This window comes from Pteronotus mesoamericanus, unplaced genomic scaffold (assembly GCF_021234165.1).
Source record: "Pteronotus mesoamericanus isolate MK-2021 breed Mesoamerican mustached bat unplaced genomic scaffold, CSHL_Meso_final contig_130, whole genome shotgun sequence".
In the NCBI taxonomy this organism is placed as follows: domain Eukaryota; kingdom Metazoa; phylum Chordata; class Mammalia; order Chiroptera; family Mormoopidae; genus Pteronotus; species Pteronotus mesoamericanus.
The window spans coordinates 24635934-24843895 of record NW_026555060.1 but is presented as its reverse complement, the minus strand read 5'-3'; the positions used below and the strand labels follow the sequence as shown (position 1 = coordinate 24843895).

The following is a 207962-nucleotide window of genomic DNA, read 5'->3' as shown; positions in this document are numbered from 1 at the left end:
CAGTCAGTCACAGCACCTTCTCCATATACTGCACAAATATTTTTTGCACTTCAGTTGCGTTTTTACCTTTCTTGAAATAATAAAGCATAGCATGCCCAAAATGTGTATTTTCTTCCATCTTCAATAGTAAAGTGGCTACACAAAAATTCACCAATTTTGATAAGTTTTTTTTAAAAATACACACTGATATGATAGCTGTCACAATACAATGTAACAAAATTGTTTCAAATGAACTAAGCGCTACCAGAGCCATTGTACAGAAAAAAACTTTTTAGCCAACCCATTATAAACTAAACACCAGAAATAAGTAGGAATTAGTAGGAAATAGCTACTAGTTTGGACAAGGTGGACTAGACGTTTGAAGACAAACAAACAAACAAACAAACTTTTTAGCCATCCCATTATAAACTAAACACCAGAAATAAGTAGGAATTAGTAGGGAATTAGCTACTAGTTTGGACAAGGTGGACTAGACATTTGAAGATAAACAAACAAACAAACTTTTTGGCCAACCCATTATAAACTAAACACCAGAAATAAGTAGGAATTAGTAGGGAATTAGCTACTAGATTGGACAAGGTGGACTAGACGTTTGAAGAGAGATGAGCGTCAAAAGCACAGCGGCTGCTGTGGTCCAGGAGGACCTCAGGAGCAGGACTCGTTCATGGACACTTGCATGAGTCCTAATGTTTTTTTTGTTTTGTTTTCATTTTTTTATCCTCAGCCAAGGACATTATTTTCATTGTTTTTAGAGGGAGAGAAAGGGAGAGAAACATCAATTGGTGGTCTCCCATAGGTACCTGGACAAGCGATCGTGTGCACCCGGACCAGGGATGGAAAACGCAACCGAGGTATGTGCCCTGATCTGGAATCGAACCCACAACTTTTTAATTCTGGGTTAATGCTCCAACCAGCTGAGCCACACCAGCCAGGATGAGGCCTAATGTTAGAATAGTTGTTGTAAACTCTAGTGGTACTTTAGACTTACCTGAGGGAGCCTTTAAAAATACTGAAGCCCCAGAAATTCCAACTTAATTGTACTAGCTGGGTCCTTTCCCATGGAAAAGAAGGAAGGGAGGTAGAGAGGGAGGAACAAAGGACCCTTTCCAGGTGATGAGAATGTGTAACCAGGGTTAAGAAGCACTGGTCTAAATGGATGAAAGAAAGGAGGGCATTCCAGATGAGGAGGAGAAAGACATGAGTAGGGGCATGAAAGCAAGAAAAACATTTTGAAGGATGGTGAGATGACTGACCTGCCTGGAGCCATGTTTATGTTTTACGAGCAGTGGAAAATAAGTGCAGCAAATCAAAATGAAATTCCTGTGAGGCTTCTGGAACCTGTACACGGGAGGAAGGGAGAAACCAAGTTAGGAAGCTCAGCTAGTGGTTATTACAGAAAAGTAGGTGTAAGTCAATGAGAGCTTCAACACGTGGGGGCACTGGTACCTAAATGCAGAAACAGGTGTAAGGATTTGAAAGAAAGGATTGGCAGGATTCACTAAGTGGATACATTGATAAGTGATATAAATATGGGAGATTAAGAAGAAGGTTGAGTTATAAATGATTCTAAGGTTTTGAGGCTGATGGTCTGGAAATATACTATTGAGAAAACATTAGTGAGTAAATTGTTGGTGTGGAGTAAAGTGCATGAATTTGGCTAGGTCATGAGCTTCTCTATGAGATTTTAACCTTCCTAAATCAGGAATAACATTTATTCACACTTAGAATGATGTATGATATAACAACCGCTAAATGCACCTCGGCTGACTAAAGTTAAATGAGGTAAAATTGGAACACCTTCATAGATATCCATGACAGAAAAGAGAAATTATTGCCAAAGAGATAAGTAAGAGTTGAGGCCTTGAGCACAGTAGAACCCTCTGAGTGAGGTCCTAGATATCTAATACAGATAAAATAATAATGGGAAAGACTCTCTGCAGAACGTCTCTATTCAGCATCCTCTTTCTCTTCTCCATTGCCCACTCATGTGTAATGACATTGTTTTTGTCAACCTTTGCCATTTCCTCAATTTTCCTTCGGGGAACTTCCCTCTCCCAGTGCGTGCTGTCTTGTTTGGACTGGAGATCAAAGTGCCAACCCCACTCTGGCTGGGGTTGCAAGCCACTATTTCAACTTTAGGTCTTGTGCATGACATTAAACCTGTCCTCTTCCCTGAGGGTTTGCCTGGCCACTGTGGCTTCCACGCCATGCCTTTGAATTTCTAGAGAATTGCGACTCCTGTTGTTCAAACCAGCAGTGTTTGCCCCTTGACGGAAGCCGGGCCAGTCAGGCCCAGTCTCCGGAGATCCGAGTCTTGAGCGGAGCGGCGGCAGTACAGCAACAAGCATCCCTCAGTTAGTCCGGTCCCGGGGTCACTCACTCCGCACTAGCTCTCGGAAACTGCTTGGGCCCCTGCCCCCTCCCTAGCCTATTTACTCAGCTTTGCTGTTAATCCTCCGAGGTGCCGCATATCCTCCCAATACATCCCCTTAATCAGAGTTCCTGAGGGTTCCTACTAAAGTTTAACGGATTAACTACATTTCTTCCTGTTATTCAAATTTGCCACAGCTTTATTTTTCATTCAAAATCTGCAAGTGAGTATACAACATCCAGAGATCTTCATTTTCCTTTCCTAAAGCTCATCTCGAGGGATTCTCATTCTGATTTCAAAATAGGCAACTTCACAACCACTACGGAGATGGGAAGCAGCCACCTGACACCCTGGCACCTTCCCTTTCTCATGCTTATCCATGTATGAAAAGAGGTACCTGAGACCCTTCAGCACTGGGCTATGTTTTAAGTTGTCTAAAATGTGGTATCTCTTCCTACTCCATTTATTTATCCAGTTCTAAATTCCGTTGCCCACAATGTCATACGCCTTGAAGAGTATTTGAGGATATGCCCATCCATCCCTTATTCCTTGTCGCTACCCATTGTCTTGTTTCTTTTCTAAAAGAACTAACAGTTACAATGCTCTCAGTATCACCGGTATGAACACAGGGGGCTCTGCTTTTATTGTACGTGAGAGAAACAGATAGAAATTCCAGCTGCGGAAGTCTGAGCTTCCATTGGGCCTAAAGAGAAATGCCTTTCATCAAACTAGAAACAGAGACACCTCTAAAAGAGATAATGTTACTTGGCATTTATTCAAAGCTTTTCATCTGCAAAGCAATTTGTAGGCATTAAAGAATGAACTGTCAGATCTTTCCACGAGAATAAATGTGTAATGCTGAATACAATCCTGTCTCATTCCGCAGACCTAAACAATGGGCGCTGCATGTAAACTGACTGAACAAGATGACTTCTTAGGAAAAAGTCAGGGGAGAGGGGTGAAAAGATTCAGAAGGAGGAGGAAAGACCTACTATTTATCTAATAACTATTAAGTGTCTGAGAGGACAGCCTGCAGGAAACCCCCCGGGTTCTGGCCCGCTCCGCTTCTCTTTACCCTCCCACCGACACACCAAGAAGTTCCCGCAGAGCTCAGCTCAGTCCCAGGCACCACTCACGCTGAGGAACTGCATCTTTTGGACGATTCTTCCTCTGTGTTACTGGCCCACTTCCTTAAGTGAAATTCAGGTATTGCCTGGCATACCAAAGCAAACCAATTTTAAGTGAACATTTGTAAGTGTCTATGAACATGTACACAGGCATACATAACATCTGGACGCGTTCTCGCCCTGGGCCAGGGGTGGGGAGGGAGGTAAATAATGAACCATGCCTATTAGCCCAGTGTTGTGCAATGATGGGACTGGAAAGAACTCAGTGAGATTAAGGACTAAGGACGGGCTTACTCCTTCTGAAGAAATCATTCCATCAAAAGGAAGGCAAGCCTCCATCTGCTCAGAGAAATTGCTGGCTGAACTTCTTAGCAGTTAGACACCCTGTGAACTGCAAATAAAGGCAGAACTACAAATAAAGGCAGGGCATGAAGGCAGGAGCCAAGTCTTTCAACTGGCTTTGTATATGTTGTTTTCCTTAAAGACCCCTGTATTCCAGGGTTTACTTACCCATCAGGTATTGTTTGTGCCCTGATTCTCCCAATCACAACAAATGATCGTTGACATCCAACTCAGGGAAATCCACTACAGACCGTACCATCCCTTCAACAAGCTCCCTTCTCTCAGTTCTCAAATGTCACAATAGTATAGATGGAATTGTGTGGCCTTGAAGAAAACAGGCCACAAATCTATTTAGGACTGATCACTTGATGGATGGGTACACAATTGGAGGATTTGTTTTTGTTTTTGTTTTTGTACTATGGAGTCCTATTCTTATAAGCTCAATAAATTATATTAAACTAACTTTAAAATAAAATCCTCACTAGAGGATATGTTTACTGATTTTTACAGAGAGAAAGGGGGAAAAGAGAGAGAGAGAGAGAAACATCAATCAGTTGCCTCTGGTATATGCCCCAACTAGGGATTGAACCTGCAACCTAGGTAAGTGCCTCACTGGAAATCAAGCCACAACCTTTTGGCATATGGTACAATGTTCCAACTAATCAAGCTACCCGGCCAGGGCTTAAACCAACTTTTAATTTACAATATCTCACTTTTTGCACCTTATAAAACCAACTATGTATCAAGGCACATCTTCATTTACTACTCTTTGGCCATTAACATATATGTACCCACATATCTTTTCCTAGTCACTCTATATGTTTTGTGTGGCCCTGTTTCACTATTGAATCGCACATCTCCAGAAGGTCAGGGACTATTGCCCCTTAGCAGTCCAGGGCTTTCAAAAACCCAAACCAAAGGCATCGAAGAACCAGAGAAAGAGGAAATAAGATAAAAGAAATACAGCCACTTAGAACTCAAAAACAAGCGAGAATTCCATATGGTGCTGCTCCTGATGCAGCCCTGCACACAGATGCATTATGGTCATGCTCTAGAGTGGGGAGTGTACCTACCTAGTACAATTGTTCAGTTTTTCAGGTGTTTTTTTTCTCCCCGGTTTCCAATTGGTTTCCTCAATGTAATGAGAGTCAAGTGATCTATTCCATTAGAATCTACTTAGATCAAGAACACAAGGGCGCAGAGCCCCATTTACGGCTTCATTATTGCTTTAGTAGAAGGGACCCCACTATGCCAAAGCTTAATTGAGGGCACATGATTAAAGTACATAAGTGGAGCCACAAGCATTGTCACTGAGCTGCTGATCCGAGGCAAAGCGGCAGTGTGCACGCGCTGTCTGGCAGGGCTGTCTCCTTGGCCCCAGGGAGGAACGGCTGGCCTCTCGGAACACGCTCTGCAGACTAACGTGATCCAACCTGACTGATTGATGTGGGCAGCAACTTGAATGGCAAAAAAATCATTAACTCTTGAAAGAACACAGTGAAATTAGTCTATTCTAAAAGGAGAGAGGAGATTACAAGTCTTATTTTGTATGCTTCCAAATTTGTTTCTATGTTTGATACCTAGTTCATTAAAGTAGGAACCACTTGTATCGATGGTGTCCACTAGAATTTTTTGAGAACAATGTATACATTTTACTTGTAGGAAAAACTTAATAGGGCCACAATTAAAAGATCAAATACAGTGTGCATAAACCCGCACAGACTTCAGCTTATTCTTGTGGTTTTTGAAGTAGCACAATACAGAGTAGAGAGTGTAGTCTTTGGACTTAGATTCATCTTCTATCAAATGGAAGGAAATTGCTCAATTCACATTGCTAAAGAACTAAAAATTGGGTACGGTACATGAAGCATTTGGCATTCTCTATCCTAGAAATTTTTTTTTATTACCAAATTGGTTATTTCTTGTGTCTCCTGAATGGGCACATTGTTTTTCAGTTCCCAATCTACTTAATACAACAGCATTTGAAGCATTCCTGATAATATGTATTTCAACTAAACTTTCACCCCAACACTGCTCCCTCTTCATCCCAGGTCAAGTGGAGTGGCTCTGGACATGCACACTGTTTCTCTCAAAGAGGAAGTGAGTCTTGGGAAGTTGGATGGATATTGGTTCCACTAGGCAATTCTATGGTAGAAAAAGGTCCAGGTATGCAGGTAGACTGGAGAAAATAAATACAGAGCAATCTGCCACTAGAACCCTTCCCCCAAACAGAGAGGAAGGCAGAAGGCATAAAGTGTTATTGATTGAAATATAGAAGTAGTGGGGATTGCCTTGGGGGGAGGCTGGGGAGAGATGGGCAAAGGGGGGGAAAGTGGGGACAACTACATAACATACCATAAACAATAAAATTTAATACAAAATAAAATAAATAAAACATAGAGGTAGCTCATTGAAATCACACGATGATAAAGAGCAGTAAGAGCTCCTATTTACTGAGCATATACTACAAAGCCAGAAACTGTCCTTCCTCGACTTCTGGCAACAAGCCAGGGAGGGAGGTGCTATTGCCATCTCTATTTTATACACCAGAAACAAAGGGCACAAGAGGTTCAATACTTCACCCAGGGTCGAGCTGCAAGCAGGCGGCAGAGCCAATTCTAACCCAGGCAGTCTGGTCTCGAATCCACTTGAGTCATCCTTGGGCTGTGCTGACAGGCAACCACAACCTGAAAACCTACTTTTCTACTTAAACACAAATCAAGCAGAACACAAACAGAACTACCCCTATGATTTTTCAGTGTACGGGAGGCACGGCTCCCCAAGCAGTGATGGCGGTTTGTCTGCGCATGGCTCCTGTTGAGCTGAGGCTCATTAGTGCTGGGGCCTGGGGACCAGGAGGGAGGCAGAATGTCTGAAAAGATGAGCGAAAAGCGGCCAGAGAGCGTGCCGAAGTTCTGTAGTGGTGTTCTATTTTGCTGTTGTTTGCTTTTAAGGAACTAGTAAGGGGAAGTAATTACTCACTTGGAATTTAGGCACGGTTTAGGGGCTAGTACAAGTTCGATCTTGAATGCAGTGAGATGGGATCTCAGCAATAGGTTTCTGATGATCTGGTTCATTAGACAAGACACTAATGAATAATATGGGGTAGTGATTCCATACTGTGACTTAAAAAGACAGATTAACATATATGACTGAGTGTTGCACTATTCAACTTGTTAACCTCAGGAGTGATGCATTAGTTTTGGTGAGCCTCCCATTGTGGAAGGTGTTCTGGGGACTCGTTCTGAAGCACCTGCAAGTCAGAACACCTCCAATGATGTAACATCACATTCCATGTGGCCAAGATGGAGCACAGAGCAAGCACCGCGAGGAAACAAAGCAAGGATGCCCTTCTCACCCTCTCCACGTTAACAGGTGGTGTTATTTAATTAGGACACCTACATCCCACATCACTGGGCAGGGTTCTAGTTGTAAAAGAAATAGTAATATCAAGGTTCTGTGAGAATCCTGGCACAAAAAACTTCCTTGGGATAGCTTTGTGAGGAGCATGCCACATGAGCCAGGCCTTGAAGGCTGGCTTTTAATAAGCAGAAGATTGGGCTGGGGGGTTGGCGGGTTGGTGAGGCACAGCAGAATAGGTGAGAAAGATGAAGGTGTCCTCAGCTGACTCAGGTCATCTAGGTTGGCTGGAGAACAGTATGGGCTGGTGAGAACGAAAGTGAATCATAAAGACAGGTCGGGCAATGTTGCACAGGGCGTTGAATAGACCGACCACCTGAGAAGTCGGTACTTTAATTTATAAGAAGTGGGAAACCTCTGAGAGGCTGTAAGCACTCAAATGGCTGGAATTGTGATTCAGAAAAATTAATGTCCTAGTAGGACATAAAATTAAAGTTTTTGAAGTGGACCTCTAAACTTTGGGAAAATTCTGAACCAAGTCTGATGAATAGGAAAGAAGTGTGATATGGAACTGTGTATCACTTTGGTCAAAAAAAAAAGGTATTGAATAAAATATTAAATTTTCTACTGTGGCTTATAAATGGATCACAAGAAACTTCCAAAAAGATTCAAAAAACAGTTTTGGAGTAACAGCAGCATCACAAAAATAAGTGTATAGTCTTCTCTAAAACACTTTCTTTCAATAATAAACCATTCCAGTGAACAATCAATTTGCTCCTTACAAAACAAACAAACAAACAAACCATAATTAGCCCAGCATCTGGGGACACTCACAGCTCTCAGCACCCAGCCCAGCTTGTTTCAAAATATCTACTGTCCAAAAAATTCTGTGCACACTCAGCATGGAGTTGATCACTCTACACCCCAAGTGTGAACAGGTCAGTCAAAGCCTACACCAACTTTGATGCTGACTGAGATGCTTTTAACATTGAAATGACCATCAAGACAGAAAGTGTAGATGAGGCCAGCATCGTCAACATTTTGACCAACCACAGCAATGAACACGGACAGGATATCCCCTTGCCTACCAGAAAAGGACCAAAAAGGAACTTGCAACAGCACTGAAGTCAGCCTTGTGTGGCCACCTGGAGGGGGTGATTATTCGGGGCCTATTGAAAACACCTGCTCAGTATGATGCGTCCAGGCTGAAGGCCTTCAGGGAGGGGCTAGAAACTGACGAAAGCTCTCACTGAGATCATCTGCTCAAGGACCAACCAGGAGTTGCAGGAAATTAAGAGTGTAAGTAAATGTGCAAGGCTGACCTGGAGGACATTATTTCTGACACACCTTGTGACTTCTGCAAGCTGATGGTTGCCCTCGCAAGGGGTAGAAGAGCAGAAGATGGCTCTGTCATTGATTATGAACTGATTGACCAAGATGCCTGGATCTCCCTGAGGCTAGAGTGAAGAGGAAAGGGACTGATTGATGTTCCCAAGTGGATCAGCATCATGACTGAGAGGAGCATGTGTCACGGCCAGAAAGTATGTGAAAGGTACAAGAATTATAGCCTTTATGCATGTTGGAAAGCATCAAGAGAAAAGTCATGGAAGACCTGGGAAATGCCTTCCTGAACCTGGTCCAGTGTACCCAGAACAAGCCCCTGTATTTTGCTGACCAACTGTACAACTCCACGAAGGGCAACGGGACTTGTGATTAAGGTCCTGCTCAGAATCCTAGTCACCTGCAGTGAAGTGGACATGTTGAAATTAGTGGACAGGTCTGACTTCAAGGGAAACTACAGCAAGTTCCTGTACTACTACATCCAGCAAGGCACGAAGGATGACCACGAGAAAGGGCTGCTGCACCCGTGTGGTGGGGACGACTGAGGCCTGCGAGGGCTCTAGCATCCAGCTAACAATTCTAGATCAGCTGGCAACTAATAGTCCTCTCGTGCCCATCCCTGTGAGGATAATGTTAGCATAGCTCCTGCCCATCCTTATTTCAGTTTCCTACGCACTGCCTGGCTTTCCCGTCTAGTCTCTCCTTTTAGCCAATGAAATGCACGTTCCAAGGAGCTGGAAGTGAAACCTATGATGTGAAACACTTTGCCTCTTCTGTACTGTATCATAAATAAATGAACTGAATTTTTACTTTAGAATAAAAACATTAAATCTCTTAATTATTACTTACATCACACAGTATACTCTTGAAATATTGGTCAAAAAGTCCATTTAGTATTTTCCATAAAATAAAAGATATATTTTTCATGTTCATCAATAACTTTATTGATTTGGCTATTTTGAGTATGTCGGCTATCTCCTGTGTGGTATTACATTGATTGTTCTCAATTAATGTCTTGATTTGGTCGCTATCAACTTCCACTTGTGTGTGCAACCACGGAGCAGCGTCCAGTGAGAAATCTCCAGCACAAAACTTTGCAAACTACTGTTTACAGGTTTGATCGTCACAACATCGTCCCCATACACTGCTCAAAACATTTTTTTGTATTTCAGTTGAGTTTTTACCTTTCTTAAAATAACAAAGCATATGCCAAAAATGTGGCATATTTATTCCATCTTCAAGAGTAAAATGGCTACACAAAAATTCACCAATTTTGATTGTTTTTTTTAAATGTGCACTGATATGGCAGCTGTCACAATATAATCTAACAAAATTGTTTTGAATTAAGTTAAAAACAACTAAGTGCTATCAGAGCCATCTTATGGAAAAATCCAAACAAACTTTTTGGCCACCCCAATAAATCTATGGCAATCCATCACAACTAGCTTCTGTGATGGCTCTCCACCTGTCAACTTGTGGCTACAGTCCCCAGGAGTTCACTCCCACTCATCTAGGTCCTGCTGAGAAGGGATTTTTGCAGATGTAATTAAAGTCCCTATCAATTAACTTTAAGGGAGATTATCCTGGTGGCCAGGCTTTTCAGCTGGAGGGCTTTGAAAGCAGGCCTGAGGCTTTCCTGAGATGAAATTATACCTGTGGAAAAGAACTCCAGGCACAAGCCCATGGAGTTCTAACCCGCCCTACAGACTTTGGATTTGCATAGCCAGCCCCTCTCAGTTACATATAGCAATCCCTGTTTATACACCCACACATATAAATATACTGATATATAGTGTATATGTGTATATAAATGCACACACAGTAAGATTATTTTATATATACACATTGATGTATGTACATATATATCCCATACTGATTCTGTTGCTCTGGTTGAATTCTAATACAGAGTTTACTTTCTTTATGAGAGCTAACAGATTCTATGAGGGGGTGTACTATAAATGAATTAACTATATAAACACCATTGTTAGAAATTGTATTTAAGTTTAAATGAAGCTGTGTGCTTTACTTCTCTGATGTGCACTATAAAGCAGCTCCATTCTTACAGTTGCAATTCTAGATCAGCTTGCAACTAATAGTCCTCTCGTGCCCATCCCTGTAAGGATAATGTTAGCATCGCTCTAATCACATCTCACATGGCTTTAACCTGGGCAAGGGGGGAGTTCTTAATCTAGGGTCTACAACTCCCTGAAATTGTGTGTAAAAATTTTTCTCAGAGCCCTTAGCTTTCACCAGATCCTCAAATTAAGATTCGTTGTAGCTTATTTTGAAGGTTATTGTGTTATTTATACTCTGGTTCCCAGTGATGGATTGTATATGTGCTATGAATGGATAGTTGACTCCCGAACTGCTCACCCTGTTCCAAAATTATTGCTGATGTTATACAGATTTATTTTTTCAAGAGGAGGGTCAGGCCACTTGTAATTAGTAGGAGAAATTCAGCTTAAATTTTCACTTGATTGAAAGTCATAAATGCACGGAGAGATTATCAACCTAAGAACTCTACACATTAAACATGAGTCCCGAATAGTCATGAAAACCAGTGATGCACAACATACAGTTGAAGTCATCTTTAACAAAATTAAATAATGATCAATTAGCAAATCTCAAAACAGTTATATTGCTAAGTATTATTAACTGTTGTGTGAAGAGAGATTTGTACTTATTTTACAAATGACTATCAGTAAGAACAGCCACTCTAAATTCATATTAAACACCCATACTATATCTTTTAACAAATTAAAAGATTACTACATAAAATATGTAAGAACAATTTTTTGTTACCTTAATCAACTTCTTAGCAGTATCCCACACGGTTGAACGTAAAGCCATCTTTTGGTTTTCTTTCCTGGTGCGCCACGCCTTCCAGTCTAGTCCTACCATTCTTCAGAGGTTCTAACTGCCTTGGGCCTTTCTAAGCCATCTCATTCATTCCAACGGCTTTAAATGCTAAAACATGCCAACTCCCTCAATTTTCATTTCTAGTCCAAAGTACCTTTTGAACTCTATCCAGTATCTCCTCACATCTTTATTGGGATAAATCACTGGAATCTTCATGTCCAAGACTGAAATCTTGATTTTTCTCCAAAACGGGTCCCTTTTGGTCTTTCCCATTCTTAGCAAAACAGAATCACCTTCTACCCAGTAGGTCAAATCACAAACTTCGGAGAGTATTATGCAAAGATACATAGGACTGACAGCTGCCAGAGGGGAGGGAGATTGAGGGGCTGGGTAAAAATGTGAAGGAATTAAGCACAGAAACTAACCTCACAGGCACATTCAACAGTATGGTAGTTACCGGAGGAAGAAGCGTAGGGGAAGGTAGGAGAGAATAAAGGCGGGAGGATAAATGGTGACGGAAGGAGGCTTGACTTGGGGTGGTGAACACACAATATACAGACGATGGATTGTAGAATTGCACACCTGAAACCTATGTAATTTTATTAACCAATGTTACCCCAATAAATGAAAAATAAAAGAAGAAACCTCAGCATCAGTCCCGATTCCTTCTTTTGCGCCATGCCCTACATCCTGCTATTGCTTCCGCTCAACTGTATCGTCCCTGTAGTGAGAGCCACCGGGACCATTCCTGGGCACTGCATTCCAGCTGATCTGCATTCCACACAGAAACCAGAATTACATGTCAAAGCCCTCAGGTATACTGTATCTCCTTGCTTAAACCTCTCACTGGCTTCCCACCTCACTTGAGAGTGAAAACTCACTATCTTATCTTGGGCAAAAGGCCCTAGCAGGACCCAGGCCCCGGCCATTTCTCCCCTCCCCCACATTGGTCCTGGAGTCGCTGCAACGCTGCCTCGGGCCCTTCCCACCGCGGGCCCAGCTCGCCTGCCGCTCGCGTCCGAACACTCGCGCCCCCTCCCCCCCGCCCCGCCCCGCCCCGGTCACACGGTTAGTTTCTTCGAGTCATCAGGTCCCAGCTGTCACTTCCTCAGACAATCCTTTTCTTATCACAGTAGATGTCTCTGTCATACTCCGTTATTCTTTTTTTAATCCTCACCCAAAGATATGTTTATTGATTTTAAAGGAAGAGAGAAAAGGAAATCGAACCTGCAAACTTTCGGTGTGCGGGATGACACTCCAGCCAACCGAGCCCCCCGGCCAGGGCTCCATTACTGTTCACAGTGCCCTGCGCATCCCCGTTCCTCTCTCTGTTTACCCCGGTGCACTCTGTAGCTGGGCTGGGAAGGCAGGCATAGTCAGCACTGGATCCAGCAAATCCGGCCCAGTGAGCCATTGCAGCAGCACTCTTACCTTAATGTCCCCCCGTTAGTTTTCCTGTCTATGCGTATTTACAATTGTTTTATTTTGGTTTTCCTTGACTTAAAAAAAAAAAAAGACACATTCGAATATATTCTCTCTTCAGGTAATTAATGTCAGACTCACTTCCCAACCCCCTAACAAGGGCGTTTTAGCTATTTCATCAACTACTGAGTGGTTACTAAGTCCTATATTCCTATTCCCTCAGGCCTCTTCTTGATATGCATACATAATATATTTAAACTGTCTGTGAGTGGGAAGTTAATCATTATTTTCTTAGCATACTTAGTGAAACTTTTCTATGAACCAAGACAACGTGTGACTAAAACAATAACATTATTAAATAGGAAATCTGTCTTTAAAATGACTAAAAATGGGCTCATTCAGTGCAGACCTGGTACCTCTTTAGTGAAGCACCAGTGAGGAGACTGGCACTTGCCATGGCCAATGCAAAGCCCAAGGAAGGAGTCAGCACAGAACCACCATGAATGATCTGAAGGTGGTGGGGCAGGAAGGCTCTGTAGTGCAGCTTAAGGTTAAGTAGCATCGCCATTTAGTAAACTAATGAAAGGAGTGGTGAATGACAGGTTCTGTTGATGAGGCAGACCAGATTCCAATTTGAGGAGCCGTCAGTCAATGAAAAAGACACACCCACGAGTTGGAAATCAAGGATGACGACACAATGGATGTGTTCCAGCAGCAGGCAGCAGGCAGCAGGGGTCCACTAAAAAGGAACCTGCTACTTTACTTCAGAGCTCTGTTCCTCCACAGCAAGAAGACATCCTCAAATAAAAAAATGAAATCTGGTTGCACCACATCCTGATGACTATAGTTTTCTCTTTCATTTTCCCCTTCCCATTCCTTTATTGTACACAAAGTAGCTGATGTATCTGCACAAGCATTTGCATTTTTTTAACCAAATGTTTTTGAACAGCAAAAGGAGATGCGCTGGGGAAAACTGCTGGTTCTGTGAAAATAAATATCGTTTCTTCATTAGAGGAAGCTCATTCAGCTCTTATTTTATATTTCACTATGTTACTCTGCTCTCACTGTTCAACAAAAAAAGAGCATAAAAATCCTTACCTACCTTGTTTGATTGGAGAATTTTAATCTTTTTCATTTGTCATTGTGAAACCAAGGATAATTTCATAACTTTTTTGTCTGTAGTTGTTACATGCAAGGCAACCTGTCTTTAAGCAGGGATAAATTACTCTAAAAGAAATTAATCTTAGTTTTCTTTTCAAATCAAGTGCCTTGTTTTATTTTTAAAAAGATTTTATTTATTTTTAGAGAGGGAGGAGAGGAAGGAGAAATAGAGTGAGAGAAACATCCATCAGTTCCTCCTCACAAGCCCCCCAGTTGGGGACCTGGCTCACAACCCAGGCATGTGCCTGACTGGGAATCAAACCCATGACCTTTTTGGTTCACAGGCCAGCACTCAGTTACTGAGCCACACCAGCCAGGGCCATGAATTTATACTTGTATTTAAAAATTCTTTTTCAAAAATTGTATTATTAAAATAATAATTTACCCTGGTTGAAACATAGCTGTAAAAAATATTAGGCTAAAAAACCCTTAGAGAAAATCATTAGACTAAAAGTTCTTTTGTGGTTCTGATTCTGATCCATGTTTTGGACAAGTCTTAACTTTTCTTGTCAACAGTTTTCTCCTGTGTTAAAAAAAAAGAAAAAGAAGGAGAAAGGAAAGAAGAGGGGGAGGGAGGGAGATAAGAATGGAGAGAGAAAGAAAAAGGCACTGGCCTGAATGATCTCTCAAGTCCCTTTCCACTAAAAATTTTCTTGATTCTAAGGAGACCTTGCCTTTAATAATTACACAGAGGTCTGTAGAGCAAAATGGTAACAATAGCTACCACTGTTGAGGGCTCCTTTTGTGTGATGCACTATATTAAAAGATTTACATGGTTTTCTCATTTAATAGATGCAGGTACTAATGATTATCATTGTCTCATTTTACAGGTAAGAAAAGAAACTGAACCTCAAAAAACAGTCATAAGGTTTCTGTTTGTTTTTTTGGACACAATCCTCAATTACCAAGAGGAGAAATAGCTGAGTGGACAGAAAGCGCACATGGAAGTGAAACTCTCTAAAGCAAAATTTTTGGGCAAAGTCCGCTGTACCAGAGGCCCATGTTACACGTGACTTCCTGCAGGACAAAGTAAACATGTTTATTCCAACATGTCAAATCATCAGGTGTAATGTCTCTTCCAAAGACAGGATTTCAGGAACAGGCAAAGGAATAACACAGGTATTCACTTTCAAAATACAGCACAAACCTGATGCGCTTCAAAGAAAGAATACATAATGCCAATAAAACAAAAGGATAATTCAAAACTAATCTTCAGATGGTCATAAGTGGTATTTGAATTTAGGAGTGTATTTTCTGTATGTTATCCTATATTTAATATTAACATCAGAATAGTCAACTAAAATTAAATACAGTAGAGGAAACAATATGCAAAAATCACATTTTTAAATGTAAAGTATGTAGTGAACTCAATAATTTCCCTAAGAAAATTATTGCAAAAATTTAATTAGTTTTACACCATGAATTGTACTGTTTATGAAATATCTGCCAAATTTTGCTTGATTCTTTTTATTATCTATAGCTTGAATTTTTTTCAGCTAGTATCAATACATTTACTTTTTTTTTGACTGGTAAAATACCACCTTGGCAAAGCCAGTTTCCAGAGTTAAGCTTAAATCCATTCATAGCAAAAGAAAAACAAAATCCCTCCACTATGAACTAACAGACACCAGGGAGCGGTTGAAAAAAAACACGACGGAAGAACTTGATCTTTGTATTTTGTATTCAAAACACTAACATCAAGTGATTGCAACTGAGACACCATACAGAAAGCTAGAGTTTTGAGATAGTCAAAAAAGAAACACTTCATCATTATACGCAATCTGACTTCACTGTACAAAAAAGGCAAGTCTGCCTCACTTCTCTCCATATCTTCCTTGGGCAGCATATTTGTTTCCTGTGCTAAGAAACCTCTCTCCAACTAGTAACATATTCTTTGATACCATGCTAAATAGATAACCTGGGCAACTATTATATGTTTCTTCAAATTGCTTTGTGATGTAAAACAAGTAAAGAGCACTTAGCAGAGTGTCTTGCATATAGTCAGTGCTGAGTTAGTAAGGTATCAGCAGTACCATCATCATCATCATCATCATCATCATCATCATCATCAATTAGGCCACTGATGAACAATTACTAAAAGAGTGGCCTAAGAAAGTGAATCTGCCTCCCAACAATTCCATTATTTTTCTAAAAGATTTTTTAAAAATTATTTTGAGAGAGAGGGGAAGGGAGGGAGAAAAAGAGGGAGAGAAACATAGATGTGCAAGAGCGACAACTGGTTGCCTCTTGCACACCCCACAGCCAGGGAGCTGGCCGGCACCCCAGGCATGTCCCCTGACCGGGAATTGAGCCGGCGACCTTTCAGGATGACGCCCAATGTGCTGAGCCACACCAGTCAGGGCCCAGTATTTTTTAAAAAGGCCAAATTCTAATTAAATCTGTGATCATTTTAGTAATATAGAGGATTGGGCAAAAGTAGGTTTACAGTTGTTCATATGGAAAAATAATACAATAATAAATAAATAATGCAAAAAACCAACTGGGTTTTGCATACTCACAACTGTAAATCTACTTTTGCCCTACCCTGCATATTAAGGTGGTTGTAATATATTGAAATTTTCAAAGTTATTTCACTTTGAGAAGTCTGTATTCTTTTAGCTATACCCAAACTGAAGCTAAACTGATAGAAAGATTATATGAAAATCCTCCAAGTAGGAAAAACATTTTCTATAGTAATATGAAGTTCTATTTTTTTCAATGGAAAAGGAGTGATTAGGAAAGAATCCACTTCTGTATAACAAATATAAATTTGCCCATCTACCTGATAGGTATAAAAATAGTACAGGTAAACATAGATATATCTAAATAGACTGAGCCAAAAGAGAAAGGTATTTTTCATAGAAAGTATTTTACCATCAGAACAGTATGGTTTCCTATGTTTAAGATCTATTTATTATGTTATTTTTACAAGTAGCAAAGTCCCTTGTTTTTTCCCATCTTAAGATACATGAATATAAAAAGCTGTTGATTTCCACATTGCCCACCCCACCCCCATCCGACTGGGTTAACAGAAGTTCTGAACCACGAACAGTTTCCTGAAGGAGCAGTGGTTTCTTCCTTAACTCAGCCTTGAACTCTAGCACTCCCTTCAGTCGTCCTCTTGCTGATTTCTTTTCTGTCAAAGGAAACCAAGACCACATTAAAACAGCACATTCTAACTGGCATGTTTGTTCAGCCAAGATCACTTGTTCTGTCAGCAAGTATCATTTTCTAGAGGCCTTGGCAAAAGATGTGGGTGAAAATTATCATGGAAAGACATGCCAGAATTTATTTACTCAACTAGTTTATCACTTTAATTCCAGGATATGTTATCCTTAGGTATTTGACTATGGTCTGCTCTCTCTTCCGCATGTACAACCATTCCACACATACACACAAATACAAATATTCACTTTCTCCCTGAGTGATCACAGGACAACTCTGATCTTCGCTTAGCCTGTAACAGTATACACACCTTCTTTAAAATTAGAAGTACTGAAAATTATTCAAAAAGCATGCATATCATAAAAACATTTTTGCTATTCTAATTATTAAATAGGTTATTCCTTAAGCTCACATTACATACTTCATTATAAAATGACCTAACTCAGTAATTCTGCTCCTTTAGTGTAAGACTGAAATAAAATATTAAATAGACAATTTGAAAACAAAGATGACCGGCATACTAAGTATACACAGACTTTACCAGTTTAAGGAAATCGATGAGTTTATGAGCATCTTCCCCAGTAGAGAGGTCTACAAAGTCCTTGGGCAGCCGATAACTCAGGTAGGGACTGGGCTGGACTGTAACTTCACTGTTTGTACAGCGGAAAGCTGGAGAATCCTTTAAAAAAACACGAAAGGAAAGTCTGTGAGAAATTTTAAGTCACTTCTCCAAAATGAAAAAGATTCTACCATAACAGTTTCAACTCCAGGTTCTCTCATCTACTAGTTAAGGAAGAAAAAAGATTCTAAAGTAAAAGAAAGCACAAAGACTGTAAAATATTCCTGCTAGTTACTACAGCATAAACATAAGGTATCTGAAAAGTACCCTCCTGGAGATCTAGGCTGCTCCCTAAATGCTCCCTGTGTGCAGCCCCTGTGGGCTACCAGTGCGGTATGTATCTCTTTAGTCCCAGAGTGGGTCAGAGGCTTCAGGCTGGTTATCTCTGGCCTCGAGCAATCTCATACAGGCCAGAATGCTTTATAAATATTATCATTTTCTTCAGGTGCACAGTTAGGAAACCCTCCCTTACCAAATAAAGTTAATAGTGAGGACAAGTGAGTGTTTCGAATTCCTAACACTTTTGTACTTCTTTTACATCATTTAACTTACTCATTTGTGTATCTGTCTTATCACCTATGTGAAACTGCAAATTCGAGTTATCATACTGAACAAGTCTGCACATTCTTTGATGCACAGCTGATCCTCGACAACAGGGGGCTTAGAAAATCCCCTCTAACTGGAGTTGCTTTCACCACATGCAGATCCCAACCGCAGAGCTTGGGCAATGTGGATTTTAACTGCATGGATCAACTGGAAAAATATCCAAGAATAAGTAGATGCATGCAGTTCAAACCCATGTTGTTCAAGAGTCAACTGTACTTGTTTAGAGCCTGCATATAATATTTATGTGCTGCCTTGTGACAAAAAGGATTTCAGAGACAGAAGGCCTTGGGTCTGGACTTCAAGGGTGGCAGCTATCTAGCTAACGGACAGAAGTGTCCATCTGCCTTTCTCTAGGTATGAGAGATAGTAAACTGACAAACAAGACAAGTAGACAGCCAATAAGCAAGCAAAGTAACAAGATTATTTCAGATAGTAACAAGTGTTATAAAAAACAGAATCAGGCTGCTATCATAAGAGAACCAGGTAGGCAACTTTAGAGGGGCGGTCAGGGAAGACCTTGCTAAAGAAGAGATGTCTGGACTGAAAGCTGTAGTTTGATAAAAGCTGCCCCGTGAGGTCCGGCAGCAGAACACAGCTTTGAAGGCAGTGAGGCAACCTGTGCAGAGATGCGAAGGCAGGGCCGGGCTCTGAGCTTCAAGAAACAGAAGGACGGCCAGGTTTTGGTGGCGTGGAAACAGGCAAGAGGTGACACTGGGGAAAAGGTGAGAGCCAGTTCCTGTTTCCCTTTGTCAGCCCCCAACTTCCAATAGAATGTTGTTTAAATTAAGAGGAAAAAAGAAAGAAGGAACAAAAGAGAAAGAGAAGGAAAAAAAGGAAAGATCTGATCATATTATTTGGATCATAGATTGAATCTTATACCAACTGTTTCTACTGAGTAACGGTGTCCCTCATATTTACATTCTTCTCCTTGACACTCAGATTTAAAGGCCCACAACTGTAAGATGCCAACAGGGATGAAATTCCTTCTCTCACTAAGGTGATACACATTAGTCGTGCCTGGCAGGAGAACAAGAGACACTACTCCTGTGCTCAGCAGTGTGCAGGCTAAAGCACGACATGCAAGTCAGCCAGCGGGCACCACACTGTGGGCAAGGACCCCAAGAGGGAAAACATCGAGTTGAGTCATCAGATCTAAAGAAACAGAGCCAAAAATGGCCCAAGACAGAGGAATGATGAAAAAAAATATTTCAGAGATGGACAAAAGGAAAGATGGTCACACTGAAGGCCAGGTAGCAGCCAGCAGGGCAGGAAGAAGCCCAGGAGAGGAGCATATGCTACAGAAGCCAGGGGAAAAGGTGTTCTAAGAACAAGAAGGTAACATGTTCAAATGGTGCCAGGTGGTTGGGTGAGAGAAGGGCGTATTGTTCACTGGAATTAGCAACAAGTCAGGAGAGCCCTTGCTAAGAGCAGTTTATGTGGGACTGATGTTAAGAGGGCTGAAGAGTGACTGGTGAGACAGGTGGGAAGCAGCAGGCAGTACGGACAGACAGCCGTGTGATGGTATACAACTACTAAGCAGTTATAAAAAGCAAGCTACATAACAGCATGAGAGAAATTAGCATGATCCCACTTATGTGAAAATGTGTGATGTATCCACATACACAAAAAAGTGTCTGGACACTTCTCCAGGAAGGACATGCAGAGGGCTCAGCATATGAAACATACAAAAGGATGCTCAGCATCACTAGCCATCAGAGAGATGCAAATAAAAACCACAATGAGATACCACTTCACACTGGTCAGAATGGCCATCATAAACAAATCAACAAACAACAAGTGCTGGTGAGGTTGTGGAGAAAAGGGAACCCTAATGCACTGTTGGTTGGGAATGCAGACTGGTGTAGCCACTGTGGAAAACAGTTCGGAATTTCCTCAAAAAGCTAAAATTAAACTGTCTTTTGACCCAGCAATTCCACTGGGAATCCCGAAACACCAATTCAAAAGAACCTATGCACCCCAATGTTCATAGCAGCACAGTTTACAATAGCCAAGCGCTGGAAGCAACCTAAGTGCCCATCAGTAAATGAGTGAATCAAAAAACTATGGTACATTTACACAATGGAATACTACACAGCAGAAAGAAAGAAAGAGCTCCTACCCGTCACAACAGCATGGATGGATCTGGAGAGCATTATGCTAAGCGAAATAAACCAGGGGGCGAAAGACAAATGCCATATGATCTCACTTATAAGTGGGACCTAATCAACAAAACAAACAAGCACGGAATATATAACCAGCAACATTGAAAGAAAAAAGAAACCAACAGAAACGAGAGGGAAGGAACGAGGGGGTTAATGGGGAAAGAAAGGGGAAGGGGAAAGGTACAATCAAGGAACATGTATGAAGGACACATAGACAAAGCCAAAGTGGGGAAGGATTGAGGGAGAGAGGTGGGGGAGCAGGGGGAAGTGGTGGCGGGTAAATGGAGACAAATGTATTTAAACAATAAAAAGAAAAAAAATGTCTAGAAAAAATATAAACTTAAGTGGTAAGGATGGCTATTTCTAGGTTGTAGGATTTCCAGTCTTGCCTCTTTCTAATTCTCTTTTTTAAATGACCACGTTTAAAAACAAAACAAAAAAGAAAACCTTATTTTAAAAACGATGTAAAACATTCACAAGATATTATTAAATGAAAAATGTGGAATGTATAAGTTCATACATAGTATAATCTCATTCATTTAAACAAGTTTATTTGTAATGTGGAAAGGCAAGTTACTATTAAAATATAAGCAGTGGCTCTCAAGGCAGTAAGATTATGGGCAATTTTAGAATTTTCTTTAAAAATGAGCTTATAGTGTTTTTGTGGGCAGAAGGAAGCTTTACAAAGTTGATGCTGAAAGTCTGGCTGTGAACATGAGGAGAAAGGAGAGAGTAGCTGGGTGAAGATATGGGCTTAAAGATTTTGTCTTTTTAAGATGGGAGATACCTGAACATGGTTAACTACTGAGAGGTTGGAGCTGGCAGAGAGGAAGAGACCAGAAAAAAAGCAAAACAGGAAAGAAGATAAATGATAGCACAAGGTATACAGAGAGATGGGAAGGCATGGTTTGCTGGGCGGGTGGAAGTGAGACTTGGGACAGCTGCAGACAAGTTTGGAAGTTTGATGACAATGAAACAGTAAATTCTCACCAGCAGATTATCTTTTCCTTTGAGGAAGAATGCGAAATCTCTGCTGAGAAGAAAAGGGACAGAGCGGGTCGGAGGAGCGTGGAAAGGCATGAAATGGCCACACTGATGAGAGAGACAAGACACTGTAATGAGGGCCAGACTGAAGCGGGGGCCATGACTGCGGGGAGCCCCTGGTGTGAGCATCTGGGTTATTTGCCCTCTCACTGCCAGCAGCCCTGGGGCCAGGGTCAGAATAAGCCAAGGCGTGAGCTGACCCACCCACGCCGAGTTTCTTCCAGGTGGGCAGAAGACAAGGAGCCAAGAAAAAGGAAAAATTAACAGAAAAAATATATCAGATGGCCATTATTTTTTTATATGAAGTTAAATGAATGAATCACCATGCATACCCCTTTTTACTCACTTGCACAGGCAAGAATCTATTAGCAAGTTTGTTATACTCTATGCTTCCCAAGGGTACAAGTCAATGCCCAGCCAAGCACCTAGAAAACCAGCAATCATTGAGGGGATAGAAAGGTTTCCTTTATGTCTTTTTTTTTTTTTTTTTTTTTTAGCCATCTTACCTGCTCCAGAGCATCTCCTTCACTAAAATCACCTTTTAAGTTTCGTTCAGATATCAGTTCTTCCCAAGTAAACAGCAGTGAATCTGTGACTTCACCAAATGGATTAAAATCGATTAGCCACACCTTCCCCTGCAGGACAGAGCAAAATATTAAGAGGCACAGAATAAACACACTGAAACTCTATAATCTGTCTTATAAGGAAGATCATTTTCATATTATTTTACCCAAAAAGACAATCTTTAGAAATCTTGTAACATTTCAAAAGATAGTTAATTCCTCCAGATCCCACTGGAGAAAGCCCTCCAGGTTCCATCAAAAAAGGGCCACTTGTGTAAATCGAGTGGCACAGCATTATCTAAAGACCAGAACACCTGTAAATGGAAAAAGGCAGAGAAGAGACCTAGAAAAGAGAAGGCTGATGGACACATATTTCAACTCCTGCCTCGGATCACATAAGAATTTTAAGTCAAGCCCTGGCTGGTGTGGCTCAGTGGATTGAGAGCCAGCCTGCAAACCAAAGGGTCACCAGTTTGATTTCTAGTCAGGGCACATGCCGTAGACCAGGTCCCCAGTTGGAGGTGTGACCTTTGTTTCTCTTGCGCATTGATGTTTCTCTCCCTCTCTTTCATTTTCCCTTCCCCTCTCTCTAAACAAATACAATCTAATAAATAAATAAATAAATAAATAAACCTTAAAAAAAAAAAAAAAAAGAATTTTAAGTCAAAAATCCAACCAGGAAAAAGGAAAATCTCACAAAAGGTTAAATGGCTGAAATGCTTTGGCAGGGAGGGAAGGGTCTTTGCTTATCTATCATGATTATCTTTGCCCCACAAAGGCAGGAAAGAGCCAGAAGTTCTGGAGAGCACCACTGCTTACGCCTGAGAGGCTGCGACTGCAAAGGGGGTGCATTTCTCTTTTTTGAAGCATATAGAAAGAAGAATGGAAATCCTCTGTTTTCTTTCATTTTAAAGTAATATTTGTTTATCTATACATTAGAGCTTAATAAATAGTACATAAAGGGGAGAGCTGAACAATATATCAGCCTTTAAAAGAAATTTCGGCATTCTCCTCCTCTGAGAGCAGAGGTGGGCAATGATAGATCGTTCCTTCTGAGCTGGTCGGACTGAGTTAAGTGAGAGTCAGAGGCATCTTAGGATACAGCGGCAGTGCACTGGCGTTGGGGCGGGAATCTGAAATCCTCAAGAGAGTAAAGCCAACAGAACACCTCAGAGATACATGACATTTAATAGATACATGTTTCCTTCAACTTTCATCTTCATTCCTCTTGATTTTTATCATTGATGCATATCATTGTACCATTTTGTTGTTGATAATTAGGTTTTTCTGTAAATGTGTCTTAACCACATCTTGATCACACATGAATGTGTAAAATTACAAATGACTAAGGAACTAGATTGCCAAGTCACCATTACCAATGTCTAGCACTGTTTCTTCGTTTGGGTTAAAGAAAAATTTTAAGAAATACCTTATTAGGACTTACTTCCAACATCAGACACATCTGGTAAGAGGCAAAGAAGCATTACAGGAAGTTTGCACCACACACCATTTGGGTAAGTTTCTTATTTTATACAATCTGCAGGAGAAATCTTATAACTCTTTTCATGCCACCTATTTCCTCACATCAGTTTGGCACCCACTTGTAGAGGCTTTGACTATATGAAATAATGTCAGCCACCAACTTCTTGGTATGACACCAGCTTTGTTTTTGCTTTTGGGGCAATTACTAGGATGTCTTTGATATGTTATACATTGTTTTAACAAAATGGGTATTTCCTAACCTCCAAACCCTTTCTATCTGAGTTTTTATAACCAGTAAAACCATCTCAGTATAAAGATAAAACACTATCGGGCTTGCGAGTATAGGAATTTACATTTACAAACTAAAAATATGGCATATTGTTAAAAAAAATATATATATATATATAACTACTTTTAGAACTAGTAACCTGCAGAGTTTGTTTGTTAGTTCAGAAGCCATCCTCTAATTAAAAGAAAAGTAAAACCAGCTGTAATCAGAAATAAAACTATCAAGATGAGGATTTTATAGCTAGAACATGGTTTTCATGTGACATCTCAGGCAGGAGGCACCCTGAAAAGTTCTGTTTTTAGGCAATCCATCAGATAAGACCCACCCGCTAGCTTTCCTGAAGCCTACCAGCCCACCAGCCCCGCCAGCCCAAATTTCTATGCACCAGACACTGTGCCAAGCACGCATGTGCATGCACGCACACAAATCAAAAACGAGGAACAAAAACCACCCAACGTCCAGAGTACATGGGGGAAATTGTTCCGTAAAGATAAGAACAGGATATTATGAGACTCTAATACAATAGAAGGAGAACCTACCTAAATCTACATGATGAAAGTGGAAAAGCTCCTACTCACAGTAACTTAGAATTTGAAGATGACAGTGAAGGTCTGGGAGGACGGTGGGTGGCTGGGTGGCGGGAGGGGAAGCAGCCCATCTCAGCGGGAAACAACAACAGTAACAATAAAAACGACGGCTGCAGGCCATGAGAAGACAGCCCACTCGGGGGAGAATCTGGAGCATGCAGTACAAATATGGTGGGTTATGGGAACTTTGAGGGCCTCCGGTCCCAAATCAGATGAAATTCAGGTTAAAACAATCCCTTTAAATGCGTAAATGAGATTACAAGAAAGGGGATTCCAGGAGACAGAAATGAGGAGGAACCTCAAAAACAGAAATTAGCAGACAAAGACGAGTTTTCCTCCCAGGAACCTCAGAGCAGGGTTTAATCTGGACACCGGACCAGGAGACTGGCCACGAGAAGAGATGCAAAGTCACGCAGTGAACTTCGGAGGGCTGCCTCCTCAGTAAGGGCGGTAAAAGATAAAACTCCTATGACTTGAAAAGGACACAGTGAAGCTTGGCTTTCTCCTACTGGAATTTGGGGAGGAAGAAGCAAATGAAAAATCTGAAACTTAGAATCTCTGGGATTCTCACAGATAAAAACAGAAGAAAACAAAACAAGCTCAACGAAGATGAACTCACAGTAAAATAAATAGACAGATTTACAAAACCAAAAGGAAATAATCAACATGAATGAATATATGCAAATTGGACAGCCAGGGGTTAAAGCACCAAGAGCTGAGGAAAATCATTATCAAACTGAAGGATTATATAAAGTAGATACTGGTGTTAGGACAACTGAGTAAAAATCCAGGAAAGGACAATGTTGGATCCATGTTACATACCAGGACAAATGTCACATAGATCAAAGATTTAAATGTATAAGCAATAAGTCATAAAAGAACTAGAAAAAAATGGGGAGGTATTTTTAAAAATTATGATTCAAATTCAGAAGTCATAAAAGAAATAACATATTTGATCTTCATGGCAAACGACTAAAAAAGTGGGATAATCCCAAGGCCTAATCTCTATTTTCCTATACTTTGAAGGAAAATAAGACAATAGGAAAAAATGGAAAAGACATAAAAGCAAGAGATCACAGAAATTACCCTTATATATATGAAAAGATAAAATGCATTCTCACTCATAATAAAAATAGAAAATTAAATTATACTGAAACATCACTCTTCATCTACCAAAACAACAACAAAAACCCTGGAAAGTTTGACCATACCCTCTGTTGGCAAGCTTTGAGGAAATATCCAGGTGTATTACCCGTTAGGATCACGTGGTGTAGCTCTCACAGAGGGTGAACTGCAATACTTATCAAAATTAAAATGCATTTAGCCTTTTGAGCTAGCAATCCCACTTCTAGGAATTCATCCTGTAGATACACTTGCACATGTATGTAACAACACGTATATGGGATGTTCACCACAGTACAACTTGCGAAAGACCAGAAACAACTTGTGCTTGTCCATGGGAAGCAACTAAACAAACTATACAGTGTATTCACAGAACACTGTACCATTGTAAGACTCTGGAAAGCTCTCCAAGATGCATTGTTAAAAAAAAAAAAAAGTTAAAAAAGACAAGGTGCAGAATGTGTATCATATACTAACTCTATGTAAGAAAAATGGACAAAATAAGCATATTGCTTATTTTTTGCATCAACAAATACGGGAATGATATGTAAGAAACTAATAAAAGTGAACCTGCAGGAGAGGAGAGGGTCAGGGGTTTCTATGTATATTTTCACACTGATTTAGTTTTTAAGCAATGGGAATGTATTACCAATTACAAACTTAAAAAAATAACTCAGCAGGTTTACAGAGCAGTGCTTGCCAGGGGCTAGCGCAGGGAAGGTCATGAGAAAATTAAGGAATGAATTAGCTCTATGTCATCATTGTAATAGTGGTTATATAACTAGATGTGTTTTTCAAACTCATAGAACTATACACTTAAAAAAGGATAAATTCAACTCTTTGTAAATTATATCTCAAAAAATCTAAGCAAAAGAAATCAGTAGTTTTAAGAGATTGAAAATATAAAAGAAATCAAAACCCTAAAACACAAGATACTATTAAAAAAGTAGATTTGAAAAGTAACCAAATAGAACCTACAGAAATTAAAAATATAGCTGACACAATTTAAAACGTAGTGATAAGTTAAACATTTCAGATCAGACTTATCTGAAAGAGAACCAGTAAACTGGAAATATATCTGAGAAAATTACACAACACAGTAGAGAGAGAGGAAGAAGTGGAAAAGGAGAAGTTAAGAGACATGATGATAAAGTGTGAAGCTCTAACAAACCTACCTGTAAATAGAGTTCCAAAGGCCGAAAGATAGAAGAGGAAGAGGGAATACTTGAAAAGATGGCTGAGAATTCTCCACAATTGACAAAGGAAATGAATTCTTAGACCTAGAAAGCATGATTCCCCCTCCCCCCAAAAAGAAAAGAAGCCAAGCAACAACGGAACAGCATTTTCAAAGGGCTGAGGCAACAGACTGGGTACTGAAAATTCTATACCCAGCTAAAGCTGTCATCACGCATTAAGGTAAACAAAAGATTTCCAGCCAAGGGCTGAGAGAATTTACTATGAAAGAATATGCTATTAGGAAGAACTGGATCCAGAAAGCAGTGAGAGGCAAGAAGCAGTGGTGAGCGAAGAAAATGAACAGCAACAATCATGACTAATTTAAGAGTATAAACACAAAGTAAAACTAAAAATCAGAAATTATATATAAGACAAAGGTAGATGTTGGGGCCCTGGCTGGATGGCTCAGTTGGTTTGAGTGTAATCCCAGACACCAAAAGGTTGTGGGTTTGATCCCTGGGCAGGGCACATACCTAAGTTGCAGGTTTGAGCCTCAGTTAGGGTGTGTACAGGAGGCAACCAACCAATGTTTTTCTCTCACAGTGCTGTCTCTATCTTGCTTTCTAAAGTCAATTTAAAAAAAAACATATCCTTAGGTAAGGATTAAAAAGAAGGTGGATGCTGGGAATTAGTATACAAAAGTTCTTGCATCATGAGGATGACAGGAAGTAAAATTAACTTCAGAGCTTATTAAATATCCATACTAAGATTTAATGGTAACTACCCAAATTAACAGAAATAAAAAACAAAACTTCAAAATTACTAGGGTGGGGGAAGGAGGAAGAATAAAGAAAAACCAGTAATATAAGTTAAAAGAAGAAAAAAGGCACAGTAAAGCAAAGCAAATTGAAAACTCAAGATAAGATGGTGGAAAACATTCAAATATCAGATATAATAAATGCAAACAACACTCACCAGTTAAAACCAGAAATCGTCATTGATTAAAAACACAAAAGTGGCATTATGCTAATACTTATAAGACACACGCTCACACCTAAAACCTAACAGCTAAAAAGAAAAGGACTGAAAAAAAAATTCTCAGACCTAAAGAAATCTGTAATAACACAATGAATATCAGAGCAAAACATACTTTAATGTCAAAAGCACCAGAGCATTATTAGGGAGAGAGCCACCGCCTGACGATAACTCATTGGGAAAACAAAATCATTGTGAACTAGCATTTGTGGAGGAATATAAACTCAAAGTTTGCAACACAAAAACTGACAGAATTAGAAAGCAGGGATGTTAACATAGCCCTGCCCAGTAATTGGCAGATTAAGTAGAGTAAAAATTAAGATATAGATTTTTTTCATGGTTTTAAAGTTTAAAAAAAATGTTATATATATCAAAGGTTAAACACATACAAAAGTAGACAAAACAGTATACAGAACCTAAAGTGTCTAACACTCAGCTTCCACAGAGATCTTGTTGACCCCATGGCCAATCTTGTCTTATCTATATCCCGCCCATTCCCCCCAAATCTCTGTTATTTTGAAGGTATCTTCAGACATCATTTCACTCAAAAGATACAGAATATCTAACAACATTATTAAGCTTAATCAAACAAACAACTGCAGAATACATGACATGTTAGAAATTGTATTTTCTTTTTAAATTACACACAGAACAGTTATTTTAAAAAGTGACCAAGTTACAAAGCCAATCTCAACAACATTAAAGATGCAAGATCAGACATAGTAACAAAACAGTAACATAAGGGACCAGAATAATTTTTCAAGTATCTTAGGCAGTTATTCCAAATGCTAGTGGTGCACTAGCATCACTCCAGAAGCATATTACAATACACATTCCAGACCTCATCCCAGACCGACTGAATGGGGGGGCCACTGCTTTGCATATATAACATGAGAATCTATCAACACTGAGTCAACTTGTCAGCAGCAGTAAGAAAGTAGACACATCAAAATATTGCCAAGCCCATGCACTTAAGTTATATTTCATATAAGAAACCACATAAGAGTTAGTTTTCTACAAGAGTCATAAATTTATTTATTCAAGAAAGTGCCTAACAAACGGTGATACAAGTGTCTCTGACTAAATGCAAATGAGGTTTACATCGTGGTTTAAATCTCTTCTCAGAAACCATCAAGGTGTTTATACCGGCATGTTTCTCACTTTAAAAACACGACAACTTTCAGTTGTGTATGATCACAGCTTTAATTACTTATGTACATATCCAAGTTCAAATAAGACATTTGCAGACCCAAGCATTGGCCAGGGAAATACTGAGAGACTGGAAAATTCCAAATTTTCAAATTAATATAACTGCATTAACACATAATTCCTTCAGTTTTAATATCTGTAGAATGGGAGCAAAAACATACCTCAGAGGGGTATATGAATTAAGTGAGATACTGAATTAAATGAGAATAAAGCTCTTCTGAGCTGCACATTCAGGGCAAAAAGCTGAGTTTACCCATTGATTTGACCCAGCTTGTCACCACACCAATTCCCTGGGTTTCAAGTCCTGAAGATTAAGCTTGAGGTCAGGAGATCATCTTGTTAGAAGCTTCTTGTTAGAAGTATGGCATCTAACACATCACAGGCTCTTGATAGACATTGGCTACCTGAATGCTTGGACATGGCCAGTATCTATCTATTCATTAGAAGTAGAGTGGGGACTACAGCCCTGGGCTTCTGTCTATCAGCTCAGGTTTCTATCCTTTCTGTCACACCGGCTTCTCATCCTTTCTCTAAGGTTTGCTTCCAATGAAGTTGAAACTTTGTCAAGAAACATTTCTCTTGTTTACCAAATCTCAATTTATAATGCCTCTTTCTGATCCTTAATAGGTATATCACCCTTGAAGGCAGAAAGGTGAAAATAGTAAGTGATATCTTTTGGCTTAACAAAGGTAAGTAAATAATTAAGTTATTTGGAGATATGACCTATTAAATTAAGTTAATAATTTAATAGCTATTATTAAATTAATAATACCTAAAATGCAAATTAAAACCTCAAAGAGATACCACCTCACATCTGTCAGAATGGCTACCATGAATAAATCAACAAACATGTGCTCTCAAGGATGTGGAGAAAAGGAAGGCCTAGTGCACTGTTGATGGGATTGTAAATTGGTGCAGCCTCTATGGAAAACAGTATGGAGGGTCCTCAAAAGATTAAAAATGGAACTGCCTTATGACCCAGCAATTCTACTTCTGGGTATTTATCTGAAACCCAACACTAATTTGAAAAGACATGTGCATCACTATGTTCACTGCAGCATTATTCATAACAGCCCAGACATGGAAGCAACCTAAGTTTCCATCAATAGATAATCGGATAAAGAAGATGTGCTACATATATACAATGGAGTATTACTTGGCCATAAAGAAAAAAAAATGAAATCTTACTATTTGCAACAAAATGGATAGACCTGAAGGGTATTATGTTAAGTGAAATAAGTCAGGCAGAGAAAGGCAAGTACTATATCATTTCACTTAAATAAAATAATGAACAAATAGAACAAAAACAAACTCATAGATACAGAGAACAAATTGATGGTTGCCAGGTAGAGGTATGTTGGGTATATAGGTGAAAAGGCAAAAGGACTTAAGATGTGTAAATTGTCAGACTTAAAAACAGTCATGGAGATGTAAAGTATAGCACAGGGAATATAGTCAATAATATTGTGATAACCCTGTATGGTGTCAGATGGGTACTATGTCTAATCACTTCGTTACACACCTAAAAGTAACATAATATTGTATGTCAACTCTAATAAATTTTTAAAAATTAAACCTGTGGTACAAATTAGTGAAGATACTACATCTAATGTTAAGTATATTTTAAAGGGAGATTCCTGGCCACTGTGAATTGCGAACATCTTAGTTAGAGAAAATATTCTTTGAGCAGTGGGCCCTTTACATACATAGTGGCTATGTAGTCCGTTTCTAAGGTCAGCCCTGCTTTTAAAGCATAATCAAACATAGTTTTACTTACCCTACTGTCTCTGTATATATCAAATACAACTGTAAAAAAGAAACAACTCAAAGTTAATAACAAACTAGTATTTTCATGATCCAAGCCTCCTTTTGAAAATTAAAATGCCTTTATAATTAGTTACTCCAACAGCAGAATATAATTGACTTGGAGGACTTCATATTTCTCAGTCTCAAAACTTCAAACATGAAAAGAAATGCTGCAATATTTTATTTATATCATTTCACTTTCCCTTTCTCTACCCTCAGCCATAATCCCTTATACTTAAAAACTCAAACCAAACATAGAAATCATCTCAACTAGTTCACTATTATAAACGGATTCTATGTACTAGTAAAAGCAGTACCAATCACTGGGAATAGGGAATAAAATGAGTAAAATTTGTAGTAGGAAAGCATAAAATCTAGTTATGCTTATGGCATGACTAATCTTTTCTTAAAATCAAATCTGCCACAGAACCAGGCCTGGCAAGCAGCAAAAAGGTAAATCATAGCAGATATAATTTTAGTGTATAAACGCTCTCTCATACACAATATACTTTCAATTCATAAAAACAACTCACAAATGTTTATACTATATAACTGTTGCTACCTGATCATTCAAATAAAAAAATCTAGAAAGGATGATCAGTCATCTAGCTAATTTAGTCGTAATAACAGAAGCATTTTGTCCTCTGTATATAGAGACCTTTTGAAATGTCTAATAAAATTCTGAGAAAGAACTCGCTCAGTATTAAAAAGGGACTCTAATTAAATAAGATAAAATTAATATGCAAATTATCAGCAATACCAAATAATAATAATAATAATATAGTAAAATGCTTAATATAGTATCTCACATCCTGTTTTAAAATATGTGGCATTGTGAAATAAGGTTCATTAACATTATGTATTTCATTTCATTTACTTTTGTTTCACTGAGTCAATAAAAAATACTCACAGTCTTCATCTAAGAATTTATATTGTATGTGTTTCTTGAAGAAGTCTTGTATGCATCTGCAAATCTCTTCCTTTTGTTTAGAAATATGATCATAGTATTGTGTGTAGTCCCTCTGAGAAATAGCTGACAAGAAAATATTTTATATTCCGTTATTAGATAATATTTTCAAAAACATCAAAATATGATTTAAAAACTCTTCTTGAGAACCACTGAAGTTCATCAGAAGGCCAATAAGAATGTTAGTTGCAAAGGTTCATATGGATAGATGAATCCTGAAGTTCCATATTGCCATGCATTCTTACTTTAGAAATAATGGTTATTTTTATTCAATATAATGGAAAAAATTTAAAGTCATAAAACATGCCTATTATGTAAAAAAAAAATGAAAGGACCAATTTTAAACCTGCATACATAATCATTGTTTTTCTTTGATTTTTCCAATGAACTCTAAATAAATGGACATTCTTTTGCACTTTCTTTGGGAAAATATAAAATACTCCTTACCATACGTCTCCAATATTCATATTGTGTTTCATAGAAGCAGTCTAGTTTTCTTGTACATACATGCTACCTTGCCTTTACAAGCCTGATGTTTCAAACCATGGAAAAGTGAACACTCCTTTCTTCAGAGTGACTTGATGATATCATTCTAAATAAACTAAAGAAACTATTGTAGGAACTCTCTCAGTTTGCTCTAGACCTAGGAAAAAGTTCTTTGTTCTGAAAAAAGGGCTTCCACCCAATTTCTTAATCACATACAAATATGTTCCCTTCTTTAGCTGTAATTAAAGTGCAGCTTTTTCAGGAATATCTAACAACACGATAAATTTAAACACCCCAAGTTTCTTTTAGGTAAGCTAATAAATGTCAACATCACACTCAATAAATAAGTAGTGTTGATTTGATTCTATTCGATCACAGTTTTCTTGGTTTAAGATAAATTTTGGTTGATGGACAATGTGCAGACACAAAAAAAGAGCAAATTATCTTCAATACCTAATACTAATATTTAATAACTTGCTTCAATCATAGTAAACAAAATAACCTGAGAAAAAAGAAAATGAGTGGCTTTTAAAGTAATGTATTTATTTGTCCACATATTTTTCTCTTGCTAAAATAATAAAGTGTTCCAATAATAGAAAATAAAGGTTTAAAAACTTGGCTTTTTATGATGCTTAAAATAAACAGTGTATAGTTAGCAATACTTAGGAAAGTCCTAAAGACAAAGCAGGTACTATCAGCCATATTCAAAACTGGGTAGCATAAAGACCCTCAATTTCTTCTCCTGAATCCAGACAGGCATGATGAATCGACAATACCATGTTCTATGGAAACTGAAAATGGCCTCAGGATCCTTGTCAATATAGCATTTCAGAAAGTCAGTACCAACTGGTTAGAGGACGAATCTGAGATAAATAGTGATTGTTACCCCTGCCCTAATTACTAGAAATTTCTTTCCATCAAAAGCTTGTCTTCTTTCAACAATAACTTTCAAAGGTAAAAGAACTCACCAATAAGCTTGTTTTCCTTAACAAAACATCGGAATTCAGCGCCCGGAATTAGTTCACACCATTTTCGAAGAACAAGCTGTAGAAAGAGAAAAAAAAGGTACACAACTATGTAACAAGAGGATGTTTACTAGTCTAATAGACCATTTTATGCCCAGACTATGTCTTAACAATTGCCATTATTAAACGTGTTTTTTTTTTTTAAAGGAGGCATTAGAAAACATTAATGTGAGACGTAAGGAATACAGTTGTGAATCGATTAGTCTAATAAATAAAGGGAAACTGTGTTAAACTCTTTATGACAAAATGCACCTTTGTCATTTCTTTATCATTTTGAGAGGTCTCACATAATACAGAACCCCAAGGATGACGAGGTTAAATCTTATCACCGCTGGGCCACTTGTTGCCCTGTAATTCAGTTCTTCACTCAAGAATATAAAAAATACAATAATTTCAAGTTAACTACCTTATGCACCATTCTGTAATATGTACTCTGATAAAATTGTTATGGCCTATTACAAAGAATCATTATAACCCTTACATGATGTTGGCATTATTTTAAAATAAACCAATTCTATCCGTGGCCCAAGTATAGTATACTAAGTAATTAATTTCAGTAAGAAGACCCATTTATGACTTGGGCCCATAAAGAAGACCCAAGTCATAAATGGGTCTTCTTACTGAAATTAATTACTTAGTATACTATTCATATATTACTGAATTGCCTGCAATTTTATAAATAGAATAGCTGGCAAATGTATGCTTCTAAGTCTGTTTTTAAATTGGTCTTTTGAAGTGTTAACTGTAATAAATGGCTATTGTCTCCAGCCTCTTAAATCCTGGCATATCACCTTTTGCCCTTCAAACTTGTGAGATGGAACTTGAATTACTCTAGGTACCATTCCAAATGCCCCTGTGGGCTCCCTGCACATATCCTGTGCTTCCCATAGTTTCCTGTGCATGACGTTCTATAGCAAGCACACATATATCATGTGTGCTATGATAATTTGATATAAGTCTCTCATCCCTACTAAGCAGTAACTTCCCTAAGAGCAAGAAACTAATTCATCTCTGCGTTCCAACACAATTATGTAATACATGAAAGGTGTTTAAGAAATATTCGTCAAATAAAACAGTAAATATATAAAATAAGTAGGCACTAAAATTATGTATAAAATAATGTTTAATGAACTGGGGAAGTGCTCATACTATAAGTGGGGGAAAAAAACAGTATGCAAACAGCTTTATGAAGAGTGCACGAACATACACACACCCCCCTCATGAAAAGGGAGTTAAAGATCCAAAGGCTAACACTGAGGACATATCTGGGTAGTAGTTTCACATTTTCTTGTATTTTACATTTTTGATAATCTGTTTTTTAAATAAACTGTATGGTTAAAATATGTCTTAGAAATTTAAAATGTACTGATTTCTATTTTCATCATTGTGTATTCTTGGTCAAGCCTTGCATGTGTCAAATTTTTAAAAAGAACTTAATTATTATATAAAAAACCCCAAGCTAAAATATTAAACCGACATTATCTATTAAAAGCTGATACTGGCATATATTTATTTTTATGGCCATAGTTATTTTTATTTAAGCAAGAAAGAAATGAGCAATTGTTGCAGACTAATATTACATTTGTAGAAAATCTGCATAATCTTCATCAAAATAATGTTTTGGACAGGTACTGTACACATTTGTGGTTGACTAAAAAAATACAGAAGGATAAAAAGTGAATATTTCCAATCTATTCCCTTTGTCCTCCTCCTCAGAAGCAAGCGGTGCTCTCAATTTCTCATGTATCTTTCCAGAAGCTTTCTATAAATACGTGAGCATATGGTATATACATATATCTTTTTAAATACACACAGACAGGAGCACACAATACACATAATTCAGCTTGCAACTTTTTTTCATTTTAATTACTCTAAAAATATCACTTTCCTAGGCTTTTTGTATCCTTAGGAGTCCTGGAACGTCCCTCACAGATACTAAGAAACAGCTACACACACACACACACGCACGCACGCACGCACGCACGCACGCACACACGCACTGTGTACTATATAGTATATACATTTTTTCTCTATATATTCTATATGAAGAATATGTATTTTTCATTTGTATATTTCATAAATTTAAAAATTCAATGATCCTAAGTTCCCAGAGAAATTAATCAAAAAAATTTCATTCATTTCACTTAAGGATAGCAGTTCTCAACACTTCTTCATCTAGGTTTATCAACTTCATTGAGATTAAAAAAAAAAATTTTTTTTTAAAGTCTCTTACCTCATATTCCATACAAGGATCTGGGGAATCATCAGTACAATGGATAAATCTTTGAGGGGGGAAAAAAGGAAACTGAATCATTTTTTAATGGTGTCAGTTTATATACAAACATTACTTATATTTAACATGAGATCAGTTTTTACTAGAAGTATCCAGAAACAGACTACTTTGAATTCAATGAACATGTAGACTACTTGATGTTAGGCATTAGTCTAGGCACGCTGAAGTGTTGTTTCATTAGTTCTCAAAACAACAATATGAGCTACTATAATCTCCATTTTTCTGTCAAAAGACTAAAGAAAATAAGACCCAGGAAAGACCAAATTAGTGACCAAGCGAGGGCTATAATACAAACTGTCCTAACTTCAGGATTCCAAATGATGGCAGGGTGGCACTGCCGTTTTTCAGTTCTCACTGTGTTCTTTATGGAGGAATCAGAAGTGTCTATAGGAATTAACTCTGCCATCTAAAGTCACAAAGTTAATCTAACCCTCCTCCCATATACAATTTAAAAAATAGTTGATAGAACAAGTCACTACTCCGTTAAGTATATTGCTTCCTCCTCCAAGCTTCAGTCTCATGACCAATTTTTCATACTGTTTATTAAATGTCTATGCCAATCTATGCCAATGCCTGGCTAGGCACTGGGAATCCTAAAATGTAAGAGATCCTTGTCCTAGAGGTAGAGAAAGCTTAACAAGTAGATGAAGAATTTCAAAACACTGAAAATAATAAAAATACTCTGATAGCACAAAGGAAGGACTAATTAGCTCTTGTGATGGAGGAGGGGAAAGAGTAGTCAAGAAGGTATTCCATCACACAATGGAATACTATGCAGCAGAAAGAAAAGAGGAACTCCTACCTTTTGCTACAGCATGGATGGAACTGGAGACTCTTATGCTATTATGAAATAAGCCAGGTGTTGAAAGACAAATACCATTTGATCTCACTTATAAGAGGAATCAAATGAACAAAATAAACTAATGAGCAAAACAGAACCAGACACATGGAAACAGGGAACAGACTGACAGCTGCGAGAAGAAAGCAGGGGGAGGAGGGGAATGGTTGAAAGGAGGGGAAGGAACCAGTCAAAGAACACACGTGAATGACTCATGAACATGGACAACAGGTGTGAGGATGGACTGTGGGAGCGAGGGGTGGGCTGGACAGAGGAGAGCAAAGGGGGAAAAAATTGGGACAACTAATAAACAAGAATAAAAAAGTAAAAAAAAGAACTCTGAAATTGACAACAGAAAAAAGTAAAGGAAATTTTAAAAAATGAAGGCTTCATTCAACAGGAAGAGGAAGGTCTGCATTTAAGACAAAGGGAAGTGGTGCTAAGGCAGGGAAGGAAGTGAGAACAATCACACAGTATCACAAAACTACTGAAGGTCAGTACTGATGGAGTATAGAATGCAAGGGAAGAATTACCAAAAAATGAGGTTGGAGAGAAATTCTGGACAGTGAGTCATCTCCAGATGGTGATGGGTCTTGTTGGCCTACTGAGGGAGGTTGTACTTTATTATACCAACAATGGGGAGCTAGAAGAAATTTCTAAACATGGCACAAAGATCATTCCATTTAGGCTTTAGGAATATCACTATGGCAATGGTACTGGATAGCTTAGGGGAAAGGGTGGCACACTGGGAGGCAGACAGACCAGTTGGAAGCTTGTTAAAATAGTCCTGTGGAGAAATGAGATTTTTATTAAGGCAGTGGGAATGGAAAGAAAGAGGAGAAATAGTACATAGAGTATTTCAGAGGCAGAGTCAACATTACTTCGTGACTAACTTGAAAGTGAGAGGTGAGGGAAAAAGAGGCCTAGATGACTCTGGGTGCCTGGCTCTGATGACTAATGGCTTGAGAATGCCATTCAATAAGGCAGAGGAAAAGCAGGTGCCATGGGGTGAAGAAAAGATGGGATATAATTGTATTTGCATGTGTAAAGTTGGAGACATCCTGGGAGAACCCCATAGAGATGTCTAGTAAGCAACTGGAAACACAAAAAAGGGAGGAGCTGAAGTAATCATCACATGGGTAGAAGGAAGAACTAAAGTCAAGAAGGCAGGCAGTTTCTTAAAAAAAAAAAAAAAAGACAAAAAAGAAAGCAGAAGTGGTCACTTCAGGCAGATGGCAGAACCCTGGGGGATGCCAATTCAGAGTAAAACTTGAGTTAAGAGGCATTTTTATAAAAACAGTACACAAACAAAACAAAAATACCTTTACAGCTGTCTTAGGCAATTCACAAGTAAAACTGAGTTTTAAAAGATTTTAAATTTCCCTGAATGTCTGATTAGGCTGGAACTCTGTGTGATCACTTATCATTTAGACTACAAACAACAGCAATTCTAATTTATTTGGTTGGCCAAAATCCTCAGGAATAAGAATTTTTATTCTAATAATGGGGCACCGACTGATATAATCTGAATTGCAAAGAAAGGTACATGGAGGGTGCTTTGTTAAAGTGGGTTCTCTCTGTGTTCATGAATAGGCACCATATGAAGCATCTTGCATTTGCTACCTCATTGAATCCTTGCTATAATCTGATGAGAAATTGCTATTATTATTATCCACATTTATCACATTAGGATACCAAGGTGAGAAATCAAGTGAACGCACTAAACCACATGCTGCACCACTTCCCTCAAGTATGAAGGTCCTAGAGCCGCTAATAAAGCTCTCAGGTTTTCAATTAAAAAAAAAAAAATCCACAAACAGCAGCAGGCATTTAGGCTCAAGCAGCCCCACTATTAAAAAAGAAAAAAAAAGATATACCATTAACCAAATCTTATTTCTATAATATAACATGGCTTTTCCAAAAGAACAATTTGTGAAACTTCTGTTTTTATGGACTCAGCATACACTGGTGCTATTTTAAAACCTCATTTTTCTCTCTGGAAAGTAAAAATTGCTTGCTTCAAATCAAACTAATTTAAAGATATGTTACCCTGAGAAGTTATCATCTAACACCAAAAAACTAGTTTTACTTCACTTAAAATTTTTAAAACTAAAATTAATCTCATACATTGTTTCATGTTAATCAAAATTAAGGTTATAAACTGAGAGGTTAATAGTTATTTTTATTGATAAAAATAATTATCTGTTAAGTATTTTCTACCATTTAAGAAAACTATGTTTAGATACATGGCCTGTATAGAGGCAAGTGAAATATCCTGAATTTCTATATAAAGGAGAAGAGGAAAATGTTCTAATGAATACAAAAAACAACAGTAGAAGTTTAAAACATCAAAATCTGGATCCTGAGCTCTGTACTAGCATCATACGATCTTGGAAAAGTCAATGAACTTCTCTGGTTGGATCTTACTTGCCTCAGCAGTAAACAGGTGGATAGCCTCGGGTTATTTCTCCAGTTCTCTCTACAAATTTGTAGACAGTGTGCCACGCCTCCTTTTTCTCCCTTTCTGTCTTTATTTTTCAGGTAACCATCTGACCTGAATATTGAACCTTAAGATATGTCAGAATGCAAGACTGAAAATGAGTGCATATTTGAATGATCTGGGTTTGTTTTTTCAGAATACATTCCAAGAGATTCTACCCAATCCCATGGGTCCAAGATGGACACCAGACACATACATCTTGGGAAAGGTGATTTGGAGGAGTATCCGGTTCTTGGGAAAATGAATGAGATATCCATTGGCCAGTTAGGACTCTTGAGGATCTGCACCATTCTCGGGGAAACAAAGAAGCAAGGAAATGAGAGGAAGTATCAAGTCTGAATGGACAGGAGCCCAAGCATGGCCTTTAAATCAATGGCTTCAGCTAGAAACAGTCAGCCAGGTGTGCCTAAAATCCACTACAGTCACCACAGGATTTAGCAATTTTGTAGCTGCTATAAAGCAACCACTGCACAAAACCACAATGTCTGTGGCTAAATAAGGATCCAAAGTCCTGGATTATTTCAAAAGATTCTCTCACCTTTTCCTCCCTATTTTAATAGCCTAAACATTTTAATTAGTAAAAATGCTAATTACTTTGTAAATCTTATTATAAAAATTCATTTTATCCTTAAAACATTTTTCTTCAACCTCTTTTAAAATTCTGAGTGAAAAGATGAAAAATGTTTTAAAAATCTATATAGTATTATGAGGGATAAAATATGGAGCAGTGAAAGATTTTTCATGAGAGAAAAATGCTCACAATACAGTATACTTTTAAAACAAAAGGTCACAAAATTATACACAGTACAATTTCATTTTTTAAAACGTACATGGGAAAACAACACCATGATAATTATCAAAATGTTAACAGTGGTTCTTTTCCAGGAGTCACTGTTAATTTCTTCTGCAGCTTATCTGTACTATTTCCAACACTGTATTTATCAAACTGAACATATATTACTTTTATTTTGCCTTTGCCTTTTAAATTTAAGAAATTTAAAATACAAAAAAGTACAAAGTACATATGTGTTGCTTTTATAATAAGAAGCCAATTCAAGTTCACTTTAAAAGTTTAGCCCTGGCTGGAATGGTTCAGTGGACTGTGCGCTGGCCTGTGAACAAAAGGTCGCTGGTTCAATTCCCAGTCAGGGCACATGCCTGGGTGGTGGGCCAGGTCCCTGGCTAGGGGTGAGAGAGGGGCAACCGATTGATATAACTCCTGTATATTGATGTTTCTCTCCCTCTTTTTCTCCCTCCCTTCCCCTCTCTCTAAAAATAAATAAAGTAATAAAAGTTAATATTTTAGTCCTTCCCAGGTAGCTCAGTTGGTTACAGCACTGTCGCATAAACCAAAAGGTTGTGGGTTCGACCGTAGGTCAGAGCACGTACAGAGAGGCCACCAATTGATGTTTCTCTCTCTCAAATCAATAAACATATCCTTGGGTGAGGATTTTTTTTTAAAAAGTTAGTATTTTAGCTTCCAATCAACCAATAGTTCATAATCATGATAAAATTGATTGCCTATCTTTTAATGTATTTAAATGTATCTAAAGTAAGTGAGAGAAATGACAAAGGAATGCAAATAAACAATAATATTAATGTGGTAACAAAACTACTACCATTTTCATTTCTGAAATGTGATTTTAAACAGGGGGAACTATATTTTTGTAAATCTGATAATACAGGATAGTTCTTCTTATTATAATATAGTATTCTATAAAAAACAAGGTAAATTAAGGTTCTCTGTCTACCTATTTTAAAAATACTAGAGGAAGACCAAAAGGAATGATTCCAAAACATAGGTCTTTGTTATCAATTTTGTTTTTAATTTTTATATGCATTTATTTGAATGAAACTGAGGATAATATTGGGAATCAAAATATCAAATGCTCCATTATCTAATTTTTTGTTTCTATATTCCTACAAATTATGATTTCAACCTGTCGACTCTCTTACTATAACTTTAAAATAGATATACATTTCAATACATATTTGCCTTTATTATCACATAACATTACTTAGGTGTTGATTGGTTTAACATTTAATTTTATTTTAAAAACTTGACTAGTTTCAAGGTTGAAGTAGGAACATTAGGTGGCATGTGAGGTTATTGTCCAAGGCTTTTTCTTACTAAGATGACAACAAGATAGCCAAGTTATCATTCCTGAAAGGACAGGAAAGTGGAGAGCCATATAGTTAAAACTGACTGTAAAGGTCAACAATAATTTTGGGAGCTCAGCCAAAATACTGAAAGAATGTTGTGAGTTGCTATTTAGATTCCATTTACATTCTGGAAAAGGTAGGTTTGAAAAGCAAAAATGAGTGAGACAGAGCAGTAACAACACTTGAACTTTTATAATCCTTATATAAAAACATTTAACAGATCTAAAATTCCAGATTAAACCAAACCCCCCCGCCCCCAAAAACCCAAACCTTTTATTGAGTGATTGATTTTAGAGAGAAAGAGAGGAGGGAGGGTAAGAGAGAGAACTATCAATTTGTTGTTCCACTTAATCATGCATTCATTGGTTGATTCTTGCATGTGCTCTGACTCGGACTGAACCTGCAGCCTTGTTGTACAGGGATGATGCTCTAACCAACTGAGCTGCCTGGCCAGGGCAGAAAAAAGAAATCTTTAAATCAAGGCTCCTTACTATATTGAAAATACTAGTAGAAACAAAATTAGCAGAAAATATGAGTATCCTAATGAAAACAAAAAAAACTCTTCAGTCATATTTTAAAACATTTGTATTATATATTACCAGAACACAGATGAACCAAAACTTTGCCTCTGAAATGGAAGAAAAAAAGTGATTCTCTCATTCCCAAAAGTAAGTTTCATAATGGCCAGTACCACTTGAAAAATTTGTTTAAATTCTAAAATAATTAATCTAGGTCTTAGATTTATAAACTTCCTATATAAATGAGAAAAATATGTACATCAGCTCTACATCCGCCTCTACCATCCAATGCTGGAGGCCCCTCCCAGCAGAGGCAGAGCTCCATGAAGCACTATTTCAGTTGAAAAATCTGCTGATAGTCCTTTTGTTGTTTCCTTGTACATAACTTGCCTTTTCTTTCTGGATTGCGTAATAATTCTTGTCTCTGGTGACCTGCAGTGACACTGTAATACATTTCTTACTGAGACACTATTTCTTAAATATGAATATTTGTAGCTTTTGTTCATACCTGAACATTCTCAACTGCTTTCTCTTTTAATATGCCTCTCCATTCCTCATTTTCTCTGGGTTTTTTTTCCTTTTTGAACTCCTATTACACAAATCTTAAAACATTCTCACTCTATTCAATATGTCTCTTGATTCCAGAATTGCCAATTCACTATCATTCTGTACTGCACTTTGGAAAATTTTCTCATATCTCATATTCAAATAATTAATTACCTTCTTCAACTATGTATTATTTGCACAGATAACTGAATTTTTAATTTTAATAACCACATTTTTCACTTATAGAACTTCTGTTTGCCTCTTTTTCCTAGTAACTTCTACCTTAATAGAAGTTTCTCATTTTTTTAGTTTCTCACTTTTTTATAAGATTATACTTTTTAAAAAAAAAGATTTTATTTGTTTATTTTGAAAGAGGGGAAAAGAGGTAGAAAAGGGGAGAGGAACATCAATGCGTGGTTGCATTTCGTGCGTGCGCCCCCTGCTGGGGACCTGGCCCACAACCCAGGCACGTGCCCTACACTGGGAATCATACTGACAACCCTTTGGTTCCCAGGCCAGTGCTCAATCCATTGAGCCACACCAGCTAGGGCAGTTTTTAATTTTCTTAATGAATTTGCTCAATTAAGACATTTTCATTATCTTTTAGACTTCTATTATTACAAACTCCAACAGCCCTATTCTTTGTCTGCTGTCTGACCCTCAAACACATGAACGGTTTCCTCATGTTTTTGCTGCTTGTATCATGATCTGCGATTTAGTGGGGCTCTTTTTCTGTGAGGGTCCCATGAGGCCTGGGTTATGCAAGTGTTTCCAGAGTACTTTGTATTTGCATCTTCCAGCTGCCTCAAAGGTAAAACAAATCTAGTATTGATTTTTAAATTAACTTCTTACTTAGTTTGGGAGGTCTCCAACCATGCAGATGGTTTAAATTTTGTACTCCAAGTTCAATGTGCAACAAAAAGCCTAAGGTTCAACTGAGAAAAAAAAAAAAAAAAGGCCCAGGCAGTTTTAGTTTTGTTTCCTTATCTCTGTCAATGGATGAAAGTTTGCCTTTTTCATCCTTTACTAAAGTTGCATAGGGGTCTCTTTTCTAATTCCTAACTTCATTTTGGCTTAAGGCTTGGGCTCCTATCCCTCTGAGGGTATTAAAACCTATGTTCCTTATCAGTTCTGATAACCACCCCAAAAGGTTTTTATCTACACCTAACCTCTGGTTCTCAATACTCTACATTTCTGGCACCTGGGATTGCCTTTTGTCTTCAGCTATGCATTTAAATTTGTTATATTTTCTATTTTAGCCAGCATTTCTAGATTTTGTTAACAAGTATTTCAAGTTATTTTAGCTTGCCATTTAGCTAAAACCAGAAATCACATAAGCATTTAAAAGCAATAAATCCACTTCTAAAATTTTTTCCTGGGTTATTAATTATTTTATATTAATTTGGAAGATGTCTCTGAAGTTTCCAACAATGTAGCAACAAAAGGCAGTAAATCAAAGTTCACAATTTATAATCTACATCAAAAGGAAGCTCCTGTGTTGAATTATAAACTCCTAATTCTGGGCAGAATAATTACAGTTTCTCTAGGTAGCTGCGTAAACTCCAAAATATACACAAATGTTATTAAACAATGAATGCTACAAAATCCACTGGGTGAATTAAAAACTAAAAAGAAAAATTCTCAAATACAATAAAAAGATTTTATTTTGGGAAAAAAACACCAAAGGTTTACTATGGTGAAAGCTACTACGGAATTATGCTAGTATATTTTTTATCCATTTTTAAATTAGCCAGGGATTTTAGAAAGCAATGTTCTAGATCCAAATTTTTAAAAAGGAAAGAAGGAAAAGGAAATAATATTAGCCCAAATCTTCAAGAATGTTGCTTAGCTAGCACTGATAACTGTATCACCTTTTTTTTTTATTTCTACATGAGCTACTCCCAAAAACCATTCTTTCAACTTAAAACAAGGTTGTGTTTCCTGCCAGCTGAATAGTCTTATTCATTATGCCCTAAATATAATCTTAAGATCAACACACTTATTTTCTGTGAACTTCATAAATGTGATCAACACACAGTTTTTATCATGCTGTCCCAAATATTTCTCACCCATCAAAAGAACAAATGTAATAGGTTCAATGTTTAGGAGGCATGTGTGTGGAACTGGGGAGCATCCAAAAAATATGAAGAACACAGATTCAGGTAAGGTGAGATGCGTCCTATGCTTTATTACCAGGAAAGAAGGAACAGAATGAAAAAGGATACACTGTGATGAGCTGTGCTACAATCAGGAAATATGTTATACAAGAAAAACCTGGATGGAGGTGGAAATTAGAGAGGACTCTAGTGGAAAATGTTTAAGTTGAAGATGAATACCATTTGTTGGGAGTAAGGTGTAGTATTTGAGCACTGGTTTGCAATATAAACTACTCAAATGGCTTAAGCTCTAGCTCTACTACAAGCCAATGCAACAGGAACGGGGCGGGGGAGGGGGGGAATCTACAGTACTGGTATGTGCTGAGAGTATCATTGATGTGAATTCACTCTAGAAAACTTAGGAATTACCCAAATCCATTGACTGAGATAAGTTTTGTCATTTTTATAAGTAATGAGAAAACATCCTCATTAAAGCTTTATAAAGTGGCAGAAGACAAAACCATGAATGCTCTAAAGCGGTAGACCACGCTAGGTATCTACTAGGGCACGGTCCTCACTGCTAAGTTTTTCTTAAAAAGTTGTAAGGTTACAGCATTGTACCTCACAGTAAGTAACTCCTATGTATAAGAAGAAAAATTATATCTTGAACAGAAAAATAAAATACAGGGGGGAAATTCACATCAAAATTCTGGTGGTGTAGCTTTTATTGTTCACCAGGAACCAAAATAAGAGTTCTGGTACACAGATTCTATTTCATCAGATTTCACTGGTGGCAGAAAAGGAAAGGTAAAAGTAAAATGACAGTGAATTAAGGATAATTAGGCGTGTTCATACTAATTTGCATAGAATTTTTCTTCAGAAACAACCTAAAGCAGAAAAATTGTTATCTAAACAAATGGGCCTTAAAAATCACGAGGTAAAGTTTCTGTTAAGTCCAGCTTATGCACAAAATTTTACTCCTGAAACTAATTCTTTGTTGCTGAATTTTAGGATTAATAATCAGTTTTGTGATAATCTTGAGGAAAAAATATATAAGAATTATTTTTAAATAGCTGAGTATAAATTATAAACACAAGTGAAATTTCCTGACCTCTAATTAAATCTCCTTAGTCACAAACCCCTCAAGAAAAAAATATTAATGGATTAATTTTTTACTCATTCAGCCCTTTCTTTTAACTGCCAAGTGAATGTCAGATATTTTTTCTTGCCTTCGCCTACTGAAGTGAGATTTAATCAATAAAACAATGAATGAAAAAAGCCTTATGGCCCTGGTCAGTGTGGCTCGTTGGTTGGGCATCATCCTGCAATGCTGATTCCCAGTCAGGGCACAGGCCTGGGTTGTGGGTTCAGTCCCAGCCGGGGCATGTATGAGAGGTGACTGATCGATGTTTCTCACATAAATGTTTCTCTCCCTCTCTTCCTCCCTCTCTTTCCCTCTCTCAAAAAATAAAATAAATAAAAACCTTTTAAAAATAAATAAAAATCTTAAGAATAAGTTTTATAATTCAAGAGGTCTAATCATATAGAATGTTTATATTGGGGTAAATAACACTCAGCAAGTATAATGCAGACAGATGATGTTAAATGTGTCCTATTTCAACTTCCACATTTTAAAGATTCTTAGATACAAAAACTATTGGAGGAACGGGAAAAATAAGAGTACTTAATATTCTATGTAAAATTACAAAGGTGGTAGACAACATTGGAGGTCAGTCTTCTAGCTATTCCCAACATTCATCCTTGCTAATAGAATTGTGACTGTTCCTATCAGGAAGCTTTTGCGTCCGTCGTCCCCTCCAGGATGCCAGGGACATACATACGTACAGACTAATCTAAGTAATCCTCAAGGAAAGAGCCCGGCCCAGCACCAGCAAGATCACCTGGGGGACATGTTGGAAATTATACTCTCGGGTACCATTCCCAGCCTACTGAACCAGAAACTGTTGGGATGGGGAGCAGCAATCAGTGTTTTATCAGAATCCCCAGATGGTTCTGATGCGGCCAAAGACTAAGAGCCCCTAGTCTAAACCAATCACAACATTTCTGTTCCTTCTGCCAAGTACTGGATTAGGCTGGGTAACTGTGTAAAGAATGAGCCTGACAGGAATTCTCCCGGGAAACTTCCAGAGTGCTTTACTTGCTCATGTACAAAGAATGAAAAGAACATACCCTATTTTTGATTCACATATAGTCATGTCTTTATGTGATACCTGGAACTATAGCAGCAATCTTGCCGTTAGGTGATAAACCCAAATACCACGCCAACAGCCAAGGATGGCAGCAGGGATAGACTGAAGGAGCCTGGGCCCCCCGGTCACTGTGCCAAGCTGCTGACTAACCCTAGACATACCCAATCTCCAGACTCCTTGTTAAATATCTTTTTTAAAGCCCTGTATGTGTAAACTAGTTCTATTTGGTCTTCTGTTAACTTGCAATGTTGACTATAACATTTTTGTTTCTTTTTTTGAGGCAAGTCCACAAATGGTCTAAAAAACATAATCTCACTTTCATGTTACATAATTTTATAAATATCTATATAATTATTATTATATTTTATTCTATTCTGTAGTATTTTAATGCAAAGCATTTGAAAAGGAGAAATTTATAACTTTATCAAGTGAAAATACAGAGAGAACTCTTAGAACGACGTTACTGAAATTATATTCTGATTTTGTTTCTATTAATTAGTTTGTGCGAACAAATTACTGACCAGATTCACGCCTCAATTTTCTAACCAATAGAAAGAATGAATCTAATATCACCCTATCCAATTTAAAGAATTGTATTTTTTATTTTTAATTTATTGATCTTAGAGAGAGAAGCATCGATCCGTTGTTCCACCCATTTATGCATTCATTGGTTGATTCCTGGGGAAATTCTGACTGGGGAAAAGCCCTAAACCTTGGTGTGTCAGGATGACACCCTAACCAACTGAGCTACTCGGCCAGGCAAGAATTATACTCTTAATTTAACCTTCACGAGGTCCTGAAAGGACTACGTGACAAAAATTCACCTTTCATTACAGGTACTATCAATAAGGACTTTTATGCTATGATAAGACATTAATTGTCCTGCAACAAAATACTGACAAACATTTCCAAAAAAGGATGACATAAAAGTCCTGCCTGGCTGAAAGCTGAGTGCTTGGCATTGGGTTCTGCCAACTCCCAATTATTTATATGAAGAGAAGGATGGTATTCTGTGGGTAAACACTCTTAATTCAAGGCTTCAATTCACTTGCTGATTTAACTTCCTCCCCATGCAGAAGTCAAAGGTACAAAATGCAAACAACTGACTCATACTTCTACCTTCCACTGGAATCACAGTTAAATTCATGTAAAACAAAAAGGGAGAGATGCGCTAATAGGAGGCAGAAGATCACTAAACTGGGAAGATGTTTTAGAAAACCAACAGCCACAGAGAATTAAAAGTGATTCACAATTATTTTTGGAAAGAAAAAGATTTCCTCATGCTTTCACTGCAACTAACATTAAAGGTACACAAAAATCCGTATCTGACAAATTAATAGGCACAGAATATTTTTAATATAATATATTTCAAGGCCTTTTTACCTAAAATATTAGATGTTAAAAGGCTTTATAATGGAAAAAAAAAAGGTAATCACGACTTCCTCTAATCAGAGGGTATCTCCTAGAGTGAAATGCTACTGCACTCTTACAAAAACAAGGGCACCACACACCTAACACCAATAAGCTAAAATTCCTTGGTAATAAACTTCCAATACAATCATGCACACTTAGTATTACTTAATCTTATTTTATTTAAAGAACATAATGCAAAGGATATGCTCAATCTGCAGAATTCAGATGCAAAAGTACTGATGCACAACTCACATGCAGTGAATTTATTTTTTCCTGCCAGGCTCCTCTTCAAAAAAGGATTTGAAGCTAAAATGAATGAATGGGCAGGGCAAACTAAGTGGATGAATGGGGCCCTGGCCACGTAGCTCAGTTGGTTAGAGCATTGTCCCAATATCAATATGCCAATGTTGTGGGTTCGATCCCTGGTCAGTGCACACATAAGAATCAACCAATGAATTCATAGAAGGGTGGAACAACAGATCAATGTTTCTCTCTCTTCCTTCTCTCTCTAAAATCAATAAATAAAAAAATAAAATATAAACTGGATGGATTGAGAAGAAATAACATGCACATACAATATTTTCACCTGCTTACTATCTAGATTTTGTGATGTTTTATTTTAGATGTCAGTTTGAAGATGAGTTGAGGTAACTGGTTTGTTTAAGATGAGGTAAGATGAGAAATCTAGAAGAATTACTGCTACTTGATGACAGAATAAAAGAAGCATAAAGAGATCACCCACAGCTCAACAATGCAGTTGGACTGGCTGTCAAGTTCTTTAGCAACAGAGTAACTCGCAAAGGAAGGAAAACAGCAATTTCACTTCTGGGCAGTTACTCTAAAGAAAAATTAGGAAAGTGCACAAGGATTTAGATATTCACTACAGAACTGTATATAAGAACAGAAAGATCGTCAAACAAATTATGCTATTGCTAGCCAGTGGGATATTATTAAGGTAATTTAAAATAATGGTGAATTTATGTATTTAATAACATAAAAACATTTGCTATATACTGATAAGTGCGAAACTATCCTACTAGGCGTATGAATTACATGATCTCATTTGTGTTTTAAAAAATTATAACATAGTTAAGAGACAGGTATATCTATATTATACCTATAATAGATAAAATTCTGGAAGTATATAAAACTGTGATGAGATCATGGGTGCTTTTACATTTCCTATTTTTGTTTAGCTACAGTTCCTAATTTTGTGTTTCTATGATAAGTATATGTTCGGGGGTGTTTTTTATCCTTTATTTTTTTAAATTTTTAATTTAATTTTTCAATTACAATTGACATTCAGTATTATTTTATATTAGTTTCAGATGTACAGCAAAGCTTAAAACATTTATGCACTGGTTTTATAAGTACCAAAACAACTAATGGGCAGAGATATAGAAAACCCATTTAAAGATATTCATTATACAGCAATTTCTATATAAGGAAAAGAAAGGTTTGCTTTAATAGGCCACTTGAGAATATGAAAAACACTAGTTACATGCAACTGTTGTTTATGGTAGTTTTTGAACTAATGGAATTTCATCTGTAGAAAAACTCTCACAAGTACAGAAACTACTGACATGGGAGAGTAAGAGATATACTTACGGCTGAGTGAAGTCACGAGTGATGAAATCAGAACTCTTGAACAGTAGAAAGATGTCGCTGAGGGTGTTACATTTCAGAGAACTATTCATTGCTATCCAGTATGCATCCTAAATAATAGAACACATGTTACTTAGTATATATTCCAAGTTAGTTGCTATGAACAAAGCTCAGGTCTATATACCAAATCAATAATGCTTATTTCTTCAAGGGTTCAAAGAAAAAAAGTCAAGTAAGAATTTTAGCTATACTGTCAAATGTCAGTTAAACTTCTAAACAATGAATAGCATCACCATAGCACGCTGACACTCAGTTACGAACACAAATGTTAAAACCCCCACCTTTCGGCTCAGGCCCAAGCACTTCCCTAGGTTTTTTTCTTGCTAACAAGAAAAGAAGGGGATAAAAAGGTATCAGAGATGCTGCCACTTCAGCAAGGAGGTCTAGGTGTAAATAAATAGCCTGACCAGCTACTCTCTAACAAAAGAGGATCCTTTCCTTTCTTTCTCTTTCTGGGAGTGAGAACTGAAATAGCGTAAGTTTCACTAGAGCACTTAAGACCCATGTATATCAAATCTGGGAGAGAGAAGGTAAGATATTCTGAACCATCCCAATTTTAAATAGTGAATCATATATATGAATAACAACAACAAAAAGATAAGAATATAGGCACAACAGACACAAAGCACTGTGAAACATGCCTAAAAAGGATAAAATAATTCTTTAAAAAATATATCTGCCCTGGCCAGTGTGGCTGAGTTGGTTGGGCATCGTTCCACAAAGCAAAAGTCCACGGGTTCATTTCCTGGTCAGGGCACATGCCTGGGTTGTGGGTTTAGTCCTGATCAGGGCACATACAAAGGGGAACCAACTAATGCTTCTCTCTCTCACATCAATGTTTCTCTCCCTCTCTCTCCCCTTCCTTTTCCCTCTCTCTAAAACTAAATAAATAAAATCTAAAAAAAATATTTTTTTAAAAACATACTTCTCCCATAAATAGATTAGACACAGGACAATAATATAACTTTAAGAAAACTAATGATAGTTTTTAAAAAAAACTATCCAATTATTTACAATATAGAAAGCACTGGCACATAGAAGACACTCAAATAATTTACCTATCTTAAGTGGAAAGCCTCAACCCAGTTCAGCAGTAATGAATGATTCAAATTACTGTTCATATATAAAGTAAAAATGAGTTTTAGTAACTTCTTTCTAATTCTCCCAATAAAAAGATGATGAACTTCTGATTATAGATGTATATTGAACACAGAGATTTAACTCCACTAAAACAACAGTATATATGCATATAAACCATGCAACTGAATAAACAAGACAATTACTAAGTCCAAGGAAAACAAAATTTTGAATAAGAAAACATAAGTAACCATAGTATAGTATATATTAGATGTGTACAGTGTTTGCAAAATCATATTAGAAACACTGAATACTAATCTAATGAAGAGTATGGTAGTACTATAATAAAAAGAATACTAGAATAGAATTCTAAGTAGAAAGTAGTGAAAAAGCCTGGACTTTCAGTCAAGATGGAGGTGTAGGTAAACACGGTTTACCTCCTTGCACAACCATATGAAAATCACAACTAAACTACAGAACAACCATCACTTAGAACCATCAGAAATTGAGTTGAATGAAAGTCCCACAACTATGGAACTGAAGAAACCACATCATCCAGACTGGTAGGCAGGGCAGAGAAATGGAACAAGTTGGTCCCACATACACGTATGATGGATAAAAATTCAGGAGGGATATTCTGGGAGCCATGAGTCCCAGCCCCACGCCAGGTCCCCTCAGACCAGGGTTCCATTGCCAGGACGGTGAGTCCCATAACTTCTGGATGCAAAAACCAGCAGAGATTGAGTCATTGGAAGAAACTTCGAGAGTCCCAAGGAGCTGCTTTTAAAGAACCCACACATAGACTTACTCAGATTCACTCCCTCTGAGCTCCAATACCAGGATAGCAGCTTGAAAGTCACCAGAGGTGCACAGGGAAGAACTGAAGTGTCTGGCATCACGGTGAGAGATGGGGGACAGCTTTTCCCCAGACAGAAAGGTGGGCAGAGGCCATTGTCCTTTTTCTAAACCCTCCCCCCACAGAGCCATAGACCCAGCAGGTGGACACTGTACTGAGACCCTATCAACCTGGCTAACACTGTTTGCCCCACAGTGGAGCTCCCCTAAGGCTCTGTCGCACACAACTTACTGGCCCACCCAAACTGTTAACAGTGGCTTTTCCATATGAATGGCTGGTCTTGGCTCAGGCTTCACAACTTCCTAAATCCTCTCAAATAAGCAACTGCCTCACTGAGCAGATGGCCTCAGTACCTCTTGCAAAGTGGTCCCAGGCCCAGCACCAGCAGCAGCCAGATTTGGGTCATAGTTTGGCTTCTCCTGGGAGTCTCCAAGCCTAGCACGAGTAGCAGCCACCTCAGATTGTTTTATAGCTCAGGAAGGGTGGTCCCAGGCAGAAAACAGGTGGGGGCCGACCTTGGCCTGCACTACCCAGGAAACCCCAGAGCCTGCAAACCCAGTGGACAGCTACAGACCGCATCAGAGCACCACCACCCTGCCCCTACAGAGCTGAAACTCAATGGAGGCTGGAGGTTGGTGGTCAGTGGTCACAGCCCACCCTTGCCTGGGTAAATCCCTCCTAATGACCTGTCAACAGCAACCACAGCTCAACTACAAGAGGAGGGTGTACTCAGCACACACAAAGGTTGCACTGCGAGTACCCAGCTTGGGTGATAGTGGAGACTATACTACTGAACCCTACAGGACACCTACCTCATTAGGCCACACTACCAAGAAGGGAGTTATAGTAGCTCTACCTAATACAAATACAGGGAGGCAGCCACAATGAGGAGACAAAGAAATGTGGCCGAAATGAAGAACAGATCAAAACTCCAGAAACAGAGCTAAATGAAATGGAGATAAAGAATCTATCAGATGCGGAGTTCAAAACACTGGCTATTAAGGTGTTCAAGGAACTTAGTGAGGACCTCAGCAACATAAAAAAGATCCATTCAGAAAAGGCTACACTAATTGAAATAAAGAACAATTTACATGAAAACAACAGTAGAGTAGATGAAGCTGAGAATCAAATCAATCATTTGGAACATACGGAAGCAAAAAACAACCACACAGAACAAGAAGAAAAAAGAATCCAAAAAATATGAGGATAGCGTAAGGACCCTCTGGGATAACTTCAAGGTTTCTAACATTTGCATCATTGGGGTGTCAGAAGAAGAGGGAGAGCAAGAAATTTGAAGTCTATTGAAAAAGTAATGAAAGACAACTTCCTTAATTTGGTGAAGGAAATAGACATCCAAGTCCAGGAAGCACAGAGAGTTCCACACAAGATGGATGGAAAGAGGCCCACTCCAAGACACATCATAATTAAAATGCCAAAGGTTCAAGATAAAGAGAGAATCTTAAAAGCAGGGAGAAAAAGCAGTTAGTAACATCCAGGGGATTCCCATAAGACTGTCAGCTGATTTCGGAAAAAGAAACTTTGCAGGCTAGAAGGGATTGACAAGTAATATTCAAAGTCACGAAAAGCAGGGAGCTACAGCCAAAGATTACCCAGTAAAGATACTATTTAGAATGAAGGACAGATAAAAGAACTTCCCAGCCAAGAAAAAACTAAAGGAGTTCAACATCACCAAACCATTATTACATGAAATGTTAAAAGGCACTTATTTAAGAAGAAGACCAAATCTATGAACAATAAAATGGCAATAAATACATATCTATCTACAATTAAATCTAAAAAACAAACTATGCAACCAAGAACAGAGACAGAATCATGAATACAGAGTCTCTATGATTGTCAGATAGGAAGGGGGTGTTGGTAAATGAAGAGGTGAGGGGATTAAGAAGTACGAATAGGTACTTACAGAATAGCCATGGGGATGTACAGTACAGTATAAGAAAGGGAATGGCCAAAGAACTTATACACAGGACTCATGGACATGAACGATGCTGTGGGGACCGCCTGAGGGAGTGTGGGGTGCTGAGTTGAGGGGGGCAAAAGGGGAAAAGTTGAGACAACTGTAACATAATCAATAAAATATAATTTTTAAAAAAGAACAGGAGATAAAAGCTGAATCTTTCTGTTCTAGAGTAGGAAGTCAATAATAAATACCTAAAATTGAAGAATAAAGAAGTAGAGGAAAATAACAAAGAATGTACTAAAATATTTGAAAGTCTCTGAGGAGTAGAAAATGGTGAAGCAAAGTATGTCAAGACTTGCTGATTTTTGTAGGAAGCAACCGGAGCTTTTGAAAATTTAAACTATGTATATGTGTAATTAATTTTAATGAATAAAAATAAAAATTAGATTAAGTAAAGTTTGTCATTCATTTTAGAATCAAAAAGATACGCATGAGATGATGCTTGAAACGCAAATAAGTTTTTGATTCTTTAAATGAACTTAGATGACATAAAATTGTTTTCTATTGAATTAGAAAAAACAATAAATTTTTCCACAGACCTTAACTTAGGAAAAAATCTTGTCAGTGTAATATTAAAATAATAAAACATAAGAAGGTATCAGCTGATTTCTTAAACTGATCAATTTCTAGATCCTGAGACATTTACATTTTATTAATTTTCAATAGAGAAAAATTTCTGTTAAATTGAAAAGCTGAAGTTTTGCAAAGGAACCAGCATATGTTTCGCCAGATCTGCTGCATGATTGGCACCACAGAAGCTGAAACTGTCTTTTGACAAAATTTACAGTACTTTATAGTGCAAGGAAAATATTATGCAAAATCAGGAAAATAAAGTAACAGGGGAAAAGAAAAATAAATTCCACAGTATTTTCCCTAGACTTAGGGATATTATTAGACCCTCTGTGGGGCCATAAAATGAAAAGAACAGCAAAGCAAAGACTATTCAAACAATGAGAGATTTACTGATGTGGCCTACCCGTGGGGCACTCCAGTTAAGCTTAGGAAATACACTGCCCCCCAGGGAATTGATAGCTTCTTGGACTGTAGTGGTGAACTCAGGAAATTCTGGTGCCTACAGAGAGAAAGAAGAAATTATTTGGGCATGTCAATATCATCACAGTAAATATAGAATACAAGGTCAAATTTCAAGGTTAAACTATTTAGGGTGTTGAAAATAATTCAGAATATAAATCACTATCAGAATTCTGAATTCAGCTAAATAAAAACAACATTTACCAGAAAGGGGGAAAGTGCCCAAATGTCATTTTCTAAAATAATTAAAACCCATATAGCTAAAGAGACAGATGTCACAAGGCATCCGGGGATGTGAGGAAGGAAATGAATGGTTCTCTTAACACCTATATAAAACCAGTATTTATTTATTATGGGAAAAGAGACAGATGGAGTATCACTTGTACGTATAGACCCATGCTCAGAAATAACACCTGACGTTTAAAGGCCCAGAAGCCTTTCCATTTGCAGGAACAGATGCTTGGACAAATCCCCAAAAGGCTTTATGAGAATGAGAAATAAATTATATGGTAAACTGTATTTAAACACTGCTATTTCCAGACAAGTTTTAATATAAATAAAACTAAAAATAGGACCTTTGTGAAGTTAAAATGTTCTTTCTTTATTGACTGATTTTAAAATGCATATTTTATATAAGCAAGTAACCAAAACATTCTAATGTCATTTCAACTAAGAAGTAAAAAGAAATACTTGCGAAGGAACTTAAATGCAGTTGCTGTTATGCTCTGCCTCAAGCCTATGTCAGTGTGAAAGGGGCTCACGGACATAAAGTACAGAAAAGGAGAGTAAGAGGCATGAAGCGGAGCCTGCAGGGGAGCCAACACAAAAATAGTAACAGATACTCTACAAAGTCACATTATCCCTTTATGTTTGCTGCCCTCTACTGGGCAACTGCAAATTCTGAAAAAGTCCAGTAGTGACAAGCTCTTTAATACAGGGGGAGAAAAGTTACCATAGGTCTAGCATGAGCTAAACTACACCCTACAAAATAAATCAAATGGTTTATGCCAGCAATTTTCAACCAGTGTGCCATAGGACACCACAAGAGGCACACTGGTGTGCTACAAGAATTTTTAAAACATATAATACCTGACTATTTAGTGAAGGGCACTGACTTCTTTTCCCTTAGACTGTCAAATAAAAAGTAACAACAGCCAACACAAAACTAGCCATCCGGTGTGAATCAAAATTATACCTGATTTTTTTGTCCTATCGGCAAAAAGTATTGACATATTTTTTGGTGTGCTGCAGAATTTTACTAATTGGTTTGTTTATATGTGCCATGAGGCACATGAGTGAAAATCACTGGCTTTTGCTTATCTCCAAATTCTAACCCAGCTACGACAGAGGAAAAAACTGTGATAAGAGTCTGAGAACGCAGACCAAAAAAGTAGGTTTAAAAAAATGGAAATATATCACTGTAACTAGAAAGCAACCTCAAGCACTAGTGAGAAACAATTGAGATAAAGAGCAGGTCAGGTGAATTTTTTTTTTTTTTTTTTTTTTTTTTTGCTGCAGATGTATACAACCTCTACAGTAGTTAGCATCTTTTAGTTATTTGACAGTCTGCTAACTGTAACTTTTACTTGACTTTTTCAGCTTATATACATAAAATTAAACTCTGGTGAGAAGGTTTCAAAATGAGTAACAGCCTTGAGTCCTTCATTTTCCATTTGTTTTTCCTCCTCAAAAGAAATCACACTATCCATGCTATGCCAATAATTTCCTAAAAATTCCCTGAAGTTGTTGATTTGGCTCCCCAGGAGCTCTAGCCACAAAAACTCTTATCTTAGATATTCATTAGCAATAATTTTGACAACTGGCATAGTTACACAAAATTTACAACATGAAGGGATTCAATCTTCAAAGGTTAAAAAAGTTAATTTCCCTATCCTATAAAACTTCCCATATAAGGATTGCTTTAAATTTATATATTACATTTTAAAATATGTGATTGATTTCCTCAAATGTTCAAATTACTCAACTTTAAGAAATCCTGCTATAAGAATCCTAATACCAATTTAAATTAAAAAAAGTTTATGCATTGAAGAGAAAAATTTGTGCTACAGTGGAAGATTATGTATTGTCTACAAGCACTCCCTTGTGGGTTATCTGATTCTTGCTGAGTCTTTTAGCTATTCTACAAGGAGGTAAATTGTAGGTACGCAATAACAATGAAAAGTATTTCCATGGATGCAAAAATTCTATCCTGACTGATAGCAATCTAGTTGTCTTCCCTCCCACCTTTGTGGGAGGAAAAACTTGTCTACCTTATTTGCATATTTACTTCCATAGTCCTAATCTATAAATGTGTCTTTCATTTGGGTTGTCTTTGAACCAATTATGTAACAACGGCCTGACTCCCTCATAAGTTAAATAAAACCATCAATATGTGTTAAAGAGTTTTAAATCTATAGAGGAGTCATGGTTCTATCTGTTTCTGAAAATTCTACTTCAAAAGGCTTAATAGTAATCTTTTAAACTCATAACTCAATGAATCAATTTTAAATGTGCATAACACCTCAGTTGTCTTGGAAAGGGTTCCCTTCTAAGGGGGATAAAATCCACACTTTAATCGTATCCATCATTTTTCTGTGATCTGAGTTTACCTTTCTTTCCAAATGTCCACCACCACACCCCTGAACCAGATACGGTATTTCTTTTTTAACATTTTTCAGACCCATTCAAAAAGGGTATTGAATTTTTTTAATTTTTTAAAATTTAAAAAAAAATGATAAAATGGTTAAAATTTACTATATATATATATAGTATATAGTATATATATATATATATATATATATATACACACCCATGTCCTTGGATACAAATACTGAATAATCTGGCAAATATTCAACAATTTGATACACACCTTTGAATTTCTTAACAGGGGGAAAAACAGTACAATACAAATGAAGCTCTTTACCTCCTTGTTCTCCTCCCTAAGTCTTCCCTCTTCCCCAAAGGCAACCATCGTTACAAAATTAGGCATATTCATCTATAGTCATGATTTTATACTAGTGATACATGAGCCTGTCTATAAAATATACCATTTAAAAATTTCAACAGAGCTGTCACTTGTTACTAAACTTTTAGTAACCTACTCTTTGAAATTCACTATTGTGTTTTTTAGATTTATCCATCTTTAGGGCTTTTTTTTTTTCTTTTTTCTTTTTTAACTCAGTGTTTTTGTATGTGCACTAATGGACAACTACCATTCATTCACTTTGTGTTCTCCCAACCTCAAGTCTTGGCTCACATTCCCCTAAGTGTTCTGCCATAACTGTCCTCCTGCCCAACATTTAGTTCCATCCAGTGAAACACAATCACTTTTTTCAATTAACTTTTTTATTTTAAAACAATTTCAGACTTTCACAAGAATTAAAAGAGTAACAAAATTTCCATTACTTTTCACTCAGGTATTTTACCACATTTGCTTTATCATTCTCCCTTCTCTCCTCTCTCAATATATAACTATGTAGGTGTTGTGTATTTATATTTACACATATAAAACATACTACATTCTTTTAAAGTAAGTTGAAGTCATGATGCCCATTTACTCCTAAATACTTCAGTGCATAGTCCCTAGAAAGTTAGTAACACTCTTTTATATAACCTAGCAAAATTATCAAAATCAGAGAGCTAACACTGATAAATACCATTATTTTATTGACATCTCATTAAAAATGTGTCCACTGTCCTAAAAAGTGTCTTTTATAGCAAAAGAAAGTATTTTTTTCTGACCCAGGATCCACTCAAGACTCATGCATTACATTTAGTCATAAAGTCTGTTTAATCTCCTCTAATCTATAATAGTTCCTTTCTCCGTTCTCCTTCATCTTTCATGACTCTGACATTTTTGAAGCTTACAGGGCAGTTATTCTATGTAATTTCCGAAACGATGAGTTTGTGGATGTTTCCTCATGATTAGATTCCGGTTATGACATTTTGGCAGCTGATATGCATCTTTATCAGAAAGTCCACAATGTAGGTCTGTCCATCCTGACAAGGTGAACTTTGATCACTTGGCTGCCAGGTCTTTCCATTGTAAAGTTACTGTTTTTCCCTTTGAAACTAGTAAGTAATTTTGATGGAGATACTTTGAGAATATGCAAGTAGCCTCTTTCTCATCAAATATTCACTCAACGAGTTTTAACACCTATCCCATCGATTATTACTATGATGTCTGCCATATGGTGACTTCTAATTCTATTGTTTCTTCTAATGTATCACATTTCTTCTACATCTGTGCCTTTTCTACTATAAAGAAGGGCTTTCCCCTCCGCTTCATTTATTTAATTTAATCATTTATGTCAGTGTGAGATCATGGATTCTAGTTTTCGTCGATGACTACACTCCATTACTTTCATTGTTTGTTAGGATGCTCAAATATTTGGCCAGTGGGAGCCCACTGAAGCTGGCTTCTGGTTCCTTTTTGTCACGTCCCCATCATTCTTTGAGCACTTCCTTACTTTCTGATAACAAATTGTTACATGCTTATCTTTACTTTCCTACCCCCAACTCTTGAGTTTCTCCAAAGAGCTTTGGTGCCATTTCATGGAGAATGGTGATTAGAAACCAAAGTCAGGGCATTAGAGAATGCTCGTTGCTGATGTGATGTCATATATCATTACTTCTAGATCTTAGTGAACAGTTTATTAAATAGACACACACACGCGCATATTATTAATTTCTGTAGCTATCTATCTTTAAACATGAGTTGATATTGATAATCCTTACCACTTTTAGGATCCAGATCAAATGTCACTTCTCCCTTTAAGTGTACGTAGATCCCCTCAGTTCTAACTGTTCTCTTTGTTCAGATAGCATTTTGTCATCTTCCCCCAAACTGGGGCATCTTTCCCTAGTGGTTTATAACTTCCATGATGGTAGGAATTAAATTATATTCATAGTTTTTAACTTCATAGAACCCAGTATAGTGCCCTGTACTATACACTGTGCTGAATAGAATTTTCATAAAAAGAGAATGATTAACCTGTATGACATCCAAAGTGAAATAAAACATGCAATCTTTCCCTTTCTGAACATGTTGACATGCTCTTTATACCTGAGGAAATATATCAGTTTAGGTACTTCTTTTTTTCTTGTACTCTGGAAACCATATCTCTTTCATTAAACAGAAGTATCTTATTTAGAATTATGCTAGAACATACCCTCTCTGCTAAAACTAGTCTCCTTTAATGTACCTTCACATTTATTTGTAGGAAATTTTATAAAAACCTTTATTATCTCAAGGTATGAGGAGTTTCATTTGCCTGCTATATTTTTAGAAATACATTTTTTACTTTATTCATTCCTGTAAATATATTTTTATTAAAAAGTATTTTAAATTAAATTAGACAACAGCAATAGCACTCTTATACTGAAAGACTGTAATATGCTCAATCAACTTTTACATTTTTATACAAGCTCCTGGTTAAAATCATGAACTTCTCTACACTCACTTAAAAGAAATTCTGTTTTATGACATGTAAATATACTTGAGTAAGTGAATACAGATTTTCACTTTAATTTAGGTTCCACAGATCCAGACCTGATTCCTTCTTTCAGAGCTTAAGAGAAACAAGTCAAAGCATCAATCATACACTTAAAATAATTTCCTTTGTAGTCAAAGGGAAAAAAAGAGCAGGGTATGTTTGCCTATAAACAATGATTTGAATTATTTTTCAAAAAAATAGGTAATAGTCAACACAGAAAATGCAATTTGAAATGGTAGTAAATGGGAATTTAGAGACCTGCACCGAAACCCCGCGGCGGCTGCGTGGCAGTGTGAGGTGTCGCCCTGCCGGGGCTCCGCCCTTACCGTGAGCGTGGCTGTGTTCTCATCATCCGACCACTGCATGGGTAAAAGGACAGAGAAAAAACACTTAAATGTAAATACTGTACTGGGCTTTCAAAAAGCAGCATTCCAGATAAAAACAATCCATAGACAGGTGGCAGCTTCCTGAACACAAAGTATATGTAATAAAAGTATTATAAAAGTGAGAGTTTCATGTAATTTCTCTCTTTAATGAATATACGCTAAGACCTAAAATGTCAGAACTATTTCAGAGATCGTTGAAATGAGAAAAGTCTACAGGACAGAGTATTTTATTTTGAACCAACCTGTATTTCTTCTGCCTCATCATCACTGTCTGGCTGAGAACGTGTTGGAGGATCTTCCCTAAAAGAACATAAAGCAAAAATTAAGCAAGAAAATGCTGTGGCACCAAGTAGACATAATCTCAGGTGTACTGAGTATAGAAAAAGCCTTTCAATTGGAGGGGAACAGTAGGAAAAGTCTACTTTTTGAGACAGAAAGTAATAAAAACCAATATGATATTAATGAGTAGAGACAGCAGAATACAAATTTTCTGCCCTTTCTCAGAAATCACTTAGAAACAAGGGAAAGAAAACTCAAAGTCCACTTCCCCTGACACTAAGAATCATCCACAACTCTGAATCTAATGAATGAGAAAGTGCTGCCAAAACAAGGAAGGTTGAATGGAATGAAGGAAGATGCCAGAGGAGGCATCTGAAAAGCAGTCCTGCACAGCTGATGGATCACCCCGAGGGGCAAGAACAGTTTGTTTATACAGTGTAAACTGAGTATGTGAGCTGGTGTCCAGAATTACCTGAGCCTGGACTGGCAACAGAGAGAGGAGGTATGGGGGGAGAGAGAGAAAAACTTAGACATACTCTATTTTTTTTTTTTTAGAGGGGAGCAGAGAAGGAAGGAGAAACATCTCAGAAAAACATTCCATTGGTTGACTCTTGTATCCACAGAGATTGAACCTGCAACTCTGGAGTATTGGGATGATGTTCTCACCAACTGAGCCAGGGAAGACACACTCTCTTTGAAGAAGCAGGTGTTGGATGGGTCTACCTAGCAGCCAATCTCATTGCCTGGGGGATGCAAATGCTGAAAGAATTCAGAACGGATAGTAGAGTCTTGGTCCTTCAGAAGGGATAATAGAGTACTGGCCCCTCCTCAATACTCAGCTATAAACAACCGGGCTAGGAAGAACTCACAGAAGTGAAACAAACAATAATCATAGTAACAGGCAGCGCATGACCTATACCACGACACTACAAGAACAAGGGAAATGGGGTCTCTGGTTAACCTTGGGCATTTATCTATCCTTCTGTTCCACTGTGAAACTCCACTAAAATTACAGGAAAGATTCCAAAGGAGATGGCAACTAAAGTGTGGAAAACAGAAAGCCAAAGGGGGTAACCCACTGAGCAACAGCTAGAACCTGGAGGCCTCTGGATGATGACACTGAAGCTCTGGGCTATGAACAGGGTGACTTGTGTGAGGTCTGTAAAAAGGGCAGCAAGACTCACCCAGGCCCCCTCAACTTGCACACCCAAGCAACTAATCCTCCTTCACCCCCATGGGTAAGCAGATTCATTCTCTGGGAAAAAAGTGAACTAAAGAGGCTCAGGTCTATAACAGCCCACAGGCATATGGGAGAGAAATGCTAGAAGAGGAGGAGGAGCTGTGTGAAATTCATGAACAGTGAGACCCCTGGTTCCCATCCTCCCATTCTGCTATCAGAATAGAGACGATTAGAGAATTCTTCTCTGGGGAAACAGGACAACCCCAGAGGAAAGACCTATGGATAATTTCATCTGGAAATCTTTCATCAATACCTGCTGCTGGCTGGCAGTCTAGAGTAGGCAAGCTCCATTCAAGTCCACAGTTTCCAAATGTGGGTGTGTGTGTATCCCTCATTCTTAAATATGAATAAATGCCTAAAATGATCAGGAAACTAAAGGGCTCCTAGAGAGAAAAGGTACATAGAAGAAATAAAAGCAATAAAATGAGCTAATGAAAAATATTTTTAAACATCATTAATATCCTTAGAGATAAAAGAAGATAGCCCTGACTGGTGTGGCTCAATGGGCTGGGCATCATCCCATAAAGCGAGAGGTCAACGGTTCAAGTCCCGGTCAGGGCACATGCCTGGGTGGTAGGCCATGTCCCTGGCTAGGGGTGTGTAGGTGGCAGCCAATCTATGCTTCTCTCACACATCAGTTTCTCTCCCTCTCTCTCTCCCCCTCTTTCTCTCATCCCCTCTGTCTAAAAATAAATTTAAAAAAAATTTTTTTTATTTATTTAAAACCTATGGGACACAGCGAAGGCAGTCCTCAGAGGGAAGTTCATAGCAATACAGACCTACCTAAAAAAGATAGGAACATTTCAAATAAACAACCTAACCCTACATCCTCAATAACTGGAGAAACAACAAACAAAGCCCAGAGCAAGTAGAAGGAAGGAAATAATCAGGATCAGAGCAGAATTGAATGACATAGAGACTAAAAGAACAATTCAAGGATCAATAAATCCAGAAGCTAGTCTTTGAAAAGATAAACAAAATTGACAAGGCTTTAAGTAGACTCATCAAGAAAAAAAGGGAGAGGACCCAAATAAATATCAGAAATGAAAGAGGAGAAATTACAACTGAGACCACAGAAATACAAAGGACTGTAAGAAATTACTATGAACAATTATATGCCAAGAAATTTGAAAACCTGGGTGAAATGTACGAATTTCTAAAAAAATATAACCTTCTAACACTGAATGAAGAAGAAGCAGAAAGCCTGAATAGAAGGATAACAGCTGGGGAAATTGAAGCAGTAATCAAAAAACTTCCAGCACACAAAAGCCCTGGATTAGGTTTCACAGGAGAATTTTACAAAATATTTAAGGAAGAGCTAACCCCTGTCCTTCTCAGACTGCTCCAGAAAATCCAAGAAGAGGGAAGAATCCCAAATTCTTTTGATGAGGTCTGTATCATCCTAATCCCAAAACCAGAAAAAGACACAACAAAGAAAGAAAACTACAGACCAATATAACTGATGAACAAAGACGATAAAATCCTCAACAAAATACTGGCAAATCGCATCCAGCAATACATAAAAATACCATCCACCATGATCAAGTGGGATTCATCCCAGGGTTGCAAGGATGATACAATATTCACAAATCAATAAATGTAATACCTCACATAAACAAAAAGACAAAAATCATATGATCATATCAATAGATGCAGAAAAATCATTTGATAAGGTACAGCATCCATTTATGATAAAAATACTTAGCAAAGTGAGAGTAAGGGGGCATACCTCAACACGATAAAAGCCATATATGAAAAACCTACAGTTAACATCATACTCAACAGGCAAAAAACTAAAAGCTTTCCCACTAAGACTGGGAACAAGACAAGGTTATCTGCTTTCACCACTTCTATTCAACATAGTATTGGAAGTCCTAGCCACAGTGATCAGACAAGAAAAAAAAATAAAAGGCATCTGAATTGGAAAGGAGGAAGTAAGACTGTCATTGTTTGCAGATGACATGACAATAGAAAACCCTATAGACTACACCAAAAAAAAAAAACACTTGACCTAATAAGTGAATTTGGCAAAAAAGTGGGATACAAAGTCAATATTCAGAAATCGGCTCCCCCCCACCGTACACACATGCTCTCACACGCTTTCACTCTTTCACTCTCAATAATGTGCGCACACCATTTGTTTATACATTCTCTCTCCACAGCAGCCAAGTGGCCCTCATAGCTGCCTGGGGTCTGGCAGCCATACGTGGACTCCAAGCACAGGCCTGGGCACAATGCCAGCTGAGCACAGCCGGGAGCACAGGCTAAGCTAGCTGGGTGAGGATAGCGACTAAACTGGACTGACTAATGGTCCAGAATTTATGGACAGTGGCTTTCTCCTGGGCTTGTTGAAAACAAGGCTGGACCTCTTTGACAGCAGGACAGGTAACTGAAACCACGGAAAGCGAAACCATGGTTAAGGAGGGACTACTGTAGTTCACAATGTGAATAAGCCCTACTGCAGATCTGAAGAGACTTTCAGAAGTACACATTGCATTTGCTCTCTGCAAATGGGATAATGCTCAGTTGACTCTTCGCAGGCACCCCAACCAGGAACTGTCTGCAGGGTTTGGGAACCACAGTTCGGAAAAGGAGTTATAGAAGTATCACATTTTCCCATGGCCTTGCCATAGCAACCTACGGAAAGAGCTGCGCCCGGCCAATGTGTATCCCTCCATCATATGCTGACCTTGGCAAAGCTGCCAGAGATATTTTCAACAAAGGATTTTGTTTTTGGTTGGTGAAACTGGACGTGTAAACAAAGTTGTGTAATGGTATGGAATTCTCAACATCTGGTTCATCTAATACAGACATTGGTAAAGTTACTGGGACCTTGGAGACCAAATATAAATGGTATCAGTATGGTCTGACTTTCACAGAGAAATGGAACACTGAGAAATCGCAGTTGAAGACCAGATATGTCAAGGTTTGAAACTGACATGTGATACCACCTTTTCACCAAACACAGTAAAGAAAAGTGGTAAAATCAAATCTTGGTTGCAATGTTGACTTGGATTTTGCTGGACCTGCAATCCATAGTTCAGCTGTCTTTGGTTACGAGGGCTGGCTTGCTGGATACCAGGTGACCTTTGACAGTGCCAAATCAAAGCTGACAAGGAATAACTTTGTAGTGGGCTACAGGACTGGGGACTTCCAGCTATAAAATAATGTCAACGATGGGACAGAATTTGGAGGCTCAATTTATCAGAAAGTGTGTGAAGATCTTGACACTTCAGTAAACCTTGTTTGGACATCAGGTACCAACTGCACTCGCTTTGGCATTGCAGCTAAATATCAGCTGGATCCCACTGCATTCATTTCTGCAAAAGTTAACAACTCTAGTTTAACTGGAATGGGATATACTCAGACTCTGAGGCCTGGTGTGAAGCTTACACTGTCTGCTTTAGTAGATGGGAAGAGCATTAATGCTGGAGGCCAAAAATTTTGGCTTGCCCTTGAGTTGGAGGCTTAATCCAGCTGAAAGAAACCTCAGGGAATGGGTAACAGAAGATTTAGCCTCAATATATTTCCAGTGTGACCAGCAGGATTTTTCCCTCCAAGAAGGTGATCAAAACAAAGGATAACCTAACAAGAGCTGTGTTTTAAATATTTAGATAGTTATCAGTTAGCTGGTTTCTAGTTGAATTGGTTGTCTGTCTAGTTACCAGTGCTGCAGTTGTGCAGTTACCTATACATTATTTAACTGTATTTAACTGCTAAACGAGTTACCCACCAATAATGAAATAGACCCTTATGAAAACTGCAATTGTGTGCAAGTTTGCTTTAATGTTTCTTTTAACATTGAATATTGCCTTTGAATGAAATGGATCTGTAAATTTAAGATGAGGTTAAAATTTTTTTGTTAAATAGCAACCATTAGAATCACTTTTGGTATCCTAAAACATGACAAATTATGAATAAAACAAGGATACATAAAAAAAGAAATTTCCATTTTTGTACATCAACAATGAAATATCAGAATCAGAAGTCAAGGAAAAAAAAAACCCATTTGCTATAGCAACAAGAAAAATAAAGTACCTATGAATATACCTAACCAAGGAGGTAAAAGACCTGCACTCAGAAAATTACACAACACTGAAGAAAGAAATTAAGGAAGACACAAATAAATGGAAGCATATACCGTGTTCATGGATTGGAATAATTAACATCATCAAAATGTCCATACTACCCAAAGCAATTTATAGATTCAACGCAATCTCTATTAAAATAGCAATGACGTAGAACAAATATTCAAAAAATGTATATGGAACCATAAACGACTCTGAATAACTGCAGCAATGTTGAGAAAGAAGAACAAAGTAGGAGGGATCACAATACCTGATGTCAAACTATATTACAAGGCCACTGTTATCAAAACAGTCTAGTATTGGCATAAGAACAGACACATAGATCAAAAGAACAGAATAGAGAACCCAGAAATAAACCCATGTCTATATGGGCTATTAATATTCAACAAAGGGGGCAGAAGCATAAAATGGAGTAAAAATAGCCTCTTCAACAAATGGTGTTGGGAGATCTGGACAGCTACATGAAAAAAAGTGAAATTTGACCACCAACTTACACCATACACAAAAAATAAATTCAAGATAGATAAAAGACTTAAATATAAGTCACGACACCATAAAAATCCTAGAGGAGAATATAGGCAGGAAACTCTCAAATATTCCATGCAGCAGTATTTTCACTGATATGTCCCCTAGACATAAAGGGACATAAAGGAAAGAATAAACAAATGGGACTTCATCAAAATAAGAAGCTTCTGCACGGCTAATAAAAACATCAGCAAAATGAAATGGGAACCAATCACATGGGAAAATATATTTGCTAATGATACCTCGCACAAGGGTCTGACCTCCAAAATATATAAACAACTCACACAACTCCACTTCAGGAAGACAAACAATCCAATTAAAAAATGGGCAAAGGACCCGAACAGACACTTCTCCAAGGAGGACATACAGAGGGCCCGGAGACATATGAAAGGATGCTCAGCATCACTAGCCATCAGAGAGATGTAAATTAAAACCACAATGAGATACCACTTCACACCAGTCAGAATGGCCATCATAAACAAATCAATGAATAACAAGTGCTGGCGAGGTTGTAGAGAAAAGGGAACCTTAGTACACTGTTGGTGGGAATGCAGACTGGTGCAGCCACTGTGGAAAACAGCTTGGAATTTCCTCAAAAAGCTAAAAATGAAACTGCCTTTTGACCCAGCAATTCCACTGCTGGGATTATACCCCAAGAATCTCAAAACACCAATTCAAAGGAACCTATACAGCCCAATGTTCATAGCAGCACAATTTACAATAGCCAAATGCTGGAAGCAACCTAAGTGCCCATCAATAAATGAGTGGATCAAAAAACTATGGTACATTTACAGAATGGAATACTACGCAGCAGAAAGAGCGAGCTACTACCCTTTGCAAATAGCATGGACGGAACTGGAAAGCATTATGCTAAATGAAATAAGCCAGGGGGTGAAAGACAAATACCATATGATCAACTCTAAGTAGAACCTAATCAACAAAACAAACAAGCAAGTAAAATATTATCAGCAACATTGAAAGAAAAAACAAACTGATAGTAAGGAGAGGGGAGGAGCAAGGAGGATAACGGGTAAAAGAAGGGGAAGAGTAAAATCAAGGAACATGTATAAAGGACCCATGGACAAAGCCAAAGTGCGAGGGTGGGAAGTAGGGGTGGGTGGGGCAGAGGAAAATGGTGACAGGAAAATGGAGACAAATGTATTTGAACAATAAAAAAAAAAATTTAAAAGATAAAAGAAGATAATGTATCCATGAAAAAAAAAACAGGAGGCTATAACAAAGGAACAAAAGGGAAGACTGAACTTGCAGAAACTGAAAACAGGTGAAATTTGAAAATTCAAAATTAATGGCAAATCAAGGAAATTACCTAGCAAGTAAAACTAAAACAACAAAGAAACAGACAATAGAGAAGAAATAATAAAATACAGAGAATTAATCCAGCAGATCCAACGTCTAAGTAACAGTGGAGTTCCAGAAACCGAAGCAAGAAAATAAGAGGAAATTATCAAAGACATATTTTTAAATGTTCCCAAACTGAAAAATATATGTAAGTCTCCAGAATGCAAGGTCCCACAAGGACGTAGCACAGTGAACGGGAGAAAGGGAAAAAAAACCTTAGATAATGTGCAAAGATAGCTACAGTAATTCTTCCCATCACATTAGATAAACCGTTTTGAAGGGTGAGTTCGCTAGTCTTTCCATGAAGAAATAGCATTTATTTTCCCATCCCTTTCATTTAGACTGATTTTAAGACTCACTGTGACCAACAAAAGGCAGGAGAAGTGATCACTTGTGATTCTGAGCCTAGGCGTCAAAAAGGTCATTTCAGCTTCCATTCTCACTTTTTAGGAACACAACCACCACTATGTAAAGAAGCTAAGATTAGTCTTTTTGAGGATGAGACCACATGGAAAGAGAGGTCCAGCTGACAGTCACCATCAGCCACCAGACCTGTGAATGAGGCCATCTTAAAACCATCCCATTTGGTCAAGCCACCATATCATTACAGCTGCATAAGTGACCTTGGCAAGACCAACAGAGGATCTGCCCAGTGCCAAGAATTATAGAGCCTCGGAAACTTTACCCCATGCACAAGCTAACACGTGAGCCCATCTGGTTCATATTTTTGTGCATCTAGAAACTTAATTCTATAGAATTAAAAAAAGGTTGATTAAAATTGAGAAAACTGATATATATTAACAAAAATCTCAACAGACTGACTAACTGATTAAACCAATGTGTCAAGTTCTTGATTTACAGAGGAGGAACAGTGTTTCCGATAATTGCTAACAGAACACTCAATACATAATACACCCTTAACAAATTTGAGTGGAACCATTTCTTAACAGTATAGTTACACTATTATTTGTTAATATCATCTCCAGAGGTTATTTCCTGGCAGAGTTGTGATGGTTCAAAACACGAAAATATCTAACATGTATTTTATAATTGGCATCTATTTTTTTTCTGCCTTAAGACAAACAGATCAGGAAAGAAAGAAATTGCGGCCAAAAAGGGACGGTGAGGATTAGTAACTTGGAAGCACTGAGAGTCAGACCATCTGAGACACACTCAATTTGTGGGCCTGGTTTAAGTGATCATCTCTACTATAAAAGAGCTAAAATACTCACATAGTATAGTAACAGATGCAGCTATGAAGTTCCATAAATAATTAGTTTAAACACACATACTCATTCACAAACTTATTATCTGAACTCAGGCAGACAGAAAGGTTAGTATAGCAAGGAATGTGCTGAGAGGGATACATACCTGAGTCCACACACAAAACACAAATACTGAGCTTCAAAAAGACATGTGTGAAGAAAGTTACTCCATGATGAAACCCAACACAGATTAATCTCAAAAGCATTAAGCATTATATTGAATTAAAGAAGCCCAACACAGAAACATACATACTATATGATCCCACTTACATGAAGTTCTAGAACTGACAAAACTAAGCTATGGAGATAGAAATGAGACCCGTATTTGCCTGGATGGGAAGGGGTACGTACAAGGACCAAAAAGGGACATGAGGGACTTTCTGGGAAATGGAAATGGTCAATGTTTTCTAGGGAGTGGTGGTGAAATAGGTGTACATATTTATCAAAACTTATCAAATTGTACCTTCAAAATCCGTGTTTTATTGTAAATGTATCTCATTTAAATTATAGCCATAATTTTCAAAAAGAAATGAGAGTAATTCTTGCCACTTCCTTCTCCATGACCAAGTTCCGAAGGCATAAACTCCATTCACTTTTCCCACTCTAGTATCACGATCTCAGTTCAAGCCACGATCCGTTCTCACTTGGTCCAACGTAATCTCTCTAACTGGTCTGCAAGTCCCATACAATAACCAGTCACTGTTCACAAACTGAAATCTGCTGAAGCCTCTCTCTTGCTCAGAGTCCTTCAATACCTTCCTATTGAACTCACAATAAATTCGAGAATCTTTAACATGACTCCCTCACACATACCTCAACCTGAACCCTAACCACCTCACTCATTTCAACAACTGAGTCTCGTACCACTCAACCCTACCATGCTCCAACCACAGGACCCTCTCTTACTGCATGTTTCTTGTATGTGAAGATCTGTAACTCAGAGCTCTTCCTAAGCTGTTACCTCAGCCTGGAAGGTTCTTCCCTCCACCCTTAACTGACTACCTTCCACCCACACTTCATATCTTAGAGGCTCATAAGTTACTTCTTCAGAGTATTTTCTGACCCTCTCTGTGATCCTTTGCCCAACTACCACCCCCAGTAACTTAATATGTCAGTGCCCTCCCCATTTCCTTCATAGCATCATCACAATTTTTCACTTTTATTTTTACTGGTGTGTTTGTTTAATATGCAGACTGAAATTAATGATGATCTGAGAGCAGTTAGTATTTCTTAAGAGCGTACAACATCCTAGACATTGCGCTAAACATTTTACATATTCTGTTATTCCTGCCACAACTCTATGAGGTTAGCTCTATGATATCAGACAAGAAAACAGATAGGCACAGAGAGCTATCAGTTTTACAAGATGAAAAAAGCTCTGGAGATGGATGGTGGTGATGGTTGCACAATATTTAAATGTACTTAATACCAATAAATTATAAACTTTAAAACAGTTAATATTGGTAAACTTTATGTTATCTATATTTTACCACATAAAACAAATTTTTTAGAATTGCAAAAAAAGAGCGATGTACAATACCAGCAAGGGTTAGTATTAGGCTGATGATATATGAGCATTAAGGTAACATGACTTCTAAGCAGAGACCTGAATGAACACATAGGAACATCATTAAATTGTATATTGCTTAAACATTTTTAAGTTCACACTAGAAAGACTAAAGCATAGTAACTTCTTCCTTTTACAAATAGAGGAACTATATGAACAAAGAAGGTGGAGGTGGGGCCATGGTGAGTTAACCGTGGGGAACAAAATGCTAAGGACTTAAATGATACACCCTAGTAAACCTTTCTGTTTGCAAGGAACATGAATTTTTAATCTTAAAAACTGAAGAACCTCAAAGGGTGCTAACAGGCCCTCTTCCTCCTACCCCCAGCCCTCCCCATTTCCAGAAGGAATAGTTATCATTACATACATTTTCTAAAGGCAGAAAGGAATTGCCCAATTTCATAACTAGCAATTATTAGAGAAGGAAGTATTCAATTTTGAAAATCTTAGTAACTGAGCATTGACAAAAAATACAGGATAAAGATTAGCACATAATTTTAGATAGGAAAAAAAAGAGGGTGAGAGAAAGGTGCCAAAGCTAATATATTTATTTCACATGGCAATAGCTGAGATTTAATAAGTACAACATTCCTTTATGATAAAAGTATTAAAAATGTTTTTTTGATATACTTTACCTTCCTGAAACCACCAGGGTTCCATCATCAAGTAAATAATCCTTCACATTCTGAGGAAGTGGGAGAATAACACTAAAAAAGAAAAAAATAAAGAAAAAAAAAAGAAAAGAATATATCAAAAAAAAAAGGGCATCATTTTAAAAGACCAAGCATAAGCAGAGAGAAAAACATTCCAAACTCAGTTTTTTAATTACTTGTTCCCATTATTTTCCCATATATGAAGTGGGAAGTATTAATGATATACATTTGGTGTGAGCAAGCTAGGAATTAGAATAATATGAACAAATACTGCGATAAGCTAAATTAGGTCCATAAAATTACCACAACTGTCTTTGTGGTAAAGAAACACAAGTCAGCCAAATCCAAAGGAGCAGGTTGAAATCACAGTATGAAAGCAACAAACTCAAAAAAATTCTGAGTACAATGATTATGTGCCTTCAGAAATTAGAGAGCAGCAGACAATTGCAACAACACAGGAAATGCAACGAACAAACCAGAAGATGAATAGCACCTGATGACCTTCTAGGAGAGAGGGCAGAAGTTGACTTACAATTCTGAAAATCATTCTTTGGTTGGCAATGAGCACATAAGCCTGAGTGTGGATGTGTTTCAGTGGCTTCATACTTAACTGATCACCAGGGCAATAAAGCTCCTTAACTGGCCATGCTTTAGTTTAATTCCATCTCCAATATTAAAATGGCTGCACAAACATTCACCAATTTTGATAAGCTCTTTTAAAATGCACACTGATAGGACAGCTGTCACAATACAATCTAACAAAGTTGTTTCTAATGAAGTTGAAGACAACTAAGCACTACTAGAGCCATTGTACAGAAAAACTGTAATGGACTTTTTGACTAACCCAATACTTTTGGCCACGCCTGTATGTCAACTAATTACAAGTAAGGTATTTAACGCTCATGAAACGAGCAAATTAACCTTTAAGTATTACGAATTTAAGGTTCTTGCAAACATTCCAATATTATTTAAAATGTGAAAATTTTTCTTACAGTTTAACTGCCAAATCCAACACAGGATTTAGACTGTAGCACAGTCTAAACTAATTATACAATTTAAATTGGAACCACAAGGCTAATCTGTTTTTTATATATGCTAATTATCCTCAAAATGGCAAAATTTTTAAAGATATTAAATAAACTTAGAAAAAAAAGATAAAAACTATTAGGTTTGAATTAGTTCATCACCTCTGTATTTAATCTAGTTCTCCAGGGATTAAAGATACCTCCTAAAGTAATATCGTCCCAACAGAATTAGAGAAAACCTTTCCAAGAAAATGTGAAATTTACTTCTTCTCAGGGGCTTGAGACTGAGAAATGCTGGCAGGGACACCAGCTCCTACAAGTCTAGGGTGATTTTCTTGACCATGGTGAGAGCAGATAGAGCTTTCTTTTATGTTAATAAAGTCCCTCACTCCCCAAGTAGATTATTTCAGAGTCCATGTCATTTGTTTTTGAGTTCTACTAATTCTCAAGTCTGATCTGAATCTGGACTTTTCCTCCAGATTGTATCATCCCTTGATAAGATTCAACATATCTATTTACTGTTTGATTCCATTCTGAATTGTTTGCATACTCTTCCTATTTGACAGTCTACAACTCCTATAGATATTAGCTGACATCACATTGGATTCTAGTTCTTATGAGTCACTAAGTTCTACAGTCACAATTCTAAAGTCATCCTCATGACATTATCTTGCATTATGTTAAGTAAGTTAAGGAAAATACTAAGGTGGTTCCATTAAGAATGCAAAGCCTATGAGGGGGAAAAGAAAAAAAAATCACAGCAGAGTAGCTTAAGTGCTGTGCCAAGACATACCAAGTACTACCAAAACTTGGAGGAAAAAGGAAGAGTGCCTGAAAGACTGAAGCCATGAATAAGTCATTACCAGGCATGATTTATGAGAAAGGCTGTCAAAGAAGAGCTTAAATCGGTCACTGAAATACATTATGCAGGCAAGAATCCAATGAGGCTTAACTGGCAGATGTAAAAGAATTAAATGACAGAATACACCATCAGGTTGATACAGTTCTTTTTTTTACAGACAAGTTATCCTAATGAAATTTTAGAGGTAGAAGGGGCCTTTACAAGAGTAACATGACTTACATGTTTGAGAAAAGAAAGATTTAGAAAGATAAAGTGGATGGCCCAAAGTCTTCCAGCTAATTTTTTTGTAAGCTTGAATCAAAATTCTAGAACTTCTCAAAAAATTACTTCTATTCTTACCTGCATAATCATCTCTGAACCATAGTTAATACACACCAGATAATAATGCTGAGTCAAAAGCCAGAAGAGTCTCTCAGCATTAAAGCTGACAATGGCAATGACAAAGCTAATACAATTCCACCATATTGGCCGGGGCTGTGAGGGGTATCCTGCCATATTTTAGGTCCAGTGATACTACCACAGAGCTAACTAGACTGAAGAGTTTTAAACAGAGTTAAGAATGGTTTCAGGAAAAACACCTTAGTCATGGACAGTTCAGAAAATCCCACCTCTTGGTTTATTTTTCACTCTCACTCAGCTTAACAGGAATGTTACACATTTTAAGTGAACTAAAATTATTTTGCTTCAATGGCTCTTTGATTAAATTAAAAATGTAACAACATGCAGCATATTTTTACTACATGCCAAAAACAGTGGCAAGCATTTTAAATGCTTTATCTCATTTAATGCCCATGACAATCTTATTATGGTCTCAATTTTCCAGATGGCACTTAGAAAGATTAAGCTCTTTGCTGAAGATGCTGGTGGAACCAAAACTCAAAGCCAGGCAGATGGCCCTGACTCAGATTCCAATTCTTAACCATTGTACTTCACTGCTGAGGGCACCAGAGGTTACAAAAGAACTGCACAGAAAGCAAATGTCAGTTTTAAGTGAACTCAGTGCAAAAATGTCTTGACAGGTTCACAAACATACCTTATATAATACCAACCCAAAATAAATGACTCTATCACCACCTCAAACCCAAAGCCTAATTAAATTATGTCAGGTAACGAAGGATTGGCATATCATATAAGACTACTTCTATGATAGGAGGTAATGTCCACAGCTGCTACTCAAGCTATTTTTTTTTTTGCTTTGGTATGACTTTTACCATCTTCAAATGCAAAGCTTATCTTCCTTTGAGCTGCTCTAACCTGCATTACACCATGGGTAACAGGAAGCAGATTCTATGTATGAATAAGAGAATGGAAAAAAACAGTCTTGAATAATCTCCTTATGCTCTTTCAGTCCCTCTGGATTTCAAGACAGTTTTCCTCTGCCTTCACACTCTCTGCATTAAGAGGACAGAATGAAAAACAAGAGACAGTAAATATCTAAATAAGCAGCAATGTTGGCCTAAATTACAGAAAATCCTACCCATGCACATGCAGTTCTTTGATCTATCCCTCCTAGTGAATGAATGCCTACTCATGCATAATACTCCAGAGTTATGATTGCTTTTGAACATCTGGCGATATTCTGCTAGCTGCCTTGCCTACAAAATCTGAATCTCCTGGGTGAAGGATGAAACAGTTAATCCTATGCCTGCCCTGCAAAATAGGGATGGATTTCTCGTTGGTAGACTAGAGAACTAGAAAACAAATACTGTTCCACAACTTTTCCGGATAGCTTCCTCTCGCAGTATATGACCATCCTTGACAATATATAATTATACTTTACTAACGCCTTCCATATACACTGTCACACTGGAGCTTCACAATATAATTTGAGATGGGGTGTGTATCATTGTTCTTATTTTATCACACTGGAAGCAAGTAAGTCCCCCGGTGGATTTAGTAAGTGGCAAAGACGGGACTCCCCAGTTCTGATCACCTCCTCTCTCTGGTAATTCTAAAAACAATGATTAACTCCCAAGTCTAAACTGGCTTAAACTACTACTCAGCAGCCTCTCACCTTCTCTGAACCATGACATATCCTTTTACCCGCTCTAGCACAACCTGATAAGCAACAGAACTCACGGCAAATACAGATCGACTTCATTAATCTCCCCACCTGAAATACCACTATGAAGTCGAAATCTTGGCCCTGGTGCTCCTATCCAGTCGTTACAAGGCCTGCATTTTTTTTTTTTAATGGAATTAGAATTCGCCCAAAATGTCGTAGTTCCCTTTTGCCATGGCCCTGGCTTAGCCCCTCCCGTCTTACCTCTTGATGGTAAGGCTTCGGAACAATGGGTACCATGCAGAGAACTGACAGTGCAGCACATGCTCCTTCTTCATCCTCCAGCGGCCTCCGTCCTCTCTCTCTCCCCCTCCAACACCCTTCCGGAACCCACTTCTCCAGTTCCGGAAGTGCCTGCCGAGCTCTTTTGGCTCCCGGACTCTTCCGGTCCATAAAATAAGGAGGAAGTGCTAGGAAAGGGAGCAAAGAATTGTGGGGAGTACTTTTAGTGTATATACATACACACCACAGTTCGGGTTCTGGGAATGGAACTCCGAAGTACTGAGAAGGGGTCTTTAAGAACTGCACGCCTCCGCTTTCTCTCCTGGACGCGCACTGCCCCGGAAGGTAATCCTCTAAATGTGTCACCGGCTGGGGTTCTACGGGTGCCGGGAGAGGGAAGTCCTCTTATAAGTGCGAGGCGCGGCTGACTCAGTCAGTAGCGCCGGCATCTCTGGAGACTGCAGCGTTGGACTCGTGCTTTCTTCTACCATCCCCTTTCCCAAAGGAGTACCCTTTCCTTCACCCCACACCTTGGAGTAGGTAACTGAGCGCGGGCCAATCACGTACAAGATCTGTTTGGGGAAGAGGGCGGGAGCACTTGAGCGTCCGGGCAGCCACGCGCGCAGCTCCCTCGTTTGCACTGTGATCGCTTCCCGGGCAGTTAGGGGGCGGCCGCTGCAGAGGCGCGGAAAGGCGGGCCAACTTCTTGGGGAAACCGGGAACCGGATTAGAAGAGCTTGAGTTACTCGGGAGTTCAGAAATCAGAAAACATCACAGTTAAATATTAATTTGAGTGCAGTGATTGAGGCATCTGCAAAGAGGGGAATGACTCCGCTTCTTTCGTGGAGGAGTGTCATAAGAAATAGGGAAAGAATCCCATCTCTACGATTCTAGGGAGTGAGACTTTGGAAGTACAAGAGGCGAGGTACATTTGGGAGAATAGAAGGAAGAGGAGAGGTTTCTCCTTTGAGCATCAAGTTCATTTATACCAGCTCTGCAAAAGCAGTAGTCTGGAAAAGCCAGATTTTGTCAGTATCCATGCCATGCTGGAATCGTAAGACTGGCAAAATCCTACCTCGAACTCGAAATATCGTTGCTTTTCCGCCCTTTCCTTCCCTCCCTATCACCCTATCATCTATTTTCCTTTCTCCTTACAAACTGACCTGTCAGGTGGTAACCAGAAACTAGCATATTAAGGAAGTTCACTTGTTTCTTGAATTAAAGAGAAATAACTACCAGCTGAGAAACGCCTTTTAAACCCAGCGCTTGCCTCTTACAGTTCCATGCCTTGGGGTTATCCTTGGCACCTAAGCCTAAAGATGCACATTTTAGATGCCTACTTTATATTGCACAACTTACTGGTCCATCTAAACAGTTTTAAATTGGAAGGGTAGGAACCTGACTACAGGCCTCTTACGTATTCATTAGAGTAATTACTAGGTCCTCTGCCTGCCTGGGGTTAGAAATTCTTCCCCCTAAGAATGCATTGTTTCATGTTTTATTTTTCTCAAAAATGCTACTGGCTGAGTGGTTTAGTTGGGAGCATTACTTTTAAAGATACGTTCTCAAAGCAGAGGTAAATAGTGTTTGTTGAGGGAGAGGGCAACAGTAGTAATTCATAAGTACTTCTGAGGTCCAGGATTATGCAATCCTGCCTGTTTTGAGGGGAAGAAAGAAGCAGTATTCCATATACATTAGGAGAATATAGTGATCTCATGCCAGATGGGACAGTCACTCACATACTGTTTTGATTGACCTAGGAATAAACAAGGTACAGCGAAAGAAATGTTAGCACTGATCAGGGTGAATTTGGGTACAGTCTTTTTCTCTTGAAAATAAGAATTAGCAGATGTATTAGAGAAAGCAGAAACCAAAACAGTCATTTTGGGACCAGGAAACTTGAGTGTGGAGGTTGTTTAATGACTTTAGTATTACAGCTGATTCATATAACTTGTTACACATTTAACCAGCATCAAATAAATCGACATTACAACAGATACTCCAGTATTTTGAATGGATACAACAAAATTCACTTCCACTTTTTTAGTCACCATGTTTGTCTTCACTTAGCCATTAAATGTTTATATTCACAAAGTTTCTTCAATAAAACCTTTACAACAATGGAAATAGTTGCTTTTTCTCATGCATACCAGAAAATGTCGGCAGCCTAATGGTTGGGTGTTACTGTGCAGTTACAGATTAAATAATGAAAAACATTGTTTTCTTCTATGAATCCATAGCATGGCTAATCCTTCTAGGATATTTCCAATTATCTGCTGGTTTTCTCCAGCTGGAAATCTTGCCAACATCTCAAACTGAGGGAGCCCAAATTTGAACAGTGCACTACCCCACCACCCATTTCTCCTTCTGATGTCCCAGTGTCCTTTAAGATCATCTCCTTGGAATTAGCTTTGGAAACCCCCTCCCCAGAAACTGCTTTAGAAAACGTAATAAAGTCTTATCTACAAGGCATTAAATCTTTTTGCCACTGCTACCACCCTAGGCCAAACTACTGCCTGTGGGATGCCAAGAGGTTCTTCCCTGTAAGGGTTACAGTGTAACCCATTAAATTTCCCAAGGGTAATTAACAGTTCACTCTTGCTCAAGCAGACTAGAACTCAATGTAATGATTATAAATCACTAAGTAGCATAATTTATGTAAAATGTTAATTCCCACTCTGCCCACCCAACCCTCATACTTGCCAAAAAAAAAAAACAAAAAGCTTTCAGTGCCTTTCCATCATTAACGAATTTAGTACAGAAAGTCATTATCTGACAATTGTTATCAGCCAAGAAAAGCTTCCTTAAAGAGAATCCATTTGATGTGAATAGCTAAATCTTACCATAAATGGTACCAAAAAAAGGGCTGATTAAAATATTAGCTTAAGAAAACCTAAATTTTAAAGTTCTGATTGTAACCAAAATTATTAAATAGAACAATACTAATTGATTCTTCATTATAAATTGAGTGGTTTTCTAAATGATTATTCTGAAAGAATGTAGAGTGGCATCTTAGACATGTCCAAGCATTTGATGTTTGACTGTAACACACAGTGCACAAAGTCATAAAGTTATTTTTGCAAACCCTGATCTCCCACTTAATTTCTTTCAGAGTGCCTTGTTGATTTTTCTACCCAGTGATTAAACTGTTCCAACTGCCTGACCTTTAGTTTGTCAGATCTTTGCTTATGATTTGACCTCCTACATCTTTTATTTGGTTGAGAATAGATGGTATTTATAATACTCAACTTTCATCTGGGAGAGACTAGCCAACATATAATTTCATGTTGTGGTTGTGCTTCATTTTGCAGCCTTGGCAAACTGCACCTTGAAATTCAAGTATGGTGGTAATTTGAATAAAAGTAATGAGTCATCTGAGTGCAAACCCCACAGCCTGGCTTTGAGATTCTCAGTTTTTCTTGAATCTTAAATCCCACTGAATTTTAATCCAGCTGTTATTACTAATACTGAAATATCCCAAATTTGTGAAAAAAAATAATCACTTATCTTCCTTCAGCAGAAAATTGGAAGAGCTAACTCCAAGAGAGCTTCAATAACAAGTTTGTGGCATGCCAGTTTAGGGTTTGACAAGTTCTGAGATGTTCTGAATTAAAATAACAGCTCCAGAGGAGCAGAGAAGTTGACAGAACAGCCTGTTAATAGCTGTGAAACAGCTCTGACAAGACTGCTCACATTTCAGTATATCTGTTGGAATTTAGGATTAATTTCCAGGTGGTGATTATCCCCATTATCCAAAAGCCACAGGCGCCATGGAACCCCAGGAGCCCCCACTTATTTACATATGAATTTTCCTTCTGCTTCCCACAGCTAATCCAAAGGATCCTACACTTCCTTGTGGGCTCTGCTGCCCATCCTGGAAGTAGTCCCTCTTACCTTCCTTCATCCTCTTTCCATAGCTAATGCATTGATGGAGCCTTTCAGAATGGCTTACATCTCTTTCCCCCTACCTGATCTATAAAAATGCGAGCAAAATCCTGGGGGAAGGTGGACATACTGTTTCCTACCTAGCTATATGCTTCAGGTGGTTTAGATTCCATACCCCAAGACTAGTCTTTTTTTGCTAGCAGTGGCCTGATAAACTCTTTCTCTTAGAAAGACTTTTGAGTTGTGGAAGTTAAAAAATTTTTAACAGATTGGGTGATTTGCCTGCAAATTTGGGGGAAGGGGACGGCACCTAGCCAAATGAGCCTTTGGAGTTGTGCCTGCAAATAGTAACATTACCCATTATATGTGGGTTATTTTATTTTGCTTTGTTTTTTGAGGGGTTGGGGAGGGAAAGCTTGAGAACCACCAGGCTTGCAAACTGTCCTGTAACTTCGCAGCCCTTCCCCCATATAGTGTCTGCCTTGTTTGTGGTGGTGTCTTCTACTTGGAATGCTTTCCCTGCCTTCCTGGTCTGTAAAGCTCATGTTAATATCAAACTGCTTTTTAGTGGTAGCATTTTAAAAGTCTACAATTTTCCCCAACTCCCAAATGGATGTAATTTGTCCCTCATGTAAAGCACTCTGGTATTACATTATCTCTACAGCAGACATTTGCCCCTGTGGTTATTTGCAAAACAGTAAGATCCCCAAGGGCAGGAATAATGGTCAATTTGCACTTAGTATATATTCAAACATTTCAACTGTCCATGCTGTCAGAGTTAGAGACTCTACTGTACAGGCATTTTAAATCTTGTGTCCTGGAAAAAGTCATACATTTGACACACCATAGACTTTTCACTGTTCAAACCGAACAATTAAAATGGCTTATGTGAATTAAAACAGTAGAGCATTCAACATTATGTACATGGGTACTTCTTTTAACACACATCATAGATGACCTTAAATTCTGGCTAGTGATGTGGATAAGATTTAAATTAAACTTGACTTTTAAGCCTCTACATAGCATTGAGTAAGTTTAGGAAAGCTGCTGTTATCACAGCGATGGAGACAGAAGTATGAAGCATGGAATGGAAACCTCATTTGTTTCTGCGGGGTGTGGTAGTGACTGGCCCCCCCAAATGACACCATTTAGAATGATGCTAAAAATAATACTCTGTTTCTGTAGTATTTTTGAGATGCTTTTATAATCGAAGATTTTGGAAATCAGTATAGTTTTTTTCTTAATTTTTTCCATCACCATTTCAAACTACACTTTTGAAATCACTCTTTAATCACATTTTTATCATTCATACTGTCAATAGATTGCTACAGAATACTGTTTCTGGGGCTGATTGTATTAATTACCCTAGAGAAATCCAGCCCTTTTTGCTAATTTTTTGCCTTTTGTAATTTATGCCTGAAGTTTTTTTTTTTTTAGCTAACATTATATCAAATATTTTTTAATATTTGTCTGAAACAACTATGCATAGCTACATATGCTGACCCAGGCTTAATCTTTTGATTAAACACTGTTTTCTAGTTTGAGTTTAGCTAACCCAGGTAACCTTTGAAAATCTAAGGGACACTATGAAGATATAATCCTGTGGGATTTAGCAGGTAACTTAAATGCCTTAAGGTTTTATGTAAATCTGAAGAAACTTGTGGCCCCTTTGGCCCTAAAGAGACTCAGGGCTGAGGGAAGGACGTCTAAATTCTTCCAAATTAGGTAGTACTGACCACTTTGTCTATATTTTGTGGGATTTAAGATTTACAAACCCTTTTCGTAGAGAATATTATGGATTATCTAGCTCTTCCCTCAGAATCTTCTAGTGATACTTATACGTTTGAAGATTCCAATTTTCTGCTTTTAAGAAGTTGAGATATGTATAGAAAAGTTTTTAAAATGATATTTTATTGATTATGCTATTACAGTTGTTTGAATTTATCTTCCTTTGCCTCCCTTCAACTAACTCCTCCCTACACCCCTGTCTCTCTCTGGCAACCCCCACACCATCATTCATGCCCTTGGGTCATGAGTGTAAGTTCTTTGGCTACTCCATTTCCTATATTGTACATCCCCATGGCCATTCTGTAACTACCTGTTTGTATTTCTTAATCCCCTCACCTCTTTATCCATTCTCCAATGCCCCCTCCCAGCTAGGAATGATCAAAATGCTCTCCATATCCACGATTCTATCTCTGTTCTTGTTTGCATAGTTTATTAGATTCAGTTGTTGACAGGTATGTATTGCCATTTTATTGTTCATAGTTTTGATTTTCTTAAATAAGTCCCTTTAACATTTCATATAATAATGGTTTGGTGATGGTGAACTCCTCCTTTAATTGTTTTTTTAATCTGCCCTTCAATTCTAAATGATAGCTTTGCTGGGTAGAGCACTCTTGGCTGTTGTTCCCTGCTTTTCGTGACTTTGAATATGCCGGTCCCTTCTAGCCTGCAAAGTTTCTTTTGAGAAATCAGCTGACAGTTTTATGGGAACTCCCCTGTAGATAACTATCTGCTTTTCTCTTAAGTTTCTCTCTTTAACTTTTGGCATTTTAATTATAATGTGTCTTGGAATGGGCCACTTTGCATCCACCTTGTTTGGGACTCAGTGCATCCCGGATTTGCATGTCTATTACCTTTACCAAATTAGGGACGTTTTCTTTCATTATTTTTGCAAATAGATTTCCAATTTCTTGCTCTTTCTCTTCTCTTTCTGGCACTCCTATGATGCAAACATTGGACTTCTTTAAGTTGTCTTAGAGGCTACTTAAAGTATCCTCATTCTTTTGGATTCTTTTTTCTTCTTGTTCTGATTGGTGTTTTTTGTTTTTTGGTGTTTTGTTTTTTGGGTTTTTTTTTTTTTTTTTTTTTCTTTCTTATGTTCCAAGTCATTGATTTGATTCTTAGCTTCATCCATTGTACTTTTCTTCCCATAAATTGTTCTTTATTTCAATTAGTGAATCCTTCATTTCTGATTGGACCTTTTTTATGCTCTTGAGGTTCTCACTAATTTCCTTGAGCATCCTTACAAGCAGTGTTTTGAACTCTTCAACTGATAGATGGCTTGTCTCCATTTTATTTAGCTCTCTTTCTAGAGTTTTGATCTGTTCTTTCACTTCAGCCATGTTTGTCTCATTTTAGCAGCCTCCCTGTGTATGTTTCTATCTATTAGGTAGAGTTGCTATGACTCCCTGTCTTGGTAGTGTGGCCTAATATAGTATGTGCCCTGCAGGGTTCGGTGGCACAGCCTCCCCTATCACCCAACCTGAGTACTTGAGTTGTGCCCTTCGTGTGGGCTGAGTACACTCTCTTATAGTTAAGCCTTGGTTGCTGATGGCATGTCAGTGGGAGGGATTTACAGTTGCAAGGATTGGCTGTGACCACTGACAAACCTCTACCCTCCATGAAGGATCAGCTGTGCCAGGGCAGTGTGGTGGTGCCCTGACATGGTCTGTAGCTGTCCACTGGGTGCCCAGGCACTGGAGTTTTCCAGGTTGTGCAGGCCAACATCAGCCCCCACCAGTGTTTTGCCTGGGGCCACCCTGTCTGAGCTGAAGAGCAATGTGAGATGGCTGCTACTTGTGCTGGGATTGGAGATTCCCAGGTGAAGCCAAGCTGTGAGTCTAAGCTGGCTGCTGCTAGTACCTGCCTGGGTCACTTAGCAAAAGGTACATGGGCTGGGGGTTCACAGAGGTCAGTTGTTGTTTGAGAGGAGTTAGAAGGTTGTAAAGCATGAGCCAGGTTAGCCATTCCTGTGGAAAAGCTATTAACAGGTGTAAACTGGGTAGGATGGAGCCTGAGGGTTTCCTGGGGGAGGGAGGACAAACAGCGTTAGCCATGTCAGTGGCTCTTGGATATGGCACCCTGCCAGCACTGTGGCTCTGCCCATCTCTCTGGGAGAGAGCTGTCCCCCAGCTCTCACCTGGATGCAAGCCACTTCACTTTCTCCTTGTATGTCACTGGTGCCTTCAAACTGTTACCCCAGTGCTGGAATACAGAGGAAGTGAGTCTTGAGTCTGCATGTGGGTTCTTTAACAGGAACTGTTGTTGGGGCTCCAGAAGTTTCTTCCACCGACTCAATCCCGACAGGCCTTTGCAGCGAGAAGTTATGGGGACTTACCATCCTAGCACTGGTGACCTGGGCTGGGGAGCCTGGTGTGGAGCTGGTACTCCTCGTTCTGGAGAGATCCCTTCCAGATTTTTATCCACCACACGTGTACATGGGTCCAGCTTGTTCTTTGTCTCCATTCCTCCTACCAGACTGGATGGATGTAGTTTAATTCCATAGTTCTCAACTTCATTTAACCCAATTTCTGCTGGTTCTGAGTGATGGCTGTTCCATAATTTAGTTGTATTTGTGATGAGGTTGTGCAAGGAGGCGAGCCATGTTTACCTGTGCCACCATATTGACTGGAAGTCCCCAAAAAGTTATCTGGGGTCAGTGTTATTTTTTTTAAAGGTAAAAAAATTAATCCAAGCATTGCATACTGTTCTGGTAAATGGTGTTGCTTGGATATCCAAAAGTCATTTTCTCTTTAACTAGTAGAATTAAAAGGGGAGGAAATTTTCCTTCTCTAGCATCAATAGAAGGAAATGGAAATCTAGAAGGTAAAAATCTAGGTAGATTACAGTTCTTTTTCCCTGGAAGTGGAGCATCCAGGTAGACAAATACCTAGCATTTGGTTAGTTTTCATCTTGGTCAGCATTCTACTTTTACTGTAATAATGTAAACTGTCAATTGTAAACCAATGCCAGTTAATAGTTTACCTAGTAAATTATCTGGGATACTGCCAAAGGAATAACTGCCTGTTTTCTTATGCTATATGCATATAATCATTATGTTAAATGTCTGTCTCTAAATATCTGTCCACATAGCTTCTTTATTATTTTCAACCCTCTTTTCAAATATCATTTAAAAGGGGATTTTCCTTACCACTCTGTATAGACTAGGAACACTCCCCACCCAATCTTCTTTACTCTCCTTTTCCTTCTTAATCTTTCTCAATAAAACTTAGTCACCTGGCATAAGTTGTGTATACTGTCCCTCATTTTCCTCCCTTTCTCCCCATCAGAAAGTAAACTCCTGCAGGGCAGGGCTTTTGTTTTCCACCGCTGTATTCCTGACACTTAAGGATGTTCTCTCACTTTCAGTGGCTCTGTGTCCACAAGCTGCTTTAGCCAGATTACCTAAAGTACTCAATTGATACTTGGTTTTTACAAATAGTATTTTGTGCATACTTCTTCCCAGTTTAAATGAGTGTGAAAAGGTATAGACATGTCTTCCTCTCATCCTCATTAAGTGGTTTTAATTTAGCATAGTTATCTTTTCTTACTAAGGCCTCAAATTTTGCTTTTTTGCCAATATCCTTATTGGATATTTAATTTCTAGGTTTACCCATAGTGTACAAGCAACAAGGCTGATAACCTTTTAATACAATAGAAATTCTTCTAATTTCACAACAGAAATACATGTTGGGCACCAGGCAAAATATACACTCAAAGGACAGTGAAGTGATTGCCGGTACAGCGAAGCCACGTGTCACTAGCCTGAGTCCAAGGCACAACTCTTTGACCAGTCTCCCAGCTTTGTCAGTCTTTGGACCCAACATCACCTTCAGCAACCCACCTATCCTGAACATTTGCCTGTTGGAGCCTTTAAGAATGCAAAGTTAATGGTTGTTAATTGGTGTAATTCATACACCATAAAATTCACCTTAAACTGTAAAATTCAATGGTTTTTAGTATATACACTATTTAATCCCAGAACATTTTCATCAAAAAGAAATACTATACCCATAAGCAGTCACTTCCTATTCCCTCCCTCCCTTAGTCCCTTGGCAACCACTAATGTGCCTTCTGTATCTATGGCTTTGCCTGCTCTGGATATTTCATGTAAATGGAATCATACAATACAGGGTGCGGCGGGAGTTAACACCTGCTTGAGTATGGTTGGTAAGGTAGTAATATGGGTGTAATAATTTATAGTTTTAATTTGAGCATTTCACCTAAAATGTCATGTGGTGTGCTTGAGTGATGTTATGTTACAGAATTCCATGCTTACGATTTTGTAATAAAAGATTTTGCAATAAAAAAAGGGGGGCGTTATTTGTGCCGTACCCTCTATTTGGTCTTTTGTGCCTGGCTTTTCATTTAGCATAGATGTTTTCAAGGTTTACCCATGTTGTGTCAGGACTCTATTCCTTTTTATGTCTGAATAATAGTCCATTGTATGGAATGCCACATTTCATTTACACATTTATCAGTTGCTAAGACATTTAGGTTGTTTCCACTTCGGGGTTATTAGGAATAAGACTTCCATGAACATTTCTGTTAAGTTTTTGTGTGAACATGTTTCCTTTCTCTTGGTTATTTACCTAGGAGTGAAATTACTGGGTCATACAGGAACTCTAAGTAAACTGAGGAACTATTAGGCTGTTTTTCAAAAGTGTATACACTATTTTACATTCCTACCAGCAGTGCGTCTATGAAAGGACGAGGTTTTCCACATCCCTACTAACAGCTGTTACTGTCTTTTATTATCATTGTATAATGGGGGTGAAGTGGCATCTCATTGTGGTTTTGATTTGCCTTCCTCTGATGGCCAATGAATCTTAGATATTTTCATGTGTACATTGGCCATTTGTAGATCTTCTCTGGAGAAATGTCTGTTCAGATCCTTTGTCTACTTTCAAGTAGGTTGTCTTTTAATTATTTTAAGAGTTTTTTACATATTTCAGAAACAAGTCTCCTATCAAATTTGCAAACTATTGTTTTCATTCTGTGGGTTGTCTTTTTACTATCATGATGGTATCTTTCAAAGCACAAAAGTTGTTCATTTTGATGAAGTCCCAATTTATCTTCTCTTTGATAGCTTTGGGCTTTAGGTGTCATGTTTTAAAAGACTACTGCCTAATCCAAGATCATGAAGATTTACCCATATGTTTGCTTCTAGGTGTTTTATAGGCTTATCTTTTAGATTTAGGTCTTTGACCCATTCTGAGTTAATTTTTACTTATGGTATTGATAGAGGTTCATTGTCATTCTTATATGTAGTTCCAGAACAATTAGTTTTAAAGACTATTCCTTTCCCCACTGAATTGTCTTGGCATCCTTGCTGACAATCAAAAGACCATCAATCTATGGGTTTAATCCTGGACTCCCAGTTCTATTCCATGAATATAAATGCCTATCCTTAGGCCAGTACCCACACCATCTTGATTACTGTGGCTTTTACAGTAAGTTCTGAAATCAGGCAGTGTGAGTCATTTTAACTTTGTGCCAAGATAATTTTGAAATTGAGTTTAACTTAGTGAAATAAAGACAAGATGAGGACTTTTCTTCAGAACAAGTCTAAGCAGGCCCCACACTAACCTATTTCTTAAAACAGAATGGCTCTCTAGACTTACCCAGCCAGATTCGCTTTAGTCCTTCATTTATTCAGCAGTGATTTTAAGTTTTTATAGCAACATAACTGTGATCAGTGTTGACAGTTGGATAATGTAGAGGAACATCTAGTGTCTAGGAGATAGTTTTGAAAATCATTTCATCCTAAGTGGGAGTAGTGATGGTAGGGATGACACTCCCAAGAGATGTTAGAGGTAGAATTTTTAGGATTTGCAATGGGTAAGTTATGGTTGGTAAAAAAGAATAAGGGATTGCAGACACGTATATTTCTAGATAAGTAATGATGGGTAGATGTAGTTAGGGAAGTAGATTGTGATGGGCAGAGTAAAGATACTATCATCTGTTCTTTCAAGAGGAGAAAACAGTTATGAGAAGGTTGATTGTTTCTGTTTTGTCGGTTGTGTTTTAGGATGGGGGAAAACTTGCTGTCTGAGGTAAAAATTGAAGATGTGATGGGTAGTTTATCACTTTAGGTCCCAAAAGAAACATAGAACAAAGCCAATTTTTTCCTTCTAAGTCAGCAAGAGAATGGATGATTCTTGATGATTGATATTTTCCCTGGAGCTAAAGTTGGGAGGTGGGTTAGGGAACTATGGAACTTAAGTTTAGTGGAACTTAAGTTATGGAACTTAAGGGTAGTGAAGGGTTGGAATAGCCACTGAGAAATGTAGATAAAATAACAAGGAAACAAAAGTAGGAATGAAAAAGACATGACAGGGGATCAGTTCAGAAAGTCCAACAGCTAAATATCAGTTCCTGAAAGAGCAGTGAAAATGGGAGAAGGGGGTTTACTAGTGAAATAATTCAAGAAAAGTTCCCCCTCATGAAACACAGAAGTTTCCAGACTGAAAGTACCCAATACAGTACTTGAATCAATGTGAAGACATGAATAACTAAAAGTTTGCAGAGAAAAGAGAGCAGGTCACAAAGAAAAAGGATCATGAATCAGAGTGGCTTCAGGTTTTTCAACAGCAACATCAGAAGCAAGACAACTGAGCATCACCTCCCAATTCCTGGCAGGAAATTATTTTCAGCCCATAATTGTATATGTAGATAATCAACTTTGTAGGGGAAAAAAAAAGAGATGTTCAGGCATTCAGGGTACAAAAATGAAGGAATTTAGCCAAGACAGAGGAAAAAATAGTAGAAACAAATGGGATGGGACAGGACTACTCTTTTCATCAGAGATCTTGTGGTACTAGTTAACTGCAACTTTTACACGTTAACACTTTAAAAGTGACTAGGCCACCAAAAAAAGAAAAAGTAATAAAGTGAATGGGCCATAATAATGTGAATGTATTTAATGCCACTGCACTGTACATTTTAAAATTACTAACATGGGTCCTGGCAGGGTAACTAAGTTGGTTAGAGTGTTGTCCCGAAAGGCCAAGGTTGCAGGTTTGATCCCTGGTTAGGGCACATACAAGAATTAACCAGTGAAAAAATAAATGGAACAAATTGATGTCTGTCTCTCCCCCTGCCCATAAAAGCAATAAGTAAATTAAAATTATTAACACAGTATATCCATTTACTACAAGTTAAAAAAAATTTTTAAGTGAAAGCTAGAAATAGCCAGCCCACACAACTCTTATAAAGTTTAGCTGTATGGGGTTGATAAAGGACCACAGTTGAGGGGTGGAATGGGGAGCCATATAAAACCTCTGTACTATCCCCTTGGAAAGTCTACTAAATTTAGAGTCAGAAAATCTAAGAATGTTATCTAAGGTGTACTAGAACATGCACAGTAGGAATTTGGCTCCTATGGACTGGACCAAACTGGCATGGCTTAAAATTCTTCCTGGGATGCTTCTGGGGCCTTTGTGTTTACTTTCCCATCTACAGCAGTTCTCCCAGAACCTCGTATAAGAAAAACAGCTTTGATGATGGATTAGTTTTTCACCATTTAAGTACTTTGACCAGTAGCCTATGAATAAATGTTTAATTCAGAAAAATAAATGTAGCCTAAACATACCTCTTTCTCTTGCAGTGTGAACTTCTTGCCTAAGGACTGGAAAGACTAAGTAGTTTGAAAATGGAAAACCAAGAACCAGCGGATTCTTCTCGAAAAACCAAACAGTGTATTATTTCAGAGGAGGTATAAATTGTTTTTCACTCCCCTTTCCCCTTCCCACATAAAATTAAGTTTCAAAGAAATGTATTTGTTGTTTCAAATAATTAATTATTAAAGACAGTTTTTAAACATTGTTCCTACTGCCTTTTTAGGACTTGGGGACATGGTGAGCTTGTGTGGTAGCAGCAGTGTATGCCACTTTATTATATGTATTAGTGAAATTGAGACTTTTAAAAGCGGACTTTGGCTGATGACACAAAACTTCTCAATTTTTATGAAAAGTTTCCCTGGGTAGTTGAATAAATCATGTATGAGTTTTAGGGCTTAGACATTTCAGACTTAGGTGTCACATCTTAATTAGCTCTTTATCGTCTCATATGTGTAAGAACAAGAAAAACCTAGCTTTTTAGTTGTAGTCTAAATTCCAGGACACATGTGTGTCTTGTATGTTATTCAGCTTAGCTTTTAAAAAATCCCTTCCTGTAGGGACCATTGCAGTGGATAAATTTTAAATCCTTCATCTTGGAATTCTGATCTTGACATCTTTCTCCAATTCTTTTTTGATTTAAAAACCTCCATGTGGCCCAGTAAGGTCTGGGCTCTGCTGCAGCAACAGGGTGCCCTTCCAGGCTAGGCCAGGCAGAGTGGCAGTCAGTGCCCACAGGCCCTCAGGAGGCTGCAGTTAGGGCTGCGGAGGAGCCTGGCTGCCCCGGGCAGAGGTGGCTCTGTAAATGGGCAGGGGTTGGGGGAGGGTTGCCCAGTGGCCCAGGATGGCGTGCCTCCGGTCCACACTGTGGCTGGTCCAGGGCACTGCACAAAGGCAAAGGCTGCAGGTGTGAGGGACTGTGACTAAAGAAGATTGAAGGCCATGGATGAAAATGGATTTGAATTACAATCACAAGAACCGAACTCATTCTTTGATGCAACAGTTTTTCAGAACACTTTCGACACATTTCTCACTTATCACAACAGTCCTGTGTAGAGCTGGTGCTACACATGGATGATGACCAAATTGTTGTGGAAGTACAAGAAACAATTTTTGTTTCAGATGTTGTGGATTCAGACATAACTGTGTATAACTTTGTTCCTGATGACCCAGACTCAATTGTAATCCAAGATGTTATTGAGGATGTTATTATAGATGTTCAGTGCCCAGATAGGGAAGAAGCAGATGTAGCTGAAACAGTCGTCATTCCTGAGCAAGTGCTAGACTCCAATGTAACTGAAGAAGTTTCTTTAGAACATTATGCCACCCCAGATGTTTTAGCTTCTGATATTACTGCAGAATCAATGTCTGTATCAAAATACATATTGACAAGTGAATCTATACATGTGTCTGATGTTGGACACATTGAACATGTGGTTCATGATAGTGTAGTAAAGGCAGAAATCATCCTTGACCCTCTGACAGAAGATGTATTGATAGTTCCAGAATTAGTATTGGTAATAGATTGTGCCTCTGAAGCAGTCATAGATGCCATCGGGATCCCTGTGACCAGCAAGATGATGATAAAAGCAACTGTGAGAACTACCTTAATGATTTCCTTCAATGATGCTGGTAAAATAGAACATGACAGTTCCTCTGGAATGAACTTGGATGCAGAGTGAGAAATCAATACTTGTAAAGTGGATGACACTTGTCCTGAAGTCATCAAGGTGTACATTTTTAAAGCTGACAATGGAGAGAATGACTTAGGTGGCACTGCAGACATTGTGGAGAGTGAACCTTAGAATGATCATGGAGTTAACATGTGCCAAGGGAAAAGATGGTTTATGTGACAGTCAATGACTCTCAGGAAGAAGATAAACATTTAAATATAGCTGAAATTGCTGAAGTTTATATGGAAAAAAATGATTGTAGGAGAAGAGGATGCGGCTGCAGCAATGGGAGCAGCGGCCACACATGAACAGCAAATCAGTGACATGAAATTAAAACCTTTATGCTAACGGCGTGGGCAGCAGCTTACGGTAATAACTCGGACGGAGTTGGAAACTGGAATGGCACTACTAGTGCCCTCTTGCACATAGGTGAGTCGCTGAGCTCGAGATAAGACCTGATTCAAGGCAGTAGCAAACAACAATAATTGGCCCTGGTGGACATAGCTTGACTATGTATCCGTGCATGATTTGTATGAAAACTTTGTCAAGAGGTTTTTTTGAAAAGGCACATGAAAAACCATGCTGAATACCTTGCCAAGAAGAAGTACTGCTGTACTGACTGAATACACTACCAACAAGAAAATAAGTTTACACAACTGCCTAGGGAGCCACAGCTGACCAGCAAGACAAAAGGCCATCAAATGGGATGAATGTGGGAAGCATTTCTCTCACGTGGGGGCTTTATTTACTCACAAAATGATAAGGAAAAAGGAAGCAAGAAAATGCAGTTTACAGCAAGAACTTTCCTCAGTATTTGCGTGGAGTGTGGTAAAGGTTTCATCACCCATCCAAGCTCAAAAAAAACACTTGCAAATTCTGGGGAAAAGTCGTATCAATGCCAGTACTGCAAATACAGGTCTGCAGACTTGTCTAAATTGAAAACGCATGTAAAAACTAAGCATAGTAAAGAGCTCCCATTCAAGTGTGAAATTTGTCTTTATACTTTCTCAGATATCAAAGAGGTGAGTAGCATGCTCTTATTCACCAAGAAAGCAAAACACATCATAGTTAACACTGCAACCACAAGAGTTCGAACTCAAGTGATTTGAAACAACACAATTTCAGTTCACATGAAGTACTACCCCCATAGAGTGTGATGTGTGATAAAGGTTTTCATAGGCCTTCAGAACTCAAGAAACACATGGCTGCCCCCAAGGGTAAAAAACTGTACCAGTGTAGACATGGTAACTTTAAGATTACAGGTCATTTTGAAGTTGCCATATTCTCTTGGTTCACAAAGTTCTTCTGTTTAGGTTCAAGAGATGTAGAAAAGTATTTAAGCAACAAAATGAGCTTTAAAAAGCGTATGAAAACACGGTGGCAGGAAAGTGTATCAGTGTTAGTACTGTGTGAGTATAACACAACAGATGCCTCAGGCTTTAAATGGCACCTTATTTCCGCTCATACACAGCACTATCACAGCTGTGAGTACTGCAAGAAAGGGTTCCAAAAACTTTTAGGGAAAACGCCGGTATTTAATGCATCATAAAAAAGGGAGCCTGCCCTAACAATACTTCCATAGATGTTTGTGGAGATGTTGGCCTCGAAGCAAAGAATTCATTTTAGAGCCAATCAGTCTTGTCCACATACAGTACTGTATATTGACTTATGCTGTGTACAAGTAGACTGTTCCCTCTAATTGACATTTTTTTTTACATTTTGTTCAATAGTGTGTTCTGAATTCTATTCAACTTGTTTAATCAATGGGGAAAGGCAACAAGCAAATTGCTTTTAACGAAGTAATCCTTGCCTCTCCACTAAAATTTTCTTTTATTAGTTTTATATTTATTTATTTACCTTGCTTACCATGATAGTACTCTTTTAAGACCACTTAACCTAAAGCTAGGGTAACTTACGATTGCGTCAATATTACTTTCAGAGTAACCATCCCCTGCACCTTCCCCCAAGTAAACTTCTCACAATAAAATTGTCAGAAACATCTACTAACATAAGTGGGAGGCTTAACCTTCAGGTATAATTATACTAACACAGAAGTCATTTACTTTGTTTTGCTTATTAATCTTTTCAGACCGCATAACAATGAAAGTTTTCATTTGAGCTTTTGCATCCGTGGCATCGCTGAATAAAGAACAGTAGCTGGGTTTGTTTACTTTTTGTTTTCTTTTTTTAAGACTTTATTTTTAGAAAGAGGGAAGGGAGAAAGAGAGAGGTAGAGAAACACTGATGTACAAGAGGTATGTTGATTCTTGAATGCCCCCAACTGGGGACCTGGCCCGCAACCCAGGCATGTGCCCTGACTGGGAATCAAACTGGCGAACTTTCAGTTCACAGGCCAGCACTCAGTCCACTGAGCCACACCGGCCAGGGCTACTTTTCATTTTCTTTATCAGCGAGAATATACTTTTGGTGGCCTTTCTTTAAAGTATTTACATCTTATATCAGCAAACTTTTAGAAAACTATTGAAAAACTTTGCTTGATCCTGTTGTATTTTGATTACTCTTCCTGTGCTTTGTCTTGGAATGGTTGCGTGCTACAAATGAGGCTTACTGAGAACTGCATTTTGGAATCTCCTAGAGCAGGGGTCCCCAACTCCTGGGCCACAGACCAGTATCTGTCCGTTGCCTGTTACAAACTCCAGGACACACAGCAGGCGAGCAAGAAAGCCTCATCTGTATTTACAGCCATTAGCACTGGAGAGTGGCTGCAAATACCAATTATCATTAGCGGAGAGGTTTGACTGGATATAGAACATAATAAATCAATTGCTTGCAAACTCCTATCAAAACCCTATCAGTGGCAAGTGACAATTGAGCTGCATCTGGTAGTAGGCTATAAAACCATTCTCCACTCCCACCCCTACCCCACCGGTCCATGGAAAAACTGTCTTCCATGAAACCGCTCCCTGGTGCCAAAAAGGTTGGGGACCGCTGTCCTAGAGGATCTTTTGCAACTTTATATATGTAAATGTAGCCTGAATTATGTATGTTCATATATATAACATGTGTCTGTTTGTTGCTTATCTTACATATTTATACACACAACCCCAACTAGTAGTTTAACATCTATAATGAAAAGTATTAAGCCAGGGCAAGCATTTAGTATTTTAAAAACATAGTTCTGGCTCAAAGTTAAAAATTCATAAAATAAGCACAGTTAATTAGAATTTGATAATATGAAGATAAATTTTGGAGAACAGAAAACTATTTGGGGTCCTTAAATTAGCTATCAACACATTTGTGTACCTGCACCTCGTGGGAGATTTAGGACTTTTCTGCCCCCTTGATAGCTGCCTTGCCCTTCATTATGGCGCCCCATCCTCTTTGCACTTTTAGGTTTTTACCTTTCCTCTTTCTCCTTGCCGTTGATATCTGTATTCAAGAGATTACAGGGCTAGAAATCTAAACATTGGGTGTTTGGCAAGCCTTTGAAATGCTGGATTGATTTAGTCCAGTTCTAAATCAAGTGCTTTAAGTGGAAAAACTCCAACCTGAATGCCAGTCAGAACCAAGGCCTGGGCCCTTCCCAGAGGGAACCTTCTGTGCCCTGTTGGTCCACATGATGTGCTTTTTAAAAATGTAGCCTAAAATTGTGTGCTTCATTGCCCTGCAGTACTACTCCTGAAAGCTCTGTTTTTTCGTGAGAACCTTTAAAATCTTCATTTTTATTTTTCCCAGTGGTAATGTAAAACAAGTAAATGCAAGTGGAAATTTTTTAAGTTTTTAACATCCTATAAAACTAATACAGACCATATAAATAATTAGTCATCTATGTTTTTAAAAATAAACTGAAAGATAAACAACACAGAATTTTACACATTTTGTATGTGTCTTACATAGTTTGGCACCAAACAGTTCTTTTTAAAGCACAATATTGAAACTTTAAAAGGTACTGAAGGGTTTGGCCAAGTGAATATGATACAATGTATTTGTCTATATAAAGAGAAAATGAAATTCTAGTCTCTGTTATATACTGACATTAGTTACAACCTAGTGTTTATTCTTAAATTTGATTAGCAAAGCTAAAAAGATAGATGTTTAGATGTTCAGTTAAATGTTTTAAAGAGGTACAGATTTTTACAAGGACATAAGTTATTGCACTGTAGAAATAGCCTATTAAATATTGTATGTCCCTCCCTCTGTACACCTTGTAAAAAAAGTAAAATACATAAAAAGAATCATATAGGGATGTAAAGCATTACTGTAGTTGTGTACTTGAGAATAGCATGCAAAAATAAAAATCAGAGTATTTTCCTGTTAAAAAATAATTATAAATCTCTCCATGTTATCTGTGACTAGATCTGCTGGGAATTAGTCGGTTGTTTCTGTTGGATATTAGTAGGTGGTTTCTGGTAAGAAGTGAAAGACAGGATTGTGGGAAGCATCTACTGCTCTGTGTACACAGTGACACTTTCCTGTTAGTGCAGTGTAGTGCCATGGTAAGTTAGTCCTGGGAACCTGAAGTCCTCAACGTCTAGGCAGAATGATGCTGAAGGTTTACTCAGATTGGGTGGGAAACCCATGTGTCATTATTAGAAATCCAGTCATTGGACATGGTTTCCCTATAGTCAACTTTGTTGTGGAGACATTGAAAGTAAAATGCCACTGATGAGTTCCCATACTAAACATATACACCTATGTGACTAGCACCCAGATCAGAGGCCAGAATGAGAAGCATCCCAGAGAACCCATCACTCCTCTGTGCTCCCTTCTAGGCTTCCCTCCCCACTCCACCCCCAAAAGTTCTCGACTGTTACTTCTTTTCACCTCTCAGTACTTCCTCCAATACTCCAAATAAAAGCAGAACCACCCTTCAGAACAACTTTAAAAATTTTTTTTGTAAAGATTTTATTTACTTGTGGGAGAAGAGAAGGGAAGGAGAAAGAGAGGGAAAAAAATGTCAATGTAATGCCCTCAACTAGGGACCTGGTCCACAACCCAGGCATGTGCCCTGACTGGGAATCAAACTGACAACCTTTCGGTTTGCAGGCCGACGCTCAATCCACTGAGCCGCACCAGCCAGGGCAGAAAAACAACTTTTAATACTCTAACCTGAAAACTTGCACATGAATTATTGGAAGGAAAACATGATATCTGGGAGGGCCAGACAGAGAAAATGGGGGGGGGGGGCAGGGGGTGGACTAAGTAAAAACTCAATTTGAAAGTTCCCCAATGTATGTATTGTCTGATCTCCTTTTAGTTAATATCAGAAGGAAAATGGGTCAAGTTTGAAAAAACAACTTACATGGATCCTACTGGTAAAACAAGGTAAATATATGTTTTCTTTTGTAAAATACTTGGTATTGGGGGTTCTCACATTCTCTATTTAGTGTTTGGCATAAACTTTGATATTCCCCTCATTGTAAACTCTCTAACTTAAGAATTCAGTTTAGCTGTTTTTCCATTGTTAGAATGTTTGAATCACTTATAATCTCCGAATAAAATTTTGTTGTAAACTTCTTACAGTAACTAGTCAGGAAGCTCTTTCAACACCATTCTCCCCAAATTGATTAGTGTGAACCTAAAACTTGTTTGACAAGCCTAATTTAAGTTGATAAAGCAGCAAAATAATTAACAGTACAGGTTCCTTCCTTCTAATTTAACCAATTCTAATCTCTGTATTAGAATTAAAGATGAAGCATTTGAGGTAAAAGTTACATGCTTATACCTTGCTTGTGGATATGTAAATTGGGGGGGAAAAGTTATGTAAAGCATGTCACAAATATGTATCAACTGCTATGAAGATATGGCGTGGGGAGGGGATTAGGTAGCTGTTTGGGGCCAGGTCACCATGGGGTCTGAGGCTGTCCTAAGAGAACTATTTGAAATCAGATTTATGCCTGGGGAAAATGTTCATAAAAATTTTAAAAGGCAAAAATAAACTGAAAGCAACCTAAACATTCTAAAAAGAGAGAAATAATTGTTACAGTGTACTCATTTGATAAAATCTATGCACCCATCTACAAAGATTATGAAGACAACATAGAAATATGAGAAAAGTTAGTAAAAATTGATAACAAAGTGGGAAATTGTGTATATGGCTTTTTAAATTCTGACAAATGTGTAAGAAAAAGCTAGAAGGAAAACTAAAAAAATATTAATGGCAGCTGTGTGATTAACTTTTCTTATTCAGGTGTCTGTTCAGTAATTTTTTTATGAGTACCAAAAAATATATTAAAATAGATGAAGGATTTACTTAGTGAAATATGAAAAGGAATAAAACAGAATGAGAAAATATAAAAATGTAACTAAATTTAGTATCTAGAGTATATGATATAAATTCATTAATATAAAAACACCATTTAAGTAATCAAATAAGAATACAGAGTTTCTTTGTGAGGAAATACATCTCTCATCAGTGCCAAATTACATGGACTTACCAGTAATTGAAACAGTGTTTGATTATATCTATTAAACTAGCAAAAACATTAAGATGGCCCAATGTGGGAGAGCTGGGGGAAGCATTAAGATGTCTATAGCACTGTTAAATTTAAAACCCAAAAGAAAGCCAAGCACACTACGATCCAACAACACAGAGGAATAATATATTACCTATTTATTTAAAGTGAGTTTGATGTATAGAACTAAATACGAACTAAGTAAGGGATTCGGAAATGTGGCAAGGCCTAAACTGTAGGGAGCAAATATGTTCAAATGTACTTAATTATTTGTGAAACTATGGACAGAAATTAGAACCCAATTTAGTGATATCATTTGGTTCTCTTCCCTTATAAAGTTGTTTCAGTTTATAACACAAAATAAAGCCCTTAACACTAGTTAGTCTGAGGAGCATATGCTGGTTTGCTCATCTCTTCACCTCACTCTTCCTCCCCTCCAGCATTGTAACTGGGATGTGCATCACAATCTTTCAAGGATTATTTTCAAAGTACTCATTATTAGGTCCTGCCTTTTGGAAGCAGGCTCTAAAGTCTACCAAACTGCCATACTTACATGGCCTAATTACAGCATGTTCTCCTCCAGTCTTCCTTGCAGCCTCTAAAGAAGTCTTCCATGAAGCGCTGACATTTCATACAGAATATCTAGCTTGAAAGAATGAAAATCTGTACTTTACAGTAGGCTATGGTTTATAAATTTATAAAATGTTTCCTCTTTTACCTGATATAAAAGCATGTACATAAGGATAAATAAAATAGCAGCTAGAGAATGTTTTCACTGTCTTATTCATGGAACAGGCTATGGAATTAATTTCAAAAGTATGCCAGCATTATGCACCTTTATTGACCTTCAGGACAGAACTTCTGGCCCTTCCAACCTCGTGTGTGTGTTTGACTAGAGGGAAGAAAGCAAAATCAGCTTTCTTATAACAGAAGCTAAATAATGGAGTAACTTTAGAATCAGACTTTAAAGCTAAAAGAAGCTTGTGAAATAACATACTCTTAGCTCCCTAGTTTTACAAATGAAGAGTCTTGAGGAGGTTGTGTCTATGGAGTTAGCTCATAAGTAAGTGGAGACTAAGATTTTTCTCACCAATCCAATGTACCTCTCTCAGATTCTCTTTAAGATGACCAGAGCTCTCCTGGGGTGTTCTTATTCTAGTGTTTCCTGTAGACGCATTTATATTTTATTGCTCATAACTCATGGCTCATTACTGCTTATTTACCTCATCTTAACCACTATAATGATGCTATTCTTTTTGTTTCCCTTATTCCTAGTGTATTTGGGATGGGACCTTCAGTGCTTTCCCCAGCACTGTCTTCAGTCTTTAGGACTAACCTTAAGAGGCAGCAGAGAGAGCCATACCAAAAGGTGTTTTGTCTCTTGCAATATGTATTACTGACTTCTCAGAATTGCTTGTTGGTTGGCTTCTTGCTACTAACAGGAATGTTGGGCAGCTCTGAGTTTTTATAGTAACCTGTTTGATTTTCATAGGTTCATTTTGCAAGATTTGCCCTATAGAATTTGGGTTCAGTACTGAAAGATCTGCAGTTTACAGAAAGTTTATTTTTAACTAGATTTAATATCTGAATTTTTTTTAATAGAAATATGGCATGATCCAAACCTTAAGGACAACCAGATAAAAAGTGTTAAGAGTTCCTCCAAGTAGTATATCTTAAAATCACTGGTACTGTAGGGAGACAGATGTTGATGCCTTTCTTATACCATTCAGGTGTCTTCCCTTAGATCCAAAATTATTTCCTTCTTCACTCCCATCTCTTACAACTGCTGCTGCTTCTTTTTTTTCCCCTCCCATTTAAGGAATGAGAGTGGAGGGGGAATTTCTCTCATCTGCCCTCCCCCCTGCAAACATGTCACAGTAACTGGATTTTCAGTACAGTGCTCCCCTGAAACAAATAGCTAATCAAGGGTAAAGCCATAAATAGGAGCAGGAACCTGCTGTTGCCTCATTTTCCCCTTAGATAAAATGTCACACAAGCAAAGTAGAGCACTCTCCTGAATTTAAGAATTTCTCAGTTAATAAATAGGAAGGTCCTACTTTCTTAAATCGTATATTTTAGGTCACAGATTTTAAAATCTAAGTTGTATAAATGACTAATTCACTAGTTTTCATTAGGCAGAGTATCCCTTTTCAGGAGGGGCTTAGTGTGCATAAATTGCTTAACATCTTCAAAAGCTGTAGTCAACAGCTGTGCTGCTCCCCTGTAGATTTATGATCTGAAACTAAAGTATGTCAGGTAATTGATCTGAAGGGCAGCTCAAGTGACAGCACCAAGAGGGCTAAATGCTGGATGGCAGGTTTTCTTATTTTCAGCTGTTAACACAGAACAATGGGCTTTTTGTTTAAATACAGCTCCTTATTTATTGCCGTGGGGGGGTTTATTACTGATTTTGGAGTGAGAGAGAAACATCAATTTTTTTGTTTCACTTCTTTATGCATTCACTGGTTGCTTCTTGTAGTTGTCCTGACCAGGGATCGAACCCACAACCTTGGTGTTGCATATTGGGATGACGCTCTAACCAACTGAGCTACCCTGCCAGGATGTATTGCTGTGGTCCTGTTTGACCATTACCATTAGCACATTTGCATGCTTTGCATTTGTAAAGTTCTGGCTATACACACAAAACTTAAGAACATTCTCCTCCTGGGCACTAATTTTTATTTTTCCTTCTCTGCCTGAATAGAACTTGGGAAACTGTGAAACGTACAACGAGGAAAGGACAGTCGGCTGATGGTAATGAGTGCAAACCTATTAAAACTCTTCCTAAGAGAAGTTACCACACATTATTATAGTAGGCTAGGGGGCGGAGGGTTTTTCTTTTGTTTTTATTGTAACCAAGGTCTCAGGACAGTGTTATCTCAAACCATGATACTTTATCTTTAAATCTAGTATTTCTTTTTGCAATGCTGTATAACTAAATTAAGCTTTCTTTATAAGTAACTTGTGGCTCCTGTTACCTAAGTTCCGAACAGTGTTTTGAGGGGAAGGTGTACTAATATTTATAGCCAGGTACAATTCAGTAGAATTTGAGGTCACATACCATTGTCTAGATATGTTACAACTTAATAGAAATCCTTTGTACTCTTTTCAAAGGATCATAGGTGAGAGCCTTTAGTTTGGAAAACTTACTTGCACTACTTCATGCTCTCAACCATGTAGCCTGTGCATTGATGAGGAAGCGGAATTAGGAAACAACTATTCATTCAGTTCACTTTCATTTCCAGGCGTGAATGCTTTGACTGCAGAGGTCCCAGAAACAGTCCTGAAACTCACCTCTGGTCTAGGGGAAGTTGGGGAATACATCTTTGCTGTGTTTCCCTTTTATTTTTCCATTCTGCTCTTTTTTTGTTGGTTTTTTTTGTTGTTGTTGTTGTTGTTTTTAACTAAAAGCAAACCGAGTAGTTGGGCAGGGCTATTTTCCCTGCTGGAAGAGTGTGGGGGTGGGGGTGGCACTTCTCCTGGGAAGTTTGTGTTTTCTAGAATCCAGTGGGGGTTTGTTTGTTTAAGGCCAAGTAACTCAGAACTCACTTGATTCATAAACAATAGTTAGTGTGATTACCTTTTCTTTAATTACATTTTGAAGTGAGAATAAATTCCAAGTTAACTGCCAGTACTATAGCTTTTAATTTCCTGTTGCTGATGGCAACTATATGGTAGGCTTAAAATGCAGCATTTCCTAAAACATGGGGTTTTAGTTAGATTGCTGTAATAAGACTGCTGGCATGACTGACCGTCCATTAGAGACTCCTTTTTTATTTCCTGTGACAGGTGTAACAATTATCCCAGTGCTGCAAAGAACTCTTCATTATGAATGTATCGTTCTGGTGAAACAGTTCCGACCACCCATGGGAGGCTGCTGCCTAGAATTCCCTGCAGGTGAGTCGCTAACACAGGCAGTTGCTGCTTGGGACTGGTCTGAGCCAGGGCAAAGCCTAAGTACTGCAGAGTTTAGACATTTAACTCAGTTGTATCTGTCCATGGACTTCTAAGGTCAACAAAACGACTTCTGCGGTGAGGTGCATCCAGCCACACTCTTGTGATCTAGTCACCCATGGAGGCGGTGGAAGGCATAGTGTCACATCTCATCGTTCCACGCCACCTGCTCTTTCCCACATTCTTTCTAGCCTCTCTGAGTAATTGTTTTTCCCTAATTTGTTCATTTATTTCATCTTCTATCACTAGTGATCTACCTCTGACAAGAAATTTACAGTAATAACTAGGCCAGACTCCAAAAAACTATGAATGGAAAAGGTATCTTGACCTTCCCATGTGTATATAGGCCAAGGAAACTGTCTTAATTTCCACTAAAATATTTTTTCAGTTGCACAGTAAGTTAAGCTCTCTGTAACTTATGTAGTGTATTATTATAGGACTTAATTGGGTTGTTCCCATCAGAAGAGATTACATCTCATTTATCAGTAATGGTTTAAGTTTTGTATTTTTAAATACCATTCCATACAATAATGTATAATGAACTTTATTTTCTTTCTCATTTACTTGCCATTTCACTGAAGAAATTAATAACTTTAAAAGTAACTGAATAGCCTGTATTTCACCTCCCTTTTTACAATCTTCCGCTCCTTTCAGGAAAATGACTCAGAGCTGCTACTGTCCTCCTCCCACTTGGCCTCTCTCTCCTTACCCCTTATAGTGACCATGGTAGTTACCGAAAGTCCACCAGCCTGCAGCTGTCCTTTCTGCTCTTCTCCCTCAGAGGTGATCTTCGTCTCAGCATTTCACTACAGGGTCTCAATATTGTTCTGTGAGGGAGGAAGGCAAGATAGGTAACACTGTCTCTTACTTAAGAGGAAACAAAAAAATAGCAGGCTTCCTGGGCTGCGGTCACATCGCTAGGTCCGAAACCTGGACCGCTCCACCGCCCCCACGTCACTTGTCCTCACAGATGGGTACTGCCTATGCTGCATCTTAGTGCCAACACGTGAAAGCAGTCTAGGCCTAAGTAAGAGAACAGGTGTGAGAGCTGTCAGAACCAACTTAGTCGGCCCAGGGTTTCATTCTTTTGCCCTTTTCTTTCTTTCTGTGAAAGTTCCAAACCTCACTTTTATCTGCAAGACCACTTTTCACAAACCTGATTCTTCTCACATAGCTCAGCAGCAGCTATGTTAGGAGGAGAGGTTCAAAGAAAAGTGGATTTTCTCTCCCACCTCACAAATGACTTGGACTTCCAGGTCTCATAGATGATAACGAAAGCCCAGAAGCAGCTGCTCTGCGAGAGCTGGAGGAAGAAACTGGCTATAAAGGTGATGTTGCTGAATGTTCACCAGGTTTGTATTGCTTTCCAGGCATGCTCTTGGGGACAAACTTTTGAAAATTAGCCAAGAAGATTCTTCTGTGTTCAAGGATTGATTCTTTGGATGTTCTTTATGGTCAGAATTCAGATGGCTTTTATTTTGGCTAATTCACTGAAGAAAAATCAGTTAGATTTGGGCACCAGGTACATGTGAACTTCCCCTCCCCTCCAAATGAGAGCAAGTTTGAGCAGGAAAAACCTGAAGTTGGATAAGAAATTAGGAAATTGTGTTGCCTTCCAGAGTTTCTTACATTCTAAGCTTTATTACATACTTACCTCATCCACATGCCATGATCCTCTCTAAAAGATTTTTCTTAATGTGGTGGAATCCCTCAGGAAAAGTACTATTTATATGCTCTGTAGTCCTACAGCATATACCAAGTGACTGGAGAAAACTACTTTTCCTGCATAAATTCTATGTTAAAGGAATTATGAGCCGAGTCTTCTTCCAAAGACATTTAAGTCATGAAACTTGACTTCTGACTGGTGTCTGTAAAGATAACCTGCTGCTTCTCTCCCTAGCTGTCTGCATGGATCCAGGTGTGTCAAACTGTAGCACACACATCGTGACAGTAACTATTAATGGAGATGAGGCTGAAAATGTAAGACCTAAGCCAAAGCCAGGTACGTGAGCGTTGGCTATGTTTAATGTAGATGAATCACATTAAACATCTTTTAACTTCTCGTTACTAGTTTGATTTTTGATTGTAGATGCTTCATTAGTACTCTTGGCTCTTTCCATAATTTTGTGTATTTTAGCTTTTTTCTTTTACGATTAATTTGATTTTTATGGTTTTGTTATATAAAATGCTAAATTACACATTTCCTTATTTTTTTGCATGGAGTTTCTTCTCAGTAATATTAGCTATAAGACTAAATGTTAAAAAGTGAAGTCTTCAAAATCAGATTTGTCTTCATATTTATAAAGAATGGCATGCAAGTAATTGTTACAAGACAGTAGCTTATTAATTCTTCTCTACAGAGTTCCACATTTAGAAAAGCTTTTAGGAAAGTCTTTGCTCTGTATTTCCTAGCAAGTCAGTTCCATGTGCTTGCCCACCCCCTTAAAAGAGGTGTTGATGCACACACAAGAAATTGTGTGTGAGAGTGATAGTCTTCCATTTCTCATCCTCTAGTTGTTCCTAAATGTCTGGGTATCCCCTTGCAGCTGACTTTAAATGCTTGGGTTTTGGGGATTTCTTTCTTTCTTTCTTTTTTCTAAGGAGAGGAGAAGGGAAGGAAGGGAACAGGGGGAAGAGAAACACTGATTGGTTATCTTGTAAACATGCCCCATCTGGGGACTAAACCTGCAACCCACGCATGTGCCCTGACCAGGGATCGAACCAGCAACCTTTTCATTTGTGGGACCACGCCTAACCAACTGAGCCATACCAGCCAAAGCATTAAATGTTTGATTTTTAACTAGCAAATATACACATAATATGTTGTGGAAAGAGTCTGGGAGTTCCTGAGTTAAACATAGAATACCATGTGATCTGGCAATTACAGTCCTAGGTATATACCTAATTATACTCCTCAGAATCGAAAGCAGAGGGTCAAATACCTTGTACACTAGTGTGTATACAGTGTTACTCACAGTACCCAAAAGGTAGAAACAACCCAAATGCCCATTAAAAGATGAATGGATAACAAAATGTGGTATATTCATACCATGGAATCACATTCAGCCATGAAAGAATAAAATGTGTTGATACATGCTATAACTTGGATAAACCTTGAAAACGTTGTGCAAAGTGAAAGAAACCTCACAAGGGCAAATATTGTGTGGCTCTGTCAATATAAGATAAAGTCAGTGCATTAAGAGACAACAAGTAAGAGAGAGTCAACAGGGGTGGGGAAGTTAGTGTTTAATGGGTTTCAACTTTCCGTTTGGGATGATGAAAAAATTCCTGAAATGGATAGTGCTGATGATTGCACAACAATGTAAATCTACTTAATGCTACTGAATTATAACTTTTAAAATGGCTAAAATGGTAAATTTTGTGACCCGGGTTTCTGTTAAATTCTTATAGCCTTTTTTTAAAAGACCAGTAAGATCTGAGTTAGCACTCAGGCAGTTTGTGTAGATTGAGAAGTTAGGAAAAGAGGAAGATTCCTGGCCAAGGGAAGAAAGCAAAGGTGGAAGTGGGATAGCTGAGGTTTCCAGCACCGTAAGCAATCAGAAAATAGAAAATGTTCCCCTCCCTCCCTCTGAAGTTGACAGGCACCCACCCCACCTCCACCTTCCATTTTGTCCAGGGACCACTACTGTCAGATTTGGCCAGCAAGGAAGGCAGGAGCAGCCTGCCAGGGCAACAGGAGCACGCTTCTGCATTTCCGCCCCCCGGCCACTGGAGGGAGCCACAGCAACCACTGGCAGGCACTCAGCAGGAAAGACTTCATCCTGCTCCCTCTGTCCCTGATGCCCTTTTCAGTTTCCTCTCAGTCCCACTCCTCTAGCTCCCAGGCCAAACAGAAAGTACATGAGTTGGTGCTTCTGAGCACCTATGTAGCCTTTTTGATATGTCTCACACAAAAGTCGTCCAATGTTTTACCATTCCACGCCTTGCTAAAATGTGTTCCTTCTATTTGCAGGAGACGGAGGTATGTTACTCAACTCCCAGTGGCTGACCAGTATATGGCTTAATGTAGTGGTAATGGCTACAGGCATTTTGTGTTGTTCTGGTAGGCTCTCCCCCACTTCCTTAGCTTTGTTTTCACTTGCAGTTTGTTTGTTTAGAATTTGTGGAAGTAATTTCCTTACCAAAGAATGACCTGATGAAGAGACTTGAAGGTAAGCATTCTTGAATTATTGTCCAACTTTCTCTAGTTTTCCCTTCCCTGTCCCCAGCAGAGGGGAACTAAATATAATTTTTTTTTATTTTCTCCTTAAAAGTCAAATACCTAGAAACTTATTAAAACTGCCGTTGACCAATAATAATTTTCCTTTCTGGGTGGCATAGTTTGAAAAGGTGAGCAAAACATTCCATGGCAGGAATGCAATCAGCAGAGGCCTTTTCTCTCCTAAAGAACAGTCAAGATTATAACCCCACTGATTAGCCCAAATTGTGCATGATATAAGTTAGAAGGACTATTATTCAGTTCCCCTTTAAGTGCAAAGTGCTGATATAATGACCCATATTAACCATCTAGCAGTGTGACCCTTAGTAAATTACTGGTCATGTACATTGTGTAATTCTTGGCCAGCCCATCTCTTAGGGATTTTGTTTAAAAAAAAAAAAAAGAAAGAAAGAAAGTCAGTCAGGTTATGTGGACAGATATCCTTTGATATAACTACATTAGGATGTACTGAAAACATGACAGAGGTCTTTCGTGAAGCTGGGTAGATGCCTATTCACTAATTCAATTTTTATTTCAAAAATTTGAAGCACTGTTTGGCCCTACGTTTTGAGAGCAGTTCCTTTCTTGCCCCTTTCAGCACTAATGGCTTACAGTTTTATTTCTAATGTCTGTGCTGTTTGTTTGAAAAGTAAAGTGGATCTTTCAAAAACTGCTGTGATTTCAGATTCCCAAAGTTTCCCTTCCTAGTTTTTCCTACTTTGCTGTTTTAAAAACTAGACCTAGGTCTAGTTCTAAAAACCACCTCCAGAGTCGAAGTTTGAAATACTCATACTGAAAAGACTCAATAATTTATTAAAAATTTTTTACTCCTCACCCTAGGATATTTTTATTGAATTTAGAGAGACAGAAAGGGAGGGGGGAGAGAAATATCAATGTAAGAGAGAAATATCAGTCAGTTGCCTCCCATATAAGCCCCAACCAGGGATTGAACCTGCATCCTTTTGATATATGAGATGATGCTCCAACCAACTTAGCCATCCAGCCAGAACTCAATAATTTATTAGGTATTTATTCAGATGAAGCTGTGGCCATCAATTATAGGTAAGATTTAACTTTGAGCCAGACAGATGACTGGATTTGAGACTCAGCTGACCATGACTTATGACTTCAAACAAGTTTCATAGCCTTTCAAGTTTTTCGCATAGAACAGGAACAACAGCCCCTATGTTTGAGGAGGCATGAGTAAAAGTAAATGGGATAATGTTGACACACAATGCTTAAATGTTACATGCTCTTTTTATTATTTTTTTTATATTAGAAAATTATTTTTAAAATTCCTCCCTTTTCCCTTCTGGCCGTAGAAGAGGGGGAACGAGAGAGTGAGAAAGAGAAGGAAGGTAGAAAGTGTTATGTAGAGGGGAGGAGCAAAAGAGCCAATTTTCTTAGCTTTACTAGAATCGAAATACAGTAATCAAGTAATTTATGCAACAAATCACATTTGAGAAGTAGGATTTTTGAGTTCAGTTTGTTACAGGGAATGCACCTGCAGGCAGAATAGGACATACCCTGCCTCTGAGTATTAAAATATCTCAGCTTGTTCTAAACAAGTGGTTAGGAAAATGAGTGACAGGTTTGAAATCTGATAACCTCCATCTGAGTGAAACATAAGTTCTCATTAAAACCCTCTGTAATAAGATTCTGAGATCTCAGTCTCGATAGAATTCTAATCCTGTCCCGCATGCAGTTAATTTGCATGTGCAAAATATGTATCCCCTAGCAGTGGGGATGTCCTCAGTAAGCTACTTAGTGATCATCACTATAGAGCTTCCTAGTAGCCAAGTCTGATAGTGAGCTATAAATGAACACATGGATCTGTAATGCTTTGCTATTTTAACACATAAAATCATCATCTCTAATAATATGTGCTCTTCTGTCTTTATTCTTAATTTTTTGTTTTCTTGTCTCAAGCCATAAACCCTGATTTTTTATATCCTTTATTCTTCCACTACAGTAAGATCTTTGAAGGCAGAAAATGTCTTGTTCACCATTGTACCGCCAGCATCTAGCATGGGGACTGGCATAGGAAAGCTGCTCAGTAAATATTGACTGAATGATGAGGGGTATTATCTTCTATAAACTTAACTGTCTAATTTGTATCCTTTGCTTCCTGTAGCTCTGGTAACTGAAGAACACCTGACAGTGGATTCTAGGGTATATTCCTATGCTCTGGCGCTGAAACATGCAAACACAAAGCCATTTGAAGTGCCCTTCCTGAAATTTTAAGGCCAGAGGAGCATAGCCATGTTCTTGTAAATGAGGCCACAAGGCTTCCTTCACTAAGACTTTGTATTCACCTAAATTTAATGGAGATTTGAAAGTACCTTTTTCATAAAATAAAAATAACAGAATGCACGTGGTGGTATGGAATTGTAATTATAGGTAGGCTATAGCCTTCATTGAAATGCTAAATCCAGCTAATAATGGAGAAGAACATAAATGCAGATATGCTTATTCCATTTTTTTAAACCTCAGCTACTATCTACTCTAGTCCAGGAGATAGGGGTATTACTATAGAAAAGACCTGAATTGTAAATTAGCTCAATTATTCCCACCCTGGACCCCCAACATAAAATTCTGTAGCTGAGTATGCAAATAACGATTTACTGCATTAGTGTTTAAACAGTTTTAAAACAAACATACATACATATATTTTATATATATATATTATATATAACATATATATATAATATATATTTATTTATTTTCTTGGACCTTTCTAATTGAATTATGTTATATGGAATTAATCTGCATAGCAGAGGATGAGAGTAACATTCATGATAAGAAAATGCTTACATTTAGCTGTTGTCATTATACCCACCTAATACTGAAGGTAAACCAGCTCTTACATAATGAAAAATGTCTGATACCATTCACTGTAGCAAGGCTAAGAGGCTAATGAAAATATAGGACTCTTCCCTCTAAAGCATGTGGACATACTTTAGAATGTCAATTCCTAGCCTTACCTCAAAAAGTACTTAACAAATCAAATCCATGGCAGTAAGACTTACATGGTTTGGGGCATCACTGTCTTGGAGTTCAATCCTGAGTGTAGTCAGCAAGGTTGGCAAGTACCAGAAACACAGTCAGCACAAACTGCTTTAAAGGAAAAACTGTGATTATTTCTGGCTTATGCCATGCCTAAAGCCTGTCGCCCAAAACATCTACAAGGGTTACTGGGCCGTCATCTTACCTCTTAGCTGAGCTGGAATCTTGGGTTGACTTTTATGGCCTCCGACAACTCCAGGGTCATTACTTAGCCCCCATTCAGCTTAGTGCCCAGCAGAAGTCTCAGGATGATTGTCGTTGGCCAGCCCTATCATGATTCGAGCCCTCGACCCAGGGGTTGGCCAGACCCTCAGAACCAGAAACAGCCAGGATATTGATGCCAAAAACACTGCAACTCATTTCATTTGTCTACAGATTCGCTGACTTTTCCAGAGATATTTTTAAGCATAAATGTAAGATCTGTATAGTGCACTTCTTTAAGATGGAAAGAATTCTGGGAACCAGAGAACTATATAAATCAAGTCTACTCTGCTTATATATATTGTGAAAATTAAGCCCCAACTACTTGCTCTAATAGTAGCCTACCCTTGTGCCCGTAACCCCTTTTTAAAAATCCTCACTTTTAAACGTGGGCATCATAATTCTCCAGAGATCTTGATCCTGTTCCCTGAGCTCTCAAGGACCAAGTCTTCTAATTTCCCTTACTTACTACATCCCTCTTTCAAAATTAAGAAATAAGGCATATATAAAATACACAGACTCTAGCATAGACCTGCCTCTCCAAACAGACCAGCTCTTCCTAAGTCACTCCCTATGAGAACTGAAAAATGTACTCTCAACTGTTGACAGACGTTCGTAACACCTATCTGTCCTTTCTTAATCTTACTCCTCCTAAGAGTGCAAGGTAGAAGTGATAGCTAAATCCTAGCACATACTCTTAATGCCATTTATGTTACCTATAAACATCAAAGGCTATGCTTTGGAAATTAAGTCAATTTAAGAACTTGAAGTCTGGACGTTTTCATCAGCTGGCACTGTTAATTTCAGAATTTAAAAGTTAAAGGTTTCCTACAAAAGCCGTATTTTTTACCCTCTCTTGAAAAACAATCAGATATAATAACACTAAGTCTCTGTTTCTATGGTAACAATGTCTGCAGCTCTTTGGAGATGTTCACCAGTTGACCATCCCTGCTGTCTGACCTGCTTTTACTTCCTGTGCCTTGCCCCTGTAGTTGTTTGGCTTTGTGATCCTAAGCTAAATAAGATGTACTTCCTGCACTTACTGAGAAGGTAAACAATGATGGAAAACAAACTGCTGAAGAGGAGGTCTTTCAAAAATTAAGTCTGATCTCTTTTTGGACAATACAGCACATACTTTAAAAGTGAATTACTGATAAAGAACGGCTATTTCAAATGGGGGTGGGGGGCTGGGATATCATTTGAGATCACTGTTTTCCTGTTTCCAAATGTCAGTGACATAACTAACTGAGCAACCTTAAGTTGGTCACCATCCCTCAACATTTTAGGAGTAAATACTGAACTAATTACATTTAACTTCTTGCAACAGGCATCTCAGGATGGATTTTGTATGAATACAGTGAACCTATACAAAGCATTTAATATCAGACTTTTTTTATTTTTCCAACACAACTGAAACAGTTGTATTAAATAAAAGTTTATAGTCTACTGTTTACACTCATGTTGCTGCTATAAAGTACAACAACGTACACAGATTCCTAGCATGAATTACTCACTGTTCACCCCCACTGAACTACAAACATTGCTTGAGAATTAGATCTTTTAGGGATTTGGGGCGGGGGGGGGATCAAAAAAACAAAAAACTGGGGCATAGTATTTTGAAAGAGCATTCTCAAGTGACTTGGAATTCAAAGGCATAGCCAATACAGTAAAAACAGCACCAACTGTGCTGTCCTTGGGAACAAAGAGGAATGGAAAACAGGGACAATAATTATAAGCAGTTTTTCTAGTGACAGAAGCTTTAAGAAGCTTGATTTTGCCCATCTGGGCTAAGTGGCTTTTTGAGAAGGGACAAATAAAAGGGAGGGATGGAGAGGGAGGGTTGGAACAAGGATACTATGAATTTTAAAAGTATAAAAATTAATTATATCTAAAACATAGATTAGATATAAATGTTCCAGAATTCATTAAATAAGCCCAAAATACTGGAAAGTGGCGATCCGAACTACATTTATTTTTAAACAAGTGGGGGGACTACTGAGTGTTTTCAATGTTGTGTGCAAAACTGATCCATGTCACCTCACCGTCACAACTGAACACGGTAAGGCAGGTACATTGGTTTCCAGCATCACAGGCAACACTACATGTATATTTTCTAACGAATAATGTAAACTTCAGTGTTAAGGCAGCTGGTACTAATGCTGCACACAGGCTTAGCTTGGTGCCCATTTCAGAAATGGGACAGTTAGCACTTGAAAAAAAATGAGGGGGGAAAAAGGGGAGCCAGCATTATTTGACAAAAACGGTGTGTCAAAATGTTTTCCCTTCACACAAAAAAGTATTGAACATTTAGAAAAACAAAGCACCCATCCCACCTACTTCAGCCTGTTCCTTAACAAATATTTCAAAATACTGATAGATAATAGTGACTGCAAGCAGAATTCCAGTGCCAGAGCCAATGGCCCCTAGGAAGTCGGCCAACACTGACAGGGCGCCAATGCACAAACCGCCGAATGCAGCTGCGGTGGGGATATACCTAGAAGACAAAACCAAGTCAGGCAGCAGAGGGAAGTGAAAAAGGGCAACAAAAGCAGTAACATGTTGAAATGTAATTAATCTAATCCGACAGGGAACAGTCTGCAGTACTGGGTTATCCACAGTGGTTACATGTTGATGAAAACTGACTAAGGGAATGAATCCCTAATTATGAGACCCATATATAGTCAAGAAAGGCAATACATGATTTTGATAGCAAATTAGAATCTTCAATTAGATTTAAGTACTAAAAATGTTTAATATCATCTTAAAATGGGTGATTTAGCTCCTTTTTCTAGATAAACAGTACATTTCAAAGTGATTTCAAGAGGTGGATAATACTCTTCCAACAGTAACTCAGCCTTGGCTGCATGTTAGGATTACCCATTAAATAAAATGGAATTGTATTTAAAATACTCCAGGAAAAAAAGAAAAAAAGAAGGAGATGGTAAGTGAAACAAGAATGACAGAATAACTACTGAAGATGGATATACTTAGGTACATGCAGATTAATTATACTATTCTCTGAAATCTATGTGCTCAATTAATAAAGTTCAAATAAAAATACTAATGCCTTTTCAACAAATTATGGAACAGTTGGATATCCACATGCAAAAGAAGGACTCTAAACCCCTATCTTACACCAAACACAAAAATTAGCTCAAAGTGGATCACAGACTGAAGCATAAGAGCTGAGACTCCTAAGAGAAAAATGAATAAATCCTGTGGCCTCAGGTTAGGCAGTGGTTTCTTAGATACAACACCAAATGCAGCACAAAGCATCCAAAGACAAAACAGATATTGAACTTCACCAAAATCAAAAACTTGTACAGCAAAGGGCATCATCCAGAAGGTGAAAAGATAATCCAGAGAATGAGACAAAGTACTTGCAAATAACATACTTGACAAGAGACATCAAAATATTTTTTTAAACAATCTTACAACTCAATAACAAAGACAACCCAATTAAAAATGGGCAAATGATTTAAATAGACATTCCTCCAAAGACAATACACAAATAAATAGTGGACAAGGATATGAAAAGATGCTCAACATCATTACTCATCAAGGAAAAGCAAACCAAAACCACAATGAGGTATCACTTCATACCCACTAAGTGGCTACATAATAATCAAAAGCAAAAACTAGTTAGCGCTGGAGAGGACGTGTGGTAATTGGAACCTTCATACATGCAGAGCCACTGGAAGATAATTTGGCAGTAATTCAACATGTTAAACACATGACATGACCTGACAATTCCACTCCTAAAGAAATGAAAATATGTCCATATAAACTTTCAAGTATATTCATAACAACACTATTCATGATGGCCAAAAAGCAGAAACAACTCAAATTTCTATCAACTGATGAATGAATAAACAAAATGGTATTATCCTTACAATGGAGTATTATTCACAGATAATGGATGAACTCTGAAAACACTATGCTAAAAAAGCTATTCACAAAAGACCACATATTACATGATTCCATATGTATGAAATGTCCAGTATAGGCAAATCTATAGAGAAAGAAGGTAAAAAGTTGTTGCCTGGGGTTGTGGGGATGGAAGAGGGGTAGGAATGGAAAAGAATGCGTACAAGGTTTCTTTGTGAGTGGTGAAAATCTTTTTAAAATTAGAGAATAATGATTACACAGGGTATACTAAAAAAGAAACTCTAAATCGTGTAGTTCAAATGAGTGAATTACATAATATGTGAATTATACCAATAAAGCTGTTAATAAAAAGCATGCCTGGGACCCACCCCAGACCAAATAAATCACAATTCCTGGAAGTAAAATATTTGTAGTTTTTATAAGTTCCCATCTGATTTTATGTACAGCCAACCAACAACACGAACTTCCTATTTACATTTTAATACTTAGCTGGGCTAAGTGTGTGAAGGGGAACACAATTCCAATGTAAGTAATTTAGGTGTCAATTTGATGTGGAGAACAATTTTGCTCCTTTTTTGTGAAGTAGAAATGCTCCAAATATGAATTAAAGAATAACATTTGGCAAGAAATGAAAGACTGAAAAACTGAGTACATGTCTCTCCCCCGTGCCCCCCATTAGGGATGAAATTTAATGACCTTACCTATTAAGCTCATGAACCATAGAGGTATCTCTGTGGCCCCTCATTACCATTTGCTGTTCTTTAAGCTGTTTAGCTACCTGTTGAGAGAAAAGCAACTCTTAAAATCAAACTCTTATGTCTCACTATAACTATCTTCCAGGTTCTGTGTGAAGTGCTTTCCACACACAAGGAAGATACAATAACCCCGAAGTAGGCACTGTCATATCATTCCTATTACACCTGAGGAGACTGAGGCTACAATACTGCACAACCACGCTACCCAAACATTCATTAAACCAGTGTTTCGTTTTTTGGTTGGTTTTTTTTCACTATCACCTCCCTCCCTCAAGAAGAATTAATACTAAGAAATAAGATTGCCCTGGCTGGTGTGGCTCGGTGGACTGAGTGGTGACCTGAGAATCAAAGGGTTGCCAGTTCAATTCCCAGTCTGGGGCACATGCCTGTGTTGCAGGCCAGGTCCGCAGTGGGGGACGCGCTGGAGGCAACTACACATTGGTGTTTCTCTCCGTCTTCCTATCTTACCCCTCTCTAAAAATGGGTAAATAAATTCTTTAAAAAAATAAAATGAATTTAAAAAATTTTCAAAAAAAAAGATTTTGTCACGTAGGGTTGAGCTCCAGGGGGTCACAAACCATTATAAAATCTATAAATGTTTCACCTACCAAGAACCAATTTTTAACCCCCTGGGGATGACATTACCTCATTAAGAATGTATGAATTACAGTTTAAATTACAAAAGCAAATTAAGAGTATCAACTACCATTTTGACGCCTAAAGTTTAAAAATTATTTTTATTTTGAAACAAAACAAATACTTACATCTTTGGCTGAAGAACCAGACACCTCGATCCATGTCTTAGAAAAGAATGCACATGATCCCAGCATGAAGATGATATAAACAACCACATGGACAGGATCCTCAAATATGGCACCCATGGACTCAGGAGGAGAAAGATAATAACAAAGGCCTCCCACTGGGTAAGAGCGAGCTGGTCCTCCCCCACTGACATCCTACAGAACAAGGATGAAAAGAACAAATGGCCAACCTAACTTGTCAAACATACACTTTTACAACTTTTCAAACTCATAAAAAATTATGACAATCTTTTAACTTCAAAGCACCTACAGCTAATGGCTGTGGCTTTTGTATCTAGTATCTTCATTCCTTCAAAATTATATAGTAAGCAACTCTAAAGATGTGGATATAGCCCTGTGTGGTGTGGATCAGTGCATTGAGTGCGGGCCTGCGAACCAAAGGGTGGCCGGTTTGATTCCCAATTAGGGCACATGCCCGGGTCGTAGGCCAGGTCCTCAGTAAGGGGCACACGAGAGGCAACCACACACTGATGTTTCTCTCCCTCTCTTTCTCCCTCCCTTCCCCCTCTCTAAAAATAAATAAAATCCTTAAAAAAGAAATTCCTAGGTTTTTTTTTTTAAAAGATCTGGATATATTGTTAACAGAAGAGTAATTTTTAAAAAATTATAATATATCTATAAGAATCTTCCTTTCCTGAACACAGAAACATTCCACTTACAGTCAATCTCTGATTACATTTAGAATCTGAAATTTTCTGAACTAAGTAAGCATGCAACACATTAAGATCCTTACATATGATTCTTTTTTTCAAAGTATTCTATTAATAGTGCAAATGAAATACTGACAGAAGTCTAACAACTCACTGCCTAAACTTTATCTTGTTTGTATATACTAAATCTTTTAATACATACATAGAATGGGATTTTTATACATACAAATATTTTAGGAACTTTTATAGTAACAGAAATGCCAATAGCATGTATTTGCTCATATTAAATAAAAGTTTTGGGATACAGGGTATGGGGAAGCAATTTCTGGTTGCAATGATTAAAATAGCTGATTCCTGAATTTGTAAGTTCCAAATGATTCTATTACTGTGCCCCTACAATTACTATTCCCGAGTCTATAGCACTGTTTATAGATAATTCACAATAATTCTCTCATAAAAAGAAATTTTAGTCAAGATCACAACACTATACTATTCAATGCATTTATTACTTTGAAATTATAGTAATAATTATTGCTGGATTATCAGCTCAGACAGGGAGAAAAGCTCCCTCCCTTGATCACAGGTAATCCAATGTCTGTTAAATGAATGGAAAAGGAGTATTACAGATAAAAGGAACCCTATTTCCTTCCACTAACATTCAAGAGCCACTGTCTTATCCTGTTAAACTATTTTTTAAAAAATTATCTTCAGTAAAAGCATAAATGTATCAGTCACTGTAACTTATAATGCAAAAAAAAAAAATAGCATAGTAAGATAAATACGCAGAATAAGCCCCATATTTCAGTATAATGACTGTAAAAAAAATTCTTTAGTGGAATACAAATTCTAGATGGGGGAAAAAAATACTTGGTCAGGTGACAGAATTTAAACCAATCAAAAGTCAATCCTATAACACTTCAACAGTAACATGGCTGGACTGCTTTAGAAGAAGCTGTGATAAAAAGGTCATGTAAAAGGAAATCAAAATTTATTATTTCTATTCGCTGAGTAATTCTATGTCTAGCAACTCTGTTCTCTCTTGAGTCTAGTAATTACAAGCCTGTCTCTGACCCAGTTAATCACAAACTAGTTTATTGCCATTCAGGTCATGAAACACTGGAAAACAGGAAAGGATAATTTCTGTATACCATGCATTACCAACAAATAGCTTCTTGGCCCTGGCTGGTGTGGCCAAGTTGGTTGGAGTATTATCCTACAGACCAAAGGGTCATGGGTTTGATTCCCAGTTAGGGCACAAGCCCAGGTTGCAGGTTCAATTCCTGGTCAAGGCATGTATAAGATGGCAACCCGCTGACATTTCTCTCACATTGCTGTGTCTCTGTGCATGTGTCTCCCCCCGCCCCCCAACCCCCCTCTCTAAAGAGGAATGAAAAAAATGTCCTCTGGTGAGTATAAAACAATTTTTTTTTAAAAAAAAGAAAACAAGTAGCTTCCTGTTAAAAACCATTATTCTAGACAATAATGAAATAAGATTACAAAACAGAATTGTGAGAGCCACTGTGATTTCAGCCTAAAAGATCACTTAAATGAGATGTGAAAATGGTTTCTAGGTGACTCTAAAAATGTTACAGCAACCGCTTCAATTATGGCTCATCTATTCTAGTTAAAAATACAACCATGAAATGCAAATTAGAATAAATATTTAAACACAGAATAAATAACAAAATACTCACTGCCCACTGTCCTAGTAAATTTACTAAAAAGTTGCCACTGAATCGAACAGATAGCATCTGGGAAATAACATAGAGGTTTGACACTAAGGCCGACTGAAGAATAATGGGGATGTTCGAGGTGTAGAAAAGCTTGATGGGGTAGCTGCTGTACTGTCCTCGATACCGGGCCGACTTGATGGGCAAATCAACACGAAATCCCTAAAAAGTGAAAATTAAAAATGGAACTGTACATACCACATACAGAATATACAGAGTCAAAACAGTAACAGTAGGGAGCATGAAAAGATATTGCTAATAAAACTAAAGCCTTCTACATAGAGACATACAAACAAAAATACCTTTCTATTTCATTTTCATTCTATTTTTTACTTTACACCTCAAAGTCTTAAAAAAGGAATTATTTGCTTGACTAGATTTTGAAACACTGACATATTAGTTACTGAACATTTCAAATGGCATACTTCTCTTTAAAAGCAAAATAAGCCCTGGCTGGTGTAGCTCTCTGGACTGAGAGCTGGCTTGCATACGAAAAGGTTGATGATTCGATTCCCAGTCATGGCACATGCCTGGGTTGTGGGCCAGGTCCCCAGTAGGGGCTGCATGAGAGGCAACCACACATTGATGTTTCTCTCCCTCTGTTTCTCCCTCCCTTCCCCTCTGTCTAAAAATAAATAAATAAAATCTCTAAAAAAATTTTTTTTAAAAAGCAAAATAAAAACCCACATCCCACTTACTTCAGGAAAGAGACTATACTTACCTGAAAATATATAACAACAGCAAACACAAAAACAGTAGCAATGAGATTCATGAGATTGGGTAAGTTCTGACGGTAGAAAGCCTCCCTTAAAGCTCGGACTTTGTCGGTCCTGGTGGCCAGTAAATGAAAGAGAGCTATGACTGCACCCTCAAACTCAGTACCTGATAAACCAAGACAGAAAAGAACTTTAGACACACCATTCAAATTTGTCCCAAAGGTCAAAACAAATAACCTTGAAACTCCAGCACACAACAGAAAATATAAATCAAAATAATCCATGTGTTCATGATATAGCCATATGTACAGCTCCTAAAACTATTTAGATCATTAAGGCAAAAAGCATGTTTTTTTAGTATAAGTCTGAAGTTTTCTCAAGAGACTATTCTTGATTAAAACAGTCAAAGTAGAATAAACCAAAAATATATTTAGTTAATAATGCTTTGCTTCTCCTTTATTTTTACAGGAAAGGAAGAGAGTATTGGGGGGCAGGGGGAAGGTGGAAGGGCAGCAGCAGAAAAGCAAAGTAAAGAGATCAGAATCAAAAGATATATGTTACTCTATCAAACCTGCCTTTAAATTTATTTTACCAGGAACATTAATAAACCATTGTTGCTATTTTCTTCATGCAGGCATCAGTTTACATGTTACCCATTACAAATCTAGGATGGCATTTGAGAGAAGTAGACACGGGTAAGGGGAAAGACAGAATGGTATCTTTCCAAATTTAGGTGCTATTTTACCAAGCCAAGTAGAATAGCAGCAAAAGTATTAGTGCTCTCTGATGATACAAAGAATATCAGTTTTTTCAGCTGAAAAATCTTAATCTACTACTTTTTGATCCCCCCAGGAATGCTGAAATCAGTCAGACTGATGAGTTCTGCAATGGCTTAAGCAAATAAAAATTCTGAAATGTTTGCAACCACTAAAATTTTAAATGAGCAGAGGCTGAAATTTAGATATTCTTTTTGAAGTAATATTTCATACCCCACAAAATCTATGCTTATTAACTTTTGAACAATAAACATCAACTGTCCTCCAGAACAGCACACCCAGATGTCTACAGGCTTGTACTGCTCTGTTTCGAGTTACTTTTCAGCACCCATCCAGCAACACGCGTGCAGTCTGCAGTCGCAGTCACTATGCAATGTACCTCTGCCAGTGTTAATAGTAGTGGGACTAAAGGCCTTCCAGACAATCGTTTCACAGATGTTGGTGGCAATAAAGAGGGAAATACCAGACCCCAGGCCGTAACCTTTCTGTAGCAGCTCATCTAACAGCAGCACAATCAAACCAGCAACAAACAACTGTGGGGAAAGAAATGCAAGTAAGCGGAAGCAAGAAAAAACTCAAGAAAGGGGAAGACAAGCACCAATGACTACTTTCAAAGTATGAGCATGTCTAACATTCAAACCTAATGGTTGTAATATTACTATCATGACTCTCTGCATCTTTTATTAACTCACTTTATTTAGTCAGAAGCCAAATCTGAAAATCAAAGGATTGGAAATATTGCTACTTTATACAGCAGACATTTCAACTTTTAACATAGACATTACCATATGAACAGTTTCCTTTACAATAAGGGAAATAAGGCTTATTCCCTTAAAAAAAGTTTATTGGAAAGACCACTATAAAACAAAAATGTTCACAGTTGTAGAATTTTAGACTGCAAGAAACTGAACATATCCCAAATATCTCCAAGTAAGTGAAAGGCCAAATGAATTATGGTATAACAAGATCCAACTTCACAAAGCCATGAAACATATGTGAAATATGTTGATACATTTTTAAGTACTGTACATATTTATATGTATTATATATGTCTATAGAATAAGTCAAAAAGTAGAGCACAAATTAATATGTACACAGATTACGACAATGTAAAAATGCATTCTATACATATAGTGACAAAGACTGAATGTAAATTTGTAGACAGGGTTCACTAGGTTCTAAAGCTTTTTTTTTTTAAATGAAAGTATACTAACTTTAATTTATGTTAAATTGAAAATTCTTAATTTTCCTTTTGGAAAAGACACTTCTGTAAAAGCAAGCACCAATTAAAAATAAGTGTTAGTCTTGAAAGTGGCCTTGGTCATATGACTACTTGCCCACACTTCAGTAACCTAATCAAACATGGAGAAAATATGCTTCTACACGCCCAATCTCATGCCTGTCCCCACTATAAAGACACACTCCTACAGAAGTGAGGAAATGCTACTGCCATTCCTCCCAGCTCTGAAGCACCGCCTCCCCCCCTTTGTTCACTCAGTTCCCCTGATATAACCTTGTTAGAAGGGAGAACAAACTACAGTCACCATATTGAGCATGCTTAACTTACATAGGGTTTTCTTTTCCCCCTTAACTGCCACTTCAATAGTTGTACAAAGCCTAACTTGTCTACTGACAGTCTTTTAGTTTAACTTTGAATGGACTGTAAAAAGAGTAACATTCTCAAAACTTCTAGGTGAGCTCATAAATCCTTTACTGTTTGAAAATCAAGTTTGACATTTTAACAAAAAGAGAAGGTAGGACTTATTACTGAGATTTTACTTTGACCACAATTATGTAATAGATAAATACTCCCAATCATACAGAAACCCAAGCCCATGCAGGGAATAATAGCTATTAATAAACTATCAGCTAACCAAAAAGTATTATGGGTTTCTGACTAAATGACTGATTAAGTTACTAGTCCAGAATCATATGGACAGCTCTTAGTCAACTGTAATTCTCCGAACCACCTTTTCAGACCAATGTCCATCAGACGATAATCTGTGTATATTCTATAAAAATCAAACTCATTTTTCTAACTGAAAAAAGGAGTTATAGAGAAACCTAAATAAGAAATTTCTATAATTAAAGAAATAAAATAAAAGATAGTAAAACGCATACATGCCTATGAGAGGATTTAGAAACCAGGAAGTTGCAGCACCTCATTGACTAGAATGGTGATAAGAACTGAATACTTACTGCATGCTCTTGCAGAATGTATACTCTATATGAATCTCTAAGGCAGGTATAAAAACGACACTACATTTCAACCCTACAGAGGCATGCAAGCACAGACACACAACTTAGTTTGACAAAACAATACTTACCTTTACAACGTGCCATGCACACTGAGAGTTTCAATTCTTTTTTTATGTTAATCAAGACCCACTATCTAGATTTCAAAACTCACAGTGAAAGACACTGACCATGTGAATGAAAAGAATAATTAAAGTGAGAAATACCTTGCATAACAACATGTAATCAGTTTTTAAAACCTATGTTTCTAGGTAAAAACACACCAATCCAATGTATGCACGTATTTTCCAATACCAGCAATGCGTTAAAAAGATGCAAATGGGTCATTACCCACCCATGATTAAACATGCCATATTTCCTTATACATTAACATTAGAAGAATCTACCATAAAACAAGTATTTGTACACCAGAATTATGTAAATAAATTAATATATATTCACTTTACTTATTTCATTCCTGGAATATAACTATTCCTGTATTTGTAACACTGAATAAAAAAATTAAAATGGCTTAATTCCATTTTATATTAATTTAAATCTATAACTGACTCTTAAAGACGTCAACACTTTATCTAACTAACCCAGAACTGCTCAGCTGAGGTTCCCTAAAGGTCTAAGTCTAGTCTTAGTAAAATGCTTTAAAAATTTTACTAATGTATAATGTTAAGAGCTAGATGCCAATTCTGAGTATCTTAATTTTTAAAAAGATTTTATGTATTTATTTAGGGAGAAGGGAAGGGAGGGAGAAAGACAGGGAGAAAAACATCAGTCAGCTGCCTCTTGCACACACCCCAACCAGGGACCAAGCCAGCAACCCAGGCGTGTGCCCTGACCACGAATCAAACCAGTGACCTTTCACTTTGCAGTGTCACACCCAACAAACTGAGCCATGCCGGTCAGGGCAATTCTGAGTACCTTTTAAATTTCAGGGTTATTCTACACTAAGGTTGCATAAAGCAAATGCTAGTAAAACGTAAGGCAACACTCAGTATCCTCAACAATGCCAAAAGCAGATGAAGAAAACTTAAGCACTTGAAAGATATTAAATTCAGTTTTCAGACAATCTTCTCTTCCAACCGCTCCAACTTTTCTTCCTCTAATTCCCAAGGGCTATAAATTTGCCTACCAAGTGATTTTTAAGATAGAGAAATAATGACAGTGTTATTCCTTAAAGAAATGTACTTTATACCAAATGGGAACACACAGGGGCTTAGATAACTTCCTAAAGACTCAGATTATACATCAAAAATTAAAATTCCTCCTATTGTCAAAAGACAAAAACTTCCAACTCATTAGAAAAGATCACCCTATTGTTAATGATGCAATACCCAAACAATCTAACTCTGCTTGTTCTAAGTCACATTCACTAAATGATTCTTATGATCTGCTTCCTAAATAAGGTTTTTAAAAAATAAATAACTATGCCAGTCTGAGATGGTCATTTCTTTTTTTTTTTTCCTTTTTTTTTTTAGAGACAGGGAGAGTGACAAACATCAATTTGTTGTTCCACTTATGCATTCATCGGTTGTTTCTTGTATGTGCCCTAACCAGGAACTGAACCTGCAACTTTCACATACTGAGATAACGCTCTAACCAACTGAGCAACCACGCCACAGCCCATAATTCTTACTACATATATTAATAAATAGTACTTTGATTTTATTTACAACTATTTTTCTGACCTGGAACCTTCTGCCCATTAAAAAAAAAAATTTCCTGAATTAATCCTAATTTCATGGGGTGAGCAAGAAGAAGCATTTCCAATATAAGCAGGACTCCCGATGCCCAGTGTTTAATTTAAACTTTTTTCTTTTAAAAAAACACTGAATAACTATATAATTAAAGTACAATCCATTCTTGGGCAACTACTCTAAATGATTTTAAAAGATTGTACATTACACAAATATCTACTCAACTTTACACACTTTAAGATATTTGATAGAGGAAAAATGTTGGCCTTCAAAAATTCCATTCCATAAAATACATGTATGGGTACTTATATAGTATTTCACTGACTCAAATACTGTATGTTATTTCTAATGACACTATTTTGTGTGCCACTAAGAAAGAAATATAAACTGCCAATTAAACTATGACACAACTTACTACAAAAAAATTTTATTTTTTACTTACCAAAAAAGTTATTTTTAGATGTAATCTAGCTTGCTCTTTCTGTGCCTTTGTGTACATACAGTAACTTTTTATTTCAAAAACAAATCGCAGAAGAGTTTTGGAAGACATTCTAAAAAGTAATTAAGGTCAAATATATATCAACAACTAATGTGATAATATGAACAGCTATAATCAAGGTGATACACATACAGGAAAAAACAACTATCATGACTGTCTCTGGCTGATAACACTTACAAAACACTGTCAACTATAAGAAAAGCCCCTTGGCTCTAGCAGGTAGCTAAGCTGGTTAGAGCACTGCCGAATCAATAAATGCATAAATAAGTGGAACAACAAATCAATCTCTCTCTTTTTCTAAAATCAATAAATAAAAATATTTTTAAAAACATATCCTGATTTCAGACATCAAAATGTGAAAAACATGCATCTTAGATTTGATGTAATGCAGCTGATCCATAATTCATTATGTTACACAGTTTTGAGGCTATTACACTAAATTTTAAATTTTCACATTAACATAACTGATACATGTCACATCAATAATCAAAATATTATAATTAAATAATTCAAAGTAAGAAAATGAACATCTTACTCACCTAAAAAATTGTTAGGAAAAGAGGATGAAAAGGTTTTGTTATCTGCATATAAAACATAGGATTTCTTACCTGAATAATTATAAGAAGACAGATTCCAGCACCCATTTCAGCAGGATCCCCATACATGCCCGTCATGACATACACAATGGCTTGCCCAATGGTAATGATCATACCAAATACTGACAAAAATTGAGGGAAAAGAAGTACATGTTACAACCACAGACATAAAAAGACTGTAGAAAAACATCTTTACCACAAAAATCCCTAAATTTGAAAATGCTCTTTAATTGTATTAATGCTCACATTTCTGGGCTCCATTGAATAAAGCTCTATCTTTGGGTGTATCTCCAACTTCAATGATTTTGGCTCCAGCTAACAACTGCATAATTAAACCAGATGTTACAATTGGGGAAATACCCAATTCCATTAAAGTGCCTGTAAAGAAAGGGGAAAGAATTTATCTTCACTATATACAATACAGATTACCTTACAAGTGTCCCAGTCCTTAATTACATCTACAGAATAACATATTTAAATGTTAACAAGCAAATTTTCATTCCTTAAACATTAGATTACTAAAACACTCTACTAACACGAACTTGCAACAATTGCATTAAATAAAAATTACTACTAAAAAGACATAAATATCTATAAACGCTGACCTTAAAATGTTAAAGAAATCTTTTGAAAAAAATCTTCCAAGATTTCTGACCAAATCATTATTTTTAAAACTTACACTAAACATTTTATTTTAATGCAAATTTAAAATTACATACCAAGCCCAAAAATGACATTATCAAGCTAATAAAAAAAAGACACTAAAAAAGATTTGTGACTCTTGTAATGCAATATCTAAAATTACACAGAAAGTCATCTAAAACGATGTAGAATAGTTAATGGTATAAAAATGTTCTTAACATAGCGTGTAGCAAAAAAAACCAGAGAAAATAGAAAACAATGGAAAAAAAGAAAGTATGTAAAAAGGTTAAGAACCAAGGCTCTAGACAGTGCTAAGCATTCCATTCTCTGTGTACATCTATGTTCTGTACATATTTCTATAATTAGAATAAACACATGGTTCTATAATTATTTACATATTTGTCTCTTCTCCCAGGCAATAAGTTTCTTTTATCAAATCCCCCCATTCCTTGTGGACTCAAAAAATAGTTTCTACATTTTCAGATCTATTGTATGTCAGCTCTAGTACAGAGGCCAAAAAAAAAAAAAACAACAAGTACATACCTCTGTTGGATGCAAGAATAACTCTCATCCAGTAGAAAGGATCTGCAGAATCTGACGACATGATTCCAAAGAGTGGTATCTATGATATAACAAAAAACATTTTACAAAAATATTATCTAAATTAAGTTTGAACTTATTTTGTAATGCATTCATACAACGTTTGCAATATTAAAAAAAAACAAAAACAAACCCTTAACTCTCATATTCTTTAACAAAGCAAGTATACCTTAAAGGTAAAGTTTGGGGTTTTTTTCAGGGTTTTTTTTTAATTGATGTTCAAATACAGCTGTCTCCATTTTCTCCCTACCACTCTCCCCGGCCCCACCCATAAAGGTAAAGTTTTTTAATGAAAATAAAAACTATAGAAATCATTACTTACAGCATTCCACTAGTAAATACTGCTATCAGTATGAAGATTTGTTGCACACCAACATGAATATACTTAACACTACTGAACTGTACACTTACAAGTGGTCAAGATGGTAAATTTTGTGTTTACCACAATTTAAAAAAATACTATCACTAAACTACAGAATATGCCTACCTCGTCACAGAATAATTTTGTAAAACTAGGGGTACTAATGACAGCCAAGGTCATACTCCAAATTAAAACTCAAGATATATACAGTAGAAAATTTATGCAGCCACTAAAGATCGTAATTATGAAGCTCGTTACAGAATGAGGAAGTGCTTATGTTAAAATATTACATATAAAACAGCTGAAACCTGGGGCAATTGTGCTCCCCCACCCCCATCCCAAGGAATGTCCAGCAATATCTGAGGAACTTTTTGGCTGTCACAACTCAAGGGAAGAGACTACTGGTATCTAGCAGGCAGAGGCCAGGGGTGCTGACAAACATCCTACAACCCACAGGTCAGCCCTCCACAGCCAATACTCGCCTGGCCTAAAAGTTATTGCCATTGTTGAGAAACTCTCAACATTGTTGAGGAAAGGCACAAATTTTGTATATTTAAAGTAAAAGTTCAAGGGAAGGGGGGTCTAAGGGGACTAAATGGAAATAATAAAAATTTTAAATTAAAAAAAAAGTTCAACACTCTAAAAATATATATAGATGGTAACAAGTTATAAATATCTTTTATACACTAAACAATGATTATCCGTAGGCACTGAGATCATGGTTGACTTTTCCTTCTCTGTTCTTTTCTGTATTTATCAAAAATTTTCTAAAATAAGCATGTTTCCTATTATATGACTCATGTTCAGCACTGCCCCATACACCTCTTCCACCATGTGAGAAAAAGACACAAAGAAAAATACATTTCCAGTTTTCAAAAACCTTCTCTATATGAAGCTGATTTTTTTTTTTAATTGTAAAAGATGCTGCCAGAGATTTTAAACAACCTATCTGGTCAACCTAAACCCCTTTTAACATCTGAATTTATTAGCTGGGGTGCAAAACTAATAAAAACAAGGAGTTTAGATGTCTGAATTTATTAGCTGGGAGCAAAACTGATGAAGAAATAAGCACGGATATGCAGACATCCTTCAGCTAATATGAGGGATGGAGAGGAAGAAAGTTATTGCATAAAAACCAACTAACACTACCAGATAGTCCATATCAAAATATCCCCTAATTGGGAAATAGGTCAGTTAAATTACTTTCCTTAATTGCCCCTGGTAGAGACAGGCACTACACCTCCATGGTTAGACTCTGTGTGGGATATTGAAGAAGTCAGCCAACCTCCTCTAGTAAGGGTAGCTCCTCCTTTCCTGTAGTAAACAGGATTATTAAACTCAGTAATTGTAGCAATTACTCAGCATTGTACATGTACAAAATCATGCACACTACTCAGTGCTATACATGTACAGAATCATGTACAACAGCTGGATGACAACAGGTGCTGTTTCCTGTGACTCTGCCACAGTTGCACAGTTCGAGACTTTGCACTATATCACATACATAATCAGTTTCAATTTGACAAAATATGTGTAGTACTTTAGAGAAACAAGAATTTCATGATTTAATGGAAATCCTGAACCAACTAGATGTACAAATAAAAAGTTAGCACTAGGGATTTCCAAAGGTAGTGGGAACTGAAAATCAAGAAAGATTATTTCTGGGTTAAGATGGCAAGTTGCAATTAAATTACAGAATTTCCCTCCCTGACACAAGAAAACACATTATTTAACAGTAAGTAAAAGAGTAGAAGCTAAGATGGAGGTGTAGGTAGATACACTGTGCCTCTTCACATAACCAAAAGAAGAACAACAAATTTAAAAACAAAAAATAACCAAAACTGCCAGAAAACCAAACTGTATGGAAGTCTGACAACCAAGGAGTCAAAGAAACATTCATCCAGACCAGTAGAAGGGGCAGAGATGGGCAACCGGGGCGGAGAAGGCGAGCGGCAAGGCGGCAGCTGGAGGACCGGGTGGGCAAGGCACCGGCCAGGACACCAAGCGGTCCCACATTTGTATGAGGATAAACCAGAGGAACAGCTGGGGAGCCAGACAGACCGTGCCACTCCGGGTTCCAGTGTGGGAAAAGGAAACCTCAAAACTTCTGGAGTTAAAATCTGTGGGGGATGTGGCAGTGGGAGAAACCCCCAGCCACACAGGAGAGTTCATCTGAGAGACCCACAGGGTCCTAGAACGGTACACAAACCCACCCACCTGGGAATCAGCACTAGAAGAGACCAATTTGCATGTGGGTAGCGGGGGAAAAGACTGAAAGCTGGCCAAGAGCCAAGCAAGCAGTATTGTTCCCTCTCAGATCCCTCCCCCACACACAGCATCACAATATTGTAACCTGGGTTGCTGCGCCCTGGTGAATATCTAAGGCTCTGCCCCTTCCAAACTAACAGGAGTGCTGAGACAAAGAAATGTGTCCCAAATAAAAGAACAGATCAAAGCTCCAAAAATAGAACTAAGCAATGAACAGATAGCCAACCTATCAGATGCACAGTTCAAAACACCGGTAATCAAGATGCTCACAGAAATGGTTGAGTATGGTCGCAAAATGGAGGAAAAAGTGAAGGCTATGCAAAGTGAAATAAAGAATAAATATACAGGGAACCAACAGTGAATGGAAGGAAACACCAACTCAAATCAACAATTTGGAGCAGAAGGAAGAGAGAAACATTCAACCAGAACAGAATGATGAAACAAGAATTCAAAAAAATGAGGAGAGGCTTAGGAACCTCTGGCACAACTTTAAACGTTCCAAGATCCTCATCACAGGGGTTCCAGAAAGAGAAAAGGAAGAGCAAGAAACTGAAAACTTATTTGAAAAAATAATGGAGAACTTCCCCAATCTGGTGAAGGAAATAGATTTCCAGGAGATCTAGGAAGCTCAGAGAGTCCCAAAGAAGTTGGACTCAAGGAAGCACACACCAAGGCACACTGTAATTACATTACCGAAGATTAAAGATAAGGAGAGAATCTTAAAAGCAGCAAGAGAAAAGGAGAGTTACCTACAAAGGAGTTCCCGTAAGAGTATCAGCTGATTTCTCAAAAGAAACCTTGCAGGTAAAAAGGGGCTGGAAAGAAGTATTCGAAGTCATGAAAGGCAAAGACCTACATCCAAGATTACTCTATCCAGCAAAGCTATCATTTAGAATGGAAAGGCAGATAAAGTGCTTCCCAGACAAGGTGAAGTTAACGGAGTTCATCATCACCAAGCCCTTATTATATGAAATGTTAAAGGGACTTATCTAAGAAAAAGAAAATCAAATACTCTAAACAGCCCTGGCTGGTGTAGAGATGCTCAGCTGTTTCGAGCATCGTCCCATATACCTAAAGTTCATGGGATCAGTTGCTGTTCAGGACACATGACCAGGAAATAAATAAATAAATATAAATAAAAATAAAAGAGTAAAAGCTAACAAGAATTTTAAAAGCAAAGGAAAACAAAACAAAATCCACAAGGTGGCAAACAAGAAAAGGGGGAAGATAAACATGTGAAGCACTTAGTGATCACAGGGGAAGAAAACAGCATACAATGGAGGAGCGGAGAGACTCAGCACAAAGCTGCTCCAATCTCACAAAGGGACAGCAAGAGAACCCTCAGAATTCCCACTCCATTTCAAATCCATCCCAAACATGAGCAGGCTGCACAGATTCTTTTTCTTCTCCTTTGACTAGAAGGGGAATTGAAACAGCAGCTAAGAAGAAATGATGAGACAAGTGGGCCATGGGGCTCTCTCTCCCATGAGACTGACGACAACAGGCCTACAATGAATTGGGAACTGGGCAATGCTCTGAGGTTGGAACCAGAACAGAGCCCTGCTCAGTCAGGTGGAGAGAATCCTCACAAGACCCGAAACAAAAATTTAAGAAATAGAGGGCTGAGCCAGGCAGCATTTACTGCATTTATCTCAGCTTATCTCACCTTCCACTCTTCCCTAGAGTAAAGAAAACAGGGTAGAAGAGAAGACACCAAACCCTTAAATTGTGGCTGGAAGGCAAAATAAAGCTGTTTTGAGGTTCAGGGGATTAAGAGTCAAGAAATCACCCACACTAAGCAGAACTGCCTCAGCAGGAGAAAGTCAAAAAGATACAACTTGGCAATTATGTAAATATACTATGGAAAGAAAAAATAAAATATATAAATTTAATGCATGAAACAGTCATAAGAATGTCATACTTAAAATATTTACTATCTAACCTTTACAGGAAAATGTTTTGCTGACCCCCAGATTAGAAGATGCACTACTGTCAAGATCTATAAATTCAATGCAATACAAATCATAATCTCAGCAGTCTTTCTTATAAAAAAAGTGATAAGATGGTTCTAAAATTTATATGGACATATAGCCCTGGCTGGTGTGGCTCAGTGGATTAAGCGCCAGCCTGCAAACCAAAGGGTCACCAGTTTGATTCCCAGTCAGGGCACAAGCCTGGGTTGTGGGCCAGGTCTCCACTAGGGGGCGCATGAGAGACAACCACACACTGATGTTCCTCTCCCTCTCTCCCTCCCTTCCTCCCTCTCTAAAAATAAATAAATAAAATCGTTAAAATTTATATGGACATGTGAAGAACCTAGAATTTTGAAAAAGAACAGCAAAGTTGGAAGACTACTATGATCTGATTACAAGACTTAGCATAAAGCTACAGGAAACCAAATAGAGTGGTTTACCGTAAGCATGGACACAGATCAATGGAACAGAACAGAGAGTACAGAAATAGATCCATCCATGTAGGGTTAATTCATTTTCAACAAAGCTTTGGAGAAAGGATAGTTTTTTCAACAACTAGCTATCAATACAGAAAAAAAGTGAACCCCAACCTTACCTCATGCCATACACAAAAATTAACTTGAAATAGATCATAGACTAAAACATACAAGCTAAAACTATAAAATATTTAAATACACTGTATTTATTTATTTTTAATTTTACTTTTATTTATTTTTAGAGAGAGGAGAAGGGAAAGAGGAAGAAAGGGAGAGAAACAGCAATGTGCAAGAGAAACACTGATCAGTTGCCTCTCACAAGGCCCCAACTGGGGACCTGGCCCATAACCCAGGTATGTGTCCTGACCAGGAATCAAACTTGTGACCTTCAGTTTGCAGGCGGGCACTGAATCCACTGAGCCATATTAGCCAGGGCTATTTATTTATTTATTTATTTTAGAGAGGGGGAAGTGAGGGAGATAGGGAGAGACACATCAGTGTGAGAGAAAAAAATTGATTGTCTGCCACTTGCACATGCACCAACCGGGGACCTAGCCCAAAACCCAGGCATGCGTCCTGACCAGGAACCAAACCAGTGACCTTTCGCTTTGCAGAACAACGCCCAACCAACTGAGCCACACTAGTCAGGGAAAAGTTATAAAATATTTAGAAGAATGCAGGATAAAATTTTCATGATCTTACAACAGGCAAAAATTTCTTAGATAGGAAAGAAGAACCATGAGCCATCAAAAAATAAGATAACCTAAATTTCATTGAATTAAAAACTTCATCTCTTCAAAAAATATTAAGAAAATGAAAAGGCAAGCTATGGACTAGGAGAAAATATTCACATCCTGGCTGGTGTGGCTCAGTGGACTAAGCACTGGCCTGCAAACCAAAAGGTCACTGGTTCGATTCCTGGTCAGGGCACGTGCCTGGGTTACAGGCCAGAGCTTCAGTTGAGGGCGTGCAAGAAGCAACAGATTGATGTGTCTCTCCCTCTCTTTATCCTTCCCTTCCCCTCTTCCTGAGAAATAAATAAATAAATGTTTTAAAAATTTTAATAAAAAAGAAAGTAGTCACAGTACATACATCTGACAAAGGACTTGTACACAGAAAATATTTAAAAATCTGTATGATTCAACAATGAGACGATAATTCAATTTTTTCAATTGGTCAACAGATTCAAAAAGACATTTTACAAAATGTAAGTACCAAACAAGTACACAAGGAAGTTCCTCAGTATCATTCACCAGGGAAATGCAACTTCAATATCATCTATTTGAGTAATGTAAATTCCCACTGGAAGGGCTAATATTCAAATGCTCAACAGCAAGACTAAATAAGGATGCAGAGCAACTCAAACTGCTATACATGGCTAGTAGGAATATAAAATGGGGTGACCACTTGGAAAAGTGTGTGACAGTTTCTTAAAAATTTGAACATATATTTGCCATACAATCCTGCAATTCTAGGTGTTCACCGAAAAGAAATGTAAACATGTCTACAAAAAGTCTTGCTCATGAACATTTATAGCAACTTTATCTGCTATGGCCAAAATCTGGAAACAACCCAAATGTCCAACAAGTGACTAAGTGAACAAATTTTGATACACAGTAGAACACTTCAAGGAATAAAGGGATAAATCACTGCTACACCAATAACATCAATGAATCTCAGAAAGCTGATGATGAAGTTAGGTACTAAGGAGTAATACTGCATATAATTTATATCAAACTCAAGAAAAGATTAATCAAATTACAAGAACACAAAACAAACTGGTGGTTGCCTGAGACTGGAGGTGAGGTGAGGATTTATTGAGACAGGTCACAGGGGACTTTCTGGAGTGAAAGAAATATTCTATATCCCCTGAGGTAGTAAGTATGTGGGTATACGTATTTGTCAAAACTTTTCAAAATGTACAGTTACTAAAACCAGGTATATTTTACCATACAAAAATTATACCCTTTTAAATCTGATTTTTCTTTTTTTTTTTTTTTGAGGGAGAGAAGGGGAATTTCTACGATGTTCAAAGTGTATGGTAGGAGTATAGATGATTATGCTTTTTCCTTTGCACTTCTGTATTTTTACGAAGTTCTCCCTGAACACCCAAATCAATTTTAAACTAAGTACAATGAAATAATGATCACAGTAATCAAAAAACTCCCAGCACACAAAAGCCCTGGACCAGACAGTCTCACAGGAGAATTTTATAAAACATTTAAGGAAGAGCTAACCCCTATCCTTCTGAGACTATTCCAAAAAATCCAAGAAGAGGGAAGAATCCCAAACTCTTTTGATGAGGCCTGCATCATCCTAATCCCAAAACCAGATAAAGACACAACAAAGAAAGAAAACTACAGGCCAGTATCACTGATGAACACAGACACTAAAATCCTCAACAAATTACTGGCAAACCGCATCCAATAATACATTAAAAATATCATCCACCATGATCAAGTGGGATTCATCCCAGAGATGTAAGGATGGTACAATATTCGCAAATCAATAAATATAATACCTCACATAAGCAAAAGGAAAGACAAAAATCACATGATCATATCAACAGATTCAGGAAAAGTATTTGATAAGATACAGTACCCATTTATGATAAAAACACTCAGCAAAGTGAGAGTAGAGGGAGCATACCTCAACATAATAAAGGCCATATATTAAAAACCTACAGCCTACATAATACTCAGTGGACAAAAACTAAAAGCTTCCCCACTAAGATTGGGAACAAGACAAGGAGGTCCGCTTTCACCACTTCTATTCAACATAGGAAGTCCTAACCACAGCGATCAGACCAGAAAAAGCAATAAAAGGCATCAAAATTGGAAAGGAGGAAGTAAGACTGTCATTGTTTGCAGATGACATGATAGTGTACATAGAAAACCCTACACATGCCACCAAAAAACTACTCAACCAAATTAGTGAATTTAGCAAAGCAGCAGGATACAAAGTCAATTATAGAAATCAAAGGCATTTTTGTACACCAACAATGAAATATCAGAAATCAGGAAAAAAATCCCATTTGCTGTAACAACAAGAAAAATAAAGTACCTAGGAATAAATGTAACCAAGGAGGTAAAACACCTGTACTCAGAAAACTATACAACACTGAACAAAGAAATTAAGGAAGACACAAATAAATGAAAGCATGGACCATGTTCATGAATTGGAAGAATTAACATCATCAAAATGTCCATACTACCCAAAGCAATTTACACATTCAACACAATCCCTATTAAAATATCAATGACTTATTTCACAGATATAGAACAAACATTTCAAAAATTTGTATGGAACCATAAACAACCCCAAATAGCTGCAGCAATGTTGAGAAGGAACAACAAAATAGGAGGGACCACAATACCTGACATCAAACTATGTTACAAGGCCACAGTAATCAAAACAGTCTGGTACCGGCATTAGAACAGACACATGGATCAAAGAAACAGAATAGAGAACCCAGAAATAAACCCATGTCTTTATGGTCAAGTATTATTCGACAAAGGGGGTAGAAGCATAAAATAGAGTAAAAAGAGCCCCTTCAACAAATGGTGTTGGGAGATCTGGACAGTGACATGCAAAAAAATGAAGCTCAACCACCAACTTACACCATACACAAAAATAAACTCAAGATGGATAAAAGACTTAAATGTAAGTCGCAACACCATAAAAGCACTAGAGGAGAACATAGGCAGGAAACTCTCAAATATTCCACACAGCAGTATTTTCACCAATATGCCCCCTAGGGTAAGGGACATAAAGAAAAGAATAAACAAATGGGACTACATCAAGTTAAAAAGCTTCTGCACGGCTAACAAAAACATCAGCAAAATGAAAAGGGAACCAACCACAAGGGAAAATATATTTGCTAATGATACCTTGCACAAGGGTCTGACCTCCAAAATATATAATGTACTCACATGACTCACCTCTAGGAAGACAAACAATCCAATTAAAAACTGGGCAAAGGACCTGAACAGATACTTCTGTTAGGAGGACATGCAGAGGGCCCAGAGACATATGAAAGGATGCTCAGCATCACTAGCCATCAGAGAGATGCAAATTAAAACCACAGTGAGATACCACTTCACACCAGTCAGAGTGGCCATCGTAAACAGATCAACAAACAGTAAGTGATGGCGAGGTTGTGGAGAAAAGGGAACACTAGTGCTCTGTTGGTGGAAATGCAGACTGGTGCAGCCACTGTGGAAAACAGTCTGGAATTTCCTCAAAAAGCTAAAATTAAACTGTCTTTTGACCCAGCAATTCCACTGCTGGGATTATATCCTAAGAATCCCGAAACACCAATTCAAAAGAACCTATGCACCCCAATGTTCATAGCAGCACAATTTACAACAGCCAAGTATGGGAAACAGCCTAAGTACCCATAAGTAAATGAGTATATCAAAAAACTATGGTACATTTGTACAATGGAATACTACAGAGCAGAAATAAAGAGGGAACTCCTACTTTCCATGACAGCATGGATGGAACTGGAGAGCATTATGCTAAGCGAAATAAGCCAGGGGGTGAAAGACAAATACTATATGATCTCACCTATAAGTCGGACCTAATCAACAAAACAGACAAGCAAGCAAAATATAACCAGAGACATTGAAATAAAGAACTGACAGTAACCAGAGGAGGGGGAAGGGGTAATAGGGGAAAGAAGGGAAAGGGTGGTCAAGGAACATGTATAAAGGACCCGTGGACAAAGCCAAAGGGGGGTAAGATTAAGGGTGGGAGGCGGGGATGGGTGGGGTGGGGAAAAGTGGTGGCGGGAAAATGGAGACAACTGTACTTGAACAACAATAAAAAAGAAAACAACTAAAAAATAAAATAAAATCATAATCAAATTGTTTCACTCTTCAAAAAAATGTATTTAGCTTTTCCCCCAAATTATAAACTTAATGTTTTATTGTTTCTTAATACAATTGTTTAAAACTTTTTTTATTTATTTCAATAGCTTTTTTAAATCCTCAAAAAAAACTTTCACCATTAAATCATCTACTTCATTCTTCACAACAACCCTGTGACATGGACAGATCACATTTTATAAACTTAATCTCTGAAAAAAAAATTTTAAAAGCATCATTGAATTTTATTAATTTATAAACAGTATATCTCTGGGGTTCTAGAATTTAGCTTTTTGGGCTTTTTAAAATTAATGCATGCTATCTACAACATAATAAATGGCAAACAAAATGGAAAGGCTATATATGTCCAACTCATATATCAAAAGCGTAACACTTTTATATATAAAAACCTGTCATAAATAAGTAAGGAAAAAATCTCAAGGGATCAATAGGTAAAGATCATTAACTGAAAACTAAGAGAAACTGTTCAAACCAACTAGTAAACCAGAAGAAATAAAAAGTAGAACAAGATAACGTTTTTTACAATCTATTCATTAAAAAGAATAATAATGCTAAAAATAATTCAGTATATTTTTTAACTAAAATTTCTCAAATTCTACCAATCAAAACCTTAGAACAGTACATTTATTTAATATTGTGGTTACATACCTGACAACATACTAAGAAAATGAAGAGTGTTATAGCAGTCCACAGTACCTTCTCTCTAAACTGTATCTTACAAGAAAATGCAAAGAATAGTCAATCAAAACCAAGAAAAAGCAAATATAAACAAAAATCCCTACTAAAGCATAATCAGCATTCCCCATCAAGACATGCTATTTTTAACTCTTAAAATACTTTCGCCCTTGCCCTGGGCAGCGTGGCTCAGTTTGTTGGAGCGTCATCCCATAGACCAAAAGGTCGCAGGTTCAATTCACAGTCAGAGCATATACCAAGGCTACAAGTTTGATCCCTGGTCAGGGAATGCACTAGAAAGCAACCAATCAATGTTTCTCTCTCACACCAATCTTTCTTTCTCCCCCCGCCACTCCCTCATCCTCTGCCAAACTCCAGCCTTTGCCCTCTCTCTGAAAGCAATGGAAAAAAATGTCCTCAAGTGAGGGTAGATTAAAAAAAAAAAAAAGGTACTCTCACCCTCGTTAGCACCAGCTAAAGCAAATAACTGAACTTCTCAAACATAACTTCCTTTTCTCAAGAATACAGTAATTTAAATACAGGTAGTCCTCATCACGCTATACTGTGTTAACTAAAACTGAAAAGGATGCAAAGCAAGACACAATCCAATGTGCACACATTTCAGTTAACTAATATTGTGCAAATCTAGGACTGAGTATATTATATGAACATCTATTTTCATACCCTCAAAGCAATAAAAAAGGAATATACTTCTAAATAATAAAAAAATTAGTTTAACAGAAGTTTTACTTATCTCTTTCCATGCCCCTGTCTCTGTTAGTTTCATGAGAAATCGAAATTACAGTAGAAAAGGAATGTCTGGGAGCTGGCCAGTTTGAGATTAATAAAATTTCTGGAATGTAAATACCTTATCTCCAAAAGTACACAATGATGGAAGAACAATTTGGAGTTACAGTACCTTCTGAATGCACTCCTGTGATTTTTCTTTGCATTGAATGAATCAAAAAATGGAAGGTATATACTTGCACAGTTGCAATTCATTTATGTAAAACAGCTGTACTCATCAAAACAGACCGAGTAGATAGAGCAATTCATAGTGCAGGGGATCCCATCGTTAGTGAGCACAGTGCACATCTCTTACTACAGGAATTCTAAAGATCACTACAGACAGGGAAACACTATATCTTGTCTAACAGGCCAAATAAACACTTGGTTTGGAAACACTAGAACTTAAAGAACAGTTATTTTTGAAATCATGAGATAACCTATCTTGATTTAAACAGGTCTTTGCTAGTTTTATTCACTTTGTGCCTCTTGCAAGAAGGAACAGGTAATACTTTCCCAATTACAACCACAACAGGGTTGAGGACAATAAATCAACCTTGCTGGTTTAGCAGAGTAAGTCCTTTTAGGTGCCCTCTATATTACTAAAATATTATACTTACTTTTCTTTCAGGTTTCTGTATTTCTGGTAGAACTGCACAGAAAGGTTTGATAACTTCCAAAAATTTGACTGTGGGGGAAAAAAAGAATACACATCCCTATTACAAAGTTGTTGTTTTTTTTAAGAGATGTATCTTTTTACAGAATTGAATGCCAATGTTCTCTACACCCATTCCATTCCCTACCCCCAAAATTAATCACAATACTCTCTCCGTTTCAAACATAGAAAAAAAAATACCAAAGGTTTAAGGGCTTAGTGAGTAAAAGACTCACTCTTTTACACTAGAGTGAGTAATACAAGTATCCTTTTTACTTGATTTTGCTTCCTCATGCTTGTATCCAACCGTTTTATACATAGAGAAAGGGGTAATTCAATTTAAAAAAAAGAGCAAACAAATACAGTCTACTCTGGTACCCACAACACAATGCATTCAAGAAGAAAATAGGAGATATCAGAGGACAAATAGAAGAGGAAAGTACAACAGGAAATGGACTGAAACTGCAGAAATTACTTAATTTAAACTGAAGATGCTGCAATGAGTGAGCAAGATCATGGAACTGCCTTTATAGATAACTTTTACTTCATTTGATTATCACTATTCATCGCTTGGTTGCTTTCCCACATAATGGTCCCAAAGTAGTTGCTTTTGTACAATAAATGAAATGGAATTACATTTCATCAGTCTTGTTTTCCAGACTACTCTTTTAATATATAAAAGATAAACCAAGGTCCTTTAAGGAGAGACACCATCTTCTGGCATGACTGAAGTCAAGCCCTGCCAAAAACTAGAGGATGAAGATAATAATGTCTCAGACTTCGGTTCTGGCCAGCGTCTACAAGGTACAGAAACACAAGAGGCCACAACTAGCTATTAGTTATGATCATCTTCCCCTACACACACTGGTTCTGAATAGTTTTAAAAATGACAATTACACTTCAGCAGCTAGCCCAAAGTCTCTCTCTTTTATATAACCGCTCAAAATGATAGCATTCACTAATTTGATAGAATTCTGAAATCGTCATGGGCAAATGTGTGTAACCCAAGTAACATTTTTGGACTATTTGGAAAGTAAATCTCAATTTTAAAAGTGTTCATCTCTAATGCAAAACAAGTAGCAATCACATCAGGAAACTTCCTAGAACCCCTTTATCCCTTTCCTGTCCCACCTCAATCCAAGCCACCCTCTTCCCAGATTTCTGGTATTTCATAACCACCTCCGTTGGAGTATTCATGTTCAAGAAATGCTTCTGTCTGCTACATGTCGACTCCGTGCTGCAGAATTTTACCCATTACAATGAATCTGGCTTTAATAAATTAAAGGCCAGAGTCTCCTCTACTTTCTTTCTAGCTTCCTGCAAAAGTCCACTAGTTGGCCAATGGGTGCACAGCTTGGGTGTGCAGTTACCCATTCATCCTACAGATATCTGAATAACTATGGAATATGTGTGGTGCTGAGTGTTAAGGAGAGCGCTCTCAAAAGACTCCCATAATACAAGGCCTTGTTCTTAAGGCGTAAACAACCTTACACATAAGAGAGTTTTTAGTAAACGTCACAGAATGACAAAATTTTTAGAAAAAACGCTATGCTACCTGAAGCACTCCTTTCCTACCCTAAAATACATGCCACGCATCACTTTTCTAAAATTAAGCAAGTCAGGGAGCTTTATACATCACAACTAACATGCCCAAAAAGGGTGATGCAGGAATAAAAATATCTGCTTTCTAACCTCCTGAAAAATTCAAAGTGGTCCGGGTTTTGCCCGTTTCTCTTAACTCCCCGCCCCCAAAACGCGTAGCCTCTCCGTTCCGTTCTCCGCGCTTCGCCACCTATGGAGCGCAAATACCGGGCCTGCGGGTCCCGGTCCCCGCAGCCTGCCCGGGTACTGCCTCCTAAGGCTGGCAGAGCCTCGGCGGCGGCCTCCCGCCCACGTCCTGCGCAGCGGCCCGCGCCTCCCAGGTCTGCGGGCTGTGCGACCCCGAGCGGGCGCCAGTCCCACCGCACGCAGGCCGGCGGGCCCGCGCCCTCGGCGAAAGCCCGGCTCCACACGCCACCTAGGAGCCCGGCCACGACGCCACTACTCACTGCCCATGGCGGCCGACCCGGGCACAGCAGCTTCGGCGATGTCTTCAATAGGGTCTCAAAGCCAGGGCCTCAGCTTCCAGCTCCCGACACGATCCGGCCGGCTGCGCGCAGGCTCCGCCCCGGATCACGTGGTCCGCGTGCCCGCTCGCGTAGCCCCGCCCCCTGACGAGGCCAGGGTCGTTGGCGGCCCGCGCAGCCGACATTCTCCGCGTTGACTTGGCCACTGCCGGCCAAGGGCGTGACCCCGCCAGGCTGGGCCTTTGGCACCTTGTGCGAGCCTACAGCGGCTCAGGCCTTAACACTCTGAGCACGTGTCCGAGCTCAGTGTCAAGGAATGACGGTTTCCTTGACAGCTGCGTGGGTCCCAGCACCCAGAGGACCCCAAGGGGCCTGTCAGGACCCGGCCATGGAGTGCTCCCCGAATTCCGTCCCCGAGGCCTGGACCTGAGGCCACTCACGAGAGCCAGCGTGACCCGAACAGCCTTTTTAATTTGCTTCCATCATATCGGAACCTGTGGGATGTTTTTAAAAATTTGGGACACTTTATAATAGCTTATGAAATACGCACTCTCTACTGTGTGCGACTCTTCAGCTTCTCCAAAATGCAGAGATCAGGATTTTGTACCCTAGACTGGTCACTTATCGCTTCGTCGATGACGTAGTATAATGGAAAGGATACAAGTTTTAGAAATCAGCCAACCCTCTCCACTTTAATCCCTCCTCCACTTCTTAATGGCTTTGGACAATTAGCATTTCTGAGCTACAAGGGTAAAATAAGGATAATCGTAACCACTTCCTACAGGTGTGAAATTAAAGATCAATATATAGAAGGACTTCACATGTTTCCCTTATCCAAAATTTAAACCACTGCAATGTAACTCCTCTAACATATGCTGAAACAAGCTCTTTCAAAGGCCACTAATGACCTACAATCACCAAATGCAATGATCTGTTGTAATGCTTATATCTGTGTGGGTGATTCTCTCTAGCTAGGGTCCTCTAAGCCCTTTCTCCACTAGGTTGTGTTTTAACCCACAAAGACTTAAGCAAACACTAACATAGTTTCTAACCATTCCTAGGATCACTTTGCCCCCCATTTAAAATATATGCCTGGGAAAGCTCAAGGTCACCAAAGAATTTACCTTTCCTTCCAGGCAACATCTGGATAGGGTCTCTGTCTCCCAGCCTTAGTCGGAAGGTAGAGGTTTAACTTCCCTCAGTTCCAGATAATAAACCCAGATACATTTTATATGGACCAAATCCTCCTTCCTGTTTTTTGTAATTTTCCACTTCCTTTACCCTGTGAGCCCCACTCATCTCCTTCTCTTTTCCCCTATTCTCCTTCTAAACTGCCCAATCACCTCTAGAAATCAAAGTTGAGTTTAGTTCATGCGCACTGTTTTCCCAACTGCAACAGTATATTACTGATTAAAATCTCTCCTGACCACTTTAATTAGTGTCTGGCTTTATCTTTGAATATATATATACACATACACATAGACAAGGGACCACAAAAAACATAATTTATAAAAAATTGTGTTTATTCTTACATGTTTAAACTTCAGTAACCTTCAAAGTTCTCTCCATTTGATGCAATAGACCAATCAAGATGTTTTTATTACTACTCAGAACAGTTTTTGAACTCTTTGATTTTGATGCCTTTCAGTACTTCTGCCGTTTTTTTGTATCACCTCTTCCACCTTGGCAAAATATTTCCCTTTGAGGATGTTTTTCATTGGAGAAACAAACAAACAAATTTTTAAAAAAAAGAGTCCCCTGGGGTGAGAATGGTGAATAGGGAGAGTGGGGCATGGGCCGTGCAGATTTTGGTCAAAAACTGCTCAACACTCAGCATGGTGTAGACATGAGTGTTATTATGAAACAGACAAACACATTGAAAGAGTCTCCAAAAAAAATTCACTGAAGGTGAGCTCAGCCTCTCACAACAACACCATCTGGTTAAGATGGGTTCCTAGAAAACTCACCTTAGCTGAGGAAGCCTGTACTACAAGACCCTGACCCTCCAGAAGATAATTCTGGGTTTTATTGGTTTCGCCCCCGCCCCCAATACATATGGCTTGCATGGGTCTCTGGTCCACTTGAGGTCCTCTGGGACAGCTCCAAAGCCTAATACTTGCTTATCAGAAGTCTCTCTCAAACACAAGTTTGGCATTTGGCACTGGTTGTCAGCTAAGACTTCAGGTAAAGCTGTCAGCTCCAACATCTCCATAGGACTTCTCCATGTGGCCTGAGCTTCCTCACAACATGGCAGCTGGCTGTCAAGTCATGTCCTTGGAGGTGATGCAGCATCACTTTCAGTGCATTGTATTTATGGAGGCAGGCACAAATGCCTACTCAATTTCAAGAGGAAAGAGAAATAGAGTCCAACTCTAGGTATAGATGTGACAAGTTTCTGGAAGAACAAATGGGACACAAAATACTGCTCTAGCCTCTTTTGGAAAATCACATCTGCCATAGTCATAATCTCACATCCTATGACTTCATTCTACTTTGTATTAGTCATTTTCATACTTGTTTAATCTCCCTACTACACCATAAACTTCTAGTTGGCAAAAAAAATCTTACCTAATTTTTGTATCATCTACAGTAACCTGCAAATAGTTGACTTAAATAGTTTTGACACTAATTTCATGAATATAATGTCTTTTCAATAAAGATGCACTAATTTGAAAATCTAATTGACAGAAGAAAAAGAGTAGCCTACACCCCTCTTTACTATCTATTTCTGGGACAGCTCCATGTTTCAAGTAAGAGCCTGGGAATAAGCTTTGATACCCTAGAAAAGTTTTATTAATTACCCTTCCAACATTCTTCAGTTTTTCTACTACTACATGCTACTTATGACTTTACAGGATCATTTCCTATTTTTATTCAGTTATGATTGGTTCTCCATATAAGTCAAGAAGACACAGGGAAACAACACTAAAGTTATATACTTCCATTAATAGTTTTTAAAAATTAACTGATTTTGCAATTGGCAGTGGGGGGAATAATAGTCTGCTTTAGACTGTGCTTTTGCAGATTTAAATACAAACAAGACAATGAACTACTACTTCCATTGAGTAATTTAGGAGCTGTTTGTGTAATAGTGTTATAAATATTGAGGACTTAAACATTTTATCCAAATTTCTCAAAAATATAATAGTATAACATTGTTAGCCTGAATCCTATGAGAAGCTGAAGATGAAGACCAAATATCCTATTGCTTCCAAGTGAAATGTAGGTAAAGCTTTTGGAACCTTAGGACCCAAATGTCTTCACTCTTAAATCTGTGACTTCCTGTATAACCCATAATTTCTTTAAACCACATTTCCGATGTCAAGGAATTTTTAAAAATAATAAAACTTTAGCCCTGGCTGGGTGGCATAGTTGATTAGAGTGTCATCCCATATACCAAAAAGTTGTGGATTCAATTCCCAGTCAGGGCACGTAGCTAGGTTTCAGGTTTGATCCAGGGTCAGGGAGCGTACAGGAGGCAGTTGGTCGATATTTTTCTCTCTCTCTCTTTCTCCCCTTCTCCCCACCCCAGCCCCTGCCCAACTTTCTGTCTCTCTAAAATCAATTTAAAAACATCCTCAGGTAAGGGTAAAAAAAGTATTATAGTCAGCCTAAAAAAGGCTACACTTTAGAATACAGGATGCTTCCTTATAGTATATGTATTGAAAACATAGGAAAAGTGAGCCAGATCATTCTTATAAGGAATAAAATTTTATTTTTACAAAGAATAATATATCATTTTAAACAAAATTAAACATTTTCATGGTTCTTAAAATTTCTATAAACTGAACACCCAATTTGAGCTCTATTCTTCATTAAATATGAAATTTAGTGTAGATAGATGTAAATGGGATACAAATATCACATTATCAAATTTTTAAAAGAAATAAAGTAAAATATTTACCTTATTATATTTTTAATCCCATATTTTGTCATGGAAATATTTGATTTGGAATTTTTCAAATGGTCTCTTCCTACAAAGGAATTCAAAATGCTGACCCATGTTGCTGTAGTGATTAAAAGTAAGAAAGATAAGGTACACAGCTCACGGCTCAAGTTGAAGAAGATGGAACAAGAAACCATAAACAGAGTTGCGAGGCATAAAGTTAGATATTTGGAGAGAGCTACACTACACTAAACTAAAAAAAAAAAAATCTACTTTTCGAGCTCACACTTTTAAATTTTTTTAACTCAAGAAACCAAAAGATCTGAAAAAAAAAGACACTGTACTTTTATTTTCTCCTAGTTCAATATACAACATTGATGACCGTTCCCATTAAATAGACCTTTGTAATTTTAGTGATTTACATGACTGGCACCAAGTTAAATAATTTATAGGACTTGACACAGAAAGGAAGCATTAAGGTGTATAGGAATAAAAGGGATATGAATACTACAGAAATGTTAAATCAATGCAGTAATGCATACATTTATGATGTGAATCATGAATCTACTGCTGTGACCAGGACAATTTATACATTGATTCTGAAAGACATAGCCAGTTGCCAGTAAAAGTAAAGAGGGCATTCCAGTGCCCAAGTACTTCCTCCATCATTTCTGAGAAAAACAGTGTCATGGCACAAGAATGGTCAGTGATAGAGTCTCTGCTGCACCAAGCCATGTAAATCTGCAGAGTTTGCTACTGTTTAGTTATGCTTCTGGTACCATTTAGTTTCAGAATAAGGGAGTGGGTTGGCGATGCCTAGAAATCCCTAAGTACCTGGCAATGGGAAGACCCCACTGTCAAAGTTAAGGTGCTCCTTAACACCACAAATAAACATCACACTGCAGCAGGAATTTTTAGAAGCAACACTGATTAACCAGGGTCTGAAATCCCTATATCAGATACACAAAGTCAATTAAAAATATGAAAATACTACCACAAGAACAATTTAGGAAAGATAATGTGGTAAAGCAGACCACAAATCAATGTCATTGTAGTTAAAACTCTTTAACTTAATAATACTATTAAGATCACATCCAGAGGTTTAAGGATTATGAGTAAAATAACAATCTTGAAAAACTCAAATCAGAAATAATATAGGTTTGATACAGTGTTTGGTGAGACATTTTTCACAGTGGCTGGAAAACAGCACCAAAAATGACATAAATGAAAATATTGGATTTTGAATAAAGGGGAAATTAATGAAAGTGACACCCATCAAACAAATTGAGAAGTAATATTGAAGTAATCTATATGTAGCTATAATATCAGGATAAAGAACTTCCCTGGGCATATACAGTTAATGAGAAAGAGTAAAGACTGAAAAATCTGGATTACAACCTAGCTCTATAACTCACTCAGATCTAACCAAATTGTAACATGATTGTACATTTAAGGATAAAAGTTATTTGTCAGATTCATGTATTGATTCCCTTGGCTATTCCATGTATTTCAGATTAAATGGTCCTCATCAGTCCCATCTTAGAGAAATACAGGTTTTTCATGTTACCTAATGGAAAAAGGGGAGGATAGAGGAAGCAGGCGTTACTTTTCATGGCAGTTTTCTTAACAGTAAGTTGTTATATTTCTTCAAAACACATCATCAAGCAAAGGTCTTGGTGAGGACATCTTCATGCTGCTGCTGGTGAACAGTGCCAATTCCTACAGCAGGTACTGGCAAAGGGGGTCGGCTCACAAGGCGGAGCTGTCATTGGAACAGAAAAGAAATAAAATGACATTTTGACCTGATCAGAGCTCTTTTTAGTTAACCAAGAAGGTGCATGTATTTTTCCTAGCTTCTTGAACACACATCACCTTTTTGGAAAAATAATGTCTTACATAGGATAGACTGTCACAACTAAAAACCAACTAAATTCCAGGCATAATAAGGTAGAATAAATTCTCGAATTTGTCCTATTCTTCAGTAACTATTAGCTGGTTTAGGCTGTAGAGTTTCCTAAACTAGAGTTATTTCTATGTGAAAATGACTTTGGACTAGCCAATTAGTATCAAATGTGAACAGACTTCTAGTCAAAGTAGAATAGAAAGATAAAACAGAAGCATAATTGCTCTTCTCATTGTTTTTCCCCTCCTACAGCATAATCAACAATAATTTGGCCTTTGGGGGATCCCAACTGTTTAGATGGGCCTGGAACAAGCATCATTGGGTGTCTCTTCTCCCATATTGTAAAACAAGCCTGCTCGTCACTCAGCTCCCCAATGGTTTGGATGTTGACCTTTAGGACAAGAATGCTGAGTAGACTAGTGGGAAAGTAGCCCACAAGTAAAGGCTTTTACTTTTCTAAGTATAGTCACTTTTTGTTTTACATGATACTAGTATATACACATAGCACAAAAACACTCAGTATTTTATTTTGAAAGAATAGTCTAAAACTAGACTTTATCTTTTAGTTTATCTTTAAAAGAGCTGGACTGATAATAGGGGATAAAACCATTTGTTTGCATTCTAGGAAAAACAAGATACCAAAATGTTACAAGGGAGGGAGAGAGAGTACCTTGCAGGCCAGTTGCTTTTCAAACCTTGGAGAAATAAAACACCATGGACCCATGTTCTGAGGTTCCTCCTGACTCCAAATAAAATCTATAAAAGAATAAATTTCATTTCAGTACCTCAAGTAAACATATACAACATAAACACACACACTATGTATATATATACACACATTTTTCCAATATGGCATATTTTCTTGTCTTTTTTTTTTTTTTTTTTTGGACAAATGCATAGTAATATATCCACCAGCACAATCATGATACAGAACAATTCTATCAATCAAAAAAACTCCCTCATCTTGTCCCTTTGTACAATACTAAACTCCTCCTCTTACCCCCAGCCTCTGGCAACCACTGCTCTTTTCCCTGCCCCAACAGTTTGCCTTTTCCAGAATGTCAGACAACTAGAATCATACAGTATGTAGCCTTTTGGGTCTGGCTTCCTTGAATTAGCAAAACTCATTTGTAATTTTGTCAAGAGCAATAGTTCACTCTTTTTTATTGCTGAATACTATGACCTTGAGTATGGATATACCATGGACTGTTTGTTTTTTTTTTTAATTTATTGATTTTTAGGAAGAGAGGAAAGAAGAGAGAGAAACATTGATTTGTTGTTCCACTTATTTATGCATTCATTGATTGATTCTTGTATGTGCTCTGACCAGAGATCAAACCTACAACCTTGGCATGTAGGAACAACATTCTAAACAACTGAGCTACCTGACCAGGTCCTATAACACAGACTGTTTATTCATTCACAGGTGGAAGGACATTTTGGTTGTTTCCAGCTTAAGGCAATTATGAATAAAGCTGTTATAAACATTCACATGCAGATCTTTCTGGGGAGATGTTTTCCATTCTCTCAGATAAACACCTTTGAATGAGACCATTTTGTGGTATAGTAACTGTGTGTAACTGTATAAGAAACAGACAAACTATGTTCCAGAGTGGCAGTACCAGTTTGCATTCCCAATAGCAGTGAATGAGGGTCCCAGTTGCTTTGCATCCTCATCATCACTTGGTAGTCAATTTGTTGTTTTGTTTTCATTTTAGCTATTTGAATAGATATGTAGCCATATATCATTTTGGACTAATTTGCATTTCCATTATCACTAATTATGTTAAGCACCTTTTCATATATTTAGTTATTTTGCCATATGGTTCGTCAGTAAAGTGCCTGTTCAGTTCTTTAAAAAATTGGATTATGTATTTTATTATTGTTGAGTTTTAAGAGCTCTTTAAACATTCTGGATAGTCCTTTGTCAGATATCTATCTGCAAATATTTTCTCCTAGTTTGTGGCTTGTCTTTTTATCTTCTTGGCAGTGCCCACCACAAGTGCAAAAATTTTTCATTTTGATGAAGTCCAATTTTTCTTGTATGGAACACACTTTTGGTATTATATCTAAGAACTTTTTGTCTAGCCCAAGATCCCAAAGATTTTATTCCATTTTCTTCTAGAAGTTTTGTAGTTTTACATTTTACATTTAGGTCTATGATCAATTTTGATTTAATTTCTGCATAAGATGCATAAAGATATCCAATTATTCTAGCTCCATTTATTGAAAAGTTTATCTTTACAATTATAGTTGATTTATCATAAATGACAGCTATTACCTCCAAACTCTCAAGAAATTAGATGTCTTATATGAGACAAAGGAGACTGAAAGAAGCACCAAAAATGACATGAAGACACTGGCTCTAGAAGTATTATTTTCATATCTCTAGATTCCATGAGATCTAATTTTCTGATAACTCTCACTGTCCCCATAACAGTTTTTCACTTGAGATAGTTCCAATAGGTTTCAGATATCTAAAAGTCAAAGAACCTTTTACCTTTAACATGTTTGTATTTGCTCATCTCCTGTTGTAATGAGTCCAGTGGGAAAGGACAGAGTTCCTCTATACGGATAATGGCAAACTCACGCTTCTTGGCTTCCAGAGTTTCTCTTTGCTTCAGCAGGGCATAGAAGTGTTTGCCACAGCAAAACACTAGACTCTTAACACTGTGGGCAAAAAGGGGGCAGAAGGATAGGGGAGAAATACCTTAAAGTAAGACTTGTATCAGAAGAAAGGGGAAACCTGTAGATTTAAATGCTTCACTAATGAAGCCGTAGGGTGCTATAGTTGGATTCAGTCACGTGCTATGCCCTGGCAAGCTTTCTTTAGCAACATATGCCTCCAAAGTTCACTCTTCCATGCATATTATAACTCCTACCCAACTCAAATGATTTATAAAAGATTTAATTCCTACAAATTAAAATTCAACTACCAAGTATGAAAACAAAATATACATCAAATTACTTTTTTGGATCCACAGATGAATCACCAATGACTGGTGTGAATGTTGTTCCTGGTGCCATTTCCTGAAGAGTTGACACAGCTGCCTAAGGAGGAAGGAAAAAGCCACAAATCTATTAAACAGTGGAAAGGAGCTGAAGATGCTTTTACTTACAAAGGATCTTGACCAAGAAACAGTATCAAAACTCTCACCTAGGACTATATAAGTAAACATATATATAAATAAATAAAATAGCTTTAAAAAAAATTCAGTTCTGAATACGTAATAATAAATTGTTTTCCTGAGGTTAGATAAGATTGTCTTTAGTCTGGTGCCACAATAAAATTTTAAGAATCAAAATTTCAATTTGATCATACATCTCTATTGTTAATAAAAAGTATGCTCTAATTTTTTGGAACTGGCAACATTTTATAGAATTTATATTATGAATCAAAACAGCTAAGGTAGGGCAACTATTTCTTTAAGTTTTTTATTATCATTTATAAGTGAAACCTATTTGTCAAAACAAAATAAGTGAACATTTCTGTAATGAAGAGAAATTTTATAAATTAGCTAGATCTAAATAAATGCTTGTTGCAAAGAACTTAGAGTACAAAACTGATGAAGTCAGGTTAGGGATTTGATCCCTTCTGCTATCATCTAGTTAGTTTTCCCGCAGTCTAGACCAAAATGGGCATCTGGCATTTTTTTTTATACTCACTAGAGGACATCATCATTGCTTTTAGAGACAAAGGAAGGAAGATAGGAAATGAGACAGAGAAACACTGATGTGAGAGAGAAGCATCCATTGGCTGCCTCCCAGACACACCTGGACCAGGGATCAAACCTAGTGACCTGACTAGTAATCAAACCCTCAACCTTTCTGTTATGCAATGATGCTCCCACCAACTGAGCCACACTGGCCAGGGAGGTATATGGCATTTTGACTAAGACCATTGTGGGCAGCCACACTGATGTTGGAATATTGTGATATAACCTAAAAATTAATATTGACTATTCAGCTATTCTTATTACTAATTAATGTAATCTTTCTCCATGCAGAACCAGATCTGTTTGTCAGTCCTCACTTCCTAGAACAGAAAACAAAAGGAGTTGGGTGGGAAATTGGAATGGGATTTTGGTACCATCTGATGCACAGTCTCCATATAGCCCTGAGTCATGTTTGTCATGTGGCAAGACACATCCAAATAGGCCATCAAAAGAAAGGGTTGACTTATGTTCTGATAGATCATTTGTACCAGTAATCAAATTTTCAGGAGGAAATCAGAATTGAATAATGGTTGTACTCATTTTCAATTAATAAAGAACTTATGCCCTGGCTGGTGTGGTTCAGTGGATTGAGTGCTGGCCTGTAAACCAAATGGTCCCTGGTTCGATTCCCAGTCAGGGCACATGTCTGGGTTGCGGGCCAGGTCCCCAGCTGCAGGAGTGCAACAGGCAACCAATTAATGTGTCTCTCGCACATCAGTGTATCTCTTGCACATCGATGTTTCTTTCCTCTTTCTCCCTGCTTTTCCCTCTCTCTAAAAATAAATAAATAAGACCTGAAAATAAAAGTAAAAAACCTTACATGCTTAATGAAGATATTTGACTACTTAGTAGTTTTTCACTTGAAAATCTACAGGATACTTGTTGATATTTTTTAAGGCTCCTAAATAAGGCTTCTTTTATTTGATAAGTTATATATTAGATTTGGGGCAAGGTGTGAAATATTAGGACTAGAATATGAACTTTTATCTTGGTTTCAAATAGCAAAAAAGATACTCAATAAAATTTCTAATAGCTCACTTAAGACTTGGTAATATACATATATTATACTGAGATATTTAATATCATTACATTTGCTATTGACACCCAGAGCTGGAACAGGGGTAAGACAGGTGAGGTGCCTGAAGTGCAAAATTTAAGGTGTTCACTCCAGGATCGCTTAAGTGCTGACCATGAGAGTATGTCCTTACTACCCTCCAAATGCTAGGGATTGCTTAAAAATGCAAACACTTGAAGTTCTCTGTTTTTCTAAAGATTTTATTTATTTATTTTTAGAGAGAGGGTGTAAGGAAAGGAGAAAGAGAGGGAGAGATACATTGATCGGTTGCCTCTTGCATGCCCCCAACCAGGGACCTAGCCTGCAACCCAGGCATGTGCCCTGACTGGGAATCAAACCAGCAACATTTTGGTTTGCAAGATAATGCCCAATCCACTGAGCCACACCAGTCAGGGCAAATCACTTGCAACGTTCCTCAAAATCCTTCAGTTTCAAATCTACACTCTCAAATCTTTGTGCAAAGCACAAGATAGTCCTGAATAGCCATATTTCACATCAGCAGTAGTATCCAAATAACTACAAGGTTGTTTCAAATTCATCCTAATTAAGATCCTCATATAAAACTGGAAAAAAGTATAGCAGATGAGATAAAAATATGCTTACTAGTATTTATTACCTTGAATGTGGCCATTTGAAAACATATTTGTGATTAAAAAATAGGTTGTGCATTTAACACTTAGATCATGTAAACCAAGAGAAAATGTATACTTTTTAAAAATGTATAATTTTAAAGCAGTGTACGATAAACTATGTTGTTATGATGCCGTGCTTATTGCAACAGAAATCTACTTGTGATAAATCATTTAACAGAAAAAAATCTAAACAAATGTCAATGAGTAACACCACTTGTTTTCATCAAAATACTCTATATTCCCAACTTGCTGCTAGCAACACAGTAGTATTTAGACTATTGGGACTTCTAAGCTTTTTTTATAGAATTGTTTCCTCTTAGACCAGGATACCAGTCTTTCATTACAGAAACTGAGAGCTACCTGTATTTCCAGTTGTTCTTGAAAGGTGAGAGAGAGAGAAAGAGAGCAGCACAGCCAACTAAAACTAAAAAAGATGTTTCTGTAATTTAGAACTACAATTAGATACAGAAAACAGGGGGGAAAAAACAGTAGAAAAAAAATGACAATGGGAGAAAGGCTTCCAACAAACTTTTTCCACTTACAGGGAACCTGAGTAACATCTTCGGAGAAGCAACAATGAGGGGTTTTCTGAAGTTCCGGACCATTTGTCTCCTGAGCAAGTGGAAATACTGAGCAGGAGTGGTGGGGTGCACCACGAACATGTTCACATTGTCCCCATCCACCCCCTCCTCTACGCTGTCACACATCTAGAAAAGAAATGAAAGAAAGGAGATTATTCAGATCATCTCATCTAATCATAACAACATCTGCTCTCCAAAGGGACCACAAGGCTCTCAATGATGAAAGCTATTTCCCTCCATTACAGAAAATACCAGGAGGTAAATTTATAGCCTATGAAGAATTAACCACAGGATGGGTATGAAGGCTCCCTGCAACTGCCTGAGTCTGTGTATTTTAGCATAGTTGTTCCCAAACACAGCTGATTTCAAGAAGCATCTGGAGGGGACATTTTTTAAAAATACAGATTCTGATTACTGTGGGGTTAAGATTGTGAGTTTGTGGAAGGAAGCACTGTCAGAACCTCACTTTCCTAATGAAATAAACACAATTGTAGTTTGCACTGTTTGCTTTAAAGATTAGACAAAATCAAAAGCAGCTTAACAAGGTTAAAAAGTTGAAGGAAAGGAATGAAATCTTAGAAAATCCTGGTGGGACAGAAAGCCAAGGCATGGCTCCTAACCCCACTCCAGAAGCAATGGAGAGAAAAGAAAGTGATTTGACTAAACCCAGACAATTCTTGTTAGTTCCCTCCCGTTTGGAGAGAGGGTATGTATAGGCAACACTGGGGAAAAATAATGGCAAAATCTAGAGCAGAAGCACCTACAGTGCTCACTGCCAGGCTTGCCACTTCCAAAGCATTACATCTGTTTCATTCAAACAGTACAATGTCTGACAATTTAACGTTCACATTAAGTATCTTCCGAAGGCAGTTCTAGTTCAAAGTACCTTGGAAGCAGGAAAACATTCCTGGGAATCCAAAAAGTATTGGACATACCTGCAAGAAACGCTCTATGCGACAAGAGGAGTGGTCAGGTCCAGCCCCATCATACCCATGGGGTAAGAGGATCACAATGCCGCTCTGGAGGAGCCATTTGGCCTCTCCTGGAAAAGCAGGGGGAGGGACTGAGACCTCTATGAAGCAGGATCGAAAGGGTCTGATCTGACTTGAGTAGTGAACAATTGTTAGTTTGCTGCCTGACTCCCGAAAACCGTTTTCATTACTTGTATTGTCTGGCATAGTTACACCATACTTGGGAGAAGAAATATCCATCCTACCAACTGAAACCCTGGAATGATATATGCCCTGGGCTTAAGCAAGTGGAAGACAAACTCAACGGTGAACATCTGGCTCCCAGGACAGTGTGGCCATGCTGACTCCACTTCAGGCACAACTCTAAGACTGGGCAGCTCCTGCTTTTCCTTATAGCACTCCTGACAACACATGCCACTGTCCTCAAGCTGAGTCTATGGAGTCTCTGGACGGGTCAAAGTCCAGCCTCTTCAAGGCACATTTCTTTTTTATTGTTTTTATTTTAAATTTCATTTATTGGGGTGACATTGATTGGCATGTTTCTTACAACTACACAGTTACAGAGAAACACAACAGAGGGAAGGATCTATAGTGCGTACTCAAAATCCAAGAGTGGTTACCCTCTAAAATGGGGTGAGAGTCTGGGGGAGACTCACACCTGTACTTTATATACTTTAAATTTTTACAGTAAACAGCTACCACTTTTATAAATGATCATTAAAAATAATAAAGATGCACAACTTCCCATGTTCAGATGCTTGAGTGTCCCTGGGTTGAGGGAAGCAGATTTTCAAGGCTGTCACTCACTCTGACCACAAATCCTCACTGTGTCATCATTGTCTGCTTGTAATTCATGTCACAGCTACTTAACAAACCCAAGAGTGGACCTGAAAATCAAACTACTTAGGACCTAGTAGGTGCAGGTCCTGCTCCCTTCAGCCAAATACATTCCCCTGCAAATGGGAAGGTGCTCCCTGCCCAGTACCCAGCTCTCCAGCACCTTATTTAACTCTGAAAGCTGCCATGCCCCAGTGACAGGGCAACCCCTCAACTCTCGCCAGGGTCTGTGGTACAAGGAGTCTTGTAAGCAGCTACAGCCCTTTTTCATTCATTTGTCCCCATGAGGCTGGTGCCATGTGTCCACTGCACACCCAAATGCCAAAACCTACCTCCAGAGATGAACGTGTCAAAGATAATCTGGGCACCATTGAAGAAATCGCCAAATTGAGCCTCCCAGAGAGGCAGTAAATTAGGGCTCTCGATGCTCATCCCATATTCAAATCCTAGGACAGCCTCTTCTGACAGCGGGCTGTTGCTGACCTGACTCAAAAAAAAACAGAGACACTGTCATGCTGGGGAAGCAGTGACTGAATCAGTAAAGGTAAAAGCCTCACATTTATACAAACCTCTCAAGAGGGAGGAGGGGCAGCAAGTGAAGCTTTGTTTTCAGTCATCTCCACATGCCTTTGGGAAAAAGCCCTCTATGAGTGATGCACATGGGAAAGTTGGGACAAAAAGAGGAAGAGATGAAAGAGGTTGGAATATAGGCATTCAAGACTTTCTTCAAGGATAAGCAAAATTAACTTTTCAGATGACCCACCTTTGGAGTTGAGAGTAAAACTTGTGTCATATAACCTTTTTTTAAAAAAAAGTTACAGAACATGGGAATGCAGACTGGGGCAGCCACTGTGGAAAACAGTATGGAATTTCCTCAGAAAACTAAAAATGGAATTGCCTTTTGACCCAGCAATTCCACTGCTGGTATTATACCCTAGGAATCCTGAAACAATAGCCAAGTGTTGGAAGCAATCTAAGTGCCCATCAGTAAATGAATGGATCAAAAAACCATGGTACATTTACACAATGGAATACTACACAGCAGAAAGGAAGAAGGAGCTCCTATCCTTCATGACAGCATGGATGGATATGGAGAGCATTATGCTAAGTGAAATAAGCCAGGGGGTGAAAGACAAATACCATATGATCTCACCTATAAGTAGAACCTAATCAACAAAACAAACAAGCATGCAAAATATAACCAGAGACATTCAAATAAAGAACAAACTGACAGTAACCAGAGGGGAGGGGGGAGGGAGATAATGGGGGAAAATAGGGGAATGGTTGTCAAGGAATGTGTATAAAGGACAAAACCAAAGGGGGTGGGACCAAGGGTGGGAGGTAGGGAGAGGTGGGGCGGGGGAAGGGAATGGTGGGGGGAAGTGAAGACAACTGTGTTTGAACAACAATAAAAAAAGAAGTCACAAAACAAAGGGGGAAAGTTACCAAAAAAAGGTTTACCTTAGGTTAGAATCCATAATATTCTATTTGGTCAATAGAGTAACAGAACCATTGTGATATATTAAGATAAAAAAAAGGAAGGGCAGAATACAAAATTATGTCTCTGAGGAGGCTAAAAGGACATGGCAATTAAATGCAACATGATTCTGAATGGGGTTTGAGGGCCCGAGGGCAGTCATGGCACAATGTTAACTTCTTGACTTGGATGGTGATATTGTGGTAACGTAGGAGAATGTCCTTGTTTGTAGGAAATATCTATCTAGTGCCTCAAAAATTGACAACCTGAAGTTTCCAATTTGATGTCTCAAGTATTTCAGAATGAGAAGAAGTTCCTCACGCATTATACATCCAAATATTTATAATTTTGTGCTTCTTTCAAAAATTTATTTAAAATATTCTTTGAAAGTTATGTATCTGTAAAATATTATCTGGCAATAAAAAGAATAAAATATTGATACATACTACAACATGGATGGACCTTGAAAACATGATCCTTAGCCAGTCACAAAAGGCCACATGACACATGATTCTACTCATATGAAAAGTCCACAATAGGCAAATCCATAGAGACAGAAAGTAGATTAGTGATTGCAAGGGGCTTGACAGAGGAAGGAATGGGGAATTCCTGCTAAATGTGTAGGGTTTCTTTCTGGGATGATAAAAATGTTCTGAAATTAAAAGTGGTGAGGGTTACACAACTCTGTGAATATACTAAAGACCACTTAATTGCACACATTGAAAGGTTGAATTTTTTTTTAATTTTGTATTGTTTATTCTATTACAGTTGTCCCAATTCTTCCCCTTTTTCTCCCTTCCACCCAGCCCATGTCTCTAGCCAGCAGTCAATCCCCTCTCCGTTGTCCATGTCCATGAGTGATTCATACATGTTTCTTGACTAGCCTCTTCCCCTTCTTTTCACCATTTTGCCTCTCCCTCCTCCCTTCCTATAGCTATCAGTCTGTTCCATGTATTCATGTCTCTTGTTCTATTTTTCTCATTAATTTATTTTGTTCATTAGATTCCAGTTATAAGTGAGGTCATATGGTATTTGTCTTTCACTGATTGGCTTATTTCATTTAGCATAATAATCTCCAGTTTCGTTCCTGCTGTCCCGCGAAAGGTACGAGTTCCTTCTTTCTTTCTGCTGCATAGTATTCCATTGTGTAAATGTTCCACAGCTTTTTAATCCACTCATCTACTAATGGGCACTCACTTGGGCTCTTTCCAAAACTTAGCTATTGTAAATAGTGCTGCTATGAACATAGGAGTACATAAGTTCTTTTGAATTGGTGTTTCAGGATTCTTAGGGTATATTCCCAGCAATGGAATCGCTGGGTCACAAGGCAGTTCCATTTTTAATTTTTTGAGGAAATTCCATACTGTTTTCCACAGTGGCTGCACCAGTCTACATTCCACCAACAGTGAACTAGGATTCCCCTTTCTCCATATGCTCACCAATACTTGTTGCTTGTTGATTTACTAATGATAACCATTCTGACAGGTATGAGGTGATATCTCATTATGGTTACCATTTGCATCTCTCTGATGGCTAGGGACGTTGAGCATCTTTTCATGCCTATGGGCCATCTCTATGTCCTCCTTGGAGAAGTGTCTATTCATGCCTTTTGCCCACTTTTTAATTGGGTTGTCTTCCTGGTATTGAGTCATATGATTTCTTTATATATTTTTGAGATTAAACCTTTGCTGATGTATCACTGGAAAATGTTCTCCTATACAGTTGGTTCCCTTTTCATTTTGATGACAGTTTCTTTAGCCATGCAGAAACTTTTTAATTTGATGTAGTCCCATTTGTTTATTTTTTTCCCCTTATTTCCCTTGCCCTAGGAGATACATCAGCAAAAATATTGCTACGTGAGATGTCTGAAATTTCACTGCCTATGTTTTCTGCTCAGACTTTTATGGTATTTCTACTTATATTTAAGTCTGAAAGCCTGAATTCTATGTTATATGTCAATAAAGTTTTTATTTTTAAAAAACAAAAAAGTATATCTGTACAATGATTACAACTATAAAATTTTGTGATTTATATGCATAAATAGTCAATGATAACAGAAAAATACAAATAGATGATTATTTCTGAGTTCCATTTTGATTTCAGTAATAATCTATATATTAATTTTTAAAAAGACTGCTGAATTTCTCAGATTTATATGTGTGCTATAAATGGGGTTTGTAGTGGTCACTTTTCTTGTACCTCCACCGTCCTCACCTCATTCCTCATCTCTCTTCTTACCCAAGGCTGACATGCCCATTCATATTCTAAATCCATTGGCCTTTGGCTTCTCCCCCCAGCTTCACCACCTAACCCCTCTTTTCTGAAACTCTCCTCACTAGCTTTCTCCTCTCAGTAGATAGACAATCAAAAGCTTAAAACCAAAACAAGAAATAGTCTCGATCAGTGCTCTCCAGTCACTGCTTCCTTTCACAGTCAAGCTTCTAGAAAAAATTATCTAATTCACTTGCCTCTACCTCCTTAACTCTTGTTTATCTTTCAACTGGCATAATGTAGCTTCTGCTTTTACCACTCCACTAAAATAGGTCTACCAAGAAATGAGATAGCCAAATTGACACCGAAAAAGAAATAGCTCTACATGAGGTCAACCCTTGACTCTAGTTGCCAGATCCAATGACCATGTTATTCTTCCTCTTATCTGACTCCTCCATCCTTGAGTTCAATGACATGGTGATTCTAGTTCTCTTCATGCATTCCTGGGTGCTTTTTATGGAAAAAAATTTCCATAAAAATTTTATGTAAGTGGTGCTTTTTAGCTCCACTTACTTAATTTGCCTGACAGAAACCTCTGTGTCATTCAGCCTCTCTAAGTCAAATGTCCAAAACTGAATCCATTATATTTCCTCACCAAACTTGTTTCCATTTCTTTACTCCCTGTTCCGGTGAACGCTGTCATCATATACCAGTTGTCCAAGTCATAAAGCTAAAAGGAAACTGAGACTGGTCTTTCTTATTTATGCCCTACATCTACCACTAAGTCCTTCAGCTATGATTTTCTAAACAGTTCTCAAATCTGACCCCATCTTCCATCTGCACTGTTATTGCCCTAATTCAAATCCCTGTGATTTCCTGCCTAGATGATTGAGAAGCCTCCTTAGAAATTGTCCTAAATTCTCACTCTTTTTCAACCTAGGCTTCAAGTGTTATCAGGAGTGACCTTTCTATTGATAATATAAAGATCAGATCATCTATTCAGAATTCCATCACTGTTTCTATTTTACATACTACTCAAAGTCTTTTTCTATGTGGATAGTCCTATGTGGCTTGTCTCCTCATTTTTACTCCTGCATCCACTTTGCAGTTTAATCTCCAGCCATATGAAGTTATTTGTAGCTCCCTGGGCATATCAAGTCCTTTCACTTCTCAGTTTTTTAATGTGCTATTGTGTCCACATTGAATGTTCTCCCTATACGTGTTAGAACAGGCAACTCCTACTGTCCTTCAAGTTTAGTGAAATTTGGTTTCCTTGCCAAAGTTTTTCTGATTTCCTCAAAAAGGATAAGCCACTCCTTCTCCTATGCATCTACTGTACTTTGTACACTGGTATACCTTATTTTCTTGAGTCTATTAATGCTTTTACTTATTCCAAAAAGTATTTAAGATGGATTGTAATTATACATAATATATATCATGATGATGCAAAGTAAGTGCAGGGAAAAAAGAGAAATTAAGATTGAGAAACAGAACAGAGTTTGGGGGAAGATATAACTTGGCAACCAACTCACTTTTACCAAGGCTACTGTGGCCTCTGCCCCTTTATAAAAGCCATTGTATGTTTTTTGAAACGTACATATATTAATTGCTGTATTTTCTGGTTTTATGGAAGTCATTATTGGTAAGAGAATGCTGGTTAGTTGCAGAATTCATGGTGTATACACAATAAAGACAAATGAAGATCAAGCAGGTGTTTCTCCCAGGGTATTCATGTAAAGTACACGGTATCAGATAATATATGAAATCTTTGACAGCTTCCTCAAAAAAGAGGAAAGGTGTCTAATTAGGGATTTTCAAATACCAATATTTAAAGCTACTCAATACTATTTATCATAAAAGTCATGGGGGGTGAATATTAAACATTTAATTATCTAGATCATCAATCTGATTTAACACAGGGCTAGATTTTAGACTAACTTAAAGAAAAGCTAAGCAGTATGTCCACTAAGAAATCTTCCTGGAGTTTTCCTTTTGACAAGTAAATTTCTTAAATAAATATCAATATCAATGAACTCAAGATTACACTCTCAAACAAATGGCTAGAGTAGGAAAAAAAGAGGACATGTCACTAATTGAACCTTAAAGGATAATTTATTTTAATAAACATCACATGCCAGGTATATGCTAGTTCCTGGAGAGACAAAAATGAGAAGACCCAACCCCTGCCTTTGACTCTAATGAGTATAGTTCATTGACTGACACATGGAAATATATGGTAATAGGTATATTCATCGAGCCTACTAAACCTTAGTGAATAAAGTAACTTGATAAAAGACCTTTTAAAAAAAATAGGAAAAAATATTAGCTAATTATTCACATCTTTGTTTTACTTTAATGAATTTAAAAATATGCAGTCTATAATGTCAATTTTTGACTGAGAAAATTAACTTTCATTGGACATTTACATGATGCAGAGAAGTAGCCAGAGTAAAATAACCCCAGTCTACTTGCTAGTATTCAATTCCATTCCAAATTTATAGGCCTATATCATCTATCCACTCAGTATCCCTTTACTTCAAAAAGTACTGAACCCCTAGTTGCCTTAAGAATCCTGTAACTATAATCATTAGCATCTAGATTTTACAATAGATAAGGAAACATCCTACCTCTAGAAACCCCTTCTGATTAGGGTCCATATGGTTCAAAGGGATATAGGTGTCAGCAGTCTTCTGGCAAACAACCATTGCATGCCTTTGACTAAATGTTCCACGGCCAACATCCTGGCCACTCAGACGAACATTAAAACCTTAAGCAAGCAAGAGGGGAAAAAGTCCAGATCCCCATAAATAACTTAGTAGTAATAAGACATGATAACCCTGAATTGTTATACATCAGCTTATCCTGAAAGTTTTTCTTAGCATAATAATTTATCCTTATTAAAAAATACTAGTCTTATATTTAAAATCTATATTCAAGGTGAGATCACATAAGAATGGAGAGTCATCATTTGCCTTACAATTTTTAGAGGAAAATTTTTTTTTAATACATCCAGCCCTGAGCCCTTTTTTTCCCAGATATAATTGCTCTAGTTTCTGATGAAGGTTGTCAACATGACTTATACTAAGATTAAAAATAACATTGTCAGGTAAGAAAAGATAACATGTTTTAGAATCTCTGTAGTCAATGAAAACAATAGGAGGTAGTTGTCACTTTAAAATCTGCAGAGGTTACAGATAACAAATGTTGTATTAAAGCATCTCCTACTAGCTGTGCTGCTAAACAGAAACTTCTTACCTTGAGCAAGTAATGAGCCCAAGGCAAGAGCCTCTGCCGTGGCCCAGTCTAACTTGGTTCCATCCATCACCTTCTCCAGTCTAGACTGTAAAATTGAACGTAAGGAAAAAAGAAACTTTAATTAAGAGTCTGTATCCTTTTTCATGGAGTTCAAAAAATGTAATGCAACAATGGGAAATATAAAAAAAAAAAACTAATGTTAAGCAAAAGAGAAAGTGAAAAAGAACACATAAAAGTCTGATAGCAATCATATGACACTTTATTAGTTTTAATCTGTTCTTTGTATGTTTTCTTCTCATATAACATTTTAAAACAGGCAAAACACACAGGCACTGAGGTTAGTTGTTTACCCTGTGGGTAATTGAGAGATGGCAGCAGGAAAGTGTTCTTGGGGAACTGTATTTGTAATATTCTATTTATTCTCCTGGATGGGAAGAACATAGTTTGTTTTAATAGTCTCTATACCTACAATTAAAATCCTGAAATGAAGTTAGTGTTTTAAAAATAATTCAGATCGTAAAGTTTTTTTCATCCAAGTTTAAGAAAGATGAAGGTTTTAACTCCTTGTTCTCCTCTTTTTAGCACTAAAAGTCCTGAGTCCCGGGAAATTCCTGAGTCCCAGGCAAACCGGCCGTGGGTGGCGGGGAGAGGTTGTCACATCTATATTTAACATGAGACAATATGTAAAACCTCAACATGATTAAGGGTCTAAATAGTTGACTCCAGGGGTGTGTTGATTCTATTTATTTTATTTAAGCCTCCCAAAAGAATGACAGTGTTTTCTGGTCAGAAAAATCAAAATGGGCATTCCAATATTGCTGTATTTTTAATAATGTGCATGCAGTACATGTAAATTTAATGTATTAAACAGGAAGGGAGGAAGGAAAGAAGGAAGGAAGGAAGAAAAAACAGAAGTAGACAAAATCTGAGTTGACTATCAGTACCAAAACACCATTAGAATTGGTTCCTAGAACACCACAACATACAAATATTTATCAGATAAATTAGCCAACCAAATGGACAGACCAACCTCAATTCCTTTGCTGCACAAGAAACAAACAATAACCAGAGATTTCAGAGCTTCCCACCTGAACATACATCTTCAGAAGGTGACTGTGCATCTGGAGTTCCTCCGGAACTTCCACAGACTTGCCACCAATAAACCGCAAGAGGTCTAGGGGCACACCTGTGTTCCAGGTGGTAATACGAGCTTCTGGCTGAACCAGGCCCTGCCAGTGCGCCTGCAGGTGAGTGGCAGGGGGGCTATAGTGGGCCAGGTTAGTTAAATGGTCATTTAACTTTGCGTAGTAGGAGGCTTTGATTTCTGACACCTCTTCCTGGGTCATGAGTCCATTGGCAATAAGGTGCTCTGCATACGTGTCTGGAATGCTCTTTCGGGCTCTGTCCAAGAAAGAGGGGGAAAAAATCAATGTGATTTGTAAAAATCAAGGAGAGATAGATATAGTCATTGTCAAAGGTATTGTGGAGTGTCATCACTATAAAAAGGCATGCAGAAAATGCTTTGGAACTACCAGTAGAAGGGGTGGTTGTATGACATTGTGAATGTACTAAATGCCACTGAATTTTAAATGGTCCACTTTATGTCATATAACTTTCACTCCAATAAATTATTTTTTTTGAAAAGACAGTGGTGAGTAACAACTTCATCCAGGCAAGCAAGAGAAAACCAATTTATCTTTATGAATTTTTGTCTACATTCAAGTAGAAATAATTGGTAGTTTCTCTATGAGTTGGTAAATTCAGTTATTTACAGGAGTGACCTAAATAATCTACCCATTCAGCACCACTTTGTTTTAAAAAGTATTAAACTGAAAGTTGCCAACATCCGTTTCAGGTATCTTTAAGACTCCTGTACCTGTTCAGCTCCAGGGTTTTATAACAACAGTAATAATAATGCCAATCTATAGATGCATAACACTTTAAAGTGTAAAGTCTATTAAGATATATTGATATGATCATATTTAATCCTGATCAAAGTGAGAGGTAGACAGGATAGATTGTTTTAAATGGGGTGCTGGGGCACACCAAGTAATTCAGCTGCTAAGCTCAGAGCTAAGTAGATAAGCTAGACTTGTTCTTCCAAAAACAGTCCGCTACCTATGACCAGAATGACTCTTAAAATGTCACCAAGCTTATTCCTCTGCTTTAATTTATGACTATGAGGAAATAAAGAAGCAGGATCCATTTTACTTTCTAGTATCTAAAAAGGAAATTCCAAATTGATATTTCTCTCTGTCACATTAACCTTCCCAATCAACACTGTGCAACAGAAATAGAATGTAGGCCAATGTGGAATTTAAAATTTCCTAGGACTCACATTAGAAAAGGTAAAAAGTAACATGTGGAATTAATTTTAATCACATTTATTTAACTAAATATATCCAAAATATTGATTTTAATGTCTAATCAATATAAAAATTATTATTGAGATAGTTAACATTTGTCATACTAAGTCTGAAATGTGGTTTATAGATTACACTTACAGCACAACTGCATCAGGACTTACCATACATTTCAATCATTCAGTAGGCACTCACAGGTAGTGGCTTCTAAATTGGATAGCACAGCTCTGACAGTCATTAAAATCTATCATGTAACCTCTTGCCAAGGCACACACTAGGTACCCGTCTGCAGTTTGCAGAAGTGGATCATGGAGATTCTGCTCCTGACCCTGCCAATGCCATACTAGGTAACTTCAGACAAGACTCTGCCTAAGTCCTCCTATTCCGTCTTCCTATCTGCTAAGTGAGGTTGTTAAATTGCCCCTTTTGTCTATTCATTGAGGAAAAAATGAAGAGTTTGAAGAATAAGATGACCATCCCAGTCTGCCTAGGACTGTCCCAGCTTTAGCACTGAAAGTTTTGTGTCCCAGACAAACCGGGAAAGTTGGTTATTCTAACTGAGAATGTCAATAAAAAGCAATAATGTGGGCACTATGGGAAAGAAGGTATATTAAATAAAGGTATATAATTGTACCTGATGATTTTGTACATGACTGGGTTGGTGAAGAAGGGCTCATCCAGCTCATTGTGGCCCCACTGCCTGTAGCATAATAAATCAACAATCACATCCTTCCGGAATCGGCGCTGGTATTCAAAAGCCAGTCGTGTGGCACGGACCACTTCCTCTGGGCTATCTCCATTGACGTGGATGATGGCACAGCCCACAAGCTTCCCTGAGGCAGAGAAGACCAAGATGAAGTGGGCTAGTTCACCCAGACAACAATAGCCCAGTGCCAAGTCCTGTTGCCTACGTGGAGAGCCATCCCAGAACCTCGAAGATAGTTTGGGTTGGTCATTAAGAATCCAAGCATTGGTCCTGGTTAGGTAGCTAAGTTGGTTTGAGTGTCGTCCCAATACACCAAGGTTGCAGGTTCAATTCCCAGTCAGGGTGCATACAAGAAGCAACTAATGGAAAAAACTATATACTCTTCTTGTCAAGATGGTGACATATGTAAACGCGGCTTACCTCCTCACACAACCACATCAAAATTATAACTAAAATAATCCTGGCTGGTGTGGCTCAGTGGATCGAGTGCCAGCTTGAGAACTGAAAGGTCACCAGTTCGATTCCCAGTCAGGGAACATGCCTATGTTTCAGCCAAGTTCCCAGTTGGGAGTGTGTGAGAGGCAATTGATCAAGGTTTCTCTTGCACACCAATGTTTCCCACCCTCTCTTCCTTCCTTCCTTCCCCTCTCTCTAAAAATAAATAAAATCTTTAAAAAAATTACAACTACAATATAGAACAACCATAACTCAGAACCATCAGAAATCGAGTAGGAAATCAAGATGGCAGAGGAGTGAGTGGAAGTCATGCTGACCTCCTCCTAGGACCAACCTGGAATTACAACTAAATTGTGGAGAAATCGCCTGGAACAAACAACTGAACAAGAGCGAGAGTGGAAACTTGTAACCTTGGAGACAGAAGAATTGGCTTTAGCACAATCTAACTGGTAGGAGTGCGGTAGAGATCTGAGAAGGTGGGTGGGGTGCCCACAGGCGGCAGCACCAGAAGGATATTGAAACAGCCAGCTGGATCCCCCTGAGGAGAGTTGGGTCTAAAACAAAAGCAAGGATCTCTAGCCCACAGCACCAGAGCCCAAAAAGTGCAGAGAACACAGCCAGCTGCAAAAAGCGGCAGGGTTGCTCTCTGCCAGAGACAGGCAGCTGGAGATGCAAAGAACTGTTTAAAGGGCCATTGCATAAATTTTTCTTTGCAGCCACTTACCCTGGTCTCCAGCAAAGTCAGGGGCAGGGTGGGCTAGAGACACCTGAAGAGAGACTGGGGAAGGAGGCTTTGGGGAGAGAACTGGGAGAGTAGCCAGCAGGATCTCGGTGCTGACTCATCCCCCATATGGCAGCAGCCATCGTGCTCAGGAAGAGACCACTCCCCTGAGCGGTACCAGTGTCAAAGGACCCAATAACCCCGCACCCAGGAGGGACTCTGCCCTGCCCTGAGCTGTCTAAGGCAGTCTGCTGAGTGCAGGCTGAATAGATTAACAGCTGAAGGAGGTAGCCACAGAGAGTAGATTACCGGAAGTCTCGAACAGACTGCCTAAGGTCAGACAGGGTCAATGTCTGATTTAATCAGAGGCAGATCCAGAAAGTAAAAAAAACAGCAGTCTCCAGCCATAGAAGTTCACACCACAAAGTCAGGAAATCAAGACAGATCAATTTACGAAGCAGACGCAAAATAGAAGAGTCTCACAAATAATGGGAAGACAAAGAAATACACCCCACTCGAAGGGAAAGGGGGACTCCCCACAAAGACAACTAAATGAAATAGAGGCAAGTAAACTATCAGATATTGAGTTCCAAACAACAGTTCTAAGGAAGCTCAATGAGTTCAGTGAGCTCAGAGAGAACTACAAAAAACTACAGGGAAACTATGAGGAACATACTACAAACTATGTCAACATGAAAAAGGACATAGAAACTATCAAGAAGACACAAGAGGAAATGAAGAATACAATTTCTGAATTGAAGAACACAGTAGAAGAAATCAAAAGCAGGCTAGATGAAGCTGAGGACCTAATCAGCGAGCTGGAGGAAAAGGTAGAAAAAAGCTCCCAGAAAGAGCAAGAAAATAAAAAAAGACTCAAAAAGAAAGAAGAGGCATTTAGGGAAATGCAGAACAACCTGAAACGTAATAATATCCGTATAATAGGGATACCAGAAGGAGAAGAAGAGGAGCAAGGGATAGAGAACATGTTTGAAAAGTAATGACGGAAAACTTCCCTAATTGGAGGAGAGAAAAAGTCACACAAGTCTAGGAAGCACAGAGGGTCCCATTCAAGAGGAACCCAATGAGGCCCACTCCAAGACACATCATCATTAAAACGGCAAATATCAAAGACAAACAGAATCCTAAAGCAAGCAAGGGAGAAAGAGGTAACAACATATAAGGGAGCCCCAATACTGCTAGCATCTGACTTCTAAACAGAAACACTGCAAGCCAGAAGGGAATGGCAAGAAATATTCCAAGTATTGAAAAGCAAAGGCCTGCAACCAAGACTTCTCTACCCAGCAAGGCTCTCAGTTAAAATGGAAGGTGAAATAAGGAGTTTCCCAGACAAAAGAAGGCTGAAAGGATACACCTCCACCAAACCAGCACTGCAATATATGCTGAAGGGACTGCTTTAAGATGAGTAAGAAGTTTCTATGAATACCCAGTTCCTTTCACAGTTGCCAATACTTGATATTACCAATATTTTTAATACTCATTAATCTGATTGTGACAATGATGTTATTTTAATTGTTCCTTTACTATTTGTTGAAACTAAACCTGTTTTAGTATATTTCTTGCCTATTTCTATTATTTAAAAAAAAAAACTTTAAATGACTTTTTGGTAGTCTTACTCATTTATTGATTAAAAGTTTGTAGAACTTTTTTCAAAAAGAAAAACCTATTAACTATGTTTTAGATGTATTGCAAATACTTTTCTATTATATCCTTTGTCCTTTAACTTTTTTCATATGTATATTACTATATAGTTAAATGTTTAATATAGTCATATTGTTAATATTTACTTTATAGCTTCTGGGTTTGAATATTTTACTTCAGGTCATGAAAAATATTAGTTCTATTTTCTTGTAAAACTCCTTAGATTCTACATATTGATTTTTAACTCACCTGAATATTTCTTGTATAATGTGTGACATAGGGCTCTATATTTGTTTTATTTCAAGTAATAGTGGTCCATGCACCTTATTTGTTGAATAAGCCTTATTTTACCCATTGATTTGAAATATCAACTTAATCGTATATTGTTAGATATATACGTTTGTCTCTCGAATGCTCATTATATTTCATTGATCTACTTGATTATTTCTGTGCTGGTGTCATGTTGGTTTAATTGCTGAAACTTTATAATGGTTTAAAATTTTTTAAATATTTTATAATTAACTTTGACATTAAAAAAATAAATAAAATCAATCTGCATTTAAGAAAGAAAGAAAGAAAGAGAGGGAGAGAGATGGAACTCCTACCTTTTGTGACATGGATGGAACTGGAGAATATTAAGCTAAGTGAAATAAGCCAGTTGATGAAAGACAATTACCATATGATCTCCCTATAAGTGGACTCTATTCAACAAAATAAACTAATGAACAAAATAAACCACAGGCACGGAAACATGGAGCAGACTGAAAGTGACCAGAGGGGATGGGGAAAGAGGACAATGGTGAAAAGAAGGGGAAGGGACTAGACAAAGAACATGTATGAATGACCCATGGACACCAACAACAGAGTAGGAATTGACTGTGGGGGTGGGGGGTGAGGGTGGGGTGGGTGGAGGGGGGTAAAGAGGTAAAAACTGAGACAACTGTAATAGAATAAACGTGACTTATAAATTTGTAAATAAATAAATAAATAAACAAACAAACAAATGAAAGAAATCGAGTAGAATGGAAACCTGCCAACTACGGAATTAAAAAAACCACATCCATCCAGACTGGTAGGAGGGTCAGAGACATGAACGGGCTGGTCTCGCATCCATGTGTGGTAGATAAAAATTCAGAAGGGATATTTCAGGAGCAAGGGTCCCAGTGCCACACCTGGTCCCTCAGCCCAGGGTTTCAGTGCCAGGAAGATAAGTCCCCATATCTGGCTACAAAAACCATCAGAGATTGAGTCGATGGAAGAAACTTCTAGAGTTCCAAGCAGTTCCTCTTAAAGAACCCAAACATGGACTCAGACTTGCTCCCTTTGAGCTCCAGCACCAGGGCAGAAGCTTGAAAGTGGCATACAGGGAGAAACTGAAGCATCTGGCATCAAGAGAAGAGCTAGGGAACAACTTTCTCCCAGGCAGAAAAGTGGGCAGAGGCCATTGTCCCTTTTCTGAACCTTCCCTCCACAGAGCCACAGGCAGGCTAGTGCAATACCTGATACTCCATCAACCCGGCTAACACTGTGGCTACACCTTGGAGATCCCCAGAGACTCCACCCCACCCAATTTACAGGTGCACCCAAGCTTTTCCATATGAATGGCAGGTCTTGGCTCATGCTTTACATCTTCCTAAATCCTCTCAAACAAGCAACACCCAGCCTCAGTGAGCTCCCAGCCCCTTACCCCTTGCTAAGGGGCCCTGGGCTGGGCACTAGCAGCAACCGGCCTAATTTCACACTTTGGCCTCACCTGGGAATCTCCAAGGCCAGCACAAGTAGCAGCATCTCAGATTGCTTTATAGCTCATACAGAGTGGCCCCAGGCAAAACAGAGGTGGGGGCTGACCTTGGCCTTTACCACCTGGAAAACCCCAGAGCCTGCACAGTCAGTGGACAGCTACAGACCACCCTGCCCCTGCACAGCTTATCCTCCACAGAGGGCGGAGTTTGGTGGTCAGTGGCCATAGCCAGTCTTTGCAGCTGACTGGCCTGGGTAAATCTCTCCCAAGGACCTCAGCAGCATAAAAAAGATCCAGTCAGTAACGAAGGATAGACCAATTGAAATAAAGAACAATTTACAGAGAAACAACAGTACAATGGATGAAGCCAAGAATCAAATCAACGATTTGGAATGTAAGGAAGAAAAAAACAAGCAATCAGAACAAGAAGAAGAAAAAAGAATCCAGAAAAAGGAGGATAGTATAAGCAGCCTCTGGGTCAACTTCAAGAGGTCTAACATTTGTATCATAGGGGAGCCAGAAGGAGAAGAGAAAGAGCCAGAAATTGGAAAACTATTTGAAAAAATAATGAAAGAAAACTTTCCTGATTTGGTGAAGGACATAGCTATGCAAGTCCAGGAAGTACAGAGAGTCCCCAGCAAGATGGATGCAAAGAGACCCACTCCAAGACACATCATAATTAAAATGCCACAGGTTAAAGATAAAGAGAGAATCTGAAAAACAGAAAGAGAAAAGAAGTAAGTTACCTACAGGGGAGTTCCCATAAGACTGTCAGCTGATTTCTCAAAAGAAACTTGGCAGGCTAGACGAGACTGGCAAGAAATATTCCAAGTCATGAAAAGCAGGGACCTACAGCCAAGAGAGATCTACCCAGCAAAGCTATCATTTAGAATCGAAGGGCAGATAAAGAGATTCCCAACAAGAAAAAACTGAAGGAGTTTATCATTATCAAACCATTATTATATCAAATGTTGAAGATCAAAACTATGAACAATAAACTAGCAATAAATATATAACTATCAAAAATTGAATCTAAAAAACAAACTAAGCAAACAAGAAGAATAAATAAAGAATCATAGATACAGACAGGATTAAGAAGTACAAATAGTTACAGAATAGTCTTGGGGATGTAAAATGCAATATAGGAAATGGAGTAGCCAGAGAACCTATGCATGACACATGGACATGAACAATCATGTGGGGACTACCTGAGGGAGTGAGGGGTGCTGGGCGAAGGGGGTAAAAGGGGAAAAATTGGGACAACTGCATTAGCATAATCCATAAAATATAACAAAAAAAGAATCAACAAATGAATGCATAGGTGGACAAAGCATCAGGTCTATATTTCTCGCTCTCAAATCAATAAATATTTTTTTAAATTATATTTAAAAAAACAAATTTTGGAGTCCGGCTAATAAGAACAAGTTTCAAGTCACAGCTCTGTGACTTACTGTGTGACCTTCATAAAATTATGAATCTCAGTCTCCTTATCTATAATGCTGGGCTAATAGCTCCTACCTCTTGGTGTTGTAAAGATTGAGTTCATGCATGTAAAGTGCTTAACAGTGCCTGGTATGCAATAACTAATATTTATTTTGTTATTGTCATTATTACTATTATGTTTCCTCCTAAGGTAAAAGTGTCACAAGAGGATACATTTTAGGAAAAAAATGGATTTTCTCCAAGGAGAAGTTCAAGAATGAGTTTTCAGTATCTCTTACTAATCACAAAAAATTCACATAGCCCTAAAAGTCTTCAAGGCCAGGCCTGGGTCTAAAAGCAGTATAGTTCCTACTAAACTTCACGACAGCATGGATGGAACTAAAGAGCACTATGCTAAGCGAAATAAGCCAGGGGGCGAAAGACAAATACCATATGATCTCACCTATAAGTAGAACCTAACCAACAATACAACAATGCAAGGAAAATAAGACCAGCAACACTGAAAGGAAAATAAATGAACAGAGACAAGAGGGATGGGGGCGGGGACGGGGGAAAAGGAGGGGATGGGAGGGTTGGGGAACATGTAGCAAGGTCTCACGGACAAAACCAAAGTGGAAGGATTGAGGGGGGAAGTGGGGGAGGGGGCAGGGGAAGGTGGTGGGGGGAAGGCAGAGACAAATGTATTTGAAAAAATAAAGAAAATAAATTAAATTAAAAAAAATACATCTCTTTAGTATTCTAATTGCTTCACATTGATTATTTCATTTGGGCTTCACAAGACTCTCATGAAAGAGGGTGTGCAGATGTTGCCATACTGATTTGCAGAGAATGCTGATGAAATGAAGGCTGTCAGAAGTTAAGTAACTTTTTGAGGCTCATGTAGCAGTAAGTAGGAGAGCTGGGTCTCAGATCTTCTGACTTCCAGGCCTGTGACTTTGATACTTGTCTAATAATAATAGCCATTTTCATTGAAAGTTAAAATAGTTATTTTTCTTATTGTCACTGCCCACATTTATGAGGACTGGCTAGTTGCATATCCCCACTAGACACTATGATCCTTGAGGGCAGGAACCGTGTTGTCCTGTTTATAGGTTCATCCTCTGTGTCTATATGATGGCCAGCACAGTATATATAGTGCTCAATGAATGTATATTGAATAACTAAATGATTTTAAAAAGTTAAAAAATAAAAATAAAAGCAGTATAGTTCCTACTGTCTAACAGTTTTTATAACTTTGTGAAATAGGGAGTAGGTAATAAAAGCCCAGCATTTCTCTCAATACTGCCAATTTCTAAAACAAGTAAACCTTGCTTCTTCATATCTGGTATCTCATCAAACTACCTGGCAAAATTTAATAAATTTGACATATTAAAATTTGTGAATTCAAGGTATACAGCGTATTCCTTTGATAATTTATATATTGTGATATGATTGCTATTGAAGCAATATTTATCACATTATACCACTATAGTGCAGTATTATTGACTATATTCATTATACTGCACATTAGATCTCTATGGCTTATTTACTATTCATTACAAGTTTGTAACTTAAACACCATCAGTCTTTTCCCTCCTACCCCTGATGCCCTGGTAACCAGCATTTCACCATCTGTTTTTGTTTTTTTTTAAAGCTTTGACTTTTTTTAAGGGTTCCATGTATATGTGATCACATAATAACTATCTTTTTCTGTCTGACATATCTTGGTTAGCATAATGTGCTCAAGGTCCATCCACGTTGTCATAAGTAGATGGCAGGATATCTTTGTTTTTGATGACTGAATAATATTCCGTGTGTATATAAATGACATTTTTGAAATCCATTCATCCAATGTAGGCATTTGGGTTGCATCCATATCTTGGCTATCGTGAATATGCTTTCATAAACATGGGAGTAGAGATATCTTGTCAAAGTCCTGTTTTCATTTCCTTTGCATATATATCCGGATGTGGAATTGCTGGATACTACGGTAGATCTATTTTTAACTTTTTGAGGAATTTCTATATTGTTTTCCACAGTGATTGGACTAGGTTACATTCCCACCAACAGTCTATAAGGATCCCTTTTACCACATCATCGCCAGCACCTGCTGACTTCTGTCTTTTTGATGATAGCCATTCCAAGGTGTGTGAGGTGATATCTCATTGTGGCTCTGATTTGCATTTCCCTGAGGATTAGCAATGCTGAGCTGTGCCTGTTGGCCATCAGTATGTCTTCTTTAGACAAATGTCTATTCATTTCCTCCATCCATTGTTTAATTGGATTGTTTTTGTTATTAAGCTGTGTTAGTTCTTTATATACTTTGGATATTAACTCCTTATCAAATTGAACATCTTTTTGACTAAGATTTGAGTTCTCCAAGTTGGAACATCCTAAAAACAATTACTTCAGTGTTAACTAATTGTGGTGATCTCTGGTTTCCACCAGATCATTCAGATCATTGCTGAATACTTAAGCAATTTTAGGTTCCATTCCAGTCTTATTTCCTTGGATATACAGATTATACTCAGAGTTAAAAGGAATATTAACTTAAGAACACTAAAGGTGACTACTGACTGTATTTGATCCAAAATTTAAAATGGGATAACTAGTGAGGCTCACTGCTCTAAGTGAACTAGAAGTTTCTCTAGAAATTTCCTGTATAACCCAGCAACACCAACAATCCTGGGTAACATACCAATATCGCTACAGTATAAGGAAGACCTTCCTCTATCTGCCGGAGTGGTGTAGCCCAGCTGGTTATTGACAATCAGATGGACACTCCCACCAATTCTGAAGTGTGGGAGATTAGAGAGCGTAAATGTTTCAGGAACAATCCCTTGACCACAGAAAGAAGCATCACCGTGAACCTAAATTATGGGGGAGAAAAAAGAAAAGGAACATAAGCTATGGAGAAATTTAGGTTTTCATGCTGGAATAGTTTTCAAATAATAACAGGAATAAAAATAACAACCCTCTCACTACTCCCCTGCCCTCCTAAAAATCTGCTGGCTGTAGAATATTCTAGAATGGTTATACGGATCTAAAGCAGTTTTCAAAGATGCTAAATCAGTTCTTTTCCTCTTGCAGCCAATAGAAGCTGACCTGCTCCTTCCACCCCATACCATCACCTATACACATCACTTCTAGTATATTCACCAACAGTCTAGCACACACAGCAGCACCAGAGGAGGAAGGGCTATTGGAGGTGCAGAAGGAAAATCAGTCCTAGTAACACATTAATGGAAGCAGCTGCTTTGAACCCTCCTTCTTGCCCAATCAATCTCCCCACACCCCTCAGAAAAGGGACTAAGTGTAGCTCACATCAGCTAAACCCCAGTGGGTGTTTTTGGGACCATTGTGAACATAAAGGAGAGTGATGTGACAGCCAAGACAAGGAGGTGTGTGTGTTGGCGGGCGGGGTGTTGTTGATTATACCACACATTAGAAACAGGAGGCTTTGAGGAAAAAAAATGTTATTATGAGACAATATCTAAAATGTGTTACTCTTCCAGAACATTTGAAGTCTGCTAAATCATAGTATCACAAAACCTGGTGAATGAAAGGTGGCAGAGAAAGGGGGATTTCTTTTTAAGAAAAACTAAAGCAAGTAATGATGAAATTGTAGATCTTAGAAGGTCTTAGAAGAGAATATAAGACTGTAGACTTTGTGTTAAAAAGACCACTAGCATAAACAACCAATATGCTGAACTAAAGAGTAAAATGATCTGATATGCCCTAAATTAAGGCAATCTTTGTGGCTCTAATAATAACAGAATTAAAATAACTAAATATGAATTTAGAAAAAATACTTATAAGTTCATTCTTAATGACACTGCTAATGGCCTGTAGAGTTATTTTTATATAAGTACAATATTTGCAGTAAGAAAGAAAGCATTCCTTTGCCCAAGTGAAATTTCCAGTTCACACCTTCCCATTGCTAGAGTCTATAGGGATAACTGACATTTTGGAATATTTATACCTAGTAATAACATACACTTTCATTATCTCCACAGTACTATACATATCTCGATTAATCTGGTTGTTGAGTGGGACAGGCAAGGAAAAAACTACTATCCTTTTTACAGATAAGAAAACCAGGTTTCAGGAAAAGTATGTATTTCACATGGCTTTCACTAGACACTAGACCTTCTGTGATCATGATACTGCTCGTTTTTTCTAATTTCCCCATCTCTTTAAGCCTTTTTCCTGGATTAAGGAACTTACTATGTAAGTGTTATCACTTAACCATCAGAATATGATGAGGAAAGTAATATACTCTCATTTTACCTATGAGATTCAAAGGACAAAAGTACCAGAACCAAGCAAGCCAAGCTACAAGGCAGCAAAGGCAGTATTTGAACTCAGGTCTTCTTGGTTCCAGAGTCCTTGTCTTCTCTACACTGTGCTTCATTGTCAGGTCCAACTGAGAGTCGCATAATGGCTCACAGAGGAGGAAAGGGTTCCTCACCCTTAGGGGCCTGATAGGATTTCTTGTGGGGAAAGGATGTACCGTATTTTGCCATGCATAATGCACTCCCACATATAATGCACTCCCATGTTTTTGTGCACATTATACATGGAATTATTATGCCTATGGTATGTAATCATTAGATCCATGTATAATGTACATTCTTATTTTTCCCCTCATATTTGGGCAAAAAATGCACATTATGCACAGGAAAATATGGTATGTAAAGAAAGTCAATATAACAAGGAAGAGAACTGCGTACCTTTCCTGCTCCTTTACAAAAATGTTACAGTAGAGTCGTTGATAAGAACATAGCATATGTTCATAACTTGCATCATTTTATCCTGGTCTTTGGATTCTTGACACTAAAACATATATGTGTCATTTGCTAATTTTATTTTCTCTCTTATATAAAGAAAGAAACCACTCCATTATGTTCCATAAAGCTTTGTAGGATTAAAGGTCCAGGAGCACAAACAAGTGTTGGGTGAAGAGGAAGCTGCTCAACCAATCATGACTGGGATGGATGGGAGTGGAACCATGAGAATCTACTTTTACCAGGTCCAGGACTAAGATAAATAGAAGACAGACATGAAAAGTAGCATCAGGAACTTCACTCACTGTGATTTCATAGGCTTGAAATTTAGAGTTCCCACAAAAAATTACAATCATGTACTTGAGCAAGGGAAGACATGCATACACAGAGCAAGGCAAAATATTTTGGGAACACAAAGTAGACAAAAGTGGGCAGTTTCTCATCACTTTAAAGAAATGCCATTTTCACCTATTCAGAAATCAGACTTAAGATCTGCTTAATGTAGTGGGTACATGGAAATGACTACAATATTTTAGAGTATCATGAGTTAAGAGAAAGGTAAAGAGAGTATCTAGCTAATGATTTGTAGATTTCTATTTTGCTATACCATATCATAATCTTCCTACCCCCAAGAATTTTCCACAAGTTTCTGGCTCATGAAAAATTAACATCAATAAGATAATATGGTTATTTGTATGCATAGCCAATATTATACTGCCTTATAGATTTATAGATTTCTGTTTTATTTGAAGACTTAGTTACCAATATCCTGGATTAATTAAAGGTTCATATTTAAATAAACACTCATAGAAAAAAATGTGACTCACAATCTAAACCTCTAAAAGATACCTTTTAGATTATGAAAAACTGAGGGGAAGAGACAGGGGAAGCAAGGTCCACACAAATAATTTGTATTCTTTAATACCAAAGACCTTCATTTTAAAATAAACAAGTAAAGAAAAAATAAATAAATCTAGACTCTTACAGCCTTGGCGGATATATGGGTGTTCTGTGGTTTCCTAGAAAGCCATACTTTCAGAGAAGTAATGACATCCATCCTCCTAGCAGTAGCAGGTGTGCCAGTCAATACCTCCTTAATTAACTTATAACTCGAGAAAGAAAAAACACAGTGAAAACCATAGTCTAAAGTCAGTTGCCTTGACTCTAGACCTCATACCTGGTATTAATTTTTAAAAACAACCCCAGAATATTTTTTTTTCAAAAGTTTATCTCAGGTTAATCTTGAATGCCTGCCACCTCTTTTCAGACCTACTAACATGTACATTCTTTCTCCCCCATCTTCCTAACTTCTGGTCTCACTTCCTGAAGCTACAAGTACCTGCAAGCAAATGACTTTGTCCCCAGGCTGAGCCATAGTGTCTGGAGAGTAGTCCCCATCCTGTCTAGACTGCTGCCTTCCCCGAGTCTTCCCGACGGCCACAGGATTAACGGCTTCCAGGTGTGATGGATTAGGCAGCATTGTCACATGCAGGGGATGGTGTGCACCGAAGTCCAGGTCAACAGAGGAGGTCAGGTGAGACAGAACATCTCCAGTGGATGGGACATTTTCCGGGAATTCACTTAGGCCTCGCATTTTGCGAAACATCAGCTATTGTGGAGACACATACAGGAAAAAATGTTTTTTATCGTAATGGAGACTAGAGAAGAACTGGCTGATTTAAGTTATACAACACAAAAAAATTGTGCACATGCTTTTATAATTATTATTACCATGAATTATTTAAAGATAGCCACAAATTTATAACTGCTCAAATGCACAGAACTATTTGGAGATCTTCACAAATGACATACCAACACTATGAAGAGTCTAACATGACATAGTAAGTTACGCCTGCCTCACAATAGGCAAAATAATTTTTCTTAAATACATCTGTTAAAATATATTTTCAAAAGAACTTTTTAAATTAATTTCATTAAAAATAGAGAGGAAAATAATGGAACTTAATCCCATTTAGGGAGGGGACAACATATCTCTTAGTTCAAGTTACATGTAAAAAACTATAGAAGTCCAGTATTCAAAGGACTTCTTTACATACATTCTCTCATTTTCAGTCTTCTACGAGATAGATGTCACTACCCATTTTTAAAGTGAACAAGCAAGAGATGTTAACTAAATTGTTAAAGGTCCTTGGCTAACAAGTAACAAAGTTGGATCTCAAACCAAAGTATTTACTAAAACAGCATGTTATTCTAAATTAGACAAATTGTTTGAATGATCCAAAGGCTTCTCTAATTTGAAAAGCTTATTTACCTATCTACAAATAGGAACATACACAGAGTAGATACAGATGTGTTTGTCACAAATATGGTCAGTTATAATAATTTTTGCATCTTTGAATAATTTCTTTGAGATATTTTAGAAATGTAATTTTTCGTTTAAGAATTTCTGCATGTATCTAAGCACATGCCTCCATCTGTCAATCACTTTATCCTGTTATACTCTACTTTTTCTAATGTATTTGTCTTTTAAAAGTTGATTATCAATCTCAGCATCAGAAACACTGAGGTATGAGTAATAGTGGTAAAGTTTGGCCCCTCGACATGATACCCATCCTTCCATGGGTTCTAGTCACTCCATCTTAACTTTGACAGTCCCTTTAACATTTGTAGTTATTTTTAATCCCCTGGCCAAGGACAGTAATGAGGCTTATAAGCGCATACTGGTCACAACCTTATTATTATCAAATCTCTTTGATGTTCCCTGATATCAGATCTTCAGTCCTGATTCTCAAGTCTTTTGAGAGACTTATAGAGCAGAGCAGCTGAGTTGGACTAAATAGAAATACCAAGATCCTACTGCCTATAAAACCACTTACTTGGGTGATCTCTTAAGATAACAATGTATATCATTAGTTTTAGTACAACCTATTAATTATAAACTCTGCAAATAAGTGGAAGGTAAAATTGACTTCTTGGGAGGCGAAATTGTATAAAATTGCACAGATCTTTGCGTTTATTCAAACAATTTTTATGAAGTAAGAAAAGCATGCGTCAAAAACAAGAATTTATTCATATCATCCTTGAGTAAATAAACTAATCTTTAACTTCCCTGAAAGAAGAAAGAACCCAAATAAGGAATGCAGAAAATCAACCAAAATACCTGTTATAATCTGCAGCATTGGGTTCCATCAATTAACTAAGCTATGTTCTAGATCAATGATTCATATGCTTAGTCGGTTTTCTAAAAGGAATTATTACCATTGGTTTTATTCTGTTACACTCGTATGTCATAGACAGTATCTTACCTCTGGGGGGAACTGCAGAAGGCCTGTGAGTAAATTAAGTCTCCCTCTATGGGGCATCCCAATAATGACATCAGTGATCCCACTGTAGGCTGACATTTTCAGCAACTCATGGAAAAAGCCCATCATGCTTTCAGCTCCTTCGCCTCCATATCGCTTCACTGTGGCAAACTTGGTGGCCAAAAAGTGGTCAAACTCCTGTGGAACATCACAGCACACACATTAGTTACGGGAAGATAACCAACTACTTAGGTCAAAGTCAGACACATTTATGCATATTGTTAAGAAGACCTTGCACTACTTCAAGTGGTTGCAGCCATGCTCCTTCACTACCTGTCCCCGAGAAAGACATAAGTCACCCAGAATCCAGCAGGAGAGCCTTGCCAAGGACACCAGACCACAGGAGGGGATGCAGGGGAAATAACCTGAGAGATAGAATAATTTAGCTCAAGAGGAACCTCCCTAGATGAGTGCTCTTCCAGATTAGGGGTCAGGCCTCAGATTTCTGCTGCCTCAGTCAGTACCTGAGTTTTAGTATCCAGCTCTACAATACTCTTTTATCAAGGCTGCGAGCTAGCCACTCTCTGAATTATTGGGAATACATTTTTGTCATCTTGATATGCCTGAATCCTAATCATACTACTGATGAACATTCAATTCCATTAACTTGCATTGGTTTATATTCCACGTATAGTTATCTTTTTCTTTTTTTTAATCACTTCAGGTAATAAAAATAGATCTTAAGGATTTTGTGATTTTCTATAGAGTGAATAAACAAATATGTATATAAAAAGTATTCTGGCCCTGGCTGGTGTGGCTCAGTGGATTGGATGCCAGCCCGTAAACCAAATGGTCACCAGTTTAATTCCCAGTCAGGGCACATGCCTGGGTTGTGAGCCAGGTCCCTAGTAGGGGGTGCACAAGAGGTAACCACACACTGATGTTTCTCTCCCTCACTTTCTCCCTCCCTTCACCTCTCTCTAAAAATAAATCTTAAAAAAAAAAGTATTCTGACTGAGGAGAACCAGTAGTTCCCCTGTTTGGCAATCTACTTTTTCCTACATAGAATAAAGTTGTATGTGTTATATTGTCTGTTGTGTTGAGACAATGAGGAGTAAATGGAGGTACATTAAGAGATTTAATGCCTAATTCCCTCTCTTCGGTATTTATGTATCTTTGTAAGAAATAAACTGACCTATTCCACTGATATTTGCTGCTGCTTTTATACCTGAGATTCTAGCATTAATTTGGACAGATGTTTTCGTTCTTCTGTGGTAAATGTCTCCTTTTTCAGCTCCTCAAACCGCTTGGCAAACCAATCTTTCTCCTCCTGGCTCTGAAGTTGGGAGGTTTCGATGGAAATCTGCCCACAGTAGATTTGGTCGAGATAGGCTAATACTTCCTCAAGAGAGGCCTCATCCTTCCCCATGTTCAATAATCCTATGAAATGGAATCAAAGGGATCCTCTTAAAGAAGAATCAGCCATGTAACTAATTATAGAATATACCAAAATAATTATTTCAATTCAGAGCATTTTGTTCTGAATAACCTGGGTCATTATCAATGTTCACCTACATGTTACTAAAAGCATAACTAAAAATATGGTCAAAAGCCCTAATGTAGTAAAACTAGAAGAGGAAAAAGAAAATCTTCACAAGGAAAAAGCCATACTGTTTCATGTCAAATTTTGATTTTATAGTCATTTAAACTAAAATTCCAAACCTACTTTTCACCTGCTTTATAGCTATAAATTTTTTGCCCTACCTCTATCTCAAAACTATCAACTAAAATGTTCAAATCTTAATGATATCTATAAGGCAATGTCTATTATTGAACAGTTGGTCTTAATTTGAATTAATATTGATAGCAAAGCAACATTTTAAGGTAAAAGTAAATCTCCCTAATAGTCAAAGAAAAGGAAATTTTGTAATATGTCATTAACTCAGCACCAACCGGATCAGTTATCAGTCATTTGCCTAAACTTACAACGTGAGTTAAACCAACATTTACTCTATGTTGCTTATGGTTTCTTACAATAAACTTTAGATCTTTGATATTGATTGACCAATGCTGCAATGAACATGGGAATGCAGATATGTCTTCAACATCTTGATTTCAATTCCTTTGGATAACACCCAGCAGTGGAATCTCTGGGTCATAAGGCAGTTCCATTTTTAATTTTCTGGGGAATCTCCATGCTGTTTTCCTCAGTGGCTGCACCAGCTTACATTCCCACCAACAATGCAAAGGAGTCCCCTTCTTACACATCCTCCCCAACATATTAGATGATATCTCATTATGGTTTTGATTTGCACTTTTCTGAGTATTTTCATGTACCTGTTGGCCATTTGTCTATAGATTTTTTAATACAGAGTAACTGGGCCTTATCAAAAGCCCTTCTAGAACTTCAAGACTCCTCCCTGACAATGCTTGAAGCTCTAGTGGGCATAGGGGTTCTTCAAAAATAGAGAAAGGATCCCCACCTCTGTTGGCAGGTAACTACTACATGCAAGGTCTAGTGTCATGATTGTTACCTGTGGTATTAAAGGGTCCCTGCAGGGTCTGCACAAGAGCTTGGATTTCAGGCACATTCTCCTGGAGGGCTTGTCCGGTGAAGAGGGGGTTGATTTTGGCAGCTTTATGACCATGCTCACAATATACTGTCACCAACCTGGCAAGTCCATGATCAACTAATTTAGAGGAAAGAGAAAGCAATACAAGCAGTTTAGGAAATGCTCACAAACCAGAAAAATCAGTTTTTCAAAGAAGCCTTTGTCTAAAGAGGCCTTAGACATTTTTAATGCATTGCTCCCACCTACCACATCTGCCAGTGGTTTTCAGGATTAAAGACTATCAGAATCCAGGAAACATACTTATTCCCTTAAATTTATCTCATGATAACTAAAGTCACTAAAAACACCAAAATGTAAATAGAGCCATGAGTGTACATTTATAAAACAACTATGCACCTGAATAAATATTAAAAGGAAATTCCCCAAATTGGGGGGGGGGGGACCTCTTACAGTGCTGAGATTATGGATAATTAGTCCTCTCAATTATTGTTTAAGATGTTTTTCAACATTTCATATAAAAAATAGAGATAGGTAGAACTACAAAATCAATGTTAAATTTCTTTTTTTCCCATTTTCTCACTTTTATTTTTCATTTTTATTTTTTTGCTATTTTTAATTGAATTTATTGGGGTGACATTGGTCACAAAACCACAGGGGCTTCAAGCGTACAATTCAACAAACATCATCTGCACACTGCATCGTGTGCCCGTCACCCAAAGTCTCTTTCTGTCCCAATTTATCCCCTTTGCCCACATCTACTTACCTCTACCCCTTTTTCCCTCTGAGTATCATCACATACATTTTTTTCTTATTTCTTAAAGACCCCACGTACATAGATATTTCATAGGCTCATGAAATCTTAGAAATTATCATGTCACTCACATAATGCAAAAAAAGAAAAATCTCCTTTGTAAAACCCTAAATGAGTGATCCCCCAGTCTCTACTTACATGAAACCATTATCTTTCAATGAATCCACTTCTATCTGAGATGATTTCATACTGAGCCAAAAGCTGCTTTTCTTTTCTTTCCACAGGCAAGCCCTAAAATTTGAGGGGGAAATCCCTCAGGCCCACATTCAGTTAACCTTTAGTTTGTCAAGGCAGTTTTACACAAACTGAGCACAAATCCCCGAGGACAAGCAGTTGAGCCATAGAGAGCACACAGTTTTCTGAACATTTTTTAAATTTTCACTTTTATTTTCAGAACCCAAAGAAAGCTGTTAATATATTTTCAAATATTTAATGAGCATTTTTTCAACACGTATTGCCATGCAATGATTTAAGAGTTACATAGCTGCCTAGGTTTGTGTTCAGCATACTTCGAAGTGTACATGTTGACATAGACTTAGAAGAAAAAAGAGATGTATTTAATACATAAAGGGTGTGTCCACATTCATACTGTGATTAGAGAGATCCATACTAGGTCTCATACACTAATCAAACAAGCCCAGTAAATAAACTGATCTCCAAATGGAGATTAGTCTTATACTCCCATATGGTTCTACTCTGGACTGTATTCAAGTTCTTATTTGCTGTTTTACAAAGTAGGAAATCTTTACATTTGTGGCTAAAATCCAGACAGATCATGTCTAAAGCACTGTCCTTTTGTACCAACTCCCATGTAAGTGTTCTACAGTATCATTAAAAGCCTGGCTGTTGAGCATTTAGAAAATGGAGCAGTGATCTCTGTAAGCTGATGTTTACTCAGAGAATGTTTTCAAAAGGGCTGTTAGATTGCTATGTAACCCTGTATATGATGGTAACCTTGTGTATTTGCTATGGACTTGTCCCACTGAAGATGGAGTATTTTTTTTTTAAGATTTCATTTATTTGTTTTTACAGAGAGAGTAAGGGAGGGAGAAAGAGAGGGAGAGAAACATCAGTCAGTTGCCTTTCCCACACCCCCAACCAAGAACCTAGCCCGCAGCCCAGGCATGTGTCTTGACAGGGAATTGAACCTGTGACCTTTCAGTTCACAAACTGGCACTCAATCCACTGAGCCACACCAGCCAGGACGAAAGAGGGAGTATTGTAGATGATACTGGAAGCCATGGAAAGTAGAGATCACCCAGAAAGAAAATAAATTGAGAAGGTGACTCTGAGAAGACCAGACCCATAGAGTACCAATATTTTAGAGGTAAGCGAAGAGAAAGAGCCCCCCAAATAGTAACTGAGGTTGTTAGGAGGAAAACCAGGATATTGTAATATCAGAGAGCCAAGGAAAGATGTATTTTTAAGAAGGAGTGGCCTTTATGAGACAACCATTATTAAAAGTTCTTTAACTATGCCCCAGCTGGTGTGGCTCAGTGGACTGAGTGCTAGCCTGTGAAACAAAGGGTTGCCAGTTTGATTCCCAGTCAGGGCACATGCCTGGGTTGTGGGCCAGGTCCCCAGTAGGGAGCGTGTGAGAGGCAACCACACATTGCTGTTTCTCTCCCTCTCTCCCTCCTTTCCCCTCTCTCTAAAAATAATAAAATCTTTAAAAGTTCTTTAAAAATACATATATGTATATGTACACACACACAGGGTAGACCAAAGTAGTTCACAGTTATTCATAGGGAAAATAATGCAATAATTAATAAATAATAATATAAGAATAAACTCTGTGTTTCACGTACTCACAATTATAAATCTACTTTTGCTTGCCACGTCCTGTACATACTTCATATATATAGAAGAAACAGACCAAAAACTCAGTAATCACCCTATGTCAAAATTTCTCATTTTTTTGTTTGTGTATCATATATTCTAAGTTTTCCACAGTGGACATGTACATTAGACCACCTTAAATTGCATCCATTGAACATGCTTGCTGCCCTCTGAAAAGTCTGCGTTCTGAAAGCTTTTCATTAGTGGGTTCTCTCCAGTGCACCTGCATGCCTGCCCTCACCAGTTGACTAAATACTGGTAAAAATCAGTTGTATTTGTCCCTAAGTCTGTTGCTGTGGGAAAAAGTTAAATATTAGGAGAGAAATTATAAACATCTAGAAAGATTTTGCATTCAGATTGCTTTTACAAGCTCTCTTTAAATACTTGCATAGATGTAAACAAAAATATAAATATTTAGGGTAAAATAACTTGAAGCATCTCTCACACCTTTATGATAATCTTTGCTTCAATGACTCTAAAAAATTAACTGACCAATTTCTAGTTTCAAATCCATTGGATACAAGTGCTTCTGCTATTTTTCTTCTTTAGCAAATAATGAAAGTATTTGTTACAAAATATTTATGTATTTAAAAAATGAAATATGCAATGAAAATAATTAAATTAGGGTATTTAAAGAATATAAAATAAAAAAGAAATAAAAAATATTTAAGAGGATGAGAGAACAAAAATAGAATGCATATAGTCTTCATTAAAATAACTTCCTATTACTGTATAAATCAAAGGGCTACCATAACAGAAAAAAGAATACCTTTATGTTAGGCACAATACTGTCCAATCAACTTAGAACTCATAATATTTCTAAAAGTCCAGAGGAATTTAAGTTAAATCCCTTAAGATGCCAGAGAAAATAGGGAAAATAACAACAGAACACATGCACACTCTTCTTCAAAACAAGAGAGAAAATATTGGAGACTGGCACACAGGTGCTCAAGAAATATGTGTTATTACGTGAATGAAGGAAGCCCTGAGAATCCGCATATTGTAACAGCCATAGAATCCTCAAAATGAAGGTTTTCCAGAGCCCTGGAGAGCTGAAGTAGATCCTTCTTGCTCACATGGAGCCCTCTTTTCTGAGAACTGCACCCTCCCATCTGAGGAGGTGGGTTCCCGTGGTCATGTCTATATCACTCCATTCTGCCTCCCTACAAGTTCATGGATTCCAAAGACATATCAGTCAAAGTGGATCATATTTGATCTTTCCAGAGCTTGAGACTCAGAACTGAGAGATAAGTTCTGAGAAAAGAGTTAGCCTGAGACGGCTAATCTTAGAAAAGACTTACTTACCAGTTTGGTCTTTGGCTAGTGTCCTGGAACTTAGATTTCAGAATTGTCCTCACCTGTCTCTTAACTGATAAAGGTGATCCACAATGCCTAGATTTTGCGAACAATGTGGTTTTTGCTGAACACCTGCTTTTCTAGTGGGAGTCTGGAATTTTGGCATGTGTAGAGGATGCTTACAGGAATATCTCCCAATAAAAACCTTGGGTGCCAAGACTCTACAGCGCTTCCCTGGGCAGAAATATTTCACATATGTTGGAGTATTTTTGTCATTTGACTAGGTGTGCATTCTGCCACTCCTCATGGGACAGAGTATAAGAAAGCCTGCACAGTGGTTCCTCTGGACTCCTCCTGTGTTTTTTTCCCATTCTGATCCAGCTGTGTATTCCTGTTCTACCACTGTAATAAATCTTATCCTTGAGTGCAATGATATGCTGAGTCCAAATGTGGTGTGGTCTGAAGGGCACCCAACACATGTTATGGGTGACACTGGAGCTGAGTACACTTAACAGCTGTGCCCTATGAGCCCACACATAAAGCTTCTGCCAATATTCTCAGAGATAGCTCGGGTTTACCCCACATATCTTTCAGCTCTAGAAGATACCCTTGTATCTCTAAAATAAAATCCCCTCTTCGCTTAAAATAGCCAGAGTTGGTTTCTGCTGCTTATGACCAAAAGAATCTTAGCTAAAACAAGTAGAAAAGAAGTAGAAAAGTAAATTATGACAGGCGTATCTACATCAATTACTTTATTCTCTGCAGTAAACGAACAAGGTGGTGGTGGCACCAAATAGTGTTTAAACTAAAATTCAATACAATTTATTTTTATCATCTCCCCCCAAAATATGTAGATCATATCCACAGTCTATTTCCATTCAAGATAGCATATGCTTAAAGCAAATGGAAATGTTAGATATCTATAAAAACACTGAAGACTTTATGAAAGGGAATTTCATAACTGGAGTCCCTTAGAATCCTATAAAAATGAGATGGCTGCCTCCAGCTTCTACTTCAGAACTTCATAGGTAACCACATCAACAGCCAAGGCTTTGTACCAGAGTACTATATTCTGTATATCAAACTCAGACCTATGCTGTGCAACTGAGTTCATTTCATATCTCAAACATAGTATCTTTGTAAAATAAATTTACTTTGCCAGATATTTGCTTTTTACAAAAAAAAAAAAAAAGAAAAGAAAGAAAAAACAAGAAACCCAGACTTTAAATATAAACCTTCCGGTTCTTTCCATTTTTCCCTAATCCTTTCTTAAATCATTGCCAAGATAGATACGTAAGGGTCACAAACTGATAATAAATCACAGTGACCATTTACTGAGTACTAATTTTTGCTACACATTGTGCCGGATTTTGGACACACCTCAACTTACCTAGTCCTTGCAACAACTCTGAACAGGTATCCTTACTGCAGAAGAGTAAACTGCAGAGGTTAAATGACTTGCAAAAAGTGACACAGATAATTAAGAAGCTGAAATTTGAATTCAAGAATATTTGATTTCAAATCCAGTGTTTTATTAATTATGCTACAACAAAAATTCTATGTTGTATCCTTGAGATCAATACTTTATATCAACCTGTAAGTGAAATTTTTTTAATTAAAAAGGGAAGTCCAGAGCCTATAGCAAAAGAGATGAGAAAACTAGAAATCTTTGAGACTTTTTTTTCAAGTACAAGAGCTAATGTCATTAGCCTTTTTGGTCTGCACTTGTGCTCCAGAATTATCTAGATTTTTAAAAATCTCCAATGCATTAAGATTTTCTTCATTCATTTTCCCCATGATTCCAATAAAGTCTCCTGTTATTTCTAATATGCAACATACCTATAACCTCTAACTTCAAATATTAAAGTTAGTGCTATTTGGGATCCTATGGCTCCCGTCTCCTGATGATCACTATATTCTGCCACTTTTTAAACCCAAATCTTCCTTAGTGAAATTTATATCCGTAAATCACCACTTTAAACCCACTTCCATTTTAAATTGAGATTGCTGATAAATAAATTCAAGTTTATTTGGAAATTGAGGTTTACAGAGGTTAAAGTACATACTATTACTAATAGTCGGCCACAAAGAACACTCATCACAGGTCAAATTTTAACTAGTGAACCACAGCCATCCAAAAGTTTACAAGAAGCAAATTCAATATCTCTTTAAAACCGAACACAATGGAAGTCATAGTGAATGATGGAGTCATCCTATGAAGGCAATGATTTTCAGCCAAGATAAACATATGAAGAAAGATGGCTGGTGAAGGGCAAAGAGGAGAAGGAAGACACCATAACTCTGACCACATCTCCTCCCTCTTCTTACGTCACCTTTGATGTTGGAGGATGCCATAAGTCATTTCCTTTGATTTACTTTGCAGGACTGAAAAGTTATGTACGTGATCCATCACACTAACTCAGTCATTCCTCTCAACGAACCTTTTAGGACAAGTGGCGGGTGACGTGAAAAAGACTAGAGCCCAACAAACCATGTCCTTGTCCTCATCAGCCTCCTGTCCTAATTAATGGAACTAACAATAAGCATATATTTACACAGAATTTAAGGAAAAACCCAACAAGTCTAAATTGTCCCCATCAGCAATAAAGTTATTACTTTCTTCTGAAACATAGTACATACTGTTACTAATATAGTAATAGTAACATAGTGTATTACCCAATATATAAAGTGCTTCATTTCTTGGCTTTTGAGGTTATGGTTGTACATGCACAATTCATATGCACTAAATGTCACAAATAAATTTCATATACAGAACTCTATTTCCATGTCTTAATAGGAATAAATGACTTAATAAGTATTCAGTTAAGTGTAGAACTGAGAGAAATATAAAACTAGGTCTTTACCAGGCAGAATCTTAAATTGTGGGAAGATGGTCCCTACATAAAATAACACATGCCAAAAATTCAAAAGAGTTCACAGTGTTCCATACTGAGAGTTGAGGGAGTTCAGATCACAACAGACTGGTGTTGTCTGAAAAGATATCATGGAGGGAATAGAAATGGAGCTGGGCCATGAAGAATGGGTAAAAAGTAAAATGGCACAGAATGAGAAGAAACTTTGGGTCAAGACTGGAATGTGGGGGCATTTATGTTGGAAGGAGGTTAAAAAGAAGGCAGAATGAGTCAAGACACATGAAGGGCACTGAATATCAAGTTAAAGATTTTGGATTTTATTTTGAAAGGCAAAGTAGAGCTTTTGGAGACCTGAGTGAGAAAATGACTTAATGAAATCAATGTTTTAGAAAGGCGGAGCTAAGCAAGAAGGGAACTAGGTTAGCAGTTTTAGCTTTTTGAAGTCACGGATCTCTTTGAGAATTTAACAAAAGCCATGAGCCCTTTGCCTAGAAACAAATACACATTCAGAAGTGTGCAAAGTTCACAGACTCTCTAAAACCTTTTAGTAAGGGTTTATGGACTCAGGTTAAGAACGCTTGAATTAAATTTTTTTTCCAGCAGACTAGAATTAAAGGACTAAACTATGATCTTAGTAAAAAAGAAAGCAAGGCTTTGAGAAACATAGTGCTCAAAATTTGATATAAAGTATGAGGTGAAAAAGTTGAAGGTAGAGTGCTTGTCCCAGAATTTTATAAGACATCTGTAGAGGAGACTGCTGTAACTCCCAATATCTATTTTCCCTTCTCTTTCATGAGGAGTTGCAGCCAGACCTGATGGAGAGGACCGCCCATTCTCCAGAGATAACGGAGTTTGAGCTGGATTCAAGAACTGAATGGAAAGAGATGAACACATTCTAGAATACATCTGTAGCAGAGACTGCTATAATTCCCAATATCCATTGTCTCTTCTCTGTCATGGTAATAGATAGTTGAGTATATGACCACCCAAAATAGAGATACACATTCTCAGCCTTCCATACAGCCGGTGTGGCCACATGAGTAAGTTCTGACCAGTAAGAAGGTGGTAGAAGTGATACAGGAAACTTTGGGTCTTGCCTGGTTCTCTTTGGGTCTTTCCTGCATCTTTGGGTCTTCCCTTACCCCTTTTCTCCTTCCTGCTAGCCAGTATGTGGACATAGTGGTGAGCCATCTCAGACCAGAGTTGAAAGCAACACCCAGAGGATGGTGAAGGAACAACATAGACTCCCTATGACATTGCAGAGCAAAGCCGTCATACCAGCTTAGATTTTTACTTATCTTACTTGTCATTATCATTCCAGGTGTTTGGCACAGCCCCTGAACTTATCCCATCTAATACAAAATTTGGTACTCAAGATGGTTTGCTGCTAAAATAGAACCTAAAGTGCATGACTAGTTTAACAGCCAGGCAGTGGGTACCAAGGACCCATATAGTTCAGAATAAAAAGTGGATGAGCAGTATTATCTTATCTGACCAAACATTTGGTAAAACTGTCACCTGTTCGGAATCCTATGGTTCCCATCTCCTGATGATCACTATCTTCTGCCATGTTTTAAACACAAATCTTCCTTAGTGAAATTTATATCCATAAATCACCTCTATAGAGCCTACAGAGTATAAAAACACACACTCCTGAACCTCATCTCAGAACCTGAAAGGCAAACTACATGCCCACAGAGCCTGTAACTCAGTAGCATGTGTCCACTGTTTCTTGCCACTTTTAGGAAAGCCCTGGGAGGAAGATGAGGTCAACTTGGAGCTGGCTGATCAGCAAAAAGAGATGGCAGGAAATTCACTCTGCATGGAGGTACTTTGTCTGTGGTCTCAGTACCTAGAAGGCAGACCTTGACATGTTTGGAAAATTAGAATCAGAAAAGGTGGTTCTGAAAATGGTGTCTAACAGGAGATAAGAGAACAGACAAATCCTTCATCAAGTACTTTCTAGTAAGCATTCTCTGGTAGACAATGGGAGCCAGCTGAGACTTCAAGATCCAATAAAAGGTGTTGCCTTCCCACTCAAGCCTATTATTTTGGTTGACCTCAAGGTAAGAACCATTAAATTTATGGAGCTGAATCAGTAGAACACAGAAGCAGTAAGTAAAACATTAGAATTTTCTGGCTTAAGTATTAGATCTATATGAGATCTTTCACTGAGCAAATTGCTCGTGGAATGATCAGAAGCAAAATGGGTGCAGAACTATGAATTTTATTAAAAAAAATTGTACTGCCAGAGAAATCCCAACTCTGGCCAGGAAAAATATCCTGTAACTGATGACCCCTTAAAGTAACTTTCAAGCTCCTAACCTTATCAAAATAGACTATGAAAGGAGTGCAGTCCCCAAGGAAGGCATGTTAATGTCAGATATGGCTACCGAAGATAATGGATAAAGAAGAACCCATAAGGCAAAGCCAAGGAAATGGACAGAGGACAGAGTTGAAGAGCCAAATAAACTCGTGAACTTACTACAGAGCCACATCAAGGAGCTTTTATCATTGCTCCCCAATAGGATTTGATAACGGATTTGAACCAGGTGCTCCCACAGGTTCCCCATTCTTTCCCTCTACAAATGGAAGTTTTCTTTATAAATTTTATGTGTACTTATGGGGTGGATGGCAGTTCATAAAATTCTACACTACAAGGAGTCACAGCCCAACTGCACATTCTCCAGAGTTAATGGACTTTGAATTGGATTCAGGAATTGAATGGAGAGGACCACATTCTTTGTATGGGAAGAAAAGCTTAGGATATTTGAGTGGCCAAAAGTATCAAGAGTGGTGATTACTGGTTATTTTCTGATATCTATTTTCCTCTTCTTTCTCAAGATAATTTTTAGCTGGTACATGGCAACCCTGAATAAAGACTGTGGCTTTCCGATCTCCCTTGCAGATATATAGAGAGACGACCAGGTTCTGGCCAATGAAATAATACTGGATGTGATACATGTAACTCTCCTTCCCCCTTCTCCCAAACAGCCTAGTAGGAGATAACGATCTACAAAAGAAGTTATTACAAAATATTGTGACAAGTTCTAAAATATAGGAAGAAAAAACTGTCCTAGATCTGCATGCAGTGATAGTTTTGAAGAAAGTTACAAAATGGTCCACTTACTTTTCAGTTTTATTTAAAGTATAAAAAACATAAGGAAAATGAAAACAATATCATTACCCTTAGCAACAAAATTCCCTAAGCGAAATCCTGTGACTGAGCAAAAAACAATTGTTTCCCAGTATTGTTTTGACTCTTCCCTCCCAGTACACACAAGATCATACCCTTGGCCTGCAGTTCTAACTCAATACTGGACATTCAAAATTTCACCAAGCAAGTTCATTGCTACTGGGAAGGGAGGAAATTTTGGTAATGGGGTAAGAGGGGTGATTATATATAAAGTCAACTCTTCCAGAGACTTTTCCAAAACACCAGCCCAAATCTACCAAGATTATTTGCATATAGTATTTCAGTTAAGAACCCCCAGCCCAGGTTTTTCCAAGGCAAAATTACTGTTCAGCTGTCAGGCTTTTATAGGAATCGAATAGAGACAAATTGTGAGAGAAAACTTCAAATAAGGTCACAATAATTATGCTCTGAGCATATGCTAATATGAGCTTAAATGAAGAAGAGACTGTCAAACACATTTTGCAAATATATCCCTTACTGTCGTAAGAGTATTGGCCGTGGATGGCCATGGACCTCCTCCTGTTGGAGAATTACCTGAGGTGCCTGATAAAAACACATACTCCTGGACCTCATCTCAGAACACTGAATTAGAACCTGGAGGAACAGAGTGGGAAGGAGGCCTGGAAACTGGCCCTTTAAATATCATTCAGAGTGATTTGAACACATACCTATGTTTGAAAAATTACATAAAAATGTTGACATTCATTTTGCAAAGTGAAAGAAGGCACCTATCTTACCCTCAGATATTAACCATGTAGTTGGCCCCATACCTTCCCTGAAGAAACCCCAATGCATTCAAGAGAGAGAAATTGGGTTTATTCAAAATGTCCCCTGAGGTCAAGAGCAAAATACTGAGATTCCAGTGCGTCATGTAAGATTCAAAGGTCAGGTGCTTAGATGATTGTGGGGGGCGGGGGGGGGGGGGATCTTCAATGTTAATCTAATAACTGGATCAAAGATACCAAATGACTTTATTCTGATAATTGACCTGTATTCATCTTCTCTTCTGTGAGGATGAATGAAAACACAATAACTTTGGAACCTAAATCAAATAATCAGAATTAATCTCTGGCACATGAGCATGCAACGGAAGAGAGAGGTTCCAAAAACGGATACTCAAGTCCTTTAGTCCATTAAAACTCCCGCAACATGATTCGCAATTCGAAATTCAGAGTTAAGAGCTCTGAAATTAAAGAAGCTATCTAGAGGACATATGCAGATAATAAATACCACGCTGCGATCCAACCCCACCTACTGCCCTCCTCACCCTAGCAGCACAGTCGTGATCCCCACAGCCCCGCTAACGCAAGCCTTGGACGTGGCCCTGAAATGGATCCTTGGGTCAACTGCAGGAGCTGCGAGAGCTTAGAACTTTTCTTTTCCCGCAGTCCCGCCTCCGCAGAGAGCTGAATTCCCACAACTTTACAACCAAGGGATGGAAAAGTAAAGAGCTCACAAAACCAGCATGAACTCGGAAGGCGGGAAGATCACTCGAGCGTGGAAGCGACGCCGAGACCCTGACCTCAAAGTTCCTCAACCACAGTGGCTGGACAGAGGGGGACCCCGACACTGACAATACCCACGTCTGCCTTTCTCTGCCCCCTCACCCACCCTCCTCCTCACCGGCCTGCGCGCAGACTGCAGACCCCCTGAAGCCCGACCTCTCTGCAACAACACCCCACCACAGGCCTGACAGGAAGGACCACTATATCCTCAGCTCCCCAGCCCACCGCCCCGGCCCCATTTCGGACCTGGCGGGCGCGCCGGGACGCCTCGTGGCTCCCGGCTCTCGGGCTTCCTTGGCCGGTAGCCGTAGACACCCCTTTCCGTCTGGTAGCCGCGCCAGAGTAGGATCGGAGGGGCTCGACTGAGGCTCCGTCTTGCTGCTGCCACAGTGACTGAGGCCATGCTCCACTTGGCCCCCTGGTCCGGAGGACGAGGAGAAGCACCCAACCCGAGAGGAAAGAGTCGCTCCGGAGACGCCTGGAACCCGGGAATGCGCCTCGCAAGAGGCTGGAGTCAGGAGTCACGCCCCCGGAGAACGCCCCCATGCCTGATTGGTCGGGGGCTGGGCCCTCGGAGCCAATCGAGGGCAGCGGTTCCCCAGCCGAGGCCACGCCTTGTGACCCTGCGGGACTTGTGATCCTAGAAGCTTGAGGGTAGCCCTGGATTTGGGGAAAGGGCGAAATGCTGAGCAGAGCGTTACCGGCTTTCTGGTACAAAACTTCTTATCTCTGCATATCCTATCGTCTCCCGCCAGAAGTATTTACCCACCACCCCTCTGCTGGAAGCCATAGAGCACAACCACACGGACACGATGTAAGTTGTCACATAGAAACAAAAAATTAGCGACTGTGTTCAGAGAAAGTGGCTGGAACTTGAGACGAAGGGACGCAAAAGGAAAGATCATATGAAGGAGCCAGAAAATAAATATCTCCCCTTTTTTTCCTTATGAAAAATTGAAGGAGAAAGTACAAAGTAGGGGAGGAGGAGCCTGTATGATGATATAATAGGAAGGAAAAGAAATTGGACATTGAAGATTTCAGCAGTATGCGTTTGAGATTCTTCACTGGTGTATCTCTGAAAGAGTTTCCCAAACTATTTTATTCTGACTCACCTTTACCTTTGCTACTATGGTGGGGGAGGGAGGGAATCTGAATTCTTCCCTAGTCAGCCATTCATCATTCCATTCCTGCATAGCTTACCCCCATACTCCTAAGAACGTTAAACATATGTGCCCAAGATACCTTTTTACCTCACTGATTCAACCACTACGCCCACCGAATACTCTGCTAGGTTACAAAGATTAAGATACAGTGTCTGCCCATAGTCAGTTCCCAGTCTAGTAGTAGACTAAACTCAATATACAATATGAGAGATGCTGTGATGCAGACATGAGCAGGTGCCCCGCAAGCACAGAGGAACAGCATCCAGCACAAACAGGTGTGTCAGGGGGACCTCCAAGTGGAAGCAACACTAAAACAAAATCTTCAGGGATGAAGTTTGTTATGGTGATTAAGATTTCTTTCTTTACAATTTTAATACAAGAGAGTTCAAGACATGTTTGAAAGATATTACAAAATATTGAGTAAAAAATAAAGGAGAGAAGGATAATCTGGTGGATTTAGGTCCATGCAAAGGTGAGAGGGGATGGGATCCAAGCACAGACAACACTAGAAAGGAGAAGAGGGATATTCTCTATTGATTCAGACTAAAAGAAGATAGATGCAAAACAGAGTTTTAGATTCAGTGTGAAGTTCTGAGGGAGTTTCTTCTATGAGAAATATGAAGCTAGGTAATTTCTCCTGAATTAGCTGAGAAGGTGCTGGGGAGTGGGGAGGTGGATCAGAGCTGAGAAAGGTGGAGACAGTATGAAGTTGTTATTGAGGAGAGTAGTAAAATGTAGAAGATTGTCTTCAACTTTTGGGGGTCACCCAGTTGTGGTTGGTGACCCCCAGTTGTGGTTGGGGGTCACCCAGTTGTGCTTGGAAAGAGATACTACCTTCTACTCTTTTTGCGACTTTCTCCATTTGTGTTTAGTTGCCTTGGTACTGAGAAGGTCATAAGGATGATGACTGGAATCCGTTGGGGCTACAGTTTTTCCAGGCAGAGGTGATAGAAAGGCCAAGAGGCAAAGGCATTTAGCATATTAGAGAAAAACTGAAATAATAAAACATGGACTCTATACTGGGGAATAAAAGACTAGCAAATATAAGAGTGGACATATCCTATCTTTGGACCCAAAATACAAGGTCTGGCACAAATAATACCCTTCTTTTATTACAAAAATCATAAGTATGTAATTCTGTAACATAACAATATCACACTCAAGCACACCATATGACATTTTAGGTGAAATGATCAAATTAAAATTAAATTATTATACCCATATTATCACCCTACCAACCACACTCCAGCAGGCATTACTTCTGTCAGACCCGGTACATCCAAAATAATTCTCAAACTCGTCCACTCTCCCTAGTTGGAGCCATCAGCACCTTTAAAGGAGTACCACAGTGGCTTCCTAAATGGTCTTTTTGCCTTGGTCTTTCCTTGCTTAGCCATATGTCTTCCACATTGAAGTCAAAGTTATTTCTTAAAATTAATCTCATACTGCTATTGCCTGAAATTTTTTCATGGTCTCCTGTTTTTTGGATAAAGCCTAATGTTTTAACATAGCTTTAAGTTAACATAATTTAAAGATCACTGACCTTGACTCATTTATTAAAATTTCCATCTCGCCATTTTTCAGCCAAAAACTTCAATGTGCGATGCTTTTCCACGCCTCCAAACTCTTTTCCTTCACAATTTCATTCACACTAATGGCTTTAATGAACAATTATATAAGAATGACACCAAATACCGATCACCAGCATAGGTCTCTCTTCTCAACTCAGGATCCACGTATGAGGAATATTACCTCCTGACATCTTCAGTTTTTAGGGTATCACTAGGAACTCATGATATACCAAACTCCATATGTTAAAATATCATTTTGAAACTTTGTGGCCGACAGGCTCCAACTAAACTGCTGATGTACACTTTGTTTGCCATCACAATGTCTTAATTTTAAAAAATTGGATGCTAATATTAAAAATGTGGAAGATTGGCACAGTCTTCCTCTCAGGAGCATAGCCATACATTTCCCTTCCCTCTGTTCTTCCCCCAGGTGCATTACTTTTGCCTTTTTCCTAAGCTCCAAGAGCTCTTCTTCTGCCTCTGGAACTTGTTTCCTTAATCTACTCAGCCCAACTGGTTCACTTTTACTATCTCTGTAACTTTCTAAATAAACATAATTTAAAAAAATATGGAAGATTACATATTACATTCTAGGTTTCCAGTTTTTCTTGAAAAGCTGGAAGATCTGGCCACTTTCCTTTATGGCAGTAATCAGCTCGAGTTGAGTAGTGGCTGTCCTCTTTAGATGGCATGTGCATGCTGGTTTTGTTTATATCACTCTTACCTTTATGTGGTCTGCCTGCCTGAATCCTTCAGGCACTTGTGTTTGCAATCCCTAGTCTCCTATGATTTTGCCTGCCCCTTTTTTCACCTTTATGGAATCTCATTTCCTGAGGCCTCACTATGCTCCAGTGATACTATTTTCAGTCCCTTGAACACCTTTTTTGCATTTAAGGGTCTTCACATGTCATTCCGTCTGCTAGGAAAGCTCTTTCTCTTCCTCACCCACCCCCGACAACACAGACTCCTGGTTAATTCCTACCCCCGTCTCCATTGAGCTTAGAGTTACTTTCTGAAAAAAGTGTTCCTGATCCCCTTTGCTAGTTTCGTTCTCTCAGCTGTATACTCTCATAGCATTCCATGCATTTCCTTATTACATTGGTATAATTTAAAAAGTGTTTCTTGAGTACCAGATATGTCATTATTATAGTTATCTAAATTCTTTCCAGTTGTAGTATTTTAATTGTTCTCTCTCTTCTCTTCCTTCCAAGCATAATTACATAATTGATTAAATTCATGTAGCTTAATGTGAGTATGATGTGACTCCCTTTTGGGTGGCCCTCCCACTAAACTGTAAGCTACAAGAATGTGGGGGTTATGTGTGTGTGTTTTTTTTCATTGCTCTATTCCCAGTGGGTAATACACTAATAACCAGTGTGTAATACACTAATAACCAGTAAATGCTCAGTAAAAAATTCTGAGTACATGAATTAATGAAAGTGAGGCAGGATAGTAAGAAGCTAAGAAAATTCCTTGGCAAGTGGAATAGGGAAACTGAAACAGACAGTTAAACACAATAGCCTAACAATTTACAGCCAGCTACAGAAGCTCGCCTCCCTAGAGATAACATTTAGGCCTCAGTTGTATTTCAGCTCCAGGCTCAGAGAGGCAGCAGAAAAGGTGACACCAGGACCAACTATTGATAAAACGACTAATGACCCCCTGCCCTGGCACTCACCAATCAGTAGAGACCACGACCCTGAAAGAACACACCTGGAAAACTAATGAATATTCTGCTGAAACTGTCCCCTGAGACCTCTCCTAAAATTCCCCTGTCAGCAAGAGAGAGATAAAAGCCTCAAGATAAAGGACTCAGCAGTGCTCTCCCTCTGGGGAGCAGCCCACACCATTCCTTTTACCCTATTCTCTTTCCCCTCTTCTTCCTTCACTTCTTTTCTCCTAAACTCTAAGGAACTCTAAGCTTGCAATTAGGGGAGCAATGGACAGCAGCATCTCTGCTCGGGTTAATCCCCTGAACGTATCCCCAAAACCCCTTTTCTCTGACTTTCCAGTGAGCTAAGGCAGCCCAGCCTAGGCTCTCTTGTTGCTTCTTTTATTCCAAGCCCTTCTTTGTGTTATTGTCCTCAGCTTTAATAAACATACCCTCAGTCCTGCCTGGTGTGGCTCAGTGGATTGAGTGATGGCCTATGAGCCACAGGGTCACTGGTTCAATTCCCAGTGAGGGCACATGCCTGGGTTGCAGGCCAGGTCCCCAGTCGGGGGTGTGTGTGAGCCAACCACACATTGATGTTTCTCTCCCTCTCTTTCTCCTTCCCTTCGCCTCTCTCTAAAAATAAATAAAATTAAAAGAAATTAAAACACACCCTCATAGTCACCTGAACTCATGTTATGAAATCTTTCCTTCATAAAGTCATGAACCCACACACTACTGGTTGGTCCTAGGAAGACCCTCTCAGGATCAGGCCCCCTGTCAAAAGTAGTGAAACAGGTGGAATAAAATGTTCCCCCAAATTGCTCCATTGAGTCAATCCCTGATGAAATAAATTGCTCCATCGAGTTAAGCCCCCTGCCAGAACTATGGTAGTTATCAATAGGAAGCAATAAAGCAATGGTCCAAGAATCTGACCAATCAACAAAACCACAACCTTTTGGTTACGGGATGACACTCCAAGCAACTGGCCAGAGTTAACCTGATTCCTTTTAAGTTTGTTTTTCAGATATAAAGCCTAGGCATGTACCTTTCTGCATTCTGTAATAAGTGCTGCATAATCCCAGAAACCTTCGCTTGACTGATATGTACAGTCACAGGACATCAGTGTTTCAAAAAAAAGGAAAAGCTTGCTGACCTACACCCTGATTGGTAAATCCCAGCAACTTCAGTGTTCCCTAGGAATAAAAACCCTTAAGCCCCACATTCCAGGCACAGAACCTGAGACCCTATCTCAGTGTTCTCACCCTGTGCAGAACATAAATAAATCTGCCTTTGCTTTTAAAAGTGTCCCTGGTCTAAATTCTTTTATATCAGGAGACAAAAACCCAAACTCATTGGTAAGAGTAGAACATAGTGTTATCATGGGGTTCTTGTGGTGTCTAAAGGAAAAGAATTTCCTGAGACCTGCACAGGAGAGGATGTGGCTCTGTGGTATGGTTTATTGATAAATTACAATTAAGGGGGTTCCCCTCCTGACTTCCTAATGTCCCATCTCCATTTGTCTCACCGTAGAGAAAGTCCAGTCTTGTCTTCAATAGGCCAGGATGAAGGCCACTGCCCAGAGTTTATGCTCCATATTAAAGTCCAGTCCAGTCCAGTCCAGTATCCAGCTAGCTTAGCATGTGTTTCCAGCTGCAGCACATTGCTATGCTTCAGTATGCCAAACCCCCTCCTGGAAGCCACGAGCCTCGTGGCTGTTAAGGCCACACGGCCATGGAGAGAACAGGTCATATACTGTGCAAGAGCAGGTCACAGCAAAAGACAGAGTTTCTTTGTTCCCCTGGGATTATATTAGCTTGAGCTTCAGATGGTCCAGGTACCCTTTCAGGAGAACCAATCAACTTCCCAGGCTTTTGTGGGCTTTGGATGGGTTTATACTCCTGAGTTAGACTGACAGGTCTCTATGGTCCAGCACTGCCCGCTATGTACCCTTTCAATCTGGTACTGGAGAGGGGCAAGGAAAAGTGTTAATTCCCTTGTTGGGGCAATACTATGATCCCCTGGAGAATGAAGCTGCAGATTCCTGGCTGAGCAAGCAGGCTTATGTTCCCCATTTTATTAAGTTCAGTGTCTAGTTCCCTTTGCTTCCCTTTTCTAGCTAAATACTGAACGCAACAATAGGATGAAGTGATTGGATATAAAAAGTAAAAGGGGAGGGGAGACAAAAATTCCTAGCTTCTGACTTGAGCGCTGTATGGTTCGTGGTGCCGTTAACTAAGATAAGGTACATTGGAGGAACAAAAGTCTGTGAGGCAGGATTAATTCCATTTTAGACATACTGATGGTGAAATGTTTATGAGATTTGTGAGTGCAGATAACTGGTAAACGGTTGGACGTATAGAGCTCAGAAAACCCTTTAAGGTGGGGAGTATCACCTTTATTTTGCTGATTTGATGTCCTATAGACCGCAGGCATGTACAATCAATAAGCATCAGAGGTAGGATCTAAATCTAGTTTGTAGGCCTGAGGTCTAATTCTTTCAATTCTCTTCCTCATTATTATGATGCTTCTTATATTATAAAGAACATTATTTATTTTAGCTCTCTATCCTTCTAAAACAGTTATTCTTAACAAAGCCTATAATAAAATATTTTTTATATAATCTTCAATTTCTAATCCTCAGTTTTGTGTGTGTGTGTGCGTGTATGTGTTGGTAATAAGTTACTAAGGGTTTATTACCTCAAAATGGTGAGACACAGTATGAGAATAGGGCATACATATCCAGCTGAAAAATAACATTCTTTCTCTATTGCTGTGACTAAATTGCATTTCTTCCCTGAATAATAGAAATTCCTTTAAAAACACCCCCATAATTTCTTTCATCTGGCTAATACTCAGGGTTTTCTCTTTGTCCTTCTGAGTCCTCCACCCCCATTGTGAAATAGATCATGCTTATAAAAATATATTTATATAAGTATGTGCATATAGCAGTTAATATTAAAATAATTATTACATTGATTATCTATTGTAACAAATTACTGCAGAATGTAGTAGTTTGAAACAATAACCATATATTACCTCACAGAATTTGTAGGTCAGTAATCCAGACAGTTTAGCACAGTTTAGGCTTCTTGGAAAGTTGCATTCAGGCTGTTGGTTGAGATTGTGATCATCTGATGACTTAACTAGGGGAGACTCAACGTTCCCTCTGCTCATTCAGTTGGCAGGATTGAGTTCCTCATTGGCTGTTGGCCAGAAGCCTCCCTCAGCTCTTTGCTGTGTGGTCCTCTCCAAAGAGTACCTTGCAACATAGCAGCTGGAGAGAGAGCCCAAAATGATTCTACAACATTTTGTAAACTAGTATTGGTAATAATGCCCAATCACCTTGGCTGCATATGTTCACTAGAAGTCATTCAATCTAGTTTACAACAGAGGAGAAAGGATTACACAAAAGTGTGAATACCAAAGGCAGGGATCCTTAAGGCCCATCTTTGAGGCCATGTACCATAACACATGTGACCATTTTTAGAAATGTATGTGTGAAGGATGCACAGCATTCTTTCTAATTTATTTTTTGTTTTTTATATATATTTTATTGATTATACTATTACAGTTGTCCCATTTTTTCCCTCCCCTTTATTCCCCTCTGCCCTGCACCCTGCCTCCCACCAGCATCCCCCCGACTTAGTTCATGTCCATGGGTTGTACATATAAGTTCTTTGACATCTCCATTTCCTATACTATTCTTTGGTACCTACTATTTATGCTTCTTATTCCCTGTGCCTTTTTCCCCATTCTCCCCACTCTTCCTCCCTGATGATCTCCATTTCCATGATCCTGTTCCTATTCTAGTTGTTTGCTTAGTTTGTTTTTGTTTTTTTTAGGTTCAGTTGTTGATAGTTATGAGTTTGTTGTCATTTTACTGTTCATAGTTTTTGATCTTCTTTTTCTTAGATAAGTCCCTTTAACATTTCATACAATAAGGGCTTGGTGATGATGAACTCCTTTAACTTGGACTTATCTGGGAAGTACTTTATCTGTCCTTCTGTTCTAAATGATAGCTTTGCTGAATAGAGTATTCTTGGATGTAGGTTCTTGCTTTTCATGACTTTGAATACTTCTTTCCAGCCCCTTCTTGCCTGCAAGGTTTCTTTTGAGAAATCAGCTGATAGTTCTATGGGCACTCCTTTGTAGGTAACTGTCTCCTTTTTATTTTGCTGTTTTTAAGATTCCTTATCTTTAACTTTGGGTAATGTAATTATGATGTGCCTTGGTGTGTGCTTCCTTAGGCCCAAGTTCTTTGGGACTCTCTGAACTTCCTGGATCTCCTGGAAGTATATTTCCTTGGCCAGACTGGGGACGTTCTCCTTCATTATTTTTTCAAATAAGTTTTCAATTTCTTGCTCTTCCTCTTCCCCTTCTGGCACTGTGATTTGGATGTTGGAACGTTTAAAGTTGTCCCAGAGATTCCTAAGACTCTCCTCATTTTTTTGAATTGTTTCTTCATTCTGTTCTGGTTGAATGTTTCTCTTTTCCTTCTGCTCCAAATCATTTATTTGAGTCCTTGTTTCCTTCCTAAAATTCCTGTATATTTTTCTTTATTTCACTTTGCATAGTCTTCACTTTTTCCTCCATTTTGTGACCATACTCAACCATTTCTGTGAGCATATTGGTTACCAGTGTTTTGAGCTGTGCATCTGATAGATTGGCTATCTGTTCATTGCTTAGTTCCATTTTTGGAGCTTTGATCTGTTCTTTCATTTGGTCCATATTTTTTTTGTCTCAGAGAGCCTGTTATGTTGGAAGGGGTGGAGCCTTAGGTATTCACCAGGGTGGGGCAACCCAGGTTGCTGTGTTGTGATGCTGTATGTGGGGGAGGGATCTGAGAGGGAACAATGCTGCTTGCTTGGCTCTCGGCCGGCTTTTGGTCACTTCCCCAGCTACCCACAAGCGAATTAGGCCCTTCTAGTGCTGATTCCCAGGAGGGTGGGTTTGTGTACATTATAAGACCCTGTGGGTCTCTCCAACAAACTCTCCTGTGAGGCTGGGAGTTCCTCCCACTGCCATATCCCCCATAGGTTTTTACCTCCAAAGGTTTTAAGGTTTTCTTTTCCCGCACTGGAACCCTGGGTTGCTTGGTCTGTCTCACCCCCCAGCTGTTCCTCCCGGTTTATCTGCACATGAATGTGGGGCCACCTGGTTTGCCAGCTGCCACTTTGCCACGCATCCTCTCTACCCTGGCTGCCCATCTCCGCCCCTCCTACTGGTTTGGATGAATGTTCCTTCTTTAACTCCTAGGTGGTTGGACTTCCATAGAGTTTGATTTTATGGCAGTTTTCGTTATTTTTTGTTTTTAAATTTGCATTGTCCTTCTTTTGGTTGTACGAGGAGGCACAGTGTATCTACCTATGCCTCCATTTTGGCCAGAAGTCCGGATCCAGCATTCTTTTTTATTGACTATCAATCACGTACTCTCTCATGTAACTCTTTCACTGGCTGCTGTGACATTCTGTCCCCAAAGTGATAGTCAACTGTTATTATCTTATTATTAAATTGATATTAAATGTTGGGTATGAAGACATACTAAGGGGCATCCCTGTTTAGATGAGTCTTTCATTAAATTGGAAGAAATTGGCCCTGGCTGCTGTGACTCAGTTGGTGGGAGTGTCATCGCATAGACCAAAATGTCACAGGTTCCATTCTCGGTCAGGGCACATACCTAGGCTGTGGGTTTGATCCCCAGTTGGGGCGCATTCAAAAAGGCAACCAAAATGATGCTTCTCTCTCACATCAATGTTTGTCTCTCTCTCTCCTCCTTCCTTGCTCTCTAAAGGCAATGAAAAAATGTCCTCTGGTGAGGATAAAAAAAAATAATAAAATAAATAAATGGGAAGAAATGGGGTAAACACAATGGAATGGCTATTTCTACAGCTTCCAGAAGTACAACTTAGAAAGAAACTTAGGGAAGTATAATGTATATATCAGCAGTACAGAACCTTCCAGAATAAAAATAAGCTAGAAATGACACCCATTATTTCACTTTACCCTTGGCACCTGATACAAGGAGTGAAGTGATGCCAGAAGACTCTCTGGGTAATAACACTTTTTTTCCCACTTATATTTTTCAATGTGACATTATCATCCTGGGTTATGAAGGCAAAAATTTTTCACTTGGATTCTTATATACTTGGAAACAATAAGGTGTATTGCCAAAATTAAATTAAAATAATGAAGCTGGAGATCATGAAGTGTAACCCACTCATTTTTTAAATGATGAATCTGAGTCACATGTTACAAATGATTTGCCCTACTTCCACTATGTTACATATGCAGAAGCCAGACTCTAAGACAGGACACTGGTCTTTAATTCCCAACCCAGTCCCCTTCCCTTTGTGCTTTCATGGGCACTGATTTAGCAACATGCTGGCCTAACTTAGGCATAAATTTTTTATATATATTGCTCCATATTGTTAGAACTAGATTATAAAATCATATCTTATAGTATAAAAGCGCATAGCTGTATTGTCATGTGTGTGGTATTTGGTTATATAAGGTAGGGAAAGCATTTTAGAATGGGAAGAAATATTACATAAGGGCATGAACTTTGGAATCAGGCTGTCCTAAGTGAAGATTTTATTTAGCAGCTTTGTCATCCTAGGCACATTATTTAACCATGCTAAGCCCTAGTTCCACCATCTGTAAGAACAAGGAAAACTATCTATTAAATCAGCAATTTGAAACCTTTTCACCTCATGGTACATACAAACTAATTACGAAAATCCTGCAGCACACCAAAATATATGTATTTTTTGCTAATCTGACAAAAAATAGGTATAATTTTGATTCATTCACACTAGACAGCTATTGTTGTGTTGACTGCTGTCATTTTTTTCATTTGACAGTCTAAGGGGAAAGAGGTCAGTGCCCCTGACTGAAGTCAGGCACTGTATGTTTTAAAAATTCCTGAAGCACACCAGTTGAAAATCACTGTACTAGACTCATTGATTAATGCCCCACACACAATAAGAAAGAGGTGTCTGTTTATTTCTCTTCATTCACCCATTGAACCACTCAGTGTTAAAAACCTGAATCACAAAAAAGGGATATGAAATCCGGTAGTTGGACTGTTAAGAGTTGGTATACTGCATGGTGAAGAAAAATAAAACTCTAGTCTGTTAGGGTGGTCAGTGACACAGGCTGTGAAAGAATCACAAAGAGAAGAAAGTGTAGAAAATAAAGTTTTTATTCCCTCTCCAAGAAAGGAGAGGGGCATAGTGCAGAGACACACACCAGCATTGAAGGGTAGGGGCTTTGGCTTTTATTGGATTAAAAAAGGGTGGAAGGGATTGCTGCTGTGTGGTTTGGGGCATTGTAACACGATGCTGCAGTTTGTGTCAATGGTATCTTCTACCTGTGGTTGTAGGGAGCGGTTAGTTCTGTTCTTGCTTTCCAGTAATTTCCAGTCCTGGGGACATAATCTCAGAAGAGTAAAATGGCAGTCATGTTTAACAAGGTCATAGGCCTGCTCAGCAACTGGTGCCACATAGCAAATGGTGCTGACTTTAACTTTCATAGTCTATGATTGTTTCCCCTAACATATTGGTCCCCCCCCACTCTGGTTTAATTCTACACATGCCTACATCAGTACACAGGTTTTTCCTCCCTCTTCCAAGAAAGCATCTGTAGGGCAGAAAAAACTTTTCCATTACTCTCTTAGATTCTTTTAGTGGGAGGGTGTGAATTTAACTAACAAGAGAGATTAACAGGAGAAAAGGCATACAATTTTCATTAATATGCAGGTATGAACACAGGGGTTCACAGAAAAAAGTGAAATATAAACAGGTGGTTAGACTTTGGGCTAATGTACATTTTAATAAAGGATGGGGACTTGGGTTTCAAAGGATGACAAATCATAGGGAAGCAACTAGTAAATATACAAGAGGGACCCCAAAACCCGAGAATTTATAAAAAATTGTGTACTTATTGTTACATGTTTAAACTTCAGTCACCTTCAAAGTACTCTCCATTTCATGCAATACTTACTGCATCAAATACTTATTGAGACGTTTTTCCACTGCTCAAAACAATTTTTCAACTCATCGATTTCGATGCCCTTTAGTGTTTTTGTGGTTTTTGGTTTCACCTCTTCCACATCAGCAAAACGTTTCTCTTTGAGGACTTTTTTTTCATCCAGGAGAAACAACAAAAAGTCACTAGGGGCGACATCAGGTGAATAGGAAGGGTGCGGCATGCGAGTCATGCTGTTTTTGGTCAAAAACTGAACACTTAGCATGGTGTGGGAAGGTGTGCTTATAAATCTCCCATCATGAAGTGGGCACACGTTGAATATTAAAAAAAAAAAATCACTGAAGCTAAACGCAGCCTCTCACAGTTAATACCAGCTGGCACAGTGATACAGATGGGTTCCTAGAACACTCACCTAGTTGGGGAAGCCTGTACTACAAGGGGTCTACTCTTGTATGGGGGAACTAGTGAAAGACAGTTATCTTGTTTGCATAAACAAACCCACCTGATTGTTGACACTCCATCTCCCCTGATAAGGGTTAACTCTCCTCTTCCTCATAGAGGGTTGATGAGGGTGATAGACACTCACAGAAAGGTAAGTTCAAGCCCTGCTTTTAGATAAATAAAGGGGAGTTCTAGAGAACTCTTCCTGCGTCTGTTCTTAATTGCCTTCACCTCAAAATAATCCTTACCACAAAGTAGCACATTTTGTGGTGGCATATCTGGATCCCCTTGAGCACCATTAACTAAAAGAATAAAAATAGAAAAAGAAGCAGATGGGCTTAAAAACCAGTATTAGGTTGTTTTAGACTCTTTAGGTTTGAAGGATGTGGAATATTTCATCAGAGACATTACAATATAGGACAGGAATTAAAAAATTAAGACCAATTAGATGATGTAAGGTTAGTTTTCTCACCACTCACCCCTTAGAACCCCCAAAGAATATTGAGAATATTTATTCTGCTGCACAAATTAAAGTGAAACTGAAATTAGAGATGACGTTTACAAATCTCTGTCATTATTGGTTATAATAGCTGAGAACACTTCCTTTTTCCTTTCCTTTTTTCAGCTTTAGTGAGATATAATTGATAAATAATTTTGTAAGATATTTAATTGACAAATAAGATAAGCAGTGACTTGACTTTCCCTTATTAATATTCATTTCAAAGTTCATTGTCTTAGCAAAAAAAGGTTTCAGGTGCACTGGTTTCTCACAGTGTTAGGGCAAAGAAAGGGCAGTTTTAAAGCACCATTTATTCAAATTGCAGACATTTAGAATGTGTTTATTGTTCCCAAAGTGATTTAGAAATAGCACTGAGTTCAACGTGCTTTTATTTGAATTACCTCATTTACTATTCTCAAAATCCTATGAAAAGCTACTACAATATTGCCACCATATTAAAGAATAAAAGGCTGTGATCTAAACTGGTTAAAGTATTAGCCCAAGTTCAGATAGATGGTAAATGTTGGAATTAGAATTTGAACTCAAGTAGTCTGACTTCAGAGATGCATGTTCTTTGCTTTCCATTGTGGCATCTAAACCAATGGAAACCAACTAATCTCTTCCATCCTCTTTCAAAAGCCTTGGCTTCTTTGGACTCCTTCCTTTTTGTCTATACCTCCAACTACTGCAGCTCTTCAGCACCACCTATGTATTTCCTTTAATTCACAGAAATTTTGACTTTTTGGTCACTATTTTCTTTGCTCTCTGCTGTCAATAAATTAACACACGCTTCCCCCCCGCCCCTCGCCCCCAGCACAAGTCCCTTAACTTCCCTCAGTAACCCAGCTTGGATTCCATGTTCCTTCACTATAATCACTCTCTTGCAACCACCCCCAATTCCTTTATTCTCCCCTTTCTCTGTCAATACTTCCATGGGAAAAAAAAAAAAAAAGCTACAACCCTTATTAAACCTAAGTGCCCATCTCTTCTGGAGAAATTGGCATATATAGCCTGGAAGGTTTTATTTTAAGTTCATGACCACAAACCTCAAGTAGTTTCCAGCATGACCTGTCAATCCTTACTATGCCTCTCCATTGCTTTCACATTCTTCAAGGTGTTTCTTTCATACTTTCTCTTGTTCTTTCAAACCTCCTAAAATCTCTCCTTCAGTTCTTGGTTGCTGAAGAAACCAAGAGCATTGTTTTTGCCTCCAATTTCATTGAGAAAATACTACTATCAAGAAGAACACAGTACTACCTACAAATCTACAAGCCAATCTGTACATGCTTCCATCTTCCTCTTCTCTCTTGGTATCATGTAGAAATGCCTCTGCTTCTCTCAAAGGCATTCTTTCTACTTGTAGTTTATTATTTATTATTATTTTTAATTCTCACTCGAGGATATGTTTCTTGATTTTAGAGAGAGAAGGGAAGGTGGGGCGGAGGGGAGAGAAACACTGATGTGAGAGAGAAACATCGATCGGTTGCCTCTCGTACATGCCCAGACCAAGGATTGAACAGCAACCTAGGTATGTGCCCTGACCTGGAATCAACCTTTTGGTGTGTGTGTGTGGGTAGGGGTGAGGGCGATGTTAAAACCAACTGAGCCACCTGGCCAGGGCTCCACTTGTACTTGATTCCATTCCTTCTCACTGCCACAAGGATTTTGCTTCTATGTTACCATTTTTCCTCTTACCTGCATCATTAGTATTTCCCTTCCCACTGGATCATTCCTATTAGTATACATTCTCTTTATCCCTTGTTAAAAAAACAATGCTATAATGAGCCCTAGCTGGTGTGGCTCAGTGGGGTGGACCCTGGCCTGCAAACTAAAAGGTCAGTCTCTGGTTCTATTCCTGATCAGGACTGCATACAAGGTCCCCAGTTGGGAGTGTGCTAGAGGAAGCTCATGGATATTTCTCTCTTCCCCTCTCTCTAAAATAAAAAAGATATAAAAGATACAAAACAATATCCTCCCTGAGCACACATTCTCTTCGAGTTATACTTTTTGGCTGCTCTTTGCAATAAAATTTCTCAGATACCAATCTGTCCCCAACTATTTCACTGAACTGCCTCCTACAAAGTCAATATTGATCTTTATGGTATCAATCCATTTAGTACATTTGAGACTTTAGCACACTTTTTCTCCTGAAGGACCTCTTTTCTTAGCTTTCATGACACTATAACTTCCTCACTCACTATCTTTTTGAGAGATCTAACCTCTATATTTGTAACTTTCTGAGGGCTTAGTACTCGACCCTCTTCTTTATTCACATTTCCTTTGGTGATCTCATTCTTTCTTATGGCTTTAAATACTAGCTATGTTGATGACACTCAAATCGTCAATTCCAGGCCAGAATTCTCCTAATTTCCAACTACCCATTTTATGTCTGTAGTTGGACAACTGAGACCTTCTAATTCTTCAGGTTTCAGTTCAAGTTTTGCATGCTTAAAGGCTTTCCTGGCCCTGGTCACATAACTCTATTGGTTAGTGTATCTTCCTGATACCTGAAGGTTGTGGGTTCAATCCCTGCTTGAGGCACATACAAGAATCAACCAATGAATACATAAATAACTGGAACAACAAATCGATGTTTTTCTCCCTCTCTAAAGTCAATAAATTCCATTTTTTAAAAAATAGGCTTTCCTCATCACTCTGCAGTAGCCACCTTCTTTTCTCTCTGGTTCCTCTCCATATTTCCCTGTTTATTTCCTTTGCCGCGTTTGTTCTGTTTAATTTTTTAATTTGCTTATTTACTATCTACCTGCTGCATTAGATCATAATCTTGTTTATTTGACTTTAAGTATCTGTTATTAATATACACTGTTCTAAGCATTCTATAAATATTAGGGTCTAATTTTTTTTCACTAAACATATTAAAAGCTAAAAAAAAAGGTGTAATTCCACAATGCTTCACTTCTTTTTTGTGACCTGAATAGAAGCTAGTGTTTGTAAACTGATTTTCAATCTTACAGTTCCATAAGAAATTTCAATATCATTTGGTAGCTATTGTGCTTCATACACTTAATATTTACATTTGTTTAAATGTACCCTCAACACTTAGATTTCTTATTGAATGGATATATCTCAGCATGTTGACTTTACAAACTGTTAAATAAAAGACAGGTAAAGTTGTTGAAAATTTTCCACTAGAGATATACCACAAAGAGGCAGCTGCTTGATAAAAAACAGGTAGTGTCCCAGCCAGGTGGGTCAGTTGGTTGGAGCATCATCCCATGCACCAAAACGTTGAGGGTTCTACCCCTGGTCAGCACACATACCTAGGTTGAAGGTGTATGGAAAGTGTGTACAGAAGGCAACCGATCAATGTTTCTCTCTCTCTAAAATCAATAAGCATATCCTTGGGTAAGGAGTTAACAGCAACAACAAAAAAGAATAAACAGTAGTTTAACCTAGCTTAAATTAAACTTTGCACTGCTTCTAAAACAGCTGGGATTGTTTATGGTACAACACAAACCGAGCAGAGCACTTTATAGTCAATCTCACATAAAGCCTGGTTTTTTGTTGTTTTTTTTTTTAACTTAGGGTTTGTCCTACCTTGTCATTATAATCTCTTTCATTGTCTTTTGCTTTCTTCTGTGAAGCTCCATTATAACCAGATTTTAAGTAGAAATATTATTATGTAAAATATATATAGCAGTTTTTCTTTTTTTCACATGGTATAGTTCTGTCAATTGGAGCAGGCAAAAAGAAGACATTTTGAAAATTTTCTCAAATAATAAAATATCTAGATAAACACTTAAATGCTAAATATAATGTAGTTTCAAAAATATACTTACTAGTTTTGTGGACTTGAGTAAATTACTTAGTCTATGTGACTCAGTTCCTATAAAATGGGGATCATAGTACTTACAGGATTGTTGTGATAATTAATTAAAATAACTATGAAATAGCAAATGCTCAGTAAAAATGTCACTTTTTTCAAACCTGATGAAAGGCAAAGATTGACTTAATTTAGGATAAGAAGGACTTATTTATCAATAGCATGGGTAAAGGAAACTTTGAAATGTGGATGGCTATCACCAGTGTTTGAGGACAGTTCTCTCATAACCATCAGTGGTACATACAACATTATTTGTATTTTTTTTTTTTACTATCTTTTAAACGATTAACCTATTAGTAGTGTTTAAAAAAAAGCTTAAATACAGGAAGCATCAACACTCAGTTTGGGAGGGCAATTTGCATGCTAATAATAAGTGAAACACTAAAGGCAAATGGGCAATAGCTGAATAAAAGGAAAACCACACCTGCGTCAAGTATTTGAGGTTGGTAGCAGCTCATCTTGTGGGCTTGCAAATGGGGTGGGGCGCCGCAGTCAAACAAGAATCAAGACCAGTTTTGTACCTTTGTTCCTTTGGCTCCTGACCAGCCAAAGCCGACTGTACGAACACCCAGTCAGAACCTGTTGGCGGACCCTAGCACTGTTTCCATAAAAATCGAGGCCAGATTCACAATTCAGTAATTTAAGGGAGTAAGTTGTGTGGATAAGCTGATACCTATTTTAAAAAGTCAACTTCGGTTCGCCTTCGGAAGTAATGACAAGACTAGCCATTAAACACAAAAAAATAGGAAGAAAGGAAGGAAGGGATGGAGGGAGGGAGGGGTGATTTCATTCAATTACCGAACGGAAGTCATTCCATCCTAATTTTAAAAATTTGATCGCTAGAACCGGGTACTTTCTAAAACCAGTATGGGAAAAGCCTTGATTCTTCTCGCTGACATGGCCTTATGTTGAATACCTAA

General features: G+C 38.1%; 4 protein-coding genes and 3 pseudogenes across 5 annotated transcripts; 4 read left to right on the top strand and 3 right to left on the bottom strand.

Annotated features, from left to right (window-relative positions):
* The first annotated feature begins 6629 nt into the window (after window positions 1-6629).
* LOC129084782 (annexin A2-like) lies at window positions 6630-9086 on the top strand (annotated as a pseudogene).
* A 6571-nt stretch (window positions 9087-15657) lies between these two features.
* CDC123 (cell division cycle 123) lies at window positions 15658-75877 on the bottom strand. Its single transcript, XM_054593550.1, has 13 exons — window positions 75525-75877; window positions 71354-71425; window positions 60638-60695; window positions 60336-60368; window positions 54459-54554; window positions 49512-49618; window positions 35560-35608; window positions 33270-33345; window positions 31759-31881; window positions 30820-30848; window positions 22086-22214; window positions 17690-17827; window positions 15658-17119 (listed from the first exon to the last, which is right to left on the bottom strand). Exons 1-13 carry the CDS (start codon window positions 75596-75598, stop codon window positions 17093-17095), a joined length of 1011 nt encoding a protein of 336 aa, XP_054449525.1. The 5' UTR covers window positions 75599-75877; the 3' UTR covers window positions 15658-17092.
* Window positions 64550-65386, top strand: LOC129086840 (voltage-dependent anion-selective channel protein 2-like; annotated as a pseudogene).
* An 84-nt stretch (window positions 75878-75961) lies between the features above and the next one.
* On the top strand, window positions 75962-107493 carry NUDT5 (nudix hydrolase 5). Its single transcript, XM_054593577.1, has 11 exons — window positions 75962-76082; window positions 88822-88929; window positions 95723-95790; window positions 98196-98291; window positions 99625-99674; window positions 100710-100817; window positions 102131-102226; window positions 102775-102876; window positions 104848-104856; window positions 104993-105046; window positions 107228-107493. The coding sequence occupies exons 2-11, from the start codon at window positions 88867-88869 to the stop codon at window positions 107335-107337; spliced, it is 756 nt and encodes a 251-aa protein (XP_054449552.1). The 5' UTR covers window positions 75962-76082; window positions 88822-88866; the 3' UTR covers window positions 107338-107493.
* LOC129086822 (zinc finger X-chromosomal protein-like) lies at window positions 89769-91029 on the top strand (annotated as a pseudogene).
* On the bottom strand, window positions 101457-138233 carry SEC61A2 (SEC61 translocon subunit alpha 2). Of its 2 annotated transcripts, none has more exons than XM_054593538.1 (12): window positions 138112-138233; window positions 136029-136096; window positions 134596-134661; window positions 123924-124002; window positions 122985-123116; window positions 122751-122860; window positions 118076-118229; window positions 116926-117086; window positions 116169-116366; window positions 113768-113959; window positions 112950-113026; window positions 101457-101701 (listed from the first exon to the last, which is right to left on the bottom strand). In XM_054593538.1, exons 1-12 carry the CDS (start codon window positions 138116-138118, stop codon window positions 101605-101607), a joined length of 1341 nt encoding a protein of 446 aa, XP_054449513.1. In that variant the 5' UTR covers window positions 138119-138233; the 3' UTR covers window positions 101457-101604. The 2 variants fall into 2 exon arrangements, with proteins under 2 accessions (XP_054449513.1, XP_054449507.1); XM_054593532.1 differs by lacking the exon at window positions 101457-101701 and adding an exon at window positions 109700-110854.
* A 3588-nt stretch (window positions 138234-141821) lies between these two features.
* On the bottom strand, window positions 141822-190386 carry DHTKD1 (dehydrogenase E1 and transketolase domain containing 1). The gene is made up of 17 exons (XM_054593518.1): window positions 190131-190386; window positions 178326-178481; window positions 177020-177231; window positions 175795-175989; window positions 173868-174137; window positions 170440-170611; window positions 161671-161869; window positions 159762-160074; window positions 158674-158758; window positions 158046-158185; window positions 152063-152213; window positions 150858-150964; window positions 149884-150048; window positions 146887-146969; window positions 146419-146588; window positions 144589-144674; window positions 141822-143777 (listed from the first exon to the last, which is right to left on the bottom strand). Exons 1-17 carry the CDS (start codon window positions 190285-190287, stop codon window positions 143676-143678), a joined length of 2763 nt encoding a protein of 920 aa, XP_054449493.1. The 5' UTR covers window positions 190288-190386; the 3' UTR covers window positions 141822-143675.
* Window positions 190387-207962: the final 17576 nt, after the last annotated feature.

Excerpts from the sequence above, each read along its gene's own strand:
- CDC123 (XM_054593550.1), bottom strand. The coding sequence starts at position 75,598 with ATGAAGAAGGAGCATGTGCTGCACTGTCAGTTCTCTGCATGGTACCCA. Across the intron at positions 33,346-35,559 it reads ATCCTTGTATGGAATATGAG|CTTGTTCTTCGAAAATGGTG; the intron begins GTAAGAGACTTT and ends CTCTTTCTACAG. Across the intron at positions 22,215-30,819 it reads ATATATACAGAGACAGTAGG|GGGAAGGTGTGGCTAATCGA; the intron begins GTAAGTAAAACT and ends TCTGTCCTGCAG.
- NUDT5 (XM_054593577.1), top strand. The coding sequence starts at position 88,867 with ATGGAAAACCAAGAACCAGCGGATTCTTCTCGAAAAACCAAACAGTGT. Across the intron at positions 95,791-98,195 it reads GATCCTACTGGTAAAACAAG|TGTATTTGGGATGGGACCTT; the intron begins GTAAATATATGT and ends CCTTATTCCTAG. Across the intron at positions 102,227-102,774 it reads TGTTGCTGAATGTTCACCAG|CTGTCTGCATGGATCCAGGT; the intron begins GTTTGTATTGCT and ends TTCTCTCCCTAG.
- SEC61A2 (XM_054593532.1), bottom strand. Across the intron at positions 118,230-122,750 it reads GTCTTCTTATAATTATTCAG|TTGTTTGTTGCTGGTTTGAT; the intron begins GTAAGAAATCCT and ends CTTTCCCCACAG. Across the intron at positions 117,087-118,075 it reads TACTATTAACACTGGCAGAG|GTACTGAGTTTGAGGGTGCA; the intron begins GTACATTGCATA and ends TTGGTTTATCAG.
- DHTKD1 (XM_054593518.1), bottom strand. The coding sequence starts at position 190,287 with ATGGCCTCAGTCACTGTGGCAGCAGCAAGACGGAGCCTCAGTCGAGCC. Across the intron at positions 175,990-177,019 it reads AATTAATGCTAGAATCTCAG|GAGTTTGACCACTTTTTGGC; the intron begins GTATAAAAGCAG and ends GATGTTCCACAG. Across the intron at positions 143,778-144,588 it reads AAAAGCAACTGGCCTGCAAG|CTCCGCCTTGTGAGCCGACC; the intron begins GTACTCTCTCTC and ends TTCCAATGACAG.